The sequence below is a fragment of the Lampetra planeri genome, chromosome 3 (genome assembly GCF_965212315.1).
Source record: "Lampetra planeri chromosome 3, kcLamPlan1.2.h2, whole genome shotgun sequence".
Taxonomy (NCBI): Eukaryota; Metazoa; Chordata; class Hyperoartia; order Petromyzontiformes; family Petromyzontidae; genus Lampetra; species Lampetra planeri.
Genome location: NC_136109.1, coordinates 20982393 through 21268503, shown reverse-complemented (window position 1 = coordinate 21268503; position 286111 = coordinate 20982393). Strand labels below are relative to the sequence as shown.

General features: G+C 43.7%; 7 protein-coding genes across 7 annotated transcripts in view; 3 read left to right on the top strand and 4 right to left on the bottom strand.

The window, feature by feature from the left end:
- Nucleotides 1-22888, top strand: part of LOC144740987 (amyloid-beta A4 precursor protein-binding family A member 1-like) — a 23777-nt gene extending 889 nt beyond the window's left edge. Inside the window, exons 2-13 of the mRNA XM_078623684.1 lie at nucleotides 3512-5394; nucleotides 5604-5845; nucleotides 11933-12031; nucleotides 13047-13083; nucleotides 13999-14144; nucleotides 15644-15730; nucleotides 15856-16041; nucleotides 16177-16356; nucleotides 16488-16700; nucleotides 19635-19754; nucleotides 19986-20126; nucleotides 20748-22888. Coding sequence (XP_078479810.1) covers nucleotides 3606-5394; nucleotides 5604-5845; nucleotides 11933-12031; nucleotides 13047-13083; nucleotides 13999-14144; nucleotides 15644-15730; nucleotides 15856-16041; nucleotides 16177-16356; nucleotides 16488-16700; nucleotides 19635-19754; nucleotides 19986-20126; nucleotides 20748-20819 — 3312 coding nt within the window. The 5' untranslated portion in view covers nucleotides 3512-3605 and the 3' untranslated portion in view covers nucleotides 20820-22888. The remainder of the gene's footprint in view (nucleotides 1-3511; nucleotides 5395-5603; nucleotides 5846-11932; nucleotides 12032-13046; nucleotides 13084-13998; nucleotides 14145-15643; nucleotides 15731-15855; nucleotides 16042-16176; nucleotides 16357-16487; nucleotides 16701-19634; nucleotides 19755-19985; nucleotides 20127-20747) is intronic.
- Nucleotides 22889-45793: 22905 nt separating this feature from the next.
- Nucleotides 45794-120086, bottom strand: LOC144734733 (uncharacterized). The gene is made up of 12 exons (XM_078617076.1): nucleotides 119035-120086; nucleotides 77431-77487; nucleotides 70820-70930; nucleotides 67876-68004; nucleotides 67503-67610; nucleotides 66507-66667; nucleotides 64715-64844; nucleotides 61311-61404; nucleotides 60530-60691; nucleotides 59477-60490; nucleotides 53169-53530; nucleotides 45794-50050 (listed from the first exon to the last, which is right to left on the bottom strand). The coding sequence occupies exons 1-12, from the start codon at nucleotides 119374-119376 to the stop codon at nucleotides 49862-49864; spliced, it is 2859 nt and encodes a 952-aa protein (XP_078473202.1). The 5' UTR covers nucleotides 119377-120086; the 3' UTR covers nucleotides 45794-49861.
- Nucleotides 120087-130906: 10820 nt separating this feature from the next.
- LOC144740976 (tight junction protein 1-like) lies at nucleotides 130907-196467 on the bottom strand. The gene is given in 31 exon segments (XM_078623673.1): nucleotides 130907-132411; nucleotides 132921-133004; nucleotides 133514-133719; nucleotides 135368-135589; nucleotides 138319-138502; nucleotides 139116-139300; nucleotides 143191-143388; nucleotides 144368-144438; nucleotides 146099-147346; nucleotides 148605-148841; nucleotides 149701-149787; nucleotides 151748-152041; nucleotides 153037-153137; nucleotides 154015-154225; nucleotides 154695-154777; nucleotides 155233-155328; nucleotides 156369-156550; nucleotides 158427-158646; nucleotides 159210-159318; nucleotides 160191-160341; nucleotides 161543-161636; nucleotides 163566-163723; nucleotides 169329-169491; nucleotides 171318-171486; nucleotides 172003-172106; nucleotides 173298-173505; nucleotides 173507-173815; nucleotides 174280-174382; nucleotides 176305-176429; nucleotides 177139-177195; nucleotides 196118-196467. Coding segments are annotated over 31 exon segments (5772 nt in total). The 5' UTR covers nucleotides 196148-196467; the 3' UTR covers nucleotides 130907-132328.
- A 13770-nt stretch (nucleotides 196468-210237) lies between these two features.
- On the top strand, nucleotides 210238-220217 carry LOC144740966 (uncharacterized). Its single transcript, XM_078623664.1, has 13 exons — nucleotides 210238-210452; nucleotides 212654-213564; nucleotides 213758-213817; nucleotides 213936-213988; nucleotides 214214-214358; nucleotides 215033-215237; nucleotides 215422-215638; nucleotides 215759-215987; nucleotides 216893-217007; nucleotides 217112-217235; nucleotides 218355-218466; nucleotides 218776-218888; nucleotides 219139-220217. The coding sequence occupies exons 2-13, from the start codon at nucleotides 212659-212661 to the stop codon at nucleotides 219212-219214; spliced, it is 2355 nt and encodes a 784-aa protein (XP_078479790.1). The 5' UTR covers nucleotides 210238-210452; nucleotides 212654-212658; the 3' UTR covers nucleotides 219215-220217.
- Nucleotides 220218-226038: 5821 nt separating this feature from the next.
- On the top strand, nucleotides 226039-249397 carry WDR93 (WD repeat domain 93). The gene is made up of 17 exons (XM_078623642.1): nucleotides 226039-226277; nucleotides 228106-228222; nucleotides 229154-229358; nucleotides 229843-229907; nucleotides 230419-230497; nucleotides 231033-231130; nucleotides 233254-233329; nucleotides 234081-234237; nucleotides 236012-236082; nucleotides 236483-236560; nucleotides 236918-237049; nucleotides 237949-238156; nucleotides 238646-238706; nucleotides 243617-243773; nucleotides 246512-246689; nucleotides 247383-247479; nucleotides 249026-249397. Exons 1-16 carry the CDS (start codon nucleotides 226137-226139, stop codon nucleotides 247465-247467), a joined length of 1908 nt encoding a protein of 635 aa, XP_078479768.1. The 5' UTR covers nucleotides 226039-226136; the 3' UTR covers nucleotides 247468-247479; nucleotides 249026-249397.
- Nucleotides 249398-252234: 2837 nt separating this feature from the next.
- RBM8A (RNA binding motif protein 8A) lies at nucleotides 252235-257691 on the bottom strand. Its single transcript, XM_078623653.1, has 6 exons — nucleotides 257445-257691; nucleotides 255473-255532; nucleotides 255173-255250; nucleotides 254237-254373; nucleotides 253736-253872; nucleotides 252235-252671 (listed from the first exon to the last, which is right to left on the bottom strand). Exons 1-6 carry the CDS (start codon nucleotides 257509-257511, stop codon nucleotides 252623-252625), a joined length of 528 nt encoding a protein of 175 aa, XP_078479779.1. The 5' UTR covers nucleotides 257512-257691; the 3' UTR covers nucleotides 252235-252622.
- Nucleotides 257692-263556: 5865 nt separating this feature from the next.
- LOC144740940 (gonadotropin-releasing hormone II receptor-like) lies at nucleotides 263557-279590 on the bottom strand. The gene is made up of 4 exons (XM_078623629.1): nucleotides 279468-279590; nucleotides 273263-273873; nucleotides 271754-271958; nucleotides 263557-269124 (listed from the first exon to the last, which is right to left on the bottom strand). The coding sequence occupies exons 2-4, from the start codon at nucleotides 273815-273817 to the stop codon at nucleotides 268496-268498; spliced, it is 1389 nt and encodes a 462-aa protein (XP_078479755.1). The 5' UTR covers nucleotides 273818-273873; nucleotides 279468-279590; the 3' UTR covers nucleotides 263557-268495.
- Between the last annotated feature and the right edge of the window lie 6521 nt (nucleotides 279591-286111).

The window sequence follows — 286111 nt, the reverse complement described above, 5'->3', positions numbered from 1 at the left end:
TACATTAATTTGCTTTGCGGGGATGTTGTCGACCGCGTTGTGATTGCGGTGACGCTTGCTGCAGTCGCAGATCTTTGGCAATAATTTTATTTTTCATGTGACAACAACCTCCTCTCGTCGTTGTTACTGCGGGGACACTTGCGATGATGTTCCAGCTCTTCCATAACAAGCTGCACAATTTGACGGCAGCGCCGTGTTTCATGCAGTGCGTGAGCGAGTGTATTCTGTGTATATATGAAGAGCTCACTGGACAGAAGTGATTTCACTGCAGGCAATGTAGCTTACTCGTAGCTAAATGCGCACTAATGCATGCGTGCGTGTGTCTACCTAGTACATCTGCTACCAACGTACACGTTTACGTGCGTGCAGATAAGCGGGCGGCACCGATGATTTGGCCATGTGTTTTGAGCAAACGCCTTCGTGGAAGAAGAAGAAGTCTGTTCAAATGTGTTTTTGCCCGAGTCATTAGTGTCTACGTATCACATGCAAGTCCCAAGCACTCCGCCGTGGTAAACTGCAGAGGTCGTGTCATTGTTGTGTTGCCTTTCGAGTGGCCGTAATAGTGTCACGTTTTAAATAATTGGCGAGCCCATAGATCCAATTAAGATTTACACACGGGGTCATTCGAATGGCGCCCTAAATAAAGTCGATTGTTTTAAATCGCCCGCTGTTGCGCTCTCCCCACGTTTGCTGTGGTGGGAAGTGGAAGCCCTTGAATCTTCGACGAAGGGAAAAAAATAAATTGCGCTGTGCTTTTTTTTTTGATCATTGGGGAATTGATTTACCAAGTAGGCGTGAATCGTAGCCTGTCAACTGAATGGATGCTGGAGGTATTGGGATCGGATTTATTTATTGGACTCTGTTATTCTGTTAAACCGGCTATTTATAAATAATTATACAAAGCTTTAATGTGTTGTCCCAAAGGCAGGATGTGTTTTGTCAATTTCCGTGCACCGCTAATGCGTTTAGTTAGTTGGCGTTGAGAATGATATTTAAAGGAAATCAGCCTTGATTTCGGAGTGTGTGATTGTGGCGAGACGGTAAACCCGATCTGTTGAATACCCAAATGTATATTGATGGTTGCAGGTCATTTTGTATGTCATGAAATAACAGGCTCCAATGATGCATCTCAGTAGTGATCAACTCGGTAGCTCGCAAAGACAGGTTAATAGTGGTATTGGTTTTTCCTATCGTGTAAATAATTAACTAATTATTATAATGGTATATGTATGGATGTAATGTGGGTGGGTTATGGCCTCAGCGAAAGCGGCTTTCTTAGCCTGCACGTGATGAATATGTAGTTGACATGAGATATGTGGATGAAAAATGCTTTATAGACCCAACTTTAAATATATTCTTGTGTTGTACTCGTCAAGCAATATATCACCATCAGCAAGAACAAGGGGTATAAACACTGCTGAAATTGCATTGACGCAATGCTCTTGTGTTTTAGCAGGCTGCGCACGAGTGTGGATGTTGTCTAATCATTGAAAATATTGTTTTTTAAATGTCCGCATCATTTGTCATGGTTTTCTTAATATTGGTCCTTTTTCCAATTCCACGCTGTACTTTTTGAGGTCCTGTTGAGACCTTTAATAAGGACACCATTAAGTTAAGGGAATCATTTATAAAATGAATTGGCATTTTAGTGCGGTGGAAATTAAAAGTGTGACGACATACGTAATGTACAGTATTAACTTTACCATGATAGCATTAATTGAATCTGGAGTCTGATTGTTCACCGTGTCGAATCACGCAAGCACTAAATCACTGTTGCATTTGAAATGTGCGGGTGTGGAATATCGTGTTTGTAATGGTAGTAAATAATATTGACGTGTAATTGCATGGCCTTTTAATTAAATTATGAATGGCTCTTTCAGTTTAATGTGTTGTGTGTCAAAGTAAGATTACGAGATATGAAGATTTGATAAACTGCTGCATGAGCACTCAAGAAGATCCTCTAGGGATGCCTTCAAAGCCTGACGTGTGTCCAAGGCCATCTGTTAAGCAGTGGAGATAAGGTTTGGACAATAGTAGATATAGCCTTGACTTGTGAATCGTCCTCAGTTCTATCGTCAATTCTACTCATGGGGAAAGAAGTGCAGTACTTTTGGAAGTCGCTGGAAAGTCAATTTATTGGGCTTGCTATCAAAATAGTTTTTCCCTTAAAGTGTTTTTCATTTCAAAGGCCATTGTGCAGAGAAAATATTGTATCGGTGAACATCTGAAACATTACAATGGTGAAGCAACAACAATTTTTATTTAAACATGTGTATACCCATGCAAGCATCGAATGTAAAAGGTGGTTTTTAACTGTAAATTGTATTTTCACACAGATAATAACACCATAATTTGATTTGTTTTCACTTGCTGTGCATATCCGTTATTTATTTTTATTCTGGGTTATATTAAATACCAACATAAGCTATGATAAACTTAACAAATCAAGCATAAAATATAGCATGTAACAGCCAGTCATTGAACAATCATCTTACACATATCAACGAGTGCTATAAACAGTCATCATTGCAGCAAACCAAGTTACATTTTTATTTATTTTGGAGACACTGAAATAACTATACTCAACATGTAGAGAACAAAATGTGTTGGTAAATTCCAAATTATATTAAAATAGCATTTTAGAGTTTTAATAATCATTGATTTTGTTGTACCAGGCCAAAATACTAACTGCAGATTAGAAGTTCTTCATTAACGAGTGGAAAATTTACATGAATATAAATGTTACTTATGGAAGAATATTTTTCCAACAGAATCAGGTCATGATGCACTTAAAGACATTTTAACGTATCATTTTGCTGTGCAGAACCTCAGAACGTAAATTGTACAATATATAATATAGTGGTGTTTAAAAAAACATCTTCAACATGTAAGTTGCTCATTGTAGTTATACGTATCAGCTTTAGCTTGTTGCATATATAGTTGGTCTCTCGAGGTCAGTAGTCAAGATTTAAATACTCGGGGGAAATAGTTTGATTTTTGCTAGCCAGTTGTGAACAGATTTGTGCATGTGATAAACATGGAAGGTGACAGCTTTATGAGCTAACAAATAAACAAGTCTTCATCACTGGTATTGTTTGCCTATTTCAACTTGGAGATATTCATCACAACAAGGACAATTATGGATTTGACATGAGACACCACCATAGTTTTTTTTATGGTAAGCATCCCAAAAAACTATGATTTAAATAGGCTTTGCTTCAAGCATAGTTATTGAAGTTATTTTTTGAATACATTGTCACATGTATTCTTAGTATTAAGTAATTCGTTAATATGTTTGCAGTATTTAATTCCGTTGTCAGCTTGCTTAGCATTATGGAATGGCAATTTGCAAGAATGTATATTTGAACAAATATTTTATGCATCTGCACTCTTTCAATTAAAGATGTGCAGACTAAACAAAGGCATCTGTCTTTAAAACGATGTGTGGAAATCTTTCTTATAAACGGCCATTTCAACAGTTTTATTATTATTGTCTGTCCTCTTTTCACAGCTGAACCTTGACACATGGAATGAACCTCGTGTAAAACGCACCGTCCCATCGTTTTGCTGTAAGCATTCAGTGCAGTGACCCACAGCGCACGAAGATGGACTCACAGGCAGATGAGCGTGAAGCAAATGGAGAAATCAATGAGTATGCAGAAGCCGACCTGGAGCATCTCGATGAGGCCGGTGGGAGGCGTGTGGTGCTGGACCGGCGCCAGGCACGGCCCGACGGGGCACAGAACCAGCGTGCGGGCGACTCCGAGTATGAGCAGTCAGACGATGAGGGCCGACAATTGGTTGGGTACGAAAATGAACACTTGGATGATGACGGAAGAACCTCCGAGTATGACAATGAGCAACTTGATGAAGAAGGCAGCAGGCGTGCTGTGGAAGGTGACGGACAGTTCTATGGAGAACCTGATGGCCAATCTGCAGAATATGAAAATGAACAGTTGGATGAAGAAGGCATCAGGCATGTCATTGAATATGATAATTATAATCATTCTGATGAAGAGCTAGGGCCGTCAGAGGATTATGAAAATGATCACTTGGCAGGAGAGGGAAGGAACGAAGTGCATTACGACAGTGAGCAGTCTGAAGAGGAAGCAGTTGTGCACTCGGTTGAATACGAACAGCAAATGTATGCCAGAGTAGTTCATGTAGAACCTCAGGACTTGGATAGGAATCTAGCAAGGTCAGGAAGCACTGAGAGTGGTTTTCACAACCACACTGACACAGCCGAAGATGATTTAAGCTCAGAATATGCCACCGTAAGGGACCATGATGAGAGGCTGCCTGAGAACGATGATGAAAATGTTTACTCGGTTGAGTATCGCCCTGAGGCAGAGGAGTATCTAGAACAGGCGGAATCTGAACATGCCCCAATGTCAACTGCTGTGCAGCCGAGCCAGGCCAGTGCTGAACCAGCCAGTGCAGCACCTTCCAGTGCCAATGGAAGAACAGCCAACATGGTCCCCAGAGTCCATCAAAATGAAACCAGGTCTGAGCGACGCCGACCAAACCAACAGAGCGCGAGGCGATCTGACCAACAAGTCCCTGAACAAAGTGTGCGGAGACCTGGGCCACCAGTTCAAAATCATCGAAGTGCGAACAGGCCAGAGAGGCTGCCACAGAATACCAGGCGGTCAGAGCAAGTGCCACAGGATCATCCAAACGCAAGACGAGTTGATAGACAACAAGTTCAGCAACCTAGCACACAGAGCGCGAGACCTGAGCGACAGCCAGCTAACCAGAAAAGCATGAGAGCTCCTGAATCCCAAGTGACGAACCTTCGGAACGTGAGAAGACCTGACAGGCCGCAGCCAGCCAGCCAGAGCAATAGGCGATCCGATCCAATAGTCGCTGATCATGTAAGCATGAGGCCCAACTCATTAAATGTGGACCGTCAGAGTGTGCGGAGGTCTGACCCAGTTATTTCATTGCATATAAATCCGAGGAGAGCTGAAGCCCCGGTACCTGACCAGCAGGTGGTGAGGCAAGAATACCAAGGTGTAGAAGAGGCGTATCGCGTCTTTCACCCACGTGCTGATCACAACGCGGAAGAGCACGTGTACGAGGAGATCGGAGATCACCCTGTTGCCGACACAGTTTACTCCATGGAGCCATATGAACAAGAGCGCGAGGAGGAAGACGACTACGACAGCAAGCAAGTTCTAGGGGCAAGGCTTCATCATTACGATGTCAAGTCAGATTCAGAGTCAGACAGTCCAGAAAAGGATGCAGAGTACACGTCCTATCCTGCTCCAGATCCGGACAGTGATGAGGAGCATGAAGAGGAGGACATTGACCAAATTGTGGCTGAGGTCAAACAGAGTCTAAGTTCAAAAAGTTTGGATCGGATTGCACAGGACATGCCGGAGTCAGAGCAAGGTTGGCATAAAGTTGAACCAATTTTTTGTTTTTTTTAATATTTTGTGCGAGAGAAGACAAGTAAAATATTCTAACGTAATTTTCTGAAAATACTGCATTTAAATTAATACAAAATGAATGTAGGTGTCATTGCTTAAAAATGTTGTCTTGATACAGGCAGATTTTATGTAAATAAGTCATGCTCTTACGCGCTGATAATGTCTTCACAGAGCAAGGAGCTGGTGCGGCGCACAGCGGCGCAGAAAACCGCACCAGTGAAGTCTCGGTGGTGAGCCGAGAGCAGCGGGAGGCCATCTCGCTCGCACTCAAGGACATTCAGGATGCCATTGCAGAGGTCAAGACCAAGACCATGCGCTCACCCTACACGCCCGAGGAACCCGCTGAGCCAATCTGGGTTATGCGCAACGACCAGAGCCCACCGAGGGAGTTAGAAAACGGCATTCCCGGAGAGGTACACGGTGCATGTGTGAGACGAAGGGTGCATGGCACCTGTATGTGGGTCAGATTGACATAAAAATGTTGCAGTAGCTCTCTACAAATGCTAGGCTTCCCATGTTGTGCATGGAGAGATTGCTCCGCGGGGGCAGGGTCATGATGCGTTTGGATCAATCAGTGTAGAGGGTACGCACTGCTTGCCAGCTAGAAAGGTTCTACATCATTTTGGCATTGGGATTGTTCCGTATGCCTTGAGTAAGGCATTGCGACTGCCTTTTTCAATAAATCACATCAGTTTAACACGTATCAACCACATTCTTAAGGAGTTGTTTATCAAACACCATCATTTGACTTTACCCAAACACATTGTTAATTTTTGGAAGGTCACTATTATTTATAATGTTGTGGGATCATATACGAGTAGGAATCATTGTGGTTGTGCATTGTTTTTTGGGGGGATTTTTTTTCTGTTGATGTTACATATAATTGGGAAAATATATATATCTCTGCAGTAATAAAAAATGCCACACTCGTTTACAGTAGATAATGTACACAACAGCACATTTGTCAATCCACAGCTGGATGAGGGCATCCCCATGCTGTGCAGGCAGTGAGGGTTTATGACTATACTTCACGCTGGTCAGTGAAGATTGGTGGAGGTGGGGGGGGGGAGTACAAAACAACAATGGATTTTTGTTGAACTGTTCTTTAATGCCCACAATACCCAATATGACGTCACTCATCCACGCACTATCAAGATTCAGCCCTGTTTATCTTACAAGGTCTTATGGGCAGGCCCAGTGATTGGTCATAGACACAGTAGATGGTATATGAATCATTTAACGTCTCCTGTCGAGTGTAGTTTTTTAAGAAGTGGTTTTGAGATGTTTTAAGTAGAATTTAATTATGAAATGTGTTCACATTCATCGCTGTTGATCTTACTCTGGGTTAACTGGCAAAAATGTTAAAAATACATTAATAGTACTTATTCCTGTCATGTGCAGCAAATTAGTTGTCAAGATACTTGTCTTCTCTAAGTAGTAAGCAGCATGCGTGGGGTTTTAATGGCAGACAACTGGGAAATGAGGAATCGTGTCTATAATGAGATTTTAGTTTTATATCAGAATGGTGACATACCGTTTAATGTTAATAGCCAACTGTTAATTTTGTGATGTATTATTGTTTGACAAATCAAATATGCACGTACATGTTTTTGTTTATTTTTTAAATAATTTGTTTTAACTAAACATTACGTGTAATTATTTTCTTGCTCTATTTTCCTGTGTTCGTATTTAACATTGGATTACATTATCATTAACATGAGTGCTCCCAAGCTATATGCGCAGTTGGAATTTCATGAATTAGTTATTCTGTGATGCAAGTGGCCTGAGGAATTTGAACCGGGTACAAATTTTATATTCTTGTGGCCATGCAATTTTCATAGTGGCATTTCTCTTCCAACCAAGCAGTGGTAAAATAATTTTATAACATAAATGATGGTTTTGTTTGTATCGTCTTCAGATGTATTGACACTTAAAAAGCAGCTGGTTATGGTATTTTATGATTTACGTCAACCCCACAATGTGATTGGCCAGCAACATCTATTCAGAACAAGATACACATTATTCATAACAGTCTTATTAAATCAAGACATGTTATAGATTACTTTAATTGAGCTTGCATTTGGGAAGTACAGTAATACCATTTGACAAGGATGGCAGTTAGATTTAGAATTTAGGGTACATTGGTACATTAAGGCTGCTGGTCTTGTTAATATTCGTAATTTACATGTCTGCTTTCACGATTCGTTGAAACCTTAATCTCATCCACGTGGAGATATTGTTTTCTGAATAAATGTCAAGATTTAATCCTTGTTAACCAGCAGTTGTACATAAATCGCTAACATCCACCTATACATCAATTTTAATTTTAGAACTTTCGTGACTGCAGGAATTATTATTTGTTTCTTTCGGTTAAGTCACGTCTAAAGATAAAATAATAAATTAAATTAAATAATAGAATACGACGTTTGTGTTGCAATCGAAACGTCGTATTCTATTATTTAATTTAATTTATTATTTTATCTTTAGACGTGACTTAACCGAAAGAAACAAATAATATACATCAATTCTTGTTTATATACGGGTTATGTAGGCATAAACAAAAAATACAGTTCACTTGATGAACACCATCCTTACTTTCATTCTGACATGCATTGTGGATAAACCAGGCACATATGTTAATTTCGATTCAGAATATTTGTTTATAAAGGAGGAATCAGATGAGCTATAAAGATTTTTTTCACAGATGTCCAGTAGGGGCGGGTAAGAACGTTATGATAACAAACAATACAAAAACATGATCGTAGTCCAAAGTACAAGAAAAGTAAACAAATCATGCAAACACATACATACAAATTAAACTAAACCATCCCTATCCTACCAGGCAAAGCCCACTAAAGAGAGTCCAAGGCAGAGTAAATGGGCAAGTTCTTGAGCCTGGACATGAATAGGGTCAGAGTCAACGGTAGGATGGTTGGAGGAAGAAAGTTTGAGACTATAGCAACATCAGAGACAAAAAGGCAGCCTACTGAGTGAACGTTGAGAGGAGGTTTCAAAAGAAGGCCTTGATTGCGGGATTGGAGAAAGTGTGGAGGGCAGTAGAGTGAGATAAGCGGGGAGAGGTAGATGGAGGCAAGTCCATTGGAGGATTTTTAAGACGGTGCATATGATTTTGTCGTGGATCTAAAATTGAAGTGGGAGCTAGTGGAGGAGTTTTGAGTAGTAGGGTAATGTGGAAACATGGGTATCGGTGAGAAGTCTGGCAGTGGCAGTTTGGATTATCTGGAGGTGTCGAGAACTCGGTTGCAATCGTCGTGTCAGTTGTAATGAAGGCATGGATGAGGCTTTCAGCAGCACTTACATTAATAAATTGATGGATGCCTTTGGGTACTTTAGTTTTGGCAACATTTATTTGGAGAAAGTTAAAGCCCAATCCAAGGTGAGCCTGCATCAAGTCAGAAGGTGAATATTGATGTTTTGATCATGGAGCATATGGTTTTGTAGAACTGTGATGGCCGACATAATAACTGGAAATAATTTTTACCAAGCGGGAGGAGAAATTGAGAAGAGCGGGGGGCCAAGGATAGAACCTTGTGGGGCACCATAGTACAGCCGTTTTTCAGAGGAGGATGGTCTTTGTCAATGTTGAATGAGCAGTTTGAGATGACAGAATATCTGGAAAATAAGTCTGCCGGAGACATCTACATAGTTATGGAATTGCTCAGTGGGCATCGAGAGGTCTGGTTTCATGTTAACACATAGGATTTTGCGACCAATATTATCCATAATAGAGGTTTTTGGGTTATATCTCGTAAATATGTCGTTAAACCTGCCACCACCCGATACCACAAATTAGTAAGATTTGTCACATGAACAAAACATTCCAGTGCGTTACTCGTTCAGCACACTGGTGTGTTGGAGAGTAAACCCACAACATTTACAATTTGAGTACGACATTTTGCTGGTAATTATAACCAGCTTCATCAGGCGACAGCCAGAGTTGTGGAGAAATCCTCCTGTTTCTGGTTTCACGTAGGAAAATAGTTTCAGTAGAAATACCATGTTGGAAATAGCATTTTTTACTGGGTCATGGAGACCATGATGTGTTTGGAGAGGGGGAGAAGATAACTCTTTCTGGGTCTTTCCTAGGAAGTGGAAGTTTGAGATGGAACAGAAATTTGATGGGATGTTGGGGTTCAATAACAGTTTTTTTCCCAGAAGGGTAATGACAACAGCAGACTTGACACTTTAGGGAACAGTACCAGATTATATTAAGCCATTGAAATAGCTGGTGATGTAGAGGACCAATGTGGGTAGGGAAGGGAGGGATGAGTTTGTTTGGCAGAGGATCCAGGGGGAACATGTGGTAGCCAGTAACATTGAGCTCACACATGTATGTCGTAGTACATTCTCGGAGTTACTTCACCACCAGTTTAAAGTATTTTCAAAGACTACTTCAATTTGCTGTTTATTACTATCATATGTGAAATTTGAATTATTATTGAATACATATAGTAAAATATGAACGAACACTAAGAGACAAGAGCTATTGTTAATTTGTTATTCCATTAACACGGTTAACTATTGATAATAATCAGACGTTTAATGATGTATTAATTAATTAAGATTGTACTATTGAATCTATTAGTTATGCCTAGAATATATAAGTAGTTCACAAACCCTGCAGGCACTAGAATCTCTACATTTAATTGTGACAATTTTTAATCAAATCCCAACCCTGCATTGTGGCAATTCACCAAATCTTAAAGCACAAATTGCGACGTGTTGTGCTAATCATGTGTGTAAAAGTGGCTAAACCGGCATATTTGGCTTCTGCTGTACTTATTTTGGAGTAGTGAGCCAGCACTGATGAAAACCTGGATTAAAATCCTAGGCAGTCACCCGAGATGAACCCATTTCTGATATATTGATGTGTAGCTAATATAAGGTATCAACCAGGTCAGTAATGGCTGTACTCCAAAAATATTAAGGCAGCCTAGCTCAACTATATCAGCCCTTTAAATCGGATGAGGCAAACCCACTTTCAAAGGGTGTAAAAAGGAGTGCCATCTTGTGGGTGAATCAGTGCGATCGTACCATCACCTTTTGGGATTGTTCACTAGAGACATAGTTGCCCTGCCAACAGTGGGAGTGCTCGTGGAACAAAAGCTTTTGTTTCCCACGTGACACACGTCTTATAAGTACCATTGGGATACACTGTACTTGGTGGTCGTAAAAATAACATTTATTTCCGAATTGATTACCTTTTCTCTATTTTGCACTCTGATTGGGTGTTTTTTTATTGTTTGTTATTGTAATTTGCTGACCCACACCCAACTGGACATCTGTGAAAAAGAGCCTCAAAGCTCATCGAATTCTTCTAATCTAAATAAAGATAAACGATTTTGATTTAAAAATTACCCTATACCGCTGTAACAGATTTTTAGAAACATAACTCTGGGTGTGTTTTTTTTATACGGTGAAAACAAATTTGAGATTGCAGTCATAGTTGTATTTGGACTTGGAACCTGCCATTTGATAGTGTGCAACAATATAACTACAAAGATGCATACTGTGCGATATGCCCATGACATTGCACCATTGCTTGGGCACGCTTTGTTTAAATTACGTTTATTTCTGCAATCTACTGTTTTGGCTGTGAAAATATACATTTTTTTTGCGAGAATAACATACTGGCCAATGTACCATACGAGCACCCGTGAGTAATTGAGTATTTCAAAGGAAACCCAATTGTGCCACCTGCTGAAAGTGTCCGAAAAGACCCATGACATCAATAACAAAATGAGGGAGGCTATTGTTTGCCAAACTATCTATCTCAATTTATCTGCCCATGGGCACATCCATGGCTCAAGATCCCGTAATCTCATCCACACTCAAACTAGAGTTCTTGAGCCAAAAACTTGGGAAGGGTAGTTGAGATGGCTTCCCTTTAGTATGCCAATGCCCTCACACAAATGTCATATGTTTGAAAATGACCTGTCAAATGATTATCGTTACACGCAACATTTTTCCTGGACATTGTATTAACAACATTAAAGTCTAACTAAATCAAGTGCAGGGTTTTTATTTAGCGATATTGGTATGCTTGCATTTAAACAACATTATCAACATCTATTTACAGCCTCGACACAGAGGCATTTGGTCTCTGTGTGTCTATGTTGTGTGTGTCTCTCTGTGTGTGTCTCCGTGTCTGTGTTTTGTCTCTCTCAAGTTTAGTTCTACCTGATGACGGTTGATTGTGTCGCAATCGAAATGTCGTAGTCTATTATTTAATTTATTTTCTTTCTACGCGACTTTACCGAAAGAACCAAAGAGTAATTGGTAAAAAGGTTTATATATATAGTTGACTTTTATTTTGTTCGTAATTACCTGTGCATGTATTTGCATGCTTTGCATTGTCACTGCAAGTGGTAGTTATTTCCACTCTATGAATAATCCAAGGCAGGAATGTGATCACGATGGAAAATAGGCTAAATCATTTATCAGCCTGTATATAATATGGCCACACTCGTGTTTTGCAGAGTCCAGTATCTCCCGTCTCTCCGTCGGGTATGGAAGCCGGAAAGAGGCAGCAGCGATCGGACCTCAACGCTATGGCAGGATCGGACCCAGCCAGAGACGTAAGCCTAACCTACCCAACACAATACCTGCCCACTAAAACCACTGTTTAGTCCTGCTTCAAAGATATATGTCATGGTTTAGAAATACATTTTACGTGACGTATTTCTCGATAAAATACGTGATAAGTTTAAATGTTTTAAACTGGTTTAACAGAATGTATAGTTCAATAACAACTGTATTCAAAAACCGAAAAGATAGTGAAAAAAACGTATTTTATTCTGGTGGAGTTTTTAGTTGAGGCTTTTAAGGTATTTATAGTATTCAACGTTGCTGCTTCAGTAATTTGTAGAAAATAATTAATGGGTTAACTGAAAATAAATTCACAATCATTTCCTCCAGAAGGGCTGTCGACAGAAATGTGAATCTCTTATTTTCATTTCAGTGACAGGAAAATCCTGTCTTAAATCTTACTTTAAATGTTGCGTGTTTTATTTTTCCCACATTGTTCACTGAAAAGTAACGGCATTTGTAAACGACTGTTCCAGTTTTTATCACAAAGACCCATGGTCTTCTTTGTAAAACCTCGTACATCATTCTTTTATCAAATCGCCTATAGTGCGGTGCATTGTTATTATTGGCGGTCCATTTGCAACGATGCCTCTGGTAGCAGGATATTAGTCATTCTACAAAACATGTTCTTTCTACCTCAACTAAAACTAAACTTTTTATTATTTTAGTAGTAAAGCACGAGAGGCAATTGACAGATTGTAAGGATATGTTTGTGGGAGTGACCGCCAAAATAAATTAAATTATAATTGACAAAAGGACTTAATGTTCACGTGGAGTTATTAGACAGTTCTCTATCAACATTGTATGTCAACACAAACATTAAGACTTGTGATAATATCTGACCTTTCAAAATACTTTGTAATGGCTCTTCTGTTTAAAAATAACTTAATATGAAATTATATGTTCAGTAATATGTTAATTTATGGTAATACTGTGCTTTATATTTTATGTGAACTTCTCAAATGTTTACATTCTCATTTTATATTTTGTCCAATTTCATTGCAGGCTGCCAAAACTCCACAGTATCCAAGTTTTGTTGATGGTAAGATCGGTCTTTTTCTTTAGCCAACAATTGAAATTGTATTTCTAGTGGCTGCCACATTTTGTAATGACCGCGACTCTGAAAAGAATGGGGAATCGATATCTGACAAATACAAAAAGTGAGGTTGTCAGCATTTTGCCAGACAGGCATTTTTTGGTGGTGATCTTCTGGCCAAAATACAGTATATAATATGTATACATTGTGTTGCCTTTCTCACCATATATTGTTTGTATTTTGCTAAATAGATGGACTACTGTTGTATTTTTTTTGTTCTCATTGCGAGGGGTTTTATATATTATATAGAGCATTTACATTTATACATGTATTTACAAATGCTGTTCCAGTGCAATGTACAGTGCTTTCCATATTACTGTGCAATATTGCACGACAACAAAATTACATTTTGCTGAGTTAAGCAAGTCACTTGAATATTAAATAAGAGCAGTCCTTCGACACATGGTTGCTTTGCCCCCTGCTGGGCACCAACTGTCTAAAGAAGCATGAATGCAAGCGCCCAAATCCTCATCTCTTTAAAAAGTAGCAATTCACTTCTCCCAAGTGAATCTTGCGAAACTTTAGCTCCCTTTCAGCATTTATTATATCCGTATTAGTCTCTGCACGTGTTGAATGTAAATGCATATGGAATACAAACTAGGCCTCGCAATTTATACAATAGCATTTGCCTGCAGGCATTGGCACATGAATGACTATTAAAATTTTAATTGTAATTAAATAGCAAAATACCGTACAAATTCCACTGTAGTTAATTTAATCTCCTGCAGTTTTTTTTCTATATCTATGTGGACTTGCGCATCAAGAGCCTTTGAATTGACGTCTCTGTACCACATTTGTATAATGGTTTTATGAGGGCTATGGAATGCCGTGCTTTTATCCTTTTGTTTCCATGTCCTTCAGTCCCAGGCCCATGCGACCCAGAAGACCTTATTGACGGAATTATATTTGCCGCGAACTACCTGGGCTCAACACAGCTCTTGTCTGAGAAGAACCCCTCAAAGAATGTGCGGATGATGCAGGCACAGGAAGCTGTCAGTAGGATCAAGGTAAGCTGTTAGAATAGGTATTGTTCATTACACCACAAGGACTTTTTCACTATCTGGCCCAGCTTTATCTCTTGCTAACTCTACCTTTGCTCTTTGGATTTATCTCCCGTAAAACAAGGGTGCAGTATTGTCAAATGCCTCTAAAATAATGGCAATAAAACATATGCTTGTTTTGCATATCTCGTATGATCATGGTGCTTAATTGGAGTTAGCATTGCTCAGGACAAATATTTCTCATTTAGGGTACATCTAATTAGTAACAAGGGGCCTCTTTTGGCCATTTAATTCTCTTTAGATGATGCAACAACAATATTCGGGATTATTGAGGTTATATTATTTGCCTTTAATTAGTCTTGCTCTGAAAACAACTTGCAATAAAGCAGTATTATTTCAGCGTTTACACATATATTAGGTTATAATTAGACAGTGTTATTTTTAATATGCATTAGCATGGTGTAAAATAATAAGTAAATCTGCAACGAAGCATGGCTCTTTCATGCTATCCTTTTTTCTCTTCTAACCATTCTGCCATTTTAATTTGTTTCATGCTGTTCAGAGGGCTCAGAAATTGGCCAAAAGCAAGAAGAAGGTGGTGAAGTCAATTTAAACCTCTTCCCTCGTTAGATTTGCACTTTCATTTACTTTCAAACCACTTTACTCATATGCATTCACAAAACAAGCCTTGGTTTTTTTTCTCACAGATTCTGCTTGTGTTTGGCATTCGCAACATTGCTTCTTATAATGTTATTGTGGACCTCTGTTTGTTCACTTGTCTTGTATGCAATAATTTTTGTTAAGCACTTTAATGCATCGTTATTGTTTTTTAAATGGTCGTGGGAGACTGGTATTTTTGTTTTGCATTGTTGTGTTGATATTTAAATCGCCAGTGTAAGATAATGTATTTCTCGAGTATCAGGTTTGACGAAGCCAAATAAATCATGTACTTTGCATCCACATTTTGTATAGTTTATAACGCAAGCTTACTTTATTAAATAAAAATTTGATATCTGAGTCTTTCCTAAGTGTAAATAATACTTGCTCCGGCAGTACATATACTGAATAATATATGTAAGCAACAACATAACATATTTACTTTTTTATTTACTACTATCAACATGATGTAATAGTTTCAGCTAAAGCCACACTTTTCCAATTATACAATGTTGGCCTATGGTCATTTAATAGTGCATTTTCCGGAGTTGGCTTATCTCCGAGTTTTATGTGCCGTGTTCACATGAGCCCAACCGTTGCAAACAGCATTATACCCCGCTTCATCATGGAGATATAATTAACCATCTGACCACCATGCTCATTAAATATATTTTTTTGCAGATGAAATGTGACTTATGGAAATACATTCGCGGGCTGCACACAATGCATTATTGCTGCTTACTCTCATGTACATAATAATATGTTCACCTATTTATGTCTGCTGTAGTTTTTGCATGTACGCAACATGGTAGTTTTTTGTTTTTAATGCAGCTTCTCATTTTTTACAGGCCCCAGAAGGAGAATCGCAGCCCATGACTGAGGTTGATCTTTTCATTTCAACTCAAAGGATCAAAGTGTTGAATGCTGACACACAGGTTCGAACCGTTCCAATACATTCAATTGTTTACCAAACCGTGTGTTCAAGTAAAACTAATGAATCGGCAATGTGGGACCCACTCAAATGGTGTGTGCAGTAAATACCAGGATTTGTTTTGCGCAGGAGACTATGATGGACCACGCTCTACGTACCATCTCGTACATCGCAGACATTGGGAACATTGTGGTACTCATGGCGCGCCGCCGTATTCCTCGCACTGCTTCGCAAGAAGGCATGGAAGCCTCCCATCCAGGGCAGGACAGCAAGCGGCAGTACAAGATGATCTGCCACGTGTTCGAGTCTGAGGACGTAAGCAGCATTGGTTAATTTGTTTCAAAGTGTTCTGTTTGATATTGCTTTGTATGTGCCGTCTTAGTTTTTTCTGGTATTACCAATTTTGTCGCTTCCTGGCTGTTCGTCATTGTTGGGTTTTTATACCGACAGGCTCAGCTGATTGCCCAGTCCATTGGGCAGGCATTTAGCGTGGCATACCAAGAATTTTTGCGTGCAAACGGTATAAACCCAGAGGATTTGAGCCAAAAGGACTACAGTGAACTCCTCAATACACAAGAGATGTACAACGATGACCTCATCCACTTCTCAAAGTCTGAAAACTCCAAAGAGGTAAGCCCAATCGCTCATGAAGATAATTGTATTATGCTTGGTAAAACACTGACCATCAAATGTTTTCTTTAGTTATGTTGCTGTCTGCAGGCTTGATATTGCAGAAACTATTTAACATATTTGTTTTGTAGATAATAATAGAGAAGCAGAAAGGAGAAATCCTCGGAATAACAATCGTGGAATCTGGCTGGGGCTCCATCTTGCCAACGGTCATCATTGCCAACCTCATGCATGGTGGGCCCGCTACGCGTTCTGGCAAGCTGAACATCGGCGACCAGATCATGTCCATCAATGGCACGAGCCTCGTCGGGTTGCCTCTTTCTACGTGTCAGACCATTATCAAGGTACCACAGACTGTTTTTTGCCCAAACAGGCTCTTGTTCCGCAGCATTGTTGCACCATCATTGCATTGTTGGAAATTCCATGGATAGCATAGAGAATCACAGATTCACATAATCATCATAATCTTCTGCTGACAAGGCCTCCCCATACCAACGCCATCCAACTTGCTTCTGCACAAGATATTAACGCATCTTGCCATTATTGCGGTGTTCATCCTCTCGGGCATGTTCCCTTGGTGACTTGCCATTCTGCCTCCAGTCTCTTCGAGCAACCATCAGCCCTTATCACAATGCAATTGCCATCATCCCCGTGTTCCTCTTTTTTCCTATAATGTAAGAATAATTCTTAGCATACCTCTCCGTGTGCTTGCTTTGATAACTTGACAGGTTGTTTTTCCCCAGTTGTCTTCACCTTTTCCCTGTGTTTCTGATCGACATCTCATTGCATGCGAGATGCACTCATTGAAATGTGTTTCTTGCGCACATTGAATTGTTGCTTTTCACTATCAAATACATTTTTGAAAAGCATTCTCGTGGTTCTCACTGGCTTCTATAATTCGTCATGCTCATCCTGATCCGTTTTCAATCATCTTAAGTGTACACATTCTATTTCCTTTTCCAACCGTGTCCGTACACTTAATTAGTTTCTTATTAGCGAACTTGTTTAATGTGACTTATTTTGCTCATATTTGTTCGCCATTTATTTCTAAATCCACTTTGCTCATATTTGTTTTAACCACAATTAATACATTATTGTCTGTTTTATTTGGTTATGATGAATATCATCAACAAATCACAGTGATTAACTCCTCAGAGAATTACCGGCATACAATAGGAATTCCACTGCATTCTGAATGTAATATTTATTCAGCTTTTCTCAGATAGCAAAACACAACAAGCAGACAATATTCCACCTTCCAACATCTGTCCCTACACACAAAAAACTAAAGCTACAGTCAGAAATCTCATCAGCCACACATCCCTCTAGGAGGGCATAATTTCAACACCATTGGTTCAACATATGCAGACTTTGGACCATTTTCAGCATTCACTGTCTCATCAGTAGTCAGGCGTGTTTGGACCAATGCTGGTGAACTGCCAGATGTGTATAGGCCCAGGGCCCTCTGTTAAGTATGAGTCGACACAAAGCGATATAATACAGAATTACTATTGGCAAAGCTCTGGTCTTTGTTGATAGTTCAATTTACTGCCCTGTAAATTATTGCTTTGTTTTATATTCAAAGACAAAGATCCCCCATTTAGCCTCAACAGACTGTTGGGGCAAGGACTGTTAGCGAGCACCTATGAAGGCCGGCACGGTATACAATGTGGTGGGTGGCCATCACCACGCCTAACCGCCTTTGTCTCCCCAGTGGCCATGTTTACACACCGCACAAAGTGCGCATTTGAGGCGGAGTCGACCTAGAAGAGGCCAGGACCAGTTCATATAATCGTCACTGTTGTTGGCCATGAGGGGGGAATCTGACTTGGGTCGCTGGGTTCATAGCGCAACGCGATAACCACTACACTACTGCTCCCGATATACACATACCTAAAGTTGATGGCAATCAATGTTCTCCTCTGTGCATTGTTCTGTTGGAACACTGGCTTCTAAAAATAACTGCAAATTATGAGATGGAGTTGTAACTCAAGGGCTCACTTATTTCACAGCAGGATCAGCACTTTTTTTTAGAAACGTCTAGATGAAATATTGCTTTGATAATTTATACATGTTAAAATGCCATTAGGATGTAAGTTTTAGAAATGGTGTCTCGGCACTTAACAAGAAGAGCCAATGCGTCTGGCGTGTAACTTTGGATTTGACTGAACTCTTTCAGCTAAAACATTTACTTTATCAACTGACCATATGAACCTAATGGTAGGACCTTGGGGTCCCGAACAAACGAAAAAAAAACGTTAATTATTTATTTACTTTTGCCGACTCCGTCCTACCGCACACATAAACGCCGCGACCCACCTGGCGCAGATCATTCTGTTGTCATGTCGTCGTCCAAGCGCAGCAGCGAGGACGAATGCGCAGAAGAGCTGAACAAGCGAAAGCACTCCATGCTCGGGTATGGGCAGGATCATAATAAGTGTTATCCAAAGCTGCTCAAACTGCCTACACGACTTAAGTCCTTTATTTGTCATCACGGTATGCATAATACAGTGAAACTGCTCTCTTGTCTTCATTATTATTTGTGACCTACCAATGTCTGCAGTCAGGATCAATCGATGACAATCCTATTACCTGCAGATATATAACAGATGAGAGATGCGTTGCACCGTTAATTCCTCCTGTTTGATAATTAATACTTCTCTTGTCCGTATGCATCTGTGCAGATAGGGTTTTTTTGTGGTTAAGCCATAGTCCCCACATACCGCTCGTATCAATGTGGATAAGAAGAGCGGCGGCCCACTACTCTGTCAAGTAACATTGGTATAAACGCTTGTTACAATATGAACAGCGCATTGAAAACGCGTACTAATTTATGTACTGTTTATAAAGTGTGTTCACAAATCCACACTGAGAAACACGATGATTGACAGAGGGGTGTAAATCATTTTTTCGATCGTGGATTTAAATAGAGGTACTGCAGGTAAGTAGTTTTCAGTTTTAAAGGCATAGTTTAACAAGACAACACCTGCCACCATCCTTCAAACCCATTGCTGAATAAGAGCAAAGTTTTTGTTTACATTGTAATCTCATGTTTATGGGGGATGCCGGGGGCTTTTGGGACCCCGGGGTCCCGCCATAAGGTTCATATGAAGGATGTATCAAAGAAAAAACATTGTTTTTAATATCTCCCATATTCTACAGGAAAAACTGAGTTTATTTCCTGACAGGGTATTTTGTTAAATGGTTCTTAGCCTATCTTGTCATGTTGAGTTGTAATATTGGTTGGGGTGCTCGTCAATCTGCGCGTTCTCTTGCAGGGCCTTAAAAACCAGACTATGGTGAAGGTGAACATTGTCAGCTGCCCTCCAGTCACCTCTGTCCTTATAAAACGACCAGACCTAAAGTACCAGCTGGGCTTCAGCGTGCAGAACGGCATCGTACGTTAACGACATCTACACCCACGGCGTAGACGTCATTTTATGGATTTTTATTTTTCCTTAACTTTTAAAAATACCGTCACCAATAACAATCTCGAGAATTTTCAATGCGGTTATATAATCAGTTCGTCGTGCCTTCTCAAATTAAATGAGCCCATACTTCTTTCGACAACTGGGTCAAAGTGTTTTGACGTTGTGCCCCTTTGCCCACTCTCGGGCTTTCTGTGACAGATTTGCAGCCTAATGAGGGGAGGCATTGCCGAGCGAGGTGGCGTGCGCGTTGGGCATCGCATCATAGAAATCAATGGGCAAAGTGTCGTGGCCACTCCACACGAGAAGATAGTGCACGCACTCTCCAACGCAGTGGGAGAGGTGAGTGACGCGCACCTAGATTCGTCGATGACTTCAGGGTTGTACTGGCCTGTGACCAAATCACGTGAAATGCGCGCCCGAGCCCATCATGCATCAGAGGCTAATCCGTGTTGAGCCTGGATACCACTTGTATGGGCATCTGCCATGCACAATCTGGTTGTTATAGGTTGCAGGGCTATGTGGTGGGAAGCAGAGGGCATTGCAGCAAATCCATTGTTATACTACTTCTGTGAACCCACATCTTTGCTCCGCGCCTTCTACCCACAGCGCGGGGAGGCCCACATCGAGCAGCTGACTGATCAAAGGGCTTTGTGCCTTCAACACATGATGCTCATAAGGTTGCGAGTTCAATCCCAGTCTACTCAGCCTGTTGTCCCTCCATGATAGATTAAATGAATACCACTATGTGACAAGTAATCAGTGGTTGTCCCATGGAAACACACGCACCCACGATGAGCAGTTTAGAAATGCCATTGCTGGCTCAATACCACCAACAGATTAGCATCACCCCATTGCTCATTTGAGCCACTATGACCGACTTGGCTTCATTTTAGAGAGTACAGCGGCGAGGCGGTGATTTCTAACGAGATTTCTTATTGCGTGTTATTTTGTTTCTGCTAGATCCACATGAAGACAATGCCAGCAGCCATGTACCGCCTGCTGACGGGCCAGGAACAGCCAGTGTACTTCTGATTCCGCATGGCCAGCCACTTATTCCATGCAGCCCTATCCCTGCACATGGCCTACGTTGGACTGCCCCCCTCCCCCCTTGCTACAGACATAATCTCCTTGTAGGTTATTTGTAACTAGCTGCGCTTAAAAAAAAAAAACATCTTAATACTTAGAAATACGATTAAGACATTTTAGGGTCAAATGCTTTACATTGTGTAATTTTAGGCCTGCAGAAATGACGTTTGCCAATTGTGTTACGTGTTGATCCTGCCATAATGGTTAAATTCGAGACGTGCTAGAGTTGGTATTATTACGTCAACCCACATCGGTCAAGCAAGTAAATACATATTTTAAGAGTCCTTTGAGAGTTTTACAGCAAACTGTTCATTTTCTCACTCTATTTGAGTTATCATTTGCCGTGTAGCATATTGAGTGATTAAACATGTTTATCAGAGTTGTTGAGCATTATAATGCAATGAATGCACATGCACTCTATGTTCTTCACTGGTACTATCTAACTTATTGGCTTAATGTTAATGCGTTTAATTCTGGGAGTTTTGTAGCTTTAGAATATATTTCGCTCTTGTCAAAGATAATACAATTATAAACGTAATTTTGTTTTAACATGAGATTATGCTTTCACATGTTTATTTTTTATTTTAAAGTGTTGTTTTTGTATATGTTGAATTTATATTTTTGAGGAATGTCATTGGAGACAAATCCGCATTTTAAACGCTTCCCTGTAGATTTTTTCATCCAATTGACTGTAGTACCAAGCCCCCAGGTGGGCAACCCACATGTTTATATTTGCTTCGAATTAGTCATTTTTCTGGCAGTCAACAAGGTATATCGTGCACTGGGAACATATCAGTGGCATTCAAAATGAAACCAATGCCCTCGCGGTTATTGCCTGTATTTTTGTGGAAAAGGAGACTTGGTAAGATGATGGGAATACTTATAAGCTTAGCAGACATGAAATGTTATGTTGTTTACTCTGTGAACATCACCGTTGCTTAACTGCACATGCCCCCGTGTGGTTGCATCTGCAAATTAAATAAGACGTAGACCAACTTTGAAGTTTCCGTACTTACACTTCTACTGTACAACTCAATGCACATCATCATATGTAATTTCTTAAGTCTAATGGTATTACTCTTAACGGAGTTGAAACAAGTAAAGCAATTGACCCTTTATGCATGGAGCATTCCGTTACATTGATGTACTGTTTTAATTTTTTCCGTGTGGGCCAAACAGAAGTTGTTTATTTTGACGTCTTGTATAAACACTAAAATGAACAAGTAGTGTAATGGCTGTACTAACTTATTGAAAGGCTGCCATACTAAAGTGCAGCCATTCTAATTCCAAGTGCAATTTAATGGTAACTTTGAAGCTAGATCAAGTGTACATATAGCTATGTTGTTGTATAACAATGTCTTGTACTTTTAGCTCATTAGATGGTAGAACGAATTAGTGAACTGCTTAATATTAAGCAAATCTGCTGAATCTTATCAAACGTGTAAGCCAGTGGCGTACAGTAGCTCTGTAAAGTTATGTAGTTATATCCAGATGTCTCTCACTAGCGCACATTGCCACTAGATATCAAAATGTGTTTTTGTTTTTCAAGCATATATAACTGGCCACTGTAAAATCGGATTTACCAGTGTTGTACAAGTGTAATTGGCATTGTATTTTTTTTTTTACATTCTGTATGTTTTTTAGGATAACACCGGTGGTCATAACATCCCATAAATGTTAAAACGTTAAGAAAACTAGTTATTTTAGGAAGGGGGAAAAAAGGTTTGCGGTCATATTTCATGTTGCATGGCATTCTCTGTTCAATAAATGTATCCATACATTTCTTAGTAGGCTGCTTTACAATACAACAAAAACATGCAAAGTAATTTTAGAACTTGTTCTTTAAAAAGTGTTTCATCATTTTGGTTCGTGCATGCCTGCCTTAACTTCATAGTGAATCAACATCTTGCAAAAGTAGCTCCAAACCTATTGTTGTGAAAAATGTAGTTAATAATCCTTAAATTCCAGTATGTGTGGTGAATGTGCAGTAATACGAAATAAATATTAAACAATTACTGTTGTATGGCTGTCTTTATTTTGCACCGCTTCTACATCTCTCCTGTTGCTACTTGCTCATATAAAATAAATGTACATTGCTTTGTAGTGTTTAAATACGGTATTCAGAGTGTGGTAATTGCAACATTAACTTTCAGCTATTTGGAAGCAGTTGTTTATACGCAACTCCGGAGGTTGTAATAATTACCAGATAAGTTATTACAGTTTTGATTAAAATGATGTGCCTGACGATTCGAATGTAATGTCCGTTCACTCTATTTAACCAATGAAAAGAATGTATTTATAGTATTGTGGCAGTCCTTATCGATTACTGGCTTTTGGACATCCACTGACAATCATTCCCACCTGAGCTTGGTGTACACTTCCCATGCAGAGAGATTTTCATTTGTTCTTTTAGCAAACAGGAGATATTTAAACTTTGCATACATGTTAACCGCGTATGATGTGATAATTATCAGTGCCTACCTTATTACAGACCAATTCAGCCATCATTGGTCACAACCGTGCCCTTAGAAATCTCAACTTCCATCCGACAAAGTCCCATCACAAGGGAGAAACACAAACATTTTTTAAATGCCCTTCTTGAAACGGCTGTACGCTGTGTGGACCTGACAACTCTATTTCCCTGTACAAGAACACGGGTAAACCATATGGGTTGAAACGTATAACTTGATGTATAAAAAATAACTTATCATATTTCACGGAAACATAACCGTCCAAACTCAAGATGATAATTTGGATTTCACAAATTATACGATCTATTTCCACAAAAGTCACTGGAAGGTTGTTAGACTGCATGTCTAAATGGCAGTTGATGGCCCCAGTATGTGTCATGAGGAGTTAACTTTGTTAAAACGAACGGAGAAGTAAGCAAACGTTTGAAAAGGGGAAGTTTTCAAATGTTCGTTGAGCCGTAGGAGTCTGACATTATCTGCGCATCTGGTGTCACCCAATGGTTTTTTTATCATCAGCCACGATCAAACCACTGCTGTATGAAAGTCTCTTCAAAAATGTCGCCATCATGCGGCCCTGCAATCCACCTCGCATATGAACATGAACCGATTTAATCGCATCATGAACCTCTTATCTGCCCACAATGGGATTTTCCATATCAATTGTATATCTTGGTAAACAATACAAATACAGTTCTGTCACGTTTAATTTCAAGTGACGTTCATGATATACACCACTGCCTTAAATGTCGTATGTTGCTGTTATTTTATTTTACGGTGTTTAAAATTATACAGCAGATAACCCCCAAAGTCACAGTAAAACATATATACTTGTGAAAATTGTAATTTATGCGTTATATAAAAAAAAATCTCAGTCTGTGAAGAAACCTCACTGAGTTTATAAGAGCGCCCTCTACTGGACTTATCAGACACTTCAACACAGTGTTTACTCGTAAGGTTGAGATGTTTAACCTGACTTCGATACAGTATTAGATATTTAGAGGTTTTGATGTTAAGGTTAATATATATGCCATGAAAAGTGTTTGCTTCATTGACATTCTATCAAAAAGCCGAGAAGTTGCGTCTTGTTTTCCCATTGGACAAACATCTTTCAAATTACTGTTAAAATGAAAAACACTTTTAATTTAACACAATAGTATTAAATTGGTAATTTCAATTATAATTAAGTCATGTGATGAACAGGCATTGTAGACTGATTAGCCTTCACAATGAAGAGTCGTCATACACAGGATCATACTTTAACTTTAAAAAATGTGTTTTACTGTGGTTTAGGTCAACGCGTTACTAAACACACTGAAATGTAAATGCAAACAGTAGCATCAACAACAAGAAAAGAAACCGATTTCAAATAGAGGTCGCATGAAACTGCCACTGCGGCTGCTTTCAGAATAGGTCTGCTGAAAACGACCATTAAACCATGCCGATTCAACCCATGGCGAGTGCTTCCCGGGCGTTATTACCACTCGGCTGCCTGCCTTTTATGAGGGTGACCGGATGCGACACTCTGCGGCAAGCGGCATGAGCATTCAGAGACGTCCCGTCCCAAAAGAGCGATCACATTTGACGGATGGCTCTGTGTGTACGACAAGCACTCGAAGCGGTATCTGCTCCCGAAGCCACGCAATTGCCCCCCAGAAAAGGGGGGAAAAATTAACCCTTAAAAACAAAGTTTTTCACTCTAAATCCTTTATATGCGTGGCGGCTAGAGTCCTCTCATCCTCTGGCTTGAGATGGCTGCCACCTATGGGTCAGATGATTGTCTGCCAGCATTAAGCAATTGGTAATTTAATATTTTTAAAAAATTCCCTAAACAGTGTAAAATTTTGGAGAAAAAAAATTCACGAAAATTAATTGTCACGCACAACGAGTTTGTGTGGAAAATGTCAGCTCGATTGGATCACGGGAAGTGGGTTAAAAAAAGACCGAAAGATTTGCACGGTCGTAAGCAAGCAAGCACGCAAGCAAGCAAGCGAACTTAATATAAAGGGTTTAAAAACGAACTGCTCATCCAAACGCAATGTGACCTGAGCGCTGTAAGAAGGTGTAGGGGAAATGTTGTGGAATTTGTTATTCAGGTTTAAGGTAAGAGTGGAGCCGCGTTCATCACACGGTCGTGTTGTCACAGCAAAGCTAGTGAGTGGTGTTAATAAAGCAGGAGACGTGTTCTTCATCAGCCGTTTTCTATCCACTGCTAGATGAAGGCATCTGCACGCTGTCACCAACCCTCACGGTCTAATGCTACTACTATCCATCATTTCGAACTGATCTCATCCCTCCATCTCGGCGTTGGGCATATTCCCTCCTTTGGCTGTCATTCTGTCATCAGTCTCGTCGTCCCGTCTACCGATGTGTCCTGTCGGAAACGCCTTCTAAAGTACTTATCTCAATTGCCAACAGGGCTCTTATTTGAACGCATTCCCTTCTTCGTGTGTAATTTCAAGCGTGCTTCTCTCAATGCGTCACAGTTCAGTGGATTGATTTGAAAAAAGCGCAAAATGCGCGTGGTAAACTAAAATCTCATTCTGGGCAAATGTACTTATTCCGTGAATTATTCACTTGCATGTGCCCGGAGACAAAGAAACAAATGTTTCATCGCATGGGCTAGCGATTTACGCTAATGGAACTAACCGTTGGTTTACAGCAGTACTGTGTAGCGTCAGCACCAGTGGTGCTGTGTGGAATCCCCATGGAAGGAGCTTATGAATAATGGGTCAGGACAGCAGCTAGCGGTAGCAGCAGCTGCCTGCAAGCTACAAGAGGTGTAAGGGAAGAGTGATGTTCACATCGGGCGGCTTTAAACAAAAAAATAAATTGGGTCAGCGCAGCACTTGTTAGGCACAGAGATGCGGTTGCCTGCCAATCCCACACCTCGAATCCGTCCTATGACCCCATGTCAGCAAGCCTTCACCACTGAAAATAGCTTTATACTTGCACCATTACAGGCACTGGCTCCACTGTTTTGTCCCTACCACTTCGTGTATGGCGCCCCGGTGGCGAGGAGATGTTAACTCCCTCGCCTGCTATGCAGGAGGTCGTAGGTTCGATCCCGACCCTGACGCCTCCTGCATATTTGGAGTTTGCATGTTCTCCTCGTGGTCGCGTGGGTTTTTCTCCGATTTTCTCCTCCACATTGAGAAACGTGCGTTTATAACATGTAGCTGCTATAAATTGCCACGTGATCGGTAACTTCGTTGAGAAATAATTTGTGGCCAGGTCGATTCTGAAAAAGAGAGAATATAGCTCATTGGGCCTTACCCGGTGAAGTAAAATAAACGAGTTTAGTTTGGTATGTGTAAGAAATAACACAACAATTACTCATGTACAGCCCTTTGTCCAACTCTCTTCCACGCCGTGTTGGTCACGTGCCGGTAGGAAGAAGAGAAGTCGCCCCAGACCCGGTTCAGCTGTCACTCGCCACTGGTGGTAACCACAGCCGGGCATCGAACCGAGGTTGCGGGATTTGTAGTTGAACGCGTGAACCACAACGCTCCACCGTTTCACCCCGTGGGAAGAGTATAGTATGTCGAACTAATTGGATGGTGGTGTGCTGGTGTTAAACAAGCAGCAGCGTAATCAGAACGGTACACTGTGCATCTGACTGTTGACATTTAACTGTGCACGAGAAGCATTGCATGTCTGGCCATGGCTTGATAGCTTTTGTTATTTTACCCAAATGTAAAGCAGTCAATTATAGTATTCGCATGCTATATATATACATTGCGTCAGGTAACATGGTAGCCATGCCAAGCAATCTACCAAACCGCGGTGAGGTCAAAGGTCACCGGAATTATTATAAAATCGGTGGAACAACATTTTCTCAGGAGGCTCTATTTGCTCTGTGCGGCATGACGAGGATTGCATCGCTGTTTCGTCGGAGCTGATGAAGCCACAATATTGCATTGACGCTGACTCGTGCGTCAAGCCAAGTGTCATCGACGGAGGAGAGCGGTCTCGTGCCTGGTGTACACAATTGCAGCAGTGCAATTCGTACAATAATTGTTCACCCAACGTTGTACAACGTTGCGATAAGTCGCGTTTTGTGCCGCCGTACAGGTAGCTTGTGAATCAGCAGGGCTTTGGAAAATTTATTCATTTTCTCAATATTCTTTATGTACGATATCACCGCTCGGGCTTTTGGCGGCCAACATTTCACGTTCGCGATTCACGCACGCTCAAGTTGCAACGCTCGCAGCACCACCCAACGATGATAGCACACAGAGGGGCAATTGTGTAAAGTGCTTACTGCAGCCTCAATCGTTGAATCCATTTGGAAATTAAAGAGGGTGAGGAAGAATCAGGGCTTTGCATATGCAGTGAAAGTGATTTTTCTTTTTGCAGAGCCGTTGTTTGAATAAGCTATTGGTGTAACGTTACATAATGTGGGATTAGAGGTGGAGATTTGTCAAGTAAAAAAAAAGGCAACATTATAATATATGTAAATACTGCACCAACACGTGTCTGGAATGGGCCCATTTTGAAGAGGAGGTGGAGGGCACGTGGGGGAGTTGGTGAATCACACAGAACTGGCGTGAATGAGGTGCCCATGCGTCAGTCGTCTCAACCTTTCTTGAGCCTTCCAATGAAGGCCACTGGCGTCCATAACATCCCATTCTCCATTCCTAAAAACACAACTGAGTCCACTTAGGCCCCAGCATACACAGAGTTGACACGTCCGCGCCTCCAGTCTATACTGTGCCAGTTAGGCCTTTTTTACATTTGCAGCTACAAGTGTATTGGATAGCGCTATCAAAACGAATTATTATAACCACTATTTGTTTCATGTTGCGGTGGTGTGGGTTTCTGAGCACTCTAATTTTCTCCCAGATGCAAACACTTTTAAAAAATAAACGCACACAGAATTCGCAGAATACCCCAAAGCAGAAAAACCCCCTCTGACCCGTGGGTCTTTAAGATAGAGTGCAGACCTTTGCTGCGTAAATACTAACCATTATTAAAACACAAACGAAGTGATTCATCTCACCAGCTGCAATTGATGAGAAAGCAGTGACCATGCAAGGTGGCGAGGAAGCATTCGAAACTAATGCGAATGTTAGCCCACTTTGAATATGCAGTGTATGTGTAGTGACATAGAATTGGTCACGTAGCAGTATAGCGCTGGCTGCTGGCAGGGAAGGGGATCTGCAGCTTACAGCAGCCCTGACTGACAGCAGGCCACGTGATAGACCAGAGAGGGATTGAGGGTAAAGGTTATGGAAGGGGCACATCTAGAACCCGCTAGTAGGTTCCAGAAGGGGGCGTGGCCGGGGGCGGAGCCAGGCCACGCTGGCAGTATAAGAGGGCTCCGGGAGGGGACCTCGGGGCTGTCGTGTGGAGTGAGATCCCATCGTGCTGCTGGAGTCGTCACCGTCTCCTCCGTCGTCACCATCTCGGCGTCATCAGTCAGGCAGTCTACCAGCTGCCCTGACTGGGAGCCGTAGTTACCAAGTGTGAACTGTTAGGCCGTGTTAATAAACAGAGTGCCTCCTACTCTTAGTGTCTCTGAGTCAGTCGCTAAATGTGTAATTATACGACAATATGAGGTGGTAGCTCGGTTCGGCATAATGCATATGCAATGGCACAGCTGTGAGCATTTGCAAAGAGGCTCGTGTGAGCACACAGAGCTCTTGGCAACCTTGCAAGTGCTCGCAAATTCAAGGGTCACAGCAGGATGTTGTCACACGCACTACCTCAGTGTGTTTTACAGCGGCTGCTTCCATTAAAATATAGTATTTTGATCATCAAGAATCAATGTGGGCGCTCTACGGGGAAGGGCAATCTCCTTCCTGCAGTATATCGACACATTGGTAAACATGAACTCATTCGGTGCGGTGCGATGACATTGGGAAAACAAAATGAAACATGAAAAGAAGATACCGCAAAAATAAATAACCATAATGAGGCTTTGATTTATGCTAGCCAATGTCTTTAGCATATGTAAGTCGCTTGATGTTCTGGAAAATTGCATTGGATCAATTCAGGTGCAAGTCTTGTGGGTTTTGCGATGAATGATTGATGGCGTCTCTTTCTGGGACTCCTCAACTTGAATATCAAAATGGGGAGCACGTGGCTTCAACGATCTCGTATAGCGGATGCACTTTCCTTGATAAAATAAAAAATTTCACCACTCCCAATTATTAAACGATGTCTCAGAGAAACGGGCCAAAGCGGTTTCTTTAAAGGTCACACACATACGGCAAGCTCAAATTTGTCGGGTCAGTCGACGCCACTCTTAGACAATCAATGCACAATCAGGGCTATTGATATCTTAAGTAATAACATCGTTAGCGAGAACTAACCGTGGGTGCCTTTTTTATTTTTCCAATGGGCCAAAGAGCACCCGGGCAGAAATGCATTGCGCGTGTGTATGTGTGTGTGTGTATCGTGTGTGTGTGTAACGTGTGTGTGTGTATGTGTGTGTGTGTGTATCGTGTGTGTATGTGTGTGTACAGCGGGTAGCAGTAGTGTCGTATAGCGGTTAACGCTACGCTGCTCAACGAACCTGGCGATCCGCGTTTAGATCCCCGCTCACGGCCAACAACAGTGACGATTACCTAAATCGGTCCTGAGCCTCCCCTAGGTAGACTCAGCCTCAAATGACTACCTGGTGTGGCGTGTAAACATCGCCAAATAGGGAGACAAAGGCGGCCGGGCGTGGTGCTGGCCACACCTACCCCCTCGTGTACCGTTCCGGCCTTCATAGGTGCTCGCTAACAGCACTTGCCCCTACAGTCTGTTAAGGCTACACGGGGGATCTTTATCTTTGTGGCATGGGACGACGACAGTCACGGGAGACGCTGACGCACACCGCCAGCGGTGCAGGCGGGATTAGAGGTGGTGGGATTCACAATTAGCAAGTGTGACATAATGCATACTGATGATGGCAACGTAGAGGTTGTCCCCAGCAACAGCGGTTGAAAATGAACATTTGGTGGCTGCTTGTGGGTGGGCACGGTCGCTTGCAAGACGATCGTGATTACTGGGTTCGTCGTCACAAGTCATGATCAATCCACTGCTGGATCAAAGGCTTCGACAAAACCGTCGCCATCTCTGATGGTGTTTCTGCGGTGTATTGTAATCCACTTGGCACTTGGAAATGAACGGATCTATTTATATATCTCGGATTTTATCACCTCCTCGGTGCATGGCCTCTCGAGATTCGTGCTATTCCTCGGCTGTCACTCCAAATGTACAGGCGAGATGTTAACTACCTCGCCTGGTATGCAGGAGGTCGGGGGTTCGATCCCGACCCTTGACGCCTGTTGTATATTTGGAGTTTGCGTGTCTCTCTCCGTGGTCGCGTGGATTTTTTTTTCTCCGGGTCGTCCGGTTTTTCCCTCCACATTTAGAAACATGCATTGAGATGATTTAGATTATTTTGGTGCTATAAATGCCCGAATGATGGGTATACTTTATTGAGGTATCATTTGTGGCCAGATCGCTTCTGAAAAGCTTTGCTTGGTAGGATGAGGATGGTTTAGTTTTATTTGTATGTGTTTGGGTGATTTGTTCACCTTTCTTGTGCTTTGCACTACTGTCATGTTTTTGTATTGTTTGTTGTTTTATTATCGTTTTTACCCTCCCCTACTGTACATCTGTGAAAAAGAGCTTCATAGCTCATCGGATTCCTCCAGTATAAATACATATTCAGATTCTGATTATTCATGACCATCGGCCATCAACTCCTTGCGACGCGTCCAGCCGGCAAAGCCCAATTAATGTTCTTCACAGTTTGAATGATGTCCTTAGCCTGCTGTATATTCTCCAATCCATAATTTCCTCGTTGTTGTGTCTCAATGCAATCCCAAGCGTGCATCTCCCTCCATGCTTATTATTGGAATTGTTACAGGCCTAAAATATGCGTCTCAATAAATTAGCAGTACACATCACAACGCTCCAATGTTAGAGAAATCTCTCCACACCATTGCAGTATGTAGAATTATGTGTATGAAGATGTGTTCCCAGGTGTGGTGGGCCTGGTGGCACACACCTGTACACCCAGTAACTTGTGAGATTGTTTGCAGAGATCGAGTCTCGATTATAACAACTGAACGGTGTGGTGGTCACTAAAGATGTGCATTATCTACGTTGTATATCGTTGCACATACAGTAACATCGCATATTCGGCACGCTGAGGAGTGAGGTAGCAGCCAGTTATGCACAAAGGTCGGTTCTTCATCTATAAAAAATGAGAGTAACACTTTGCACAAAAACAGTCTACTGCAATGGGATTAAATGGTCAGGACAGATATGCGACGGTCGCATGTGGGACGCTATACATTACTTTGCGTTTCTGTTGCCAAGTTGGAACTGATTTTGTGTGGTGTCCTCATCCCTTACTGTTGTGATTTCCCATTAACAGGCACAGCACACGTAATTTGACCTGCACTTCTCCCATTAAGAGGCAAAACTATGTCCGGGGCACTTAAAGGATCTTTTTTTTTTTAGCAAATTGTTGTTGTCTGCTCCTCGTGAGAACACCAAAAAATGTATACATTTTCAAGAAACAAAAAGGCTTACAAATCCCTTCGCTCAAATGCAGCCTCGGGCCAAAAAGCCATCCTTTACCCGGCCCGCTTGGCCACACACACGGCCCCGTGGTCGATCAGACGCTCAATTCCAACGCTACGGCGTTTGCCTGTGGGTGGCGCTGCGTCAGTGCTTCCTCCCGCGTCTCCAGCGCTCACGGCCTGCTGCTGCTGGGGGGAGATGAGGGCTTCTTCAAGTTTGTTTTGGTCGGACTCTGGGCCAGTCGTGCGAGTCTCGTGCAGGGGTCGGCAACCCGCGGCTCCCGAGTCGCATGCGACTCTTGAAAGGCTGCTTCGTGACGTTATTAATCACGTGCATTGCGGCTCTTGAAATATTGAGTTGGGTTGTTTTTTTTCCACCGAATTCGAACAAAAATGGCCCTTCTTGTTATTTCGGTTGCCGACCCCCTCGGCGAAGGGGTTGTGGCACTTACTACGGTGGTACAAACAACCAGGACGTATCACGCGAGGACAAATAGCTCGCCCTCTGCCAGTTGTGCACCCCCGATGCCATCTCAGAATCAGAATCTTGATTTAGACTGGAGGAATCCGATGAGCTATGAAGCTCTTTTTCGCAGATGTCCAGTCGGGGTAGATCAGCAGCACGCGGTCGGCGTCACACACGTCATACCTACCGAGGCGCCACTTGTGTAGCTAGGGCTGCCACCTCTGATGTTGCCATCTCTTATGTTGCTGTACCAAAAAAACCAGGACGTATCTCGTCATCGGAAGAATACGAAGACGATATCACAATGCCCGAAGAGGGGAGAACGATATGCACTTTCACAATGCAACTGATACAAAAACAGGATTTGTTGAATTCCCCTGGACGACTTGTGGATTTCTCAGCACGAGATATCTGAAAAAACAAGAGGACGATCCTGGAACAACACCATGACAGGTGGCAACGCGAGGCAATGGCGATCGACGCCGGGCTGTACAGAGGGAGAACCGGGACAGGGGCTAGCGAACAACACACGAGTGGTACAATAACCCCTTGGTGGTTGCATTGCCAGGGCCATTGGCAAGACATTCTAACACCCAGCCATCATGCCATGGCATGTATGATGTATGTTGTGGTTATAGAGCGGCGTAATGAACTGCATTTGACAAGGGTGTGTGTACACTTCTCTGGAGAAGGGGAGACTGCCATAATCCCTGAGTCTACTCTATTATTTTCCCTGTACAAAGCAACGCGGAAGAGGTTTCGCCGGTAATGAAGCTAGTTGTAATTACTGGCGAAACGTCGGACTTAAATTGTAAATGTTGTGGCTTGGCTCTCCAACACACCGGTTAGTGCTGTACTAGTAGCGAATTGGCATGTTCTGTTTTACGTGACAAACCTTACCAATTGGCGGTGTCGGGTGGTGCCGGGTTTAACGACACATTTCTATACTTACGCGATCTAACCCAAAAAACCCTCTATTATGGATTAGAGGGGTAGTTGTATCGTCGTCTGCAGCGATTTCCATCCACCAGCGGAATTTCAATTGGGGGGAGAAACCCTCTTGCGCTGCGCGCACCGAACCCCCCATGCAGAGATGTCATTATTTCCGAAATTTAATGAAAGGGTTTTTTTATCTCCTCCAAACAAGCGTGCAATGCATTCAATTTGCACCCCTACAATAAAACAAGACGCTTTTGAGTAATGGGACTGTTGCTATAGAACATGAGCCTGTACCTCCCACCCACACACACAGGCAAATCAGTGGCCAGCGTGTGTCGATCTTAATTTTGTGTTGTATTACATTACATTTCGATATTTTACTAGGTTATTTAATTTTAGTGTGTCTTTCTCCTGATTTTCAGGCTTGCTTGCTGTGCCATCGTACTCGCAGCACCACGTTTTCTTTTGGACCACTCATTGATATGCTAATTTTTTCTAACCCCCCTCCCTCTCGCTGCCTCCGCCCCCCCTCTGTCTATTTAAGGCCACCCCACAGAGACGATCACCCCTCTCTGTCACCTGTGTTGCTCTCGCTATGTATGTATCTTGTGATATCTGTCTGCTAATATGTCTGTCTATAGTTTTCTGGTTAGATATTATGTCGCTATTTCATTATACCTGATGATGATTGCTTGTGTTGCAATCGAAACGTCGTATTCTATTATTTAATTTAATTTATTATTTTATCTTTAGACGTGACTTAACCGAAAGAACCAAATAATAGCGTGTGTCGACTATTGCGTTTGAATGTAATCTTGCATCAGTGGTACGACTGCAGGGATCTAATTACAAACTTACATTCGAGCACTTACACACGACAACGCATTGCTCATAGATATACAGGGGAGGTAAAAACGTGTTTAACTCGAGCTCATTCCTTCAAGCACACACTGCTATAACTCAGTGCTCAGCCTGTGCAGAAAATATCTTTGACTTTGGATCGTCACCGTAAACTTGACTTGTGAGATCAGATCGCACTGTGCATCACGCAAGGTCAAATCTTTCTTTCGAGTCTCGATGACCCCAAGTGTTAATGGCCGCTGATTAGGGCTGCTTCGGGGCAATTGCGTCTTTAATTCTCCCCTCGATTAATGTATGGGCAGTGCCTACAATGCGAGCCTATTGACGCCTTTGTGATGTGTGTATTATCATAGCATCGCATTATGCTGTCAGCCAGACGAAGCGCTGCTAAAACGACGTGCCTGCCTGTGCGTGATTCACCACCGGGTGTGAAAAGAAATCAAATCCAATGCATCGCAATAAGCTCCGTGTCCAAATTGAGTTTTAATGTTAACATCAGAGTCGCTTCTCTCTTGTGCACACATGCTGCTGTGAAGTGATTTTCATAAACAGTCCTATTTTGTTGACATTCAACTATCACAGCATATGTGCATCTCTCGTCGAGACGCTTACAGCATAAAGACAACGATAACATATCCCCCTGTAGCTGTACACACTGTAGGGGCAAAGTGTTGTTAGCGAACACCTATTAAGGCCAGCATTAAGGGATGGTGTGACCAGCACTTGAGTCGTATGTTGAACTTCTTTCGCACCGTACGTAGTCAACCATGCAAATCGGAGGTGCGGGGTAAGGACAACAAACTAAATGCAAAAAGCAAGAATCGACCTCGGGGAGGCCTGGGACCGGTTCAAATACTCGCCACTGATGTTCATCTCATGCACATCACAGAGTTTGTAGCAGAGTAGTCTACTCTATCAACTCTCCCCACATACACATATATGTACATGTACACACGCAGACGCTCACACACAAATCGCCTAATTTCTCTCTATCTACTGTGCCACATAAATCACTACACTGAGGTCAAGACCTGCGGTCCTTTATGCGGAGCACTGATTGCTATCGGTCTTGGATGATGAGATGCCACGGGAACCATCGCAGCGTCCGCATAGTCATTGGCTAGGCGAACTGCATCGCCTCCCGAATGCTATCCATTTTTCCCGACCCAGCCAATCAATAGGAGAACACGGCTTCTGTAGCATTGCTAAAGTGCGTGGCTTCATCCACAGGAACGTCTGAATTTCCCTCCCTGGCATGTAGTCATTGTGTGAATGTCTCGTGCATGACCCACATACAAGACCGCACATTACGAGCGCCTACAGAAAAATACCGGAGCAGGAAGATGACCCCCCCCCCCCTCCTCTTTGTGAAGAATGATAATAAATGGCTCAGGAAAGCATCAGCGAGCCTGAAGACTCGATTTTTTTAGAAAGGGCTTGCATTGAGTTGTTTGCCCAATTCACCTTTTTTTTTAAATCAAGTGTTTTCCTTGTGGGAGGAAGAAAGAGTTGCCATAGGAAAATCACACAAACGAGGAGATTAATAAGGCATACTCCAGTACAGATGCATTCAACAATCCTGGCAGCCTAAGTCGACAAAACCTGGTGTTCCCGGACAGTCTCCCTTCAAAGTACAATTCGCTTCCGATATCCGATGAGACTGGGGGTGTTCAGGGTTGTTTGGTGGTTAGAATAATGGAACATTTTTCACGTAACTTTGTGAAATGCATTGGTTGTGAATGCAAGCCTAAAAAGTATCAAGGCTCTAACTGCAAAGTATAAACAAACCACTTACTGTGGATGTTGTAATCAGATACTGTTTGTATTTTTCACAAATAATAGCGTGATGTAATTTACAAATTATTATAAAACACCTGCCTCGAAGGTTATTATTTGTATTTAGCATTTTCTAATTTTATATTCCCGCACAAATAGCTTACAACCACCGTACAATGATACATTCCAGGTAGAACTTGTGAACACTGCAGTGTAGGTTTGCCTGTGATCCTGCATTGACCCAAAATAAGCATCGACTCACTGGGGGGCAGTGGTACTACGAGTTAGCGCGCTGCACTATGAACTATAAACTTTTTTTGTTTTACTGAGCTATATAGCTCTTTTTTTAGAAGCGGCCTACCCACAAATGGGTGCTCAACGAAGTGGCTTTATCACGTGGAATTTTATAGCAGCGAAATACTCTAAAAGCACGTTTCTAAACGTGGAGGGAAACACCGGAGGAAAACATGCAAACTGCAAATATACAGGCATCAGAGTCGGGATCGAACCCACGCACTGCTGTATACAAGGCGAGGTAGTTAACATCACGTCACCGCGGCACCCATAATAAAGCCAGAAAAGCGAAGTTTGATTCCCGGCTGTGGCTAACATCTTCCGAGGGACTCTCTACTCCCCCTTCGCCCACCCAAACTCATCAACATGGTGAAGTATGGTAAGAAAAAAACACAACGCATATCCTATAGTGGCTTGACAAAATACTGTAAATCACGTTATTATTGTGAACATCACTTGAGTATTTTATTATGTTGTATTTTATTAAATTGTATTTTATTATGTTTTATTTTTATTATTTTATTATTTCCCTTCTACGTGACTTTACCGAAAGAACCAAGAAGATCACTTGAGTGTCAAGGATAATGTAGGATCTTCCTAAAAAAAGAAGGCTGCTTTGGACTCCGCGTGGCCTTCCTGGATAAATGTAATTCATCATTATTATTCAGGAGGAGTGCTGCTTGGGGTATTTGGTCAATCACATTGAGTAATCTCTAACGCCTATCACTGCTAACAACTGTTCACACTCCATCGGTTTTCCATGATAAACTGTATTCATTGCTTGGATAACCTGAATGTAGATGCTTTTGATTACTGCCTTCAAACTCATTTTTGTGTTTATCCCGTTTACTGATCAGTGTTAATATTTCATTTCACTCGCTAAAAATCGTTTATCTGACATCACTTCGAATTTCAGGGTTTATTAATGCCTTTTTCATGTTTGCAACCGTCGTGCTATATGTTTTTTTATACCCGCTTTGTAGTCGTTTGCTTCTGTGTCGCAGGATTTCCTTTCAAAAAAGGAAGACTTGCAGTGCCCGACGCACTCGCTCACCCAGTTACAAGTAAACGCTTCTGTCTGTCAGAGAATGTCTACGGTCGGAGCGAGAGTGCCGAGAAATAAAACCACACACGAACGAGCTCAGCAACCTACCGTCCCTTAGCCCGTCCTCTTACTCCCATCAACCAAAAACACAAAAATAAAGCCAAAACACGTGCGGCGAGCCACGGTGTGTCGCGCAGTGCTTCGAATCTACAGCGCAACGCCGAATATCCGACCATCACACATCCAGCAAGACCAATCGACCAACCGCACACCCAGTACGGTATCACTTGCTGCAGACGATGCACAAATGTGACCCCTTTCACAACACAGCGGTGTGTTCTTAAGCTCGCGAGCATTCGCTTGCTCCTGAAGCACAGTCGAGCAATTCCCCGTGTCCAGTAAGCCATTTGTGCACGGTGCAAACGTCTCTTTTTCTCGACGTGTTCACATTTGAGGATTTCACATACTACGTTCACCTCGAACTTAGTCGTCTATGCGACGTGGCACCGTATTCGCTACCCCAGTCGCTTGTCGATTTGTCTCATAAGGCCCCCTTTGGCTGTTGGCGCCTCGGGTGTTTCTATCGACTCAAGAGGAATCCTGAACGCATGTAATTACACGTGTGGTGCATGCAGCCTTCTTAAGTCGGGGTTGCAAATTGAATAGCAGATCTGTCACATAATACAATATGATACGCAATTGAGAGGCTCCATTGTTTGAAAAATGTCCAGATAGTGAGATTTATAGCATGGCGGCGAATTACTGTCATCCAGCACTTTGGAGGCAAACGGTTAATAGTAGCAAATCCCAGATATTTGTGAAACTACTAAATCCTATTTGGCCGTAGGGTAACAGGTAGATACAGTCATTGCATTCTCGAATTCATCCATACAAAAACTTTCAGCCGTTATCTCGTCGTATGTGTGGATTATTTCTCTGGATATTCCAATTTCCTCAACACATGAAGCCAAATACCCATTCATAGAATGGACGAAACATCCCAATGCAATACCTCCTGGAAGAGTCTTGAGACTCAGGGGATGCTTTCCAGGGTAAATAAAGGGTGCTCGTATGGGCAATCCTGGCAGGTGGCACTCCAGTTAAGAGCACTTGGCTCACTTGACACGCGATTAGGTTGTGAATTCAAATCCTCAGCACATCATCCCTCCGTGGTTGATAACATAAGTACTCTTTTGTGACACGTCACACAATATTGTATTGCGAGAGTCATGCTTGAAATATGCACACGCAATGAATGTGCAAATGCTACAGGAATCACCCTTCCTTTATTAATCACATGTGGGTGTGTGTGGGAGGGAATAACAGATTTCAACAGGAAACGTAGTTCACTTACCCAAGCGCCAGAGGTTTCCCAAACCAATAAGCCAGCCACCACCATGATAATGTGGAATTTCCACCAACTGGCTCAGGGCCACCAATGAAGACGAGCCTCCGTTCGTTCCATGGTCAATTGAGCACGGAGACACGACTTGTTAATGTGTGCAAGGCAACAGTTGTTCTGTCAAAAGGCCGAAGCCTAAAGGAGTTAATTAATTCTGTAAAGACAAAGGGGCCGCCGAACAATGGAGTTAATGGGGATGTGTGGGAATTTACGAACGTTTACAATTGCTCCGAGAAGCCGTTGTAAATCACTTTGCTCACTCTGGGATGGTGCCCTGGGGTGAACGGTCAGCACGTCCTGAGGTCGCCGGTTCGATCTCCAGACGCGGCAACAGAAACAATGGCACAAGACTCTTAAATCGCCCCACTCTGTTCCCGCCCAGCCGTATGACTGGGCACACCAAAGTTAGCCGATCCGTAAGTGGCATGTAGTGGGGTAAAGTATGGGCACTATAATTTATCCCAAGGCCGTAGACATGGAGTCAACATTGGGGGGGACCAAATCTTCCGGGGTGTCTGGGGGGTCCCAACCCAGAAAAATATCTAAATTTGAAAACTAATTTCCTGCCTCCTAAAATATAAAAACACTTCACTAACGATTGTGATGGACTTTTTTATTTTTTACAACAATGTCTAATCGTGTATTGTATTACATTGTTCTGTTTTTACTTTTTTTTATTTTTTACAACAATGTCTAATCGTGTATTGTATTACATTGTTCTGTTTTTACTTTTTTTTTTACCATTTCCTGTTTCATTGTATGTAATGGCAGAGATTATGGATTAATAAAGAACAACCATAACCACAATCATATCACCAGAAATCTGTGCATTGATTTATATGAAGACAAGTCCAGATATTGTGGCCAAGGTTTTAGCAAATTGTTGTTTTTATTTACATAGCATAGCAATTTTGTTCATAGCAATATATTGGGGCGAACATTTTGAGCATATTTGAATATTGGTGTATCCTCCCCAATATATATTATAATTACGGCCTTGCCACACAGTACATATAAGTGTTAGCTCGTGTGAAGAAGGTGCCCTGCGGATTATTCCGTGATAGGATGGTCAGAGATCGTGACGGCTTGGGGAGGACTTCGCCCCGCAGTGGATTGATCGTGGCTGATGGCATACTTTGATGTCATCACATGCCGTATGGTCCACACTTCTACTTTGTATCTACCGAGGTGGAGTAGGCGAGAGGAAATCGTTGGACCGTTCCACACGTGCGGGTTTAGCGTTGACATAAATTGTATCCATACGATTTTTACATCTGCTTAACTGCCACATTATAAAAGTCATATCGCATGCACTTAAATTCTACCAATCCAGAGGTGGTGGTTAATATTCCATTCTTGCGTATATAGCAGCAGTATGTTCAGGAGCTAAATACCAATGTCGTGGTCTACTGGCCACAACGAGAAGGCTTCAGAAGAGAATATGTATACTTTTGCTTGACTATATGGCCCATACCATTGGAACCTCATTTGCCAGTAAAAATATGACAATTGGGTTTTTACCCTTCTATCTGGCAACAAAACTGATACCTTTTTTACAAGGAGTCATGTTTACATAGACCACAATACCTGCAGTCATAATGCAAACAAAAAACAGGGTAAAAAAACAAGTATTATATGGACCATAGTCTGGGCTTCCATGACCACAATCGACGCGAGCTAAGTCGACACAAAGAGCTGGACGTGTGAACAAGCTGCCACTGTTTCTGCTCGACCATGCGACTGTGTGTTTGTTGTGAAACATTATGGGTAATAACACGCGTAAGTGTTAGCTCACATACGGTATTATCCATTATTTTTAATTAACAAGGCTCCGTGGTTTAGACGGAGTGCTCTTGCCAAAAACATCCGGCCACCCAACAGCGTTTGTTTAGGCATCCTGACTTATGCTGGTGAGACCTCGAGTTTGTTTTCATAAACAAACGCTGCTGGATAATATTGGTCTGGAATGTCAATAGGTGGAAGACATTATATATATTTAACACAGGTCTGAAAATAAACTACAGTTTAGCCACTCACCGATCAGGGAACCAGGTTCTTGTCCGAGTTTTGGGAGGGCGTGTAAGAATGTTTCCCACTGTTTATGTTCAACTTCTTGGGACGCTGTTGGTCGCATTTACACGCTACATTAAATACAAAGTGCAATTAAATACATTGTACCTCTGCCACAATACCTTCATATCCGCCTGCCCGCCGTACCTTTCTTCATTATTGACAACTTGCAGCTCAGCACACGGCAGATGCCTGCGCAGCGCGACTCACGACCTCCTCTTGATACCAAGATCCAGGATGGTCATGTTTATGCGCCGCTTCTCGGTGGCAGCCCCAACAGTCTGGAACGATGTCCCTCTGCACATTCGCAGCATCACCTCAATCGCCTCCTTCAAGAGAGACTTAAAAACTCACCTCTACAATCATGCTTTCGAGCGACTCTGAGCTTGGCTCCGCGCCACTGAGTTGCGGCCACTACGTCTGCAAATTAGCGCGCGTTACAAATTGAACTATTATTATAAATATTATTCATTGTAAAAAAGTCACGTGACTAACGATATATACCCTGTGGATTTATTCACAAATTCGTGGCCGCTGTGGCTTAATATCACTATGATTAGTGGGGGGAGGGGTCCATAATCCCTGATCGCCAAGTGGTCAACAACAAACAGCACTGTTGAAATTGTTATAGATAAGAGTCGAATTGCGCGTCTTGAATTGAGAAAAGGTTATAAGAACTTGGATAAAAAAGATGATGGGGAGGTTATTCCAAAGTCGCGCAGTGCCATGGATAAGGAAGCAGAAAGAGATGTAAGTGTTTGTGACCTGCAACTCGTGCAAATGGTAACACTTGTAAACGTCCTTTTAGCAAACAAAATAACACCCCCGGCGCGGCCACTTCAATGGAGTGTGCTTGACTCGTACACCGAGACTGGGCGCATCTGCTTGCTGTTAATTTGCATGCTGCTGGGATCGTTGTTTTCGTTTGACAGTCGTGCAAGATTAATCACGAAACGGGTGCCTATTTACCTGCGCGCATATAGATGCTGTCATTACACACCGTCGGCGAACACAGCACTCGCCCCTGCCCAGCAGCCTCCACACTTCTTCGTCGTGCATCATTCTGATCACTGTCTTTCTCCGGATTGTAAGACGCCCCGGAAAGTCAGACGCATCAAGGAAGCGCGTTCGCAGTGTCAAACAAACACATTCCTGCGGAGGGAGTTGGTAGGAACGTTGGGTTGCTCGGTCAATGGCCAGGGTCAACGGCGGCGTGGTGTATTCCGCAAATATGCCCGACTGTGAGGGCGGGCACAAGCCGGCGTGAGTAGGTTAAACGTTGAGTTTTGTAAGGGCACCACGGGGTGACCAGCCCCTCTCCACCCAGCCCCACCCCTCCCACCCCACACCCAGCCCCACCCTCCCCACCCAGCCCCTCCCCACCCTCCCCACCCTCCCCACCCAGCCCCTCCCTCCCACCACCCACCCAGCCCCACCCTCCCCACCCAGCCCCTCCCCACCCTTCCCACCCAGCCCCTCCCCACCCAGCCCCTCTCCACCCAGCCCCTCCCCTTCCCACCCTCCCCACCCAGCCCCTCCCCACCCTCCCCACCCTCCCCACCCAGCCCCTCCCCACCCCACCCTCCCCTCCCCACCCAGCCACTCCCTCCCCACCCAGCCCCTCCCTGCACGACGGACGGACGGACACAATAATCTCCTGTGGGCTGGTGTAACCAGGAGGTTCATACCAGTAAAAATGCGATACAAACCTGCTCACACATGGACACACTCCTACCGGACCTACCGGATTATAAGACGCACTCCCCCCCCCCCCCCCCCCCAACGTTTGCTTAAAATACAGCAGGGGGAAATGCGTCTCAGAATCTGGAGAATTACGGTCATTGTGGTGGTTGGGGGGGGGACGCAGTCCTTGTTTTCCAATTAATGAGCACATGGCTAAGTAGGGAAAGCTCCACTTTGCTGCGGGCTATTAAAGGGACTGTCACTGCGCGAGTGTAATAATTATTCGTACATGATGGCTCGCGAATTGGATGGACTTCACATGGTCCAGGCTTACAAATTGCTCCCGGGAGTATTTTTTGTGTGTGTGTGTCGAATGATGGCTTAATGGTGGTGCTGTAAATGACGAAATGAAGAAGCCACATTCACGACCCGTTGTTTTTTTTTTCAGTTTGTGATAAATGTACGAGGCAATTACTCAACTAATAAATGGCTCTAAAGTTAATTGCAACATTTTAATGTGTGACTTTAACGGGGGGGGGGGGGTGGTAGGGAAAAAGGTGCAGACACGAGAAGGTGTTTCGTAATTTTAGCATTTGAATGAGGAACGAGAGAAGTGAACGTCGACTTCATATCTCAGCCAGCAAAGACCTGTTTTATTTTCCCCCCATGGACAAAAAATAAAATACTCCGAATAAAAACGTAATTGGCCAAGCACCTCCCACAGTGAAAATTTCTGCGAGGCTATTGTGAGTAAACACAGCAAATATTCTCACACAAAATACACGGTAAACAAACTGCCCTTCAAATTACACCTGTGGGTGCTAGCACACAATCACCACCTTCCCAGATTGTTTAAAAGTTTTAACATCAAGTCGAAAAACAATTTTAACTTTTTAAATCACTACTTTTCGAATGTGCTCGAAGATCACTTTCAGCATATGGCTGGTGACCGAAATGGGCAACACTGGAGTTTTTTTGTAAAGTTTCTTCAAGCTCAAACTCTTAGTTTTTTCGGTAAAGACACGTAGGTAAAAAATGAAATTCAAATTAATAAAAATAAAATGATAAAAATCACGACGTTTCGGAGACAACACAAGTCTCCGTCATCAGGTGGGACCGTCACAGCCATTATTTTATTTTTTTATTAATTTTAATTTCATTTTTTATCTACGTGACTTTACCGAAAAAACTAAGAGTATGAATCCTTGCAGTCACGAAAGCTTCAAATCTAGAATTTCTTCAAGCTCCTCAGGCCAACAACAAACCTCACATTTGCAAATGCTGGAGCCCAAAGTGAAAGATGATATGGAGTGACAATCATCTGCAACCATGATGTGTTTCTGCAGGTGGAGACTGTGCTTGATCTCGCGGGCTGATGGTTTTGGTTGGCTGCCAAGTTGAACCTTCATGTCCACATTGCAGAGACGACAGCTGCAACCTTCGCCCCCTCCCACGCCCATACACGCACCACACCCAGTATTATGAAAATATAATAGACGTCGTTGAGGCTCAATGATAATTTAAATTGTATATTGCTCTTGATTTGAACCTTTCGTGACTGCAGAAATCCATACTCTTTGGTTCTTTCGGTAAAGTCACGTAGGTAGAAAAAAATAATAGATAACGACGCTTCGGTCGAAACACAAGCGTCCGTCACCTGAAGACGGACGCTTGTGTTGCGACCGAAACGTCGTGATCTGTTCTTTTTTCTACCTAAGTGACTTTGCCGAAAGAACCAAAGAGTATGTTGCTGTGATGCTATCTGGGGCGGTGATGCGGTTGCGGTTGGTATGCTACGAACAAAGGTGGCCACGGGTTTGATACCCGCTCACAGCGCACATCAGTGGCGCGTGATATTTGAAATAGTCCCGGATACCGCTCTCCACCTTAAACAAAACCACATTGACCTGCGTGGTGAAGTATGGTCAGACAGCCTACGGTACATGACTGAACAGCTTTGGAGAGTTATTCCTTCATTAAGCGGTGCATTGACAGAGGGCTGTACATTTAGTGCCACTCAGCCCAGGTGGCACCGTGAGAAAGTTGATGGACTCTAGACCAGTGGTGCTTCTTATTCTTCTTAACATGGGGTGCACGCTGCACTCCCTGGGCTTGCGAGATTCCCTTTCTGGGGGTGCGAGACATGGACAGATTTTTGTTCGAAGATAAATAATCCAAAACATAAATGAAGCACGGGGACGTAAGTAAAACTACTTTGTTTCATCAAACCTGTGTGTTTATGAACATTATATTTTTAAATGATGAGGATTGAGAACCAAAGGGGTGCAAGGCTGCTTTAAAGGTTAAGAACCACTGCTAAACAAAAAAATATCGGAAGTTTGAATCCTAGCTGGAGGTCACCAAAACCCATCATGCGTGTGGAGTCTCTTCGCCACTTTATTGGTGGGTTATCTCTTGGAGAACAGCCACAACCATGGGAATGTGTCATGACCACCAATGGATCAGGGCCACCAAAGGAGCAAGGAGACCACATGCACGAGTTTTTGTTTTAACTTCGTCGTTCACAGCAAATTCACCTCTCGAAACGGTTTCTCTTCTCGCGTTATATCGTGCACAATAAATGCACCTCCGGTATTAGAGCTGAAGAGAATCATGTTATTAGCTATATACGAAGTAGGCGTGCAATGATGCATCATTTAATCAATTGATATTGATCCTTTAGCTCACGATGCATCATCATATTGCATGTGTAAAAAAAAATCAATGTTTGTTAGAATCATTTATTATCTATGTACAGTGAAGGGTCCACGTGGTTCCACTATGGCCATTCGTTGTTAATTCATTACTAAAGATTCGACTCGAGTCGACCGGCGATACTGAATCGCAACAATTCACGGCATTTGCGAGGCGGGTGAATTCATTATCTTGCACAGCGCCACCATGCAGCTGTGAAAATGATTTTGAATTATTTTTATTAATGTTGTTGGTATTTTGATTTAAAGCTTTCGTGACTGCAGGGATTTATATTCTTGGTTCTTTCGGTAAAGTCACGTAGAAGGGAAAAAATATATATAAAACAATAAAAACAATTCTTGCTGTGGATTTCACACCTGATGATGATTGCTTGTGTTGCAGTCGAAACGTCGTGAGAATTTTATTGTTTTATATTTTTATTATTTTATTATTTCTCTTCTACGTGACTTTACCGAAAGAACCAAGAATATGTTGTTGGTATTGTTTCAATTAAGTTCTGGTCCGCTTTTTTTTTTACAATAGTGTTATCCGCTTTTTTTTAACAATAGTGTTATCCAAATTGTGTGAAACAATGTTGCAAGTTTGTCATTTTCAACTTGTTTAATAATAATCTTAATAACAAAAATAATGGCTCTTCGTGTATAAACAAAACAGAGAGACCGAGACAAAGAAGTCACTGTTTAAGCAGCATGATTGTTACAAAAACCAACATTTCCAGCAGCCGTCAAATTGTATTTACACTCGACAACATGTAACACCAATAAACACAGCATATGTACAAAGTGTCCATGTTTTTTGCAACACTTATTCTAATTATACACAATAAACAGAAGCTGCAGTTGGTGTAAACACGTCTTTGTTGTTGTTGTTTTTTTTCCTGCAGGCGAGACGGATCAATTATCGGCACAATTTGGTCCTCAGAGGTAATAACCAGCATGTCCAATGGCACACTCACTCCCTTGCGGGGCAAGGACCTTCTAAACATCAGCATACTTGACACTTCTCAAAAAAAACATATGTACATCAATATACAACCGCACAACGGGAGTATGTTAAACGTGTGTGTGTCTGTGTACAATAGTTCAGTCTGAGAGCGAAACAAAGTCACATGAAGAAGGCGTAGCCAAGAGACAACATTATGCGATACACGCCGTTACTTTTGTAGAACCCACCGACACAATAAATTAGACGGATGGTCAAATGCGGTGACCAAAAAAACATATTTCAGACGGCCTTGTAGTGCAAAGCTCTTTGCGTATACAACAAGTGTGTTGCTGTCGTTGTTCTCCGTCGCTTCCTTTTCCATTTGTTCTGTTGTTCTCATTGTCCTTTGCCTTCAGTACGCGCCGGCCGCACTCCGCCCCCCTTCCACCGAGGACGTGACTCACACTTCGCAAGCCAAGCACAAGGACGGCAACAACAACCGCCGTTGGCCACTGAAGCGGCGGTGGCGTCACCACGGCGCGTGGGCCAGGCTAGGTGCACCAAGAGGCCACGTGAAGTGTCCAAGGCTCGCTGCTGGCAGGAGGTCACGGGACAAGACCCAGGTGCCGTGGGTTGACTGACTTTGAGATGACTGGCGGATGCACCACCTCTGCCACCTCGCTGTTGTGAGCGCCGCTCCTCCGCCCCCCGTTGTTGTTGCTGGAGGGCGACTGCCTCCGACTGCCCAGGAGCAGCGTCCTTCACGAGCCTCCTCCACAGAGGCTGATCTTGACATGGCTGGTACCAGCCATCGGCAAGTCCAATCAGATCCACATTCTTCTGTACCGTATCAGTTCATCTCTTCTCTAGCCCGTGCCACGTCCGTTTATCCCTCTCCATTCAGACAAACAGAAGCTTATTTTAGCATTCTGTGGCTGGGCATGCGGGTTACATGACCCAGTCAATGCAGCCGGAGGAGCTCAGCGATGGGGCTGTGTGCACATGCACACTCTCGTCCCATCATTGGAAGTGAGCCAACATAACAAACTGCCCCCCACCCCACCGAGCTGACTCACGATTACACCAAGGACAATATGCCTTCCGAAACCATGGAATTGAAATGGAGTCTTACCGATGAACAAGATGCCATTAATATGTTAATGCACCCTTCCTAAAGGCCAAATAATGTAGTTCTGCAGGCGAAAAGGCAGGATATTCGTGATGATGAAGTGATGTTTCAGTTTAACACCTGGGTTGGGCAAGGCTCTCATTATTACGGTACGGTGAATGATAACGCAGAGCATTTTCGCACGTGGTTTTTTTTTGCTGCAGCGACTGCAAAAAAAACGACTCTGCTGCCCGTTTTTAAATGAAGCGATGAACAAAGTGTTTTACTGCGTGGAAGCAACGGGTTTGTTTTTTGCAGATTAATAAAGTGAACGCGTGCACGCACTGCTGTTGTACGAATCGCGGCTGCATTGGGAAGGCAATGGCAGTAAATTATTAGATAATAATATTATCTAATAATAATTTATGTTACCGAGATTGGGGATTTGCAGCGGCATTTATAGCCCGCAGACAATATTTCACCACGATTGCGCAAAACGGGCACAAACACAGATTTAGAATAATCTCACGGGGAAATACGAGGCACAGTTTGAAGCTAACGCTTGCTTGGAGAAGTATGACCCACACATTGGCTGTTTAGATGACACCGAATGCTGAGAAATATTTGGATGCGTAATAAATATACAACGTATGCACATAATCTGCTGTTAGGAGGATAGGACGTTAAATTGAATTTATCTTGGTAATATTGTGACATGTAAATAATTGGTCACCTTACTTGCTTTAACCAATTAGGTAGCAAGAGCAAACTCTAATGTTTATGTCCTGTATATGAGCGATGAGTTTCACATTTTATTTTAATTGAAGAATAATTTCAGATCTTTTCCAAATGTTCGAATAATTTACTTATTACATACCAAGTATTCCCGCTAACGATAGGGACGTCTCACACCATGCCACGTGGCATTGCTTTTAGGCGGCAAGAGTGTGGACGTGACGTCGAGTTTTTCAGATCGTCTGACATTTCGTATCAAGGCTCTGTCCTCCCAGATTATCGGCAAATCGGGGGACATTCCGAGCGTAAATGAATCTCATTGAATGCAAACAAAAAAAATTATCCAGGCGCTTGATGTGGTGTCAGTAGGCAAAATTGAAAAATATGTAACATTTCACTCTCACACCACAGTATCTGCAGCACTTCCTTGTCAATGCCTCACAAACACGCGTTCAACGATATAAAATACTGCAGAAACAACAGAAGTGCTCCCAGCAATAGATGGGGGGGGGGGGGCACTTTATCATGGCATCGCATTCCATTGCATGTCCTGCAACCTATTACACCCCAAATTAATATTATATCAACCAGATGGGGAATTATTTGCATTAGTCCTATTCCTAATTATCATTGGAGGTCTCGGAAAAGACAAAAACAGAGCAGTGGGTGACACTTCATATAATTATGCCGTTTTTAGCGCGAGTTTCAACTACCGAGCTGGCAGATGGAATCGAACGGGCGACCCCCTCTGGGTCGTGCGCTAACCATTATACCACGGCAGCATCCAGACTGCTACGAGCCGAAGACTTAAACACGTCAAGCTTCAGAAGCATGAAATGCCAAGACGACAACATTACGTGACCAAGCGGGGACCGTGTGCGTTACGTAGGCATCGTGAGAAGCACCTTGGTTCCAACAGGTGTGCAAGACGGGACTCGGTTGAAACGTGAGTTCCACTTGTAAAAAAAAAAAACTCCGTTGTTAACATCAACAATTGTACTGCTCAATCGATAATGATTTAAGTGTTTCTGAGGCATCCCTCCCCTGCAGGCACAGTAACCTGTTGCCATTCATCAAGCGTGTACGTGTGCGTGCGTGTACGTGTGCGTGCATCTATTATTGGGATGATGGGGCTGCATTAGTTGGGTGACGTGCTCTGTCCGTGCGTCCTTTCTCAGGGACCGATTTGTGCCAATGTTATACAAATCTTTTGTGTTACACTCATCAGAGAATCTAGCGCATATCATAGGCTATATTGATTTGAAGCTTTCGTGACTGCAGGAATCCATACTCTTTGGTTCTTTACCGAAAGAACTATATTTCATCAAATTCAAATAGCAACAAAAGAAAAAGTTCTTTTCAGAGCACAGCCACGATGTTTACTTTTTAGCGTGCACCTAAAAAAGTAAACATCAACAAATCAAACACATGTATTAGCTTCCTATTACATGATGTGTACTGGTCTTTTCGGACTGCGATCAGCTGCTGGCACGTCGACTGTAGGAGAGCAGCAGCGAATGCACTCGCAAGTCGATGCTTTCAAAGACAATCAACAACGGGGCAGCACCTTCCGTATAAACATCTCCAATATTTACCACAAACAACAACAACAGTGCACGGCACTGCAAAAGTCATGGCAAGACGACAAAGCCACCGGTCGCTTCTCGAGTAGGTAGCTGTGACATGGCAAGGCAACGGGCACGGGCGAGGAGCTGGGAGCGGAGGGGCTGAGGGGCGAGGGGAAGAGGTGGGATGGGATGCGAAGGGAAGGACAGAGCAGGGTTTGGGCAAGGGAGAGAAGGGCAGGCGAGGGGATTGGAGGCGAGGCCAGGGGGTGGAATGAGATGGGACGCGAGGGGATGTGAGAGCAGGGAAGGGCAGGAGAGGCGAGGAGACGAGAGATGATTGGAGGGCAGGCGAGGTGGGGGGAGGGCTAAGGAGGGGGAGGAGGAGGGCAAGGCAGGCGAGGGGCGGCTACAGGACGGTTTCCCGAAGGACGCCCACGTGGCTGTGTGGCCGGCTCTGCTCGTCCGACCGCTGCCGCCGGCCCTCCAGGCCCGGCTCGCTGAGGTCCCCGCAGCTCCGGGGAGACGTGGCGCCAGCCCGACCGTCCCGCCGTGGGGAAAGGGGGCTCGTGCGCACCGACTGCGTCTGGGCCATCACCTCATTCATTCACAATTGGCGGAGGGGGGAAAACACGCAGAGAAACATGATAATGCCACGTATAAATATAACGCCACGCTCTTCAGAAAGGTTTTTTTTTTTTGGTGTGATACTGCATTTGGCAGTGGTGCGCAAGCACAAATAACACAAACTCCACACATACGTCAATGGCACTGCCCTAAAAAATAACAATTTTACATTGTTCATCTGGAAACATTCTTAAGGCTCCGTAGTGCATAGCATAGGGCTCCATGGTGTATAGTGTAGTCTCCAACTATTAGTCTGGCCTCTCTGGCTCTCTGCTGTGAAGAAAAGCCATTGCCTGAAGCGCTGCCCAATTTATTTTCTCCTTTTTGGACGGCGATGTTAATCAATGCGTCGAGGTTTTTTTGGTAAGAAATGGTAGGTTGGCTTGAACAGCGCACGTCGCAAAAAAAAAATCACCTTGGGATGGGGCGATTAAAATTGTTACACCCCCAGTGATAGCACGCGTGTGTTAGACACATTGCAATGTTATACACATTGCTGCAGTAAACATTTACTATTTTGTCACAACATAAACAGAGACAGGGAAAGGGTCACATGGATTTCAGAACGTACCCAATTTGCAAGCATCACATCGACTGTCATGTATGTGTAAAGACTGTGTCAGCAAGTCTCGACAGGGAGTCAGCGAGGCTGGATGCAAAGACAAGGCGCCAGCAAGTGTGGAGGATCTTGGTTGGGGAATTCCCCAGAGTGTCCAAAATAGACGGCTGGGAAAATTCCCCCGGAGAATCCACGAGGATAAAAGCAGGGCAAGAAGGCATGTTCGGGGCTGTCGAGAGGGACTCGGGCCGTCGTCGCTGTCTTCACGTCGTCGCTGTCTGCTCGGTCATACGATCTCCACGTCGGCACTATCTCATGACGACGTGGTCCTAAGCTACATCACGTGCAATAAAAGAAACCTCTACAGCTCGAGTCCGGAGTCGTTACATATGTATATTGATGATGATGTGCATCGTCGGGTGTAGCTGCACATCGACGAACTTAGTGTGTGATAACCAACTCCAGACTGGTGCGTAGTACTCTGCCATTCAGTATGTATGTGCTTTGAACTTCTTTCGCACCGTACGTAGCCAACCGTGTGCTAATCGGAGGTGCGGGGGAAGGACAACAAATTAAACACAAAGAGCAGTTTCTAAAGAAGAGTGGATGAGCTTGGGCAGGACACGTCACTCGAAGCGATGATGGCCGGCGTCTGAGACTAGAGAAGAGGGTTGACAGCCCAAGGGAGTGACCTCATCCGAGATTACATCTACAGGGACTCCTCTACTTACGAACATTCGACTTACGAACTTTCAGAGATACGAACAACCCTGTCCGTATGTCCAGTTGCCTGTTCGGATAGAGAGTCGTAAGTTAACAACCGCCTCACAATAGATGGCAATGGTGGCATCTACATCTGCAGAACATGAAGAACCAGTGGCATCTACATCTCCAGGAGATTATACAACTTTTAAAGCCATTCCCCGTGTTTGGTGTACACGCCGTACAACATGTTTGGAATCGACGGAAGTAAAGTTGGACTTATGAACAAATCGACTTACGAACAGATCTCTGGAACCTAACTCGTTCATAAGTAGAGGAGTCCCTGTACTGTTGAGTCGGAGCGAAGGAATCGGATTGTTTGGAGGTGCGGGGTGGAGCGTCAATATCGCAGGACCCATGAGATATGGCGACGGCTGATGTAGGCCTTCATTGAGCCGTGGATTCTTAACGGCTGATAGGTGATTCGAAATACACCCACTCGTCCTACCTTCTATTTATTCACTTTTTTACATGTCTTAAGATCACTTTCATTCGTTCAATCCTGTAAGTGCACTTTTTGTTATAAGTAAATTACTGCTTTGGTCTACGGCAAACTGCAGAAAGAAAATACACCCCTATCACGTTGGGGATTTCAATGCACACAGTATATTCAATAGATAACGATTCCATTCCAGGGCCCAGGCTGTTTATTCCATTGGCTCTCTGCCACTTTATGCATGTCCACGAGAGTCTTGTTTTTATAAGCATGGCTCAAGTAAACAATGAAATCGATTTAAAATCAAATTAAGAAATGTATGACGACACTGTAGGGTTTCACAGTCGCCGGTTATTAAAATGTGCACATTATAAAGAGGCATTTTTTTCTGATTTCTTTTCACGGAGAAAAATTGCAAATGATTGGAATTTAACTTGTGCCTAGAGCACCGGTTAAAAGCAATCATGGTTGGTAGCATTTCTTTGAAACCTCCTTTGGCCGTTCACATTGAACTGAAAAAATGCAACCGCTCCAAAATGTAATCAAAAGAGACAGTGCACGTAATCAGAATTAAACCCATAAGAGACAGAAAAAAAAGTGCAGTGCATTTATCAGTGCAATCAATTAGAAGAGTTGAAAATAAGCAGGCCTGATCTGCAATCATTAAATTATATTTGAGGTGTGGATTTTTTTGCAATTGTCAATAACCTAAGGTATTTTTATGAATGTTAAAGATTACGGATGCTATATATGAAGCTAATGCTTTGATCTCGTCAGCAAAAAAAGATGTCCTACTTTGACATTCAACACGTGAGAAGCAAATCTATTAAATGTTCACCGACTGCTCCCGTTTGATTTTTTTCCAGACAATCAGAACTATAGAATTAAGACCAACGTACACAGATCTTCAAATCCCTCTGGGGTATTGTCTCAACCCATCAGCTCTCTGGGGTCAAGAAAATTAGGACCGTTTTTGTTTTTGGGGGGCATCAACATTGGTTGTTATTAGGAGGAGATTGAAGCCTGGCATTCACATGGAATTCCCACCGCTGGCTCAGGACCACCAGCAGAGATGAGCACCACCCAGTACTCATTTGAGAATAAAAACTCTGAATGAAATACATCCGTCTTAGCATCGCAACGCGCCAGGAATGTGTGACCAATTCTCCTTCACGCTGACTCGGTGTCATGGCGGCAAGCTGCCCTCCGGTCGGTCTGGAGCTCTACAATGTCCTCTCGGACGTGTTCCATGCCGAAGCGACATCGAACACAGCGGGTAACGTCCACTGCATTGCTCTCCACTTCGTACCACGTCGTTTCCGAGGTTCCTACCTGATCGAGGACGCTGGCGCTGAGGATCGCCTCCTCCATGTGCCTCTCGTCCGACGCGATCACAGACTTGATGTCGTTGACCACGTGACGTACGTCGGGCGGCAGGTCACCGCTGGAGCTCTCGAGGAAGCGAGACACGAGGATCTTGGTGTCCTGGTAGGTTTTCAGGTCCACGAGCGAGCGAGGCCGCTCCCTGGGAGCCTCCAGCGTTGGACTCGTTCGAGAGGACTGTGCAGAGCCCGTGCCGGCGTTCCGGACTCCCGGCTCGGACGGGCGGATGTCGTCAAGCGCGTCGCAGCAGAGTCTCTCTTCTCCGTCCACGTTAGGGGATAGCGAGTCGGAGCTCAACTGGCCACCTCTGTCTGGAAAACGAGAACGCCGCGTGAAACGCTGCTGAGGCTGCGCTGTGCGGCTCGTCGACGTGCTTCAAAAGGGTTGTAGAGAGTGTTGTTCGGCAGGATGTCCGACGTTTCGCACAAGAAGCATGCGGAGCGAAACATCAGACATCGTAGCAGCGGACGTAATTTCAGCTGGAGCTGTGCGGAGCTAAACTCCAGAAAATATTTGTTCAGAGCATATTTCCACAACATTATCTGGCGCACCCCCTAATTTATGACCCTCCACCACTCTCCAACCTCAGGCCATTTGGGCCCAGAAAATATTCAATGGGAAATTAGGCCCTGACATCATGTCAAAGAGCATGCAGTACAACCCAGAAAACACATCGGTGAGCTATACTGCCGTCATTTGTTTAAATTATGTGGAAACAGTGACGTAGATTGTACGTGTGTGTGTGTAGATTTGTGTGGTACGCTCAAGGAGAAGAAGGTAACAATGCACATAACAAAGGAGCACAAAGGACGCATTGTATAGACCGAACACAACTCTTACTTTGTAGCTTCCACATTTGCGGAAACCCGCCTCTCTACTTTGAGCAAACAACACTGACAAGGAACAAGGGTCATTTAAAATATATAATCCATTTTTTTTACTCTGAAAAAAGGGCTTTCACAAAGTAAACTGTCAAAACTTGTTGTATTCTTTAGAGGAATTAAGCTAACATAATCCTAAGCAATCAACCAAAATCCACAATTAAATGAACACATCTTCCCAGAGGAACTTAAAAAAAACACACACATGTGTTTGCTATTGCTATTCAAGCACAACATCGAGAGTAAATAAGCAAAATGCGGTTCTTGTTTCAGTGCCAAATCTCCGTTTGTGCATTAGGCTTTCTCCAATTAAGCTGCTCACCCAACCAACCACAACGACAGCATCTGGCAGGGTGGCCCAGACTTGGAGCTAATGATCCTCCTGCAGGCTCACCACCCAGACCGCTTGATAAATGGCTATGCAACCTGCCCAGAGATGGGCACATTTAAACCCGACTCTAAAGGGCATAAATGGAGCGGAAAGTATGTGCATTAGCTCATATTGGAAAGTCAACAATTACGCACAATGGCATTGGTTGGGTGGGGGAGCCAAGCGCATGGCAATTCTTCAGGAAAGAAGTAACCGATTCATGGAAGTATTTTCTTTTCTTACCCCAGGGATATGAACTCTGATGTCTACTTGAAGATACATTTCAGTGGCAAAGGTCATTCAAACGGTTTTCACTCTTGCAAATTCAATAATAATAACAATAACTATACTCTTGAGGCCGACGCTCATTCCGTGCATTTGTAACGCACACGTCCATTCTAGATGTTGAATTGGAATCTCGGAAAGAAAGAAGACACACACACACACATTTCCACATTTTCTCTTTTTTAAAAGAGGCCCTACGTCTTCAACTTGTTTTTAAATCGCTAATGACACATAACTCATCTGAATCGTAATAAAAAGCCAAAACGGCCAACTCGTGTTCATGTTGCGAACGACAAAGGCCAGCACAATTCAATCATCTCTCGGTTAATCACCCACTGCCCTGCGCCATCTCCCATCTCTTTAGAGGGCGGGTCGTGGCGGAGGAGGGGGGGATACGACGTCTGATTGATGTCTTCTGGGGCCTCATTAATCACGCTTAAAAGTATCTGGTTCTCGCGAGCCATTAGCCTTGCCACTGACTGCCACGGCGGAGAGGAGGGGAAAACGAGCTCGTCCAGTCCTCCGTGCCACTGTTATGATATTCGGCCACCTGATCCCCCCTTGGAATTCAATACGCGACTTACAGTCAGGAATGGAGCTTTTCACAGACGTCTGAAATGACTGCAGGGTTTTTTTTTCTTTCTACGTGCCCACTTCAATGAACCAATACGCGGTTTAATTTTATGCGTTAGGAGGAAAGGGCCAATGGTGAATGTACATCTAAACCTTTGAATTCCGCTTACGGATTACATTTGCATCGAGGTATGCACCGCAGATCAAATATCGAGAGATTATATGAAAGCAAATGTAAGTTACGGATTGCAGGATTGAAAACTCGCTGTGAATTAAACAATAGGTTGCTTTTCTGTTTATTCCTGCAGGGAGAAAGAGTATGCCGTGTCTTTGTATGCACTGTATGGGTGGAGCAGTAGCTCGCTCACTGCACTTTGAATCTTGTGACCCGAGTTCGATTCCCAGATGCAGATAACTCAGTGGGGACTAATATGTAAATCTGTACGGGCACCACCCCCCCCGCCCCACTTCTCTATGAACCCACACTGAAAATGATGGTGAAATATGGTCAAACATCCCCCACGACCGAACAGCTTGATCAATGGCCATGAATTAAAAGGAAGAATGTGCACGTTCTGTGTAACAAAATAACGGCCCAAACGTTGGTACTAGATCCTGCTTGCGTGAAATATTTCAAAATTATCCGATATTGTTAAATTCAAATATGCAAATAAAAAAACTAAATACCGAACGTGCGTAAAGAAGCATGGGGAGATGCATCCGTGGAATTAAATGACAACATATGCCTCGTTGAAGATAACATTTCAAAACTGTTGAGAAAAGTAAGTGGGCATGTGCAGCAGAAGCCACAAGAATGGATGATGGTCGAAGGTCAAAGAATAATAACAGAACGGTGGCCAAGGGATGGAACATGTCTGAGTGTTCGTCCTCCGGGGAGATGGAGCCATACAAATCAAATCTTGTACATGTGCTGGTTAGATTGTTGCATTGCTGGATCATGGGAGGCTGACGATAATAAAATATTATAAACACTTTGCATTAAATCATCTCTTTTATCGTTGAAAATCTGCAGGCAAATTCTACATATTGTTTCCGCGTTGCCGCGTTAATGAAAATTTACCGTGAAACGTTCATGAATCGACGACAGAAAGCACGCACACAGCGGCACACTTAATCCTAGCTTCCTGAACACTTGCTGCTCACAACCCTGAGCAATTAATAAAGTCACAACTGTTTGTATCCGCGCGCAGTACAGGGTGTGCCTCCTCTTCGTCCGCACGTTACACTGCCACGTGTACACAGTGGACAGCATATGGCCACTCTCGAGCGATTTGTAAATATTCAACACGCGTTAGACGCGGGCACGCGCTCTCTCGTGTGTTTACGACACGTGGTCGTTGGCTATCACTCGCGGGATAACGAGTACATTTTAAAGGGTTCAACTTACACGGGCGTGAAACTCGCAGAGCATAGTCCACACATTGTTAACCTTGCAGCCGCATTCCGTTAACGGTCATTAAGCCCTATCAATCAATCAGTCGGTGCAGCGGTTAAATGCAGCCCGTGTCTATAGGGCATAAAGCTGTCGGGCACCTGTTGGGCTCACTTAAGCAGGTCCCAAAATTAACCAACAGGCAAAGGCTGTGTTAGTAATTTGTAGTTTGCCTTCACGCCCACTCGTTCGACCTACCCCACAAAGGCTCTCCATATGAAAGTGACATTCATTTGCGTGTCTTACTCGTAGAGTAACTGCAATCGGGATTCACTACACTTCCATCCCCTTTTTCTTCTGGTTCTCGAGTCACGGCCCTTAACAAAAAAAATGTTCGATTCGAAATTCGTCCAAAACCTCCAGAATCTATGCCGAGATTACAAAAATAATGTTTTTAAATATTTCCCCCCAATTTGTTGGCTGGAGTAGGATCGAATATCAACGTTTTTAGTATTTAATATCTGACATTTCCGTTGAACTGGGTTTAAAAATGCAAAGGTAAGAAAACCAAACTGGCCCAAAAATGTTCTCAATTGGAAGCATAGAGCGAACAATATTTGCATGAGAACTTTCAGCATTTTAGGACATTGAGAACATCATGAGGTGAAATGTTAACTCCCTCGCCTGGTATACAGGAAGTCGTGGGTTCGATCCCGACCCTGACGTCTGTATATCTGGAGTTCTCCCTGTGGTCATGTGGATTTTTCTCGAGGCTCTCCGGGTTTTCTCTCCACATTTAGAAACATGCGTTTAGAGTATTTGGCTGCTATAAATTTCCAAATGATCAGCCACTTCGTTGAGCTATCATTTGTGGCCAGGTCGCTTCTGAAAAAAGCTAATATCAGACTGGGCCTTACCTGGTAAAATATAAAAAAATGTTTAGTTTATTTATCTCAGTAACATGCGCAGACAGTTTGACACAGGGAATTTCTCACCACACTTCACGCCGTAGAGTGGTAATTAGTGAAGCGGGTAAGGCCCTGGGAATGATCCAGACATCAGTTTCCACTGCTGATCTTCTCCATGGCTGGGAATTGACCTTGGATTGCTGGGTTCACAATGCAGGACATTAACCAATGCGCCACCACTCCACCCCCTATATATTTACTGCAGCCCGTTGTCAATTCATTAGTAAATGAGGGCCTATCCAGGCTGTGTCGGTTATAAGGGTTATTTAACCACACTGAAGATTACTTTAGCCACTTCGTTCGCACACATTCTAATGTTTACGAGCACATGTATCCATTTGCTAATTTTCAAGAGCTGACAGTAACTAATGTGCATGCCAAAGTGTTTATTTTTTGGCCGTGCTTTCAGTTTGAAGCGTGCCCAACATTGTATAGGCATGTGTTTCATACGTTTTGACACGGCCCTGTAAGTTCGTAATTTGGGAAACAAATGTTTCAGTTAATCTAGGCTCTGTGACTTGTTCCATCAGATCGCAGCATGGCAAACACACGCTGCCTGCCACATGGAATATTTTAAAATAAACAAAAAATACTGCTCCCGGACTCTCAGTTTCCAATATTATAGTGCAGCACTTTTCAAGTGAATAACAGTGTACCATCATTCAACACGACAGAGAAACCCTAACCACAAGGCCACTTTCCATTCTCTCCACTGCTTCCAAAGGAATCAGAAAAGCATGGCACATGCAACACACTGTTGGGTTTTCCCCTTTGAGATCAAAGTAAATCCTCAAGACTCTTCCAGAAGGGTCCATCATTGGGATATTTGGAAAATTACTTTTTAAGGACTGATTGAATGTGGGAGGAAACAAGAGTGTCTGGAGCAACATTCACACGTACGACGGGATAATGCTGAGAGGTCCTCACAGATGGGTTCATAAACCCATTTGCTGTCCTGCCATCTTCCTTGCCTCCTTCCAGCCCATCGGATTTGGGAATATCACAAACTTACAAGAGCGACCAATTATTGCCTCGGAAAGCATGCATGTGTAGCGACATAGAATTGGTCACTACGTAGCATAGCGCTTGCTGCTGGCAGGGAAGGGGATCTGCAGAGTGAAGAAGCCCTGACTGACAGCAGGTCACGTGACGGACCCGAGAGGGATCTAGGGTAAAGGTTACGGAGGGGACGAGTCGAGAGCTCCGCTCGTAGGTTCCAGAAGGGGGGCGTGGCCCCACTCCGACACGGCCACGCTGACAGGATAAAAGGGGACCCCGAGCGGGGAATCGGGGCTGTCGTTGGGAGTGGGATCCCCTCGCCGTCGTCGTCGCTGCTGTCGCCGTCCACTTGGTAACTGCGCTGCTAGCAGCAGCTGGCTCTCTTAGTTCAGCGCCGTCAGTGTCGGACGGCGAGCAACCAGTATAGATGTGTGTTTAAGCGAGAGACAGCGTTGTGTAACAGCAGAGAGTGTGTAGCAGTGTGCTCGGTGTTTAATTAAAGAATTGCCACCAAGAAGTTACGTCTCCAAGTTAGTCACTACACATGCACCACCATGCCAAGATTGTGTAACTGCCTAAAATCACACTTTTCAAATCATTTTCCACACCCATTCACTTACCTTCTCAGCTCTAAACAAATTTAAAATTTCTAATCACAGGCCCGAAACGCCAAGCGGCCAGCACCAAACAGCACAATTGAAGGTATGACAGATAAGTGTCAACACATTGCTCGAACTGAGCCAAGCTGAGCAACACTGGACACTGGCGCAGGAAAAGGAATCTCTCACCGGAGTCGGGCTGGGACTCGGCGTTCCTGGACGTCGGCTGCGCTCTACCGCCGCTCCGTCTCCGCCGCTTGGCGTGACCGCGCTCGCCGCGCGCCGTGGCCCGCTTGCTGCGCTGCGCCGGCGCCGCCGCGCCCTTCGGCGCGTCCGCACCGCCACCGCCGCCACTGCCGCTCGGGGGGCTGCTGTCCGGTGAGCTCGGTCGCGGGACGGCGGGCAGAGACGGCGGGACGCCGGCGGCGACGGCGCATCCTCCACCTCCTCCGTGTCTCCCTCTCGCGTGCACTTCCACTGACACCGAAGCATCGCGGCACGGGCTCCCGCCACCCTCGACGCGCGCGGCTCGCTCCGCGACGCCAGTGTCCACGGCGAGGGCCTGCCTCCCCTGCGCGGGGCACGGGCCCCCGAGGCGAAAGTTCTGTCCGGGAAAATCCACGTCGTCGTCGTGCTCGTCGGCCGTGGCGTTCAGGGTTTGCTCTTCCGCAACACAGCGCTGCGGTTGTCTCGTGTCGGTACCGTCCACCACTTCCTCCACAAATGTAACGTCCCGTATCTCGTGCTCCGTGCCGGCGACATTGGTTTCACTGGATGCAGCACGCCTCTCGCCCTCACCGTGCGACGTTCCGTTGGGGGTTTGTAGCGCTTGAACGTCGCCCTCGACGCTGTGAGTCTGAGCCGCGATGGCAATCTGACGCACGTCACCGCCGCCCTCGACGTCCCGGGTTTGCCCGGCGGTCCCGACGCTCACGCTCTGCCCTATGAGCCCGCTGTGGCGTTTGGTGGGCCTCCAGTTCTGAGCGTCGTCCACCGCGTCCGTTTTGCCGGCGCGTTTCCCTTCCTGCACTGGCTGCGAGATGGAGATCACCTCCACGTGGTGACTGATGGCCGCCCTGCGGGCCTGGCTACGCCGGGATCCAAAGTGCCTGCCAGTGGCGTGGCGAGCCAGGGCCAGGCCGCTCTCCTGGCTCTGAGGTCGGCCGCGCCCATGAGGCCTCTGCCGTGCCGGCTCAGAGGGGCCTCCACTGCCGCCGCCGCCGCCCCCGCCGCCACCCCCACCCCCGCCGCCGGTGTCCTCGAGGCTGGACGTGATGGTATCCGGCGCCGTGCCGTGCAGCGCACCGTACATCGGGACGTCCCGCGAGAGAACGAGGGCTCGGCCGCTGAGCGCGCTCGAGTCTTCCGAGAGCCGCCTCTCCGCAACGTTGCCAACCACGTTTCCTGCGCCGGGCCGAAATAAAACTTGAGGTCAAATTCAATGTCGTTTGTCGACATGTGCAGCTACTCACTGACTCAAGTCAAGCGCCGTGAATTTTTCGATCGTTTTTCAATTTGGGTAATCGCGTGCCACTCCCAGCTATATTTTTGTTAACCAATTCCATCAAACAGACCGAAGGGATTGTATTTATGGGAAGGATTCCAGCACGACATTTATGCAAGGCCACATTGTGCCAGCACGCCAAGGTACGCACAAGCCCGCCAATTTGGGCTGTGCGTACATTGGCATAGAGAGTGAATTTAATAAATCGGCGCGCCTCATTTTATCCCGAAGTGGTACTATTACGACTGGCAAATTGCCTTCCAGGAAACGTACTTGGTTTATAAATTTTTCTTCGTCAACGCGTAAACGACACACCCTTGTTACCGAGACACGCGGCACGTACATCTTGCAGCAAATAAACTTTTCTGCGCACAATTAACGCCCGAGCGACAATTTAGAAAAAAAAACATCCAGTTAATTAAAAAGCCGCGCTCCAATTTAATGCCGCTCCAAACGAAGGAGGTTAAAAGTTTTCAAGCTCCAAGCTTTGCACTCCGGAGACCAATTATGGTGTCTCACCGTCGCTTGAGAATCTGCGCGCCTGGGTGCCCGGCTCCCCCGTGCCCGGCTCCAGGCCTTGCGTGAGAACGGCCGCTTGATGGATCACATCCGGCTGCTCAAGGGTGAGAAAACGACCTGTCACCTTCCGAGCAGGGGGGGGGGGGAGAACCTGTGTGATGCGATTGCACAGCTCCCGCCCCCCCCCCACTTCCACTTCCACCCTCTCCACCCCCCACACCCCCTGGAGGCAGCAAGGTGATTACGGCAGGATGCAACGCAGGTCGTTTTGCGAGCCACCCCCGCCCCCCAAGGATGTCAGAGAAGAAAAAAAAAATAACAAACACTCACTATGGCTACATCAGACAAGGCCTTAATGATGCAGCACATCGATGATGCGTGCAGTGCGTAAGGCTTTCGCGGTTAATGCCGTGCAGCTCTCCGGAGCGTTTTCGGTTTTGTGCCGCGTGTTGTTTCGGCACGATGATACGACGTTTCACTCTGCACGCTGGGAGCTTCTTCAGCTCCTTCTTCGGTGTCTGGGGTTGAGCAGCAGGAAGGTGACTTCCTCCCTGGGAGCTGCTCGATTCGGCTGCTGAAGAAGCCCCCAGCGCTCGTAGGTGGCGCCGAACAGCACGCCGTAGTACAACCCGAACAGCACAGCGGAGAGATAGCGGCGAAGACCGCCACTTTCCAAGGAGCTAAGGCACTCGACTACCCTGTTATTAACTACCTGGTCGCACATTGAGAGAATAAATTCACTTGACACTTTGATGGCAATCTCAAGTGAGGAGTCACACTGCCATGTAGGCTTGATGAGAGAATTCAATAGGCTAATCAAGCGATGCCATTATTCAATTACAAAAGCTGAATGAGAAATTAAATGTTTAAAAAGAATACTAATGCTGCTACTGCTGCTGCACTAAATTATGAAGCACTGCACTGCATCTATATGGAAATAATAACAGCTACGTCATCATCTATCCACTCCTGGACGAAGGCCTTCACCAGTTGTCATCATCTCTCACGGCGGTCTCGCGATGCAACGATGCGTACAACTCCTGAACGCACAATAAAGTAATCGCTTCATTTCTGCAACAGACGTCCTCTCGGGCTGTTTCCCACCTTCGGCTGCTTCTCCGTCGTTAGTCTCGACCGCTGGCCATGATCTCTTTTAGTGACATTTCCTGCCCAATCCTTCTTGGGGCACAGAAGTGGTGAGATGTTAAATACCTCGTCTGGTATACAGGAGGTCGTAGATCTGATCCCAACCCTGACGCCTGCTGGAAAATTGGAGTTTGCATGTTCCCGCCGTGGTCACAAGGATTTTCTCCGAGTCCTCCAGTTTTTCCCTCCACATTTAGAAACATGCGCTTAGAGTATCGTATTTGGCTGCTATAAAATGTCCACGTGATGATAAGCCACTTCGTTGAGATACCATTTGTGGCCAGGTCACTTCTGCAAAAGAGCTACATAGCTCAGTGGCCCTTACCTAGTAAAAGAACTATTAAATAGTTTAGTTGTATTTTTTATATGTTCTGCAATCCATGTACTCCTGTTCTTTATATGTATACACACAAACTACAAAAATAAGGACCTTTTCACTGGAGTGCCTAAACACATATAACACGTGTGGTAGATTGATTCATATCTCCCCATACCCATAATGGCGACTCTATGAATTGTTGTGAGTCAGGTCCATAATTCAATTCAAGAATTGATTATTTTTAAGAGAGCAGTGAGTGGGTAACTGCCTTTACTGGCTGCAGAGTTGAAATGAACCCATTAGGTACAAAATACGTACGAAACGGAAAATATAAATAACTAACGTGCGCAATCCATTGCGTGGGTCAGGAGCTTATGAACCGGTATTACACGATGAATCTAGGCACCGTTCCACCTCTGCCACTCACATACAAAAGGCCTCCATTGAAAGAGACTCTCACCCACGCCTCGTTTAAATAAAGAATGTATGTCTCTGTCTCTTGGTGACAAACAAAACGATAAAAAAACACAATCCACTGACATAACCTGACAAATAGTTTATGATCGTCACTCATTATGCACATGGGGGAAACAAAGAATGCGTACAACACTCTTGTTTCACATCGTGAATGTGCTAACGGAATTTTATTGCCATTGATGGGGGTCAAACACCTGAGTTAGGGGTCAGGGTCGAGAGGTCATTGCAGCCATTGTCGCTCGACACCGCGAACCCTCTCTCCGTTGCGTCTTCTGATAGATCCCACAACTATTGAGCAGTTGACACCTTGACCCCGAAGTTCCACTTATACAATGGTCCTCTCTTACTATCCCTGGGTCACTGACCTCTGGGTGCCCGCTCCAATTTCTGTCTTTTTCACCTGTCTCCACATGCGGCCCACCCATTACAACCTCCTCCATTCCTCCGAGTTACGGTGACATGATCCTTCCAAGTTGCTTACCCTATCCTGCTATGAAATTCCAAGCATCTTCTGCAAAAAACTGACACTTCCTTTCTGTGTTAAAGTCCACCACTCTGGCAGGTACAAAGCAACGCAAGGCATGAATCATGCCTCACTGCTCCTTCCCACGCCTTTGCCATCACTCTAAATCAGGAGAGGGGGGAATGCCCTTACTTTGGGTGAATGGGACTTTTCAATACCTTTGGCGGGTGACATTAATAACACACACCTAGCGTTATCCAATAATAACACCAAAAAAACCGCGCGTGGCAACCAAGTAAAAAAAAGAGGCCTTTGCAGTGACAGAAGTGGCTGAACGTGCTAAAATTAAAAACGCAGTAGGACTCAATTAATGCGGCTGAGATGCTTTCGGCATTGGATGAATACCTTTCGCGGGCTGTTTCGTAGTCGGAAGGCTTCGTGGCAGCAGATCTCATGAAATTTACAACTGAGGTTTCGTATGGCGTATAAAGCGGGCCAGCCGTATGAACGGAAGACACGGGGTCGTGTGAAGTGAGGTCAGGGGCCCCCTTCGCCCTCCAGGCTCCTGGTCCTCGCCGATCCCCTTTGGCTTCCCAATGCAATGCCTTGCTTCTCGCCCCACACCCCCCTTCCCCGGCTTTCTGTCACAACCCAGCTACGAGCAGGCCTATACCGCATCAAAACTACACCATCACTGACAATAGACCAATTCTTCTTTGAAAATCATGATCATCCCATGCACAAATTGCACAATTGCTGTACAGCGCCTTGGTAAAGGTGCTATATAAATCTCGATAAGACAAGACTAAGATGCTCACAGCGACGGATAAGATATCATTCACGGGCCGTTTCGTGGGGCCGTATGAAGTTAAGCCGAAGGCCACGTGAGAGATGAATACGTGGGCGAGGTTTGTAGAGTCCCCACCGCTGCTGCTGCCGCTGTAAATCCACACGCACACGCACACGGGCCGCGTGGCCTTGGGGCCGACGAAGGCGTACCTGGGTGGTACGGGTCTGGGCAACGACGGCCTCGTATGGGGGCGGCAGCTCCCCGGGATACACGGCCTCGCACCCGACCCGTGGCACGCAGATGTCATAGGGACAGTGGATCAGGTGCAGCCGCGACGTTCTGCCAAAAGATAAACACCAGCTTTTAAAAAGGCACATCGACCGCCCCCGCAAGCAGCAATTACAATTTTGAAAGAAGGTCGGTGGTTTCTGTCTAAAATGAGCACTGAGGCGCAAGTGCTCAGCTCCTGTTCACGGTCCTGAGCCGGTGGTGGAAATTCCACGGTCGAGTCTAGCCTCGGGACCACATCCACTGGTTGACTTCCACGCAAGCACGGCTCATCCACCCACGAAGAATCGAGAGTTAACCCAACGAATGCAGCTGCTGCAATAATGAAACCCACGGAGATACTTGTAACTTTCACGTACGTTGAGAGAGGGCGGTCGGTGGGTTGCGAAAACATCGTCGCATGTGCGAGACACCGATCTACAGGGCTGGCGAGGTGGTCATTAGATAGCAGTCGAGAACGTTGGTTGCTGAGCTCTACAGTACAGACCTTGAGTGTTCCAAGTATCTGTGTGGGTTTCATTCGGGTTATTGTGTCGTGTTTCTTCCTCGCATGCACACATTTCTTCGCGAGAGAAGTGGCCAAACATCCCACCCTCTTGGAAAACAGTCTCGAGACTCAGTGTAATGTTCTTGAATAAATAAATAAGTGGACGCATATATTGAACAAAAAAACAACCCACGAGATCCTCTCCAAAGATGTTCAGCTATTCATCTTGATGAGTCAGAGTTGACGGGATGTCACGCGTTAATTTCAGTGGATCTTATTTCAAATCGCCCTCGTCTGATGACAACGCGGGCATTGTGAAGGCAGCAAAAAAGGAAACGTCTCTGCATCTGCCAGGCATGCACGGGCATGCCGGCTTCACCGAATGCCATTCACTCCGAGACACACAAACTAATCATTCAGACAGCAAGTTCCACTGCAATGTCTAAACACATTGTGCACCAGAAACCCATTCGTACAGTTAATAATATAAAAAAATTAGAATACTTTCATTTTATATACCGTCATTCATGCTGACAGCATCCCACAATGCTCATTCTGCAAAGCCTCAAAACATATTCAAGTATACCCATTGCATTACTTGTAAACTAGATTAGGAGGAGCCAAGAAAATCTGTCTTTGTGCCATGTGTAAGAAAACATAAACATTCTAGATTTAAAGCTTTCATGACTGCAAGGATTCATACTCTTAGGTTTTTTCGGTAAAGTCACCAACGTCACCTACGTGACTTTACCGAAAAAAGAGTATAAAACATAAACACGTTATTTTCATGTTTTGTAAAAAGTAACATTGCGAAGACACAGGAACACTGAAATAACCAGCAGGCGCATGCATTACTGCTATGCTCCGAGTATCCGGTCATCCTCGCAATGCTCTGGTCATATCGAACTATACTAATTAGATTTAACCAGGTAAGGCCCACTGAGCTTTCTAGCTCTTTTTCACAAGTGCCCACAAATGACAGCTGAACGAAGTGACTTATCATCTCTGAATCTGTAGCAGCAAAATACTCTAAATGCACGTTTTTAAATATGGAGAGAAAAACCGGAGAACCCGAAGTAAAATCCACGCGACCACGAGGAAAACATGCAAACTCCAAATATCCAGGCGTCAGGGTCAGGATCGAACACACGACCTCCTGTATACGAGGCGAGGGAGATAACATCCCGTCAGCGCGGCGCGCCCCGAAAACGCGGAGGTCATCTCACCGATTCGCGTCCATCACGGGCGTGTAGGTGTACTCGGGAGGGTAGTAAGGCGGAGGAGGGATGGGCGGCACAAACTCCTCAAAGTCCACCGTCTGGTGCACCAACGAGTTGTGGGTGTTCAAGCAGTCATGCTGGACGTGTGAAGACCGCTGTGGTACAAACTGAGGAGAGCGATATACCCAACATATTTCTTTAATAATCACTCTGACAAATGGCTCATTAATGAAAGGCGTCAAATGGATTTTCATTCAATGCAAAATTATCTTTGAGAGATTGTCACAGCGGTATCTTAATTATTATTGCTCCTAAGTGACATGGTGCAGGATTATTATGAATACGCATCTAAGCATCCGCGATGAAACAAATTGTAACAATTGGAGGTCACGATTCGATCCAAGAATAGAACCTAGCGGCCTGCAGTGGTCACACAAAACGATTAGACGCAACACGCACGAATAATCAATCCTTCATTGAATGCATGTACTCTATAACGAGTAAAGTAAAGGCCTCCGCAAGGGAGATGCTCTAAGAAGGCCATCTCGAGTCTATTTGGCCTAGCCTTCCACACTGGTCAGAACATCTTAGAAGGGGTGGGAGGACTCACACTTCACCCCACCACACGCAACTTGCCGATCGGCTAACTGGGGTGTACTCATTTATACTGCCGGGTGGACGAAGGCCGAGGGTGGGGGGGCATTTAAGAAACTTACACTTAGTTTCAACTGCCGTGCCGAGTAATCACATCGAACCAGCAACCTCAAGATTGTAAGTCCAGTGAGCTAACCCTTCACACCACAGCAGCATCCTCAATACAACACACGTACAATGTATGCCAATAATCGAGTCTTGCTTGCACGATTTAGTCCACGTATTGTAAATTTACAAGTATTTTTTAAGGATGAATCACTTCATCGACAGGTTTCCTCATTAGCCCGGCAGTGCTACTCGCTGCAACGGGACGTAGGCGGGCGAGGGGGCGTGCTGGGAGCAACGCACCATGTGTATGACGTCGGCGGTGATGATCTGCACGCAGCGCATGGCGGTGGCCAGCGCACACACGATGGTGGCCAGGATGGTGAGGGCGCACACGCTGAACAGGAGATCCTGGCGAAGGCACAGGCGGAAGAACAAAACAAAAATCTAACGATCAATTTCATAGGCAGTCGTTCACGCAAATTGCATCTCACAATCGCCGGGGAACCACAGAGACACGAGCCGGAACGGCTGCCGGGCGGTGAGCCGGCGGCAACAATTGCTCCGGAGAAATCTCTACACACGAAGCAGCGGGTCGCTATCGGCCCACGAGGCCTTGCAGGCTCACGACCCTCCGCGTCGACGCGAGCGGTGGCTCGAGCCTCCTCGCCCGCACCTTGAGAGCCAGGCGGATGGTGCTGCAGTCCTGCAGGGGGTTGAGGCGCACCGTCTCGCCCAGGTTGGTGCAGCCGCCGGTCTGCTGCCGCTCGCAGCAGACGCACACGCCGTCATCTCCCGGCTTTACCTGCGTACGGACGGACGGACGAACACGTTATTACTGCGGTGCTGAACTAGCGAAGACCGATTTAACAGCCCACGGCGACAAAGGCAAAGATTCCCCCGTGTAGCCCGATCAGACTGTTGGGGCAAGTGCTGTTAAGGTAGGCCGGCAACGGCACACGAGGGGGTGGGTGGCCAGCTCCATGTCCGGTCGCCTTTGTCTCCCTCGTGGCGATGTTTACACACTAGGTACTCATTTGAGGCTGAGTCGACCTAGGGGAGGCCCAGGTCCGGTTAAGATAATCGTCACTGGTGTTGATCGTCAGCGGGAATCGAACTCAGGCCGCTGGGTGCATCACGCAGCGCACTAACCGCTACACTACTGCTCCCCATAAACAACCCACGGACGTGTGCTCACCAACAGCAGGAAGGCACAACTCCCATCTTGCCTTGCCTGTAGGTCATGTGACCGCCACATGTGCATGGACCGTGCTTTGAGCCCTTCTCTGCTGCTGTTTGTGAGCCGCACACCTTCTGCGTGTGCTGTTAAATCCATTTGTGTCTGGTCTGCACACATCAATTTTATGGGTTTTCTCATCATTTAGATTCGATCGAGCAGTGATATTTGGGCGTGTGGGTGAACGCGCCCCCATGTCCACTGCAGCAGTGGCGCTTACAAAACACACGTAGCAATGAAAGCACTCCGATAATAAAGCGTGTTGCCATAAAAAGCATCGAGGCACTGATATCACTCACGCACGCGTGCGTCAGTGATGCACTCTACACACACGTATAGAGAAAACCCTGATATCATGCTGTTTGAGGAGACCAGATATATTAATTGTAAGAAACATGAATACAATTAATTACAAAACAATTACTAATTACGGCAATGGGTGGTGTTTCGGATGGACATGAAATACGAGATACTAAGAGAAAATACACAGTGCGTGGAGGCGCATTACAATTACATTTTACAGCAAAAAATGCTTTGAGATGATGCAATCGCGTCTATTTTCTTCACACATCCCCACCGTCGTACGACTGTATTGATGTGCGTCACGGCGAGCAACAGCAGCCCCTTCTCTTTCGGCAGCGCAGCATCACTCATTAGCGCTCGATAGATGACTGTTTACTATCGCGTTTCTCATTCGAGCTCGTCCTGAGACTCATCCACAGCCTGCGGGGGAGAGCTCCCCCCCCCCCACCCCTCCTGCGCCACGCGCTCCATTCCTGCCGGGTAAATATGCACGCAGCCCAGAGCATTCATTTTCAGCCGGGATTACCTCCGTCGGATCAACCTCTCATTTGGGATTCTCGAAATACAAACAGGGCGCAGCTGGTCTTTCCCGAGCACCGCTCAAGCCAGGTGCTCCGTGTTGTGCCGCGAAAGCCCTGGGTGCGTGATGGCAGCAGCAGTGGCAGCGGCAGCAGCAGCAGCAGCAGCATTTCCCTCCGCTGACAAGTTAAACCCCTGCTGCTCAAGGACGGCTTATCCACGTGCATTCTGGGTTGAAGCATGTCCCAACACCAGCTCTGTGCGGCGCCACAAGCCTCGAGCCCGCCGCTAGCCTCCTAATCATTGCAACGCCACGATGTTAAAACGCCTCTACAATGCACGCGCTGAGTGTGAACTTGCGAAAAATGAAGACATCATATAAGCAAACGTTTCCTCAATACAACCACTTCAATAGGTGACATCTTATATTCTTGGTTCTTTCGGTAAAGTCACGTAGAAGGGACTTCTACGTGACTTTACCGAAAGAACCAAGAATATGAATCCCAGCAGTCACGAAAGCTTTAAATCGAAATTTAGGTGACATCTGTTTACGTACAACTTTACTTACAGATTTTGTCATTCCTTCGGAAGTAAAATGTGCGAGATAAAAACTAACAAGCAACGATGATCACGCCGCACGTATGTTTGTAAAACGGCCGTTCTCATTTACCACAGAATCGTATATCGTTCGACACACCGTGCGCAGCAGCAGCATTGGCAACGGTGGAAGTGTGCCGATGTACAACGGTAAGGCACGCCAGCACTGCTCAGAACGACCAAAAAGCCTTATACCGGCGCGCGCCTTGCCGGGGCGGTTCCTATTCCTATAGGACGACGTTTCCACAGCGACGGGAGCGGCGGTGAACGTGGGCTTGCAGGACAAATAGCTTTCATTGCACGGGACCTCTACATTTACCTTTCGACCACTGAGTATCGACCGGAATTTCGCGGTGACCCCTAGCCAAGTGGGTTCTCAAGAGCGCGGTTCCCCCGGTACCACCGGGTGGTCTGCGACGGTCCTCAACATTAATTGAGGTAAAACTACGCTGATTAAACTATCCTAACCTCAAGATCTAAACGCCACCCCCACGCCCTCCAAAAAAAAAACCATCATTGCCGCGTTCAACCTTCGATTGGCTACGTACGGTGTGAAAGAAGTTCAACATACATACATACAAACATACATTCTATGAATCATTGTTAGTACTCTTTGATTTTTTTCGGTAAAGTCACGTAGGTAAAAATTTTAATGAAAAAACAACTAAATTTGCAAAATTACTGTGACGGAAGCTTGTGTTGCCTCCGAAACGTCGTGATTTAATTTAGCTGTTTTTTCATTAAAATTCTTACCTACGTGACTTTACCGAAAAAACCAAAGAGTATGAATCAGTGTTAGCAGTTCTGGTATTTAGAGAGAAGTGAATTCGTATTGTCACCAGGAGTGGGGTGGGGTGAGGGGGCTGTGTGGGGCCCGTGGAAATGTTTGCATCGGCTGAGTGGTCCGCTGGCTAAAACACGTTTTGAGAACCGCTGCCCTCAGCCGCTCGCTGTGTGCACCCACCAGCTGGCAGTGCGTGAGCGAGTTGACGAGCTGCGCATTCTGGCACGACAGGATGGAGCCCGCCAGGTTGAGCATGACGCACACGCCGGACAGCAGCGTGAAGAACGTCACCTGGGAAGGGCGGCACCAGTTACACGCACGCATGGGCAGAGACACAGGATGCGTGAAGGCAGTGCGTGGAAAATAAAGCACCGGGCAGGAGGGCAATACCAAATGTTGTATTCGTAACGTATGCTTGCATTTTAGAGCGGGGCTACTCGATTTTAAGACATCGATGACTCGACCGATAAGACAACACGAAAATATTTGGACAAAAGTCTCACCTCTTACCACGTGCGCCGCTGCATGGGAGACAATGGGTGGGTGGGGGGGGGCTTGATGATGTCATCGACATCATCAGTCACGTGGCGCTGGGAGTGTGGCCATTTTTTATTAAACGGCCTTGGTTAATATTGACCACCAAAAAAAAGTCGTCGATTATAAATTTTAGTCGATTACTTTTGATTGAAGCGGCTCATCGGCTCTACATGGGTTTTCCATGCGAGTGGGCGTAATTTATGTGTTGGGGGGGGGAAGTAAGTTCACACCATGGGTTTAGAGTCGGCGTGCGGCTTAATGTTTTACACGGCAAGGATCGAACCGATGTCAACCGTGTGAGCTGTGGCTGGGAATTTAATTAATGTCTCCGGGTTAGTAGCACTACGTCCAAACTACCACTGATCCACACGTACATACACACACACGCTTCCACACCAAGGTAGCTTATGCATCAGTGGGTACCAGGGTGGGAATGATTAATTGATTCTTGGTAACTATTGAGTTGTAAGCTCAAGATACACGCGTCAAAGTGCGTGTGCAAGAATCGATGTTTTCATATGCACCGTGTGTTTATTGGGTTAATGGCACACCTGCAGCCAAGAGACACTACTGTACACTGTAATGTAAAATAATAACATTCTTGAATTTAATTAGGACGCTTAGTCGCAACAATACATTGCATCTCTGGGGTGAGTGAATTATTCTACACCGTGCTACATATATGACTCGGAAACGAACCCAAATCATTAGCTGTGACGGTCCCACCTGAAGACCGAGACTTGTGTTGCCTCCGAAACGTCGTGATTTAATTGAGTTATTTTCATTTATTATTATTTCATTTTATTATTATTTTTGTAACCTACGTGACTTTACCGAAAAAACCTATGAGTATGAATCCTTGCAGTCACGAAAGCTTCAAATCTAGAACAAATCATCAACATTACAGTAGTGAGCGCTCACCACTACACTACCGCTCCCCAACACGAGACAAAGATCCCCCTCCTCTCCCCAGTATAGCCTCAACAGACCGTTGGGGCAAGTGCGGTGAGCGAGTAGCACACCTATGAAGAGCGCAACGGCACACGAAGGCGGGTGGGTGGCCAGCACCATGCACCAACAGCTACGAACCAGTGAGCGCCCATGGATACTGGAGACGGGGGGAGGCGGGGAGAGTGCTGGCAATTATTTTTAATCAATGCAGCAAAGCCGTTTGTGAAGAATCCGCACGGCTGGAAATGTCACAGAGCACAGTCGCCTGCAACGGCCGGTGGCCACCACAACGAGGGCGAGCCGGGCGCGTTAAAAGCGGCCGCTCGCCTCGACGGCAAAGGCAATGGCCGGGGCACGACTTCGGCAGGCAACCAACGCTCCCATCCACCGACGTCTTCCCAGAAGGCTCCACCGACGAGATGTGTGGAGCACCCCGACTGCGATTCCATCGCGGTGCATAAACAATGGGGCGAGATGTGCGGCGAGCACGAAGTGGCCAATCGCGTGTGCGCATGTGTGGGAGGCAAACCAAGCGGGGCTCAGATGAAAATGTCAAAATCTGTATCAGCGGATGCGGTGTTGTTCTTTCCATAACACCCTTCTTCCCTGACCCATGCACGCCCCCGGGTCCCCCGTGGCTGTGCTTTTGTGTGTTGATTAGTTCGTGTGAGAAGCTCCGTTTTCTCTGTCCCGAGATGATTTCTGGTGGATTGCCATTAACGTGCGAAGGCGCGGTCGCAATCCTCATCGCTTTCGCTTTGTGGTGATTATCAATCGGCATTCGTCGCCGCCGCCGCCAAATGAATCCATGCGGTCTCAATCCGGTTTTGGTTAATAACAAGCCTTTGTCGATCTACCGCTGGATGAAAGTCTTACCCATGCTACGTCGATAATATTCTGTGCCTGTACTCTGCTGTGGTGCCCTTAGTTAACCTCCGGTGTAACGCGGCGCGCGCGATTAAATTAATGATTATCGACAGCTCGTCAATCTGCTCTTTGATAAAGGTCGAGCCATGCCGTGCCAATTGTGGGGGTTGCTTGACCATACTTCACCACACTGGTCAGTGCGGGTTTAATGAAGGGCGAGGAGCCAAGGACCAGTTTGAGATCACACTTAGACCGCTGATGTCAACCGATGCCAGAAATTGAACTCAGGGGTCATTGAGTTCACAGCGCAGAGCCTTCACCACTAACCGCCGTGCCACCGCTGACTCCATTACTCATGCACAAATACATCTGTTCGCTCCAAATGTGGCAGACTTCGAAAAAATTTGACAAATTGCTGCATGCATGGCAACGTCACGTTAATTTATTTTAATCAGCAGAAAGGCTGAAACTGTGCCGTCGATCATTTTCATTTTTCTGCCCTCCTTTAATTACAGAAGGCTCAATTATTCCCATGACGGGTTGTAGGAAACGGTGGGAGGAGACGCAAATACATTTGTGAATATTTCACCATATCCTGCATAAAATCGCATTGGGTTTTAGCGCTATTCACTGCACACGCAAAAAAAAAACCCAAATTTAATTATGCTTAGTCTATGGCCAATTTAGCCCTTGCGAGTAAGTAATGGCTTACGAGAGCAGTTAAAAAATACATCAAAAGGAGGTGCGCAGGCAAGGGCACCCAGCAGCAATTCAGCCCAGCGTGAATCCCCTTTTGTTCCCGGGTGACACAGCGAGGGGGGAGGGGGGTCTGCATCGACCGGGCCCCATTCAGCCAATCACCAGCCAACACCAGTGACCACACGAGGCGTTTGGACGTATCGGAAAAAAAATGAGCTGCAGCAGATATTAGAACGTCCATTCCTATCGGCTTTCTGTTACCGAGCATTACATTTTGTTGGGCAATAATCTCATATAAAAAATGATGGAAATTACAGCCCGAGCTTAATTTATTCCGCAGATCTCCGCGCAAGCCTCTCTGAAGTGAGCACATTACAGTGTTGTCATTGCATGCCCTGGGCTGTAGTTAAGTGTGCTCCGTACTTAATCGGCAGACCTTATTTTTAAACGCATCTCTTAAAGATAAATTTCGAGTTGAAACAAAAAAAATGCGCAAACCTTCATTTTGTTCATTTGTTAGCATCTCAGCCCGTGGAAAAATCCATCGTTGTAAGCAAGAGATGTAAGCTATTGCCGTGGTGCCTGCAGGACAGAAGCCTATTTGCATGGTAATGGCATATAATCTACACAGCTGATGCGAATGGAAAGCTGGAATTCCGCAGATAACAGCACGAACAGACAACAGAGAATAACCGTAATGGGTTTTTCTCAAACCATTCTAGCTGCCCGACACCAATTCGACATTTTTTTGGGGCTGGTCATTAGTCAACGCTGCTTTACAATCAAAAGGAATGCTGCCCAATTACCTCTGCCAATAACAAGATGGAGTCAATTACTGGCTCAGCCATGACACAGCCACGGTGTGCAACATCGTTACCGTCATAACTTCCAGGGATCGCAAGCCGTGAACCTGCTTTCTACGCGACATCCGAACCTATACGGCGAGGCGGTGCTGTGTGATCATTTCAAGGGTCAATAATCAAATAAGTATTACTTTGTGGAGTCCCCTAGTATCGGGGGGGGGGGGGGGGGGGGGCTGGGGAGGGCTGACCTCCCCACCCTCCTGTCGAAGGCTCAGCCCCTCTCTTCTAAATTGTACCGTTGAAAGTTTGTTTAAACATTCCCTGTGTCCTGTACCCCACCCCTGTGTGTTTCGTATTCCCCACCGCAGGGTTTACTCTGTGTGAAGTCAGCAGCAGTTATCCCTCCAGCCCCTTCCATCGTCACGGCCAAATCTCCCCACTGGCTCAGGTCCACCAACGGAGATGGGCATCGATGATGCTTGTTTTAGAAGGAGAGGCCCTTTGGCAATTTGTCATGAAGCTAACGTATCCTGCAAGGTGGCTCAGCAGAAGGTTCCAAATTCAAATCCTGTTCAGGGGGAGGGGGGGGACTCAGCCTATCTTCCCTTTGGCGTCGATAAAATGGGTACCACCTTTGTGGGGAAATCAACAGCAGTTGTCCTATGGGTTACACTCACCCCCACCAGAGGAATGAGGAAATTCCACCAATAGCTAAGACCGGTAAACGGGAGATAGCTGCTGCCTCATGCTCATGACTTGTCACTCCACGCGTACATTAGTAATTTCATGATTCACCCCACCATCGACGATTCAATACATTTTACGAAATTTAGGACAGCGAATTATATTTTTTAAAATCGATTCCTTTGTGCCATCATTTTTTACATGTTTGCATCGTTTATTTTTTTTGGTCCTATTATAGTTTCATTCACTCACTTAAAATTGACATTTGCAGAAATAAAAAAATACGTCTATTCTTATACAAGCACGATTCAATGCATATACCATGAGCCTGGAAAATCAATGTTAATCGATGAATCGATGATGGATCGTTGTTTTACCCCTCCCCAGTTTATATAAAACGCTGCCACTCGTTCCTAATTGTTGCATAGCTACAAACCCACACATACCGGCATGCATTCATGACACCCACGAGCTTGTATTTAAAAATAATGCATCCAACAAGGGAATACCCGGGAAAACAAAACAATGCCAAGCCAGCGTTGTTTGACAGTTCACAATGCACGTCCACACGTGAACAATAAAATGACATCGCCCGGGTTATGGTGGCCAAAACAACCACAGAATAAGAGCGCCTACAAAGAGGGCAGGCAATGTAGTTGATTTTTTGTTTACCGTTGCTGCGCACAGACCTGAAGGCCCAAAATACCAAGCGACCAGCAACAAACAGCACGATAAAAATTGCAAGAGATAAGAGTGAACACATGTCTTGAGTGGAGTCAAGATTAAATCATAACTTGGGAGGAAGTGAGAGGTAATAAGCGGAACAGAACGATATTTTGACCTGCAGTGTGGATGTTGAACACAGCATCGATAAGTCGAAACGGTCAGTTCGGGCAGACCGAAGCAAGCAGCAATTCACTGTGATGCGAGCACTGTGAATTGTGCAGACAAAACTAGTAATGAACACAAAGTGTTTTATTGTAGAAGTCAACGATCACTGTGAGTGAACCAAACGGGCATGGCGATGACTGTGACTACTGCCCTCTAAAGAGCAAATCACAACCAGACCGCGACAAGACGAAATGATAGAGTCCGAATGAAAGTGAAGTCCAACATAATTTTGTAACCTTCTGAGAGACTGCGGCACACCATGGAAGATCAAACCATGTGGAGTGACGTTAAATGGATCACTACGGCGTGCAGAGCCAAGTGCCGTAGAAATGGGCGCAGAGGCGAACACACCGTGCAGTACCACTCAGTGGGCCACGAGGGCCATGGTACTGGGTGCTAGCGGAAGAGAGTCAGATGAGTCCTACTGGCAGAGTAGGGGATCACAGCCTCCACCAGCGCCGCAGGTCAGAGGTCGCAAACGGGTTTTGATTCCTTACCCGTACCCGGCCGCACCAGGGTCGCAAACGGGTGCCCGTACCCTATCCGATAGCCGGCCGGGTACAGGTAGTCGGGTATCGGGTAGGGTACGGGTATCGGGTACCCGGTTGCGACCTCTGCCGCAGGTAATCGCCACAGAGTCGGCCACTGGGGGAGTGTGGTGGGGAGAGGCTGGCGGTAGGGGCCATGTGAGGACGAGTCACCTCGGCACCGGGTTAAGCACGTGATGGGCCGGGGTGAGGAACGTGGGCCAAAGGTGAACGAGGGGACACGGGAAGAGTAGCTGAGAAACGTCTGGAGTGTTCCCGAAGGGGGCGTGGTTAAGGGCGGAGCCAGAGAGGGAACAGGTGCGGTGTAGCCTGGAGCCGTCGGGAATATTCCAGAGGTAGGCGTGGCCGAGGGTGGAGCCAGGCCGCGCCGGGATAGGATGAAAGGAGAGCTCCGATCGCATATCGGGGCTGTCTGCAGGTGAAGTGGAACTCAAGTGCTATGTCTTCGTCTTGGACATCGTGGGTCAGGCAGCACGTTGGCTGCTCTGACCCGGTTATAGTTTTCCCGTATGTGAGAGAGATAGGTGTATTATGGTTCCGTGTGTAACAAGAGTGAGCGATAGGTATATTTAGTCCCGTGTTATGTAAATGTAAAATGAACGTTGTTGCTCCTAAATGACTCACTACACGTGTAATTGGCTATATAGTTAAATTTAAGTTAAACAAATCGTTTTGCCAACTTCGCCGATGAGCCAACCTGAGGGAGAACATGTGCATGTCCCTCAAACCAACACTGATGTCAAATAAGACTCAGACTATGGCTAATATAAAAAATAAAAACGCTTAAATTAACTGTGATGTGAGCGCTTACCACGAGAGAGATTGGCCGCTTCCAAGATATGACTCCTATGAGACCAGACAGCAGCACCTGTGGGGAAATAAACGCATATTCACAGTGCAATCATCACCTTCATCGTAATCATATTAACCGTTAAGATTCAGCCACGCTGCTCCACGATGGAGGGCTGTGGGTTTGAGCAACGATGCCAGTATCTCCACGACGATGAACGGGGTTAACGATTGAGCTGTACAGTTTTGCACAGTTGAAAAAAAAATCATTGTTATTTTGGAGATGAAAATTAAAGATTGCATTGTTCTGTAAAAGCCAACACACATTAATTGACGGGGGTCAATTAATAAAAGCCACGTGCAAGTTTTGTCGCAAAGTTGCACCTGTAATGCACGCATGCAGTTGTTTTTCTCTCTCTCCACAACTCATTAATGCCAGCCTTTTAAAAGCCATAATTGTACAAGTTCACTTCAGATTAGTATAAAATCTGCAGAAGCAAAGGAGCCCTGGGGGTTGTTTTTTCGTGCCATAAATAAATAACCAGGGGGATCTGTGTTTTGTGGCTATGGCACCGACGGGAATCAATCCCAACACAACAATCCACGATTGCGGAGGGTGTCAAAGACGGCATGCCGTGTCGCCGTGGTGACCATTGGGGAGCGACAGATGCTGTTGTCAAGGCGTCAAAAGTCTCCCCTGTAACTTGTGGCGGCCACACTTTCAGCGAGCCTCTACATCACCAAGTGGCACCGGCCAAGCTGGACAGGCTCCACACACACAAAAAAAGCAATCCATAGATCCTACATCAGGGCAGCAGTGGAGTATGGCGGTTGGCATAGGCCACAGGACAGGGATGCCCAGAGGGGTTGGAGTAGGTGGGGGGCAGTGGTGGGGTGGGGCGGGGAAAGGGGAAAAGTGCCTCAGCCCAAAAACCCCAAAATGGCCCCACAACACATTTGTGATTTCCTCACGCGGCATTCAGCCCCAGGCCTCGACGGAACCGATGGGCAGCCCTTGGCCCTGGGGCCGCCGGCTCTGCGGTAAGTACAAAAAACAACCACATAATGGGAAGAAGAGTATCTCAGAATACCAGCAGAGGTTGAAAACTCAACGTATTTGCTTGACAAACACCAGAAGTTTCAAATGTCCAGAGAAGACTTACACATTTCTCAAGATAGCTACCTCAAAAAGAGACACTGTCGCTAGGAAAACCAGGGTCGGTGGCAGCTCCATTGGGCCCTGATGCAAATGCTGAAATGCCCCGCCCCGTCTGCCCCCCCCCCCCCCCCCCGCTTTGTAGCCAAACACCTAAGACCCTCCAGCTGCATGGGTCACGGTACAGTTGTACCACCTGCACACTCGATGCTTAGTACTCCACTGCACCTTTGTAAGTGTTAACGTGGGACACACACTGTGGGCGGCACCACTACACGCTGCATTCACACTCGTGCATAAGTTCACAAAGAGGTCTTTTGTGAACAGAGCTGAATTTGCACGGACCACATCTTCACGCGACTTAGAGAAAAGCCACACTGACACACAATGGCCAAGATCCCCGTTTAGCCTTAGAGATCACAGGGGTAAGTGCTGTTAGCAGGCACCTACTAAGGCCAGCATTGGCACGTGGGCACCACGCCTGACCACCTGTGTCTCTCCAGTGCTGTTTACACAACGCGCCAATTACTCAATTAAGGCTGAGTCGGAGGCTCAGATGGCCTCTGCCGCTGGCATTTTCTAGGTTGGGGAATTAAACGTCGCTCTCCGGAACTGTAGTGTAATGTTCAAAGTGTGCGAACCACACACGCGTGAAGATCCCTATGGGTAGCCGTCACGAGGTAGGATTCCCACGGTCACTCCCAGCCAAACCTCCCCCCTGTTCCTCTCCACTTGCACAAGGAACATGGGATTCTGATCGCAGCGTGGTTTTATTGTACAACATCTCATATCTGATCCATCACATGTAAGCCTTGACCAATTAACTGCCCATGCGCAGTGCCCTATTTGTGCAATGGTGTAACTGGTATCGGATTCCTCCAGGCTTCCTCCAGTCTAAATAAATATTCTGATTCTGTCGTTCAACATGGATGTTAGCAAATGTAAAAAAAATATCACATACAGTGTCGTACTCTATTCCTATTCTCGCGCACATTCGCTTATTTACTAAAAGCGGTAAAGAATATTCCCGTGTTTAAAGCCATTTGTACTTTAGTTTCATCCAATAACCTATTTTGGCAATAGTGACATGACTGCCATGTGCTATAGATGATCACATATTCAATCTTTTCACATCCGCCAAAACTGCAGTCCGTCGAAGAGTGGGACACGCGACGTTGTCCTTTATTTCCTTTGTCTTTTGAACAAGTGATCTTTTTTCTCCAGAATAATCTCCCCCAAGTGTAAGCTGAGCTTTCTTCCACTGCCCCCTGCCCTGCCAGCAGATTGATGTGCAGATATACGCAGCGCAATGAACATCAGAGAGAACCATACGCGGTAATGTTCTGAAGGTAATTCAGTCGGTTTACATCCGATGAAACATCGGATGGTTCTCATCTCCTCTTTACAGGGACTTAACCTAGCGGTGGAAATTCCACATTATTATGGCCGGGGGAAAGTATATCCAAACAATAACACCACCGTTGACTTCCACCAAAGCGGTCATCATTTTATTGATCCCAGAGGGATTATGGGCTGAGATTTTGAACTTTCATCCTTCCAATTTGCAGTTCGATCGTTCTGCAATTGTGCCACCAAGATAGATAATTTCAATATGATATTCTGCACCGTACCGTGATGAAAAGTAAACAAGAGCTGTGAGATAATGAAGGCCTCTGCACACCATGTCGATCGTGGGGGGTCGTTTGACCATACTTCACCGCGCAGGTCATTGCAGGACCCGGTTCGGATATCACTCGGCACCAATGCTATCCACGGCCCATTAATCGAACTGACGTTTCCGAGTTCAGAGTGCAATGCTTTTAGCCACTGCACCACACCCCCCCCCCCAACAATACAAAACAACGCCACTGTACGGTATAGCATATACAGCGAGTTCGCCAACGTGCTGTAATGTTGAACTTCTTTCGCACCGTACGTAGCCAACCGTGCTAATCAGAGATGCGGGGGGAAGCGCGACAAACTAAACACAAAAAGCAGTTCCAGAGAGATGAGTTTTCAATCGAGATGATTTAAAAGCACACAGCTCTGGCGGCTTCCTAACACCGCAGGGAAAGGGCGTTGTGGAGAGCGCACGCAACGCAGGTACACAGTGGCGAGACCTCTGGCGCGACTACATCTTGCTGTCAGGAACTTTTAAAAGGGTTTTAATTTGGCACGCAAAAGTAGACGCAACCTGCACCTCGCTTTTAGTCGATTTCCCCCCCGCGCACCTTTGCGCCCTGAGCAACTCATAAGGCAGAAGGATGTGAGCGCGAGCAAGCCTCCTTATCTCATCCTGTTCACCGACTTCAATATGTATCCTCTTCATACTTAATAAATAGAGACGAGAACACAGCTGCTGGCCAGGACACAGTGCTTGCGATAACTCGGTCAAAATCCAATTTCAAAAAAAGCCATTACAGATTTCATTATCAGCTGCAATCAGTGCTGCTGCTGTTCCACGGGTATTGCCGCGGCGACAAGAACTACCGGGTCCGTAGGCTTTAGTGAAAGGGGCGGAGGGGGAATCAAAACAAAAGGCAAAAAAATAAAAGACGGGAGGAGAGAAAAAAACCGAAGAGGGATTTCATTCTGATACATTATTGCACTCCGCTGCCATCGATCACGCATATCACAGGCAGCACTGTAGGGCAGACTTATTGAAAAAACCGTCGGCTCAGCTGGCTTTGTACACAAGCGCACCTGCACATCCGATCCATCACTCGGCGAGACACAAACGGCGATTGATTTCGGGACGTCGTGCGTGCCAGCGCCGCAGAGCTCTGGCTAAAACAATGTCGGGTAAAATGTTAACGAAAAGGGATTGGGGTGCAAGTTTTAGAAAAATATATTTTTTAAATTTACACGCTTGCGGAAATTGATACGAACACATTTTAATTATTTTACTTATTTAATTGTCCTTGACGAAACCACCCGCAAATTATTTCCGATATCATATTTTGGAAGCCAAGCAGAGTGTTGTTTACGCGTGACCACCAATGCACAAAACAGAGGCTGTGAGGCTGCTGTAGGGATACATTGTCAGCAATGAGTAGCGCAGTGAGATCCATCGTGCTACTGAACTCTGCTCCCACGTCTATGCTCCCCGCCTTCACCAACCCACACTGACCAGCGTGGTGAAGTGCAGTGGAATGACCACCACGACCCACACAGTGTGAAGCGGCTCTCTCATCCACCAGTATATTAAAAGGGATATACATGTTCTCACATGAATGCGATTAGTCAGTGCTCTACTAATTCTCTGACACATTACAATTTTATGAAAGGGGTCAAGCGTCTCTCTCTGCCCGAATAAACAATGAGATTGTCATTACCATAAGCTGTCCTGGTTCAGTGGCAGAAATTCCACATTAGCCTGGCATGAAATCCAGCCTCTCCACAGGACGAAAGCCACTGTTGACTTCCCAAAAAGTGGTAGCGATTTTCAACACCCGAAAGAAATGTAAATAAAAGTCGGCTCTCCACCAAAATTTGAACTCCATCGCGAGTCAAGTGCCCAAACCACAGTGCCACACAACAGGATATTTAATTACATGAATGTCAGATGATATCGACTTCAGCTTAACAGCTGGTAACAATTTGTCTTCGACATTGAATAGCTGCTGATTTTTTTTTGTCAACTCCCACAACAGTGTTAAGTTAAATAAACAACGTCGCGGTGATAGCAATCACAGCCATACGCGATAGGCACCATATATATTTATCCTTGAGAAGTCACGCAAAATCGCACCCGCAGCGCAACTGCGATCCTTTCATTATTTTTAACGCCTCTGTGAAGTCAAGAGTCTTTTTGGAAGGCGTTTATTTAGCAACGGCGTTATATAACACATGATGAATTCATTTCAGATGTATCCTTTGCGGGTTAAAACAAATCTAAAGGTTGAAGCCCTGAAATGTCTTGCTCATGCCACTGCTGGCGGAAGGGCCACCTACCAGGGCAGGGGTCGTGAACCTGTCGCTCCGGAGCCGCGTGTTCCTCTTTAAGGACTACATTGCAGCTCTTGAAATATTGATTTGTCTTTTTACCGAATTCGAAAAAAATGGCTCTTGTTATTTTGGTTGCTGACCCCTTGGCCCATGGGAGTCCAGTTTACCATGGGAATCCAGTTCACCATGGGAATCCAGTTAACCATGGGAGTCCAGTTTACCATGGGAGTCCAGTTTACCCATGGGAGTCCAGCTCACCATGGGAGTCCAGCTCACCATGGGAATCCAGTTAACCATGGGAGTCCAGTTTACCATGGGAATCCAGTTTACCCATGGGAGTCCAGTTTACCATGGGAGTCCAGTTTACCATGGGAGTCCAGTTTACCCATGGGAATCCAGTTTACCCATGGGAGTCCAGTTTACCATGGGAGTCCAGTTTACCATGGGAATCCAGTTTACCCATGGGAGTCCAGTTTACCATGGGAGTCCAGTTTACCATGGGAGTCCAGTTTACCCATGGGAGTCCAGTTTACCCATGGGAGTCCAGTTTACCATGGGAGTCCAGTTTACCATGGGAATCCAGTTTACCCATGGGAGTCCAGTTTACCATGGGAGTCCAGTTTACCATGGGAATCCAGTTTACCCATGGGAATCCAGTTTACCATGGGAGTCCAGTTTACCCATGGGAGTCCAGCTCACCATGGGAGTCCAGCTCACCATGGGAATCCAGTTAACCATGGGAATCCAGTTTACCCATGGGAGTCCAGTTTACCATGGGAGTCCAGTTTACCCATGGGAGTCCAGCTCACCATGGGAGTCCAGTTTACCATGGGAGTCCAGTTTACCCATGGGAGTCCAGTTTACCATGGGAGTCCAGTTTACCATGGGAGTCCAGCTCACCATGGGAGTCCAGTTTACCATGGGAGTCCAGTTTACCCATGGGAGTCCAGTTTACCATGGGAGTCCAGTTTACCCATGGGAGTCCAGTTTACCATGGGAGTCCAGTTTACCATGGGAGTCCAGTTTACCATGGGAATCCAGTTTACCCATGGGAGTCCAGCTCACCATGGGAGTCCAGTTTACCATGGGAATCCAGTTTACCATGGGAGTCCAGTTTACCATGGGAGTCCAGTTTACCATGGGAATCCAGTTTACCATGGGAGTCCAGTTTACCATGGGAGTCCAGCTCACCATGGGAATCCAGTTAACCATGGGAGTCCAGCTCACCATGGGAATCCAGTTAACCATGGGAGTCCAGTTTACCATGGGAATCCAGTTAACCATGGGAGTCCAGCTCACCATGGGAATCCAGTTTACCATGGGAGTCCAGTTTACCATGGGAGTCCAGTTTACCATGGGAGTCCAGTTCACCATGGGAGTCCAGTTTACCATGGGAGTCCAGTTTACCATGGGAGTCCAGTTTACCATGGGAGTCCAGTTTACCATAGGAGTCCAGTTTACCATGGGAGTCCAGTTCACCATGGGAGTCCAGCTCACCATGGGAGTCCAGCTCACCATGGGAATCCAGTTTACCATGGGAGTCCAGTTTACCATGGGAGTCCAGTTTACCATGGGAGTCCAGTTTACCATAGGAGTCCAGTTTACCATGGGAGTCCAGTTTACCATGGGAGTCCAGTTCACCATGGGAGTCCAGCTCACCATGGGAGTCCAGTTTACCATGGGAGTCCAGTTTACCATGGGAGTCCAGTTTACCATGGGAGTCCAGTTTACCATGGGAGTCCAGTTTACCCATGGGAGTCCAGTTTACCATGGGAGTCCAGTTTACCATGGAAGTCCAGTTCACCATGGGAGTCCAGTTTACCATGGGAGTCCAGTTTACCATGGGAGTCCAGTTTACCATGGGAGTCCAGTTTACCATGGGAGTCCAGTTTACCCATGGGAGTCCAGTTTACCATGGGAGTCCAGTTTACCATGGAAGTCCAGTTCACCATGGGAGTCCAGTTTACCATGGGAGTCCAGTTTACCATGGAAGTCCAGCTCACCATGGGAGTCCAGCTCACCATGGGAATCCAGTTTACCATGGGAGTCCAGTTTACCATGGGAGTCCAGTTTACCATGGGAGTCCAGTTTACCATAGGAGTCCAGTTTACCATGGGAGTCCAGTTTACCATGGGAGTCCAGTTCACCATGGGAGTCCAGCTCACCATGGGAGTCCAGTTTACCATGGGAGTCCAGTTTACCATGGGAGTCCAGTTTACCATGGGAGTCCAGTTTACCATGGGAGTCCAGTTTACCCATGGGAGTCCAGTTTACCATGGGAGTCCAGTTTACCATGGAAGTCCAGTTCACCATGGGAGTCCAGTTTACCATGGGAGTCCAGTTTACCATGGGAGTCCAGTTTACCCATGGGAGTCCAGTTTACCATGGGAGTCCAGTTTACCATGGAAGTCCAGTTCACCATGGGAGTCCAACTCACCATGGGAGTCCAGTTTACCATGGGAGTCCAGTTTACCCATGGGAGTCCAGCTCACCATGGGAGTCCAGTTCACCATGGGAGTCCAGTTTACCATGGGAGTCCAGTTTACCCATGGGAGTCCAGCTCACCATGGGAGTCCAGTTCACCATGGGAGTCCAGTTTACCATGGGAGTCCAGTTTACCCATGGGAGTCCAGTTTACCATGGGAGTCCAGTTTACCATGGGAGTCCAGTTTACCCATGGGAGTCCAGTTTACCATGGGAGTCCAGTTTACCATGGAAGTCCAGTTCACCATGGGAGTCCAGTTTACCATGGGAGTCCAGTTTACCATGGGAGTCCAGTTTACCCATGGGAGTCCAGCTCACCATGGGAATCCAGTTTACCATGGGAGTCCAGTTTACCATGGGAGTCCAGTTTACCCATGGGAGTCCAGCTCACCATGGGAGTCCAGTTCACCATGGGAGTCCAGTTTACCATGGGAGTCCAGTTTACCCATGGGAGTCCAGCTCACCATGGGAGTCCAGTTCACCATAGGAGTCCAGTTTACCATGGGAGTCCAGTTTACCCATGGGAGTCCAGCTCACCATGGGAGTCCAGTTCACCATGGGAGTCCAGTTTACCATGGGAGTCCAGTTTACCATGGGAGTCCAGTTTACCATGGGAGTCCAGTTTACCATGGGAGTCCAGCTCACCATGGGAGTCCAGTTTACGATGGGAGTCCAGTTTACCATGGGAGTGCAGTTTATCATGGGAGTCCAGTTTAACATGGAAGTCCAGTTCACCATGGAAGTCCAGTTCACCATGGAAGTCCAGTTTACCATGGGAGTTCAGTTCACCATGGAAGTCCAGTTTACCATGGAAGTCAAGTTTACCATGGGAGTTCAGTTTACCATGGAAGTCCAGTTCACCATGGGAGTCCAGTTTACCACGGGCAAGGGCCAGCAACCAGCATGTGGCTTTTTATGGACTGCTTTTTGACGGTATTTATTAAGGTCCGTCTCATATTCACCACGTGAATTGTGGCTCTTGAAATACGGAGTGTTTTACCGAATTCGAAACAAATGGCCCTTGTTGTTGTTGTTTTGGTTGCCGACCTCTTTACTAGAGGGAGCTCTAGAGAGCTTCATTCGAGGGTAGTTTGGCCTACTCTTACAGGGCCGGCCAGACGTGTCTAAAGAAGTGGGAGTTAGCCACACACCACCCCGACCAAATGCAACCTGCCGATCAACTCACTGTGGTGTATATTCTTGGTTCTTTCGGTAAAGTCACGTAGAAGGGAAATAATAAAATAAGAATAAATCAAACATTTTAAATTCTCACAGTGAGAATCTTAAATAATAATAAAAAAACATAATAAAATTCTCACTGAAAATTCTCACTGAGAATTCCCAATGAGATTTTTTATTATGTTTTATTTTTATTCTCACTGAGACTTTTATTGTTTTATTTTTATTATTTTATTATTTCCCTTCTACGTGACTTTACCAAAAAACCAAGAATATGAATCCCTGCAGTCACGAAAGCTTTAAATCGAAATTTAACTTTGGTGTACCAGTTAATACTGCTGGGTGGAGAGTGGATTTTTTTTAAATGCCAGAGCACTCTGGATCGCAAGTCCAGCGCGCCAACTGTTACATCACGGCAGCATCGCACGTCATTATTAAGCGCAAGCAAATGAAACGATATGTCAAAAGCAGAATTCTTGTAGTTTTATTCTGGACGATAAGCCGGATTATAGAAGCACTCCTGTAATCCAGAGCTTTGGAAAGAAGGATCTGTGGATCCCACAAACACCACCATCATCATCGTGTCTGACAAGCCCCACGCCAAGATATTGTACAAACATTTGAAGCAGTACCAGACTGCCTGAGTTCAATTCCTGGCCATAGCCAACGAGTCCTGGGTTCACACCCCTTCAACAACCCAGTACTGAATACCACGATCAACACGGCACAGGGAAGCCTTCATCCAGCAGCGGATTACCAAAGGTTTACGGAACCAACATTATTATGGTTACCAGTCTCAATGTAGGATAGCCACCGATAACCTTCCGCAAAGCAGAATGCAGTTAACATGCTCTGGAGGGTGGAGGATATGTTGAGTCGATCCCCGACTGGAAATTTTAACTCGGAACTTTCTGCTGCTGCTAGATCCCCGTCCACCACCGGGAAACAACAACACAGGCGAAGCCGGCGTGCCCACCAAGGAGGAACGACCACCCCCCACCATGCCTATCATGCATTTTATTGTGACCATCACATTGGATGCACTACTGCTCTCAGCCCTGTCCCAAGACAAGATCCCGCCGTGTAGCCTGTAACAAACGATTGGGGCAAGTGCTGTTAGCGAGCACCTATGAAGCTCGGCACGGCACACGAGGGGGTGGGTGGCCAGCAACCAAGCCCGACCGCCTTTGTCTCCTCAGTGGCGAAGTTTACACACCGCACCAGGTACTCATTTGAGGCTGAGTGGACCTAGGGGAGGCCCAGGACTGGTTCAGATAATCGTCACTGGTGTTGTTGGAATCGACCTCGTTCTGCCGGGTTCGTAGCGCAGCGCGCTAACTGCTACGACACGACCGCTCCCCACTCAGCCCGGTGCACCTCCACCACCACCATCACGACCACACCGGTTCGGGCAATCTTCTGTTCAGCCACCAAGGCGGCGACCGTGCCCAGAAAATTAATAATGAACGGAGAAGAACAAAAAATCCCTCACGCTGCAACAAAGCACCTTGGGTCATGGAATCAAGCCCAGTGCGTCTGGATTGGGGTTGCACTCTGCCATTAGCCCTCCACACCACACGGGCTCCCTCCTCCGCTGCGGTAATAAACGTCTATAAAAACCCGCCAAGCTCCCTTCCCCCTCCCCTCCTCCTCTCCCGAAGCAACATCCCACTCTCATTACCCACCACGGCAGGCCCCGTGCCAGGGTTTCACAAGGGGCCTGCCCCCCCCTCCCTCCCTGCCCGAAGCAACCACGGCACATCTGGCTCCGATTACGGTACCGCTCAGCACACCCGGCCTTGGTCCCCCCACGTTAAATGGTGAAAAAAAACGAAAACCAGACACCCCCCCCCCAAAAAAAAACCAACAAAGCGAAACATTGCTGCTGCTCCTGCAGCAGCGCGTAAGCGTCGTCGTCGTGATTCTCTTAAGCAAAACGTTGTGGTTTGTTTTTTCGTGAGAGATTTGTGGGTTTTTTTGAGAGGGGGTGGGACATCCGACGGCACGGAATCATTGCACGGCATTTTAGTTTCGCCACACACACACACACGGGGCTTGATAACGGGGCAGGTGTTCAGATCAAGGAGCTGGCGGCGTGCGAACGAGACAGGTGGGAAGAGGGAGACATCTGAAGTATAATCGGTGCCCGCCGGGCAATCATCCTTGTCATGCTACACATTTAGCGAAGTGCGTTTGTATTTATTTATTTATGACTTCGCTATTGCTGAGCCATGAACGCGACGTCGTCCGTATCATTACAACGTTTTTGTTTCAACCACTGGTGACCATTAAAATGTTTGATGAAATGTAGTCTTCATAAAACATGCGTAACGTTCACTTACAGGGCTGACCGACGATGGCTCGCCAATTGGTGCATTGTGGGGAATAACCCAGCCTCTTTGGAGGATCGCATATTCCATTTTCTTAGGTTTTTTCGGTAAAGTCACGTAGGTAAAACATTAAAAAATTAATGAAAATAAAATAAAACAAAAAATCACGACGTTTCGGAGGCAACACAAGTGTCCGTCATCAGGTGGGACTGTCACAGCCAAATTAGCTACAGCCGAATTAGCTGCAGCTAATTTTAGCTGCAGCTAATTTGGCTGTGACGGTCCCACCTGATGACGGAGACTTGTGTTGCCTCCGAAACGTCGTGATTTTTTGTTTTATTTCATTTTATTTTCATTAATTTTGATGTTTTACCTACGTGACTTTACCGAAAAAACCTAAGAATATGATTCCTTGCAGTCACGAAAGCTTCAAATCTAGAATCGCATATCCCGTAGAGTGAGAAATCCTGAGTGATCAATTGCGCCTTTGACCAAATCACCCGGCAAAAAATGCGCTGCATTCTCGCCAGATCTCAGACACTCAGCAGGATGGATGCATAATTGTTTACATTACACAAGTAAACAAACCGAGCAATACCAATACACACACATGCGCCATAAATCGAGCAAAGCATATCTTGTTTTTTTGCTCCTCCCATATAAGCGTCTTATTAAACATAGAACGCTCAGGAGAAAAAAAAATCAAGCTGTTTCCTGACTGCCTGGAAATATACCCCCTGCTGGGTTTAATTACAGGCACTCGTTTTGCCATCGCACTCTCTTCCGCCCCCCGCACGCACCCTGCACGCCACTGTGTGCTTCTGAACGAGGGCCCCGCTTCTCCCCGCCCTGTGTGGCATCATGTCCTCCTCCTCCTCCTCGATGATGCTGCTCCTTGCAAGTTGGCTTCTCACGACTGCGCTGTACAGCTCTCTCTCTCTCTTGTTTTGCGCGGTACGTGCCGCGTGTCGTTGGGCCCGACGCCTCTGCTTGTCCAGCATTTCGTTTCCCGACGTTCTGCGTGCTGCGCAAACTGAAGGAAGCTCCCAGGCGAGACGAGGCTCCCGGGGAGGATACGTGGAGCAAAACGTCGGACAACGTGCCGAGCCAGCACACGGTACGACCGGACAACACGTGGGAGAGCCACGTGGTGCTGCTGCTGCTGCTGGATGCGAGCAGGCTTCATCCTAAAATCCGGCTGTTCGTCACCTCTCGGTGGTGGTTTGCTCATTTGTGTCCCGCGGGAGGTGGCTTGATGGCGACTGTGCAAGTCTTGTAATTGAATCCTCGTGCCCGAGGAGAGTTTAATTGACTCTTGAGTGAAGAACTCGCTGCTGAAATGGAGCACCTAAGTGATGTTTTACATTGAAATGAAGAAATAGAATCATCGGCAGCACGTTGTCAATGCAATGCTGGATCAAAGCCTGCACACAGCCGAGTTGGTCGTGGAGGTTGTTTGACCATACTTCACCACCTGCTAAGTGGTGGTTGATCAAAAGGTCGGGGGGGGGTGGGAGGGCATTACTGGTTCAGATATTACTGGCCACTGATGTTAGCCGTGGCTAGGAATCAAAAGTTTGGTGGTTGGGTATGCCGATTTATGTACATGGTGTATACAATATTCAGTCTGCTTCCAAATAACGCCCTATAAAGGTCAGCTCGTTGCTCTATTTAGATGTGGACTTACACAAAGCAGATATTTGTTCCCATCGGTAGTAATGGTGGAAACAGCAGTTGACAATTGGAAACTTGCAGGTACAAAACCCCGAATTGGTGGGTGGGCTTGATCTGACATCCGATCACCTCCAAGGGTCCATTAAAAAAAAAACGTACTGCTACATGAGAAGTCAACCGTGGTTGTTCTATAGAGACGACTGCCCTCCCCCACCATGGTAATGTGGAATTTCCACCACTGGCTCAGACGTGAGCACAACCCATGCTCGTTTTCGCATGGTGACAGATTGTGCCCTTTTTAATGATGATGATTATTGAAAATTCGCACTCTCACACAATGTTTCAAATTTATGCCACTCACGTTTGGATTGTCTCATCGGCTCATTTGTGTCACACGTACATTTCTCGCACTTTTGCAAGATTCACTCAAAAGGTCTTCAGTTCAAGAAATCAGTTTGACTTCAGTGTTCGTATTTTAGCGATTCCATCTATTAATTTGTATTCCTCATACATCGGTGTCCCCTTGGCGAGTAGCCGAACATGACATTGATGGTTCACGGAATGTTATGTTTTCGTTCTTGAATTGGTTTCATCAATGTCATCGCAAGCCATTGTCCATCCACTACTGGCGAAAGGCCTCATGCCAACGTCCATCGCAGTCCGGTGCTGCTACCATCAATCTCTCTCCTGCGCACGAAATCCGATCTCATGACTCCATCTCCGCAGTGGTTACCCTCCATCAACGTGTTCCCGCCTCTGGCCGACGTCTCTGTCACCAATGTTGTCTCGCGTTTAACTAAATCCAAGCCATGCTTTTTTCGTTTGTTGTTTAAACTTTCTGACCCACCCCCTAATGGACATCTGCGGAAAAGGAGCGTCACAGTTCATCGGATTTCACCAGGATGAATAAAGATTCTGATATCGACCAAACGCGGTAACGATCATGATAAAGACAGCACAAGCAGCATTGTGCACTCACAGCATAACAGCTCCCCGGACTGATGCTATGGTATTGAATCATCCAATTCGCTACTCTTTGGTTCTTTCGATAGAGTCATGTAGGTAAAAAAAAATAAAAGTTGAAAAATAAAAATTCAATTGAGTTGTATTTATTTATTATTTTTAACCTACGTGACTTTACCGAAAAAACCAAAGAGTATGGATCCTTGCAGTCACGAAAACTTCTAATCTAGAAATAATCCAATTAGTATTTTTCAAAATATGACTCACGCAGTAAAAAAAACACAATTGTGTAAGAATTATATATTCACTGTTTAGTTTTTGCCCTTCGACCTGTTTCGCTTTCCAATGTTTTTGGGTTGAATATTCAGTTCCTGATAGGCTCCCGGTAGATGGAGCAAAAAGTCAGACCTCGTGCCGAACAACACGCCCAACAGCCCAAGAACACACGTCGGAGAGCTGTTTTTGTGCTCTGCTCTACCATATGGTTCCAGATTTTTTTCCCTTTCTGCCCATACTGCCAAAAAAGGGGGGACAGAGATTAATTCTGTGTGACGTTCGGAGCTTCCTCCTCTTTGTCCGAGAAACGCTCCGATTCCTTTGGGCGACACGTGTGTTACAAACCTAGTGCGCGTTTATTAAAAAGAAAAAATCCTCGAATTTAAACGATGTATGTTACACACCGTTGGCAGTGACCGTCCATATATTGCAACTACAACAACACAAATCCAACAAGCAGCTGATATACGCCTTCGCGGTAAATCTCTACAACAAGTCCATCACGACGATGATCCGGCGCGAGACAAGACCCACGCACGGTTAATGTAACGCGTAAAAGTGCCACTGAATGGAGCATCTGTTACGGGGCCACACAAAGAACGGGGGAGGAGGAGGCTGAGTTGGGACGGAGTGTGGGGGGTGGGGGGGGCCTCAGCTATTAACTCGGCGTGAGGTAACATCGGTACCCACCCCCCCAAAACCACACTCCTATATCAGGGAGCCCCACCCCCCACCCCTTTCTCTTCCCAACCCAGCCAACGCTGCTTTCAGGGGCCAATCCGTTTAGTAGGTACGCAACAATCTGTCAAAACTTGACCCCTCCCTGTACGCGCGCGTACTTTTTACACAAATCCCCCAAACTGCGTACAAATGCTTGACCCCCCCCCCCTCCCGAATTCGGCCTTATATTTAATCCACGCAGAAACGATCAAGGATTAATCATATTAACTTGTTTAAGCAAACAGATAGTCCACCGCCGGACTATCTAACTCATTTGAAGGCAAATGTAGACAAATTATTATCGAGGCTTCACCCCCCCCCCCCCCGTTTCCTATGCGTACGCACATTGTCAGTAGACCCCCCATACGCAAGCGTACGCGTTTGGGTTAACCCCCTCCCCCCTCCATGCGTACGGACTGAATGGATGGCCCCTCAGAAGAAGGAGCGTGATTGGGGAGTAGACGCCTCCACCCCCAAAGACAAAGCTCCCCCGTATAGCCTGAACAGACTGTAGGGGCAAGAGCTGTTAGCGAGCAGCACCTATTAAGGCCGACACGGCACACGAGGGGGTGGGTTGGGGGGGGATCGCCAGTGGCGATCTTTACACATCGCACCGGGGTACTCATTTGAGGCCGAGTCGACTTAGGGGAGGCCCAGGACCGGTTCAGATAATCGTCACCGGGTGTTGGCCGTGAGCGGGAATCGAACCCGGGTCGCCAGGTTCGTAACGCAGCGTAGCGCTAACCGCTGCACCACCGCTCCCCACGACCACCCCCCTCACCCCTTCATCTGCAGCAAAGGTCCCACCGCCGCCCCAGGGCAGCCGGCTTCTCTCCCCCCACCCCCCGACCAGCGGAGCTCGCCACGGGGAGGTCACGAATGAAATCCCCGTCCGGCCGCGGCTGCCCAGGGAACTCGGCGCAGAGAGCCGTTCGTGGCCCCCCGCAGCTCACTAAATGATCCTCATGGCGGTACCCCGGGGTGCCAAATAATACAAAACTGACCTAGGCAATTAAATATTTTTTTCTGGGACGCTATTTTCTTCCAGGGGTGTTACTTAACTCCGCGACTGGGGTACCAATCGATCCAAAATCATTGCCACTCCGCAATGTCGAAAAGCCAAACATTTGCATTAAAAAAATACGTTATCGCACAAAGGCCACTTTGAATAGTGCATCGTGTACAGCTCGTCGAGATGAGTCGATTGCCGCATCGCCGACAATCAACAGACTAAAAAGGACTGAATCACGGACATTATGGTTCAAATGACGCTAAATTACTTACAAGAAAACTTGAAGGGACGATTTTTGTTTTGTTTTGTTTTTGGGGTTTTTTATTTTTAGACGTGGCGGTTTTGTTGTTCTTGTTGTTCCTGTGCAACCTTGCAAAGCGGTTCAATTAACCACTTTTGCAAGGCGCAAAATTTAATTACGGTATCTGTTGTTGTGTGCGTGCCACGGATTGCGCGCTGCTGTCATTATTGACGATGTGCTTGGTGTGCACAAACAGGAAAATAGACCAAAGTGAAACGATGACGGACAAACTGGATCATGGGCTATTCGGGGAGCGATGATGTAGTACCGGCCAATGACCAAGTGACACTCAACGCACCCGATCCCGACATCTCTCAGAAGCAAAGCAGGTTTAAGACTAATAAGTGCTTGGATGGGCGGCCACATCCGTACCATGGGTGTTGTAGGCTGTGGGTGTGTAGGCTGCAGATGGCAATGCAATTGTTGTACTGTACTCTGCTTCCACGTCTATGCTCACCGCCTTCACCAACCCGTGCCTGGCCAGCGTGATGAAGTATGGTGAAATAACCACCATGATCCACACGGTATAGGCAGGTCCTCATGCAGCAGTGGATTGACAAAGGGCTGTGGGCTTGCGCATGAATTGGCACCGGCTATTTTCCAAAAACTGGCAGATGCAGCGTTACAGCTGCTTTTAAAATGGGCCAGAGCTGCGGGATGCAAGCAGACAGACACTCTCACACACGGCATATGGACAATGATAAATCAGGCATATGCCTCGACCCGGAGGTCAGCCACCACCACTGCTCTGCCTAGCGCCCAATAAATCACACACCTTGTGTAAATACACATCGCCCATTTTAGGCACTGCGACTGATCGTGGAAAGCAGCGCAGACAACAAACCGCTCGTCTTTATCGCAGCATATCGCGGCATAATGACATCTTGTTTTAATAATTTTAAAGGTAAATTAGCAGAGTACTGCGTATATCGTTTCTACGTATAGATGGGACACAGCCGCCGTGCAATGGTGAGCACACTGGGCATTCAATGCAGAGGTCGCCGATTGGATTCGATCTCCCAGCGTAGCAGTTGAAGTTTTTTAAACCTCCAATGCCTCTGTCCACCCAGCAGTACAAGTAGCTCCACCGTCGCTTAGTCGACGGAAAGTGTGGGTGCTCCCACCTCTTCCAATTTTGTCTGACCAGCATGGAAGAGTAGGCCAAATACCCTCTTGTACATGGACTCTCTAGAATTTCTTCCAGTGGAGACAACTCTACGAGCAGTTGCATGAGCAAGCCATTGCAGGGCTGCACCCTTACTTTATACAGTACAGTAGATACACGTCCGTATCTACGCTAGCGTGCATGCTAATACAGCACACGATCACGATCCTCCAAACAGCCACATACTGGAAAATTCCATTGAAATACATTTTCTATTTTGAAATAAAGATCGGAGAAATTGGATTAATATGGGGTCAGACAATGTCACTTGGGTGTTGGTAAATAAAAAATGCACTAATTGGGCTATGATACAGGCACATACATTGGGCTATACCCTTGCAGCAAGTGATGTTACGAGGTCTTGACCATCCTTCCCTTGCAGCAGATCAAATGCTCTCGTAAGTATTCCTCTACAGAAATTACCAGGTGACCGTGAGAATCGAACCGTGGATTCGGTGAAAACTGTCTGGGTGACAAATAGCCAGATGGTTATAAATGTATTCACATTCACCAAGACAAACAGCCTCTCATGATATATATATACCCACGACATATTTCATGCACGCATGCTTAAGAATAGACAATATATACTTCCACCAGTTTATTAAAATACTTTACCGAAATTTAAATTGAGAGCTTTAAATTCAATACACGATGCTGTCCATGCATACACAAAATGTATTACTGAGCGTTTGTGAAAAAATAAAATTCCGTACTCTCTCTTTGTCGCAAGAGCAAACCCCACCGCTTTGCAATAACGATGATGCATTCGGTCGACTTTGACGAATGGCACATTAGTGTCGAGCCTTCTGTCAAAAGAAAGAGCTTGACGCACATTCATGCCAAAAGTTACATTCAATTATGAATCTCCAAGGGTTGACATTTTAAATTTCAAGCGTGCATATTAAAAAAAAAATCACGGGATGGGTGATTTCATATTCTTTTTCCATTTTATAATATGTAGAATATAAAATTTAAGACACACACGGCGCTTGGACCATCTCCGTAGAGGATACAACACCCTGGCCTTTTGTTCTGCAGAGACCAGGACGGTGAGATTTGTGGTCAGGAAGTGGGACCCTCTGCTGCGAACATAAACAACGGTGCAGCTCTTCCTTTGTGTCAGCGGCAGCAGCGGCAGCAGCAGCAGCCAAAACCCTCTGGTTGGGCCGAGTGCCAGGCTCTGAGCATGAACAAGCAACAGTCCCACTGTGCCCGACCCACCGTGAAAGCACGCGTGATATTTTAAAGGGTTTCGGATGAAACAACGCTTGACAGATGCTATTTTAGTTGTATGTTTTTTTATAGCATTGCGATGAAATAAAATTTCGAGAGAAAAAATAACAAAAATTCGAATGCTTTCGTTGAATTTTAAAGCCGATTTTTTTTTTGTTCACGTCCATCGGTCGTGATGTACCGAAGGCACAAAAGACGAGTTTTTGCCATAAGACCACGAAAGGTTTTGCTCATCCACAAAGAAATAGGGCAGGCTAACCCGCCGACAGAACGCGTTGTTTGTTGGTTCAGTGGTGGAGCATTTTCGTTAAGACACACAGAGACAAACCAAAATTCCTCGGACACACACCAGAATCTTTTCACAGAGCGAGCATATGTCTCGGCAAACAGCTACGAAAATAAGGTCGCGGTGGAGCTGTACTATTTTCTGTGATGGATGGCTCAGCTGGTTAAAAAGGCCAGCCTCCCACAAGGAAACTGGAAATAATGTGTGCCGGGAATGCCAGAATTGCAACACACTTGAGTTCAGACCCTATCTGAGAGAGACACACACAGACAGCGCAACCCAGCTCCCTGTGAAAATGCCTCTTGCCCACCCCCAACCCTACCGCCCCTAATTTGAACGAAGGGAGTGCTCTTTTTGGAGTAATATGATAGCCAGCTTTGATCCGGAAGATTACAGCGCACACACAGCACACACACACACGCGGCAAGCAGTGAAGGAAGGTGCCGGCCACACGCACTTGCCCGAGAATGCTTGCAAAGTTTTGCAAACAGTCAGCGAGTTCCATTAAAACCTGCACCTTGACCGGTGATGACACGAAGTCGGGGTGGGGGGGGGTACAGAAAAAATACTCACAGTCACTGCTTTGTCAAACTATTCCACAAATGTTGAAAGGACCCATTCTTTCTCGAAAGCACCTTATAATCGAATGACATCACCAAGCACCGAACTGCTGATACAAAGCAATTAACAGAAGTGTTCAAAACTGTCGTGTGTTTTTTTAAGGTTTCTCAAACTGTCAAATGATTTTAGCCAATTACGTTCATTAATTTCTCATCCTCCTCTTCAGATGTCTTACACTCGTTACAGAGCAACTCAATTCCACCGGAACATTGCACGAGTTCAACGATACGTTCCCGGCTTAATGTAATTGAATTGACAAGACCACTTCGAGTGCGCATTACGTAATTGTGTGGCTTGTGCACGCCCGGCCAGGCAGCAGCGGCAGCAGCAGCAGCAGCAACTTTGTGCTTCTCTCTAATACGCGACGTCAACCGATCACGAATTCCACCGTTTGCACCAAGGCTGCTAGACATTACATTCACACGTACAACCGTTACGTGTTTTCCACCCACACCATACACAAAGTGTCCCACATCTTCCAGAGACGTGTGCCCAGCGTGGGAGAGTGGGAAAAAATATCCCTCCGGTAGAGGGACTGTACAACAACTCCTATACTTCTCGTTGTGGGAGATGCGTTGTGGTTTAAGCAACCAATTTGCACTTTTCCCTTCATATGCCAATGAGAAAGAACAACAACTCTATACTTTCCTGCACGTATTTTTGTTTCCTGCAAATCAAGCATAGTAAACGACATTCATCAACTCTGGGGGACGTGGTTTTAAAAAAAAAAAGAATAACCCCTCTTGATGTGGGAAATGCTGGGAAGTACAACGCCCTGTTTGTTTTGCTGTTGATCCGGTGTTGATCCCGGCCGAAAAGGTGGTTGCCGGCTACGAAAACGTCATGCGACCTCACACCGCCATCTGTCCAAACAAACTGCGTCTCCTAGTGCGGGGGGGGGGGCAGCTTGCTAAGGAACTTGATTTGCTCGTTACCAGTGGTACAGTGGGTTACCTTCGATTGGCACGTTTGGCTACGTACGGTGCGAACGAAGTTCAACGTAGCGCACGTACACAGCTGACTAGAGCGCGCGCCTCCACTCACGTGGGTGCGTCGCTTGATGGGCAAAAAAAAAGCCACGTTCCAAAAAAACAGTTTTAAAGGTAATACCATGATTGTTTTTGTCTTTACTTTTCGGGAGAAAAAAAAGATCCGTTTCCCTACAGGTTCTCTTTCGGTTAATTCTTAATCGGTGCTGGAAATGACTGGCCTCGTTTTTTTTAAATAAAAAAAAGGATATTTACGTGGTTTTATTGTTCAATTGCCGATGACCAAGTCATCCAATATGTGCAATCTCCAACCTACCAGTCACCTGATCTCACTGGCCTCCATCTCTGCTCTGAAGAAAGGCCATTGAACAAACTGAGTGCTATCATACGTAGTTTTTTCATCTTAAGGGCAGCATCATCGACGAATGTGTTGAAGTGTTGTGAGTAAATTAGTGTTAGTTTTTGCCAAAGACAATAATAACACAAAAAAAACCCAAGGCTTAGAGACGACCCTTAAACGACTGCGTGAATCACAGCGCATAATTTAGCGGTAAAGTGAAAAACATACGGTGCTAAATGCATGCCAATGTTTTTTTTAAGGTTAGTTGCCAATGACCGGCAGGATAACATCACAGGCCTTTATAATAGCCAAGGGATGTGGCTCTGTGCAATTCTGTTCAGCAGCTGGAGATCTTCCCGTTAAGAGGAAGAACGTGGCATGTTCCATGACAACAAGCCATTACTTTCGTCAATTTTAAGGAGGGGAAATATGCATTGCATCTCACTTTGTAAGGAACATACTTTGTTAAGATCAGTGACCTTGCCAACATTAATAGTTGTAACAACAACAAAAATCTGACAATTTGTGACTGTGATCATTTGTTATCACCACCCACTTAAGATACGGGACTGTCTCAAGCTGGCATTTTTAAACACTGTTGAACTGAGCATGTTTAAACGGAATATAAAATAGCAGATGTATAAATGCAAGCATATTTACAATTCGTGAAGCTGTAACGCGTGCATGCGAGACGGCGACACGCGTATTGCGTAACGTTATTGCGGCAAAGTAAAATAAACCACATTATTTATAAATCAAAGAGCAGAACTAAGGAGATGGGGAAATGTGAAGTGGAAAAGCTCATTAATATTTAAAGGCAACATTTTTTGTGCTTTGAACGTCTTCGACGAAGCAGCACACAATTTGAAGCATGGCCCAAGTAACACGTGCCGAGCGCCTCTTCGTCATTTAATCAAGCAGCTCCGGCAGGCGATTATGATGGCAATGGTTGCAATGATTTCATGTTCGAGTTACAGTACCTGCGCTGTTACAGAGTTACTCCTCAGAGTGCCCTTCCGGCGAGGAATCGTTGCGTCGCTGTGACGTGGGAAAAATCAGCGAGAGGAGTCGTACGGACGTCAGCGTTTCGTAAAATAAACGCCACTAAATCCATCTGACGTTAAAAAAATAACGCCACTTTTTTCAAATTTTCTCGCTGTGGATTTCACACCTGATGGTGATGATTGCTTGTGTTGCAGTCGAAACGTCGTGAGAATTGTATTGTTTTATATTTTTATTATTTTATTATTTCCCTTCTACGTGACTTTACCGAAAGAACCAAGAATATAAAGCCTAAAGTCACGAAAGCTTTAAATCAAAGCTTTAAATAAAAATATATAATTTTAAATTCTAAATTACGTGGAATTCTGCTCCCGTCACATAAACAGGATGTTACGACAGCCGTCAAGCGGCAGCGTTGACAAATTGTTAGGGATTGGAATGTTCGGATGTCTTGAGGAAGGTTAATTCTGTTTGCGAAAAGTAGGGAAAGTAATATTATATCCAGTCTCATGGTTTCATTAAAGCCGGACGCGTACTGTGAAAAAAGAGGAAATATGAGTGGGAAGTTCTCTGCAATGGCAGCCGCATTAGTTTCATACTTTTATTATCAACGCAGTTGCTAGGAAATTACCATTGAAGGGAGATATTTTATTTATGTTAATTTAAAAGGAGCAGCATCCAGTGAGTTGAGCGAGAATTGCGTTCTTCACAATGCTTCACGTATATGTTTGTATTATGGGTCATGGCTAAATCTGTTGATGTCACCACACCTCACCAAACGCCAGATCCCGCAGCTGATGCATAGCAGTTCAGTTCATTTCGTTTCACCGTGTGATAACGCAAGAGACCAGGATCGTCTAATTTTCAAAAGTGACCTAGCACATTCGTCTGCTAGAAGGGGGGCGATAGTTACCAATGTATAATTGCAATTTAGCAGTATATATTTATTTATTTCGAAATTGTGTACCATGAATTCGCAGGCGATTGTGTGCTGATGTCAGGGTCCAAATGCGCCAAACACGGAACGTCCACTGCGGAGCTGACGGCATGTATTGCTATGGTTACTCCACCTGCAATTATAATCAGTGGCGGCCAGACACAAAAGATGAAGCTCTGCAACAAGCAATGAATGCCCTACCGCTAGGCCACGTCACCAACCCAATCCGCATGTACACATGCTGAACTTCTTCAGCGCCGTACGTTGCCAAACGTGTGAATCGAAGGTCTGGGGAAGGAGAACAAACTAAACACAAAAAGCAGTTTTAAAGAAATTAGTTTTCAATTTTTGATATCGGAAGGAAGAGCGTTCCAGACGACCGCAAAGGCGTATCTGAAAGTGTGCAATGCGGTGACCGTCTTTGTTCGAAAATAGGCACATGACCTCTGAGATCTGCGCTAAATCTATTTCCACAATCTGTCTTTAGGTCTTCCCCATGGTTGATGGACCCCAGCGAGACCATTCCAATGACCATCTTTGGAGCCGGCCCTCTTCTATCCTGCACACGTGGCACAACATTTGCCCTCCCATGTTCCCTTCTGGACGACACGGGTGCCGGGTGCACTGGGTCGGTGCACTGACCAAATCAAATTGTTTTTTTAATTCCTTGGAAAAAAATTACGAAATTAGTTACGTACTCAGCCAAATAAGAAGGATGTAATTAGTATTATAATCATGAAATGAAGGCAAAGGTGCAGCCCTTCAATTTAAAGTTCACATCACGGCTGACGGAAGGGCGCCCACAGCAGGGAGCTCTAGTTAGTCCGTCTCGCGGGTATTTTGGCCTCTTCTTCCATGTTGGAAGAGGTGGCAGTGCCCACGCTTCTCCCATGACACGATGAACCCGTCCAATGTCAATCTCTCCAAAAATCACAACAAATTCAGCTCGACCTACACATGAAGCCCACTGCCTGCCAAATGAGATGCGAAACGTACGTTTTGTTTTGTTCATTTCAACTTGTGTAATGAACTTCGGGCTGAATCAACTTGGAGTAACCCTTTACGCACGTGGGGCAAAGCGCTCACCATCCAATGAACTAGCCCTGCGCGGAGAGCGAGACTCGCGGGTACAAGTCAAGGCGCAGCCCTGCAATTGCCTCGCGCAAGGGGCCTCCACTTGACAAGAGAGCGCCCTTTCCCGTGGAGACATTTTGTTTGCTTGTTTGACTCTTCCACGCTGGGAAGAAGTCTCAGCGCAGAGGTGGGAGAACTGTGCCCACATTTGACCCCTACCGCACGCGGCCTGCCGATCGACTAATCGCCGCAGCCATTCGAAGCTGCCAGGGGAGCAGAAGAGCGTGGAGGAGGTTCAGGAACGTAACCCGTCGTTTGAACCGCTACGCAGGGAGATTTTAAACTGGCGACCTCTGGATTGCGCGGTCCAAGTGCCCTGACCGTTAATTCGCTGCAGCGGCATCCCCGAGTATAATTCAAGGGCTGTGAAAGCGTCTGCGCGTCCACGCAAAGCCAAAAGCCCTGCATGAACAACGGCTTGTCCTCTCTCCTTTATTTATTTGCTGCCCAACTGAAAGATGCCTTTTTGTTTAGCACAGAAAATAGGCACTTGCTAAAATGCGCGGCTTCATTTTCCACGGCCACTTAACTTGAACGAAGTTTTGTCAAAATAAATCCAACGTTTCCTCAGATATGTGTGTGCGTGTGTTGTTTTAGGGCCGCGCTAGAAAAAAAAGCATTTTTCACCACGTCCCATTTTTTTTCTACCAAGAAACTTACTGAACAGTGAGTGCCTCCAGTATTATTTTTTGAATGAATTCTCTGCTACCGAATGACTCTGTTGCCGCGATCTTAATGCCGATAAAGAAATATCACAGAAGCCCTTGTTCGTTATGATACTCAAATGTAATGTTCATGGTTTAACAAAGTTGTAGTAGGCTTTCGCGACAAATCTATTTAAGAAACGAAACAGGAGGAATTATCCACAAATCTGGCTGTTACCTGATCAAGCTAATTGTAATTACTGGTGAAACGTCATCTTAAGATTGCAAATGTTGTGGCTTTGCTCTCCAACATACCGGTGTGCTGTACTAGTGACGAATTGGCATGTTCTGTTTACGTGACAACCCTTACTAGTTGGCTGTGTCGGGTGGTGGCGGGTTGAACGGCACATTTATATATTTAGGCGATCTAACCCAAACAACCTCTATTATGGATGTAATATTCATGTCGCTGTTTAGAACTGGTCTACAACACCATTTAAAACACTACACACAAAAGGAAACTAGCTGTCAGCTACTTAAATCAAACAGTGGTGGAATACTTTAGCGATAGTATTTAGCATTACTGGCCTATAGCTAATAAGCTTTTAAAAAAACTTCAAGGAATTTTTTTTGCTCAAATCAGACATTGTTAAACAAGTCTGACTTTGCAGATGAAATCAGGCAGATAGAAACCCTCCAGAGTTTGCATGCTTAAACAAAGGTTGCTCGATAATATTGGTCTGGAAAGCCATTTGTAGATCTAACTGATCAGAGTCAACGAAGACACAGACCAATTTGTTTTTTTAATCTAATTGACTTCTTGCTAAAATGAGCATTGAGGCATTGCTCAGCTCATGTTTACAGCTCATCGCAGTTGTTGGGAATTATACGTGCCTATGGCAGGGCCGATTAAATCCATAAGGCAACTGCTGGTTTCCTATTTAATGGGATGATGGGCTGAGTCAACCCGTAACCATGATTTTAATTCTCAAACCTCCCATTACGAGTGGCTCACTCTACCAGCAAGCCCACGTCCAATTTTAAGTGACAAAGGAAAAAACTGACAATCGACCAACTTTAATTTTATAGAACACTTTTGGTCAGGATCATTAGCAATTCTCTTTCACTCTACCTTGACTCGTAGACGCCAATTTCTCCACCAATCCCCCCCCTACTCTGCCCCCCCCGCCTCCACCCCCCACCGTTCTGCAGAATTATTTCAAAATTGTACAGCGATGAAAAATGAAGGCAACCCAAGTGACCTCCAGTCAGTCTCTGGCGATTACACATTTACAGTGCACATGGTTACAATCTGTCATGAGCACCCCCCCACACACACTTTGCGCTAGCCTCCAATCCACTGCTAGTTTTTCGGCAGATTTAGATGTCAATAGCAGTGAGTGCGTCCCAGCGCACCCGAGCCGGCACGTACAGCTTCTCTGGTGTAAAAAAACCTTTTCCGCCGAAAGGAAATTCAAACAGCCACTTCTGCATAGACAAATACCACCGCAGAGACCGCTGGTATTTCGGCAGCGTATGAACCCACGCGTGATCAACTCGTACCATAAACTAACTAACACTGTGAGGAGGTTGCACGGCGGTATGACCGACGTAACACAGCAAAGTATTCCACTTTCAAAAGAAGCATTGACAGTGCGACTCATCAGCTGCTTACTGTCAGAAATTCTTAAGTTGTATATTAGCCTGTCTTACTATGTGGCTCTGCAGGTCAAAGGGTCAGTGACCTCCATGCTGTTTGAATGATGGATAATTTAATTAACTGCTGCTCGCCTTCTTTAAGACCAGAAACAACAACAAAAATCACCGTATATTTCGAACAACTCTTTCCAAGGCAAATGGTCCCACAATGTAATTATCTCCGTCTAATAACCACTGCATGAACGTATCTATGCTTATTTACGTAGGAATTCCTCAACTGAGTGTCAAGATTCTTTGACGCGGGTTTTGCTCTGGATGTCTGAACCCATTCCTTGTTGCGTGCCTTCTTTTCATCTTACACCGTTCACTTACTGGATTTACATTAAGTATTCGAAGTAAGTACACTTATTTAAAGAAAAGTGTAGCTTTTTTTTATTTCGATACCTTTATTATCTCTCTAATGGCCAATAATAGTGCCACGTGCTTTGATTAATGCATCATTTTACAGTCACGTCCAGACTCTCGAACTGCTGTTATTGGATGGACACTGCCACATGTAGCTTCTTCCTCTCTGAAACATATGCAATGCATCACAAACGCATGAATTGTATTTGACAAAGTACGAAGGACGTATTCGGTGAGTGGCGTATACACGTCACGTTATTTCCAAATAATCTTTATCACTGGTTAACACCGAAATGTTTACTTACTTCAAGCGAAAGTTAAGTCCATTATGCTACGTGAAACGCGTTCACATCACCGCACTGAAACCCAGAGTCAGGTACCGTGGTGTGTCACGTGGTGTATGCTCATAACTGAGGCTAGCTTTAGACCTACCTTAAGCAAAACTTTATATAGAAAAAACTACAAAAACATTTATTTCTGATCCATAAGGTCAAATTAATTATCATAAAAAAAGACTCGTTAATAGTTCTCACAAATGCTTTAGAGATTTCACTCGTTAAAAATATATTTTCTTATACACAGACCTCCAACACCGTCTAACACCCCCCCCCCCCAAACAAACGTATAAGAAGGTTAAACACCAATACATGTCTTAGGTTTCTTGTTTGTCCCGTGTCCTGAAAAAACAGGTCTTGCACAGCCGTGGAAATGCCCTCACTTCTATCAATCTCCTGTCACATTCCACTGGTGACATTTTCCCAATGGCAGCAGCTGGAAAAGTTTCAGAGCCCTTGGACCCCACCGAATATTGGTGCACGTTAAAGAAGTTACACCCCCGTGATGTCACTTCATTGGGGCTCAACTGGCCCATTACATTCCGTGAGGTGCTTTAAGGCAACCTCCACGAACTCGGGCAACGTTCATCATCGTCAGCCATCATCAATCCACTGCTGGATGAAGGCCTCCCCATGCTGCTGCCATTTTCCACAGTGAGTCAGTATCCTTCATTTTAACCAGATTAAATAAACCCATTGAGATACATAAAATACTGCCCCCTTTGATAGGGCGGCCTGGGATCTTGCAATGAAATAATCCACATAACACGCGCACATGAACGGATTTCATGACTCCATATACAGCGCTTGGAGGAAATCCTCTAGGACACGTTCCAGTCTTAGTTACATTTATTTCAACGGGACAGAACACATCGAGACTGCAAGAGCGACCAATTTAGCACCAAGCAAATATCAGTCCTGACCTGTTAGGCTCAATGCAAGTATTATCTTAAATGCGTAGCTGCGTGCCCCATTATTGCAGTGTTTGCGGAGCTTAATAGGGTTAACTCTGACAATAGCATAGTTGTAAATCCGTATAAATATATGCAACAAATTACCCGCATCATTCTTCCAGTGGCCTTTTTTTTCCCCGCTGCCGCTATTGTGCATCTCAAATGACCACTTCCATGGATTGCTTCGGGTTTCCCCGGTCATGGATCGTCACTCAATAATCATCCTCCTCCTCGTTTCATTCCCACCACTCAGCAACCAATCGCAGACGGGGGCCAAAGTTCGCAGGATGAGGTCAGTGCACGGGATTGACTTGCTCCGCTTTGCGGTGCTGTGGCCTTTGTGTGTCCTCCTACTCCATTCCACGAAACCACACCGCAAATCACCCTCCCCTGAGCGCGATAGGTATCCTTCCCAATAAGTTAATGGCATGCAGTCTACAGTAAACACTTAGGAAGCTGCTTGCGTGGTTATGGAATTGCTCGCACATGCGGTGCGTCTGCTCAGCGACTCGATGTACAGGAGGGCATTTCCTGTAACGTGTTGCTCCTTGACTCAACGCTGGCTGATGACCTCTCAACGTGTTAACCACATTTTCTGGGCAGCCATCTCTTCCCCCCACCCATCCCACCCATGGAAAAACAAAAGCCTGGGTCTCTCGCCCCTACATCCAGTTCTGGTTGGCAGCCAAAACCAATCTTTATTTTGTCGCACGCCGTTCACCACAACAGTGCTGGGGGTTTTCTGCAGCTTGTCAAACTGCCAGCCGTGCAGAAAAATAAACACAATCATTTAAATAACAAAACGCTCAGCGAAATGCACATTTCGCCTACTAACAATGCGCAACATCACACAAAGAGAGAGAGAAAAGGTCAAACGGCAACAATTAATTGAGCGTTTGCGACATTCAACTCCGTTGTACCGGCGAATGTACAGGTATGTTTTGTCGCGTATCACATCGCTGGCTCAGGGAGAACAACAAAACAGTTTACTCAGTCGTTGTTGTTTTTGTGAAAGTTGTGTTCACTCGGGCGCGATGGAGCGTGGAAGGAGGGGAGGCTGCTGGAAACTGAGGGCGAGAGACTGCAAGTAACCCTCTCTCACTGGAGCCGTTCCACACAACATGACCACGGAAGTCTTTTATCTCAGAGCCATACGCGCGTGGGGAGTGGGGGGGGGCAGATTGTCGGTCACTCTTGTAGGAGTCCACAGCCGAAGTGCTTGTTGCTATCTTTGAGTGGCTTCCTCCCCCCGCCCGCACCCCCACCAATGCATCTAAACGCCGTCTGTGTATGTAGAGAGAGAGAGGGATTTATACAGGATAATGGGCTCACCTTTCAACTTTCCTTCACTGCTGCTATCTGCAAGCCGAGGGAAACTTTTGGGGGGAAATAAAGCGAAAATCCACTTTTTGGGGCATTTCTATCCTATCTGTATTGTGTTCAGAGGCCCTCACGGCCAGCCGCTGCAACCCCACGCACACACAACTCTCGCCATGCTGTACTTTTTTTATGGATGTATGCTAATTTTATTTTGCACCGTGCGTAGCCAAGCGTGCTAATCGGGAGGTGCAAGTTTTAACGTTGTTTCTAACCCCATCATCAAGTGCAAACCACTCTAATCTAAACTAAACTTGTTTTGATCAATAATAGAGGCTTATTGGGTTAGATCGCGTAAATATAAATGTCTCATTAAACCAGCCACCACCCGACGCAGCCAATTAGTAAGCTTTGTCACGTAAAAAAGACTTGCGAATTTCGTTACCAGTTCAGCACTCCGGTGTGTTGGAGGATAAACCCACAATATTTACAATTCGATTACGACGCTTCTCCAGTAATTACAACCAGCCTCATCAGGCAACAGCCAGAGTATTTTTAATTTGACCACGTACGGCCCACTGAGCCATACAACTCTTTTTCGGAAGCGACCTGGCCACAAATGAGTGGCTTATCATGTGGAAATGTATAGCAGCCAAATACTCTAAATGCATGTTTCTAATTCTTATCAACTGCCAAACATTCAAAAACAGCCAGCTATTTTTCTAACCTTGCTGTTATACAAAGCAGATGGTACTGACTGGTTGTGAATGGGCCATTAAAACTGTTGAGGTATCTACGAATTAAGTTTTCCTTTATTTTGTACCGCATCTAACCAATTGCACGTATAAAAGCAATTGTCAATATAATCAGCGAACAAAGGTGAGATTTAAAGCCTAACGTATCTGGCCTTTCGTTCAAAATGCCATACTCTCAAAAAATACATTTTGACCACCGCTCATTATTATGATTATTTTTTTTACAATCTCGGTATACCATTTTGTCAGCGTGGACAATTTGCAAAGGATAACATCGGTTAACATAAATATTATTGACTCATTATTCATTCCCCAACACTTTTAACAACCGCTAAAACGTCGATCCCGACAGCGACTTAAGGAACTTGCGCGTGAAACCCAGAAAAGAAATCGCCACCGTTGTCTCCGCCACCAAATCGCTCGCAATTTTCAAGAACGTCGCAGCAAAGTCACGTGGCGCAAGAGGGGTGAAGTCTTCCACCTAGCACGAAGGACCCCCCCCCACACCGCACGCAGCTGTCAATCAAATCAATCACGTTGGCCTCGTGACGGCGGGACAATGTCGCGGAACACGAGCATGACTACTTCCATTGTGGCCACTTGAACAAGAAACAACAAAAACCCCGACGCGACAAACATTTTTTACATTCGTCCGGCCTCTTCCATCCCGAGCGCTGTCAGGCCTCGTCTCCCTCTCCAGATGACCCCAACGATGAACCGCAGACATCCCACGGCATGACGGCAACAGAGGCAAAAAGGCGCGTGCTTCCCGCCTTTCCGTGTTTCGCGCACGCCACGCACGCCAGCGAGGCCTCGTCGTCCCACTGCCAGGGAGGCCCCCCGCTGCGCTGCTTAATCCTCTTGGTTGCGGTCGTGCCGATGGCAAAGGAGCTAATTGACAACAACAGCAGCAGCAGCAAGAATAAAAAAAAACCCAGAGATTACCCTGGAGACTAAGCCATGGATGGGAGCAGCATCTTTCAGACGGGGTCTCGGGGAAAGTGCTCGCGACCCAGTGGCAAATCAACACGACGCGCTTTAGGTGCTGCCGGGAATTGATACCATGTATTTTCCCCAAATCGTAGCCTTCCCGTCATGCATAACACGCCTCAGTTATATATTATTTTTATTATTGGAAACATATTCCTAATGAGCAGCCCTTCATAACGTTCTTTGTAAACAAATGTGACTCACTCCAGATTGTTTATGCAGTATAAGCAATGCCAACTCGGCTTCATTGCCATTGCAATAACATTTACAGTAGTATTTTAACAACGTTTGTAATTACTGAGCTGTAAAAATGTATAACAATAATAAAATTATATTCAGCCCCACTGACAAACCACTCCTGGATGAAGACCTTCCCCGTGCCGTTAGACCATACTTCACCACGCCAGTTAGTGCAGCTTGGTTAAGACAGGGACCTAAGACCAGTCCAGATAGCCTCACCACCACGGTTAGCCATGGTAGGAAATTAAATTCTGGTTTGATATGGTTTATTGCACTGTGTGCAAACTACTGCACCATTACTTCCCGCCACAATACATAACACCGTACGTACTCGCCTTAATATTTTACCTACTGCAGGTAGCCAGGTACTGGGAACCTTGATTTTCTGTACTATGCCAAACAATACAATTTAAGAAAACAAACAAGTGACAGGACTTGAAATCGCTGCACAATTCACGACCTTGTCGGCAATCAAACAACTTTTCTGGAAGCTTCACGAGCTTGCAACATCGCATGGCAAAAATACAACCGCCTAAGTACCCATGAGGGGATGATGCTGGGTTCGTGACTCCCATCGTAGCCTTGAGTGTGGTGGCAATGGCAACAATAAACTCGATGCCTGCATGCTCTATCACCTCCGTCCATTGCACGCTGAATGGCCAATTATTATATGTACCCAGATAACAGGAGCAAATAGCAAACGGTGATAAGTACAACCTGCCTTGCAGTTTAAAAGAGGCCCATTTATCAAAGTTGCAGCGCTCGCCATCACAAAGCAGCCCTTCCGAGCGTGCGAGACGTTTTTTTCCTGTGTTCAGGCGCTGCATGTCGTGCCAAGGTAATTAATGTTCGTCATTAGATGATGGACTCTGCAATGTGTTTTTCGTCGGATTGCAAACGCACGTCGTTCAGCGTGACGTTCGACGTTTTGCTCCACGTGCTGGGAGCTTGTCAACCTTCTTGGTTCGTTCGGTAAAGTCACGTAGAAGGGAAATAATAAAATAATAAAAATTCAACATAAGAAAATAATTCTCACGACGTTTCGGCCACAACGCAAGCAGCTGTCCTCAGGTGAAGAACAGGTCTGTCGGAAAGACAGTGTCAGAATTTCAGACACTGTCTTTCCGACAGAATTTCAGACACTGTCTTTCCGACAGACCTGTTCTTCACTCGAGGACGGCTGCTTGCGTTGTGGCCGAAACGTCGTGAGAATTATTTTATTATGTTTTATTTTTATTATTTTATTATTTCCCTTATACGTGACTTTACCGAAAGAACCAAGAAGATGAATCCCTGCAGTCACGAAAGCTTTAAATCGAAGCTTGTCAACCCTTTCCCGTTCCGAGACGTCTGCAAGTTGCGGGGTGGCTGTCTCGTTCACTGCTGAATCTCGGAACACGCAAGCGGTTAGCTTTAATTTTATTCAGAGAGACACCGCAGAGAACTGTAGGGACACAGACGCACTCTATGATATCTGGCGCCAAACTGTGCACGTGCGGTGCTGCATTACATTTGCATTCGCTACTAAATTGAAAGATTTGCTCTACTGAAAAGCCGATGGTCTCAATCATTGACTGAGCATATTTGTTATATCGCTGTGTAGAGATTTCTTTTAATTTTCCAGCTCAGAAAGAGATATGAATGATATATGTAAATGACGAAAACTTTGGAATACAATAGGCATAACCGTTAAGCCCTCCACGAAATACAATTTCTGATGTGGTGAAAAAAAATCGTAATTGGATTTAAGGAAGAGGTTCACATTAGCAGTGGTGTGCGAGCAATAACCAACCGTTATTAACACTGCCCGATGATATTCCCAGAAACATTTGTTTACTCTCCATATTCTATTCCAGTTATTTTATTTCTGCTGCGCTGTAACACATCACTTCACGAGACAAAGAAGCCCCTTCGGATATCTCGCAGTGGTAACAACCCCGTACGTCTGAGAGAGGGCCTCGAAATGTTCACAGAATTTCATCGCAGAAGCCTTCCCACGCACTCTGCTGTGAGATTGGTGTTCATCGCACGACGGTTAAAACAATATTTCAAATTATTTGCAAAACCAAATTGAACGTGATGACTTTTTGATGCATTGGTGTCCGGGCAGAGCCCATCAGCCCACTATACTGCACTTGAAAACCTGATTTAATCACGAGTGGCTCATACTCATAATCGAACTCTGACACTCAATGGTGCTAACTCAGTCATCTGACATCTGAACCACCTTTTTCCTCTACATTGTTACATTATAAATCTATGGTTAATGACGACAGAAATTAGGATTCATGGGCACGTGATTTTGTTATACATGTACTGCACGCTGTAACCACAGCTCCACACCAAATGCGAAAGGAGACAGATGTTTCCAAAAATTGTAAATTGCGCAGCCACCGAAAATATATACCCGGTGCTGTATATGCATATGGAGAAGTAAAAAAAAGAAATGTGTTTGGCGATATTGTCCAATGAAACTATATCATTACGTGAGACAGATGTTCCAAATTACCGCCGCCTTAATTAGCAAGAAACAGATCTCCCCACCTCCCGTTAGCCACACGCATGGTCAATCATTGTGAACACTGCCAAGCGTCGTAGTAAAACAGCGGCTTAAAAAATTAAAACCGAGACATAAACTGTAAGTATTAAGATCCCAGGAGTGTATTTTGTAATATCTCTGTTAAAGACAGAAACCCTAAAAAAAAACTGGTCATCCCATTAGCTAGCCCAAACAGATAAAACATTTCGATTTGAAGCTTTCGTGACTGCAGGGATTCATCTTCTTGGTTCTTTCGGTAAAGTCACGTAGAAGGGAAGTAATAAAATAATAAAAATAAAACATAATAAAACAATTCTCACGACGTTTCGTCGGCTGCTTGCGTTGTAGCCGGAACGTCGTGAGAATTGTTTTATTATGTTTTATTTTTATTATTTTATTACTTCCCTTCTACGTGACTTTACCGAAAGAACCAAGAAGGAGATAAAACATTTAAAGGATTTTTTTAGAAACCATAATGAATTATTTACAATGTATAAAAACACTAGAAATTGGGTATTTATTAGTTGGCCTTAATCCAGTGCAAGGGTTCATCCGTCCCTAATGTTATCCTGGCAAATAATACGAATTTTCAGCCGTTTGTCAACCCACTGCTAAATGACAGATTTTCCACACCGTGGCAGTCATGGGAGTTTTTGGCCACGCTTCACCACAATGATGTCAGTGCGGAGTTCTCACAATCAGTTGCAGATGTCACTTGCCAGTGAAATTAGCCATAACCGGCAATCAAAACCCGTGTCGTTACGTCCAAAGCGCACTGCGTGATCGACTGCGCTACCAACTGCTCCCATCCTGGCCAAAACAGTAAACGTCATCAAATGTTTTACTATTATCCTGTTGGCATCGTCTTCTTAATATTATTACACTTCTCAATAAAACGCTAATTGTAAATATCGCAGTCAATGAAAGCATTTACCAGACACGCATATATGTCAACGATATTGAGAAACATATTCTAATGTACCTTTTAAAAGCACTTTACACGTGATCAAACATTTATGTTATCTGTATATATAAAACATATAAAATCATTTCTAGGATTCACTTGGTTAATAGTTTTAAAGATAAAAAAACACTATCTGAAAATGACGAGAAAAAATCGTAACACTGAAAAATGTAAATAACCAGCTGAAAAAACAGTATGTTTACATTAGTTAAATATATCAGTTAAAACGTTAGTTTCCCAAGACGGACGGATTTCCAAAATTGTTTATTTTTTTTCCTTCCCAGCCTTGTTTGTGTTGACATTTTTATTGCTGCAAGAAAATGGCCAAAGCACATGCAAGAGAAGGCAGAGCAACATGTAAAACAAATGGGCCCAGCGTGAGACCTCATCTGTTGCGGGAAGCACAGGCTCTGTCTGTCCTGCTATGCCACAAATGTCCCTCCCTGAACCAAGCCACAAATGCAGATGTCCCCTGAGAATTGATGGTTGCAAGTTTGTTGCAAACCCAGCAGCTTGATAAACAGCTTCTGAATAAACAAAACAAGGCAGCTGTGCTACACGCCTTGGGAAGTTCCTCCCGCTAATCCTAGGATCGTTGATAAGTTTCTTTAGTCTGGCTGCTGGAATCTTTCGACTGTTTACGATTAATCTTTTTTTCTTCTTATTCATAATTTTTTTTATAAAATACGTTTATCCTGATTGTGCTATCGCAATGCACAATTAAACGAAGGATCCATTCGGTCCTCTCGCAGAGTAGCGCAGCCCTTTACGGAAGTAAATATCTTAATATAATTTTAAGTGACCTCTGGTCCAGACCGAAGCAGACAGCACTTTCCCACCCACTGTGCGAAATGAGAGTAATGTTCATCGCATGACAGTCAAAACAACATTTTATCATCTAAGAGCTGACATTTTTGCCAAATTCAGTTCAGAAACAATAAAATGTGATGGGCTTTTTTAATACCGCCATTGGTGACGAGGCTGAGACCATCAACTGACTACACTTGAGAAGCCGGTTCAATCACAAATGGCTGAAAGACAAATTCAAACTTCGGATCCCTGAAACGCGAGCTCAGCACTCTGACCTCTGACCTCTAAGCTACCCCACCAGCTCTGTAAAATGTGAGTTGGTAAAACATAAAAAGCTGCACGCACTTACAATTTTAATTTCAGCACACTATAGATAGAAATCGAGAGCTTCGATTTGAAAATGAATGTTATATTTGTAAATAATGTGTGGACAAAGGAGATTGGGAAACAAATATACGCTCCGCACTAGAATATTACAGCTAATCTCACCGGGCGAGAGCATAGAAACTGAATATTACTTTCGCTTAGCAAACATACGTGGCAACAATATGATAGATTAACGATGATAAACATTTGCAGAGAAATGGGAGCGTGTGGGCTAATTCAATCTCGAGGCACATCGTGCACATTTTGTACACAACCTAGAATTCCGGATTTTTATTTACAAAAAATGGTCTCCACAATGACAAAATAAACTCATCCGATGCAACGAATATATACGTCTGCTCATTTACTCTTGCAACGTTTGTGACCGTGAGATATCATTCAAATATACGCAATCAAAATGCACCCATCCGAACGTCTTACTGCGAATTAGAATACATACTCCAATCACAACGAAAACACAAGGCACTAAGTGCTCAAGCGCATTACATCTGCTATATTTGTGAACACGGCGTAGACATAAAAGCACTGAAACTCTCAACGCTGGTGCATTCATGCTAAATTTAGCAGACCATTAAGAGCCCGGGCTCACGTTTTATTGAGTATATGCGAGTACTTAATGAAGTGAATTGGACATCACTGCATTGATATTGTAACGCGATCAAACATTTTCATACATACACAATGGATTAAAAATACATTTAATCTCTATAACGGATCACAGCACGTTAAGACTGAACTTGTATTAAGGCAATAACTCTACTCTCAATCAGATTCAAATTTTCAGGAAATAAAACGATTAAATTGTCAATTAATCCGCGACAACCAGCAGTGGATTGACAAACGGTCTGTCTGTTCCATTGGAACCTCATTTGCCAGAAGAAAAAATATGATAATTGTTTTTAACCCTTTTATCTGGCAACAAAACTGACACCTTTTTTACAAGGAGTCATGTTTGCATAGACCACAATTAGTCGTAATGCAAACAACTCTCATATTCTGATGGTGCATTGTCTTTTGAGTTGTGCGCCTTTTGGCGTCATCTGGTTCAACACCATGTGAGACTAGCCTCTAAGGAAAGCTGTCTCGGGTGTTGACCAATCAACTTCAAGGACAGTGCATACATTATCAGAGTTATGTTTTTTGTTTGCATTACGACAGCAGGTATTGTGGTCTATGCAAACATGACTCCTTGTAAAAAAGGTGTCAGTTTTGTTGCCAGATAAAAGGGTAAAAAACCAATTAACGGTCTGTCTGTTGTTATTATTATTTAATTAAGCAATTTATAGATTTTAATCACAGTGTAATTTAATGGACCATGGAAATGCGATTGATTTCTGAAACTTAATGAGATAATTAAATGTAAAACATTCACAATCTAGGCTAGGTAACCAGATCAACGAGCTGGATGACCTTCTCATTAAGACATCTGGAAACTCGGTTTTGAAATCTCCATCGAACAAACTATTACACTTTTTATTTATTTTACCAGGTAAAGTCGATTGAGCTATTACCTCTTTTTCAGAAGCGATCTGGCCACAAATGATAGCCCAATTAAGTGCCTTATCATGTGGAAATGCATAGTAGCCAAATACTATAAACGCATGTTGATTCTAAATGTGGAGGGAAAACCCAGGACCCTAAGAAAAATCCACACGACCACGGGGAGAACATGCAAACTCAAAATATACAGGTGTCAGGGTCGGGATAAAACCCACGACCTCCTGCATACCAGGCGAGGGAGTTAACATCTCGCCACCGTGGAGGCCCTGGCAGGACACAGAGCGTCGGAGAGAGAACAGCAGGTGGGTCCTCCATATACACACAGAGCCAAAGTGAGAGTGATCACAATGATGACGAATTGTGTATCTCGTAGTGTGCAACACTGTGTTTGCGGATGGCCTGAAATATGGTCGTGAAATGTCATACCACTGCCAAAATGAACCGGGGAAAGTGCTCGTCTCCATTGCTTGTGCTAAGCTAATGGTGGAAATTCCACATTCCTATGGCAAGAAGCTCAATGACTAAAATGAATGTCACACTGTAATAATTATACGTTTAAAGATGACCCTATGCCAACATATATCTAGTAATAGGAAATGGTAATACCAAGCACAGTATAGCCACAGCACACAGGACATGTTGTGGCATATTGAATAAAAGAAAAATAATGAACAAACCTTTGTCAATCCACTGTTGGATCAAAGCTTCCTCACGCAACATCAGTTAAGGGAAATAGCTGACCACACGTCACCATGCTCATCAATGGGGTTGGTTGAAAGAGGGGGGGGCCCATGACGGGTTTAGACAACATTTACCACTGGTGTTAATTAGCGCAGTACGCTAACAACTGTGCCACCACTCCCCCAATGTTTATTTACTGTGCCCTGTTATGGCATGGCAAAAACCAATGAGCATACACAACGGCAGTGTTCTAGACAAAGGGCTGTAACTTCTTCATATTATTATAACAATAATAACGTGTCGAAGTTCAATTTAGCTCTTGCACAAAGAATACTTCACAGTTTTAAGGGGTGTCACACACCACTATTGTTTTTGTACAAGTCCTCCTTAACTGGGGGGGGGATGCAAACACACCAACGGAAGAGTCGGGATTTCCTGTTTTCGAATATCACCACGCAAACTTGCATCCATCATTACACACAACGCACACACACACTCCTCGAGCCGTCTAGGAACAAATCACCCGGTGGTATGCACCAGATCCCATCAGGCCTCGTAAAAACTAACCAGGGTTTGAGTCCGGAGCAGCGCATGGATGGGTAACCACCACGCACAGATGTCATCTGTGGTAGGAACCGTGGGCAGTAGAGGGCAGCGCAGTAAATTCCATTGTTGTTCTATACTACCCCAACCCCCACACCCCAAACTTCACCCGACTCGTACTGACCGGCGTGGGGAAGTATGGTCAAATATGGTCCACACCTCTGATTCGCAAGGTCGGCTGCGTACGGTGCGAAAGAAGTGCTACAAACATACAAATAACGCTGTGTGCACAGCGGACAGGGTGGGCCAGATCACCCGGCAATGGGATTGACACGTAGGCTGTACATTAAAGTCCACACATAATTATTGCAAGTTACTATGTGCTCACTGGATTGTGAATGTTATGGACGGGTGTTTTTATTTATTTATTTTCGTTTGTATTCAAGTCCCATCCATTGTCAATGGGACACTGATCTGACCGGAATTATCCGTGGCAGCCTTGGACCTCCAGCACCCACGAAGGTCGGCAGCGTTGGTAACAGACAAACAAAAAAAAGCCACGTTTGGCAAAAGAGGAAATATGGTGTCGAGTCGACCTCGCCTTTCACACCCTACAAAGGACACCAATAGGAGAGATCACTCACAGCTCAGAAACACTCGACTTCATACCCCGTCACACTCAAACACGCGGCTTAAGGCTTCATTTCTCAGGAATATATTCTGCCCCCCCCCCCAACTGCTTACCCCCTGTAACTCCCCCCACCCTTTGACAGCTGGGAGGGGAGGGAGGTTGGTTGTATTTTCTGCAGCTCAGCCCCGGACTGCTCTGGCTGGCGGCTAAGTATAAGGCCCTGTTCACACATGACACTGGTCAGTGAATGTTAAATACCGTACGTGCATTTACACATTGGCTTTCCCAATGTAACGTGTCCATAATCAGCTTGGCGTTGATAATAGAATGCAGTGCTGCACCAACATCTGCTATGAAGCCCTTTGTGTGCTATTCAGCAATGATGCTAATGGTTTTGGCAGCATCACGGCCCCTTATACCCTTGTCCGGTCTTTGCGCACACAAAAACAGTGTAAATGGGATGACTTCTGCGCGCATGATATGCACAGCAACACTTGACATATACCCCAGTGGTGTGTCTGCCATTCAACAAAAGCAATGCGCGTCCCTTTTGTCAGCCCACCGCCGCTGCCTGCGGTATTGTCAGAATTATTAAAAATGAATAACCACGGTGCCTATGGTCAAGCGCTTAACGCCGGTCTAATGTCAACGTGGGTTATAACGTGGCCACATTTCTATAGACACCGCATGGCGTGAAATGATTGCTTCACTCTTGGCAGACTCAGCTGTTAAAGCACGTGGGATCGAGCCACGATGATTAATGCATCACGTTTTGGCTTTTAATGCGAGCTACCCCTGTGCACCAGCCTCAAAGGATGTTGTCACAGCGGCCTCTCTGAACACAATGTGATGTCACGGCAGATAATTTTTAAGTGGGACCACAAAGCCCGCAAATTGTTTGAGCGCCTGAAAAAAAAAATATGAAACGTATTATAGCGGCTCTTTTGTTGCATGGGTGATCACAGCACACAACAAATGGGCTGTGGAATCCTATGCAAGCACAATGAGGCAGTGCAATTTAGAATTGAAAGGGTGGTTACAGTAGGGTGGTTACAGTAGTTATACGCTGCGCTATTTGAACCCGGCTACCCGAGTTCGAATCCTGGCCACAGTGGCAATTGATGTCCCAGTGGCAAGCGATATTATACCATTGACGAGTGATATCAGAAATCGGTTCTGGTTCCATGCTCTGCCCCACCTTTACCAAACCACACTGACCAGCGAGGTGAAGTCCGGGGAAATAAATTACACTCAATAGCTGGCATGGAGTGGGAAGGCCTTCATCTATTGGTGGATTGAAAATGGCTGAAACATTTTTTTTTATTACATAGTTTAATATGAAACGTACCGTAATTTAACATCGCATGTGTTTTACAGATGTAACCTTGGCTCTTACCTTACCAGCTAACATTCTCTACACAAAACAATCCGAGCATCAACTACTGTATTGTACATGGCCTTCAAGTGCCCCACAGAGAACCCAAGGACGGACGTGTCACGCGAGATCCGGCTTTTATCCGGCAACGGGATCTGCGTACAGAGAGGCCACTCTAAGAAAGGGGGGGGGGGTGTCCTCATGAAACAAGCTGAGTGGAGGCAGCCTTAAGGGGCATACGAGTGGGCCCTGTGGATGGTTGCTCACGACCACAGCTTACAGATTGAGAGGACCATCCAGAAGAGATAACACACCACGGGGGTGGCCCTGTGCTGCTAAAATCGCCACCTCCTTTTGTTTAAGGAATTGCATTGTTCTCCCCGAGTTGTATTTGTTCTAACCACAAGCGTTTTTTCTGCTCCCCCTACAAAAAAAATATTTTCCGAGATCTGTGTGCCAGCAAGGAGCGGACCTGGTTGTCTCGGTGATGTTTCTGCTGTCGCAGCCGTCTTTCAATATGTGTCTGTACGTGTCAAATTGTGATTACAATTATGCATTATTAACGCCGTACGAATGGCTTGCGGTAGTATACCTTGTGCCTGACCAATAATCCCCTAACAAGCAGAGATCTGGTATCTCAGTGAGCTGTTGAAATTGCAAGCACAACAGTTGATGATGATGACGACGACGATGCTAACGGTATGGAATGGCAGGGAGTAGCATTGGGTTGAATCTGACAAAACAGTTTAATGGTGATCGTGACGATGATAATCACGGGATTACTCAACAAGAGCTTTATAATGGAAATAATAAAATAATAAAATTTAAACATAATAAAAAAATTCTCACGACGTTTCGGTCACCTGAGGACGGCTGCTTGCGTTGTGGCCGAAACGTCGTGAGAATAATTTTATTATGTTTAATTTTTATTATTTTATTATTTCCATTCTACGTGACTTTACCGAAAGAACCAAGAAGATAAATCCCTGCAGTCACGAAAGCTTTAACTCGAAAAAAAGAGCTTTACAGCTCATCGGATTCCTCTCCAGGACAAGTAAATATTCGGATTCATCCGAGCAGCGATAGTACAATAGCAGGTTGTAGCAAGTGCAGCCACTCGCCAAAAAGCGACCGCGAGAACTTACCGAGAAGCCAGCCCAGAAAGGGCACGAGTGGCGGATGCGGGCCGAGCTGGTGAGGGCCAAGGCAGCGAAGCTCACGGTAACAATGAGAGCCCCGAGTACCATCTGAGCCACTCCGAGGATGAGCATGAGCCGAGCCCTGGAGCGCTGCTCCCGCACCCATGCCAGGCTACTCGTCTCCACACGGGTGCCACTGGGCAGCACGGTGCCGGTGGCGTGGAGGTGATGGCTGTGAAGATGGTGATGGTGGTGAAGGTGATGTTGGGGATCTGGCCCATGGGGGTCCTGAGTGCCACCACTGCTGCCGGGTCCAGGCAGGGTCGGGCAGGCAGGGCTTGGGGGCATGGTGGGGAGCCGACACCCGCCGGGTTATTGAGGGGCCCGGGTAGGGAGGATGAGGAGGTGCAGACGGAGGAGGCCGTTTCGAGGCAGCTGCAGAGAAGCGGACGAGGCGATGGAGACGCTCCCAGGCAGAGAAGAGACGGCAAGGTGGAAGGTATCGCCGGCCGAGAGTCGTCCCGAGCTGATGCGAGATCAAGGCCGATAACAACGAGATGTGTTTCGGAGGCGGGTTCGGTTGACTCCGAACCTTGCGACAGTTTGGGTGGTCCCCACCGCCACCCCCACGCACGCTCGTCGGATAGCAAGGGCAGGCAACCCCGACCATGCGTGCAGACCTCCCCGCCTGCTTCCACCCCGCTAACAATCAACGCGAACGCCGCTGCTGCTGCTGCCGCTGCTGCTATTTAGCCCGGGAGCGCACGCGTTGCCAGCGCTCGACGCCTCTCCCGAGATCTTAAAACCTTCCCGCAGTCCGTTTCTCCGGATGAGACATCGTGCCCGTCAGTAGCGGTGGCATCGGCGGCGACATAAACACCAGCAGCAGCAACAGCACGACGATGAGAATGACCCGTCAGCAGCAGGCGCAGCAGCAGCAGCACGTGTGGGCACGAGAGGCAGGGAGAACACAGAATGAGAGAGAGAGAAGAGGCGTGAGCTGGGAGAGCTGCTGGTGGTGGTGGGGGGGGGTGAGAGAGAGCCGGGCGAGACGGGGAGAGATGGAGAGAGGGATGTGGCCAGGTGTGTGCGCGCGCGCGCGTGTGTGTGCGTGCACACGTGTGTGTGTGCGCGTGCGCACGTGTGTGTGTGCGCGTGCGCGCGTGTGTGGAAGAGCAGGGGGAGGAGGAGGAATAGGAGCCCAGCGTTCACGCAGTAATAAACAGGAAGGGAAGCATTCCCACCGGAACACCCGCGGGCCGCGCTGACGTTGGGGAAAAGAATAAAGAGGATGGGAACACGCGGCGCGTGCACGTGGACGCGCACACGCACGGATTGACACACACGTGGACGCGTACACACGTGGATGTGCACACACACACGTGGATGTGTGTGCACACACACGTGGATGTGCACACACACACGTGGATGTGTGTACACACACGTGGATGTGCACACACACACACACGTGGATGTGTGTACTATGCCTTCCCGTGCAGCCTTCACAGGCAAGTGATGTTAGCGAGCACCTAAGGGGTTGGTGGTCAGGACAAGGCTCAGCCAGCTCTCTTTGTCTCCACAGTTCCGATTGCACCCCCAGTGCTTAGATCACCGCACCAGGTATTCATTTAAGGCTGAGTCTACCTAGGCGTGGACAGGAACGGTTCAGAAACAGTATTCGTCACCGATGTTGACCGCGAGCGAGAATCCAACTCGGGTCGGCGGGTTCGTAGCGCAACACGCGACACTACCGCTCCCCAAACTGGACAAACACAGAGACAAAGATCCCGCCCCCGTGTAGCCTCAACAGACTGTTGGGGCAAGTGCTGTTAGCGAGCACCTATGAAGGCCGGCACGGCACACGAAGGGGCGGTGGGTGGCCAGAGGACACGAAGGGGTGATGGGTGGCCAGAGAACCACACCCGGTCCCCTTTGTCTCCCCGGTGGGGCGATGTTTACGCACCGCACCAGATATTCCTTCGAGGATGAATGGACCACGCAGAGACCCCATGAGTGGCTCAGATAATCGCCGCTGGTGTTGAATCGAACTCAGGTCCGCGAGGGTTCGCAACGCAGCGCGCTCGCCGCTGCACCACCGCTCAAATGAATACGCGCACAAGCACCAGACTCGGCCCACGTGCAAAGTCTCCTCCGGTCAATACGTCACGACTCACGCAGACAAGGACATACGCGCACGTACAGAGAGACACGTGCGCACACGCTCCGATGCATTCGGGCACGCAAAGACAAAGATTTCACCCCCCCCCATACCCCCGTGTAGCCTTTTAACAAACTTTACATACAATAATTTATTTCCAACTACGTGACTTTACCGAAAGAACCAAAGAGTATGGATTCTTGCAGTCACGAAAGCTTCAAATCAAGATTTTAACAGACTGTTTGAGGCAAGTGCTGTTAGCGAGCACCTATGAAGGCCGGCACGGCACACGAAGGGGTGGGTGGCCAGCAAACCACGCCCGGCCGCCTTTGTCTCCCCGGTGGCGATGTTTACTCTACACCGCAGCAGGTACTCACTTGAGGCCGAGTCGACCTAGGAGGGGAAAGCCCACGACCGGTGCAGAGAAATCGTCACCGGTGTTGAAGGTTCCGCGCACCCAACGTGGTGGACTAAAACGCATTGGCTGTCTACATGCGGAGAGACGGGAATTGAGTTCTGCTTCGATGAGTTTGGAGTTTATCGCGCATTGGTGTAATGTAATGATTCATCTGTCAGTGCGTGTGCATTAAAGCAAGCGCGAGTCTATGACAAGAGCTGCTGTATATGCAATGCTCTTAAGTGCTGCAAGCCATTACAATGGCATTCATTTTTTATTGATGGCAAATTAAATGAATATGTTTACTGTGGAGGGAATGGCGCGTCACTGGCTCGCCAAAGGGACACATTCGTGAACGCACAAAGACAAAGATCCCCCGTATAGCCTGCCCATAGAGTGGTGGGACAAGCAAGTGCTGTTAGCGAGCACCTATTTATGCTCGCAGACGCCACGCACGAGAGGGCCGATGCTGATGCAGTCTCGCTCGGCGTGTCTCTGCACGTGTGTCTGCCTATGTTGTTTCCGTGCCTGTGTTTTATCATTCATTCTCACCTGACGATGGCTGCTCGTGTTGCAGCCGAAACGTCGTATTGTATTATTATTTGATTTTATTCTCTACGTGACTTTACCGAAAGAACCAAAGAGCACAACAGGCACTCGTTTTAAAAGGCTGAGTCGACCTAGGGGAAGCCCACGGCCGGTTCCGATACCACTCGCCAGCGATGGATTAGCGGTGGTCGGGAAACGAACCCCAGGATGTCCGTGGCTCTGTGCGCGAACGACTGCGCCACCGCTCCCCCAGGGACACGCGCGCACACCCCACACGCGCACGCGCGTGGGAAGGATGCGGGGTCAGGGCTAGATGGTGGTGAAGAGAGTGGGGGGTGTGGTGTAATCGGGATGGTTGTGGCGGGGGTGGGGGTCGGGCCCTGGGGAGAACGGTGGTGCTGGTAGGACATGGCTGTCAGATACTCAGTGCAAATTGTATCAATGGTGTGGGTGGGCAGGACGTGGTTTGACACACCGTGCGTGGCGCGCACACGCAACAGTGTGTAACAGGACAACTCCTGTAGCCCGCGGTGATGTGGGCGGGCGGGGGGAGTGAATACCGCAGATCCCGTTATCCGCGGGGTTGTTCGTGAAATGAATTCCAATTATCCGCGTGTGTAAACAAAATCACAAGGGAGACAAAGGAGGCCGGGCGTGGTGCCGGCCACCCGACCCCTCGTGTGCCGTGCCGGCCTTCGTAGGCGCTCGCGAGCAGCACTTGCCCCAACAGTCCGTTTGGGCTACACGGGAGATCTTTGTATTTGTCTGTCTTTGTGGAGGGAGGTGTGGGAGGGCAATCGATTGTTGCATCACGAAACCGAGAGAGAGAGAGATGAAGACCACTGTCGAGAAGTGGATAGAGCTTGGCTGATGGTGGTTGCGGTGGGGTCGCTTGTGAGGTCTCTGGTGGTGGCGCCTCTGCGTGGTTGAGGGTTAGCAGAACACACGCAACGGTTGTACCATCACTGCTATAGATAGCAGTGAGTTTATCATTTATTTATTCCGGGGGAATAAAGTCAATTTTAAATATCTATCCACCTAGTACGCAGTGTATCGTTTATTTATTGATTCCAGTCGTGGTGGTGGATGTGTCAGTGAAGTGTTGTTGCTCCTGGAAGTTAACAAGATGACAAAGTTTTTTTTTTATCCAGGTACAGTAAATGATAATAATTCAATAATTCACAGCTCCTGCAGAGAATTCCTCATAATTATCAGCCCAAATGGATTCACTGCTGAATGCAGGCCTGGGATTGCACTGAGAGACAAACTTAAAGAGAGACACGTGGATCAGAGAGCACAGGCAAGGTAAAGATAGAACTCGTGTCAATATGCCCCTTACGTGAAATGTTATTTAGGCATGTGATGTTGTGGCAATGAATTGATTACGAGAAATTATTCTTTCACAAGGCACACGAATCGAATCATTCGTATTGAGAATCAATTACTTTTTATATAATCTATAGATACACTAATGTTACATTCAGGGCAATGGGACGAACAAGAGTGAGTGCAAATGACACAGAATAAACAATATAACTGAGGTAGTAAACACAACAGAAAATAATACAAATTTGAATAAAATGGCAATTTTTTTGTACTATTTTTTTTTTGCTAGATAAGGCCCACTGAGCCTTTTGCCACAAATGATAGCTCAACGAAGTGGCTTATCACGTGGAAATCTATAGCAGCAACATACTCTAAACGAATGTTTCCAAATATGAAGGGAAAAACCGGAGGACCCGGAGAAGAATCCACGTGACCACGGGCAGAACATGCAAACTCTAAACATACAGCAGGCGTTCGGGTCGGTATCGAAACCCACGACCTCCTGCATACCAGGCGAGGTAGTTAACAACTCGCCACCGTTGCGCCTCCAAACATTTTGTGGATGTCCGGACACCCACAACACCCAGAGTAGCTGCACCCCCGGAGAGGATGGGGAGCGGGTGAAGTGTCTATTTTGGTCACGATGTTCGTCGAAAGGAAAAGGGGTGGTCCTGCTTATGAGGTCAGCAGGAGGAAGAGGTTAGATAATGTGTAGCAGTTGTGGTGGTGGCAGTGGTCGGCCTGGGTTTGGGGGAAGTCGTCAATGTGAACAGGAAATTGTATTGTGGGAAAAATTAGGAGCCCTCCACCCCTCCACCCCCATGAGGGTGGTCCAAAATTACAGCTTGGAGTCCAGAAATACTTTTCAGTGACAACAAATGATGCAATGAGGACAAACATCGCGATATATTGTAGTTCATACAGCAAGAGTCAGGCGATAAACAACATACAGTACGGTAGTTATGTCATTTGTCTTGCGAGAGCAATCTGAGAAAATATTTTCAGTGTGCATCCAATCTGCTCATTTTGTTCCCGGAACTGGTTCCGATTCTTTGCTGACGTTCAAAGTGATCAAATCTGGTCAAGGAGCTTTCCATTGTCATGCTGTGAAAGGCAGTGGTTACGTCTTAAAATGTAACATCTGTAACTTCCTCCTCTTCGTAGGAGATGTGATTTCATTGTAACGGCTTTAGGAGGCTTTCATTCAGCAGTTTTTAGATTATGGATAATGATGACGACCAGTATGAACACTGAACCAAATAATCTAATTCCGGAACCACACTATTGTCGCAAGCTATTTATACCAACACACCAATCAGAGTCAGACCACAGGTACACCTACAATTCCGTGTGTTAGCCCACTGTGGGGATGAGGGCCTCCCCATAACGTGCGGGTTTGCTAAGGATATCTGTCCGTACTTCACCACGAAGGTCAGCACGGGTTCATGAAGGCGGGCAGCATAGATGTGGAAGCATGGAAATACAATCTAACATTTGATTGGTCTGCAGTGCCCCCTGTGCTGACCAACATGTGGCTCTGCAGCCGCTAACAACAACCTGCTGTGCAAGGTGGTGACCAGAGCTGAATATCTCACTCGATATTTTCGAGAACGCTGTTCCAGATATTATTTCTACATGTCACATTCATTTGACTTTCTTTTGTCTGCGCGATACTCAGTTTTTGTCCTTATAGGATTACAAAAACAAGGTACAATGTGATTACTACTTAATGCCGTACATTGAGCTTTAAGTGGTAGTGCCTTACGCCCATCAGCATTCCGGAAATACCGAGTGAGATATTTAGCACTGGTGGTCACCCATCCCAACACGATCCATATTCCAGACCACAGTAAATCTGAGCATACGTTGAACACATTTTTTGGTGATACTATGTTCGTAGAGCACACGCTCAAATAACCAAAAAGTAACACATTTGTCAGTAACATTGCCTTGAGAATATTATATAACGTTTTGGGCAGTTATGTGCTATGAAAAAGGGCCCATTGCCCGGAATGTCGCTTATTACACGTTTGCTTTTTAAGGCAGCGTTGTTGACAAATATGTTGGGGGTTTTTAAGACCAAGTTAAGCATCTTCCATTGGGAAACTCTATCAGGCCAATCTTAATTTTGGAGCTTTCGTGACTGCAGGAATTATTCTTTGGTTCTTTCGGTTAAGTCACGTCTAAAGATAAAATAATAAATTAAATAATAGCATATTACGACGTTTCGATTGCAACACAAGCAATCATCATCAGGCATAAAAGAAATAGCAACAAAAATCTAACTAGAAAACTATAGACAGACATACAAGCAGACAGACATCACAAGGACACACAGAGAGAAGTGCCGATATGTGTCCTCTCTCTGTGTGTCCTTGTGATGTCTGTCTGCTTGTATGTCTGTCTATAGTTTTCTAGTTAGATTTTTGTTGCTATTTCTTGTATGCCTGATGATGATTGCTTGTGTTGCAATCGAAACGTCGTAATATGCTATTATTTAATTTATTATTTTATCTTTAGACGTGGCTTTACCGAAAGAACCAAATAATCTCTCAGGCCAGCAGAGGGCAACACTCCTTCAATGTTCAATGAGTGGCATGTGTTACGTAACTTTGTCAATCGTCAAGAATAAAATCTAAGCTGAAGCTAGAGGCCACACATGAACAGAAATTGCAAAGGAGCCAAGAATAATCCACCTCCCATTCTGGTTGAGTGAATGAAAGTCGGCTCCGACGATGTCCTTTAAACCTGTTTCAGGGAATTAGAACCCTGTCACATCAAGCGCTGAGCCTTATAGGCTGACGTTGCCAAGAGGGTTTTGTAACAAAGTGAGAGAGTATTATCTACTGGGGGGTCAGAGGGGTGGGTGGAATGCTTTTGGAAAGCGTTTCACTTTGTCACCACGCTCTCTGCCTGAATTACATGAGAACGTGATGCGGTTCCTCTTGTCTAACAACAGATCCGTCACAAAAAGTACTACAAGGGGCTTGAGCATTACAAAGCATTCTAACGATTTACACGTTACAGGGGGGGGGGGGAACCTCAATCCTCTCGTCACAAGGGCTAATCGAAGACTTCTTTATTCTAAGGCCCATTTTGTTGCTGTTACCGGTTTGTGACAAAACGGCCGACTGGCTCAGCGGTAGAGTCGACAGATCACAATTGATAAGCGTGCGAGTTCAAGTCCTGATTGCGGTTTGATAAAGTCCAACTTTGTGGGCAAATTCAACTGTGGTTGTCCTATAGACAAATTACCCCATGCCATAGGAAAGTGGAATTTCCACCACCAAGGGCTGTAAACAGACGAGCACTGCTTCGATGCTCATTTAAGCGAGACATTTTTTTTTTAAATCCTTTATATTAAGTTCACTGGCTTGCTTGCTTGCGCGCTTACGACCGTGCAAATCTTTCGGTCGTTTTTTAACCCACTTCCCGTGATCCAATCGAGCTGACATTTTCCACACAGACTCGTTGTGCGTGACAATGAATGTTCGTGAAAAATAAAATCCAAAATTTTACACTTTTAGGAAAAAATAAATTATATTTAATTACCAATTGCTTAATGATGCCATGCAATCATCTGACCCATAGGTGGCAACCATCTCAAGCCAGAGGACGAGAGGACTCTAGCCGCCACGCATATAAAGGATTTATAGTGAAAAACTTTGTTTTTACGGGTTATACTTGTTAAGTAACTCAATTGGTCTGTGCTATAATTAACTATAATCATCCCGCAACCTTTGTTTAAGCAAACGAACTCTGAACGGTTTCGAGCGTCCAGAGAATTATCAGCAAACTCAGGCTTATTAAACAAATGCTGCTGGGTTGGCAGGTGTTAAAATAAGCAAGCTATGTATCCAGCTATGTAACGATCATCAAGGCTTAAGGTCCGACTCAAAAGTTGGAATAGACTTTAGACGAAGAGACTACCACTAGGGTACCAGGTAGCCTATCCATCATATTCTTATATAATTGAACCTCATTCCTATAACCATATTAAACAGGTTAATACGGAAATATAAAACAAGTGTCGTTAAACCCGCCACCACCCGACACAGCCAATTAGTAAGGTTTGTCACGTAAACAGAACATGCCGGTTCGTTACTAGCACAGCAAGGGAACACAAGTGACGTCATCACATCTTCCCCTCTATTGAAGGAACGAAACGGGAGGATTTCTCTATAAATCTGTCTGTTGCCTGATGAAGCAAGTTGCAATTACTGGCGAAAAACGTCGATTGTAAATGTTGTCGTTTAGCTCTCCAACACACCGGTGTGCTGTACTAGTATACAGTACTCTACTATACACTACACTATACACTACTATACACAATACACTACACTATACACTACTATACACAATACACTACACTACTATACCAGTGGCGGCTCCTGCAAAATCTCTCAGGGGGGGCAAATGTCTGGATGATTGATAAGGATAAGGTCCACCCATGCAATGGATAAATTAACAGCTTAAGCATGTAAAGGCAACTTCACTTCTTTAATATTAATGAAAAATAAAGTGACTCTTACAATACATCTTGTTTGTTTCTATACTCACTATTAAAACAAACCACTCAAGTTTCTTTTATTAAAGATTCCACTAGGTGGCGACAAATTATATTGTTGGATGAAACGTGCTTACTTATGATGACGTAAGCACGTATGATGACGTAAGCACGTTAGGGCGAGCCCTCCCGGAAGCCATAGAGAATGCATTGCAGCGCCCCCATTCGAAAAAACACATCTTTGAATGTAAGTCTATGGGACCACTCGGGGCGATTCTCAGCTGGAGGGAAATCGCCCAAAAAGAGGCGGTACTCCACAGAACGTGACATGACGCTGATTGGACTATATCCAGAGGCACAGTGACGGCTAGCGTGACTCTGTGGTTGAATGACATTGGTGGTGCGTCGCCCAATCGCCCTAATGAAGAAACCGCCCCTGTACTATACACTACACTAATATACACAATACACTACACTACACACTACAATACACAATACACTACACTACTATACACTACACCGGTGTGCTGTACTAGTGACGAATTGGCCACGTTCTGTTTACGTGACAACCCTTACTAGTTGGCTGTGTCGGGTGGTGGCGGGTTTTAACGACACATATATTTACGCGATCTAACCCAAACAACCTCCATTATGGATGTAGGAGAAAACATGTCTTAAAAAGTCTATTTAGTTAAGTGGAACGTGGTGTCTATATTTATTTAAAGTTGCGCATTTTGATGTGACGTCACATTTCTCCCCCCCCCGTCACATATCGTTACAAATGTCTGACCCTGCCCCCCCAGGTGCGTGACGTCATTTATGGACTTTGCATGAAACACATGACTGAGCTCTATGGTCGGTGTTGACATTTCAGTAAAAATCGCACCTTGCAGAGAGTTGAATCTTAAAAAAACACACATTTAAATTTATACATTTATTTTGGTCTCATGACACCACTTAAACCCACATCGGCACAATATTTTTCCAATGTAAAGTGTTTAAGAACATGAATTTCTCTCAATTTCTCGCTTGCATCAGCTGGTCCATGATGAAGTTAACTTGGTTACATTGTTAAGCATAATTTGGCTATGTTTGTTTTGCCATCCTGTTGTTGCTGCTGCTGCCATTTCTGGGCCGATATCCACAACGGTGACATTGTCAATCCTTCAGCCAGTCATGTAATGTCTCAACTGGACAGGGACTCCTCTACTTACGAACTAGTTAGGCTCCAGAGGTATGTTCGTAAGTCCAACTTTACTCCTGTCGATTCCAAACATGTTGTACGGCATGTACACTAAACACGGGGAATGGCTTTACAAGTTGTATAATCTCCTGTAGATGCCACTGGTCATTCACGTTCTGCAGATGTAGATGCCAGCACCGCCATCTATTGCGCGGTGGTCTGATGACTCTGTCTCTGTCCGAACAGGCTACTCGACATACGGACAGGTCTGTTCGTATCTCTGAAAGTTAGTAAGTCAAATGGTCGTAAGTGGAGGAGTCTGTACAATAAAAAAATATATATAATGTACAGCCCTGTGGGGGCGGGGCACAGCATAATACTTGCCTGCCCCTTGTAAACACGTTGGATGGGAGTTACATGTGAATTGTTTCCAACGTTTTTAGCTATTGGCCGACAGCGACTTGGAAGTAGAGAGCCCAGTTGTGCAAGGCGAGTAGACCGACACCTGAAGCCATACGATTGCGAGTCACGTGTACGTGGCACAGACTGTGATGACGGAACCCAGAGCTTGCCTTCGGTGATCATTTCAAGTACCGACGGGTATGCATCTGCTGCTGCAAATGAAAACGAGGCCAGAGTTCATGGATTTGCTCTTGTATCTGAAGTATGTTGGCATAGGTGGATATGAATATTAATACTCTGTACAAACATTTTTCCATACATAAAAGCACACCTTATTAAAGCAACACATTACACTGAGGAACACTTCTGATAGAAGCACATTTCAAATGAGAACACATGGCGCTTGATCCCAAAGGGTGCGATTATATCAAAATTATCCTGTATTTAACCTCGCTTTATGCAGCGAGGAATGATAATTTCTATAACTTTAGAAAGATGTTAGGCAATTGCCTTACATAGATGTCATTTTGATGTTCATCGTCATTTTGATGACTCAAATGAGCTCTGAGACCCGTCTCAATTCTCACGCAGCATCATCATGCGACATCAACAGAGGTGCTTCCATTCCACTGCGTAACAATGAAGCACAGACATTCCTCACCCTTCAATATAAAGCCTCCCTTGTGCCATCTAGGCATTGCCATTAAATCAAGGGGAAACAGAGGTGCCTGCAGGGAGTCACCCGAATAATATACGCACAGTAGCCAGTGTTCTATCAAGACGGTATAGACATGTGCAAGCACGAGTAAAGGGGTGAAACGATGGAACAGCTTTAGAACATAATCAGTGATGCAAAACACAAATAAAGCGAGGTTTTGATTGGGGCTACGTGGCGAGCAGCGCAGAAAAAATCCATTGTGCTGTCCTGGTATGCTCCCAGACATTTACCAATACACGCTGACCAGCGGGGTGAAGTATGGTCGAATATGACCCCACAAGCCGCATCACGTGGGGAGGACCTCATGCAAGCAGTGGATTGACTTGACGATAGTTTACTTTGTACAGCCACTTGTTATTTTTGTTGGATTAAGAGCCATTCCAGTTGCACTTTGGTCATTTTTCACTCTCAAACTCACCCCCCTATAGGTTATACAGCAACATCCAATGGCATCCATCAGTATTGCGTTGACATTAGTTGATGTATTAGAGAGCAGAAGTGTGAAACCCTCTTGCATTTCCATTTCATGCTTATAAATCAACTTTATTGAACCTTCTCCTGCAAAAAGGATTCAGTAGGTTAATGTTAAATGAACGCACACGGAGATTTTTAATAAAACCACGAATGGCATTTGAGTATTTATTTTAATATACAAAGTTTATTGGGTTAATAAAAACTTAACAGAAATCTAATTGATATTAACAGTGACTACTTGACTAAAAGTAGCAAGCGAATAAACAACTAATTTGCATACATTACTGAAGGAACTAACAATATTTGAACAGGATAATGGATTTCATATAAGTGGTGTAAAATGTAAGTTTTGTTAAATTTACTCATGATTATTTCGACAGCCCCAAATCACGAATCAAAACCCCCGCTCTAACTCATGAGATTGGAATATGTATTTAGACTACTGTTTTCTAAAATAATTTGATAGCTTTATGAAAAGAAACTCGTACAAAATGTATTTTTTGTTGGAAAACAAATGGATGTGAAGCTGATAGCAGAGGCCTCTTTGGAAACTGCACATGTTGAACTGTAGCAGAATATACTAAAAACACGTACAATGTAGTTTACACTTTCATTTAAGGGAACAAAGTAAATATACATTTACAGATTGCAGGTGAGAAGATATACCGTATATTTAAAAAAAATCATCTTTGTTTCTTTTTCAGGCAAAGTACAATTTTATCATTTCAGATCAATCATGTGTCAAAACAGCTGTTGCTCACTTAAAGACTAGAAATTCACCAAGTCACCAACAGTAAATGAGAAAAATATACATGTTTGTATCTTAATACCAGAAAATTCCGAAAATAATCCTCTGTAGCAAAACAATACACATCAAAATATTATTACAAAAGCAACAGACACTTAAGGAACCAAGGCATTTTGGTCATAAATTGGGGGAAAAGTTCAGTAGTTGAATGGGTATATTAAACAAGATAATAATACCCAAGCATGTCAACCCTACACTAATCATGTCAGACAAATGCAAAATAAACCCCCCCCCCCTTTGGTGGGAAAATATTAACGTCTAATCTTTCTTTGTACGTGATTCATAACCAGCAAACGCACTGTTACACACACACCCCCAGATTCCACATCTACTCTCAGTGTCACCCCCTATCACAGTAGCAGAGGCACGTTAAGGTCTTGGGTTTGTGGCGGATTTTTCACAGCTGTATCCCTGAAGTTGGCTGCATCATTTTGGCTGAAGTTACTATTTTCCATTAGGACCCTGCCCTTAAAGGCAAGTAAGTACACCCTTAACCTGGGCCTCAGCAACTCTGGAAAATGCTTACTGCTATTAATGGCAAAGTACGTCAATAAAGTATTTTCTAGAATTTTCTTACATCTAAGTGGCCATTTAGGCATTGTTAAGACTTAATTCTGGCGAGGACTACGTATACAATTGTTGGAGGATAAATCATCTGTTACACAGTGTTGCGAGCCGTTAAAGTGAATTTAGCATTTTTAAGATGTCGAGCTAGAATGTACAATGTACTATCTAATTAATTTGCAAGAATAGGAAAGATAAGAATGCCGCCCCGGGGCTAAAAGTGGTCAATAAGCACTGAAACGCAGTTTGCTCCCTTGTAGTTGGGATCGCTGGCCTTCTGCCAGTTACTGGGCTCACCTGCAATAAAGAGAAAATCAATGTTAGCAATTTTACTCATAAAAGATCAATCATAAACAGAAAAATGCATCGCATTTACACATAAATATCATTCCAGATGTCAAATGTGGTGCATTTTGAAATATATATATTCTCCACTCGATCTACTGTTGGGCAAAGACCTGCGCATATTGAAGCCACTGTATCTGAGAAATGAATTAAAATAAGTTACGGCTAAAGGTTTACATTTTAATGTTGACATCATTACACAAATGTGACACGTATACGCTAATAAAGTACAATTCTTATTGCTGCTGTAATTAATTACTGGACTCCAACAATGACATACTTATTAGGTGAGAATACTTAAGATGGATTATTACATCGCAGAATCATGGGAGATTGTGACAGCTTTAGGAGGCCTTTGCCCAGCAGTGGATTGATCATGGACGCTGCTGCCGATTTAAACATTCATCTTTCCTTTCAGCACACAAGTGCAAAGAAGGCGTACGGTGTTTGATGGCACTTACAGTGAGGGAGTCGGAGTTCCACTGGCTTAAGGAATTTGAGGCCATGGGGGCCACACATCACAAGAGGGCTCAGCAAGGTCTCTCCTGCACAACGCAGAACAACGAGTAATGATCAGACAGCCAACAACTTTACAAACATGAAACGTGGGGGGAAAAAACCCTTGAAACATCAAAATCATTTTTTTGTAATTAATTTCATATACATATAAACACTTTAGATGTATTACTGTCGTATTTACATATTTTGAAATGTTAAAATATACATTTTTTAGATCAAACAAAAGAGCATCTACAAAAACGTATGAAAAGTAACATAAAGAATATATACTTCATAATCAACGTTTTTGGGTTTAGATCGCGTTATTTATAAATGTGTCGTAACCCTCCACCACCCGACCTAAACCCAAAAACGTTGATTATGAATAATATTGGTCGCGAAAGCCTACGTGTTAAATAAAAAATATATAGTTTGATAATGGTCAAAACATCCAAGCTTTTCCCTTGCATCAGACAGCACAGCAGGCAACCAACCGGGGGGATGGGGGGGATGGGGCTGGACCTCGCAGACTCCCACGCTCCGCCAGACTTCTTACCCTTCTCCTTGTCGAGAGGAGGCAGGATGCTGTTGTCTTTGCAGACCTTGAAGTAAATCTCCTGCTCCACGGCTGGTGGGATGGCTCCCTTCGGGATGATGATGCTCACGCCCGTCTCCACGGAGCTGAGCACCCCACCGTGCGTGTCGAAGACGCCGCGTGCTGTCGCCAGCACCGTGTGGCTCTCGTCCTCCAAGGCACTGGAACTTGAGATACGAGACGACAAGCGGCGTCAGAAAAAGCCACATGACGCGGGTAGATTTCCGCGCATCAGTGTTTCACAGCTTTCCAATGTAATTTGGGGGTTGTTATCGCGTGTTGTGCGGCATGATGTCCTGACATTTTGCTCTACGTGCCGGGAGCACTTGCACGAAAGCTCCCAGCACATCGGAGCAAAACCTTGAACGTCACGCGAAATAACACACAGCACAACGCATCCGACAGCAACAATGTTGGTGACGGGGGTGGCTCGGGAGAGCTAACATTAGAATCGGAGGAATGTTGCTGAGAATTTACAGTAGATTTAATTCCAGATAGCTACCTGGGGTTAAACCAGGTTCTCTCGAGTGCAGTTGATTCTGCCTGCTTGCACACCAAACAATATATATTTCAGGATTTTTGCTTAATTAGGCCTATTCAAGTTCGAGAGACAAAACATTTTTTTGCCCATTACCATGCAATACTCTTACCCAGGGCATATAATGGAGCACCAACAAAAGGCTCATTGAAGTGACTTTTAAAAGTAATTTCTGCAATGTCACATTTGAGAGCTATTCTCTGTCATGACATGAGGCACCACTTAATGAATGTGGAAATGTATTTGGCTTATAATGAGGGCGATGACAATTTAGATATAATTTTTGCCAAGTTAAAAATAATTTGACAGTGATTCATCTCAATGTTACCAGCAGCAGCTCAAAAACCAAATATCAAATTACTGACGGAAGAAATTACTCATTACGAGAGATAATTCGCAGGGAGTGCAGGTAAGGAGTATTTTTCATACAGATACAATTACTTAAGACAGTTCTGCATACCAGAAGCTAACATGTTTAACAGTGGGATTTATTAATTTTAGTGTGGCATTCCATTACCATTTAATAGGCACATGCTTTCGGACTTCTTGCAGTACATCATGTACTTTTGCAAGATTCATAGAAGAAATGTCATGCTGTTAAATATCATGGAGATCATTTATTTGTATACCCAATTGAAACATCACTGAATTTCACTTATGTTCAGAAGGTTTCTGCTTAAGAATGTACACAAGGAAAAGCACAAATGTGAAGCGATAATGCAATAATAAATCACACCGTTATGTCAGTAACCTGTCTTACTGCCTCATGGGCAGCTTCAAGCCATGCAGCACTTTGTTCATCCCCTGGATAAGCCAACCTCACCTCCGTAAAAAAGACTCTGCTGTTTAAGTTTTCATGTGCACGTCCACAACGTTTGAGCATTGTAACTGCGATGGGGTCACATTTAAAAATAACCATTCAAATCCGAACTGTGTTTTACCGCAAAACTCATCTTATCCGTGGTGATTTGAGGAGGTGCTATTTTTTAGGTACGTGGTAGTATTAACATTAACTTAAAATGCTTCCTGTTATCAGTGCCGTCATCTGTCTAGATAAAAATAGAAAGCTATTACCACCACTTCTACGTGAATCCTCCAATCTGCAGAAAGATGCGGATTTTAGGATGAATTTAGCAAATCAGAGAGACCATCCATACATTAACCATCGCTGGATTACCACCGCCATCATCAACTAGCACAACACTCGTTGGTTTAAGCCGATTGGGTGAAACAAATGCGAGTACTTGATTCCAAAGGAGACTGCAAGAGATACGCACCTGACAGGAATGGCTTTGGGGGCAACAGTCATGGTCTCGGATTGGAACTGTTGCTTTGAGGGCTCCTGAGGTTTCGTTGTGATGTTGATGCTTGCGGGCTCGTACTGCTGGCTGCTGGGCCGGAGCCCACTGCTGTCCGCGTCATTGGGAAGCAGGTTGTGTATGAACTTGGGGCTGTCGAACTTCCGCTGGAAAGGCTTGGCAGTGCCGGGCGTGAATCTGCTGTAGGACAACGCTGAGGTCAGTCCCGGCGTTTAAGACGGAGCAATGGCAAAATGGGTTCTCGCTTGACAGAGGCGACACTTTAAGTGCATGACCTACAAAATATGTACAAGTGCTGCAGCAAGTGTGCTTACTCACACAGGTAGTTCAAAACATGTTATTCTGCCTCTTTAAATACTGCACTGGTTTCCCATTTACATCAGGATTTATTTTAAAGTTCTGCTTACTACTTATAAGGCCAGCCTTTAATGGTGTTGGGCCCTCATGTTTACAGGAACTGTGCACACCTTATTGCTTCGATTTGCACATTGAGATGAGTGAATGCTGAACTTTTTGTAGTTCCTAAAAATCGTCGAAAATCATTACGGGGGAGAGGTTATCGTTGGTTGTATCACGATCTCTCGATGGAACTCTTCCAAATTATATCAGGCAGGCACATCGGAGATTTCATTCATGGATAAGATATTTTATGTAATATTTGATTCATAATTAGTGTATTTTGAAATAGATCACGTAGGCGCAATTACAACGTTTAGATATAACCCTCCCCCATCATCCTACACAGCCAATCAAAAATCAAGCAAAATTTTGATTTAAAGCTTTCGTGACTGCAGGGATTCATATTCTTGGTTCTTTCGGTAAAGTCCCGTAGAAGGGAAACAATAAAATAATAAAAAAGTAAAATAATACAAATACAAATATAAAACAATTATTGTTTTCCTTCTACGTGACTTTACCGAAAAAACCAAGAATATAAAAATCAAGTTGCCAGTTCATTTGGTTTATTGGCTAAACCGAAGGAATGTTTCAAAAGGGAAGCAAAACTCGCGAGAGTAGACCTCTTGCGACCACCTGATGATGGCTGGATGTAATCACCAGCAATACGTTGCATGAAAAAAATTGTCATAAATTTTGCTTGCTTTTCAATATTCTAATTTTGGCTGATAATCTAAATCAAATGGCATATTTGCCCACATGCAAACTTGATTTGATTGGCTCTGTTGGGTGCTCGAGGGTTATAGTTGGGACACTGGCATTCTACAAATGTAATATACACTGTAAAAACGCGGATTATGAATCATTGGTCACGAAAGCCTACGTATATAAAAAATATTAACACTAATTTGTAGGAGATTGCTTATTTAACAGCTATATTGAGGTCAATGTCTTTTTTGGTTTGTATTACAAGGAACCCAGAGATACAGAGCATTATATAAAAGCAAATTCCACTATATATAACCTTAATGGATAAGATTTGGTAATCTTTTGATTAAAATTGTTTGTTTAAAGCACTGTAAACACTATCGTCTAATCGAATAGTTTCTGTTACACAGCCATTGACTGGCCATGTATTTCATTCCCTGTAAGAATTTTCTTTCATAAACCAGAAAGACAAAATATATCATTGCTCATGACCTCACCATGACATAAAAAGGTTCTGAAAAAAAATTCCCATCCTTGCATAGATAAATAATTACGTTAAAATACCAGGGTGTCTTAATTAGATCAGGGAACGACGATTATCCCAAAGGTAATTAAATTTAGACACCACACAGATCTAGTTGTGACCTCTTGAAACCAAAGCGACACAAAACACCTGGTTGAAGTGACGTAGAGAGGGGGCTGTCCAAATGTACGATTCCTCAAAACAAGAATGCACCAATTTAAAATGGCACACAAACGCCAGAGATGTGTAAAGCAAAAAAAACATAATATCGTGCAAAACATTGGGAAATTAATTTTCCATCTACATGACGTCATATTATAAGAAAGTCTTTTTTGGAAATCCCAAATTACATTTTGAAAATCCTTAACAGAGGTGGTCAGGAAGCTCACGAGTTCAAAGCACTGAAATCCTGGGTTCAAACTGTGGGTTTCGACCACCGGTGATGGAGGTGGGGTCTCAAAGTGTAGTGGGGGGGGGGGGGAGCTGATGATGAGTCTCGGCCTGGTCAATAACTGCAGAGAAAATCACCACGCAAAAACTTGGTTCCGCGAGCAATATGCTGGGGACCCTCGCATGGTGGATAAAAGGTCAATTGAATAATTTCCAGGAGCAAGTTCTGCAAGATATCCGTTTAACAGACAATCCTCCAACATGGGGTGATACGCTGCTCAGCATCATGTCAGGACAGAGAGTTCAGAACAGTTTAATCCTCCTGACGGTATGCCGAAAAGCAGACCTGGGATAAAATGAATAATTTCCTCAACACCTAAAGAGTTTGTGGATGGATCAGCGACTTGCAGTAAAGGAGAGTGGAAGTAAACATACGTTTTCTAAAATTATAATTTGAAATAATTCATGCAAACACAGAAACTAGTAATGCAAGCAACTAACAGTCAACCCGAATACAACACTTAAGTTGTTTATTAACAGCATTATAACCATTTCATTATGGTCTAAATAACAGTCGTTTAATTGTACTGTAATTACTTAGCATTAAACAGCTACATTTATTGTAAGTCTTATTTATTATATTAGATTAGAGTCATTTACATATATTATTCAATATACAGTTGACATATTTTAACTTATACCAGGTCTCCCTTCGCCTAAAATATTTGCATCGCAATGGGCTATTGGTTCTAAATAAAGGTCGATTGATCTACATCTGTTAGATTAAAATTGCGGGCCATCCATCACTATCAGCTTTGCAACTACATTTTAGGGCTCATCACCACTTAGACTGCATATAAGTGAACGTTCAGAGATGGATGGGGGGGGGTACCTGGCGGTATAGGGAGTAGGGTTGGCTTTGTACGGTGCTGGAGTAGACCCGTTCACGGAAGGCTGGGTTGTAGCTACGGACGCTGGCCCCGACTGGAACGGCTTCTGCACGGGAAAACTGGGCTTGGTTGCCAGCTGGGGGGGATCCGGCTTGGCTTGGATGGTAGGAACGTTCTCCCGAGACACTGAGCAACAGTAGGGCAGGAGCAGATGTGAGCACACTACCCCGTCAGTCTTATTTACTCCACAGGTTTGTAACATTTATTTACTTTTTTTACCATGAACATGTTTACGTATTATTTGTATTGTTAGACACATTTTGAATTATGAATTAAACCAATATATATCTTTAATGCAATCTACAACAAATATATGTTATCATTCTTGCCAATGTAATGCAGCATCTTTAAAAAAAACATGTTTTACAACAGTCTCATTATAAACACGCACCAAAGTGTAATTTATGAACATTGCATTCTCTTGACAATCACTGCCCTTTCAGATTAATAATGAATTTGCTAGCTCCAGTAAGCACACCACGTGTACATTTCAGAGTCATTAACTTATGAAAACCATAGGACATGTTTTGTTAATTACCTGCATAAATTGCCTGCCGAGCCTTGGAATCAAACCAAAGACCCGAGGCAAAATACTAATTTGGCGAGCATGTTACCTATGGCCATACTTAACCTGCTCCAATTTTTGTTTCCCATTTAACAGCTCGATTAAGTTCAAGTGTCAGGTGTTCACTTGCGGCTTTGCGCTTACAGGGCAGCAGTGGGCAGGCATTGTGCTTACCAGAACTCTGGTAGGTGTCGGTGCCACCAATAGAAGCTGGTTTCTGTGTGATGGCTGGTTTGGGATAAATGGGAGGGGCATAGCCGACGGCCTTGTGGGCAGGCGAAGCCCCAGCCGGTGGATCGAGGGGCTTGTCTGCCACCTTGGGCTTGGTATCCAGGGATTCCAACTCTCCTGCCCTGACCCTACACACATACACACACGTGCGCTTTTAACGCTGCAATGGCTCCAATCGAAAATTTTCGTCGTCGGTCATGGGGCATACGCAGAGAGAGAAGGCAGGCTGAAGCCTCGTCATCCATGAGCGGTGAAAAATGTAAAAGAAAATGTGTGCAGCTAAGCAATGAATAAATTATGAAAGCATTACATGAAATCTGTTCGGCTCTGTGCATTAGTTCATGGAACAGCTTTCTGTGTTTAGCTTGTTGTCCTTCCCCCGCATCTCCGATTAGCACGATTGGCTACGTAACGGTGCGAAAGAAGTTCGACATACATATAAACACGGACTGCACACCCCACGAAAATTGCACAGTAGAATTTGAAATTTTTTGTCATTGAAAAAAAAATATTGTTATTTAAAAACCACTCAGGTTTATATATTTATTAATTAACGTTAAATTGTGGATTTGGTCATTGTGTGGATTAGTACTAATGGCACAATCAAATTAAAATGGAAAATGGATGCTGTTGCTTCAGCGATGTTAGAGATACATACATCAGAGATCTCCCAATATATACGAAAGCGGATGGAGTGGTTTCCTGTCAGTTCTTACCGATAGATGCCTCTCCTGTCAGTGGCACTTACATTGTAAAAGCTGAGACAGCATGAAAGGGAAACATTCAAGAGGCGGTATCAGGTTAAAGTAGTGAGGGGGGGGGAAATGGCCACACAACTTGACAGATGCCTTGCCAAGTGTAAGAGTATTTTATATTAACATGAAGATTTAGATTTGGAAGTGTTCCATAGGTTTCACTGGGTTGTAAACACAATTGGATGACCCAGCCTCTGTGTGTAATTTAATTCATTTATAAACTGATCAATGACAAGACAATTTAATTTGGTTGGATTATCCAAGGCACAATATAAACACACTTATGCAGTTGAAGGTTGCGAGATGCAATGCTGGCTATATCCATCATAACCTCTGGGGTTGATAAAATTGAGTAGCATTTTTTGGGAAATCAACAGCAGTCATCCGATGGAGGGTCTATCTCCACCACTGGCTGAGCCACCAAGGAAGATTTGCTCATAAGAGCAGGGAGACACACAAACCTTGATATGATGGTATAATTTCATTAGCATACATGTAATAGAGTACTTTATGCAGTTATGCAAATATAAAGTCAGTCAACGCAACAACGATGCTAAGCGGAAAATAATGAACAGCATTCATGCAAAGTATATTAACAGGCACATGTTATGGGCACCTTCGACATGGTATTATGTGCCTATTTTGTGACATATGAAAAACAATGAAATGCAGTTAATATTTGAGCAGCTTATGAATTTGATATGGAGGGGCTCTGGGAAGCACAAACCGAGACAACACACAATGTGGCACTGTTAGCGAATCCCAAACGCTTCATGCCACAAAGCACAAAATGAAATCTCCGCGGAATATTTTATGCACACACGTGCATATACCTGTGCACAAAACGACTCGTGTATATTTTCGCGTGTGAGCACAACCATGCACATTCACATGCACGTGCATGAAAGTGGAAAGCACAGGAGATGGGGGAGGGGGTTTCACCTGACTCCGGATACAACTCAAAACCTAGAGTCGTTTGTAACGCACGAGAGAATGCTTGTGGATTAATATAGGAAATAAATAGTAACGATCTCTTGTAAAAAAAAAAATATATATACACACGAAGTGCGTCTTGTGGTGTATTATTTTTAAGGCAGGATGTTGGTGGTAAGTGAGAATAAAATCAGGCAGGAAATAACAGGTCCTTTTTCTATAACCCTGGCTCCAACATCTGATATTACTGCCGAATAACACATGGGTGAGAACTGTAAAAAGAAACAGCAGCACTGGCGCGTACCTTGGAGCAAAGCTTCGTCTAGCGGAGGGAACCGGCACGCAACAGGCTAACAAAAATTATTAACGCAATATGATACATGTCCAGAGTAAATGCATCCTAAGTCTCCATTATTTCTCTTTAATGTCTGCAAGAATGAAGGAGCACATGCACTATATAAATTCAAAGGTAATTCAAGCTACATGTTTTATTCCAAGTTTTAAGGGGATATATTTCCAGCGTTTCCATAATAAACTGTGAAAAGTATTTCGTGCTCTTCCTGCTTTTATGTCTGTTTTCATTTACCAGCACCCTCTAAATTGAGAAAAGCCGGCACATCCCCTTTATTTCATAATTTTCTTTCTTTGACCTTTTAAGAGCCCTAAAGGTTAAGACGTGTAATCTGAAGTCGTGGCGTGCTGCTCTGTAGCCCTTTGACATGCATTATTGCCTTCCTGGGACTAAAAGCGAAAGGCGACAATGGCCCCAACAGATGGCCCTCCCTCTAGGCAGTCACAACTGACCTTTTGAACTGCAATCAGTGGGAGGGCGGCCAAAAGCCAGGCAACTAAAAAAAAATGAATAGCTATCGGGGACACAATTCTTTCAAATGTGCAGTCTTCATCCAAGAGGGTAATAAAACTGACTGCTGAGAATAAGTATAGCTTTTGTGCCATGCCAATAATTATCCTTCTATGAATGTATATAAAAAAAGTGCCAAAATTATTTGTATTTATATGCTCTAAATGTATAATTACGTGTAATTTCGCATGTAATTAAATCTTACAAACTGCCACAAAAAGGACAGGGGATTAAACAACCTGCCCTTTTCAACACTAACAGCATATTATGCATAATTCACTTGTGTTTAAATATTACGGGCAGCTTGCAGTGGAATAGCAAACTGCAATTTGACTTGATGCAGCGGATCTGGCTGTGGCGGTCCCACCTGATGACGGAGACTTGTGTTGCCTCCGAAACGTCGTGATTTTTTATTATTTAATTTTTATTAATTTTTATTTCATTTTTTACCTACGTGACTTTACCGAAAAAACTAAGCGTATGCAATTTGAAGCTGGTAAAGTAAAAACACAGTGCAATTGAACAGAATAAAAATTATATATTAAGACAAAGAGAATAAACGCCATCACCACAATCATAATCGATACCGATTTATAACAAAAATATATAATTGGCCAATCCCAATGACAATCGCTCTTCTTCAGAGCAGTGAGGTCAGTCACAACATCTGCCTCGCTTATACGAGGATATAACATTTTGGAAACTAATGCCTTAATATCACGAGGCAATATTGAGTGTTGAACTTTGAAACATACAAATGGTTATCTAATTGGATACTTTCATCATCATCCATCATTGTTAGCCATGATCAATCAACTGTTAGATAAAGGCCTCCCCCAAGTTGCCACCATCCTTCATGATACTGTGATGTAACAATCTATCCAGACCCTGTACCCAAGCCCATCTCATTGCTCCATCTCCATGGCAGACGGCCTGAGGCACTCCCTCCTTTGGCTGCGAAAGTCGTTATTTTCATCCAATGACAATTATCCCTTCTCGGAACAAGTCCTGTCCAAGCCCAATTACTTTTTAAATCCTCAATATTACGTCTCTAACCTGCATGTTCTCTAATCCAAATGTCCCTATGTCGTTCTCTCAGCGAAACCCCAAGCATGCATCTCTCCATGCTTCTTCCTGCATTTTTAGCTTATGTTCCAACCTCTTCATCAGTACCCATGATTATGATCCGTATATCATCGCAGGTAATTGGCACTACTTAAAAACTCCCTCTTCAGATACTTTGGTATGTTGGTTTTCATCATGAAGTCCGGCATTTCAAAAGCGCTCCAACGCATTCTCAAAATGTAAAATAAACAAATGTATTTTCATTGACGAAGGCAGTAAAGCGAAAACCTGAAAACCTGCACGAGAGGAGGTCAAAAGGCAACGCCTTACATTGACATAGCAGGTCAATATACAGCTAACGGATTTAGGTAAATTTCTAAAACGCCTTCCGTGGGCCCCGTACCTGTTGTGTGCGGCGAATGCCGATTGGGCGGGTGGCTCTGAGGGCTTGGGTGCAGGTGGGTCCTGGCGGCTGAACAGGCCGAGCTGCGTGCGGTACCCAGCCGCCTCGTCCTCATCCTCGTCCTGCGAGTTGGAGTAGCGGTTCACGGGACGTAAATCATCTGCAGGTTTCACCTGCAACCTTGGCGCTTCGCCCGCTCTGAAACAAAAATCAGCAGCCGTGAATTAAAATCGGAGCAAGCATTGATTGAAACGTTATTAACCAACGCCGGTCGCACTGGAGCTCATCCTGGGGGCGATACGGCCAGGTGGCATTGTGGCAGATGGCTCGACTCGGCAACATCAAGTTTGCAAGTTCAAAGAACGGTTCGCGGTTAATCCCGATAAAAGTGGTTATTTCACCGGAGCTGATAAAAGGAGTAGAAATAGAAAAATTTACCTATCCCCCACTATGTATTTTAATCGTTTTGATTCCAAGTCTCCATTTGACTCAAGTAACAAATAATGTTGGTCCCGTTTCTATCGTTTCCTGATGTTTTGTTGTTGACTTGTACTGTTGCGTTCGATCATTAGGCTACATGTATAATTTGCATATTTCTCAAATAATATGCACAAATAAATGCATTTGATATACATGTCGTATAAGTAAAAATACATTGAATACGCAAGTCAATGCATGTCTAAAATCGGCACCACTTTTTGGTGAGGGATACTTTCCCATGGAGATACTAGTCCCTGCCATATGAACGTAGAATTTTCACTCCAAGCTGCCAATGGAGGCGTGCACCTCTCACGAATCAACGTGCATTTTGACGTGGACACTTAATGTAGGTAATGGCAGTGAGGACATCTTATTTTTTTTTCCACAAGAGGTCCCCATTGCGCAAACGGTACACCGGGACAAAATGGACGCTTCCGAGATGCAGAGCCAAGGGGCTCATCGACGACGATACTGTTTGGAGAGTGACGCAGGCTTTGTAAACAAAGCAGTGAATAGCACGTCGGATAGAAATACTTTACATTTACTCCTCATACTCAACTCACAAACATTACCATCGGTTGGATTTGAAAATGTTTCAACTGAAATGCCAATAGCTAAAGTAAATGTCATTCCACTGCGATTAGAATCGACAAGGGGCTGGCTGTAACGTCATTTCGCAGCTATGAAGCACTGGTACCTGTAGGTCTGCGTCGACTGTTGAGCGGCATGCGTCAGTGGTGGGACAGGCTGAGCCACGTGAATGTCCACCTGCAACGGAGAGAAGTCACCATCTGCTGATCGTGCAGGGTAACTACACCAACCGCGACCATCCCTCGTGCGAACTACACGCTGCAAAGACCAAGCTGCAGCGCGTCTTGGTTATGAACGATAGCAGTTGCGCACGATTAGAGCCAATGATTCATAATAAACTTTTTGGGTTAAATCGCGTTATTTATAAACGTGTCGTAACCCTCCACCCCCCGACACGGCCAATCAGCAAAAAAGTGTCACGTTGACAAGACAAATAGTTCACTGCTTTAGCCCACTGGTGTGTTGAAGCGTGAAACCACAACATTTACAATTTTTGAGTACGACGTTTCGCTGGTAATTGCATCCAGCATCATCGGGCAATTCGCCAGAATGGTGAGGCTCTGCTCTGACGTCATCATTTAGATCCAATGCGTTTGGGTTGATACACAACGAGTCTAAGCTCAAGAACCCTACACGCTGAATACAATATGGTTGATTAAAAAAACGTCCCGTAGATAGATATAACTGCTTAATCCAAGCTATTCATGCTTGCTTGGCTTTTGCATTGTACTTGTACTGATCGCCTTTTGGCAGCCTTTGGTCTAAGACTGGTTGAGACAAAGCCATAAACAATTGCCGTCTCTGGTGCAGGCAAATCAGTTTTAAGGACAATGCATACATTATCAAAGCATATGGTTTGCATGTTTTACCACAAGTTTGTGTGGTTTGTACACAGTCGATGCCTTGTAATTGATGTCTATATGTTGTTTGAACATCTTAAGACCTCCTGTAGTTATGCCAGAAAGGTTAAAGCCCTTTTTAACCATCTTGATAATGCCAAAAGGGTCCCCTTATATACGAATGCATTATGGTTGTTATAAATTGGATGTGAGGCTACGAAGGAAAAAAATAATTGACTCACTCCCTTGATTAAACATCTAACGTTACCAATCCGAAATTACCAATAATAAACTGAAAAACTGATTAGTTATTGTGAATTATTTTACATTTTGAACACTGTCAAAACCATACATTTTTGAAATGTACACAGACAATCAAATTGACCATCAGCAAATATGAATAGAGTGAACAGTTATATCGGGTTGGTAGAACGTTTAATTTCACATGCCAACGTGCATGTTTGATTGATATTCTAAGAGACTCCCCACGAAAATACGACTCTCCTCAAATGTGTGATATGAGCACCCAATGAACTATACACGATTGTGTCAGCTCTTCTTCACAGTGCATTTTTCTTATTGCTACCAATGACACAGACGCAAAGACCTAATATGCAAAAGTACCCAATCACTGAGCACTAACAGCAGTAAATCAGATGAGCGAGAAAAAATCTTAAATTGAACAGGACTAGGCACTACGGAATGGAGCGTTGATACAGTGATTAGTGCACTGCTCTATGAACCAGCAAACAGTAACATTCTCAGCCATGGCTAACATCAGCCACCAATTAAATCTTGAGTTGGTCATGGCCACCCCTCTTCACCAACCCACAGTGATGAGTGTATGGCGAGACAACCCACATGACCGACAATACAGGGGAGGCCGTCATCTAGCAGTGGATTGATAAACGGCCATATGTTCATTTTAATTAGGTAATGGAAAAAGACAACGGGAGAGTTCAAATGTGGTCGTGTAATTTTCCAACACATACACACACCTTGGGCTGCTGTTTCTCAAACATCTTCACTCTGCCAAGTACAGACTTGGGGATGACGGGCTCCGAGTCGCTGTCCTCCCGAGGAGGGTTTGTAGCTGGGGCTGGTGGTGGGACCTTGATGGTGGCCTGGCGTGGGGGTTCCGTGGCACTGGGTGGCGCAGGTGCGGCAGAAAACTGTGAACGGCTGGGCTGAGCTTCGTGGCTTCGGACATCACCATCGTCGAAGCTGTGGGGCTGCTGGTAGTTTCTTTGCAGGCTGCCATACTGGCGTTGAGCATTGTCATTGGCTCTTTGACTTGCGCTGTCGTACGAACTCGGCTGAGCATCATATGGCCGCTGCGGCGCATTATTAGACCGTGGGATACTATCATATGACCTTGGCTGCTCATCATAGGCTCTCAGCGATCCCTCGTCAAAGCTTCGGGAATGTGGGTGCTGCTCATAAGCACTTGGCGGTTGGCGGCTGTCATAACTGTGAGGCTGCCTGCCGTCGTACTGTAGCGGTGACCGAGGCTCTGGAATCTGCGCTTGTCTGGTTTCGTATTGCTGCGGTGGTCTAGCCTCATACTGCTGCGGCTGGCGGACTTCGTACTGCTGCGGCGGAGGTGGTTGCCTGTGATCCTGGACCTGCGAAGGTCTAGCCTCGTATTGCTGCGATGGCGGTCTCTGCTCCTGAACCTGCGGAGGTCTGGCATCATATTGCTGCGGTGGTGGTCTCTGCTCCTGAACCTGCGGAGGTCTAGCCTCATATTGCTGCGGTGGTGGTCTCTGCTCTTGAACCTGCGGAGGTCGAGCCTCATATTGCTGCGGTGGTGGTCTCTGCTCTTGAAGCTGTGGAGGTCGAGCCTCATATTGCTGTGCCGGTCTGTGCTCCTGGAACTGGGGCTGCCTCGTCTCGTACGATTGAGGTGGTCTGGCTTCATATTGCTGTGGCTGTCTTCCTTCGTACTGCTGCGGCTGCTGCTGCTGCCTCGGGTCAAACTCCTGTCCTCGGTGGTCTTGGTAGGGGGAGGAGATCCTGTAGTCGTGGTCATCTGCCTGCCTCTCTGTTTGGTGGTGAACGTGCACAGCCTGTTGGGACTGGTACGAGTATTCGTGGCTGGATTTGGAGCTGTGGGCGTAGTTTTCTGGCGGTGCATCATAACTGGTCCTCTGTTGTTGTTGCTGCTGGTATGCATGTTCGTCATAGCCTCTAACTTCCTGGCTCTGACGAGCAGGCTCGGTGCTGTAATTCACTGGTCTTCGCTCCTGAAAGCAGAGTTTTACACCAGAGTTGAATAAATACAATTGAATTGATAAAAAAATTGGATTGCAGAAAATGAATTATCAAAGTATCTCACTTTTTAAACAAGTGCGGGGAGCTGTTCATTTCTTTGGGCAGTACAAAGCCAGCTAATTACGTAACAATCTCATGACAAGCACCAAACTATTCATATAACTATTGTTCACATCCTACACCGTGGTACCTATTTTATTGACCAATGGGATGATGTGTTTGACTTAACCTCCATTCAGGGACTTTAATTACATTTTTTGCAACTGTTGCACAAACACAAATATGCATGGTTCCCTAATAGGTAAATCTATTAGAGGAAAATTATTTCTATCAATTCAAAAACGCTCAATCCGTCACCACGCATAAAAAAACGAATGCTCCAAGTGCAGTGTAACCACACCGATATTACCAGAGGAATGTAAGGTTTGAAAATATCCCCGTTTGAAATAAGTAAAGGAGACATGCTGAGAAATAGAAGCATTAGAGCACAAATAATAACCTGCATCACCACATTATTCAAAACACATGCACACATAACAAGTGGACCTGTCATGGCCGTGTCACTTTAAGCAAAGAGAAGTGTTGGACAAAACGTATCACGTCATGACAGCAGAGAAGCTTGCAGAATGTAGAAGGATAGACTTGTGAAATGAAATCACACCAGCAGTGGAAGTGACACCAATGGTGGCCAAACGAACATGACATCAGCAGGCAGTGCTGGGATTGGAGTATACCATTAACCATTGGAAGACTGCGCCTTCATTCCCTAGTTTGGGGCCTACTCATTGAGTATATCCCTTGAAAATCAGCTGTAGTCATCGTTTGTAAAGTTAAGCTCCCGTCATAGGAATGTGAAATCTCCACCACCAACTCAGGTCTGCCATTCGGGATGAGCGCTTCCCATTTAAGTTAGACTGACTTGAATTTAAAAACTAGATTTTGTAACATCCTTCAGAATTTAATCGCATGTGATCATTATTGGGAGGTATAATGAATGAGCAAATCATTATCATTTGCTTGCTTTAACAAATACTGCTGAATATTGATCTGGAAAGAATAAAATTGGTGAGGGACTTGGAATAATGATACATGTATGTGTAGACACAGAACAGAGTTCTGCTTACATATTGTCTGTATCTAGGACTTTAATAAGAAATGTATTTGTATTCCGGAGCCTGTAAACTCATCTCGGATGATCACGATGGCAACAGTGGGGTGCAGCCTGCGTACCGGTGACGGCTCGGCGAGCATTTCTCTGCTCGTGGTGCGGGGAAGGCGTGGTTTAGGAGCCCCGGGCTCCGGGCTTGGTCTCCTAACGGGCTCGGGGCTGTTTCTGTGCACGGCCTGAGGCTCGGGCTGGGCACGAGGGAGCGGCACTGGCTCCTCAGGCTGCCGGGCTGCCGGACGCTGTCCCTGCGACGCCCTGCTCAGGAAGGTGGCGGCGCTCAGCGGCTGTCGGGGATCCAGCTGCGTGCAGGGCACAGAGCGAACCAAATGTTTACGATCGTTACAGTTGACAAAACAAGTGTCTTTCTCAAAGTAGTGTCAATGAATAAAAACACCTAATTTTATTTTACTTGTAGTACTGGACGAGTAAAACTACAACCTGTGGAAGTAAAGTCTTCGTCTGGGATTCATTAAGTTTAGTCTCGGTGAGTAATTCAGTTAAACATATCATCCACTATTAGTCGTTACATTTTGGTGCGAGTGGTGGACAATTCACCTTCACCCATATAGTCAGTGATCTCAGTAAATCTTATGATATATGCATTTAGTCAATAAGCATCTTTGGTCTAAAACAATGCATTGCAGTCCCTAACAATGTTACTAATTATCTTAATCTGTGTCTTAATTTAGATTAGTATTATTCTTCATAATCTTCATAAGTTGATCTTTGGTGAATCACATTCATAATCATGTTCAAAAACTCCACTCAGTCATTGGTGACAAGAAGAGAAATTACATTGTTGCTGAATAATTTCATCACTAATTCCCATCAACAAAATGAACACTGCTTTTTAAGCAGCCAGGATACAAGCATAAGCAGCAGTGGTCACTTTCCCAGGTTGAACAAAGCAAATTCCTTCTACCAACCGCAGATCTCAGCATGCCAGCGCTACATAACCTCCCAGTTAGACACACTAATAAACAAAGTCTTCCATGCATGTCGAAAACGTTATTCGATTCTTGCATTTGTGTAAAAAAATTTTAGCCAAAGAAAACCGAACCAAATGATTCTACTTTAGAAGTTCAATACAAAATATATTACAGCATCTAACAGAAACACGGCCGCTGGAATGTAAGCCTGGCAAGCCTGCTCCCATACCTCCTGGGGAGAGGCTCTTTTGGTTGCCGCATGCTCCCGGTCAGACTGCACAGGCTGAAGCTGCTGCGAGTGGTACCCCTGGACAACCTACAGGCGTAAACAAAGACAGATCTAAGTTTCGCTGCTTATAGAGCACATTGATTTATCTGGAGTTGAAGGAAACAATGATTATCAATAGGCCTTTTTAGATCCTTGTTTTTCACACAACGGCCAAGTTTACTTTAAAAGAACCCTTTGAAAGGCCACGATAAAAAATATATAAATGTTCTTTACAAAATTGTCAGTCTTTTAAGAGGCTGCCAAAATTGCATTCCAAGACTAAACCTTTAAAACAGTGGCCAATTTTTTTTTCGAATGCATGATATCAAGCAAGAGTTCGAAACATGCCCCCGCCAACTCCCACATTGGCAAATAAGTTAATATCCGAAAACACTTTCCAGAGACGAATAGAATTAATGCATTAAATTATACATTCACCATTCTAATAGCTGTGTTTTCAGGCCGTACCACGTGTTACTGGCCAAGATCTGCAACATCTCAATCCATGTGCGTGCTGGGAGCCCAACAACAGATGGTACAACCAGAAAACACATGAGAGCGATTTACAGTACAACTACAAAAACCTACCCACAAACCAGCAACCTATAAAGCGTTTGCGATTCATTTTTTTTATAAACCCTTAATGGTGACCCAGGCAGTGCAATTTATATTCATCCTTTTTTTTCAAATGCACTCATAAAAAAAGAAACTATAATATCACTAAGGAGTGATCGAACCCCACAATCTCTATTATGGATAACATTGGTCGTGAGAGCCGACGTGTTAAACAGCACTAAGGAGGTACGCAAATTTAATGTTGCTTTCCATTTTATCACCAAATTTGCACTCGTTATTCAAAGTTAATATCGTTACACTGAAAGCAGAAAATTTGCATGGAACAATAAGAAACATTTATGAAACTGGTTTGGCAAATGTACGCAGTTCTGCTCTTTTCCACAGCATCGGGAGACTTGGCATCGCCAAGTTCGAAAAGAGCAGCATTAAAAATGTAAAGCTCCACATCATATTTTCACGATAAGAGATGGAGGTTTTAACATACAGGATAACTGACTAGACTTCTAGACCGCCTATTCACCAGTGGGTTTAAGAGTTACTTCTGCCAGATTTTTATTGGTCCGCCTGGCGGATGAAGTGGAGTAAATCCATATCTGGGGTGTGGACGTGCAGTAGTAACTCATGGTACTGATTTTATGACATCTTAGCCAATGCCTGGGGCGTGACAGTTGTGTGTGCACTCGTGCATCCCAGACATGACGTCGGGCGTGCACCCTGATACAAGTACACATTCTCCACTTTTCTGTCATTCTGCACGGCGTTCTGAAGTCTCACGGAAGAACCGTCTTTGTTGGCATCATTCTTGACAGACACATCCCTTTAGGAAAAAATCTGCTCCAGAAACAATAGGACACATGATGGACTAATGCTATAAATAACACGCTGGAGGAATTGTCATTGTGTGTGCTCGGCGAGAGATGTGCAGGTCACCTTGACAGATTCCTGGAACAACTTAATTTAAAATTTGTCGTACTTTTTTTATAGTTCCATATAGTGGGTATTTTTTTACATCGACCTAAAATGTGTTTCAAGAAACTTTCACTGCACTGCGCATGTAATTACTGGTATTCACACTTCCACCATAACGCTGCCTAGATGCCGAGTTAGTTTTAGTTTTTTTTCCCCAAAAGTGGGTGCCAATTATATTCTGCACAGATCCAACTTCATAATTAAACCGGCGCACGAACAAACATTTCACGTTGTGTTTTTTTGCTAACACGGTTTACAATCGGTTCAGGGATAACAGCTTAGTCAATGCCTGAGGGGTGACAGCAAAAAGCAATTTTAATACCGCGTTTGCTGCCCTTCTCCTGCACCTCCGATTACCAAGGTTGGCTGCGTACCGTGTGAAAGAAGTTCAACATACATACACAACAGACAGTCAACGGTAATTTTACACCAGGAGCAAGGGACATGAAAAAATGTATTATACCGGTGCCGGCTGCTCGTGGTGGAACCCAAACGGGGCCTCGTCCCGGACGGGCTCAGACGAGCGGCTCACGGCGGACGGCATGCCCGCGACAGGCATGCCCAACACCGGCTCTGTGTCCGTCTCGTTCATTGTCTCGTCGAGTTCCTGGTCGGTGTAGATGCCACCCTCCGTGTCAGTGTCCTCGCAGTCGCTGGTGACGCGGCTGTCGCTGTAGAGCGACAGCTCGCTGAGCGGCGCCGACAGGTGCGAGATGCGGTCGTCCTGCATGTCCAGGTCGTCCGTGTCGCCGTCCGCCTGTCCGGGGAGGAAACGTCAACGTTAATGCCGAGTGAGGCCATCGTCACGATCGTCATAAATTAATCAGCTGCGTCACAGTCCTTATATATTATTATCAACTTTCAGTATTGTCTTCAACATAACCGTCATCATTACCACGCTCATCGTCAACACCGTCAAGAGTCATCCCTATCCTCAATAGTATCAATACATTCTTAAGAACACAAGTGAATGCAGACTCAAACATAATTGTGAATATAATACCAAATAATGCACCCAAAAGCACTCCATTAAGTCACTGAGTGAAATAGAATACATTACTAAACCAAAACAATCAACACCATGGCCCAAGCAATGACTTCATAAAATTATACTTTTTTCTTGTTATTACAAAGTACTTTGGCCGAATAGATTGCACTTGTTAATTGTGCCTTGGGGTGGAGTCATGGTTCGCACACTACACTTTGAACTCAGTGACCCGAGTTAAATTCTAAGCCACGGCTAACATCAGTGGCAAGAGATGTGTGGATAACAAAAATCGCCATAACCAACATGGAGTGGGGAGTGCTTCATCGAGCAGTGGTATAACAGAGGGTTGCAATCCTATTACTTAATTATTATTATTCTGTTTTTATTTCCAGATAACCTCATACTGTGTAAATATCTTAATTTCTGACCACAATTTATCGGATATTACACTACCAAACACAGTCTAAAATCGAGAGCCAGTGATTGAGAGAAGTATTATTATAACCTGAAAAACATTTGCTTTCAACTAGTGTGCAATCACTCGACAAAACCTGTCCTATGTGTGGCGATTAGGATGTGAGTGTAACGTGTTATATGTTAAGTAAACGGAAATATAATGTTCCACAAATGGAAACTATCCTGGGCTAAACACTTATGAGAGAGCTTCATGGCTCATCGGATTTTATGGACCTCACACTCCTTGGAAATTTATCATGTTGACGAGGTATTAGGAACCAAGGGATAAGTGTCAGCGTGCATCTTACCCTGCCCTCAGAGACCCACACCAGCTGGTTTTGCTGTTCTGCAACAGAGTCCTTCAGAGCCCCATACCATCCCTCATTCATGGAGTTTAAGTTGATCACAGCTGAAACAATAGAGGGGGAATTAAAGAAATGAGTGGTAATAGCAGTAATCAGGAATACTTGATATGCTAATTCTCTTCCTTGTATCACGAAACAGCCATAGAAAAATCAGGGTTTGTTAAACTGCAGAAAAAATATATTGACTCAATCATAGAATATTTATTCTGGAACAATGCACAGAAGCATCTGCTTAAAAAAACCCTGGACTGATTTCACCGAGCCATCGGCATGGTGTGGCCAGTTTGCATCACATATCTTACAGCTTAACAGTATTGTATATTCACCACAACTCACAGAGGCAAGGATATTCCTTTTCCGAGTATTTGTGTGGGTGCATGCACAACGCTTCAATATCCAGTCATGGTTACAAGTGGCAAGTTGTATTTCTACTTGTTCAAAGTCATCCCTGCTGTAAATGAGTGACTGGTGCATTTATGCAAAAACATCAGCACTTAGCAGGCAAAGGTAAGCCAGGAATGGCGCTGGCCGCACAATTATTGGAGAACCCACTCATTTACAGTGGTTGTCACATAATGTACTGATATTGACCATTTTGAAATTTGAGCCACTTAAGTTATGCCTACCTCAGGTGGTACCGACAAGTGAAATATCTGCTCTGGGCTCATGAACTAACCACACGTGACCTGCCGATCAACCAATTTTGATGTATCCACTTGTAACGGGTAGAAGAAATACTTTCCAATTGTTGCAACTGCCACGGTAGCTGGCTAACCATTACACCATGACAGCATTCCAGCCAGTCTTAATAGCTGCTCAACAAACATAATTATTGGGGTGGTGGGAGGTTGTGCAATCTGTGTCTTTGGCCATTAAGTGTGTGTGCGGAAGTCCACACGTGCACGTGACAAAGTGGCGTACATGTGAAGAGGTGCCAGTTGCTCTTGCGCAGCTTGGCGGCGCGCTCGTGGAGCTTGCGAGCACTCTTGCGCGACTCGGGGCACAGGCGCGTGCGCATGGTCTTCACGCCGCTCTTGCTGTCCGGGTTGAGGAACAGCACGATGGGATACCACTGCGCGTAGTTGAGGCGGTCCACCGCACCCGGCGTGATGTCCAGCAGCGCGTGCTTATCCTGAAAACAGCACCGCGTATGTCAAGCGACTAAATTCATATCCACAGCAGGCAACGGGGACAAAAGTACTCCACCGTTTAATATGCAAACGAGTGCAACCATTCAATAAGTAATCAGCAAGACATCACAATCCCTATACTGCCGGTGCATTATTAGTTTTCTCGCCCATTTTCTCAAAAAGTGTCTGGAGTTTCTTCGTGACCTCATTGGGAAAAAAGCAGGAGTGTTTTGAGACATTTAGTGAGTGTCATGCTGGACTTAATACGCATGATGAATCATTGCAGCCAGCATCAGACCTGAAAGGTTCTGTCTCCCATGTAATGATTTTACCATCTGCTACTGGTGGGGTAAATGGCCAAGGATTTACAATTACAGTTTGTATTCTGAGAGTGCATTAAGCACTTTACTGCCAGTACATTAATATTTGTATTTATTTATTTCCTCCCCATTTTGCATTGAAGCCACTCACTTTATCAATGATCTCTTTGATGGTGTGCAGTCGGATCACTCCGGAGTTCTTTGTATCAGTTCCTGCATCCCTTGGTTCATTTCCTGCAAAGCACACATCATTGGACACACACATAAAACAAAGTCTACATTGATGTGTATATTTTAGTTTTGTTTTATTCATGATATGGCAGGCCTCTGCTGGATGAAGTCATCTCTACACTGTGCCAGTAATGGAAGTTGTTTGACCATACTTAAAAACACCAATCAGTGCAATTTAATGAAAGTGGGGGACAAGGCTGGTTTGCACATCACTTGCCACTTATGTTAGCATGACTGGGAATTGAACTCAGGTCGCTGGGTTCACAGCGCAGTGCAATAACCACTGTGCCACTGCTCCACCCTTGTTTTGTGTAAATGCAGCTTTTTTTCCCGGAGGCAATATTTAGGTATAAATATATACACACACTTGACAAAATATATGTTAAACATAGCTAGTTGAATATGAATACACAAACTTCACAAGTTTTACATGAGAAAGAATAAAACGGTTTTCTTACGTGCAATTTCAAAGCTGTTGGGTTGCTCCCTGGCCAACTTGTCTCTTGCAACGTCGGCAATGGGTCCAAAAATCACCACAGGTCTCAGAAAGCCAGCTGTTGGAAAGACAATCAAAAGGCTCGTGTTTGCACCAGGAAAAATATGATGTAAAAGGTAACAATGGGAAGGCGAGAACAAACAGCTATCGATTTTCTAAAAATGCCAGGATAATACCAACAAGTTTATCTTTGTTCAAACAGTTGGCCGACACCAACAATGACACAGAGTAATGGCGAGTCAATAAAGTGACAAACTAAAGGAAACCGTTTGGGAAAATAATACGTTTTTGAACGTATGCGAAAGCATCAATTCTATCCTGTGTCAATCATCAAGAATGGCCCACCATCCATGTAGTCTCCAAGCTGAGCATCTCCAGTAAATGGGCAATGATGTTTCAAAACTTCGTGCAAGTCATATGCATTCAGGCATATGTATATTAGTACAGTATATGTAAAATGGAGTCAGGAAAACAAGTTTTATATTTGTTTTCAAATTTGACAATGTTAAATTGATAAGACTTGTCCCACCATTAATGTTGAATTTCTACCACTGACAGACGAGCGCCGCCCAACACCCATTTGAGCCGAGAGATAATTTTACTTGACATGGGGTTGTGGCTTGTTTGTCTTTTATCCATAATGGTGCATTTCACAGAGCAGTGCAAGCCTGTGTGTTAAAGGATGCCCCGTGGAAGCGGGCATGACAACTACTTTTAAGGTTCCCTTCTGGTGACCCACTGGTCCACGGGGTAGAAGGTAGCCCCCCCTTTCCCACCCGGCACGCTACACACATCGCATGACAAATTTTTTATTCTCAAAAGTAGAAATGTAGCCAAATTAAGTGCAGAACAAATACACTTGTTAATTTTCAGTTGTTGATAACCACGCTGAGAACATCACCTCACTGCAATTGAGAAAACTGGTTAATCACGTGCTGCTTGCCTGGATTTAAACGCAGGATTTTCAGAAGTGCCAGCACAGCGCTCTGACCTCTAAGGCACCCGCCCGCCCACCCACCCGCACGGCCACCTCACCCCACCGGGATATGTTAAGTCGTTAAGGTTGTGCGATTGCAGAGCAGCCCGTCACTCACTCACCCTCGCGGAGCACAACCCGCTCGTAGGCAGGGAACTTCGTGGGCACAGGCTGTGCAGACAAATCCTCGCGGCTCTTGCGCAGGTTCTTTTTGGCTGAGCGGAGGCCACGGAATCGCCAGAAATCAGCTCGGTCGTTGGTCCCAACTTTGGCGAAGTTCTGGACAGTCGCTAACTGTTCCGCCCTGTAAAATAAGTGAACATTAACAATACATGTATTGATTTATGCAAATATCGGCAATGGCAGTCGAGAATACATGATTCACATGAGATGTTTGCAGTACAGTATAACAATTCACAAACTTCAAAGCAAAAGTAAACAAAGCCTTAAACTGCCAAGAGTGTGAATATTTGATCTATTAGTGTTTTTATTTCATAAGTTTAATGTGTTTTTACTTTTCGTTTATGCAATTAACATTTTCTTTTATTAATCTCCAAGAGACCAAACTATAAACAAAGTGAAATACGTTGAAAGACTGCAATATATAAATATATATAAAGTGAACATGATCAAAACAAATAACAAATCGTCTAATCTAATTTCACTGTGCATTTACCACCACCACTTTCAAAAGCAATTTGTGCACGCAAAGCGAAACCGGCAACATTTATCAACCACAATTGCCAATTACGGAATGCCACATTCCACAGATGATTAATGTCCGAGCGAGCAGTACACCTCCAGCATAAACGAGAGGATTGCATTTATTATATTCATGTAAACTGACCAGTGCCGCTAAAACTGAATACATGACGTAAAAACTGTGAAACCCACTTGTGGTTACTCCACTCTGGGCAGTCCTCTCGAATCACTCAAATGAAGTGACAGGCAGGGACTGAGGCATGTTTTATAACCCATAGTTTCACAGCCTGTTTTCACTATTTCTCTGCAGTTAAATGACACCCAGTTTTGTAGTACATACATTGCCTCTTTGGCAGCGTGAATTTAAATCTGTCACATAACAGGGCATGGTGGCACACTTGTATTCCAGTCTTTTTCGAGGTGGGGTTTTTGTTCAGCATCTTCGTTCTGTCTTGCAGAACGACAATCCATTAAGCACCTGCAACAAACTGTCTCCACAGTTCCATATCCACGGTGGACGCCTTCAATCGTGTTCCCACTTTTGCGCTGCCATTCTGTTATTGGTCCAAACACCGACCATCTTCCCTTTTGGCAAAGCGTTTTGCCCAAGCCCAATTACTACTTTTCTTAGCAGTGTATATGTTTCTAACTTGTGCATGTTCTCTAATCCATGTGTTGGAAGATCACACTGAGGCTATTGTGTGCAGGAAACAACCACCAGCCTCTATGGCCCTCTAGAAGTCAGTACAAAAACTACATTGTTGATATCCATGTGGATTCTTAGAGTCTTATCTCCTGGTATGCACAGCTATGTTTCTAAACACTCAAACATGCAAAAAAAACGAAAGGCATTTAAAAAAACCTAAGCAAATATCTCAAGTATCTGGTAAACAGCCTTTAGACTCACTTGAGACTTGTTTCGGTATACACAGTAAAAGGAATTGGTTGGCACACTTTAAATTACTGAAGGTGGAGTGATGCAGCAGTATATACCGCACAGCGTTCAATGTGAAGGTTGTGAGTTCAAATCGCAGTCTAGAGATCACTTGTGTTTTCATCCCTCTGAGATGAATCAAAGGAGTACCCCCCCCCCCCCCTTTGGGAGGGAATTCAACAGTAGTTGTCCAATGGAAAGATTTGCTGTTACCATAGGCATGTGGAATGTCCATAATGCTCGCAGGGCTTTAAAAAGGAAACAAAGTGTTCTGTTGGCCCATGCTCAATTGAGCAGGGCACCAATGTGTTTTTTTACTTAGATGCTGCCATGGTGTAATGGTTAGCACATTGGACTTGCAATCGAGTGGTCACAAGCTCAATTTACATCTCTCGGCACCAGTTGAAACTATGGGACACTTTTCTTAAATCCACTCCCCCACCCGTCTCTGTCCACCCAACAGTATAAATGGGCAACAGTACAGCGAACCGGTGGGGCTGCATGCGAGTGCCGACTCGGACCCTTGCCCAGAGCAGCGCAGTACCTGTTCTTGTTGGGGATGATGCCGCGCTCCACCTCCTGGTTGTTGCGGCCGATGCGGATGGCGAGCCACGAGCCCAGCTTGCCGTTGTAGAGCGTGTCGACAACGCGGAAAACCTCGCCGCGCAGGAAGCTCAGGCCGTAGGGATTCTCCTTCTCGTAGTCAAAGTGCGTGCGGATGTAGAACGAGTCGCCCACGTCCGATTCCACGACCCGGCGGTAGACTGTGGCCAAAGAGGGAAGGGGGGGGGGGGCAAGGGGCAAACACGAAGCATGGTAGAATTCATGGAAATGCCACATGAGAACCATGCAACGCAGTGGGCTGCCAGTGTCCCAGGCATTAATCCCCAACAAGAAATAAATAAAATCAGGCACAATAAAGAAAATAAAGTCTTCTTGATAATCTTAGAGGACTGCAGGCCAAAAAAAGCCTTCTACTAAGCCTTTATTTATATTTCCGGTACTTTATGTATAGTCGGGCGCCAAACCTTGCCGCCTTTCGACGCCAACACCACTAGAATGCAAGGTGAAAGTGCTAATGGCAGATATTATTGGACGAGGTGATGCCCTCATTAAACAGAGAAAAATCTATTTTTTGTTTTATGTCTGCTGTAAATTATGGAGCTGATCAAAGCTCATAAAAGAGGAACGAACAATGAAGTATCTGCTCTTCCAGCGTTTTAAGCCCAACCAAAGAGTCGTTAAAATATATTCAGGTCGGAGAGGTAATATAACAATCCCCATGACAGAAGTGATCCATCGAGTGTGACGATTTTTCCCCACTCACCATCTCTCTTCCTCTGGGCATGCACCAGCACCTCCTCCCCCTTGGGCAGCTCCAGGAGGTAAAGTACTGCCTCCTCTCGCACAATGTTTCTGAAGTCCACATTATTCACCTGAAATAATAAACAATTCAAAGGTCAAAGATCACAGCACCCAGGTGGCGTCACAGAGATACTGGGTTTGAGTCCAGAGTCCAGCCATCCACAATTTGACCTATGACCAATTTACTCTGAATGCAACTGATTTGTCAGATGGATAAAGCTAAGCTGGGTTGAGCCCAGATAGCAGGATCGAGTACTTTGATGGGAATACCATGTACTGTTGATTTGGGCTGCAAGGTGACCAAGAAAATGGCAATACAGCAGTGTAGCAATGGATTATTTAAACTATCTATTGAGCTTTGAGTGTTACCACTTCATATCTGTGGGTATTCGTCAGGTAGTCCACTTTCCTAAAAACATGCTAAACACTCATTGATGAAAATAGCCAATCATCTCAATGCAGGACCCTCCTGAAAGATTCCTGAGACTCCATGAGTTTTGTGGGTAAATGAAGAGCATTGTTATCATTATCTTGAAAACTGTTTTCAAAACTAGCCAACTCGTAGACTCAGCCCAGCCTTTAATAACAGCACAAACTAAACATCACATTCAATCTGGTCTGTCACTCTGCATTGATAATTCCAGCTCCGAGCAGAAAAACACGAATTTGATTTGACATATCAAAAATGCTTGACAGAGGATAAATAAGTGTCACCTTGTGTTGGTTGAAACAGACCAATTTAAGTCAGCATAGAAGTAGTTCTATATCATATTACAGGGGCCGTTCCCTCGGAGAGCATGATGGGTTACCGCAATAACATGTGAAGGAATGTTCAGTTGTTTAATGTTTTCCCCATATGCACACGTTTTATAGAATTTCAAGGTCACGGTTAAGCTTCAAGGGTTTTTTTTTACAGAAGGAGGGAAAGTGGCGAGCAACTCACGCTGAGGATTTGGTCTCCCTCGTCGAGCCCCTGCTGGGCAGCGGGGCTGCCATCCTGCACGCCCGCCACAAATATCCCGACGTCGTTCCCACCAGCGAGACGCAGGCCCACACTGTCCCCCTTCTTAAACTGCACCAGCTTCACCTCCGGGCTACGCACAACAACAAAACAACACGACATGCATCAAAGAACAGAGTCGTCCATCGCACATCTCAACCGGCGAGGATGGCACCTCACCTTCCACTCCTGGCTTTGGCCACTCGGATGCCACTTTCTGCCTAGTTTTATTTTATGTTTTATTTTTACGTGTGCTTGGTAGTTTGTTTGACACGTAGGCTTTCAGCCAACCAGTAAGGTTTTTCGCGTGAAGTAAACGTGCCAATTAGTTACGACTGCAGACCACCGGTGTGTTGGAGAGTAAATCCGCAATATTTACAATTTGAGTACGACATTTCGCTGTTAATTACATCCAGGATCATCGGGCGATTTTGCCAATTCTCATTGTGTCGGGTGGCGGCAGGGTAACGACACATTTATACTTACGCAATCGAACCCAAAAACTTTTATTATGTGGATAGTTTCTACGTAATTTGTTGGTTTCCTCTATATTATTCAACCTAAAGTTCCTGGTACAAATATCTGAATTTGCTCCTCGTATTAAGATAAAATACATCTAAATATCATCATTGTCCTCTTTAACCTTCAGTTTCCCCTTTGTGTCCCCATTATTTAGACAGTAGTTAAATACAAATATTTAAATGAATGCAAAAAAATAACCCAAATATTAATTTATTTTCTTCAAGCCAAACATTTATTTTGAGCAGAGTGGCAATACTGTAAACGGACAAGCAGTGTTACTTCTCATCTACCGCTATGCTCTCATTGGAGAGGCTGTCAATATATGACAAGGTAGGTGTAAGATTACATATGCATTTATATTTACTTTTATCTGGAATAATATTTTTGTAAACGGTTATCTTTACTAGTTTTAATTTTAGTTATTTCAGTGCTGTAGCTGGAAAGTATACAACGAAGAAACGCACGCTTGGAATTAAAGACCACGGAGAGAGGAACAATTAAGAGAACATAACCAAGCTAGATGTCAAGCTGACCATTCAAAATAGAGAACATGTCCAAGCTCGACATGTCATGTAAACCGTTCAAAACAGAGAACTTGTCCAAGAAGACGTCCACCATAGAAATGGGAGCGATGAAATCTGCGTGTGTTTAAGTACGAGACCAATTGTTAAAATTACAGGACTGTGTGAAAAATGTAACAACTTCCAGAGGGAGGACCTATAAACAATATATTACTTATGGCCTACGAAGATGCAACAGCAGTTGAGCCGCACCTGAACAACTGATCATCGTCATTGGGCACTTCAGTAAGTCCAGGTGGAAGATCCACATCAGGCTGCCCTCCTTGGGAATAAACTGGCTTGACATCTGCGGGAAAAAAAAAGATTACTTTATTTGGAGTTGAACAAATAAGACAATCATAAACAAGTAGAATATTAAGTGATTAAATGTGTAAGTTAATATTTGGCATCGGAGGCTTAATGGTAAACACCACAAGAAAACATGTGTGCATTATTTAGAACTGAACTGGTTGTGCATCTTTAGCCATGCGATATGCTTTAAAGCATGCACTGACGAATTAAAGCAAGAATGAATCACTTCACCATCTTGACCTTATAACAACAATACTATATGACTCGCCTGTATGGTATGTGTGCGGTATGTGCACAGTAGATGGGGGGGTGGACCTAATGGGAAGCGTGCTAAAACCGCAAAACACTAAATTTAACTGAAGGCATCCAAGCAAGCACTCTCCAAATTCTACCCACGCCCATAACAAAACTCATTTTAAAAAAATTACACACCTTGCAACTGGGCTGCAAAACAATTCACAGTATCATTGTTTGCGTAAATTATGGCAATTGGGGCACAGCACTCATCACACACTCAGGTTTTTATGCCAAAATCCCAATCTGGGGGTAGTGGACTCTGCCCATCGTCCTTCTGGGATTGAAAAGAAGGGAGTAATCATTTGCGGGAAGCCAACCCGTGGGAGTCAAAGGGCGAGACAGATTGCAACAACATAAATACAAAATTCCTAACACGGGCTTTGCAATGCCAATAGAAATGAGCACCTGTTTAACACGTAGGCTTTCACGACCAATATTATCCATAAGGTTTTTTGGTTTGATCGCGTATATATAATGTGTTGTTAAACCCGCCACCACCCGAGAGGCAATTAGTAAGGTTCGTCACGTAAACAATACATGCCAATTCGTTACGGAGTACAGCACACTGGTGTGTTGGAGAGAAAATCCACAAAACATTTACAATTTTAGTACAACGATTCGCCAGCGAATACAACTAGCATCATCAGGCGATGGCCAGATTTTGGGATAAATCCTCCTGTTTTGGAACTAAATATTCTATTACGGAAATAAACACCATCCAATGCTCAGAGATCACGGGGAGATACAAACCCGTTTTAAAATGAGTGCAAATATGTACGTAGAAATACGCATTTTCGTCTGTGTAACACACCGGGGGACACGCAGGAAAAGAAGAAAAACGAGTTGGGGAGGGTGGGGTTAGCCACACTGGTGAGGTTGAGGGGTTAATTGGGCTGAGGTGCACGGGAGGGGCTGATGATCTCAGAAACACTGGGGTGTCAGGGAGAGGAGCACCCACATCACGCAAGATCAGGGTGATGTTGTGAGGAGGGGGGGTGGATGACATCATGGGACAAAAAAGGCAGTGAGGAAAGGAGAGGGGTGATGACGTCACACAACACTGGTGAGTTGAGCAGCATAGCTGATGACGTCATGATAGACTGGGGTGCGTTAGTGAGGGGTGACGTCACCAGACTCGGGGGGGGGGGGGGGTGAAGAGAGTAGTTTATGATGTCAAGAGACGCCGGAGCGGTGAGCAGAAGGGGCGAGTTATGGCACATACCTGTCAACCCATACAGTTTACCTCGTATTCTTGTACAGGGAAATTGAGTTCAGGTCCGTATGGCGTACAGCTGTTTCAATACGGGCAAAAGATGTTTGTCTATTTGTTTGTATTTCTCCCTTGTGATGATGGGACTTTGTAGGATGAACGTTGAGATTTATAAAGGGCACGGGGTGACCAATAATGTCTGAATTGGTCTGTAATAAGGTGGGGCACTGATAAGGGGTTGACAGCTATGATGGCGTCGTGCAACATTGGCGACGTGCAGGAGAGGGAGCGATGGTATAAACGTGCACATTCGCCATCCCCTTTTTAGTGCTGAAGTTCTGCTGGGGGGGGGGGGGGTGGTCCCCCCCCCTTGCCCAACACGAATGACATTCAAACAAAATAATGGCGACAACTCACCAGACGATGGCGCTGCCTTCTCTGTGCTCTCCTCCGAACGCGTCGCCCTGGCTTCATCCACCGGCTTGAGGGCTGGCACGACACCATCATCCATCTTGAAGGGGGTGGGAACGCCGCCCATCTTCGACAGCTTGCTCCCCACATCCGCACCCCTCGAGCTGCTTGGTCGAGGTTCGGGGGGGGGGAGGAAAGGAAGAGGCACCGCTCCAGCACCAGCACTTCAAACGCACTCCGTGTCAACCCACACGGTTTACCCGCCCGTATTGTTGTAACAGGGAAATTGAGTTCAGGTTCATACAGCGTACAACCGTTTCAATACGGGCAAAACATTTTATTTTGTTTATTTGTTTGAGTTTCTCCCTTGTGATGGAACGTTGTAGGATGAACGTTGAGATTTATGAGGGCACAGGGTGACCAATAAGGTCTGAATTGGTCTGTGACAAGGTAGGCACTGATAAGGGGTTGACAGGCGTGGTGTCAGAACGCATCGCACAGTTCCAGTGAGACTCTGTTACATTTAAAGCTGAAGAGATGCGCCTTTGACTGGGTTGTGAATAAGGGGATGGCGTTCCAGATGCATACCTGTCAACCCATATGGTCTACCCGCCCGTATTCTTGTACAGGGAGATTGAGTTTTCAAGTCCATACGGTGTACAGCCGTTTCAATACAGGCAAAAAAAACGTGTCTTGTGTTTGTGTTTCTGCTTTGTGATGGGACTTTATAGGACGAACGTTGAGATTTCTCAAGGCACAGGGTGACTAATAATGTCTGAATTGGTCTGTAATAAGGTAGGCACTGATAAGGGGTTGACAGGTATGCAAACGGCACAGCCTACACAGGGGGAGTGGTGGTGGGGGGGCACCTGTCCTTGCACTTCAAACGCAGACCAATATTGCACTCACAATAATACCAAGCTTTAAGAACGTGTGCGTACCAAGTGTGTGAACTGTTCACGTTCCAGATTACTTCGATTTCCGAACAGTGCCGCACACTTGACATGGTGCTCCCTTCGATGCCATGCGCATAAATACCCCCCTATTCAAATTATGTGTTTAGGCAAATCTGTAATTTTAGAGAGCGAAAACAATGTCTCACCCTGTGTTTGTAAAAAAAAAGTTTTACAATTTTAGTAACAAAGCATTTAGTTGCAAGCAAAATTTAGTCTTGTAATCAAAACAAAATTTTAAATCCATCTTTAATTGTCTTTTTTATATTTTCATTCGATTCCCAAAACGACTGTTCTAGGACATTGCAATTGTGGTTCAGCCTCTGAATCAGTTTGTTTGAAAAAATATTAATTCCGTGAAGAGTATAATTACTGAATTAGCTGTTCACAATCGTGTTTTGTAGTCGATGCAACTCAAATCAAAGTGTGAATCCAGAGCAAACCGCATTTTATTTCAATAAGCCCTGAATGCTGACGAAATCCAAATACCAATGCAGCAGTGCGCATTCCATGTTGGTTCATTCGTATGGAATGTGTGCGTGTGGGATGATAATGAGATGACAGAACACAGTCAGCAAAAGACAAAAAAAAAGGCACACCATAGTCTAAACCCATTGTCTCAAGCGGTCATAAGCAACACAATACATTGCTACACGAATGGCAATTATATATGGGGGTGGAAACATTCCCATGGTACAACAGACTCGGGAAAAAATCCACAACTGAACAGTGATGTATAGGCAGCTGCTCTGAATCACCACAGTGAAATACTGAATCACCCCAGTGATTCAGTATTTCCTTCACCTTTCTTTACTTGCGGTCAAGTGTCCTTACTATTCGATAGAATGCACCACCATTGCAGTTCTGTGATTTTTGTGTCTGTGGTGCAGCCCCCCCCCCCCCCCGAATGATCCCCTAAAGGACTGCTCTAGGACACCTGCATATTTTAGCATAAATCAATTCACTAAACATACAAATGAGAAGCTATGCATCTAAGGAAATTGACACATCCACCAAGACGTATACATGTTACTTACTGTGCTCATCAAATATTTTCAAGGTTATGTAAAGGTGTGTGGTGCGTTTCGTAATTACAAGGCAGACAGTTGACACAACAAAAACCTTACTTTGCTGAATGGACTGTTAACTCAACCTGGAATGTGTACTGCACTATGGCCCTGTATCAGACATTCCTGTTTTTCTAAAAGATTAAAACGCTTCAGCCCAGCAGCCAGGAATTATCAACTGCACAAAGAATGATAGCCATAGTCGCAAATAATTAAATGTCATTGGTAGCGCGAATTTACACAGGCACCTTTTAGAATCTGTTACCGTTTAAAATGTAATACGTGTGCAGTACAACTATCACGTAACTTCACTTATTTGAAATAAAAAAAAACTTCAACTCTAGTATTGACTATTAGGCAAAGTCATCCACATTGCCATTTAAAATAAGGTAAATGCATAAACGCTGCACTATCTTTTATTTCTAAAGGCTCCTATGACATGCCTTTCAATAACAGCATTCGAACTCTGCCAACTTGTACACACATTTAAACAAGAGGTTATTTGTTCAGTTGAACTCTGCTTAAGCAAACTTATTCCATTTCCTCCCATCCAAAGCTTTTTCAATTCGGTCAAACCTGGCACTACTTGTTTTGGCTAACAGCCTTTTCTAAGAAATCTTCAAAAAGGCGATTGGTTGGAAACATTGACTGCATCACATTATTCCCCTTCAATAGGATCAATTGCTTAATTAGAACCTTAACTTCCCATTGAAAATATGTCTCAAGGGAGGCCGAGGGAAAAATGTGCAAGACACGTTCCCAAGCTAAAACTGACCACCTAAAAGAAAAATTTGCAACGTTGAATTTAAATCAAATAGTGCCCATCCCACTGTACTGTCTGTATAGTCTTCCCTAATGAATCATGTCATCTATATAAAAGTGTATTAAGACAGTAGCATTAGCTTATGCTCTTCGAGAAATGCAGGTTCTTACGGCAATGGCTGATTTAATATTGCATAACTAACCTTGGATCACAAACAAGGACATTGCCAAAGAAAATTTAATAAAACTGAAAAACTGGGCAGAGAAGCATGGAGAGGTACATGCTTGGAATTACACTGGGACACCGAAAGAGGAACACGTGGATTTGAGTACACACGTAAGTTCGAAACATCATATTGAATGTTAAGAAATCCATGTGGGCTTTGGCAGGACATGTCGCTCGAGGGGATGATATCCGATGGTGGAGACTAACGTCAAAATGCCAGCCGGAGGGAACACATCCAAGAGGTTGCACCACCAAAACAGATGGAGCATTGAGATCACAGCTCGTGTGCAGGTACTACGCGAATTGTAACATCGCAAGACCGCGAGAGATGGTGACAGCCTTTATCTCGCAGTGGATTAATCATGGCTTATGATGAATTACCCTTCACAGTAACCCCACAATCACAACTTGGCCATCAAACACGCACATGATAAGGCGACGCGTTCACATGAACATTTGCATACACAACCTTGAAAAGGGACCCCGATTGTGCACAACATGCAATAATTTTTTTTGCCTGGCACAAGGCAAGCAAGCAAACATCTGACCCAGGGGATGCATGAATGAACTGTGACACTTTATCCCTGAAGCACACATTGAAGGTGATCGCTCACACCCACTGCCCACTATTTTTATATACGTGGCCGTTGGGGTAAACTAAACCTTAATAAAGGACCAGCTGCAACATTTAAAAAGTTTGGATTTTTTTTTTTAGCCATCACCATCCCCTCCCAACTCACCCCCCCCCCAAGACACACTTAACTTTACTGAACCAACCCTAAAGTGACCGCATATTATATGCGAACCAGTTTAAAAGGCAACGTAACGTGCTATTCCACACTTTACACGAGCATTCATATGTTCTGTAAGAAATCTCAACGGTAGTGTTTCAAATGTGCACGGCAAAAAAAGGCCACACTATAAACATAGAGTCTATTTCATTTACCCTTGGGTACCATGCTAGAAAATAGGAGCTGAAGTGCAGTGCATGAGAGCTGACATGGCAAAGCATTGAGACGTTCACAGAAGAGTACTGTGGGCTAGACGAGAAGGGCTCGGTCACGGAGCCTCGAATTAGATTTGGGGTGCTGCATGCCAGTCCCTTATCATAACTGTTCAAAAGGCTTTGCGCACACACGGGTATTCTTCTTGGGAGTCAGATCGCCCACAACTATGGTATGCAGGCAATTAACATGCCCAAGGCAGGCAAATAGACAGCACAATCATTTCCTCTTTCAAGATTGCAAAATCCAAAACTTTAATTTGTATTCCAGCTATTCTGAATCCCCCAATGGATGAAGGACACCCCATGCCATGTCAGTCATTGTTTGTTTTACCATATGATCAGTGGGTTGGCGAAGGGAGGATAGCAGGACCAGTTTTGTTATCACTGTGCATCAGACTCGAACTCGGGTAACTCGATCCATCATGCAGTGCACTAACCGGTGTACCACAACTTCAAAACTAGAATTACATTTTGTTAAATCGACAGTATGAAAATATCATTTATTTATTTTCAATAATAATAATCTGAAAATCTGTGTGAGCATAAAAAAAGTCATGACAATGCAAGTTGGCCATAACTTGGCAGCATCAATGCCAGACATGGAAGGCTTACAAAATTGTCTCTCCCTATGACTTGGCCAAGTAATGCTACCCCCCCCCCCCCATGCATTGTGTGGAGCTGGAGGCAGGTGAATAAATATTCACCGAACCCTAACTGCCAGAAGATAATAGCGTACTTGATCAGCAATAACGTGTGCATAATTGCGGAAAGAGATGTTTTTAAGGAAAAATGTGACTTCATGAGTACCAAGAAAATAACAGCTTAACAGGGAACTACAATAAATACAAAACAGCCAAATAGTCAAATGGTCTCCCTGCTCTCACGAGCTACACGGCACCATTCATAGCTTTAAACGACATGGGGAAAATTCTACATGTCCACAGAATGACTAGTTGGAATGCCCACAACATGGTATTTAAGTAACGCCTACTGCCCTCTTTCCCCTGAAGATGATTTTAGCTCGACATTTTTCAAATGTAAGTCAAAGGGATTTAACCACAGCACCACCTACATAAATATGCACTGTACCTAAAACAGAATTGACCATTAATAAAGTATTTGTGCCGTGGTGCAATGGTGAGCACACTCGACTTGCAATCTGGCACGGGAAACAATGGGCAGGTTTCTTAAATCGTCTCGTCTCACTACCCAACAAAAAGAATGGGTGCACCACATTTAGTCAATTGGCAGGGCATGTGTGGTGGGGTAAAGTGTTAGTACTCCCACCTCTTCCAAGACACCTGGCCAGTGTGGAATATTAGGGCAAATTACAGGTATTTTTTTTGCTGTATCTCTAAGATGGCCTCCATAATTGAGGGGCTTTCTTGAGCTCCCTATAGTGGAAGACCTTCCACATGCAGTGGCGTGAGCAAGTTTAAGGGCACGACTATACTCTTTACCTGCAGCTATTGATATATAACACATGATGTGCTGTGGAACATTATGGGTAAAAGCATATACAAGTTGAACTATGCTCTGTCTAAAAATATGAATGAAACGTATTTAGTCCACAGCAATATTATCCAGCAGCGTTTGTTAAAGCAGAAAACAAATTAACAGGTTTAAACTTTCTGGGTATCATTAGCCGTCACGCTTATTAATAAAATGCTGCTGGGTGAAGAAATGTTATTTGGCGAGAGCACTCCGTCAAAGTGCTCGGTTGGACAGGTGAGAGAGTCTGTGGCAAGCACTTGCCCGACGGAGCTGGTGGGCTGGCTGGCGGAGCCGCGGTCCGACTGCCCGGAGCCCCGGTCGTCGCGTGGGGAGCGCGGCCGTGGGCCGGAGCGAGCATTGTCACCATTGGAGCGGTCCGAACGGTCCGAGCGGTCTGACTTGAGGGAGCGGATGTCCGAGATGTCTACAGAGAGCAGCAAGATCCGTGGTCAGTTCGGTGGAAATGTTTTTGCGCGCAGGCTTCTCCACTCATCGAAGCTGGGGGCGAACCTCAATAAATATTCAGTTGGCAGTTACGAGGCAGTTAAAATGACTCTAATGGATATGTGCTCTTAAATGTGTTTTGCCGATAGCCCCGAGGTTGGATGAAAAATTGTTTAATATGCATTTCATCTCATCAGCATTTTACTAAAAATAAACACTGCAGGCTTCATTAATTATAATACAGGAAATAGACACTATAACTAACAATTCGTGAAATATATTTTGGATGAATCATTGAATTACTGCAACTAGGGTGAAGCATTTGCTTTTCAACTATTTTCAAGATGAAAATGAGTTTCAGTGATTAGTAGCAAATCAAAGGTTAGCTTGGTAATATCCTCATAGTAACTGTAGGCTTAAAGTTCAGAGGTGTGAAGGTTAGGACACTCGTGAATCAAAGCCAGGCATTAAACATTGATTCGATATATTAAAGTTTGCAATGCATTCATGCACTGTCATGAGAAACTTAAATTCTATAGACAGATATTTACAACACCTGAGGTCACTAATTTGATAGATGCCGGCTCATAGCCTTAGGCCAAGTCTGCTGATATTAAAGTCTGAGACTCATTTAAGAGACCCCTGAGGAAAGCTGAGACAATGACCCCTGCTCCAAATGATTCTTATCCGAGTAGGAAATGCGCTACGATCTAAAGTATAAAATCCACTTGCACACCACATAACTTAGCATTCCACGTATATATTGCTTATTTAACCAAGAAAAAAAACTGCTCTGACACAACAAGTACGATAGAAAATTTAATTTCAAAAACATAGTTAACAAAAAAGAATGACAAGGCAAGGTGATATGCATATATAACCGTTATCCAATATAACACTCGGTGTTTTGTTTCCAGTTAAAACAATTATATGACCTAAAGTTGGGAGAACTCAATCTTCCTGGAAATATTCCAAACGCACTTGCTGGTGCCTTTTTGCCCCAGCTGAAAATATAACAGGCCGTAAGCTTAGTCAGAGCATTCATTATCAGCACCAGCAGGGCAGCACACATGGAGTTCATATGAATTATAGCAGTCACTCTTGACCTACAACATAGTTCAGCCTCTTGTCTACTTATCTAATGCATGCAAAAATAGAAAATAGTGCATCACCCATATATTACAATTGCCATTCCTCCACCACTTTATTTTAAAAAGACAAAATATATGGCTACACCATTTTAACCCGGCAGGTGAGACACAGACAGTCTGGAGATAACAAGACAGCAAGACTATTGAGAGCCAGTTACTTTAATATATACCCATTTTCTAAAATAAACTGCTTTAAAAACCACATGCAAAAAAATGACCAAAAAGGAATCGGAAAAACATCCCAAGCAAAACCGTCTTGTAAGCGTCTTGAGAACTCAGCTGAGACTCAAAACAGTCCGTGTCTTCCAGATCAAACGAGCAACGAGGTGGTGCTCATCTACCTTGGCGACCCCCAATCGGTGGTGGACATTTCATATTGCCATGGTTGGGGGAGGGGAGGGGGTCAGCCGCTCTCCATAGGACGACCACTGTTGACTTCCCACAGAGTGATAATCATGTTATTCATCCAAGAGGCAAGACAGGCTGATTCCAGACTGCCAAAAGAGATTTGAACTCACAAATCATCCGACGACGAGCAAAGCGCTTTAACCGCGTTTCCACCTGGAAAGATATTCTGTAATAGTTGAGGATTGTTGAGAAAATAAAGGACAATTTTTTTTTTAACGGGCCGATTGAAAGACAAAGGCTCAATTACCACTGTGGTCAGAGCCGTCTGATGAAGGCGGGCTGTCATCCAATTCCGGCATGTTGGTGAGCGTCTTCCTCTCATCGCGCTGCACCACCAGTTTCAGCTTCCCCTTGGACTTTTCAATCAGCTTCCGAGCATCCGCCAACGACATGTTCTCAGTCACAGTGCCGTTTATCTGTCAACGAAGACAAGTTTCAGCGAGTGTCAGATGAAGCCCTTTGCACTCTAGCACACGTACACAACGCAGAGATTAAATTAAATGAGACAAGGCGGCTTGTGCTGATCTTGCGCTGCTAAAGGTTACGTGGATTTAACTATCTCTAGCTTATCCACACTGCAATTCCAGATTTTTTTCATAATAACTCTTCATAATGCAATTTTTTCAAGACAATAATACAATTATGTTCTAGAAATTAAAAAAACACTATTGTTTTTATACACCACCTTAATTTCTCTATTCTCAAACAGAAATATGCGAGTTCAAATACCAATAGGCATCGACTGTCCATCATACCTCCAGGGTGGATCAAATATACCACTTGTGATAAGTCAGAAGATTGTTTTGGAAGAACACAATGGCTCTAGACAGTCAATTTTACTTACCGACGTAAACATTCTTTTAAATTCCAGCAAATAAGAAAAGACACGAAAGCTAAACAAAAAGTTGTGAATTGAGGTGTTCTCGGCCCACCTTCAGTACAATGTCACCCTCTTGAATGTTGCCATCCCGGGCTGCCAATCCATCGTTGCCAATGTCTTTCACATATATGTGGCTGCCCAGTCTCAATCCATAACCTACAACGCAAAAAATAAACCACACCATGCACTTCGATTTGTAAAAAAAAACATGAAACGTTAAATTCGGGTACATATAACTATATTAGATATGGCAATACACCCACACCGACTATTAGACATTATCACGCAAGACATTTTCTCCTCTGTGTGATATATTACAATATTTTATTTATGTTAATTACCATATTGCACTGAGATTCATATTTTGCTAGAAACACCAATGACATCAACAAAAATGCAGATTTAAATCAACTCACCACCTCTGCGATTAACACTCCATTATAACCAAAAAACACAATATACATTGTTATAACAGTGTTAATGATGAAATAGTTTTTTTAGATTTTGTACACGACTTCAAGCACACTTCTAATTTTCATAGTTCACAGGAAAAAAAAACATTACACATGGACCAACATATACAAACACGAGATTCAGTCAGACACATCCTCAAGCAAATAAGGCACGAGTTAGAAACCTCAGGGACAGCACAAGAAATGGTTAATGTGGAACGAGCGTATCTACTGCCTTTGTGAAAATTGGGAGAACCTTGCAATATATTGTCCGGTGACAAGCCTCAAGGTAACGGGACCGTGGGGCTACATTTTGTACATTCGCGAGATGCATTCGTGGCACATTGCAATTATGCACACACAAACACACGTGCACATGGGATTCCATATGCAAGAGTACACTTATTCATTCGTATACGTGTGATAAATGTGCATGCAAATCTAAAAAGCAATTGCAATAAGACCAAAGCACCCACGTACTACCTATGCACTCACTCAATTATGGCGAGACACACCACCATAAATTAGATTGATTTAATTCCCGAATCTAAAAGCATGCACGAAACGAGCACCGAGATATGGCACTTGCAAGTGTGAGCGTGGCCACGTGTGTCGACGTTATTGACAGCCGATGTGTAAACAGAGAACGTGCAGCCAAAATCCGATGACAAAAAATCACCACAAAAGGAGCCACACATTAGTTAAATCACCAATGTAACGTCCCCACCCTCACTGCGGGTCGGGCAAATCACTTGCGAGCCCAGATTTAATTATCGGCGTTAAAGGAGACTCCCCTGACAACGGACGCCAGGGGCAAGAGAGATGGGGAAGATTTGCACGTCATCCCGGGCGAACACTTATTTTTTAAATTATAATTAACACAGTGGCGTCTCACCCTCAGAGGGCTTGCTCTTGACCAGCGTGACCTTGATGGGGCGTTGCGGGCGGACGGGCGAAGTCGAGTCCAGAGTCCCCATCGACTGACTGCGGCCCTGGCTCCAGATGCGTCCACGTGGCGCCGCGCGATCGCGATCCAGGCTGCGCTCCCTGCTCCGATCCACGCTGCGCTGCCGGCCACCGCCGCCGCCACCGCCGCCCCCCCCCCCTGTCGAGGCTGCGCTCCCAACTGCGCCGGTTGTCGCGGTCAACGCTGGGATCCCTGCTGCGTCTCCCGACCTGGTCGAGGCCGTACTCCCTGCTGCGGCGGCCCGAGCGGACGGGGCTACGGCCGCTCCTGTGGTTGCGGCGGTCGTCGTCGTCGTCAGGGTGGAAGCCCACGTCCATGTCGTCGTCCTCGTCGTCGTCGTCGTGGTGGCGCTGGAGGTCCAAGCGGTCGAGGTCGCGCCGTGGCTGCAGCTGCGGGTCCATCCGTCGCGAAATGGGGATCTGGACCAACTTCTTGCGACGCACCGTCTGACAAAAGTGAAACAGAACAAAATGGTGAAAATGCGATATATACGTGGAACAAAAAGTTGTATTTAAAAGTCTTTAAGTTAATGTAGCAAATTGTGGGGAAAAACTTTTTTTAATTATATAATTATTATCCGGCTGCAATGTACCTCCTTATAAGCAGTTTTTGCTACTGTAAAAAGTATTTTATTACGACTTCAAAAGAATCGTCCATTTTTATTAACGTTAAAGTAAACGACTAAATATTCTTGCGAGGCAGCTCAGCGGGAAGTTCTTTGTTCTACAAAATTCCGTCTTTGCACAAGGAAACGACAAACTCCAGTGCTGCACGCTTTAAGAACAAATTAGACAAAGGCAGGAAAGGTCCCTTCCCAAGTCCAGAGCTCCCCTGGTTGGTGGACTCTTGAAAAATAAATAACTGCTAAATTAATAAATTCACTTCGTAACATGAAAGAAAATGTACTTACAATCTGTGCAGTCTTTCCACTTTTCCTCAACTGCTGGACAGCAAATGCATGATCTACATTGTCCATTGACACTCCGTTCACCATGACCACTCTGTCATTCTCACTGTTCACAGAAACAAAATACAGACCCCGTAAGAATTCAACCACAACATATTTTTTTTCTGATCATTAAATGTTTTTATTTGTAGCCACATGTATTTCAGGTGTTTTGTTGACAGCATGAAACCATGCCAAGTCACCAAAACATCTGTACTACACACACACATACAAGCATTCACATCCGGGCAGGTGGCTTGGCAATAGGGTAAACGGTTCACAATTGGAAATTTGCAAATTCAAATCCTGGTTGGGTTGACGACTCAGCCCATCATCATCATCACACACTTTGCAGGGAAAGTCAACAGTGGCCTTTTTATTGATAGACTCGCCCTAATGTGGTGCTCATCTTCCGGTTACAGCCCAGCAACTCAGGGCTGTAAAGAGAAGAAGACCTCTACTCTTTATTTTAGCAGAAAATCACTTCAACTTTGAGTAATTCATAATCGATTGGTCGGGGCTATCATCTCTGTGTGGTATTTCACACATCATCATATATCACTGTGCAAAATGTGAATACTACATTACCATACATGAATAATGCAGCAGATGCTTCCGTGATTTTAATAGCAAGTTAAACATTAATACTGTACACGCTAACACAATATGAATAAAGAATGAATGCCCACGATTTAACTTTAGGTCTTCACGTTGTCCTTTTAATACCAGATGTTTCTGCTGGTGCAGGAAATTGTATCACAAGGTTGCACCGGCAGAACTAAAAGGAAGCTTTCCAAACTAGACTTGGTCCCCAGCTGCATAAGTAACAATGGCGGGATTTGTTTTCTTTATTTTATTCTTCATAAAGGGATGTTATACGCTTTACATTTAATAGGAAAAAGGGACTATCGCAAGGTTATTTAAATTGTAAAAACTGTGGTAAGGCGTAGTAGTAATATAGTTTATGAAAATGTATGAGCCCATTTAACATTGTATTTGTTATTCTATTAAATGGAAGTTGGGTTAAGAACTGATTGAATCTTGGGAGAATAATGGTTGATGGCAATTTTTCAACATAACATAAACGAGCATTGCCTAACAATAATTTTGGGATAATTATGAGCTTATAATTATTTTTAGCTTGTGCTATTAGAAAACACTTTCAGTTGAGAATCATGAACACATATGAGGTTTTAAAGTAATTCTGTGAATATCACCATCAGTGTGTCGATTCAAATTAGCTTGGTGCAATGAATATCTGTTATTGCTTTCAGCTAGTGGTAGATATTTCGTTCCTTTCAGTACAACCAAAGCGGTCTTCGTTTTATCACCCCTGGAGGTCCATGCGGACTCCCGACCTGAGACATGAATCGCAACCTTCCATCTCTGAGTTACGCACCCCTTCTGCGATGTCAAACTAAGGCATTGCTAATTAAAGCATAAAAAAAGAACAATACCTTCATTCACACTTTAATGCTCAAAGATTGGGTCAAGTGTTTAACGTATAGTCGCACTGGTGTTTGACAAAGATTTCGCATTTATATCTCCCCAACGCTCAAAACAAATTTCCATGAGTGGCTTTTCAGATGTTTGGCCAGTTCCTTTGAGTATTATTTTGCAGATGGGAGGAAACTGAAGCATGCAGAGCAAAGTAATACATGTCAAGAGTAGAATAAGGTCAACAGCTATTTGTATTCTGCTTCCTACAGGCACTTTGATGACCCCCGCAGGTAGGTTTCACGAGCCAATCCATTACACTCCACTTTTAGGTTGTTGAACTATAGGCACGTGTCACCACACACAACTAAACAACGTGTGGAAATATAAGCATTGTTTGTCTAAAAGCAAACTGTTTTACTAAGAAACTTGGTCAGCATTCTGTAGATTATTTCTAAATCAAGTTTTTAGAGAATAACAGTGCTTTAGATGGAAGTAGCTCCATCCTGTTATCAAGCATATGACTTTCATGGTGAGGCGTTTTGTCCTTACTCGAGCAGGCCATCTGCAGGGCTTCCTTGCAGAACATCCGAGATGACGATGGATGTCTCCCCACTCTGGAAATGAGGGTTGTCTTTCCCACCTGACACGGCAATCCCAAAGCCCATTCCTGGAGCCTAGGATGAGAAGACAATTACAAAACACAATGTTTCTCTTGAAAAATAAGAATAGGCTCTAACCGTTCTGGCAATAAAACAGGTGTTAAGATGTTCAAGCACCAAACAGATATGTTTTAAATGACCCAAGTCTGCATGAACCACACATGCATGTGACAAAATATGCAAACACACATGCTTTGATTATATATTCACGTGCGGTTAATATCTATTTGGTGTTTGAATGTCTTAACACCTGTTTTCTTGACAGAAAGTGTAAACTATTCTTATTTTTCATCCTGGCAAAAAGGTCCCAGAAATGAACGTTTCTCTTACCGAGTAGTGAAAGTAACAAACATTTTATCAACAGGAATTATATTTGTTAAAAAACTTTTTTTTGCGGGGTTTTCAATGTCATAAATCAGACTATACGTTTAAACAGAGTGAAAAGGTATTTAAAATGAAATTTTATTGTCGACGTTACCATCCACGTAGCATATAAAACTATGAAAATCAATGTGTTATAAAAAAGAGAATTTCCATTTTGTGTGGCATGAACTTACATTTTTGGCTGTTCAAAATAAAGTGTTTTGGTCACGGTATATAATAATTTGAGTCTTTTGTTACCTGAATGAGATAATTATTATAACCATTCTGTCCCAACCATTTACAAACAAAACATTGCCCCAAGGCTCTGGGAGTTCATCAGCCTCTGTAAACATTGACTCACCCTGTTCAGGTTCACGGTGTACTGTTCCCATATCTCGGTCTCCTCCATGCCTGGGCTCTATGATCAAGACAACACCACATGGGCAAGCGAACGTTAAAACACAATTTTACCTCGAAAACATGTTCCACTTGAACACGCCCTGCAGCGTGGCAGATCTTGCCGGTCGATCAAAAGGGACATTACAAGATTATAAAGCAGGCATCTAAAGAGTGCAAAACAAAAGATGACACAAAGCCTTTCTACCATCCCCCTCCATAATCTGAAGAAAAAAAATTAAGCCGAAAGATTAAGGAATTTCAGGCAAATGTTGATCCACATATGTAACGCTGCGGTGACGCACTATCACACAAATGCACATGACGCAGCTGAAGAATGTATCTACGTAGCTGTTTTCGCAATTGTATTCTTTACCCCACCTCTGTCATAGTTTAATCTATCTAAATTACACAGTTTAAGTGACTTCTGACATAATTCCACAGTAGTGTGTATTTTTAAACCTTGGTGGCAAATTATACATTCAGCACACTGGGATACAAATGACAAACGGACACAAAACTTGTTAATTATATCAAGGATGTAGGAAACAAACCAGCTCAGAGTAGTGGGAGCACCGGCCGACTTAACTCAGAGCAGACAGCGAATCAGTGAAGAGGAAATGAGCAGTGCCCCTCCCTTCCTCCTAATTGATGGCTTAGTTGGGAGCGGGAACAGAGTCTGTGTGAGAGGGTCTATCTTATTTTAACAAAGACAACGTCACCCCTCAAAAATGCTGCACGAGTGGCTTGTATTAGGTCAAACGCGCACTCCCCCAATTCATGCCAGGTGCATTCATCAGGTTCACTAACTTTTACCGTGTGCTTACATACCGCGAACCATCTGCATTATAGTGCATGAACCTCATTTATTATTCATGCAGTATTTTATGGAAAACTATGTTTGCATTATAAATGAAGCACTACATATGAAAAACTACACCCCCATACACATTTTACGTGAGAATGTCCACAAAATTTAGGGAGTGCTACCGATGGATTCTATTATCTGTACATATAAACAAACTCTTCATATCCTGTGATCATCCGTGGACATATAAAACGGAGAATGATGAATTTCACTCCATTCCATAACGTTCCTCATTTCCAGAACAGAAAAAAACGTTGGCATTAGGAAGCACACATCTGCAGATAATAGGATTTTTTACTTGTCAATTTGGAGCTGTCGTTAATAGGAATTGTAGGTAACAGTCATGAATATAAGTTGATTTTCACCGTAGTATATATTTTCTAAGGTGGTAATAAAGGTTTGGGTGTGCCCACGCAGTGCCGACCACATACGACTCAGCAATCGACCGCACTGCATTTAAAAACAAAAACATAATGTACCATAATAAGCAATTACAGTCCACAGTCACAGCAGCAATCATTGGTTAAAGAAAATAATTCCTTAATTATAAAAGCAACCGGACTCATTTAAAAAAAACATCATCATAATGTTTTATCTCTGGACCTTTATAAATGGTAATTTTTTACATACATTCAGCCCACTACCATGTTAAGAGCTACTCATTACCAAGACATTTCAGCACATGCAGAACTGCTTGTACTTGATATATATCCTGGCACCTTGACCTCAAATATTTTTAACGGAAACTTGGATTCGAATGTTGAGGAGAACCAATTAGAAACGTGTATGTGTACACACATTTCGCTCAGATTAATGCTGTCTGTAAGAGAATGATGGTTACTCTTTGGTTCTTTCGGTAAAGTCACGTCCGTAGAAATACAATAAAAAAAATAGGAATGATGGTTGTCGGCGGAGCTAAAGGATAAGGAGGCAGCGAGGATATGACAAGATAGGCGAGGAATTCAGTGGGAGCGTGCAAGTGTGGTGGATAGCACGTACTGTTCTACGAACCCATGGCCTACGTTAGATTATGTACTGGACATCTTTGAAAAAAAGCTTCAGAGCTCAATGGATCCCCTCCAGCATAAATAAATATTCTGAAAAAGACTGATTTTGATTCTCGTCCACGGCCAATATCGTGGCAAATATCCAAACAAGTTCTGGGCCTCCCTCTGGTCAACACAGCCTTAAATAAGAGTACCTGGTGAGGTGCACAACTATTCCAACTTGTGGAGACACGTGTCGCCGGGCGTAGTATGGCCACACCACCCTCTCGTAAGGTCCTTGCCAATAGCACTTGCCCCAACAGCTTATGCAGACTACAAGTAATATTTAACTTCAAACTACGACTAGCAACACATCTCTATATGCTTGCCTACAACAATTAACTTACAACCACATGTTTTATGCACTGACGGGTGTGGTGGGGGATGGTGGTGAGAAATTAATTTAAGAATTGTGTTTGTGCTTTTAAATTGCATTTTTTAAACATGTTATATTTTCTAGTATTGTTGTATTATTTCATTCAAAGTAATAGCGCCTTAGATGGCAGATTGTGCCATAAAGGCATCAGAGATTAATATAAAGTGAAAATTTACTTTGCTTTGCACGTATGCGTGACTCAATTGGTATCATACTCATCGCCCCGTACCGGCAGGGGCAGCTGCTATTGGAGGGTCCTTTCAAATTTTTGAATTGAGATGTGATATAAAGTGCCAAGATGCCCGGCGTACATAGGGCCCTGTAAATGTGAAAAACAATCTATTCTTGCGTGTTTTTTGTGTGCGCGCATGTTAAGTGCAACTGCTGGCCTATGCAATTGTCCACAACTGGTGGCGTGCGTCCGAGGCCGCGTGCACCGCTCATTGGGGCGTGGATTATTGTGCAGCTGGGATTTCATCAGGAAGGCTTAGCGCTCAACTCCGCATGCAGCCTGGTGGTCACCATCCACCCAAACACTCCCCTGGACCTCTAAACCACCACCCCCCCTCCCTCACTCTCTCTCTACACATGCACGCTAACACACGTGCGCATACACATTTGCTCATGCACACGAGCATGCGTACACTTGAGTCGCTCATGCACACACCACTTATTCAGCTGCGAGTCGCTGCACATTGAGCACGATGTTATTCTATTGGTTATAAGCATCTCTGGCTGGAGGGCAGAGAGGAATTATTAAAACGAGAGGGCCAGAAACCCCAGGGCTATTTATGTCAAGTCCATCAAAACTTGTCAACTTCAAAATGTGACTGTCACAATGTTCCATGACATGGTACGATTGAGTGATTACCGCCCAGTGGTGCAAAGAACTGTTGTTAAACACAGTTGCACACTTGTGATTGTTTAGCCAATGTTGCTATTCATCATTATGTAAGCAACATTTCAGTAACGTTGCTTTTGGAATTCAACTGTGCAATGCAAGTCCCCTTGATGTCATCGTTACTCGTCAGTTACTAAGAGGTGTGTACACCCTCAGCAGGCTGCGATCATGAATGAGAAAATTCCCGTCTATGGAAATAAGAAATTACATATAACATACTTCTTCATCATCAGGTCCGCAAGCACAGATTCCTTCACATCAATATGCTAAACTTCTGAAAATATCAATTGCATTTCCTTCTGGCACAGTTAATGCAGCAATAAATATTACTTTTCGTCAAATCCTAATAATTATAGGAGAAATTTTGATTTAAAGCTTTCGTGACTGCAGGGATTCATATTCTTGGTTCTCTCGGTAAAGTCACATAGAAGGGAAATAATATAAATATAAAACAATAAAAATTCTCACGACGTTTCGACTGCAACACAAGCAATCATCATACCTAAATTAATTCATACGTATGCATATATGATGTAAAATAATATATTTTTTAACAAAGTGTCATATTTTTTGGCAAAGCAACTACACGACAAAATAACTGTGATAGAATTATGTTCATTTTACAGCACAGAAAACACTGATATTTTTTCAAGCCATGTTTGGCATTTGGTCTTCCTGTCAGTACATCGTATTTCATAGAGCAGCATATCATTTGAGTGGACAACTTGGAAGTATTTTTGCCACTGTGTCAGTGTTGTCTCCTGCAAAATTAAAAGCGGGCATTTTTTCTGTTTGATGTCAGCACAAAAAGTAAGTACATTTATTTTCACAAAATTCTTGCAGGAGCAATTTTAAAAATCAAACAGCAATACATTTCAAACCTTCAAAAGTTATTAGATTTTGTATCTGATGTCCACAACATTCTGTTCTTTCTCAACCACTCGTGTACGGTGGGTACTGGCACATGCAGTTGGATAAAGCTGTAACATTTGTAATTTCCACTTCATTCAAAAATGTACTAAATAACGCACACAATATATGGTGGTTCCCGGCACAAGTTGACACATTTTAAAAACAAACATGCTTCCCAAAAAGTACAAGATATAGTACAATTAAATTCCTTTACATTATTTACATATAAATCCGTGCGTTTATAGAAGCATTGAGACAAATACCTCAAGCTACTTACGATTCTCATCACACCCTTTACGGCTGTCAATGTTGCCACCCACTTTTTGATAGACTTCATCGCACACGATAGCAAAGAATGATGGATGCAGCCCCCAGAGTGCTCCCGAGCACGGGGCAGGAAATTAAAAAGGCAGGCCCCAACCATGAACAAGCCAGGGAGGGCTTTGCCCTGGCGGACTAGGCAGGGGGGGGGGTTGTGGCTCGGGCGAGGGAGGGAGAGACATGAGCACCCCTCAACTTGCATCAACTCACCCAGCAGATTATGCTCCGCAGCAAAAAGCAAAATAAATCACATTCCCAGCCAGTACCAGTTTTTTTACGCATATCCAGCATTCCGCAGCACCACTGCCATAAGCAGGTTCCACACATGTTGCCACACGTGACAATCATAGCGTGGAAAGGTCTCCAATTGTCCTTGCAGTCTTTTTATCCAGCAGATTAATTGTCACAGCAATACTGCACTGTATTGTATTGAAATCCACGACGCAAATGGTCAAATGTACCGTATTATAGTGGATTTGTACTCTTATAATGCCAAAAGTTTAAAATAACAGTCAGAGAACATTACACAAAGTTCGTCATTTTAAGATAATGTTTACAAGCGAGAGAAAATGTCAAGTTTCACTGGAACAAAAAAAGTCTTGTCTCAAACTAAAAAATATGCACCAATGTTTGGGGGTAGATACCGAGTATGCCCTGTCAACCTTGCTTGTTTAAACCATCTCTACTGTTCAGATGTCCAAGAGCCAGAAAATGTCATACACTATAATGAACGCCTAAGAGTACAATTCAGAGCACTTGAAAAACAGTCAGATTGCAAAGTCAAGTACTCCATTGCAAGGAACAGATAGCGAATAAGTAGTTTACCCTGGCCACTTTCCTGAATGTGCTGTGAACCAAAATTGACCACTTTGCTAACATCCTTATTTTTAAGAGATTTGGACCCTGCATTAAATCGCACATTTCCCCCCCCCCCCAAAAAAAATCATAATTTGATGCCTTTGCTCAAAAACTTCACAGATGGAACATTAAATTTAGCACCTGCTCAATATCTGCTGGACCAAATTATAATAACACATGATTGGTTTGGTAATAGAAGGCACAACATATGGATATTGCATGTAGGTTAGTAGTTACATGAGTACACGACTGTTAACTTAACCACCACAAGGATGCACACAATACTCACTCATCAATTGTACTGTCTAAAAAGAAAAATATATAATAGGCGACATTCCTGGTAATGACCCTTCTTCGTCATTGCACATAACTGAGAAGGGCAATTTCCCAAACGTCACCTATTACATGTTTTACTTTTAAAGTAGCGTTATTGACGAATGTGTAAAGTTTATCATTTGTGCACCAACTGCAGTATCAAAAAAATAATTCGTTTAACAATGATAAACATACCTCTTTGTATGCAAAAGAAATGCTTATTTCAGTCATTAGAAAAGTAAAGACATCAGTTTCCACATTACCCTTTAGAATGTTGAGATGCAACATGCATTTTAATCCCTTTAGCAAAGTGGATATGCATATAAAGTTAATTACCATTATTGTACGCAATCTATAAATCTGTACACTTACAAATAATTTTATAAATGTTGGCTTTTGGCTCCGTGAGCAACGCAGGAGGCAACTCCTGAAAATTACGTTTTACAGTGTTTAATATTCATTCAGACACACTTTGGTAACACAAGTACACTACCAGACAGCTGCTTTACTTAAACAGTTGAAATGTCTACCCGGAAGAGAGACCATTGCCTAAAACGCAGCACCTACTACAGAACAGAATGTGCTCTTACTTTATAATGCAGTCCTACTTATGTTGCTGATGGGCAGTTTCCAGTTTGAATGTGTATAAACTGGCTTAGTGAGAAACATGCTAACCACAAAGCTATGCAGTCACTTGATGACTCTAAAGATGCCTACATATTTGGAGTTTGCATGTTCTTCTGCGGGTCCTCCGGTTTTTCCCTCCACATTTAGAAACATGCGTTTAGAGTATTTGGCTGCTCATACATTTCCACATCAGCCACTTCGTTGAGCTATCATTTGTGTCCAGGTCCCTTCTGAAAAAGAGCTACTCTATAGCTCAGTGGGGCTAGCTAAAATAGAAAATAGTTTAGTTGGAAAAAAATATTAAAAACTTTGATTATTATTTTCATGATAGTACTATTTAGGTAAAGATGCAGCCCTGGAAATTGCTGACTCAACACCACTGTTGGAGAAAGGGCATCCACTAGAGCAGCGGTCCCCAACCTTTTCGGCACCAGGGAACGGTTTCGTGTAAGACAATTTTTTCACGGACCTGGGCGGGGGGGGGGTCATCATTGGGTCTTTCCCCCTTTTCAAAAAAGCTCTCCGGCGACATTTGTTTATTACTCATTTTGGCTAAGGGTTAGAGCTTGTGGGCTTACCAAAACTGTGACATGTGTGCAGTGTGGGAAAGAGGCGCGGACGGAAGTGGTAAATAAAATAATGGGGGCGGGCCACGCGCGGACTCACCGCTCTCACCTCCTGCTGTGCGGCCCGGTTCCTAACAGGCCACCGACCGGTACCTGTCCGTGGCCCAGGGGTTGGGGACCCCAGCACTAGAGGAAGCTCCAGAGAACCCTCTAGAGCAGTGGTTCTTAACCTTTACTGCAGCCTTGCACCCCCCTTTGGTTCCCAATCGTAAACAAATGTATACTATTAATAAAGGTTTGAAGAAACAAATTAGTTGTACTTACGTGCCTGTGTTTCATTTGTGTTCAATGACTTACCGTCTAAAAAGATCTGGCATGTCTCGGCACCCGCACAAAGGGCATCTCGCACCCCTGGTTAAGAGCCACTGCTCTAGAGGGTATTTGGCATAATTTCACACTGGCCAGGCCTCTTGGCAGAGGTGAGAACAGCCACATTTTACCCCACCACACGCGGCCTGCCGATTGAATAGCTGCACAATACTCTAGAACTGATTTTCGTGTTTAGCTTGATGTCCTTCCGCACCTCCGATTAGCACGGTTGGCTATGTACGGTGCGAAAGAAGTTCACGCCTTACATTACTGTATAGGACATGCCGTAGTTAGGTTATGAAATAACCAAATCAACTTTGTATTTGACCTCCACGCAAAAACGAGTTTTCATAGGACTGTACAAATACATGGTGGGCAGTGTGGATACATTTATCGTAAAACTATACTTCCGCACCGATGCTTCCCGCCTTCACCAACCCGCTTTGAGCTGCCTTGTTACGTATGATCAAATACGACCCACACAAGCGCTGGGGGAGGCCTTCATCCAGCAGTGGATTGACAAAAACGGGCACAACATATACATCATATTTACAAATACTCAAACTCACATTTAAAGAGTTCAGCGCACAAGTGTAAAAAAAATTGCGTGCACGTAACATACCAAATGAGCACGATAACCTATTGTGTTTTTTAGGGATCGCATGTCTGCTGACATTGCCATTCACTGTGGACGCAGACTAAACAGCAACCCCTGGCACAAAATGGTTCGATTGAGTGTGATAGATCACCCCGAACAGCGCGATATCCTCCCTTGACACAGCCGGACGACCTGCCAGAATCATTAAGCTCCAGTCAAATCGCACTGTACGCCACCCTCTCAGGGGCTACAGAAATGGGAACACAAGGCCACAGGCAATTAATTAGAAGTTTTAGTGCTCAAATTAGTTCACAAGAATTAACAGCCTGCCATAAAGTGGGAATTGCTATGCAAATTGCTCAATTGACAACATGTAAACACAAATTAATCACACTACACTGCTGTGTTAAATAACGACTATGTCGGTTTATGCACCATGTTTTGAATTACTTTTTTTGACTGGTAACGTGACTGCTACAAGCATGTGCCTTCTCATAACCTTCAGTCACGGCAATGGGCTCAATTCTTCAAAGTCAAGGTGAGATAAAGCCTTCCACAGCATCTGCCAATATCCCATCAATGAACTTGTCTCCACTCGCATGTCATTAAACAGGCCACCAGTCCACCAACAAAACAATGTTATTCAATCTATCTCACATTGTTGAAGATGGTTAATGTTAGGAGCAGTAGGAGCATGTAGTGGCATTGCCTGTATACAACCATGAATAACCCATAATACAGGTTTTTGGGGTTAGATCGCGTAAATATATAAATGTGTAATTAAACCCACCACCACCCGCCAAGCCAATTAGCAAGATTTGTCACGTACACAGAACATGCCAATTCGTTACTAGTACAGCACACCGGTGTGTTGGAGAGAAAATTCACAACATTTACAATTGAAGTACAACATTTCGCCAGTAATTACAACCAGCTTCATCAGGCAGCAACCAGATTAAATGGCTGTGTCGGGTGGTGGCGGTATTAACGACATTTATATTTACGCCATCTAACCCAAAAAACCTGTATTATGGATATTGGTCGCGAAAGCCTACGTGTTCAACCATGAATAAATGAGCTTGGAATATTAAAAATAGATTTTTAATGAAATACTGCATGCAATATATGCTAAAATTTATATTTTATAAAAACAGGTTTGTCCGTCCACGAAGATAGATGTTCACAAGCTCCAATAAGCACAGTTCTATTGGCAGTCCTGAGCGAGTGGCAGAATTTCAATTGTCCTATGCAGGGGCCAGTTTTCAACAGGACAACCACCATATGGTAGCAAGCACATATGTGGCAATCACATATGCTAGTACTGTATAGCAATTGGGCTGACAGCATGAAACTGTTAAAACCCAATGAGAATAAAAATGCAAATTATTGAAACAAACCCCAACGACAAGAAATTGTAAGGATTGCTGTAAAGACCAATATTAAATTATGTTTTATAAATAACTTTGCTGAGTGGACTAGGAATCTCCAGCCACAAGAATAACACCTCTAAATAACCTTGCCTGCATTATGCCATACATTCACAAGAAAACGTAAGAGCAGCAGGGTCAAGGCATTTTCTCAAGAGCTTACTTGGCGGACACAATAAAATATCCCCATGCCAATCTGCTACTGCTCAACCACAATTGGGCATTTCATACTGCTTTAACAGTCCATAACATTCCCTAAATCATGACAGTAAGTGGACTCAGCTATGTAAATTGTTTCGTATATTAAAGCATGGAAATCATTTGCATTGTATTTTAAAAAGAGATTCTTGGAAAATGGTTTTCTTTTTCATGAGCATTATGCAACGTTGTAGATTGTAAAAAAATACACACAAGCAGTATTCTTCACTTAATTCCATACAAGTTTTATGCATTTAGAGGGACTGAACTGTACATTACTACATTGAGGTTGTGGCAGATTGTTTTAGTGATACACAAAGGCTCAGTGTTTTAATCAGAACTTAAATAACCAGACAATAAAGCCTTCCTCTCATATATTTCCCTCCGCACGAAAAGTGTTGGTTATTTTACACATCCCATCAACCACGTGGACATCCAAAAGTGATTTTTTTTTGCATTAGTTTGAAAAAAAAGGACATTCTGGACCGGTTTCCCCGTGTTAAACCAATACTGCTGAAATATGACTCACAAGAAGACTGCGAGCGATACGATTGTGTAAAAAATAAACTTTTACTCTTTGTATGGAAGGACAAATAAGAGGGATATTATCTGCTTAATTTGTTATATATATATTCTCCACAACAACACCAGTGATTAGTCTACCATTGTATTAAGGTCGAAAATAAAAAAAACTAGAGATCATGATCCAATAATTTGTGGCAAGGTCGCTTCTGAAAAAGAGGTAATTAAGCTCAGTGGGCTTTACCTAGTAAAACAAAGTTTTAGTCGTAAATACCACAATCTGTCTGCAGAATGTCCACATTCTTCACCCTCATGAAAATGTCAAGTGGCAGGCACTACGTCACCAAATAGGTGCTTTTTTATTCCATACTTAGCCAAGAAAGCAGCCAAACATCTTCTATTGAGAAACAAAAATATTTAAATAAAGCTTGTTCACTGTTATCTCAGTAGATAAGGGTTGCCAAGGGGAACTCGAGGTCATGTAAATTCCAAACATTCTTTGCGATATTCAATCCTTTTTACCTGTCGTAAAAGGCACAGTAAAAGGAAAGCCAGCACTTCCATTGCTGCATTTACAGACTTTGTTTTATAAGTCAACATGGACTGCAAATGCCAATAAACAGTTTTAATTCGTGCAAGTGTGTATTTCTAAGATTCCCAAAACTGAGAGTATTGCATTTTTACATGCGGTTAATCACAGCACAGGACTGTATTTGAGTTAACAAGCAAAACGTGGATAATACAAAACTGTAAACCTTGGCAGAGGATTCTTAGAAAGCCTAAAGTGCACACAGTACACAAGAATACCTCTTATCCTTAGGTGAGTGATGTGGGTCAAAATATAGTGGATCCTAAAATCCATGGAGAAAACCATGATTTTACTCCACTCACACATGGGAAAATAATAAATAATGGGATAATTTTGTCAGTAAAGGCCTGTTATCTGTAGAAAAAAGCACAATAGCGACACATTAAGCAAATAACTATGGGGGGAAAAGCACATAATTGTGGAAAATTGGAACAATTGGGCATTAAGTAATATGAGTTTTGAAAAATCCAATGTCTCCAGCAGGTAATGGCAGTCACAGGTAATAGGGTAATGGATAAGACATGCTCCTGTAATAACAAATGCAGTAGGTTAAAACCTTACTTCACAATTTTAAAACGCAATTGTATTTATCATGAACACTTTTCATACAACATAGTGTCAGTGGTTTCCTGTGCATGTTCAATTATCATTGGGGTCTGGTCAATCTCATTTTAACAGCTGTGCCGACACTGGTAAAAAAACATCACATTCCTAGGGCAGAGGTTTGGCTATTCATAGAAAAAAGCACTGTTAACGTCCCACAAAATACTGTAGTACTCGTTTTATTGATCTGAGGATGTAAAGAGTTAAGATGACCCCTTGAACAGGTCTTAACCTTGCAACCTTCTTCGATGAGCCATGTGCCTTAGGATGACGGTCGTGAAGATGGTGATGGTGATGAAACACACACATACCAACGTCCCTAATTCAAATAAAAACAACAAAAAATTCCACCTAGTGTTATCTGTTATAAACTGACACTTATTTATACAAGAAGTCTTCTCCGTAGATTACTACGTAGATTTACCACCCAGAGGCCCAAGCTGCATTCTTCTAAAAGATCAGTTTTTTTAAGCTCACGTCACAAGAGGACAAATCTTGGATTCGAGTGTCAACCTTATTAGTGAATTACAGTTGACAAGCCATTAGTCTGGTCAAAATATACCACGAATCCTCATTCTGCTATTGACTACCAATTGTCTGTAGAGTAAGCACAGACGAGCACAAATTACAAAAAGATAGTAATTACAAACTGTCCAGGGTCCTAGCCAGAGTAAATAGCCATTAAACTACAGTTTTTTCCACGTTATGGTGAGAACATTGACATTTTTAAAGAACAACCAAAATTAAAATTGACTTTTCATTACCGTGAAGCATTTCATAGACATACAAATGGATTGAGCTCTTGTAATGACAGCAATAATGGGAGCAAGACTTTAACTGGAAATAGATACGCCATTTGAATCTTTAAAATGTAAACAAGTACTGCAGGAGCAGGGCAAGTTGAGAAAGAACCCGTGTGGATAAACAGCATATGGTTTGCCTAAGCCTCCATCAAGGTGTGCTTTCTATTCAACACATCTTCTATTACACGTGACCACAGATGCGTTTGACACTGGGTTTAAAAGCAGTGTGGGCTTCAATCCATTGCACGTACAACACCAATTAGTTTGCTAGATTAGTCAGCTCATATCATGAGGTCATCAGTGAACAATTACCAGCTTGCTCAGAACACATTTGTCAACAGAATTCAGTTCAATATTAACAGAAAAAAAACTAGTTTACCTATGAAGGTAAAACAAGGTTTCATTCATTAAAAACACCATTTGCATGGCATTTATAGTTAATGAAAAAGACAAAAAACAGTAGATAATTGAAGTCGGTAAATGAAAAAAATTTTGGCCAAAAAGTAAGAAACAATCACTCATGCCAAGTTAACTTTACCATCCAATTAAAGTTATAAATGCTGAGGCTTCCTCGCAATTTTACAAATGTATAAATACAGCTAGCAAAAGGCATGAAAAAGAACCAAGTAAAAAAAATGTGTTTTAAACTCTATTTGGACATTACCGAGCATTTCAAAACACATTAATATTGTGTTTTTAAAAGAAGATCTTATAGACCTCATCAGATTGTGTTCAGGGTAGAGTGCATACCACTTTAAAAATGTGTAAACAGATTCCAAGAATATTGTATCGGAACAAGATTACAAGTGCTTCCATCGCATTTTCATTCCCCGAAAAGCACTTGTTTATTAAAAACTTTCCAACTAAAATAATCAAGAGTTTAAAGCATCTTGATAGATATGACCCAGAAGACGAGCGGACTGCACCGAGTGAAGTCGACAAATAACTGCGGAATAACAAAACGACAACTCGGAAGTCGAATGTTTTACTCAATTCATTGCCATACGGTATATCAGTTAATACAGAACTTGATATGTGTGCAAAGAGTAATTTAACAACCAAAAAAACATCACCAGTGTTCCCAAACAGCAGAGCGGCCAAACGAGTTGGACCGAGCTCGCTGCAATCCAATCTCTCTGCAACGTTTTAGCCGGGCGACAGCGTTTCCAATTTCGGCAATAAATTATTGATAACCTTGCTGACCTTAATCAGACAAGATGACATTTTATGCGGAAGATGTTTTTGTTACATTATTATGGACCCGGAGGTGGGGTGGGGGGGGGCCTTCATGTGTGGACAGTAACATTCTGCCCATGCAATTTTCGTTATAAATAAGTCAAACGTGCTGCAATAAAGACAACAAAAACTGAAACACTTCATGGAGTAAAAAAAAATGTATATGCAGTAATGGGATACGCTTAGTTCCGAGCGTTTTTCCTCCGGGATATATAAAATATTAAGACAATATGATACTACGTAACATTCTTGTCATTCGCATTGAATATATCCGTATGTTTATGAAAGTCAAATATCAATCACTTTGGCATTTACAACGTACACAATATCTGTGCAAAACCGAGCTCTTCGTCTGATATCGAAGCTCCCAATATTCAGAGTGTTACGGTAATAACAAAGTACTTTTTTTTCAAAAAGTTCACACCGATGAAACAGCAGGTACAAACTCTCTTTCCTTCATAAATATGCTAACGTTTTTCAAGTAACTCGCACACTCCTGTGCACTTAACAATATGCATCGTGTATATAAGTACACCCATTCATGCGCGTCGATTTACATCAAACAGATACAATAAAATTCAACATTATGTGAATATCCTTACACGGCAACCAGTTTCATGTTTCTCAAATCCCGAAACAACATATGTCCAAGCATATTTACGATTCCTGCAATGTATCTATAAACTAACAATTAAGGAATGCTATCAGCAGACATCACTTCCTGTAGTCGTTGAGTCGTTAACTACCACTACACCTGAAAGACTCGCCTTCTCAACATCATCAGTAGCCGGCCACCGATTTAATCATTCCTGCTTGCTTCGGTGTTACCACTTGCACAACTAATTTACTCGACAATGCTGATATTGCAAGGGCACAAACGGGGGGAGGGGGAAAAGTGTGGAAGGTTAAAATATTTTGGCCCAAGAAAACACGCCTTTACTGTATTTTCGGGGGGGAAAAATCAGAAAGACCATCGGGAAGCACTCCTCTGGCTGGCGAGCCAAGCAAAACGATGCAGGGCTCCTCCAAAAACAATTCAGTCACAAAACTTGTGGCGCGTGTGGTGGTGGTGAGCACACACGCACACGTTCTCATCTCGTATTGAATTCCGGCCAAATGTCGAAAATACCGCAATATTTTTTTTATTTTGAAATAATGCCATAGAAGCTCAAATCTTACTCGTTGCATTATTGATGTACTGTAGTTCAAGCATGCGCCAATAACACAATTTTGTTATTACTACGAATGTTAAAGTGAGCAATTCATGCTGTCAATACACCAAGTGAGAAAAATTATTGTACCATTTCTTTCGCTGCTGCGTTGATCATTGTGTACTCATATTTATACGGTTGAGGGGGAAAGGCAACCAAGAAAAAAGAAAATTGGATTTAAAATGAGTATAGTTTGGTGGTTGTGGCAGCGTAAACATAGGCCATTATTTTTTGTATCACGTGACAGCAGCCGCATACAGGCAAATCGTATAAAATTACTGTCAGCAAACAATGATGTCACCAACAATGTCCTTGGTCGTATGGCCGGCATTCCATGCTTTGCCTCATCAATGAAACAAGGGTATAGTCATCAATGTGACTCATTACAGCGTCATTCTGGTCGAGAAACCTTTTCTAATTTTCATGTCGCTTCCGTGGCAGCAACCATTTCCGCCCACTCAGTTCACGGATTCTCTTCATGTTTACTGGAGCATACGACTTTAGTGCCTTTGTAAATGTTTATTTTCCGCATCTGCATAAAGCCTTCTTTGCGTGGAGCCACACCTTTTAAGTCCACTGGGACTCCACGTTTTGGTTTGACCGGACAAGTTAGGCGTTACATGGGTCGCAAGCAAATACTGTACGACAGTGGTTAAACGTCGTAATTTACTCTTTCCTCTGATGGGCACACGTTTTTGTAAAGCACTTGCTCCACGTATAAACATAAACTGTACCCATCCCTCTTTGCTTATCCTTCCCTGCCCCCTCCACTGACCATCTTGCAGTGGCCCAAAAATGGCATCACGAGACCCTCTATTTACTGACCTAATGCCATTCCTTTTATGGGTTTATACAACAGAATTTTTAAACGAAAAGACAAAATTGGTGTTTTCATAGACACCACTGCACATTGCTATGCGCCATTATCAACGTACAAAGTTCACCTTGACCTCAATTAAAAATGTCACATTTTGGTATGAGCTTCGTCATTCACTGGGGTTCACGTCATTCTGTCCACTGGGTGTTGTCATTCTATGAAGAATGAGCAGGTCCTTTTAGAAATACACAATCACTTTACATTAATGATAGAAACTCAGCAAGTTGCAGTACTTTATTATGCAAGAATTGTTTCATTTTGTTCCCAACTTTAATTCCAATTGTCCTTATTCCATGTTCGAGATTGGTCTGCAGAAGGAGATCTCATGGAACCACTTATGAGATGCCTTCAAATAGCATCTCATCTGCTTGCACTTTCAAACATGCTATTGCCAGATAAATCTTTAGTCACCTCGCAATTCAACCAGATTGTTTTTATGAGCGCTGTAATTTTCCAAAATTAATTAAGTCAAACACATTTGATATAATAGGGTTTTATTGTGCAGTCATTGGTGACCAAGTTGATACCATCAACTCGCTACACTTTACAACGCAGTTCATTAATTTATAGCTTAAAAAGTGGATTTCTAACCCGAGGTCTCAGAAATCCTGGCTCAGTGCTGTGACACAACAATTTTTTTCATTTAACCAGGTAAGGCCTACTGATCGATACAGCTCTTTTTCAGAAGCGACCTGGCCACAAACGACTGCTCAACGAAGTGGCTCGCAATGCGGAAATGTATTTCAGCCAAATACCCTAAACGCATGTTTCTAAATGTGGTGGGAAAACCCGAAGGACCAAGAGAAAAATCCACACGACCACGGGGATAACATGCAAACTCCAAATATACAGGCGTCAGAGTCGGGATTGAACCCATGAATCCTTCCTTCATACTAGACGAGGGAGATAACGTCTCACCACCGCGATCTCCGCCAACCGACCAACTCTACAGAGTACCGTATTGTATTAAATTTATCCAAGTAATAAAATAAGGCACTTCAGTTCAATATTGTATTTTCACGAATAAAAAAACCTCAACATTCGTCAATAAAACTGCCTTGAAAAGGAAGAATATATATAATAGGTGACGTTTTGAGAAATGGTCCTTCATAGAACATAAAACATGAAAAGCTGGATATTCATTAAGGATAAGTTGTGAGTGGATACATCTACCAACACACGTCACGCAAAGAGTGGGAGGAAAGACCTATTGACCGCAGCTTTATTACTTGGCACGATACATTAAATGGCCTCCAACAATTTGGTATGTACAGTACTTTAATCCAAAATAAAGCCTTCTAAGCGAGTGTAAATATACTCAGCTGATGCCAAGTTAAAACCCAAACGCATATTGTAGTTTTCATTTAAAAAATACTTTGAGCAAAAAGGGACCAAATATGTCAATGGAAGTTATAAATTCAACAAAAATTATAACCTTTGGATCAATCATTAAACCGGGGACATAACTGAAATTAAAATGTCGGCGTGTTGCCTTTTTGCAAATCCAATGTCGACCGCATTACAATACTGTAATGTTTTCCAACCATTTGAACAATTATTAACTTTATCAGCATTCTGAGGCGTCTAACTTCTGTTTCACCAGACGTTGGCAGCGCCCCATGCATTCCTCCGTTGGAATGTTATGATGACCCATTGTTTCGCTTCACCCATTCATAGGATACTTTTGTCTTCATACAAGCTGCTGCTACACATGGGCCACTACATTGTACAGATACAGTGCTCTCTCGCACAGTCCTAAAAACAACGTCTGATGGTGCAATGTATGTTAAGTGACTTGGACAAGAACATGCCAGCAAAGCACACTTCCTTTAAAAAACAAACAATATTTCCTTTAAATAACAGAGCGATCGTTATCATTGCGTAATAGCCAGCACAACAGCAAGGGCAGTTGTCCTTCTTGGGAACCATTTCATTTTAACAATTTTCACGTGCCAATTAACGTATCTAAATGACCTAAACCCTTCATATCCATTGTGACCATGAACGTCGGAATACGTGCCATCTATAATTTGAGCTTGATGTGATAATGATGACCACCAATTACCCAAACTTAATGCCTCAAGTGGTGTGGCTAGATTCATCATTTGCCGAATATAGAAACTAACTCATTTACGTGTTTTCATGTAAGCATTATTGCAATCAAATTTTAAGTAGAATGTTTCGTGGGCCTACTTGCACTGTGTGGATAGTCTGTTGTTGGGCGCGCATATATAACAGCAATTTGATTTATTACAGTGGCAGAAACACAATGGGCCAAGCGCGTATTTTATCCACAATGTTTTGTTTTCTGAATTACATTGTCTAAACGAAAAACGACAAAAAATAAATTGCCCGTGTGGGAATGAGTCTTGAGATTAAACCCGTTCAACCCACTTAAGAAAAATCACAACTTAAAACGTTTGCGCACATTGGTCAAGGCATTACTTAACCAAGGTGTTTTATAACCTTGAAATGCTCTGCATTGTACTCAGGATACTGTAATCGTTTTATCCAAGCCTGCATAAACTTGACAATTAAAACACATACAGTATTTTCGACATTGCCCAATTTGGTCACAATCATAAACACTGCATAAGCGTGTGCCAATGTTAAATTGTGTTTGTTGGAGGATGAGCTAAATTTGCACTTAACATTAGGTAAGCCTGTACAGTAAATTGCAGGTAGTCTAAGGGCCACGTTATAAACGTGGTCACCTTGACAGCAAGCAGTATGTCATCGTAAACACCTGCCCATGCCCAACAACGTTAACCCAACAATGCGCGTTTTAAAAACATCACAACATTCATTGTTGATATTGCGGTGTTCTTTCGTCATCAACACATAACGTACAGCTCCTTGTCCATCCACTGCTGGATGAATGCTTTCCCCTACTACGCCTGTTGTTGCTTGACCACGACGACACAATTAACAGTGCTGGCCAAGGCAAGTTCGTCAAGGGTATCCCATAACCGGTTTTGAATATCACTCGTCAATGACTTTAAGCCATGGCCAGGAATTCAACTCAGGTAGCAAGTTTTTTCGCTTGATGCACTCACATAACCGGTTTTGAATATCACTCGCCAATGACTTTCAGCCATGGCCATGAATTCAACTCAGGTAGCAAGTTTATTCGCTGCATGGGCGAATAGCCAGTGCTAAAGCCACTACTACTGTATATCGAACACATACAGTGCTAAACTCTCACATTTAAATTCCGTACATTGGAGGCAGCAACGTGTTTTTTACGTAACAAAAATCTACGATCAATGCACGGATGACATTAACGCACAATCATTCATTTCTACATCAACGAATTGCCTCGTCTGTACAAAAAACGAGACAGTAAATGTTTCCCCCCCCCCACAACCAAATGAAGTCAAGCAAAAACGACTCTTACCCACGCCTACGAGCTCACGATTCAATTGACAATCTCCGACCGTCAAACTTTGTGCTGTTACAAAACTCGTCGTCTTATAATCACTCTGTCACACAGCGTTCCGAACCCACGTGAGAAGAAAAACACTGTCCTGTCCCCCCCACCACCCCACAAAGTCCAAAAGGGCGCAGTTAGAAATGTATTTAAAGCAGCTCCTACAGGTGCTTGCTTACCCCCCCAAAAACATTATAAAACACCCTGGCAAACACAGATAATTACACACACAAACTTCACAACGTTTCTCTTTGGCAGAATGTTAAAACAAAACACGAGCAAAATTCCCACCTTCCTGTAGGCTCCACCACCGTACGACATCTCTCTTGCTCTGCCTTGTTTGTTGTGCTGTGTGTGTGTTGTGTGTCCTGTTACTTGAGTCTGACGTCTCACTGTGGCCACCACCGCTCGTGTCACTGATCGCTTACACCCCAGCAGCAGCAGCAAGCCACAACTACACCCCGTGGCCGCTCCACTCGACTCGCTCTTCCCACTGACAATCCAATATGTCTGTCTGTGTCTGCACCGATAACTTGGCCACCACCCCCCACCCCCCCACTTGCTCGTGTATATAACCACTACCACAAACCACCACCAACACTACTACACACCACCACCACTACACCACCAACACCACTACTACACCACCACCAGCAGCAGCAGCAGCAACCCCAGAAGCGCCACTCACCGCCGCTGTGCAGCAGCCAATGGCGAGGCAACTACGCAAGGTGGTGGTGGGGGGGGGGACATTCCATTCCCTTCGGGGTAACCATGACGATGGGCCCCCACCAACTGGCTGGCCAGGGGGGGGGGTGGTTGTGGTTGGTCGGTGGTGGTGGTAGGGAGAGGGCTTTAAGGTGTCAAAACAATTCTCTTTGGGAGGACGGGAGAGAGGGAGGAAAAAAAACAACACCGCAAAGTGCCACCGCTTAAGAAGATAGTGGCCACGCGGCCCGCTTTCGTCTCGGGATTGTGTTGCAATATTAGTGCAGCGGTTACATTTTTTTTTAATCCGTGTGATTAATTTGGGTGGTGGGGGTGCAATTGATAAGTGATGTGGGGGGCATTCCCCTGCATTTAGCGCAAATGGCACGGTCTTTGAGTCACTTGCTGGCCACGCCTGCCACGTATTCCACAAACACTGGCACCTTCGCTTTTGCTCACAAACTTAACTCTTCCAGATCGAGTGTACGCATACCAACGTCTGTGTACACGTGAAAATTGTGATGGGATTTGCTAATGGGATAAGGCGGTGGAGGGGGGGGGGCTTGCTGTGGTCACGTATTCTCATGATTTGCTGGTTCAACAGGAAAAAATGTGCACCCACTGAAGCCCTTGTTTTGGTTAATACAACTTCCTTCCAGATTATAATCAGGGAGGTCTCCTTAGGCAGTCGACCAAAACTTATTTACAGAGTCTTGTTAGTTGCAAAAAAAGTGCAACATTCTTGTGCTTAACAAAAGAACAGCCTTAAATGAACGTACCGACAGTTTGCAAGCGTAATGTTTTCCATGGCATGGCCCCTCTTTAAATAACACTTATAAAGATACTGTTAACACTGGCAACACAGTTAAATGAAAGTCAGGTGCAGAGGATTAACATTAGCTATGGGAAGTATAATCCCATTGCTCTTGGAAATACCAGATGTAGAAACCATTCGATGGGTTTGTCTCAAATAACCGATCCCTTGAGCATGTTTAATCAATTGAAATAACCATCCGTTTTAGCAGATGATTTGTAGGCGTCTCATTGTTTAATTTTTTTTTATAAATGCAACATTCATTAGACAATGATGTATTTTTTCATTATGCTGTTTGTCAGTAAAACCAACCTTTAATAGATCGCATTGTTCCAGCATGAAATATGTAAGATACTCATACATTTATAATGTTTTCTTTTGGGCATGTGCATTCATCCTGAAAACAGCCCTTCGTTCAACAACCCAACCCCGCCTACACATCGCAAGAAATAAAGTATAACCATTTCAAACTTGCCAATAATTAATACGTACAGTAGAATAACGTAATGTATTAAAACTTGTTAACTGGGTAGGCACGAACACAACAAAAACAATGTGAACTTAGGCAATTTACATTAACTAAGTCGGGTTCAGTATTGTCATTTTCGGACAGCAAGTGCGTTTAGGACTGAAAAAAAACCCCAGATTATAATGCGAGTGTGACGTAACATTGTATAGTACACACTTCACTATCTACCAAATACTGAGCAGCTACAAAAAGTCTGCACTTTTCTAACAATAAAAAAGTAAAAAAAGGAACGTGTTACATAATTACAATACCTGAGTACGGACAAAGGGGACCGTGTACAAATGCCAATTACCCAATGTACTTACAGGTGCCAGCAGTCGTGGTGTTAAAACATTGTGAGGCTATGATTGGGTATGGTGGGGGTTGTCGCACACATTTGATGCCTTTTGTACCAAAGAGCTGGGACTGTCCTGAGCCAACAACAATCTATGCCAGTTTAAACCGAACAGGGAGGACATAATAACCCCCCAGAGTATTCCCCAGGCAACAGCTGACCCCCACACCAACCCTGCAATCTCTAATAGATCAACAGACCCCGTCTTTCATTGTACCCCCACTATTTACATTACAGTATTTTCCATTCGATAGTTTCATTGAGCGAGGGCCACCTTTTTACACACAGCACGGTGATAATTGAACAATTACTATATTGTTCTAAACTGTGTATTCGTTCTGGCTTTAACGTAAAAAAGTTTTTTTTTACAAATGTACCCGGCTAATCTGTCGGTAATTACAAAGAAACCAGTTAATTTAGAGGACTTGGGCCAACTCGGGTTTAACCCCAGTGCAAAGCACAGGACGGCACTGTATAATTTTGGTTTATACTCTACACCTTTTGACAAAATACAGAACCACTCTGGTGTTGCAAAGGAGGAAACTTCGGTTGTGTGCGTTGTCCCATTCCACAGTAGTAGTAAAATAAATAAAAACCATGAGCATCCCAAATGCAATACAACTCAAATGTACATGTACAGCCCTTTACGGTCACTTCAATCGACTGCGCAGATGATTGAGGGCCACTTCCCCCCACGCCGTGCACTTAGCGATGGTTAATAAACCATACTTCACCATTCTCGTCGTCGGCGAGGCTAGAGGAACGTGGACTGGCATGTATGGCAGTGCAGTATAACAATGGATTCAGCTACACTGCCCTCTGCTGCGCGGAATGTAACCCCGCAGCCTGGCAGCAACAACAACCTAATTTGTGTTGTTGTTGTTTAACACGTAGACTTTCGCGACCACTATTATATTCATAATTAAGGTTTTTGGGTTAGATCGTGTTAGTATAAATGCGTCGCAACCCTCCACCACCCGACACGGCCAATCTGTAAGAAATGTGTCACGTTAACAAAACGCCAATTAGTTACTTCTTCAGCCCATCGGTGTGTTTGTGGAGTGAATCCACAACATTTAGAATTTGAGTAGTACGACGTTTCGCTGGAAATTACATCCAGCATCTTCGGGCAAATTGAGAGAAATAAAAATAATTTTAACCGCTCCGATAGCTACAGGCTTAGTGCAGCCTGGAAGCGTATTATTTAGTAATACACAATCCATATTACAATTCCTTATAGAGGAATCGCATACTAATTAACGGATTACGAATTACTACTATAATGAGCCAATAATGTCTGTGTGTAACGCGCGTGACGTCACTCCACATGCCACACCCCCTGTCATTAATATTCATGAGCGGGTGAATTTCTACACTCACACAGAAAGTCGAGTGGAAATGAATAATTATTTTCACAAATTCGTTTAAACTTTGAAGTTTCTTTATTGAAAGTGAATCTAATAAATAATTATATGTAGCAACAAAGTGGATTTGGAATCTTTATTTATTTTTTTAGCACTTGAGACAAAAGGTAAGTCTAATTTATGCTTCTACATTATGGTAAAATTTACATTTCACGGTGATTTTCCAGATATTGTATCGATTTCCAATTTATTTCAACCCCAGCGACCGAAAGCAGAAGCGAAAAAGAGCAGTGAATTTGAACAAATTGAAGGTCAGTTAAATACAGTGCTAGTGACATGGAGTGAGCTGTTTTATGATGTAGTTTTGTGCAAGAATCACTGCCATTAAATTTACACAAGATACAATTATACTCTTCTCAATTTTTTCGTAAATATTACAGCTTCTTCCGTCATAGGACGGGCAAAGAAGCTAGTCTATTGCATAATTGCAATGCCCCTCCGCCTCTGATCACGAAACGTGATGGGGTTCAATGAAGACGTCGTCCTGCACTATTTAAGACCAGAAGCAGGTGGATGGCTTCACTATTCTGGCAAATCGTCCGAAGATGCTGGATGTCATTTCCAGCGAAATGTCGTACTACTCAAATTGTAAATGTTGTAGATTCACTCCACAAACACACCGATGGGCTGAAGAAGTAACTAATTGGCGTTTTGTTAACGTGACACATTTTTTACTGATTGGCCATGTCGGGTGGTGGAGGGTTGCGACGCATTTATACTTACGCGATCTCACCCAAAAACCTTTATTATGAACCTGTTTTTTGTGAATGGGAAGCTACAGACATCCCAAACTCGATCCAGGCTCACTCCTACTTCAACTTTCGAGATCCGTTGGCTAATTTGGTCATAGCCACAGTCCATCCTGTATGATGTACTCATGTACTAAGGCTGGTCCAGATGCCTTGTGAGCTCCCAATTAATTGATGCCTAATTATTTGTTGTTGCCTTTGCATATTCGTTTTAAATACACTTTCCAAAAATATATATTACGTTTTAGAGAATTAAATGGGGGGGGTCACAATACATCTGAACCATCCTGTACATTGTTCAGTGTATGTTGTACATAAATATAAAGTGTACGGTAATTAATGAATAGGGGGTTCTTTTTAACCACAGAATTAAACTTTACAGTATTTTGGGAAAATCTTTTTTTGCAAAATAATTAATTACAGTACAAATGACAATTAGAGTAAATTAAAAAAACTTTCATAAAATCATCTTGATTTGAATCTTTAGTGACTGCAGGAATCCATCCTCTTTGGTTCTTTCGGTAAAGTCACGTAGGTAGAAAAATAAAATAGATCACGACGTTTCGATCGCAACACAAGCCATCGTCCTCAGGTGAAACAATACAGCAAGGCAGACTGCTAAGGCAATACTAACCATTTAATTAATACAATAAATGGCTAGTATTGCTATACAGTAATATACAAATAGTTAAGAGATAAATGTGAACAAAATCTTACACCCGTTCCCAGACACTTTAAAAATGTATATGTAACACATCCACAATGTATTTATAGTGTAAAAAGAATGAGACAATTACTGGAAAAGAACTGGCGTGATTAAAGACCGTTTAAGTCTTCGACAAATATATTAATAAAACAGCAGTACTCTATACGCAAATATATAATCCGGACAATAAAAATAAATAGAAACTTTTGACTTTATCTTACAATTGTAAATCTCGTTCAAATGGGTGGCTTCGCGCCAACGCTCCACAGGCTGCCCAAAAAAAAATCTGTGCCAAACCTCAACCAAAACGGGTCAAATGGAAAATGTATTGTTCAAATAATAGACCGTATGTATGTTTGCTGAACTTCTTTCGTAGTCAAGTACAAAATGCAAGCAAATCCTCGCTCACTCACTCACCTTTGAGAAGCGTTTGCTTTGAGATGTATGTACCCTCTTGGCTTCAAGAAAACTCGGTCCCTGTAGTTCCTCGTTTGTGAACCACGCCGTGTGAATGTATCGCTCGGTGTGGCGTGTAACTTCTATTTAAAACAAGCCAATCAATATAAAAGAAAGAACGGTATCCGTACAATGATTGAACTACGGTACTGAATATGTTTTAATAGAACCAAGAGCTCTCCGACAGACAAAACAACACAAAAAAATCACTGCCTTAGTCGTGCGTGATGTTCCAACCAAAACCTTTTCCACTTTGTTGGACTTCAACCTGTTAAGCTCCCAACCCTACCTTTGCCGCACCCAACATCCCACCTCACCTACGAATGCATTGGCTGATGAGCAGTGTTTGCTGTAACATTAACATAGCAAAGCCACCCAATGGCATTGTGAAGAGTGCTGGGTTTTTTTTTGCGTGACTAAGACACCCAATCCAAGTCCACTTCTTGCTGCCGTCTTGTCCGCCCCTCCTTACCTGGTTGAGGTGTGGCATGCATGGGCAGATGGTGTTGAACTGTGTACGACATGTATGAGCCTGCACTGGCACTAGTAAGGTGTGGTCGAACCACAACAAAAAACCCAACAACTCCCTACATATGCAGGGGATGTATAATGAAATGGTCTCTATAATGCCCTATAATTTGGACAACGTACGCAGATTAATTGCATTGTTCAATCTGCTCAGGAAAGTTGATTTTTGGCAGGGATGCGTCGCTCGAAAAAGGTCGCTGATGGGCTACGTTGTCCAAAATAATTACGGAGTGGAAGCTAAGGAGGGATTGAACGCTTGGTGATTGTAATTGTTGACATTGATACACTTGACGCATGATATTTAAGAAGTTATATGCAGCTTTGTACTTTGTGGCTGCCTGGCACGTTGTATACCACGTGACTTCTTACTGTTCTACTGGGAGATGTTTACATAAGCATGGACACATTTAAAGACGTAGATTTTGAGTTGCAACGCAGTTAACTTTACTGCAGGGCCACGTGGTGGCCAACAGAGGACAGTGCAGCACAATATGTTGTACTATACTGTACTTCTATGCCCCCCTCATCGATGCTTTCCTCCTGCACCATCCTGTAATGACCGACGTGGTGAAGTATGGTCAAGTAACCCCCATGATCCGCACGACGTGAGGAGGCCCTCATCCAACAGTGAACAGACAAATGGGCCATACATAGCTGATGTATATCTGGCATGTACTCATTATTAAACGTAAATTGCCAATGTAACAGATCACCAGTATTGTGGTGATCTGTTACATTGGCAGTGTTGTATCACAAAGATGACGTGAACACAATTGCAAAACGTCTTCACTTTGAACGCCATCTACACCTCACTATACTATACCGCAATTATTATTTCAGTTCACGATTAAATGCTCTGCTCATACCACAAGTAGCTAAACCCTGATGCAATTGCACAGTACTAAGAGTGAGGGTTATACCAAGAATACATTATGTGCTTTAATGTAGCATACACCCACACTACGTATGTTTTAATTTCCCCGCCACCAAAAATGTTAAGGCACAATAACAGCTCAATCCAACCACCGTAGTAGTTTCATTAACAAGTATTTTCTTGAAATTTGCCCACAGGCACAGTCGCTGCTATTTGTAAGCCACTAACATGTCGCCAGGCTATCTGTTTTGTTGCTCTCTCACTTGCCAAACCGGTTTTTCCAAATTCCCTAAAATGCTATACACATTGATCTACAATCTACAGTATTGTGATCTGCCTCTCTTTGCCAAAATCTTCGAAAACACGAAGTGTAAAGCACATTGTGCCCTTTAAATGCTACGTATTCAGAGCTTTATCATTTAGATTCCTATGAGATGGCATGTGTACTCGACAACTGCGAAGGTACTCTTGTTTACATAACTGCCTTATAGTATTGTGCCCAATTCACAAGCCTCCCAGTGGAGCTCTTATTTCTTAATGGCGTGTTTAGAAATCAATGGAACTACTGTACAGTACTCTTATCTACATCTCAAAGTGCACAAGAAAATCATGAAAAATGTGGCCAAAAAAAACCCAACAGGTATTTATTTTGCAATACCTGGACTGTATTTTGCAATACCTGGACTGTATTTTGCCCGTGTTGATACAGGTGGTCCAGGTGTCTTGTGACCCACAATTAATTGAACCCTAATATTTTATATTGCTGACATTACATTACACACCCATTGGGTATACAAAAAATATTACGTTTTAGAGAATTGAATGGGAGTCACAAGACATCTAGATTTAAAACTAACTTCTTTAAAACAGCTTTTTCTGTTCAGTTTGTTGTCTTTCCCTCGCACCTCCGATTAACAAGCCTGGCTACGTACGGTGCGAAAGAAGCTCAGCATACCACCCTCTATAGCTGTCATGGCTATGACCAAATCACCAACTATATGTCCAATCTTGAAATATCTGGGCAGCTAAACAGGACTAAGCCTGGAGAGAGTTTGAATGCGTGCGACCTTGCAGAAACAGGTTGTTTTCGGCTGCGGCCAGCAAAAAGGGCAATGCAGCACAATCCATTGTTTTTATTTATTGAAAGTGTATGCTTCCACGTCTTTGTTCCTCGCCTTCACCACCCCGCACGGTTTTATGAAGGCGTTCAACACCTCTGATGAGCACGGTTGGCTTCGTAGGGTGCGAAAGAAGTTCAACATACCGTACATACATACAGCAGTGGGTAGACATAAATGCTGGCATCATCATTATCACGATCCATGGGCAGATAGCTCATTTTGTCATTTGTTTCCACTTTCATCTGTCTTGTGCCCATATGCTCAAGTCGTGCACGTCTTTCTGGCACAAATCTCTTATGGCTGTACCTTTACATATCGGCCATGATTTTTATTTGGATCCCACTGATAATTCGAAAATGGGTCTTCGTTTGGCTCGCTAAGTACTGTACTGTATTCTAAAATATCCACCAAATATTTAGAACAATGCAATTCGGACATTAACTTATTGTGGCAGAGGTGAGAAGGTATGAGAATGAGTGAATGCAAAAAATGTGTATCTATTGTGGACGTATCAGCTGCTGCAAGCATGACCAATATATGTTTGTCCTATAATGTTCACTTGTGCTATTGTGAGTGTGCTTAAAGTGCACAATATGGGGGTTTTGCTTCGTTACAGTCCTGAACCTTTTCCCCCCGTCACGTTAGGGATGAGAACACAGGAAGGTATATAAATACAATGAGACAACGAGACCTCATCCTGTGTGAGTCACGAGTTTATGCTTAGTACACATGGGCGTGCTGTGATTCACACATCGAGAGATTTAAAACATTGTGTTATCCTTAGCCAATGTTTCAAAGCATGTGTCCACACGGTTCATCAAGGGGCTGTTCTGAGCACCTGTTGACTCGAGATTACGTTTGCTTTGTCAGCAACTGTTGCAATCTATCTTGGTCCTATAACTCAACAAAGCACGTTTGCTGGCATTGTGCAAATGAATCATAAACACCTGCGTTTGCATCACCATCTCTTTTTGGCTACTTTGACGTGTGTTTTCTGACATGTAACTCAGAGGTGGCACATTTTTGCCATTAAAGTGTGACTCACTTCCTTGTCGCTGAAACGAAAACAAAGATTTGGATGCTGTGCTGTTTTACTCCACGTATTTGCCAAATTAATAATGCAAAGTTGCATGGAATCATTGTTTATAAATTGATAGACTTGTGATCCACGCAAAGCACTGGATACCAACACGAGAACGGAACATAATGAAAAGCAATGTGGTACTGTAAACCACATGTGCCTTTAGAAGAAAGCTGTTCACCGGTGTGTATTGCTTGGCTATGACATTGATCGAAGGTTTTTCACTTTTGAGTGTCTCATGGCCCTGATTCTCACGGGGTTTTGTGTTGTGCACCTGCCAATGGTGCAGGGCTTATGTAAGGGTCAGCTCTAAACGTTTGCTCGTTACTCTTTTAGCCTCTGAGAAAAGAAAACGGAAATATGTCCAAAGTTATTGCATCATTTAATAAAGGGGTGGGTGTTCAGGAAGTGATGTACATTCGCCTATTGCTCCTTCACATACGCATTTAGTAAATAGTAGACTCGTCACGCTTTCCTGTGTGACAGTTAAGTGTTTCTGTGCTTTAATTATTTGGGTTTTTCTTCTTGGAAGTGAAAATGAAGTGGAGGCAGTGCGAATAGTGATAATGAAGCCCTGTGGCGATATGACCGCCAGGCAGTGAAGACCCAGGCCTAAAGTGAGGTCCATACCCTAATGGAAACGTTTACTCTCATTCTTTATCAAGTGAAGGAATTATTTTAGCTCACAGCCATGTCATTATTTTAATGCTTGAAAATATTTGGACAAATTCCTCTCTTTTTTATAAATTGTTATACCTCACCATTATCATGAGTCGAGGCTCAGGAGGTGATGGCTGCCTCAATGGAGCAGGAAACAATTATCCAAATGCAGGATGTTATCAAGCGGCTGCCTCGACCAAACTCCAGGTACATATGCATTAACACACGTGCACCATCACTATTTACTACTTTTATTTTAACAAGGCCCACTGAAATATATAGCTCTATTTCATAAGCAATTAACCTCGCCAAAAATGATAGCTCAAGGAAGTGGCTTATCACGTGGAAATTTATAGCAGCCAAATACTCGAAACACATGTTTCTAAATGCGGAGAGAAAACCCGGAGGACGCGGAGAAAAATCCACATGACCATGGGGAGAACATGCAAACTCCAAATATACAAGCGTCGGGGTCAGGATTGAATTCACGACCTCCTGTATACCGGGCGAGGTAGTTAATATCTCTCGCCACCATGGCGCGCCAAGATCACCCAACACACACAAACCCATACATATCAACGATACACACATACACAAGTCCTAGAAACCAACACACGACAGGTTCCAGCAATCAACAGTGACACACGCATGATGAGCCATACAAATAGCATATGGCACAAGTGATGACATACGCAATGTGGCAATGCATTTTTTATGTTGCAGGACCCTGGAGTATCTGATGAGGCACCTGTCGCTCTTGGAGTCACATGCAGACACGACCAACATGGCCAGTATTAACCTGATCATTGTGTGAGGTCCAACTTACTCTGGTACTTGGCACAAGCACTTGCATTGCCGGCACTGCTAGTGCCACCGCAACCTTCAACGCTGATAGCACGACCACTACTGCCACCAAAGAAGTAAACATCACAGAGAGGTGGATACATGGAATTACACTGAGAGATGGAAAGATGATCCTATGGATGAGACCTGCTATTGCTTGTTAAGAAAAGTAAGGGCGCTTGGACAGGACACATCATTACAAGGAGTTATTGGTTGGTGATCGATACTAATGACAGAGGGAACATGCATGAAATGTTCACCACGGAGATAGAACGATAAAATCAGCTCATGTGCAGGTGCAAAATGGATTCTTGCATTGCAAGACCGTGATAGATGATGGCTTTGGGAGGCGTTTATCGAGCAATGTAATGATCATGACAGGTGATGATCATCTTCAAGATTCTTTGTATGAATGATGTGACACAACTCCATTCTTGCTGGTGATGAATATTCCATTGCTTTTAAAGTGATTAATTTTTGTATAGGTACAGTACTGAGTATATATCAGCACTTAATTTCAACAGGAGCTGTCCAGGGCTGAGCTCCAGAAAATACCCCCATCCCCTCCTTCTGCTGTTAGGGTGGGTAGTGGGTTCCAGGGGTTGGGGCACCCCGTAAACGAATGATGTTTGTATACACAGTGGTAAGCGCATTGCAATAAAATCCAGTAATGCAATGAACACATGCAAAATTAATGATGTATTAATATTATTATTTTGGTAAAAATCGATGCTGAAAACATATTGGCATACTGAATATTGCCACCAGAGCCACGAATTGCAAGTGCCATTCATTATTTTGTGGCCATGATGGTCGACATCCCAAGCTTGTGTTTAGCACCACTGTCTTACGTTGTATGTTGACATATTGCAGTTTTAAAAGCCCATTTGTGAGTAGTCTAACGCAACACAGACATAAAAGTATGCAAATTTAACAATGGCAATACAATAAAGATAAAACATATAACTCGTTATGAAAACTGATGAGTGCAACATTCCTATGGTACAAAGTAACACGATGCATCATCCTGGAGTTTTATTACATTTCTTTTATTACGTTTCTTCATTATAAATATTTGAGAAAACATCCGTTTTGACAATTCTATCAGGTTTTACCGATCATTTAACAATGCAGCACACTTAATTTGAAGTGATGTCGCTGTGCAAAGGCAACTTTGATAGGATTGCAAGTACACAGCTACAACAATAATGTACACTCGTTGTGGTATTACTATGTCTGCAGTTATTTTATCCGGATCCCATCCAATATGTTCATCGTGGGGGTTGTTCCTCGTGTACTTCTCCACGCGTACATGGACCATCTTATTTTACTTCTCTTGCCTGCAGTTTAATATCCTCTTCTTTAATTGTGGCTGATGGAGATGCAAAATAACGAATTTCACATTCAGGTGGTCAAGCCCCAGACAACCGGGTCAGGAGCAGCGAAGTTTGTCGCGCTGATGTCTCCTTTGTATTTGTGGATGGGGGCATTGCGTCGTTATAGGTTATTGTACGGTCTCTGTTCTGGATGACCACAGTCGCACCGCTACTGAAGAATTTTATTTATTTATTTGACATTTGTGCACCAGGTATTGGGCCGTCCATAAATGACGTCACACGATTTGGGACGATTTTTGACTCCCCCCCCCCCCTCGTCACGCGGTGTCACAAAAAGTCAGACCCCCCCCCTAAAATATGACGTCACAAAGCTCTGCCCCCCCCCCCCCCATCATATTTTGAAAATAAAACATGCTTCAAATCGCTTTAAACTATTGTCATTGGAGTGCGTATTTAATGTGGCGCTGCACTCTGATGTTGTAGGAGAAAATATTTATAAAAAAAAGTCTATTTAATTAAGTAGAACGTGTTGTCTATATTTACTTAAAGTTGCGCATTTTGATGTGACGTCACATTTCTCCCCCCCTCGTCACACATCGTCACAAAGGTCTGACCCCCCCGCCCCCTAGGTGCGTGACGTCATTTATGGACGGCCCCCTTCGTGTAAGATCAAACCCAGGGATCTTATTTAACAGTCCTCCCTTGGTTATTTCGGTAAAGTCACGTAGAAGGGAAATAATAAAACAATAAAAAAAATCAAACAATAAAATACAATTCTGACGACGTTTCGGCCACAACGCAACCAGCCGTCCTCATGTGAAGAACAGGTCTGTCGGAAAGACAGCGTCTGAATGAACACCACCAAGCTTGGCAGCGTATATTTAAGCTGGGTTAGAGGAGGAAGGGCGCCTTGACAAAGGAATTTGCATATCAACAGAGGAATTTAGCATGTTGATGACACATGCAGATATGGGGTTAGTCACTCCTTGAGGAATGTGTAGGCGGTGGGGGGGGTCTCAAAGTCATATTATGCTAGTGTGGGATTAGCAGTAATAAAGCACATGACTTCGTGGGAGATACGTCGATGCATTAACATAAAGTTCATTTCTACATACGGTTTAAGTTCATTTCAAGTTTATTTATTTGGTATAGCCCTGTGAGCCATTCGGCTCTTGAATCGGGTGCAACCGCAACAAACAAAAAACAAAAACATGAACAAGAAAACATCTTAAAGTGACTATGTGCAAACAGAAACTCCAAGAAAAGACAGCAAAATATTGCAGAGAAAGCACCGTACACCAAGACTGTGTGCAAAAATCCCAGTGGGATGTCAAACAACAACAACAACCACAAGACAACTTAGATTAAGGCCATCAGTCTAACTCTGTACTACAACAAACAAACATGGCCAAACCAAAAAACTTTTCGAAAATGACCAAAATAAAGCCATAAAAGCGGTAGTTTATTCTGCAATGTAACTTAAATGTGGGTAGGGCATGTATGTTAAAGGTTCACCTGTGTGTATTTCGGCTGTAATCTATCCTCTAGCGCCACCCAGGGACAGCATTTGCATTGGGCTCATTTGCATTGAGAATCGATGCCATTAACCCACGGTGTGTGTCTAAGAGTACCAAAAAAAACCACACACACACAAAGCAGACAACACATAACTTTTGATTTAAAGCTTTCGTGACTGCAGGGATTCATATTCTTGTTTGTTTTCGGTAAAGTAACGTGGAAGGGAAATAATAAAAGAATAAAAATATAAAACAATAAAAAATTATCACGACGTTTTGACTGCAAAAAATTTCTTGCTGTGGATTTCACACCTGATGATGGTTGCTTGTGTTGCAGTCGAAACGTCGTGATTTTTTTTTATAGTTTTATATTTGTAAATTTCAAAAAACACATTTTTTCAAATTTTCTTGCTGTGGATTTCACACCTGATGATGATTGCTTGTGTTGCAGTCGAAACGTCGTAAAACATTTGTATTGTTTAATATTTTTATTATTTTATTATTTCCCTTCTACCTGACTTTACCGAAAGAACCAAGAATACAGACAACACATACTTAAAAAAAAACTCGAACGCCCATAACCAACGCTGAAATATCTATTTTATATAAAAAAAAAACTCAACAGGAATGAGAATAATCAAGTTTTAGCTGGCACTCATTCTCGCAGCGGACGGATATCGCGTGCGCGCGCGCGTGTGCGCGTGTGTGTGATGAAGCTGTACGTCGGTCCGGCGGAGGGATTTGGCTTTAAAGGGCTCCGGTGTATGTTGGAGGGGAGCACAACGCAGTTGGTCGAACCCGCTGTCAGACGCCCACTTAATCGTCATCAATTTTAATCTTTAACAAACGTTTCTTGAGCTTTAAAACTATTGTACCCGTTCGTTTTCAGGCGGAGTGCATCGTCTCTCATCGCTGTGTCTGCAACGCACGCCTTGCTGCCGCCTTGCTGTACGTAGAGTGAGGCGCCGTGTACAGTGCGCGTACAGTGCGGCAATCGTTCGCGCGGTGTCAAATGATGCGGTAAAGCTCTGTCTGGGTTTGTATAAACATTGTATTGCCAGATCGGTAGGGGTACGTTCTCACATTGTGTTTGCTGCGCTTGGATTGCATTAAGTGTACGCGACCGTGCTGGAGAAGTGTAAATGTTACGTTGAGTTACGTGTGCGTAGCCCGGGGCCGATAAAACGAGTATCATATTGTGGGAAGTCGACAACAGCTGTCATGGGTAAGCTGGTCCCCGTCATAAGAATGTAGAATTTCCATAATTGACTGGATAGCCCAAAATGAGATGAGCACCAGCCCTTTGCTGGGTGTTAGTAGGAAGACACTTTTTTTTTACAACTGCAGTGGTTTAATACAAATCGTTCCTTTCCTGCCAGTTTTGATCCGTTCATACGAAGCTTCTCCCTGCGAAATAATTTTTGTTCATATCAACAACGCTTCAGTATGTGTTAGATGAGCATCGGCTTGTTCAAAGTAAATACCTTATTTTATTTCAATAAGGATGTGTTGGGCAACTGTCCTATTACCCTGGAGCTTCAGTTGTGAAATACAAGGTACAATAAAAAAAGCGTTTACTGCTGTCAATAAAAATGTCTTAAGTATCTTAAAAAGTCTGATATCCACATGCTATCAACAACGCTTCAGTATGAGCAAACCTAGTAAAGCCAATTCATTCCAAGTCCCTTGATAAATAGCACAAGTATTTTAGTACCTTGTCTTTTGCATTGTCATGCGACTTATATTTGTAAGGTTTGACAACAAATATGCAAGCATTACTGTAGTTGCAAAGGTACAAATGTAATTTGTGACGAACTTTATTTTCAGACGAATGCATTCAGACACACGAGCAACTTCACAATAAAAACTTTTTTTTATTTTTTAGTGTAGGGTGTGTGTGTGTGTCTTACTGAGAGGACAATGTCGAAAGCGTTCGTTTAAGATACCATACAGGTATTTTTTTTATAAAATCCATCTTCAACTCCGATTATATCAAAGGCTATGGTGGAAAGCGTACACTATTCCGTGTTTCTGAACAACTAATAAAGAAATCCCTTTAAGAAAGTTCAAGAGTAAAGTGCTTGTTTTTTGCGGCAACTGCAGTCCAGTTGTCAAAAGGAGCAAAGTGCATTTGGCTATAAAACTTTACATGGCACTAAAGTAGGCGAATGTTCAAATGTAGCCCAGTCAAAGGGCAGTGGTGTGTCATTCTGATTCATTCGATGTTTACAGCAAATTGAGCCCATTGAGATTCATTTTTTTACGGAGACCAAGACGTTTAATATGTGTATGTACGTTTAACTTATTTTGCACCGCATGTAGCCAACAACGCTAATCGGAGTTGAAGATGGATTTTACACCATATCTGAAATCTATTTTTTACATTAAAAATTTTGGAAATTACACTGGCACACAATGGTTAATTGTATTATTTTTACATCTGACAGCACCGTTAATTCCCATCAATAAATATCAGACCGCAATGGGCATCTATGAGCCCTTTCAAATGGAGCCATTGGCGAATGTCGAGATTCAGGTCATCCATCTCATTCATTACTGCTGTAGCCTTCCAGACAAACCAGTTTTTGTAATTCAGGTTCCCCTACAATATTAGATGGCTCATATGGACTCGCAAAAGGAAATGTTGTTGAAAACGTACACATGCCCACCATTTCCCAAGCTGGTAACACCCCTCTGTGCAGTTGAGACCTTTTAACATTTAAGTTGATTAATTTCCCTTTTGTTATACACAAATGTAATGATGGAATTTAAGGCAGAAAATACAGCGGTGCAAATTTGAATCGTATTTATTTGGAAGTTTTGGCTTAAATGTGCAATACAGTGGCTTTAGGTTTTGCAGTTTTTGAACATTGGAATAGAGTACCACCTGTTGATTTTCCTCCCGATGTTGAAATTGAGTAATTTAATGGAATTTCATTGAAAGTTAGAGCTGTTAAAGTTTTTTATATATATGCAATGCAATTTGAAAAAGTCTCCATATTTGTGATTTCGTGGTTGCAAGTACACTACTGCATTTGGAATACAAAACTTTATTAATGCTCTTTAAGCATTTCTTTGATATGGCTTTAAAAACGATTGACCTTAAAAATTCGACTTAATTTCACTATCAATTGTGTTTGTATTGTCAGGCACCATGGATCCCCAAACAGATGAATGTGTAGTAGAGGGAGCTGGTGCAATGGCGAGTTTTACAACAAATGTTGGAGATACGGAAACTAAGCAACACACTTCTGGCTCCATTGCCCAAGCAGCTAAACCCCAGGCTCCAAGCAATAACACAAGGCCCCTGTGCAGGATTTATTCCCATGGCCGTGTCTGTTATTATGGAAATCGATGCAAATTTCTTCACCAGCGTGCCAAGCCACAGGAAGATCCCAGCAATGGAAGTGAATGCCAGCAATCGCCGGGTAGTGGCACAGGCTCTGGAGGACAGAACAAGGGTTCTCAGAAGTCCACAGAGGAGGTGCGTGCGGTAAGGGAGGAGCAGGCCCCGACAAAAAATTTGAAAACTGGGTCAAGTGGCAAAACACAATTGAAGCAAAAAAAAACAAATCGTCCTTGCAAGTACTACCTCGCTGGCTTCTGTGCCTTGGAAAAGCGATGCAGATTCTTGCACCCAAAAACAGGACTACCTCCAGTCGACGACAATGACACAAGCCACACGGCTGCACATGAAACGCCTCCAGCAGCGCCTGATATCTTGGTCAACACGAGTGATGGAAATGGTGTTAAATCTTCCAAACAGGAATCTTCAGATGTTTCTTCCAGAAATACTGGTGAGGATATAGAGCCCTCCAATGTTGCCTTAGCTGAAGGCCAAAACACAGAAGCCACCAGGTCTGTAGCAGTGAGGCCCGCCGTTGTGAGAGAGGAGGTCAAACTAAGCGAGCTGACTGATGAGATGGCCACGGAGCTGAGGGAGACGGAGATCGCACAGCTGAAGAAGCGCTTTCCAAGTGAAAAGCTGATCGTGCAGGAGAGTGAAGACGGGAAGTTAACATACTACCGCTTCACTGTCAACCCTACTGACCCAGACTGGGTACTGCTTTATCTTTTAATTTGTCCTTTTATTGCACGTGTATTACCACCATAATTATTATCCCCGTGTAAATTAAATTGGTGGCTAAAATTAATTCTTCAGAATTATTTGTCAAATTAGTATCTACACTTGAATTGTCAAAGAAGCAAATCTAGTGATTGACCTCTTGTTTTATGTTTTATCTACTCTACAGCCATTTGATCTACGTGATTTGGAAGTCATGGTCAGTTTCCCTGACAGCTACCCCAGAGAGGTGAGATAACGTACGGTTGTGAATGTATAGTCTCGTTTTATTTTAATGCATCAACATATATGTAAGCTGTAGATTGCATAACTAATTGTCTAAAATATGACTTTTTCTTTGTTTGTAGATTCTGAATATTGATATTCCGGCAGACCAAGATTTACCACCAACAATGGGAAGGTGTGTTTTTTTGCAATGTCACCAAATTAATTACTGTGTAAAAATTCAGTGCTGTGAATTTGTTTTCTTGACACTTTATTGCCCAATAGGATGTCAAAAACTGAATACAATTTCAAAATATTTGTACAGACTTCTGGACAGGACCTCAAGTAAATTATAGTGCATTTTGATATCCATTTGCAATGTCAGTTAATGGTATAAAAAATTGGCCCTCTTATGTTCTAGGCATGTGCTTAGGACATCCCAGGAGTGGTTGCAAGCCAAGCAAGCAACCAACCAGTTGCTGGGCAAGGTGGAACTCTTGTTCCGACCATACCTTCGTTGGCTGGACCGAAATATGGAGAGGCTCTTCACTGAGGGAGCACGGCTGGTGAGCCCTGACACATAGTCAGGAAATAAGTCCAGCATAGGGGTTTAAGAACCTCTCTGTGCACACGTTTGTATGTATGTTGAACCTCATTCTAACGCTACATAGCCAACCATGCTGATTTCAGATGCGGATAACACCTTTGCGTGTTATCCCCTTGTACGACTGGGTGTTTTTATGGTACTCCAGTTTCCTGTCACAATTATGCATTACAAAGGAATTGGGCAAACGTCTAAATGTAGGACCCTGTATTGAGGCTGTTTTTGGTAAATAAATGCGTCAGAATCGAGAATTTTAATTTAGCCATATCTACTTGGGCAAGATCATGATAAATACCCAGACATGGATCTATTTCATTAATGTAATATAAAGTACCATTTGGTCCACCATCCAAAAGGCATTCCAAGAATAAATGTTATTTTATGTTTTGCAATGAAACGGACCCTTGTTTATTACTGTTCTCCAAGGCAGCACTTATTTTTTTCTGAACCTGTGTGTGCAGTTAAAGTTACATTGTATAATTGACTACAAATGTAGATGTATTCACTGCAGTTAATTCACTTTTGTAGATTGATTTTCACATTGCAGTATTTTTTAATCACTTGATTTTTGGCCAGAAACTGTCTTCTCATATGTATAGATTTTAATTTTGTCCTGTTTGTTTATTTTCTTGACAGCTAAAACGAGAAGTGGAGGCAGAACGGGCAGGGATACAGTTGATCCCTTTTCACCATCTTAGGCCTGCTGCTGAATCAGAACTTGGCACTAGCCCAGATACTGGGGAGAGGCATCCGCCAAACGCACTTAAAACTCAAGGAGATGAAGGTGGTTCAAGCAGTGACCACTCTTGTGCAGACGAATCGGATAGTGCGGAAGACAGTGGTAAGATTATATTATGTATATATGTTTGTTGAACTTCGTTCACACCATACTTATCCAATTGTGCTAATCAGAGGTGCGGGGAAGGACAACAAACATTAAGTTCTTCTATAAATTATGTTCAATTGCTTAATTCCCTAAATCTTCCGCAACTGCTGCTGAATATTGACGTGATTTTATTTCTCAGATAGTGACGAGCCAGATGGGAAAAATGATGGAGGAATTGAGCAGCATGTGGAAGGCGATCATCAGCCCGAAGGTGTCGAAGCGAGCGAGCCAAACGTCCATTGTGATATTGACACACCCCGACGCGGAACCGAGGTGAAGCTCATCAACCTGAAGCTCGGTGAAGAGACTGCAACTTTGGTGGCCCAGAAAATCACCGTCTCCCTGCAGTGCACCCGGTTTGTATTGACTGCTGAAAGAAAATATTCATTTGTAATAGGCAACATTGAAACATATCAACGTTGACCATTTATGGAAGAAAATTAACACCTTTAAAATCATTCCTTTCCTTTGCCCAGGTGTAAGACTAAGGAGGAACTGGTGTTGACGAACAAGCACGTGTACGTGTTGTCGTGCCAGAAGTGCAGTTCCGACATGACGGCAGCTCTGCGCCTGTGCATGATGCACCATCACTCGGCTGTGTTGGGATTCATGGATGTGAATGGCTGCGCCCCCTTTGACCTCGTCTTGCAGGACTCCAGCTTTTTGCTCGCATGCATTAACTGCTCAGAGCAGCAGCCTTTAGAGGTGAGCCCATGTGCATGATCTCTTCAAATGGGCATGTATGCGTGCAACTCTTTTATCTATCATGGCTCGATGAGGGCTTTTCCAGGTTGTGTGGTATGTAAGGGCTTTTTCTTTACCATACTTTACCATGCTGGTCAGTGGGTGATAGTGAAGACGTTGGAGTCTAGTTGCATACAACAAGGCTTTTTTCTGTACTGACATCGTAGCACGGCAGTAGCAGCCTACACCATGCCATAGTGGTTACCAAATAAAGCACTAAACATACATAACATCCGAGGTTCAGTGGGCACATTCTGTGTGATTTGGCTACAGAATTCAAATGGACGTTTCCTATAATTAGGCAGCCATGCAGGGTGGCCTGAAGTATTGCTGCCATTAACTTAGAATTCTCAATGGATTAATGATCCCAGTTGGAATGTTTGATTCATGAGCAGTTTACCATTTTCACAATTGTCGGCTTGGGCAGCTCGTGTATCTTTAACACACCCAGTGTTTGCATTCCTAAATTGTACATCGCATGCACTGTGTGATACATGACATGTTTTTTACTGTTCCCTCTTACCTTTCCAAAGTATGTTATTGGAATTTCTTTAAGTTAGTGCCAAACATTTGCTTTATCAAGGGGTATAACCATAACCAAAATGGTGACGAGATGAACTCAAGTAAATGTGGAGGCCACTACGTGACGAGAACAGCGAATGATATAGGAAGCCCTTCCAGAAAATGGTGGAGGGAGAGACCTCGGCCCAGACTGACAGCAACATAACCATATTATTAGCTACTGGTTGGTGTCAAGTTTAGAACGTGGTTCTCTCACAAATTAATGCATTATTTTACGCAAGCAAAGTTGCGTGTGTCATCTTTCTGTAATTAATGCAATACCAACGTCTGTATTATTTTAACAGGGATTGATGTATGGACTCCACAAGGAAGTTAATTGCCAGAGCTGCCACAAAAAACTATCTGTGTTTATTGAAACAACTCGTTTTCATGCACTTCAACCATCTCTGCAAGATGAAGGTTAAGATGTACTACGAATGCACGCACACGGTCCTGTCTATTTTTTTCTTCAGTTTTATACACATACTCAGATGTGTGTGTGTGTGTGTGTCTCATTAACGCAGGAAATCAGATTGTTGTTAATTTGAAGAAAAAGAAACTGGCCAAAGACCCTGCAATTCAGCCAGGAAAGCCTTTACCAGATTTTGGGGCCTGCAAACACTTCAAGAAGAGTTCTAGATGGCTACGGTAAAATGCAATTAATTATATTCTAAACATTGTATGAGAATATTTGTGTTTGTAATTACTTCCCTGCATTGGAGATATACAATCGCAGTAATTAAGATACTTAATTTCTGTCAACTATAATTAACTCGTCACGTAATCTGCAATTCGTATACTCTGCACATTGTCAAAATTATAGCTTTGTGTACAAATGTATCATGTTGCAGTGCTGCTAATTGTCATTCCTTGGCCCATTTGCTAAATGCACATTGATTAGTGGGCCAGTATAGTACATGCAACCGACCATTGCTGAAGGTAACACTTTATAATTAGTGGGTATTGTAAGTATGCTAACATGTGCTTTATGTAGTGGCTCATACATCAATTCAAAGCCAAAAGTTTTATAAAATTACAAGAACCCACCACAGTGCATCATATAGGGAAGAACATATCTAGGAAAGTATGTAAAAGTTAGGGTGGAGCGGTAGAGCAGTGGTGAGCCTGCTCAATGCACCTGGCAAGTGGAGTTAAATTTCTGGCGTTGACATACCTAAAGGACACTTGTACCATATACTGCATCAGAACATCAACAGGCCGATGCGCACATCTCTGCAATAAATAGAACATTAAAGACAAGCCGTAGTTCGATTTTGGCCATGCAACCCAAACTGTTGACCATAAAGTAAACCACTGTCGTCTGCTCCTTCAATTGAGGAATAGCAAAACTACACCAACTCTGCATTGAATCTCTCACGTGACTAGTACACCTCCACAACATTTTATCTCCTGACCCTAATTGCGATACGCAAGAGTAGAATGATTGAAAGTGGTCTTGCCCCCCCCTCCAGGTTCACTAACCTCGCACTGACGAACATGGTGAAATGTGGTCAAAAAGCCTCCGTGACATACACAGCGTGAGGATAGCCTTTCTTCCAGACGTGGCTTCACGAAAGGGATGCACATTATTATAAAATCTAACATTTTTGTATATGTGTTACTCAAAAAATATAAACCAGCCACTAAAGTGATCAAAATATTAATTCATAATTGGTCCATATGGCAGTATTTTCACAACCATGGTTTCATGTTAAAAGGTGTACGTGTTGTTTGTCCCATTTTTAAACTGCAATACTTTCACCCCAGATTCCCGTGCTGTGGACGAGCCTACCCTTGTGATCATTGCCACAATGAGGACCAGACTCATCAGATGGAATTTGCCACTCGCATGATCTGCGGATTCTGCGCTCATGAGCAGGTGCAGCGTGTGCAGTGTGTGCAAACCCACCATTTGCAGCCTTTCCAAATCGTGCCTTGCTTACACATGGTTATAATCACTTAAGTAGACATTGTATCTCTTGGGTTTTCAATCTTCTGAAAAGGAATTAAAAATTACACTTTGGAGGTACACAAGTGCTATATTAAAAGTCATTCGTTTCATCCAATTACTTTTTGGGACTGAGCTGCTGTATTTTTTTTTATATTGGCAATGAGGAATCCAAACTCTGCGGTAATGTTGGAGTGCTTTCAATAAAATGTATTTTTCCTTTTCTGTGTGTTTTGGCAGCCGTACACAAATAACAGACCATGCTCTGCATGTGCATCGGCGCTGACGAAGAACAGCAAGTCACACCACTGGGAGGGTGGGCAAGGATGCAGGAACAAAGTCAACATGTCCAGGTAATTTTCTATGCTAGCCAGAATAAGCCACCATGTCTACCAACATATGATTACTTACTGGAAATTTAGCTTGAATGGCTTGAAATGAAAAAGTAATACAGCCTCTTTTTTTTTATTATGCATGGCAGTCTATGTTAACCCAGATTTAATTTAAATTACTTAATGAATCTGCAGTACACCCAATGAGTCATTGCAATGTACGCATGTCACGGACCATATGTTTGTGAAAATATGTTCATGTTTTTTACAGGAAGGACAAACAGAAGTACGCCAGCACCAATAAAACTATTTCACGGAAATCACATGCTGAGAAAAGCATCAAATAACAAAGCATTTTTGATGTTGATGTATGGTTGCATATTACGGCTTGTTATGGATTCAAATTAAAATGAAAAGGTTTTAATTGGGTATGAAGTTGGCTTGTGTAATTAATTGTATCTCAATAGTATGCTTATGAGTTGACTAAACAGCATGAGCAACATGCATAAACAATATATTTTGTTAGTAATCCTGTGTACCATATGGATGGTAAATAGAACATTTTGATCATAGCATCTTACTCTCACCAATTGTGCTTGAGTCACTTTTACAAATTACGCACTTAAGCTAAACATGCAAGTTAAGATTTTGTGTTTTATGAATGTAATGCTTATGCAGCTGTAATATACTGCGAGCTAGGGTCGACCTTTTATCAGTCCACTGCTTAAAGAAAGCCTCCCCACACTCGGTCACAGGCTTTTGAACCATACTTCACTCAATGCAGGTTGGGTGAAGGGGGGGGGAGTCTCAGGATCGGTGCAGATATCAGATATCATTCGACATTGATAATTATAGACATGGCCAGGAATCGAACTTTGGTCCGCAGGGTCGTAGCGCAGTACACACCATTGCGCCACCTCTGTATTTTAGGTATGACATTTAACTCTCACATTAGTGCGTGCTTTAAATCTATAACGGTGAACCCTCGATGGAATGTTTTCAAGAGTGACCATGAAAGTTGAATGTTAGATGTAGTAAAATACTAATTGGAGAATACTACTATTTTTTTTATGGGACTTTCAAAATTGAATGTTAAAAATGGCAATGCACGAGCCAGGAATATAATAACCAGGCTTAACGATTATATTTGTAACGAGCACTGGTGTCTTGATGTGAAAACAATAGTTTTGATTTTGATGGAGAAATAACGTCAATTTCCATCGTGTTTGAAAATGTAATTCTGATTTAATATGCGCTTACACAATTCCTATACACCAATTAAAAGTTGACTTAAAAATGCTTTAATTACATGCTCATGTACATTGAATAAAATGCATACCTCATTAACAATATTGTTTTTGCTTTCAATAATACTAAATCCACAAGAAAATTACACGAATGTGCACCCCATAAGTCAGCAACTTACTGTACTGTCTTCTGAAGGCCACCCTAGCGCTACTGTTGGTTATTTGCACAGTTCCGTATTAACCAACACCACCTCGCCGTGAGCGCATTGTTGGTTCGTTTGCATTAGTGGCCTGTCTGTAATGGATTTGTATGCAGCTAAAATTAACCCGTAAAAACAAAGTTCTTCACTAACAGGTCCCTGCGGGGTGGGCTGGTAGGAACGAATAAGCAAAGAATATAAACATAATGTATTATTACACTTGTTTAGCCAGGAAAGCGTCACTGAGTCTAAAGGTTTTTGTAGGGTCCTGCCAAGTGTTTGCAGTAGGGGGCGATGTTGCTACACGTAATCGGACGATACGAAGGGAGAGTTTGAGGCCTAGTTCTAGGCTTTAGGCCTAGCTTTAGGCCGCTGTGAGTTAATTTTTAATTTAAATGTTTTAATTAATGTAAAAGCTTTAAATTTAAATGTTTCTATTTACAAACATGAGGGAATGTAACATTGTTAAACATTAACTCCCTTTCACACACGCGGGGGTACGATACGAAGGGAGAGTTTGAGGCCTAGTTCTAGGCTTTAGGCCTAGCTGTAGGCTTTAGGCCACTGTGAGTTAACTTTTAATTAAACTTTGAAATTAAAAAATATCTCAGGGAATTATAAGGGAATGTTACACTTGTTTAGCCAGGAAAGCCTCACTGGGTCTAAAGGATTTTGTAGGGTCATGCCAAGTGTTTTCAGTAGGGGGCGATGTTGCTACACGTAATCGGACGGACGGACGATATTATTTTTTAATTTCAAAGTTTTAATTAAAAGCTATCTCAGGGAATTATAAGGGAACGTTACACTTGTTTAGCTAGGAAAGCCTCATTAATTTAAATGTTTTAATTAAAAGCTATGAGGGAATTATAAGAGAATGTTACACTTGTTTAGCCAGGAAAGCCTCACTGAATCAAGGTTTTTGTAGGGTCATGCCAAGTGTTTTCAGTAGGGGGCGATGTTGCTACACGTAATCGGACATCGGACGGACGATATAATCTATTGTAGGCTGGTTCACTTCGTTCCTACCAGTATAAATCCTTTATATGCGTGGCGGCTAGAGTCCTCTCGTCCTCTGGCTTGAGATGGCTGCCACCTATGGGTCAGATGATTGCATTGCACCATTAAGCAATTGGTAATTAAATATAATATTTTTGTCCTAAAAAGTGTAAAATTTAGGAATTTATTTTTCACGAACATTAATTGTCACGCACAACGAATCTGCGTGGAAAATGTCAGCTCGATTGGATCACGGGAAGTGGGTTAAAAACGACCGAAAGATTTGCACGGTCCTAAGCAAGCAAGCGAACTTAATATAAAGGATTTAAAAATATAAAGTACAGAACCCTCCAAAGAGGACGTACAAATTGTAGATTGAGTGACGAGAGCTCGGCAGGAACTAGATGAATTGTATTGCGATGAGAGGACCATGACTGAAGTCCTTCAACAATGAAAATATATAACATTTATTGAACAAAGGGTTTTTTTGGGGGTTGATCGCGTACATATAAATGTATCGTTATTTACCCGATTTAACCCAAAAAACTTCATTATGGTTAATATTGGTCGCGAAATCCTACGTGTTATACATTTCACTGGATTAAGTGTTTAAAGGCAGCTGCATCTCGAGGTATTTGCACTCGGTACACCAATTATATTTATATGGCTGTGAATACTTCAAAGGATTATACAGATAACCTATTGAGTGCATTACACTTATCCAGCCAAATATAAGACCACAGTTTAAAAAAATAATGGCATTGCTGCAGGGCATTAACAAAATGCATTGCTTTTAAGTTAAGTTTGTTCCTGCAATTGCTCAAACTAAAATGAGACTTACCAGGTAAGGCCCACGTAGCTATATAGCTCTTCAGACGCGACCTGGCCACAAATCATAGCCCAAAAAATGGCTTGTGGACATTTATCTTAAATGTGGTGGGAAAACTCAGGACCCGGATAAAACATTTACACGACCACGGGGAGAACATGCAAACTCTAAATATACAGGCGTCCACAACCTGCATACCAGACGAGGAACAACATCACACGAAGACCCTCCAAAAAAATATCTTGAGAACTCAAGTGGGGCTTTCCTGGGTAAGGAGCCTTATTAAACTGAATTGTATTTATAAAGCATCAAATTTAACCTAATTCTTACACAAGATCCTCTTTCTAGGATTTAAATTGAGTACCTAACAAGACTAAAGGGAAATGACACACGGGCAGGTATAACTAATGTTTATGCAATGTAATTTGAGCAGTTTTTGTTTAGCTAAGATCACAAGTGTGAATGCTGTATATTAAATACAGTACTGTTCCTGCACCCACGTATTTCATCCAAAAGTGAATTGACCATGGCTGATGATGTTTTGAAGCAGAACGGAGTTTTCACCACGCGCAGTGCATACACGCATCTTTTATTGAAAACGTACTATTCACAGAAAATTAACGTGGTTGTTTGCAATGGCCACCTAACTTGCTAAAGTTTGAACTCAATAACCGTTGGGCACATGGTCTGTCAAACAAACGTGCCAATGGCAAAAACGCTCCCTACAAATGAAAATCACATTCGTCAATAACACTGGCAATGGCTCTCGTAACTCACAACTGAGAGAAACCAGCGAGATAAGAGCGGATAATAAGAGTTGGAGGCTACAATTTACACAATGGAGCCTAATTGTGTTTTCATTACTATACGTAAAAACATGTTTTCCTGATGAGCAGTTATAATAGCGATTTGATTAGTGGTATATATCGAGTGACGACCCTTCAACAATCAAAGCGTATTGCCGCTAAATTAACTAATTAATATTAAAAGTTAAATGACAAATTGGTAAAAATAAATGTTCAATACATTTTTATTTGCACTCAAAAATAGAAAACATTATTTGACCCCAGAGTTAATCAAATTTGATGTGCTGAATACAAGTGGGTGGCATGAATAGAGAAAATGAAACATCAAAAGAATACCACCCACTTTTATTCAGCACATCAAATTAAAATTAATTTTGGGGTCAAAAGAATGTACTTTCTACTTTTGAGTGCAAATACAAGTGTGCATTGAAAAACTAATATTTTTTAAAACAATTTTTACGGCCAGGAAAGTAAAAAAGAAACATTGCACACAAACGACGCATTCACGCAAGCACCCGATGCTCTGTTTTGAAGATTTAAGATGAAACATCTTTGAATTGTATTATGTTTTAAATTAGATAATTGTATTTCTTCATTAAAAGCTTATATAATTTTACATCTGGAAGACTTCATTGCAAACGACATTTCGTGTGAAAATTCTCTCGTCGTTAAGTAGATGGCCTTGCTGGGGGGTTCGGTTCGATGCGGACTTTCACCTGTTTGGGATTGCGGGATCGAGATAAGGCGACACGGAGCTGCTGGCCGTGCGAGAAGACCGCCGTCTGCAGATCGATTCCAATTTAATTGAACGTCTGTCCCTGCGCCTCCGTCGTTCATGCAGTGGGCGCGTAGGTTTGCAGCGCCCCCTGCATGAAAACGACAGAAAGTGCAGCGTTCATCACAGATAGATAAAGTTGTGCGCTTATATAAGAGTATTATTTGTATATGTACATATTCATTCTAAGATATCAATCCAGACAATAACAATAGTTCAGTATTGTAATAACAATAGTTCATTATTGTCTGGATAATTGTAATATATTTGAAATCGTGCAATAACATTTCAAGTAAAAAAACACGAAAGGCCCAGGATCGGTGATCTCAACGTTCATCTTACAAAGCCCCATCACAAGGGAGAAACACAAACAAATAAGACAAAAACATCAATCTTGATTTGAAGCTTTCGTGACTGCAGGAATCCATACTCTTTGGTTCTTTCGGTTAAGTCACTTAGGTAGAAAAATAACAGATCACGACGTTTCGATCGCAACACAAGTAATCGTCATCAGGTGGGACAACCACAGCAAGAAAAAAGAAACCCGTAAAAACAAAGTTTTTCACTATAAATCCTTTATATGCGTGGCATCGGTTTTATTTTTTTATTCATTTCTGTTTTTCTTGAGTAAGAGTTTCATTTTTATAGTGTGTTGACACATCCAGAATAATTTTCTGTGTTTAGGAAAAATATATGATTGTGTTAGTGAAAATGTTTTTTTCCTAAAAAGTGGAAAATTTTGGAAAAATTTTTTCACGAAAATAAATTGTCACGCACAACGAGTCTGTGTGCAAAATGTCAGCTCGATTGGATCACGGGAAGTGGGTTAAAAAACGACCGAAAGATTTGCACGGTCGTAAGCGCGCAAGCAAGCAAGCAAGTGAACTTAATATAAAGGATTTAATTTTTTTTTCCTAAAAAGTGGAAAATTTTGGAAAATAATTTTCACGAAAATAAATTGTCACGCACAACGAGTCTGTGTGCAAAATGTCAGCTCGATTGGATCACGGGAAGTGGGTTAAAAACGACCGAAAGATTTGCACGGTTGTAAGCGCGCAAGCAAGCAAGTGAACTAAATATAAAGGATTTAAAAACTGTTTAAGTATGCGAGAGATCTGCCGTGGCACGAGGTTATATTGTCTGTAATGCCTTATAGACCTGAAAACTCAATCTCCATGCGGTTAAAACCCATCGTCGTTGCAGGCTATGGTAAGACACGTGTGGGTTGTCACATTTGATCAATGGAGTGACTTATGCAGCCAACTATGGCTGCAAAGTTTGGTCGTACATGTTACGTATATCGTTTGTTGTTAAATTTGAATCACATTTCCTATGATCACTGTTACATTGTAAATATAGCTTTATTTTGGTGATTTTGAAAACTTTTGTTTTAGCTATGTCTGTTTGTTGTAGTACAGAGTTTTTTCTGAAAGACTTTGCTGTTTTTTCCAGGATTTTTCTGTTGCGTGTAGTCACTTTAAGATGTTTCTTGTTCTTGTTTTTGTTTTGTTGCGGTTGCATCGAGTCAAGAGCCACATAGCACACAGGGTTATCTCCATATATATAAAAGGCAAAGTTGTGAATATGTGTGTCTGTTCAAAATGTTTAGCGTACTTCCAGACATGCAACAAACTTGAAATTTGCCATGTGGGTACTTTACAAAATGTTCACCGTGAATTAAAAAAAAAATAATACACTTTTGGTTTTGGGGGTGGAGCTCAATAATGCATTATTTTTTGCACGGCAAGTGAACTGTGACGTCACATCTGTCACGTGACCCACGCACGTGGAAGCGTAACGCATTGTAGTGTAGCGGGTAGCGCGCCGCTGCGCTACGAACCCGGCGACCCGAGTTCGATTCCCGCTCACGGCCACCACCGGTCACGATTATATGAACCGGTCCTGGGCCTCCCCTAGGTCGACTCAGCCTCAAACGAGTAACTGGTGTAGTTCAAGTTTATTTATTAGGTATAGCCCTGTGAGCCATTCGGCTCTTGAATCGGGTGCAACCGCAACAAACAAAAAACAAAAATATGAACAAAAAACATCTTAAAGTGAATATGTGACTAAGTGCAAACAGAAAATCCAAGAAAAGACAGTAAAATATTGCAGAAAAAAACACTGTCGCCACTGGGGAGACAAAGGCGGCCGGGCGTGGTTAATCCAAGTCCCGGGCGAAGCCGGGTAGGAAAGCTAGTTTACCTAATAAACGAAACTCAAAAAACTTAATCTGAATGGGTGAAGGGACCTGAACCCATATATGGGCATGGGCCGGCGTGCCGCGTGTCGTCGTTACCACGGCAACCGCGTCCACCGCACAGCTGATCGCGGTTCGGTGTGGAGCGAGCGAGCCAGCACAGCCCCGCGCGGGACTTGCTGTGGCCCGCTTGTGCAGCCGCTGCCTCCCCCCGTTGCTATGCCCGTCTACATTCGCAAAGGGCAGCTCGAGGTGCCGCTGCCCTCTCTGGATGGCCACGAGGAGGAGGACGCGCGCTTCGAGCTCGACCCCGAGCGAGCGTTCGCGCGGCCACCGCAGCCATGGCGGCTGGTCGGGCAGGTGGGGGGCGCCGCACGGACACAACCCCACCCCGAACCCCCACCCACCTACACCCACCCCACACCCACCTCACACCCACCTCGCACCCCCACCCACCCACCCCACACCCCCACCCCACACCCCCACACACCCACACACCCACCCCACACCCCCACCCCATACCCACCCCACCCACCCACCCCACACCCCAACCCACCCTACACCCCACACCCCAACCCACCCTACACCCCACACCCCCACCCCACACCCCCACCCCATACCCACCCCACTCCACACCCCAACCCACCCTACACCCCACACCCCAACCCACCCTACACCCCACACCCCCACCCCATACCCACCCCACCCCACACCCCAACCCACCCTACACCCCACACCCCAACCCACCCTACACCCCACACCCCAACCCACCCCACACCCCCACCCTACACCCCCATCCACACCACGCCGGACCCCCACCCACACCTATCCACACCCCCACCCACCCGCACCCCCACCCACTTGCGTGGCTCACAGCACCGTCCGTCTTTGCTCGTACCGGTCGCCTACCCCGTAAATTGCGTTGACTAACGCCGTTTTAATATTCTTCGTCCCACCTTTCAGGAACGCATCCCCGACGCAAAACGGGGCATTGCTGTACCTCACAGCCCTTTATTGCCCTGACTTGAGGTGTAGATTGGCGGTCTGGTTCCATGCCCTCATGCTTGTGGTGTCAGCATCACAGATGGGCTCCAGTTCTAAAAATTAACAAGATTGCTTTTGAACAGCTTCAGCATTAAAACTAAAATTCTGACAGGTGTACAAGATTTATTAAGAAGCTAACATGAAGCTTAACGCTTAAAGTAATCTACGTAGATATAATGCAATCGCACAATGTTTAATGTTTACGAACTGGAAATGCACAAACATGTACATTCAATGCTTGAATGCGTTTTGAACACATCTTATGTTTAAACATTGCAACTCAGATTTAATCGAGTAAAAAAGCACGTCAGATTCAAAGTTTACTGAAATGTTAAGGTAATTCACTGCTTTTCAACAAGCTCAGCATTCCATCCATTTGCATGCAAAGGCCCTATGGATTCTGCATGAACTTTGAAAACTCATCATTTCTCAAAATTGCACAGTGCTTATCGAATTTGTCACACTAGCCTCAAGCTATAACCCTAAGCTCTAATCAATCTTTAGTAACCTTAACCATAACCTACATTCCTTAACCTTATGTCTTAACTATATCTAACCGAATATGTAATCCAAGTTGAATACTGGAGTACAAAACCTTTAAAACCTTAACATTAAACTTTTACGTTATGTAATCTTAATCCTTACTCTTTACAGTATTTCAAATATCATTAGCTTCATCCTTCACCATAACACCGAGCTTGAACCTAACAATAAGTTACGGCTCTCAACCATAGCCCCTAAATCCAAATCCCCATAAATCTCACACCCAAGAGATCAACATCGTGCTCGTTTTTTGTCGTCGTTCATATGCGGTTCAGGAGCTCGTAGCGGAAATTCCACCCTCGTTTGATGGGGGGGGGGGGGGAACACCCAAAAGCAATCCCATAAAAGTGACACTTTAAGTAACTTCCCATGCGGGAGTTTTTATGTCAGGGATGGCCAACCTGTAACAGCCCAATACCCATGAGTTCTGCAAAGAGTCAAGTGCATACATAAGTGTGTGTTATATATGGACAGTTTTCGACACAAATACAGTCGCATGAGACGCCAGTTAGCCACCACTGCCCTCTATGCAGAGGGATATGAACCACAGGTGAGCTTGGTGAGTTTGGTAGTCTGCAGCCTTGGCATGTTCTGTGAGCAGGTGTTGGAGCTGGTGCTGGAGCGCACCTGGGCCTCTGTAGAGGGTCGTGAGCAGAGTCGCCAAGAGGAGCGGACGAGATACAAGCCGCCCGTCTGGGACCGGCCTCGCAGAGTGGAGGTGAATCACGAAGACGTGGGGATGGGTTTCAGATGTACCACTCGTGAAATGGTCGCCTCGACACAGCTCGGTTTCAATGAACACACACATTTATGTCGAGTACTGCGTTTCTGCGTGAATGTCTTTTTGGATTGTTTTGTTTTTATTCAGCTCCGTATTTTTTGTTTTTATTACACAGTTTTAGAGGGTCTGTTTTTATAATTGTAAACATAATATGAACCGTTAGGTTCACCTGTTGGGCAATTGACATAGCTATATTAATCTCTCAGGGGTGATTACAAAATGTTAATTTCTGATTACGTGAGACATTTTTTTTATTGATGAGTGAATAAAAGCCACTTCATGCTGACTTGTCTGTTCACAATTTTGTGCAGCTGCAACTCCGCTCGCTCCAATTCCCCATGCTCTCGTTTCATTGCTCACATCCCCTTGGGTTAGACGCTTAGGCGTATTCCATCTCATTTGTCATTGCCACTGAGGTCATTTTGTCTCCATGGTATCAGTCACATCATACTTTTTTTTACTTTCTATATTCATGCATTCACTTAATCTTCATTTCGACAATACATTCTAATCCAATCTAGAGATCAAAATATACTCCGTTCACTAATCAGGTACGCTTAAGCTCTTGCTATTGAGCTGGATATATTTGTCAGGAAAACAACCACCATGATCTATCCACTGCTGGACAAAGGCCTCCGTCAGCCGTCACCATCTCTGATTGTCTCGCAACGTAGCAAACGAATATATATTGCTCGATGATGTATGTTACGGTTGTACCGCGTGTTGTCTGGCACGGTACATGACGTTTTGCTCCATCATGCCATACATCACGCGGTACAACCCGAAAACACATCAGGAGAGGCAATATGCAGCACAATTGTGGAAATATACGGATAATATTTACACGTGTTCTTATTTGTGTGGTCAGATGCGTGAGGAGGTGCACTGCTTGGCGGGCAGCGCGGATGGCCGTTACATCTTTGTGGGTCTGGATGGAGGTCTCGCGGCTCTTGCTGCTGTGGATGAACATGCTGTGCTCTCCGCCTGGGAACAGATAGGGACAATGATCACGCAGATTAACACAGCACCAGCCGGAGAGGAAATGAGTGCCATCGCCACGATAGACGACATGGGTATGCAACGTTTTCATGTTCACTTGTTTCGTCAATGTCTATATGACAATTTCTATATCTTTTTTGATTTAAAGCTTTCGTGACTGCAGAAATTCATATTCTTGTTTCTTTCGTTTAAGTCACATGACTTTACCGAAAGAACCAAGAGGAAATTTCTATATCGTGAACGGATTTTGCTATATGCTTATTGTGCACATGTATAACATTCTTAATGAGTTTACAAAATAAAATGTTGACATTTTCACAACATGCAACATTTATATTTCCATTTGTAATAGTACATTTGGCAGTTTTACTTTTATTTCAGTGTTATTTTAGGTTACCAGTGTAGTATTATGTTGTAACATTGTTTATTAATACACCACACTCTTTTAAATCGTTAAACCATTATGATTGATAAAAAGTACCCTAAAGCGTCTTTACAAAATCTATTCGTATGTTGAGAAACAAAGGCCTCCTGAGTGTTATGTTTCTGTTGTTGCAGGACTTGGTCGTCTGTTTCTATTTTATTCAGAGACTTTTCACCTTGTGAAGACCATTAACGAAGTTGTAAGTTTGCACGGATCTTTACGTAACTGCATTTTATCAGATAAATAAATGGGACGTAAACATTTTCTTTGTACGTTTAATAACATGGCGGTGTGAAATAACAAGCGGTGATATGGCTTAGCGGCAGCGCATTTGCTGCTTTGTTGTGGAGGTTCATGGTTTGATTCCAGCGGACAACCCTGTTATTACTAACGCAGGTATATTAATCATAAAAGCAAGTGCTGTCAGGTTCACAGTGAACGTTAAAGATCCCATCACGTCATTCACAGCAGTAGGCCATTGTGGGCCAGTGTCATGATCCAAGTTTGCCAAAGTTTAAAATTCACCCGCATATTGCTCAATTGGGATTATAATTAGCCATAAAAAAACCTGTCAGAATTCTGCTGAAAAAGAGTCACAAGACTCAGTGGGGGTTTGCTTGAGTAAACAAGCAGAATCATAAAACAAACCTTTGTCATTTTCAAATACATGGTGTTGGTAATACAAATGTGGAATTTGTTCTTTTTGTCAGGAGGATATTTCGAAAAGAACTGTATGCTCTTCCTTCATATTGTCATCCGGTGGTGAATATGGTGGTATAATGTTGCAAGGTACGGAGAAATATTATTTTTATGACAGTCCTCGACTTACGAACCGAATTAGTTCCTGATACTCGTTCGTAAGTCGGAACACAATAATGCACTGCATTTAAATACCCATACGATAAGTGGTATGCAATTTATGACAGTTTAATAAAATAGGAAGCATTGTTAAACTCATTACATCAAGTGCGAGTTCGCTTTTTAAGTCAATGTTATTTTTATATTTCATGGAAGCTGGTTCGTAAGTACGGGCGTTTGTAAGTCGCGTGTTCGTAAGTCGAGGACTAACATGTCACGCCTCAAACACAAATCCACTAGATGGCAGTACAGCTAAACTAAAAATAACATGAATGTGGCATTGTATACAAAACTATTGGAGAAAAGGGCTTGAGCAGGGTTCAAAAATAAAATTACCTGTTCATAATCGAATGGTAATAGTAACAGTACGATTAAAGTCAACTAAGGTTAGTCTCAAATCATAACCAGTAGATGACATGGAATTCATTTCACCATGATCATCAAGCATGCGTGTGATTCTCTGCAGGAAATGGAGAATCATGGTTTGAGATTCAAAAGATGCCAAAGGAAGCGTGGCTAAAAGATCTGGAGCAAGCTCAAAGCCAACAGCAGCAAGAGGTTGAGGTAATGTTGTAAATCCCACTGATATCAGATTACAATCCTGACTTTTAGAAAAGCTCAATAACAGTAGCACTCCTCTTAATCACTTCTACGTTGGACAACTGCTTTTGCCTCTGGGGACCAATAGCTTCTCAGCACTTCCCATTATTCACTGATACCCAAGAGGTTCCAGATACTTTACATGCATGAAATCGTTCAGATTTCATGGCTGTGGGTTACGAAAGTGGCCTAAATTATGCAGTATTTCTCTGGCTTCCAGTTCTACCATTTTAACATTCTCAGTCACGTGGTCACCCTCAGATGCTAGTTTGCAACTAATGTACTCGAACACAGTCACTGTTTGTAAAACAATATCTCATATACGATCATTGTAGCTTGGCAAAGTTTGGGAGTAAATATTGTACACTTAAAAGCATTCAGTGTAAAACCAATCTAATTTTTTTTAAATCAGGTAAGAGCTCTATGATATTATTTGTAAAAGAATCTTGGATAGTCATAGTTATATAGGGACAATCAATTTGTATCTCTTCATGGAAATGCTTAGAGATTTTGTCGTATTGCATTTATGTATCCATATTTCTTTCGTCCACATATTTTCTGAAAATATATATGAATGCAGGGACATGAACATTTTATAATTATTAATAGTCGCTTTTACAAAACTGTTTTGTCATTAAAAAACGGAAATAATATATAATTGTGGGGTGAGAAAGTATTAGTGTTGCGCCGTGCTTGGGAAGCAATTTGTGTGAGATGTGTCACGTGGAAATCCAGTTTGTCCACATGCCAACGACAGGAGCACATGAATAATATTACCACTACAGTAATTAGTCGAATAAATAAAATGAATACCCTCACAACTCGTAGATGAAATAAAGTGGAGGTAGCTCTAAATTGCCCCAAGTTTAGGATTTTAAGGTTAAGCGAAAATGCCAAAGGCTCCAGCAGCCAAAACTAAAGTAACTTATCAACAATTCTGAGGGTAGAAAATCATTCCAAGCCATGCTGCATGGCTTCTATGTTGGCAGTTTTGTTGTGTTTCATAAACAAGAAATTCGACTGTGACATTGCCACACTCTGGCCTACTGATACGTTTCTAATCAGCTTGAATTTGTAAGCAAAAGTAATTTTTTTAAGATACATAATTTTCATTTAAGTACTATGTGATGGTTTGCATACTGAATAGATTTGTTTCAGAAATGTTATGCGCGATTTTGGTTTGATATTTATATTCATGGCCCTCGTCTCGTGGCATCCTCCTTTCCACCTGTTTCACTGCGTTGTTGGTCTGCATCCCCGTCCATTTGCTTACGCCACCCTTTTCATTGTCTTCTTTGTCTTCCTTCGAATCTCTGAACGGGTATATGTTCTCATATTATGGCCTTTTTGTGGATAACCTATAAGTTTGCGCATGAGGTGTCCATACAATCATAATTTTGTCTTCATAGACTTAGTCAATTATTTGGTGTCTTGTCAACGATACCATAGCATACATTTGTAATACCACATCTCAAATGCTGCTACATCTGTTGTTGCTCAGTTTTCTTCATCCAACCTTCACATCAATATGTTGCTATGGGCCAAACCAGTGGCTTTAGTAGATGCAGTTTTGTGGTAATCGTAATGTTTATGTTGTTTGAAATTGTGATAATTGAATTCATAGCTGAACAAGCACTTGATGTTGTTTTGCGAATAATTTTCCCTCAATTGCCATCTTCTTCAAAGGTCAAGCCAAGGGAAGCAAAATGAATTAACCTGTTTTAGATCCATGCCCATCATAATATAAGTGATGCTCTAACCCAGGTCTCGCTTGCAAATAGGCAATGTTTTAATGTGCCACAATGGGTTTATTTCTTCTTCTGGTAAACTAAAGGATACAACTGGTATTACATATTTTGCATAATACAAAACATGCTTGTGATGAGAATGTGTTCTCGACTTCAATGGAGGTCATTGTGATAATTCTTTGTCAATTACTGAATTTCCTCTACCTTTTTTTTTTCCTCTTGTTTTTCAGAACGGAATGTTCTTTAGCTTAAAGGGTTTGAGCAATTATACTAAATCCACTTATAAAACCATGACGACCTATTGTTTCCTATGATCTGTTATGATGCCTGTCATTTCAGCAGTTCAGCAATATTGATGTTAAACTTTCTTCTCCAATACTAACTCTGCGGCTTAAATCACCAAAACGACCCTCAGGTATGAATTATATTATCAATATCCAATAATAGACATTACATTTCAAAATATTTTAGAAGAATACGTACACTTTTTTATCCAATGTTCATTTAATTGAATTTTAATCCACAACAATGAATTAAAGCAATTTTTGCATCACGGAATGGTCCTGTAATCCAGACCTCGAGACTGGTAGAGTAGTGATCATCGCTACCTTCCAATTAGTTGCCCTTTGTGTTATTCCTGGCTGTCGCCTCTTCCAAGATCTATTCCAGCACGGAAGAGTAGGGCAAATACCCTCAGGATGGGCTCATTCGTTTCCTTTATTGGAGACGCTTTCGTCAGCAGTGGTGTAAGCAAGCAATTGCAGGGCTACATCTTCTTGGTTCTTTCGGTAAAGTCACGTAGAATGCAAATAATAAAATAAAAAAAATAAAACATAATAAAATAATATAAAATAATTCTCACGACGTTTCGGCCACAACGCAAGCAGCCGTCCTCAGGTGAAGACCAGGTCTGTCGGGGAGACAACGCAAGCAGCCGTCCTCAGGTGAAGACCAGATCTGTCGGGGAGACAGCGTCTGTCTCCCCGAGGACGGCTGCTTGCGTTGTGGTCGAAACGTCGTGAGAATTATTTTATTATGTTTTATTTTTTTTATTTTATTATTTCCATTCTACGTGACATTTACCGAAAGAACCAAGAAGATGAATCCCTGCAGTCATGCAGGGCTACACTTTTCCCTTCACATCCTCATGCCGATTGTTGATTCAGGCCGCGAGAGACGTCCCGGCCAGGAATCCTCGCAGCTCCCAGAGGAATGGAGCACCCTTGGGACAGGACAGAACCACCTGCTGAGCAGCGCACAGCTGGAGATGCATCGTCTGCTCTTTCAGCAGAGACACCGAGATGCAGCGGAGCCAGAGCTCAGGTGTTCTGCTGGAACCATTATCACTCTTCTATCGCTACTACCATCGTTACTTTTCCCATGAACGACATTCATTTATTCCTCCACCCATGATAAGGACTTGTTCTACCAGACTGACTGTTTTGTGTCATCCACACAGCGTTCATCCACCGTATTGCAGGTCAAAACGATGCCTCTTTTCGCACACTGCCCGACTCCCTTTCATTGCTCAGCCTTGGTCAATTCAAGAAACCTGTTTTTATCTGTTCCACCTTCAATAGTGTAGTTTGTTGCTGGCCACTCTGTGATTTTAAAAAAGCCCACATTGAGCCACGTGAATGTTGCATATCGTCTTTAGTTCTCTGCCCAAGGGCATGTCCATGGCTCAAGATTTATTGATCCCATCCCTCCCCACTCTCTTGTTCTGGTAACTCTGCACACGTTAAGAGAGTTCTTGAGCCTTGACGGGGGGGAAATAATTAAGGTGGCTTCCCCTTGCCTACCTCAACGGTGTTTGTTAGGGAACATAGTCACCAAATTGCAGATTAATGTCACGTAACCTCAATGGTGATAACGTTCATAACAATGCGATTAATGGTAAACATTTTAGCGCAGTCGTTTATCATGGCAGTTACAGTTTATTGCTTTGTTCAGCCATCAGGAAGCCGACTGCCCCACAAGCAATTGGGGCAGTGGCGGCTCCTGCAAAATCTCTCAGGGGGGGCAAATGTCTGGATGATTGATAAGGATAAGGTCCACCCATGCAATGGATAAATTAACAGCTTAAGCATGTAAAGGCAACTTCACTTCTTTAATATTAATGAAAAATAAAGTGACTCTTACAATACATCTTGTTTGTTTCTATACTCACTATTAAAACAAACCACTCAAGTTTCTTTTATTAAAGATTCCACTAGGTGGCGACAAATTATGTTGTTGGATGAAACGTGCTTACGTATGATGACGTAAGCACGTATGATGACGTAAGCACGTTAGGGCGAGCCCTCCCAGAAGCCATAGAGAATGCATTGCAGCGCCCCGTTCGAAAAAAAACATCTTTGAATGTAAGTCTATGGGACCACTCGGGGCGATTCTCAGCTGGAGGGAAATCGCCCAAAAAGAGGCGGTACTCCACAGAACGTAGCATGACGCTGATTGGACTATATCCAGAGGCACAGTGACGGCTAGCGTGACACTGTGGTTGAATGACATTGGTGGTGCGTCGCCCAATCGCCCTAATGAAGAAACCGCCCCTGAATTGGGGGCTACCTTAAATCGTATCTGAAGTGGCCAAGGGAGGCCCAGTCACCTATTCCAAAGGCATGAGTGATGTGCGCTTGTCCTGAATGGATTTACACCTTAAACATCGGTTTATAGTTGCTACTCAATTCAATTCATGTTCCTATAAAGCAGAATTACGTTGGTCATCCTCTTGGGAATGTTATCTGCTTTGACTGTCTTATGAAAGTGAAAGTAATTGTTTGCTGGTATCATTCATCCCAAATTACGAAATTGTCACAGACCTAATTATTAAGGAAATAGTTCCTATTCCTGCAGAACTATGTTTGAAAATGTACTCTCACGTCGGAAAAATAATAGGAGTTGTATATGCACGTACTCTCTTTGTACCTCAACCCTGATGCCGATATCCAAGTGGTATCAACAATAACATAAAATTGTGTTCTTACATGGGAAATGAAGAGTTAATCGTAGAATGAAAGTCAGCGCACATTACGCATGCTACATTTTACCATATCGTAATTATTTCCCTGCGATGGGATGATCTCTCCTACTGCAGTCGAGCTACAGTGCACTTTGTGCTGCCATCTCTCGTGCTTCCGGCAGGCCTGGAGTACAAGACGGCGTCAGGTTTGGCTCCCTGTGCAGCATTAAACACATCGCTTTTATTTGCATCATCTTATTAGTGACTGTGTGGGGGGTGGCATTGTGGCACAGTGGTTGGCGCACTGCGCTATGAACCCAACAAGCCTGAGCTTGCCTCCCAGCCATGGCGAACGTGAGTGCCGAGTGATATCTGAACTGGTCCCAAGTGCAGCAATGACCGGGGGTGCTGAAGTATGGTCAAACGACATCCACGACCAATGGTGTGGGGAGACATTTATCCAGCAGTGGATTGACAAAGCATCGCATATATCAGTTAACAGTGATAGTCGTGCTGACGTTTTGTTTTTTAATGCAAGACAATGTATACGTAACTAACATTGGTGTCAGTAAAGCATGTGTTGATGTATTTGATTCTCTTCCTTAGGCTTGCCCAATGGTGTTTGCATGTGGTGGAGTGGTAGCCATTTGCTTTTGCACTACACCATTCAAAAAACAGGAAAGGGTAAGCCCAGCCTTGTCATTTTTACTCAATACGTCACACTTATCTAAAACAAACTAGCTCTCTGTTCGATAGCCTACTGGTCAGAAAACCTACCAATTACTTTGTTTTAACAGAGCTGTACATCAGTTGCTCGTGTCACTTTTACAGTAGTCCAGGTTAATCCTGTTTGGGATATTTTGCCAGTTAAGAAATGTTTAAAGTCGAAGAAAATACCTGGAATTGATGGAGAAAATCTAAATTTCCAATGATTAACCTACTTTTGCTACCTTTTATTGTGCACTTTATTGCCCTGCTGATGGGCGTCTTGAGCACTGAATTGCACGCATGTTTGTTTGTTGCCTTGCGCCTGCTTGCCAGAGACTGAACCCAAGGCCGATGCAGTGTGGCCAAATGCAGAGCTCATCTGCTGCTCGACCATTAGTGAATGCACAATGCTGCTTGCTCTGGGGTTGAGAGATGGCACCATCACAATCTGGGACAGATATCTTGGTGAGTACTTTCCTTCGCCTTTTGGGGGTAATCTTCAAGAGCATTTTGTGGCAGTTCAATGTTTTATTATTTAATGGTAAGCTTTCAGAGAAAACTGGTACAATGAACATGTTGACGGAGCTTCAAATCTAGAAATATGTTGACGGAGAGCATTTACCATTCCCATCTCACTGCTGCCACAATGAAATAAATTGTTGCGATTTTAGGTCGATTTAATTATTTGTCTCATCTTGTTGTCTCGTTTGTATTGTCTACCTCTTGCCTTCTGGCTGTCTTGTTTGTGCTGCGATTGTCTCGTTCCAATAGCCTTAAGGATATTTTTTGTTTAAATACAATTTCCATATATCATCAGTTTTCAACACATGCATGATTTGATGCATGTCATTCAGCCTAAGGATGGATTTCAATAAATGATTTAATCATTAGATGCCTTGTGGATAGGCAATTCCATTGGGCAGGACACTGCCATGCCAGACATGAAGCTAGAATATATAGGCCTGAATTTCAAGGCAGAAAGTGCCCTTACACTACTGGCATGGGATTTGTGACCAACGTGTTTAAATATAATTCTTATATTCTCTAAAAACAACTGAAGTGGGAAATCTATCATAATCCAAAGCATCTCAAGAAACTGCACGGAATGGGATATATAAGGGGTAAGATTACTAGAATATATATTATTCATATATTTGTGGCCATTACAAAAATAGCGAGAGGGATGGGATGGGGACACGTGGAGAGAAAAAGGTGATGCACAATTGTGGGTGAAAAAATGTTGTCCAATATTGTGTGGCCATTTATTTTCACAGCATTACTTGATGGCCACCATATATTATGTATAGCTACATGCCAGTTGCTGATGTTGCCTAAATTTGTACAAAATCTTCCACTTACTCTAGGTTTACCTTTGACTGTGATGAGCCTCCCTGAGCCTGTTCGGATAGCTGAGTTACATTTTGTCGCTCCAAAAAACCAACATGATCCACCCACACAAGACTACGCAGCGAGTCCAAGTGCCTCTCTAATGGCCTTCTGTAAGGACGGCTCAGTGCATATGGTGGAAGTAAATTCTGAAGGCACTTGCGACATCGCCACCATCTGTCAAAGGTAACTGTGACCTGTCTTGAGTTACATAAGTGTTGTTTTTGCGGATCACTTGCTGGGTCACATGGTTTAAATATATGTAGTTTTAAGATTTTCAGCAAGGATGGTATTTCAATTGTACAGCCTCTGACATTGACAAAATGTCACATCTGCTCACTGCCAAGTTGTTATAGTGCTATTTTGTTAAGGTCACAATAATATAGTATACTGAAATCTATTACCTTGGTACTCAGCCTTGCTCTTTGTTGTTACTGTTATGTGTGTAGCAGGAACAATATTGGACGCAGGTCATAATCTGTCTTGCAAAGATATAAGCATGTGAAGTGGTATCTTACCAAATATTTTATGACGAGGTCTTTATGCATGTCATAGTACAAAATATTGAACTGCATGTATAACTGTGCACACATGACCTATTTTGTTATAGTTTGAAATAAAGGTAATGTTTTGTTGTTGTGATGATGGTGTATTTCCTTGTTATACATTTTTCAGGTGTGAAATACAGCAAGATGTAATCACTGCTGTACTTCCTTTACCAATGTTCCCACAGCTGGTAAGATGAGTTGCTGTACAGACATTTTAAGGCATTTTCTTGGAATAAGTTAGGGAATAATAAACTATGGTTTGTGTATCCTGCCAAGCATATACACTGTCAATGCCCAGATATACCATGCAGTTTCAATGCAATCTAAGGGATTAAATCCTTTCGCAAGCAATTTCTTGTACCGAAATTGATACACTTGCATTACTATCGCACCATGCGATCGATTGTCATACCGTGGCATGATTTCACACCCGATTGAGCTGGGTTCTGATTTTTTTAAATTATGTGCAATCCAACATCCATCCAATCGGTAGGTATTAATGATCTTCTTGGTTCTTTCGGTAAAGTCACGTAGAAGGGAAGTAATAAAATAATAAAAATAAAACATAATAATATAAAATAATTCTCACGACGTTTCGGCTACAACGCAAGCAGTCGTCTTCACCTGAAGACGGCTTCACCTGAAGACGGCTGCTTGCGTTGTAGCCGAAACGTCGTGAGAATTATTTTATTTTATTATGTTTTATTTTTATTATTTTATTACTTCCCTTCTACGTGACTTTACCGAAAGAACCAAGAAGATGAATCCCTGCAGTCACGAAAGCTTTAAATCGAAAGGTATTAATGAGTTGCATTACCACATCATCATCAGCCATGATCAATCCCCTGCTGGATGAAGGCATCCCCAAGCCATTGGAACAATTCACCCGGCACTTGCACATGAACTGCTCATCTCTCCATCTCCTCTGTGGATTAAATCTTGGGCATGTTTCCTCCTTTGGCTGACATTCAGTAGTTATTTTCACCCACAAGCCATCATCCCTTCCAGTGACACATTCTGCTCAAGCCCACTTACTTTGCTGAAAAGTCCATATGATGTCTGAAACGTGCATGTATTCTTAAATCTATGTGTTCTTGAGAATAGGTTTTCTCCTTTTTTCTGGCAACAAAACAGGTGTTAAGATGTTAAAACACCAAACTGAAACCTTTTTGCAAGGAATCATGTCTGCATTAACCACAATACTTGTGGTCAGAATGCAAACAAAAACGTACTCTGATAATATATGGATTGTCTTTGAAACTGATTGGTCCACACCAGAGACAGCTTTCTTTGGAAACTCACCGAGTCTCAAAAGGCGTCCTCTGGTCTAACACCGTTTTAAGACGAGGCTCCAAAGAAAGCTGTCTCTGGTGTGGACCAATTAGTTTAAAAGAAAATGAATATATTATCAGTTTTTTGTGAGCATTCACGTTTCTAATCCATATCTTTTCCAGGTAATATGCGTTGATTGAAAGATTTCTTCCTTAGTCATAGTTTGTTTGTTTTCGTTATCAGTTCAGCTTTACAAAAGTGTTCCAACCTGCTCTTATCTGTCTCTTTATTTTGATACTTTTTAAAAATCTCAGTCTGCCCTTCTATAACCGACCTAGGTAAACATTCTGCTGTGTTTTCGAATGATGTCCTTCTGACAGCTATCTCAGATTGAATTTGTGCATGATAGTTTTTTGCTCATATTTGTCGTGAGCCAAACTTTGCAGCCCTCTTTATTAAGTTCTATTATTTCATGTTGTGCATTCCCACTCTAAGTTATAAATTACTATGTCGTCAGCGAATGTAAATGTTTTTTTTTCATTTATAGCCATGCCTTTGTTGTCTCCAATCCAATTTTCTGAAAACATCTCAGGTAGGTGACATGCTTTCATAAAAAAAAGTGCTTCCAACGACATTGGGAGATGATATCCGGAAATTGGATTGGAGAAAAATAAGCATAAAACATGACTATGTATGCATGTAGGTTTGCGTAAGTGTGAGGAGCGGAAGTCTAGTGGTTAGCGCACTGCGCTACAAACCAAGCTGTCCGAGTTCGATTCCCGCTCACGGCCAACACCAGTGATGATTATATGAACCTGTCTTGGGCCTCTTCTAGGTCAACTCAACCTTAAAAGAGTACCTTTTGCGGTGTGTAAACATCACCACTAGGGAGACAAAGGCGGCCGGGCATGGTGCTGGCCACCCACCCCCTCGTGTGTGGTGCCGGCCTTCATAAGTGCTCACTAACTGCACTTGCTCCAATGGTCTGTTAAGGCTATAAAGGAATTTTTTGTCTTTGTAAGTATGATTGTGAGTAAGAGTGCATACGTGCGTGTACGAATGTTTCTATGACTCTATGTGTGTGCATGTATGTGTGTGCATGCATGTGCCAATGTGTGTACGTCAAGTGAGTTTATGTGTGTCAGAGTGTGTGAATGTATATCCATATGTGAAGGATTGATTTTGTGTGTGAATGTGGGTAGGTGTGTGAGTATACATATATGTGTATATGAAGATGTGTCTGCATCATTCTGTTTTCTCAACTTCTGCCATCCTTTGCTGCAGTATTTCTTTGCAATTTACTTTGGACGATAACTTGCGATTGATGTGATGTAATCCAGCACCCTCATCAACTGCACTAGAATTGCATAGTGCAGTTAGGCTTTGTTTTTTTCTTTCAGTTTTTGTATTTTTTCTATTTTATTCCGATTGTGCTATCAGTGTCATGCCACTAAACAAAGTATCATGTCAGGCCTCTCATAGAGCAGTGCAATAATTTGTGTTGATAGACCACGGAAGCAGATATCACAAGTGACCTCTGATCTACACACAGTAGAGAATACTTCCCACTCACTCTGCATATAAGAGTGAGGTCTGTCATACAATATCCGCAACAATATTTTAATGTTATTTCATAAAAAAAATCCTTGATTAAGTTTTGAGCTAGCTGGTTTAGGCTTGGGCAAAGACATTGCCCACTTTTCACCCAGGTAACAGACTTAAGTTTTTTTTACTTCACTTGAGAACCCGGTTTAATCAAATACAGAAACTTGAATTCAAATCCAGGATCTCACTGATGCCAGCTCAGCGCTCTGACCATTGAGCCACCCGACCACCTCGAGCTTTAACAGTACGTAAAGTCTGTTGTTCATCTGATATACAGTGCATTCAAGGCTGCAGTTTAAATCTGATAATTATTGTGAAGGGCAGGGCCAAACAGAACAAATTTATGGTTGTTTTCTTTACCATAACGGAAAGGGCCATGGAACATGGAAATCCTAAGGCTCTACTACCCTGTAATGTTCCTGCGGGAATCATGATTGTTACATGGGTAATTTCAATGTGAAATCCTTTTTATTCTAATGGGTTTTAACAAGAATTCTACCATTAGAAGTTTCATGTATCTCAGTCAATCACTGATGCAGGTTGAAAACCACACTCTAGATGATCTCCACGTGGCCAGCTAGGCCCCCAGAGGTCCTCACATCTTGCTTGATCACCGTGCAAAAACTGGGGAAGTATTTGGCCAATTTCACATGCTAATGCATCGGCCATGCGTTTCATTGGTGATTCTGGGCAATGCTGGCTGGCTGAAATGTTGAGAATTTCCCCAGCTCCACTCGTGAAAGATATTCTGCAATGCATTTTTTGCAATGCTTCTCAACAGTGTTTGCACGCAATGTATTTTTTTTTCAATGTCAGGAACATGTTGACCTCCACCTTGCGGTGGTTACATAAACAATGAAATTAATTTATTTGATACAGCTTCTTAGACGACCGTGTGCATCCATGGTCAGCAATTTAAACAAAAGGCATAAGTCCACAGGTTTCATATATCGAAAGTAAGCAATACTTAAGTTTCAGTAAATAACACTGAAGTGGTGAACATAACACCAGATTATTATTTAGAGTGCATTTTAAATGGGTCAATGTACTTTCAGGCGTTGGCATAATCAAAATAGGAAAAGGCTTATAGTCTGGTCATTAACACAGCCACGATGTGTTCTCCTGATTGTGCTTTGCACGACTCAAATTTCACTTAAGATTGACCCGGTGCCTCAAGAGGTCAGATTGCTGTGCTGGGCACCACTGAGATCCTGGGTTCGAATCCAGGCAGACCCTTGTCATTAAACTAGGGTTCTCAAGTGTAAAGAGTTGTTGTTCTCGCTTGGGCACCAATCACTGCACACAATACCATCGCGTAAAAATTGATTCTGCAATATGACTAAATCCCAGCTCTGAGGATTAAAAAATATTCATTTAACATTAATGCAACGGACATTACTGTCAGTGGCATGGTGGGAGGGAGAGTAGTGGACTATTGTAATTCTGAAATCACTTGAAGTGATGTCAGAAGTAGTTCTGTGGCATCTAATTCCTTGGGCCATTTTCTAACATGAATGGGTAAACTTCTCTGCGAGATATCCAAATGGACTTTTAATATCATATGAAACCGACAGCACAATTGGAATACAATTGCCAATTTTAAAAAAATATATTAACATGCAAAAGTAGTCAACCCCAATTTCTTTGAATTTTTAATAACGTAAATCTTGACTTAAAGTTTTCGTGTCTGCAGGAAGTCATATTCTTGGGTCTTTCGGTAAAGTCACGTAGATAGGTTCAAAGAAAATAACAGAAATAACAAAAAACTACGACGTTTCGATCGCAACACAAGCGGTCATCTTCAGGAAAAGTGGGGTTCGCTTCTAAGGCAAACTGTATATAAGGATTTGAAATGGGCGTAGCCCAAATGTCAGCAGCCAATGATAATGTAAGTGGTGGATAGCCAACCCGACGGTGGTTGTTTTTCCACCAATCAAAGGGCTGCCAGGTGAAAATTTGCATGTTAAAGAGAGATGAGCATGTTAATGGCAGATCGCAGCGCCGCAACCAAGGGGTCGGTGGGCTTAGTGACTGTGAAAGTGCAAGTTTGGAATGGGCGTAAAGCACTTCTAACATCGGAAGGTGGTAGGATGGGAACATCATAGTCCATTATGACTTAAACTGGTTGATACTGTCCTTCCTTCCAATTATTGCTTTTAAGTACTTATTCGCAAAATGTGTGTGGGCTCTGAGTGATGTATTAATAAATGTTCCTTTTCAGATGATTTATTTTACTCGAGGTGGCAGAATCACCCTTCACGACAGACTGGAAGGAAAGGCCCTCGCCCTTGTCGCCTTGCCTATGCCACATGTGGTGGCATCACCTTGGGATCCAATATACACTTTTGGAACCAATGACCAATCGATATTCATTAAAGGTAACTGTCTTTTTGAGTGGTTTGATTCCGAAATAATCTGCTCCAGTGAATTCAGACATCACTTACGTATTGTGGTGGAACATGCTATGTGATGCTTTGTGGATGCAGTTGGTAGTTCATGCTGCTATCATCGCGAGATACCCATCTGCAGTATTGAGATGGCTTTTAGGTTTTTTACCTATCTGCATATTTTGTAGTGTTATCTTTAGGCGTTCCGGATTTCTCCCATGTGCAATCATTCTCAAGAAGAATTGGCCAAACATCCTGTGCGGGACAATCCATAAAATCCTCAAGCATCACTTGACATAGTCCTGGGTAAAGGCCTATTATTAAAAGGAGTTATAAAACATGGCAAGCAGGAAATATTTTCCCATATCCGGCATTTAAAATCCTGACGCTCTCTGCCATCACTACGATATTATCGGGCCAAGAATAGGATTTTAGATACCATTTTCTTTGGACAATATCCAAATTGAAATAACAATAAGATTAAAACAAATGACCGTGACTTATTGGTATTATTACACCGATTTTTATCGAAAAAAAGCTATTGTATCTCATTTCTCCGTTAAGTAAAAAAATATATACCTTTTATAATTTTATGCTGGATGAAGGTGAAGGCCTCCCCATGCCAATGGAAATTGTTTGACCATACTTCATGCTGGTCAGTACGGGTTAAGGGGGGGGGGGGGGGGAAGCGCCATAGGACTGGTGAATTATCACTTGCCATCGATGTTTGTCGTGGCCAGTAATTTAACTCGGGGTTCGTAGTGCAGTATGCAAATCATGACCACTCACAATTCAAAATAATCGATTATTTCCACTATGCAATTGGCTTGTTAAAATAATAATAATACAATTAAAGAACTATACAGTACTTTCTTAGTCTGTCCTATATGGCTGACTCACCGGGAAACCCAATGCCTCCACATGTCACCGTTGTACACCATCACTCGGGGTTCTTCTCACGTAACCCCTGTAGATGCGATAGCCTCCTGCACTGCTTGGTTCCAGCTCATCAACAGTCGTCTTTGTTTACCATTTGCTGTGACCCACATGAAGCCCTGATGACTTATTCTCACCAATGCCATGCGGTATACGTGGCCCATCCAGATTAGGTGGTGTTGTTCAATGACCGATGTGATTAATAGATAATTGGTGGGTTGACGGACGTCCTCGATTGCTATCATGTTCTTCCAGGATATGCATGGAGTATTTACCTCGTCCATCTATGTTAGACAGCTTCCAACTCTTTTGCGTGTGCCACAGACAATGCCCATTTACAAAAAGTAGTGTAGGTAGCACTATTGCTCATTATAATCTAACTTGTCAATATGAACCCTTTGTATATGTTGGTAAGTTTCCCAAATGTGGCATTTGCCTTTAAAAAAATATGTAAAATTCTCTGCCATATTCCATTGGTGGAGATGTTACTTCATAGATAGCAGAAATCATTCAAGTTCATTTATTAGGTGTAGCCCTGTGAGCCATTCGGCTCTTGAATCGGGTGCAACCGCAGCAAACAAAAACATGAACAAGAATACATCTTAAAGTGACTATGTGCAAACAGAAAATCCAAGAAAAGACAGCAAAATTTTGCAGAAAAATCACCGTACACCAACACTGTGCAAAAATCCCAGTGGGATACTTCCACAGAGACTTTCGAATTTTCATGACATTTTCTTGTCTGCATTTTTAGTGATCCAGCCTTTTCTGCCTCGAGTTCAACTCTTATTGTTGTTTCTACCAAACCAAACCTTGAGTCTAGGACTGTGATGTCACAAAATATATCCAAAATCACACAATCTCTGTTGACCCTTGTCAAACCAGTTACTTATTGATTTGGTGTGGATTGGCTGCGGATTGCTGATGCTGCTCCGCTCATCACCCAGGCAATAGTGAGAGCAAAGAGTAGTGGTGACAAGATGCAGCACTGCTGAATGCCTGTGCAAATTTAAATAAAATGCCATAGTCTATGGGTCTACAGTGGTAACACTTGTGCTTCAGAGTAAGAAGTACACTGGGTTAGATTCCCGACAAGGGGGCCTTTCTGTGTGGAGTTGTATGTTCTCTCCCGGTTACGCAATGGTTTCTGCTTTCCTCTAATCGCGAAACAAATAAAAACAATGTCACTGGCATTGGTCAAACAACATCCCAAAGCTGAAGATTATCCGCAAAATACTATACAGTACTCAGTTGGGATTACACATAGCAACATCGCTCCGGGCTGCTTGTAAAACTTAGCAGGGCCTTGCTGAAAAAGAGTCCTGAGACTCAGTGAGGCTTGCCTAGGTCAACACGTGTAATAATCATAACAATTATGGAAACTCAGTTTTAACTGCACAGTGACTTATTTTGTATAGGCTTTTCATTATCTTCTCTAATATCAGGTACGCCATAGCTCCTCGCTATATTCCACATTAAATCTGGGACTCGCATTGTCTGTTTTGTTTTCCTGAAATTAATGGAGTTGTTTAAAACTGGCTTCTGCCACAGAATGTATTTATCAGGAATTTGTTGCAGTCTAAAAATATATGAATAAACGGCGTGTCTGCTTTTGAAAGTGTCAGTCGTGACTATTTTCTGAACAAAATGTGTAATAGACATAAATTGGGTCAATGGGTGAGAACACAGTGAATAAAATGTACCAAGGCCAAGTTTAATGCTCATTAAACGTGCTCATTAAATGTGGGTTATGGACACCGTGATAACATGTTTTTCAAATTGTGGTGTTGTAGGTGTGACCCAGAGCGAAGAAGGAACTTTGCCCAGCAGTGAATCCTGTGGCTTTCTCTTCGTCTTTCCACTTCGCTCCATTGCGGATCTGGACAGCTATCGCCAATCAAGCTGGAATTGTGACTCTTGCATTCAGCACATCACGTGGGACAAGAGATGCGAGAAACTGCTCTTGGAAAGGTTGTTGCTGCCAATCCATAAACTTTATCAAACACTTACATATCACAGTATGATAATATATGCATATAAATGTGTCTTCCATACAAAAAAAAACCAGGAATCCAAGCACGATGATATGAATGTGTCAAAGCTACCAGCTTAAACAATTGAGTGTTCCATTTTTAACGTAGGCGACAGATGAACAAGATAAATGTATATTTTCACCATCATTAGGACTCATCAGCACGATATGACCAATTACCTACGATTGCTGATTCTACCCGAGTGACGATCACGAACGCTTCCCCGGACACAACGGGAACAATTTTGGCACAACCGCATCCTGATGAGTCCTAATGATGAAGCCGGTTTAATAGCTGCCTTGTTTTCCCATCTCTTGCCTCAATTACAAATGCCACAATGTCAGCTCTGCCAAGTCGTGGCTGTGTGATGGTTAACGGTAACGTCAACCTGACATGCAAAACCGGACTGGAATCCCAGTTATGTTTTGCTGTTTGAGATACATCTTTGCATTTACGTTATTTGTTTATGGCCTGTACACACTTTATTTCTGGCTGTGGAATTGGCTCTTCATTGAGAAAAAACTGTTAGGATTTGGTTTTGTTACCCACTTCACAATTTGGGTTATTACACAAATTATAGTAATTTTGTGTTTTTTCCTCAAACTGAGACTTTAATTGTTGTCATTTTTAGCATACAATCGTTTGCAGAGAACGATGGAGAAATGGAAGAATGTTGGAGCACCTTACAAGCTCTAGTTAAAGAGACACCGTCGTGAAGACCCGACAGGGTAAGTAGCTTTCCATCGGAGGCAAAGTATTTTGTGGTGTTCTCAAACCTTTTAGTCTCTCAACCACATGGGCTTAGAGCAGGAGTCGGTAACCTGTGGCTCTGGTACCGCATGCGGCTCTTTAAGGACTCTTTCGTAACGTTATCAACGTGCATTGAGGCTCTTGAAATATTGAGTAAATGTTTTTACAAAATTCGAAGAAGAATGTATCTTGTTATTCTGGTTGCTGATCCCTGGCTTAGAGCGCTGTGTTGTGCTAAGTGCTTGGTTGCCGGGCAATAGCCGCCACTCTCTGCTCGATTTCAACTCTTGCACTGTGTGAAACAGGAGCGAGTAAGAATACTTCACAGGGTAATTATTCAGTGCTTGACTAGAGACCAGAGAGTCGTGCGGTACAAACTGTGTTCCATGACAATTGTTGCATCACATTGTAAGTGAATGACATCTTTCGAACAGTTAGGAAAATGTTGACTTAAAACTTTCGTTACTGCAGGAATTCATATTGTCGGTTCTTTCGGTAAAGTCACGTAGATAGAAAACAACAAATAAAAATAACAAAACTAAAATAAACATATTTTAAAAACGATATATTGAACGTTAGGAGAAGTGGGCTTGGGCAGGTACATTGCTAAAATGAATGATGGCTAGTGGTCAAGAAAGTGGTAGCGAAAGAGTGGAACATAAGACGAGGTTTTACCCTCTCTGGCAATAAAACAGGTGGTAATCTGTTCAAACACCAAATAAATACCTTTTGCAAGGAATCAAGTCTGCATGAACCACACGTACTTGTGGTGAACATGCAAACAAACCTATTCTTATTTTTCATACGATGACACTGGCAAAAGGGCCCAGACAGAATGGAACATGTCTAAGAGGATGCCGACATTGGGGATGGAGTACTGAAATAAGCTTGTGTGCAGGTGCGAGGCAGATCATAATTATTACATCGCAAGGTCAGGAGATGTGTCGGCGGCTAAGGTGGGCCTTCATCCAGCAGTGGTTTGACCATTGCTAATTCGTATGATGAAACATGGTGTGGCTGCTGTCATGCTGTGACTTTGGCCAACAGTGATGGGCAATGATTGGATTGTTTCCGTCTAGTCTGGGAACAATGGGTCACTTCGCATCAAAACTGTATGCTTCCAGCAAAGCATGAAATTACCATATTCTTTGGGTCTTTCGTTAAAGTCACGTAGATGGTACAAATTAATACAAAAAGAATAAATATAAAAGAAAGTCGAAATATTATATTTATTTATTTGTACCTATCTACGTGACTTTACCGAAAGACCCAAATAATATGAATTCCTGCAGTTACGAAAGCTTTAAGTCAACATTAAATTACCGTTGATACTATTCTTACATGTGCTGCCTACCATAGATGTATTAAACTTGATTTAAGCAGAGTTAAGAGTAAAGTTTTACAAACCTAACATGATATATAGACCATACGCAAGTCTGCTTATTGTACATGTAATACTTAACTTGTTTCTCCGAAATCATGTACAATTCTTCATGACATTTGAAATGCCCTTGTCTTTTGCAGGCAATGTCACTACATTTTACTTTGGCAATTGCAGAATATTATCAAATTATTAATCATTTATGAGCATTATGTACCCTCACTGTACATATGAAGGTACCGTAGATGCAAACACTTTATTGACTGACTGCTATGAGGTATAAATGTTATTTCAGTAAAGATTTAAGTTGTACAATTTCAGTATCTATTTTTATAGCATTTACTCGCCGTATTTAATCTGCAGAAATTGTATGAATTAATGATGCATGAAGGAAAAAACAGCATTGCATTGTGCAGTTGCACATTATGTATCTAGAGATTTCATCAGGAATGTTGCCATTATTAACAATCTGCTGCAACGGCATAATTGTATTCAATAAATGTTATTACTGTGTATATTTTGGTTTGCTAAGTAGCTTATTTGGCAACAAATGTGGTGGGGGTGGTCATGAAATGTACCAAGCACGAGGAGGGACCTATTCAATGTATGGACACAGCCACTGAGAAAGTAAAACACTGGTCCAGTACTGGGTACAAGTGTAGGGGTTATTACGGGAGAAACGGCGGACGAGAAACACAGGGGTGTCTGCACTCACACACACGGGTGGTCACACCGACGTCCGCATCCGTTATCCCCCACGCCCCCGGCCCTCTGAGGGGATCCCTATAAAATGTGGGGAGCCAGAGAGCTCGAGGCCAGTTCGACACGAAGCTGACCAGTGAAGATCGAAGACTCGGAGATTAGGCCCTGGGACTCCCCTGTCTCGCTGCCCTTGTCAGGGCCGAGCTGGGTAAGCCAGCGGCGCGGACCAAGAGCTCCCGGACCTCTGCCCTTGTCAGGGCAAGGCCGGCTTAGCTGGTGCCGAGATCTGTGCTTGCCAGGGCCAGATCAGTCAGCCTCCCGTAGCCCACTAGAGGAGGACCGGGGAACAGGACAGAGGGCTTAGTACTAGGGTGGGTTTCCCATAGTACGGGTGAAGGGGCCGTTACCCCTTCAACGATTGTGCCTGTCACTGAGTTAATAAACAGAGTGTGCCTCAACTCCGACCTCGTCTCCTCGAACTTACTACACAAGCTTTGCTTATCACGCCTCAAGACAATTGCGGCATTTGGAAAAGGTTGGTAGAAGCCTCCTCTCGCCACCTGGTCACTCTCGACCGTCCCTGCCTCTGCATCAGTCCCGATCTGGCACAGCCAGGAGTGACTAGTCCGGCCAGCTGCAACGCTTCCAGTCGCCCACGTTGTCTCACTGAACGCCTCTGGCAATCCCGTCTGACAAAGCCACCGAGCAAAAATCACCCCTTGGTAATCACGTGGATTTAAGTTGCTGAGGCCATGACTACACTGCAAGCCGATTCTACAATCCCTTTAATAGGGCTGATCTGCCCATAGGACAACCACTGTTGACACCCAACCCGGATTTGAACTCTCGACTTTCCAATTGCACCTCTAGCACTGCTCCACCCAACCAGAATAACGTTAGGCATTTTGAATTCTACACTAAAATTACTGTGCTGTTTTACATAACCTTAGGAAGTGCATTTTAAAAAAAGTGAAATTTACTCACGCAAATACTCTGAATTCATTGATTCATCGACTTCCTCTTAATATGCAATTTTTAAATAAAGTTGTTTATTTTATTCTATTCGCTTTCTGGCTTGTTGGGGGCATGACAATTTTATTCAACATCCGCTTGCAGTGGTTTGTTTTTGTCCACTGCATCTTTCAACTCAAACACTTCCATTCATTCCATTTTTTTAATGTTTGATATCCAGTCGGATCCTGGTCTTCCTCTTCCCGTAGCAGCACCTAAGTGTTCCCTCCACCATTCTTTTGCAGCCAGTTAACATTCATTTGTTTTAATTCATTATTAAAAATAAACATTTGCAGGTGACGTGTGTAATTTATTCACCTAAATATACCCATGAATGTGCAGCTTATGGAGATTGTTTTATTTCTAGTTTCTATTTCTACAATAGGGAAAACACAATTTCAAGTCCGAGAATATATTTACAAATATAGGGTTATCCAGTTAAGACACCCGATAGATTTCTACACTCAAACAGGCGATTAAGAACCAAGTATGTCAGGAGAGTTAGCATTTGTTAATTGTATTTTGATTAGTGGGCTATAGGCAGACATTGTATTCTGCAGGTTACATTTTTATGGGGCATCTAAAATGGGTCACGACTTCCCTAAAACCATCTCTGCGACCTCAACCCCTCAACTTTGGTATCGAAACAGACTCCTCGTGGACCACATTTTTAATTTTCACTTGTACTCCTCGAGTTTTCACAAACCCACCGGCCAGCATGAAGTACAGCCAAAGAACACCCATGACCAACTGTGTGGGGAGCCCTTCATCCAGTAGTTGAATGTGTTAAAATACCGTGTAATTTAAGGTATTCCATTATACATAGAAAATTATAGCTATTTGTCAATCCACAGCTGGACGAAATCATGGAGCTCGTTTGATCATACTTCACCGCACTGGTGCCCGCATGGCAGTTGACCATACGTAACCATGCTGGTCAGCGCAGGTTGGCGAAGGCAGGCCCTGGACCGGTTCAGATAGCACTCGTAACTGTCACAAATCAAACTCAAGAGGGTTGCTGCAAGTTTCCTAAATTACACCAGACCACGTTTAAAATTGTCAAGATTCAGTGTAACCGTTAAAGGCACTTAACCAGCCAGCGAAAAGCAACTCATTCTGAATGGCTGCCTTGTCATTTTAACTCTGAATTCCTAAAACAATAGGACAGATAGGAGTCATTTTAACACGTAGGATTTCACGACCAATATAATCCATAATATAGGTTTGTTTTGGGTTAGAGCGCATAGATATAAATTTCGCTAAACCCGCCACCACCCGACAGCCAATTAGTAAGGTTTGTCGCGTTAACATTTGAGTCAAATTTATACTCACCAGTCATACTTTTCACTCAATGTTTCTTTTCAATATTCAAGATTGCAGATTAAATTGACCCTTTTGTTACATTATATTCAACCCTCAAAACCAAATTGTAAAATTTTAATAAAACACATGTTGACATTAACAGCATCCAGCAATCGACACGTACTACATTCTTCACCTGAAGACGGCTGCTTGCGTTGTAGCCGAAACGTCGTGAGAATTATTTGAATTTATTATGTTTTATTTTTATTATTTTATTACTTCCCTTCTACGTGACTTTACCGAAAGAACCAAGATGAATCCCTGCAGTCACGAAAGCTTTAAATCGAAACAAAATGTTTTATTTCAGTAAAACGCTTGACTAACATTTCACAACAAAACATTAAACAAGTTTTTCAAAGAATAATTGTGAAAAAAATAACCAATAAAGCCATCTTGTCACAAACGTTCCGAGACAAACCTAGTTTAATCATCATACAACTTACACCAGAATTCAAACAATCTAAATTCCAAAACGTTGGAAAATAATGTACGGTAAAAATAGTTGTTGCAAATTGCACACATTTCACTCAGTGTGCATTCTGCTATGACAACTATTTAACCAAAGCTGAAAAGAGTACACGTTGTCGTCAATATGAAACTGCGTTTAGAAGGGTTCAAAAACGCATGGTGTCGGCACTGCAGGTCACAGCAGGCAGGGTGAGAGATCACCGTCGTCTCCTGTCCGGGCTTCTGCTGCGACGACGGCCACCAACCCTACACAAGAACGTCACGAAATGCAATCGGGTTACACAACTCTAAAGCGAAGGCTCAACCGTTTCAACTCAACTGAATGTTAAGAGACACTTGAATACTCACAAACATAAGCTGTGTAAAACTCTGGCTGAGCTCTTGATAAAAATCCATAGCAAAAAGTTTACTCAAATTACAAGCTATCTGTGTTTTTTGGGGAGGGGAGCAAAAAAAACATGCTCATCATAATTTGTGAGTGTAATCACGTGGGGTTATTTATACATGCTATCACTTCAAATGACAAACTATTATGTGCATTTCCATGTATTTAGATGGTAGTTGTATGTCTATTAGTATTGATAGGTTTACTTGAAAAATTGTATGAAAAAAGCAACTATTTCAATCGCCCCAGTGCATCTCACTTAATCCCACGTCAGAGGTCGCAATCGGGTACCCGATACCCGTACCCTACCCGATACCCGGCTACCCGTACCCAGCCGGGTACGGGTTACCCGTTTGCAACCCTGGTGCGGCCGGGTACGGGTAGGACGTGAGTCACTGGTGAGTAACCGTTTGTCACTCATTTCCCAACGTCTTGTCTCTTCTCACAATTCAAGTTCCTAGAATCAACCGACCCGCGCCTGCAACATGGCTTCATCCCAGAGGTCGCAATCGGGTACCCGATACCCGTACCCTACCCGATACCCGGTTTGCGACCCTGGTGCGGCGGGATACGGGTACGGGTAAGGAATCAAAACCTGTTTGCGACCTCTGTCCCACGTACAAATACAATGGTACATGCTACTGGCAGCATTGAATAAACCATCTTTCTTGGCTTTAACATCATAGCTGACACGATTGAACAATTATTAAATGTGTCCCTCATCTAAGTCCACAGCCATGTTCCACTGTGCTACAAAACTTGCTCTGTTCACTGCTTTAAAAAAAAAACGGCTTGATGAACATGAGTACAAATTTAAATGAATGCTTCTTCATGGCTGTGCCTTTCCAAGAAGGAAGCAGCCATCCACTATCAAATTAAAATACTCATGGCACAAGTTGTATACAAACATTAAACTAAACTGTACCTTCTCTTGTGCTTGGGAGGGCCTCGGACAAAAGCCCAGTCAACGGCAATTTTCTGGCCCAGGATGTCTGCCCCATTGAGACCCTCCATGGCAGCCTGAGCCTCCTTGAATGTCTCGTATTCCACCAATGCATATCCCTGCAGAAAATGTTAACAGCACCTTTAAACATGTTGCACTTGTTTTACTATTACGTATACATGTGGCTTTAGAGATTGATTGCATGCAAGAGAGAAAAATCTCTGCGTTAAGTTGAAACATGGATTGGTGTTAAATTGTTTTGACTTCACTTGCTAACAAACAAGTTTATAACATAGATGTACGTAAAATAATTCATTGTCAATTTTACTTTTTGATGACAGGAATTAAAAATGTTTTCCTTTTCCAATGTATACGTAATTTCTTCCTCTGCTCGTATTTTTTCCCCCAAGCCTCCCTTGTGGCAAAAATGTCCAACAGAGGTGCGCAGGATACAGCAAACAAGGATTTTAATCTTTGAGGCACCTTAAGGAAGCCTGTGCGGCGGTCCAGGTTTAGATGCACATTCTTGATCTCGCCGAACTCTCCAAACTTGTCATGCATGTCGTCTTCTTGGGCCTCCTCGTGTACACCCGTCACGAAAAGGATCCAGCCCTCTACCGCTGGAGAGCAGTCAACGAAAAATGCACTTCAACACCACGCACATTTGTATTACATTTATTCAAGTCATGATGTTATCTCAAAGGTAAAGATACATTACCACGTAGCACCTGAAGTGATTTGGGAATTACACATAAAAAAATGCAACTTAATTTTTTTACTAAACATTTGTAATTGGTTACTTTGACAACTGGGATAACAGTGGTAGCAATCACAGCCATTTAGGGCTATACTTGCGCTCAATTTTGGCGGATATAAGTGACAAAAAAGTGTAAATACGTAAAGCTGTGTAACGCAACTGAAAACTCAATTAATATCTTGGTCAGACATTAATCATGAAAGAGCTTTTTTTATGAAACATCAGTCATGCAGGGGGATCAAATTTAAATTCGCTGGTCTAAAGTTAAGACTGGTGATTTTTTGATGACCAAAAGGATTACTCCACCAAAAGTGAAATTCCTGGTCAGAGGGACAAATGCACATTTGCTACAATTGATATTTTGGAAATTCGCCAGACAATAACTGGTGGGTGCAGGGACCCTAGCATAAACTGTGGCTTAAAAAGAGTGATGTGTAATTCACTCGGCCAGAGGCAATATTTTGTTTGAGGAAACTTCACTAAACCTAATACATCGTTTCTAAATCAGATTTATGAAAAGGCCAAAGCAAACTTTCTTTCAAAACAGTCTATGAATTTTTTTCAGATGTACCAGAGATCTGTCAAATTTGTGAATCATGTCCCCAAATGTTTAGAAAAAATGCAGATAACACATTGGATTTTCTTTTTAATGGGTTACGTACATCTCTGTGGTCCAGGCTCATCACCATCTTGCTCCACAGACTCATAGTCCTCCTTCTTTCTGCTCCTGCCTCCTTCATCTTTATGACACAAAACCAAGTCCGAAACACATCACAAACATACTGGTCATCCTACCTGAAATAAACATTTGGCATATATGTACTGAAATAATTACTGGAATTGTATTCATAAAGGCCAAGATATGTAGCCCTTAATGAAAGCAGCTTATGTACGTATTTTGTTGTTGTTAATTGTTTCAGAGACAATCGACTCTTCAAAGGATGCAGGCATCAACAGCATACCTCCAACAAATCCTCGACCTTTTCGTTTCTTCGCCTTTTCCTTCAGCTTGTGAATACTCTCTAAATAAAAACAAAACAAGCAATGATTATTGTTTAGGTTACACCACACATCAATGCCATCCATGATTAGACATTCCACATGAAATGCATTTGCTAATGCTTGGATCCTCACCTGTACCTTATTCACTGTCGTTTTTGCCCATAGTTCACCATTCTGGTGAGTTGATGAGTTCACTGAATTACTATACTTAACCAATCTGGTCAATGCATGTCAGTTGACTGCATGCCCATACTTCACTGATCTGGTCCGTGCGTGTGAGTTGACTGCATCACTATACCTCACCAATCTGGTCAGGGTGTGAGTTGACTGCACGACCATATTTCACCAATCTGGTCAGTGCATTCGAGTTGACTGCATGGTCATAGTTCAGCAATATGGTCAGGGCGTGTGGGTTCACCGAATGACCATACTTTACCAAGCTGGTCAGTGCGTGCGAGTTGACTGCATGGCCTTAGGGGCCATCCATTGAGTACGTACGCAAACATGTCAAATCTTGACCCCTCCCCCCACCTGCGTACATATGCTTAACGCACCCCCCCCCCCCCCCCGAATCATATAGAATGGCCAATATTTAATCCACGCAGAAACGATCAAGGATTAATAATATTAACGTGTTTAAGCAAACAGATAGTCCACCGCCGGCTGCATTAAATAATTAAGCTGTGTATCTTGGCCACTTATTTTGCTGAGCTGCGTGATAGCTCGCAGTGAGGGATATGGTGGCATCCAAGTGATCTCTCCCAGTCCCACTTCTCCCGGTAGTACTTGTCTGACAGCTGAAGAAACTGAATTGTGGCTCATTTGAAGGCCAATGTAGACAAATTAAACTAAGTAACACGATTTTTGTTACTGGGTAGTAAATGTTATTTTCTAATTGCTTATGCGTTAAAAGTATAGAAAATGGCTATCATTCCCCACAAACTTTGCTTTTGTGACCAGGACTTTAAGTGAAGGAATGACACAAATGCACACCGCGTTTTCTCATTGAAAATAGGTACATTTCAAAATATCACTGTCCTGGTCACAAAGGCAAAGTTTGTGGGGAATAATGGCAATTTTCTGTACTTTTGAGGCATAGGCAATTATGAAATACCACTACACAGGAACAAAATAAGAATAAATGTAATAGTGTTATTAATGGAGTGGATTATTAACTTTTATTTTGTGTCCAGGTCACAAAAGCAAAGTTTGTGGGGAATAGCCACTTCCTGTACTTTTGAGGCATAAGCTATTGGAAAATAAGACTTACTACCCAGGAACACAATGTTTTTGTTAGTGTTGTTATCGAGGCATCACCCCCCCGCCCCGTTTCCTATGCGCACGTACACTGTCAGTAGACTCCCATACACAAGCGTACGCATTTGGGTTACGTACTAAATGTATAGCCACTTACTTCACCAATATGGTCAGGAGGTGCGAGTTCACTACATGGCCATACTTCACCAATCTGTGAGGGGGTGTGAGTTCACTACAGGGCCATACTTCACCAATCTGTGAGGGGGTTTGAGTTTACTGTACGGCCATACTTCACCAATCTGTGAGGGGGTGTGAGTTCACTGTAAGACCATACTTCACCAATCTGTGAGGGGGTGTGAGTTCACTGTAAGACAATACTTCACCAATCTGTGAGGGGGTGTGAGTTTACTGCACGGCCATACTTCACCAATCTGGTCAGTGCGTGCGAGTTGACCGCGTGAACATTAGAACAAAAACAAGTTTAGTTTGTCGAACCCGCAGGCTTTATCCTTTAGCTGTATTCCTTTAAGTTGAGTTTATCCTCCAACACGCTGCGCCACGGCTTCCAAGCGCCGGGGGATGAAGGGGGAGGCCTAGGCCCAATCCAGGCAAGGCCTCGCTCCCTCACTCGCCGTTACCCCACCGCCGCACGCCACCGCACGACCCGGCACGCACCGTCGCCTTCGTCGTCCATCTCGAAGTCTGCGCCCACCGCCTCGTGAAGGTCGAGCACGTCGGCCATGGCTGCGAAGGAGACGGAGCCCGGGGAGGTTTTTCTTTTGCCGCGAGGAAGGCCGAGGAAGAGTGGATGGGGGTGGGTGGAGATGGCGTCGACACCACGTGGTACCCGCCTCAACCAATCGGCCTGCGGGAAATCCGCTCACGTGGGCCGACGGCCACCACTCGGGCGCGTGTGCGGCGGTACCCACGTGGGTAGGGAGTAGACCAATCGTGAGAGAGCGGTGTTGGGTGGAGGGAGGGAGGGGGTCGGGTGGGGGAGGGGTTGGAGGGGAAGGGCCGGTGGGGGGGCGAGCCACGTGACCCCCGGTGTGTGGGTCAAGTCGGCCACATGTCCAGCCGCCACGTGTCCAGTCCCTTGCCGGCATACCCAGAGCCACCGGGCGTGCTGGGCATGCCGGATGGAGGGGATACACGGGCACGACACGGGGTTTGAGAAGGGATGGACTGATGCGGTATACAGGAGGATGTGGAGCTGAGTGGACTTGCCAATGACTGGTACCAGTGGTGTCAAGATCGGCCTCTGTGGAGGAGGCTCGTGAAGGACGCTGCTGCTACTGGGCAGTTGGAGGCGGTCGCCCTCCAGCAACAACAACGGAGGGCAGAGGAGCGATGCTCACAATAACTAGCTCCCACTTCAATTTCCGATCAATTATAGGATCACACCTTCTTTGAAATCCTTCCTAGGAACTGGCCATGCCTACTACCTCGTATCTCATCTCATTACTCTCCTCCACAAACTCTCCACTCCTGCAATAAAGACTTCAATACTTGTGGCCAGAATGCAAACAATCTGGCAAAGCTGCTCACTCCGAGGTCTCATTACTCTGATAGTGCTTGTTGTGGTTAATGCAGACATGATTCCTTGTTAGAAGGTTTCAGTTTGGTGTTTTAACATCTTAACACCTGTTTTGTTGCCAGAAAAAAGGGGAAACCCTATTCTCAAAGACTTCACTATCAAGCCCCCATAGAACCTTCACTCAGTGGGAGATCCCTCATCCTCTGCTACCCTCATTCATCTGTGCTGTTAACTCTCCCTGTTCAAGTCTACTCACTGCCTCTCTATAAATGATTATGCCCACCGTGTCTGTACAACGTCTTGAAATGTCGCCGCATTTGGATGCTACTCATAAATTCCAATTGTACAGGGTGGTCCAGATGTCGTGTGACCTTCCAATTAATTGATCCCCAACATTGTATTTGTTTGCTTAAACATTTATGTTTTCACATCCATTGCTAGACGAAAAAATATTAAGTTTTAGAGAATTAAATGGACTAGCCTGTACTGTGATGTTGCAGTATTACCATACTGAAATAAATTCCGATTTTGGGCCATATTTTTCTGCATGCCTTTTTGAAGTTCTGGGCTGATGAAAACGAATATATTGTATATTGTGCATTAAACAATGCAGTATATCAAAGGTGAATATTATGTTGTATCGTTCATTTGGCACGAGTGACCGTTTAAAATTTGCAGCGCTTTCGGAAGAAGAATATTACACGTTGAAATTTCACCTTGAACAAATCTTAACATCCTAAATAGAACTGAAGGCACGTTGGTGCCCAATTAGATTGATATATCTTCCAAATTGAATAGTTATACAGCATGCCCCATAGCATTTGTTGTGCGTTCGTCGGCGAGCACGTTTGCCATTCACTCAGCAGTACCATCAATGACGGAGCCAGGATTCTTAGGTTGGGGGGGGGGCAACACCTCCAGCAATGAAAAATGATAGAGAAGTTGTTAGCAAGTAAGGACCTATCCCTTGCTTTTTCATCGATGCGTGTGCGGCGATGGCGCAGCCATCGATCGAGGGTCGAATTCGAACCGTGTGTGATCGGCATCGCGCTCGCTGAAGGTGTTTGCCTTTAGGGAAGTCGTGTATTGTATAAGCAACTGCGCACAATTTTGTGAGTCACTAATAACTGCTTTGCCATTACTTATTGCCAATTATGGACTAGTGTCCTATCATCTCATAGAGTCCCTGGCACATAATAATATGCTACACAGTGGCAGTGGGGGTCGCAAAATGCCGATTTATTACTAATAAAACCTATTGATCCGATCGAAATTAGGGATTTCGATCGGATCATTGGGGGGGGCACGTGCCACCCCCCCTACTGGCTCTGCCAGTGAGTACCATGGAAACGGGCACCACCCTGCAAGCATGCTGCATGAATGGACACAATTAAGATCTCGTTTCAATTCTAAAATTGCATTTCTAATTGCTTGTCCGCAGTTTGTGGGCTTAGTTAATACACACTGTCCTCCACAATTGGTAGCATTCATGAATTCGTTTTAACCTGCTTGATGGAATATATGTCGAGCCTCTTCCGACGAATTTATAATAAACAAGTATGCGTATGAAGTGTTCATTGCAGGCTTCCTAATTATGTAGCTTTGCCATAATTTTAAATTCTTGTGTGATTTCAATATTTCCCCATGGTGACAATTTCAAAGTAAATAGATTTTCTTGCTTCATGCTCATTAATATCATTGCAATGCATTTCATAGCCTTTTCTAAGGGCCTTCAATATTTTCTGTAAAATAGTGAATGCACACACTGCATGTAATGTGTTGGACTTTAAATGGACTGCATGCAATGGTGAACGGACATTGAGAGTGAATTCATTTGTTAATCCCTTGAGCTGCCACACATTCTAAATGAAGCTTCGCATTGCACTCGTCAATATTGATGACCCTTGGCTAAAATTGACCTAAACGACTTGTTCATTGGATGTAGTGGTCTTTCCTGCTTGGTCACTGGACCCGAATGCCCCAGGCATTAAACCCTCCGAGGGGAGGGCCAGGAGGGGAGAGAGAAGAACCAGGTGTTCTGCCATGCGCGGCTGACCCACGCCGTGCCGGCCTTCAAGGAGCAGTGGGCGATGGAGGAGGCCGTGTGCTCGGTGGCAGATGATACCCGTCGGAGGCCGTCGGACTGCAAGAAGGGCTGCGTGCAGAACGAGAGAGAGAGCGAGAGAGTGAGCGAGAGGTGGGGGTTTTACATAAAGCTAAGTTAAAAAATTTTTTACGAAATTATGAACGAAGCAAAGTGCCGAATACACGGAGCATCTTCTTGTTTCCACTGATCGTAAAAATAAAAACGGGGGGGGGGGAGAGAGAGGAGGGAGGGGGAGCCAGGAGGTAGGATGGGGTGCAAGGATGAGGGGAAGAGATAAGCCAGGAGGGGAGAGGAGGCAGGAGGAGGGAGAGAACCAGGAGGGGGCCGGAGTCAGGATGGGGAGGGAGGGAAGAGCTGGCGGGGGGAGCCTGGAGGGGAGAGAGGACCCAAGAGCGGTGGGGGAGGAGTGAGGACGCTTCTCCCCTCCACTAGGGAGAGGAGGCACGAATTTTGAACACGTTTGAAACGCGTTTCTCTCAAATGGAGAATTGAGAGAGGAGTAACGCGGACTCCCATTGTCGCCACGGCAATCCAGGAGACCTGCCTAGAATATGTGTGATAACTTCGAAGCTGTGAGTGACAAACCTTACGAATTGGCTGTGTCGGGTGGTGGCGGGTTTAACGACACATTTATATTTACGCGATCTAACCCCCCCCCCCCCCCCCCCCCAAAAAAAACCCATAAATTATGGATGATATTGGTCGCGGAAGCCTGCGTGTTAAACTGAGTGAACTTGCTGATTAAATCGTTTTGAACGGAAAAGACCCGTGGCGGCATCGCGCCTCGTGGTCAGCCTCGCTCTTCCGTGGAAGTGCATCGTGGCCTCTGCCAGGGGACGACACAAGGGAGTAGGCTCCGCCTATCGTGCCCACTGAGTATTGTAACCTTGACAGGTACGGGTGGGAACCACCTCGGTGCCGTCGCCCAGAGTTTAAAAGGATAGAGAAATTGAAGGATTGCACAGACTGATGCGTACAGCGATTAGCCCAGCGTTGATACCTTAATGCAATCTTGAGCCGAACGTTTACTTTGGGATATGTTTCGCTTGTATTTACGAATTGATACAATGTCTAGCCTCTACATCATGGGAACTCATTTGCCAGTACCAAAATATGAGATTAGGTTTTCCTCCTCTTTTTTCTAGCAACGAAACAGGTGTAAAGATGTTAAAACACCAAACTGAAACCTTTTACAAGGAAGCATGTCTGCATTAACCACAATACTTGTGGTCAGAATGCAAAAAAATGTACTCTGATAAAAAAAAATGCATTGTCTTTGAAACTGACTGGTCCACACCAGAGACAGCTTTCTTTTGAGCCTAGTCTCAAAACGGTGTTAGACCAGAGAACGCCAAAAGTATGCCTTAACACCTGTTTTGTTGCCAGAAAAAAAGGGGAAAACCTATTCTGAATGTCTAGCCTAGCGTTTAATTAATGATGCAATAGTTTAGTGTTGCATCAGTACATTCTGCTCTTCGATTTGCACCGGATGTACCATACATGACCCACCATTGCGACCTCTACTAAAATCCAATCTTACATCACGTGATGCAAGACTATATCTACATTGGTCCCTGTTCATCCATAAAATCTGAGCTATACTTAGCAAATTCATGATCATTTAACTCACTCTGTCTGTTGTTGTTGTTGTATCCTCAAATCTTGTGACTCAATTTTAACCCACTTCCCAATGTGGTATCGACTGCAAACTTGGAATACTTATGTCATACTGACGACAGTACTATATCCTGTCACAAAAAATACAAAATACATTTTTAAACATTATTTTTTATATGTTATGTTTCGGCTTGGGTCTAATTGTCCACGGTAAACTGACGTTGGCTGTAATTGGCCACGATCCCTTACGTTATGTCAAGCTTCGGGACCACTTCCTGGAGTTCTTCCATTACTAGTACATTTCATAAAAGCGTGTTTTAAAAAAAGTTTTTACAAATGTTACTTATTTCTTTTTAAATGTCAAAGGGAAAACCAGTCTGTGACTCGACTCTGCCTCGTCTTCAGCGGTGGAGGATTGCTCCGTCTGCTCTTGAGGGACCACCTTGAGAGGGAGGTTTGGCATTGGGCCTTTCGGTGTCTCCAGAATGTCACCTTTTTAGTGGCGATAGCCCCAAAACATACCCTTACTAGCGTACTCTCCTAGAGTATGAATCAGCAACACTTACGTTTTCAAAGGCAACCTGCCGTATTTGGGAGAATGTGCGTGGGATTTTCATGACCAACCTCCCTCAAGACTGCTTCTAGAAATGAGCACCAAGCATGTCTCATTTGAGAAAGGGGGTCACTGAGGGCTCATCATTATGACTAGGCTATGATTTATAATGAGTGTGCTGAGTAAAATATATCACGTCGTTTTTTTCTCCGAAAAGGTGCAATGGAAGGCACATGGCCTCTAGCTTGCACAGCAGCAGCAGCCTTAACAGCGTGCAATCAGAAGAGCCCTGAATAATCTCTTGACATGTGAGTCGACCGGGCAGGGTACATGTAATGAGTTTCTATGTTTGTACATTTGGCCAATTGCCGTTTAATTCGCGGCCGTGTATTTACTCCACACAACTGAAATGCATGCAGGGGTGCATTTGTGGAAATCTAATACGGCACACTGGTGTTAAACGCTTGTCTAGACCTGTGGGTAAGGCAACGCGAAAGAGATTGCACGGTGTTTTTACGAATTTGCCTGCCTGTATAAATGTGTTGTGAATGGGAATGCATATTTTAACGTACTGTTCATGGTAAAGAGCAGCAACCTGGCTGGCTTGAATTAATGCATTTATTGCCTGTTATATCTGGTTGAAGAATGAACATTTTTTACCACGAAATCTGATAGTTGAACTTAATGTGATAACAGGTGCGATGTTGCTGTTAATTATGAAGCAACTAAACACATTTACTGGAAAATACTGGAATTATATATATATATATTTTACAATGCAGATAATTTTTTCATCTCCGATCGTAGTTGTGAATGATGCCACAATTCATGTCTGCATTAGCTAACAAAATGTCGCTTGGGTCTCCTGAAATAAGCTGTCTGTAGTCGTAAATGAGTCATGCACACTTGCTCAATGCAAGCCATTCGCACGAGTAAGTGGTCTATGCTTGAATAAAAAACAACATTGCAGGAATTTTGATTCAATTTATTCGAGCAAAACACAAACCATTGAAATGTGAACAAAATAACGGGAACATTCGAGAAATTATGTATATAAGCTAAGCTCTCTGGACTTGGGTTTACGCATTTAACACGTATGTGCATTTGCACCAACTAGCACTTGCAAGAGCTTCTTGCAAAGCCTAAATGGGTGGAATACCACAATGCAAGCATACCACATACAGCAAATCTTCCCATTTCAACTTAGTGTCAGTTGCAAACAGACCACTTGTGCACAGGCTTTAAGTTACCTTGGGTTGTCCGTCTTTTACCTTTTGGTTTAGGTTGCCATGATGTAGCTGCCAAGGACGTGATTTACATGTTGAGGACAAATGAATATTTTGGCCTGAATTTTTGCTGGTGCAAATTCAGTGTCGTGTGTGCTGGGATTTTTATTTTGGGTCCATTTAGTATTTTATAGTGAGATGGATTAGTTTGCCAGAGTTGGGTCAGGATAGATGATTATTTCAAATAAACGGATGTCAAATAAATTCAGACTAAATGGAAGGAAACAAGCCAGGTAAGGGCTCTTTCAATGCACATTACCTCGAGTCCATCATGATATTGGACAAACACAGATATACACCAAATACTACCATCATGACCAACATCTCAGCTAAAGAGTATGTGTCAATATACAATATATTTTCAACATAAAAGCAAAAAAATACATAAATGAAAGCATAACAGGCCCGATTCACATTTGGCAAATATAAATGTAATCAGATTTGTCGAAATTGTGTCGTACCAATCACCAACGGTGTAACATTGCAAAAGAAATATGTGGAATATATTTCATTAAGATGTAAATCAGACCCATACTGCATTTAACTAGATACATTATATTCCACATATTGGACGAGTGACAGGATGATTATAACTACTTATTGATGATTACAATTGAGAAACCATTGTGTGAGGTCGGCTGCTCGGATTCTCTTACTGCCAAGTACTTTACATCAATATTCTGTTCCGCTTCTCTCATTATAAATACTGTGATAACTAAATAGGTACATCTAATTGTAAAAAAAAGGCTCGTGTGACAGAGTTATATACGAATTCTCAGCCACTGCACGTATAAAATACAGGACAGAATTAACTCGTTTTGGACTTGGTATCACCAAAGGAATGTGGGATTTCCATCACTGGCTCAGGGCTGCCGAGCAAAAATGAGCACAACTCCATCCCTTGTTTGATGGGCAAGGTGACATTTTAGCTTCACATTCACATTACTACCCTACTGCAGTTTAGGGATGCATGTAATAGCGCAATATTTACACGCACAACGAGGTTCATTCCATCGAAGTAACTACAAACACGTTCGCAGCAGCAGCAGACGCAGCAGCAGACGCAAAGATGACTGAAGCACGCGCTCGTGACGTCACACCGTGCACGACTAACCCCGGAATGACCAAATCACTCGGAATGCACCCGATGCTGTCTCGGTGTAGGTTGAGAATGTTTTTCTTTCCCACCCCCCGATTCTTCTTGCGCACCTCCGATGAGCACGATTGGCAACGTACTGTGTGAAAGAAGTTCAACATACGTACATACGAGCCTGGGCAGTGCTCGCATGGGTGAGGCTAAATCCGGTGTTGTGCCGTACTCCTATACTCACTCCCACATATCCTCTCACCGCCTTCACCAATCCGCACTGACCAGCGTGGTGAAGTATGGTCAAATAACGTGCGGTTGCGAAAGAAGTTCAACGTACATACATACATGCACAGCCGATGATGGTGGTAGGGGGGAGGGTTGTGGGGGGGGGCTCTCTGCGTGCAAAGTTGTGTTTTGTTCTAGGAAACTGGACAATGTTTCGGACGTGGCGTGCCGTGCGTGATGAAATTTTTGCTCAACCACCCCTCCCCTCCACCCCGACCAGTGTGGAGGAGCACGCGATGGGATGGGTGGAGAGAACATTTCAGCGCGGGTTCCTTTCGTGTTGGAGCCCCACGAGGGGGGTCACATCCGGCAGCTGCAGTGGCATTTCACAATTTTTAAAAAAAAAATTTAAATCACGCACACCAATTCATTTTGTACACATGTGTCCGGCACGTGCACTGAAATGCTTGCGTACGATTCCTAAGGTTATATCCAACGTGGTTCAAATCATGATTGTATTGTGGGAGGGGGGGTTATTTTCCTCTTTATCGATTTTGCTAAAAAATAATTCGCGTGTTTTAAGCTTGCGGTATGTTGGCAGACTAGTTTTTAAGTCTACTTTTAAAATTATATTTTAAAAAACGTACAGCCGACAATTAATTTCAATACTGCTTTAAGTCTTCATCACGTTGCGTTGGTAACGGGGCGGAGTGGGGGGGGGCGAGAAACAGGGATGGCTTTCAGATATTACTCTGCCATTCATGTTAACCGTGGCCAGGAGTTTAACTCAGCTTGCCGGGTTTCTTAGTACAGTGGCGAAAACCACTGCACTGCAGCTGCACCACATTCCCACTTCCACTACTAAGTTGAAGAGTTGCAAGTTTATTTTCGTTTAACCAAGTGAGAACCTAAGAATGGCCTGGGGCAACAGTCTGCCAGTAAGGGGCTATGTTATAGTTCCAATTAAATACTGTAATTTATGGGTAGTTCTTAAACTTGTACTCAATGGCCTACTGTTGCAAATGACATCAGGGCATCTCGAACATTCACCGCAAAGCACGTGGCGCGTACTGTGATTATTACACGCGCAGTATGAATCCGTGCGGCCGTTGGTTCTCAAATCAAAGGACTTCTGCAAGAAAGAGTGAATGCACTACCGCTAGGCTGTGTAATTGCCCCATGGGGACACGTGAATGCAATGACAATTACACGCGACAGGACTGACATCTATTTTAGCGGTAACAATTGGCACCTAATTTGCATTCCATTAATGTACCGTTCAGCTATTAATTCCAGGTGATGTGGGCGTTATTACCTCATACAATACTCGACTGCAATTTAAATTTTTGTTTCCATAAAAACCCCTAATCATTCATGCTTATTGGGTTTCTTCTTTTACAATGCCAAAGGGGGATCGCTACTATATAGCAATACTTTTATATCTTGTGTGATATAACATCAACGATGTCTGTATCGTCCATTTCGTATAGTAAATCGTGATTATCGCTCTCTCATTTTAAATTTCAATTCCTGACAAAGTATAATAGGCAAAGTTCTAAATGAAAAATAGCTGTTACCAATTAAATCAGTGACGTAAAACGTTTCTAGATAAGCATTGCAGTTTGCAAAGTTATCACGATCAGAAAGACTCATGACAGGCTCATGTTGACTGACCTGCAATTAAATAACTTAAAAACAAACCTCTATTCGGAATTGAAGTACATCAAAGTACAACATGGGGATGTAAACAATGTGAAATGCGATTACAGTGGTTGGGATCTGATAGTGTCACAGTCGTCATGTAGTAAAACTTTATATCGTTTTGTGAAAAAGATTTTCACAAAACGAAACCGCGGCAATCTTATCGCAACTAAATATATGTTTTTAATCTGTGTTAAATTGTACAAAAGTGCTGTGCGTCAGCAGCACACACACACACACGAGTTGGCATTATTCATCCACCAAAGAGTGATGAGTTTTGGATTAAAAAACCCAAGTTTTGATTTATTTTCGAAGGTCAATTTATAATTTAAATTAAAAAAATGTAGATCATTTACAGGATTTTAATAAACGCGTCTTAATTGTTAGCAAAAGAGATGTCGTCCAATACCACGTAATCCACTTGGAACCTTTGGGGGGAAAAGCACTCACGTGACTTATGTTGCGTGATGTCATTTTTGATTCGGATCATCCCCAATTTCGTTTTTCAGCACCCTGATTTTCTGATATATTTTTTGATTGATCAAAAAAATTTGCAACACGTCCCTAATATGCACTTATTGTAAACTGCAAAACCTATATATATTTTTAGCAACTCGAGAGCAATTTATAAACAGAGAGTGTAGGTTTTAATAATCTAATTGTTTAAAAAAATCTCTGTAAAAAATCGATGTTTAATCTTGCACTGTTTTTTGAGATGCGTGTCATCCAAAACGTGTTATTTAATATCATAGCAATTCAGCTGACAAACCACACTTTATATATATATGGTGGCACAGATTGATTATAATAAGTTGGCTTGATAACTTAAAAACTGTACAACCTTACAGCGAGACAAATATACTATTCTGCGGTGCCATATACAAATGCAAACTGCCTAGCTTATGTATATTCCTTATTTTTTCTATGGCCCTAATACGGAGTCTAAATTATGAAACTACATGCTGTATTTGACATTCTCACATGATCGCTTACATTAAACCTAATTTTGTGCAGTACTCCACTCGAAGTTGAATGTCAAAGAGTTTCTTTACTTGGTGCGCCCCTATACCTGCTTAATACCTGAACATTTATTTTTGATTCACAATTGATATATTTCTATTGCAGTGTTTATCATTAGAAAAGACCTTTGATAATATACTCTTGAGGAAACATAGTAAATTGTTCATTTTTATAATTTCTTTTGATTTCATATAATGTAATATCTTAGATATCACATTTAATTGTAATGTGTTTTTTTATTATACTGTATGCTGTGCATGGAAACACATTAAGAAAAATATATGTAATATATTTACGTACGGTGTCAATGCATACACAGTGCAATAAAACATAACTATAAATTACTAACATACAGTTTCCATAAATAAATGTTTAACTCGCAGTGTCGTGCGTTATTCTCACTAGAAAACAAAAACGAAGCTCACTAAGGGGAGGAATGCTACCCACAGATTACATACACGACAAAGCAAGTAGTGGCCATGAACTCAAACTTTCAAACCCATCGTGCGTTCTCACGAAATTAACTATGTCACACACACACACACGCGCCTAGTAGGCACCACACCGCCACCACCACCACCACTGCCCAGTCAGATGCAGCTTTCAGGACACATGAGAGTTTTCTCAGTGCAACCTTCGCCTCCTCCTCCGCCACCACCGGCGCCACCACCACCACTGGCATCACAGAACGCCTTCCCACCAGGGGCCATCCCGACTGCCGCTCTGTTCACGGGGACCCCCGCCACTGAGCAGCCTCTGTGCAGCAGCAGCCTCGTGGCGGGTGTGGCGTGCGCGCCGGTGGCCTCGGGCTGCTCGCTGCACGCGAAGGGCACCCGGCGACTCCGCACGGACGAGGCCGAGTAGCGGAAGGAGCCCGTGACGGGCGTGGATGACGAGTCTCTGTCATGCGCCGCAGTCCGGGGCCAGCGGCAGCAGCGGCGCACCTCGCGGCGAACGTGAGCCGCGAACACGCCGTAGATGACGGGGTCCAGGCAGGCGTTGAGCAGACCGAACGTCAGGGACATCTCCTCGACGAAGTGCGGCACGACCTTGCGCGACACGATGCTCCGGTCGAACCAGTACCAGATGCCGAGCACGTAGTAGGGCGTCCAGCAGACCACGAAGGAGCTGACGATGGCGATGCTCATCTTGAGGGTGCGCATGCGGGCCTTGGGGATGTTGTTGTTTGAGCGGCGAAGGCGGATTTCTTTGGATGAAACTGTCGTGAGCCAAAGGAGGTGTTTTAGAAGCGGTGGATTAAAGAAGATGAATAATAACAGAACGTTTGTGACATTGAATAAACTTGTGTGTGTGTTTTTGTTATAATGGTTGGTGGGTAGATTAGTTGTATTCTCGTTTTATTCTGCCACACCATCGAGAAAATTGACACCGGTGACGAATATGGAACAGAAGCAGAAAAGTGAACAAAAAAGCACGGAGAGGTGCATTAGAGACAGAAAGAAGAACATGTGGATAACTTGGTTGGCTGGGGGCAGAGCACAATGCAAAAAGGGTTGATGGCCAAGACGGTTGATGGAGTGGCAGCTAGTGGAGAGTGAGGCTGACCACCAGAATTTGGAGCCATGATATCAACTCGCGTGCAGTAATAATTTATTATCTCGTGTACAGGAATTCAATGGATTGTTGTGGGATGACAACAGTTTTGGGAAGGCTTCTATGCCACATTGAATAGAGCATGGATGAGGGTGATATGGATTTTGTGTCTGTGTACCAATGCTGATAAATGCAATAGCTTGCTGAATCTAAGACGTCGTATATTCGTGCACACGTGCAGATATATTTGCCAATCCACTGGTGAGTGAGGGCTTCCCCACGCCGTGAGTTTTGTGGGAATTGTGTGACCATAATTCTCCACGCTGGTCAATACAGGTTGGCAAAGGTGGAGAGCATAGATGCGGACACATCGAACCACAGTACAATGGTGGATTATGCTGCACTGCCCTCTGCTAGCAAAGTGGTCTCGATAATGATTGCTGTGTGGGGCGACTAATTTTATCCTTGCCCGAGGCCCCTCTGGAATTCATAAAATCATTAAGCGCACTTGACTTAATTATGGCCTTTGCTATACCTAGACTGATCCCTAAATTTGTCCATATTGCCATTTAGAGCATCACATTGCCGTATAATTATTCTCACTTCCTTGGCACTCAAAGATAAAATTGCACCCTTGCAATGTTATTGCTCACACTACTGCTGTCGGAAGGGCCTCCACGAGAAGTGGCTACAGGAAGCCCCTCTAGAAGGTAGTTTGACCTACTCTTCTGTGCTGGTCAAGACTAACTGGTGGTACCCATTTATACTGCTTGGGTGGATAAAGGCAGAGGAGCGAATTGAAGAAAATTGGCCGATATTTTAAATCAGCTTCAATTGGTGACCTCTGGATTATAAGGACAGCGTGCTAACCATTACACTAACGGCATCATCTTGACTGTATTGAGCGATATCCTTTGCAATGCTATAGTTATACATGCGGTGGTCGTGTTATTTATAAGAGGATGGCATCTCTGGGAGCCACTATATTTTACTGGGGCAGATCAATGATTAGCTTGATAATTATTGGCAGCTGATACGACGGTGGGATTTTAGGGCCTGGAGCCATCCTGCTTAGAACTACGAAGATCAGAGGCCTGCAATCTTCTGGGGAGAAAAAAAATGTTTCAGAATTTACAAGCTCACTCATCCTTAGAACAGAGATTAAATTCAGCTGGAGCTGTCTGGGATGGGATGGGGGGGGGGATCTAAAGAAACGGAGGGCCCTTGAAAAATTTTCCATTTGAAATATTTCTTCCCGTTCATTAAATCTAATTTGAGATCCGCTTAAGCTTTGTTTTAAGTGTATGGATCTCAATGCCTTCCAAATTACACTGTCGAATTCACGAATGGGGCCTTGATTGTAGGTATACGTCACTTGCTAAATTGAGACCGTGAAGATGAATTCCACTTTATTAGTGTCACTCTTGGTCTCGCTACAATTGATTATGTCACGTGTTGGCTGTCGGGAGCGGAGTCGTCCAGTGTTTTTCATACGGCACCACCTTTGCCAAATACATCGGACAACCTCTAAGGACAATGTGGATGGGTCTGATTTACAGTTAAAATAATTTACGTCGTTGATTTAATTCTTAGCTACTACTCACCCCGAGCCCATGAAGTTTTTGCGGATCTGCTGTTATAGCTCTGGTGTGTTTTTGGGTTGTAACGCATGTTGTTCAGCACGATAGCCAAACGCTTTGTTCCACGTGCTGGGGGCTTCGGGTACATGTCCGACAGATTTACTCCACCTAGTGGAAGTTCGAGGAAATACAGCTCCAAAGCAGGTGGAGTGGAACGTCGGACATAATTTCCTGAAAAAGCTCCCAGCGTGTGGAGCAAAACGGCAGAGATCGTGTGAAACAGCACGCGGTACAGCCCGGAAACACATCGGAGAGCTAGGCCAGGAATTAAACTGAATTGTTTTAAGCTGGAATTAAACCAGACAATAAATACTACTTCTGCCCCCCCCCCCCCATTCTACGTAGGTAAAATATTCATATTTTAACAGCCGAATGTAATATGTTTTGCATTATCCATGTTTTTTTTTTATCTGGGCCACATCCCCACCTCCCATCACTCCAGATAACAGAGATCTGACAGATAACAGAACAAGTCTGTCATCATATTTGAGGGATCACGTTCAGATCCATTTTTAATGTGCACGCGCCTTTTGTGTGCCGGTTCGCAACACAGCGTGTCTCTTCCGTCGTCAGACTCGAACCGGCACTCGTGTGTCTGAAATGCCGTGTTAAAAAAAGTGATGCGGTGAAAGCGTATTGAATAAAACCACTCACTGCTTCCTTCTCGCATCCTCTTGGAGATCTCCAGCAAAATCCGGCAGTAGCAGAATATCATAATGAAGAGTGGCAGGATGAAGAGGAACACGAACGTGAACATGTAGTAGAGATTGTGGTGCCACTGCTCGACAAAGTTGCCGTGGGTGACGCACTGAACGAAGTTTTTGTTTCCTTTGGGACTCTTCACGTGGAACAGAAAGAGCTGTGTGCAGAAGAGAAGTGCATGTCAAGCAAATGAGTTAGTCACACCGTGAAATATACCACGTTGAATTTCGGATGCCGTGCCGACAAAAACTATAGGGTTGCCATTTTTGGGGGTATAACGGACAAAAAAAACCGGGATGTATCATGGGAAGAAGAATATGTCGACAATACTGGAAGAATGAAGTAGTGCAAGTCAATGCGTTGTCTTGACCGGTGTCATGTTACACAACGGACAAAAAAGCAGGACTTTTAATTGTCGCAGGAAGACTTCGCGCATATGCCAGGACAAGCTTCATTTAAAAAGAGAGGACGATTCAGGGAAAACCAGGAGAGGTGGCAATACAAGGTGCAGGTATTCTTTTTTAATTACATGAAATCTTGTAATTAGTTTTAGGGCATAATTTTATACGTACATATGCCATTCAAACACAAATAGACATTCTGAGTTAATAATTTACACGCCACTGGGGAAGGCACAGAATACACATTTGTTTAATGAGATTAATTTTGAAATACTGTACGTCTGCACCGGATGCAAAAAGAGGCGCTGATGAATCAGCGAATTTGGTGATAATAATGTAAGTCGTGGTAAACCAAAAGAGCCCACTTACAAACAATTACTTATGTCTTGGGATACATCATTTAAAAAAATGTATATAAATTTAATAGGTCATAAAGAAATCGGAAAGCAGCTTGAATTTTTCATTAAAATGTATTTCAAGTTTCTTCTGGTGATCATTTCAAAATTTTCACTGCACTTGTACAATTGCAATTAAAAAAATCGGGAACCATTGTTGAACTGCATTGCATTTCAGAATAAAATGTTACTACCCAGGGACGATTTCAATGATGATTATTGTGTTGAGCAGGATTGAAGATGCGTTGAGCATTTTTAAATGTGGTTGTCAATAAACTGCCTACGGTTCCAGACTTTAAAACATCATTTATATACTTTGGAACACATATCAATAGCACTGAAATATTGCATTGCCACATATACGGTAAAGATAAAGGTGTAGTCCCGTGGATCATGTGCTCACACCCGCCGCTAGAGGGCGCTCCAGCGAGCCCCTATCGAGGGTGTTTTGGCCTACTCGTCCACGTTGGCCATTCATCTTTAAATAGGTGTGATTACCCATACTTTCCTCCACCACACGTAACCTGCCAATTTCCCAACCGGTGTACCCATTTATACGACTGAGAAGACAAAGTATGGGGGGATTTAACAAACGTGTTCATTGTTTCAACTGCCACGCCGGTAGATCGAATCGCATTGAACCAGTGACATCTGGAGTGCGTTACCTGCGGGACCGCCAGCAGAACGCTGAGCACCCAGGCCACGCTCAGCATGGTCTTGTTTTTGGCCTTGGCTTTGCCGATGCCCAGCGGATTGAGGATGGCCGAGTGGCGGTCCAAGCTGATGACCACGGTGATGAAGGCGCTGGAGTACATGGCGAGGAGGCGTAGGAACATGAGCAGGCGGCAGGCGAACTCGCCCGCGTACCACTGCGTCGTGATGTGCCACACGGCGTCCAGGGGCATCACGATGAATGTGATGAGCAGGTCGGCCGTCGTCAGGTTCACGATGAGGATGCGCACGTGCGACTTGGTCTTGCGGTGGTTGTGGGAGATGGTGCACAGCACGGTCAGGTTGCTTATGGCCGCGAAGATGAAGAGGGCAAAGGTGCTGATGACACGGAACTGCGTGGCTGGCAACCGGATGTCGGAGTTGATGCTGGAGTTGGTGAGTTGCTCGTCGCCTGTGTGGCTGGCGTTCGGAGGGCCCGTCACGTTGTTGAGGAAGGCGGCCCGGGGTGTCATGTTCATGTTGATGGGTTCCATTAAAGCGCACTTCATAGGATGGGACAAATCTCCATCACACGGATGACTCGGTCCTTAAAAAGTTGAGAGCGCTGCAAAGAAAATTGCGACGTGCAAGAAAGAGCATTCAATTACATGTATTTTCTTAACGTGGGGATGATGATGATGGTGGTGATGTGTGTGGGATGCACACAACAGCAGTCGGAAAAGTTGTGCGTGAAACCCCCAGTTCGGCATCAAATCGGCTGTTATGTCTGTGGGGTCCAAACAAAAAAAGAGACCAAATGTGTGGGCAGTGAACATTGGTTGACCTCTGGAGAGCTCGGCTCAGGCTTGGGGAGTTATGAAATTGCCACCGCTGGACTGTGGCCCACAAAACAAATACGAGCAGCCACTCAATATTCAATTTGAGCCACGAGAGCAATGACTTTTGAACATTCAGATTAGATTTTTTTTATCACATCTGTTAAAAAAAAGCTGTGTCAAAAGTGCAATCTGGTTGAAAGAGGCGACGGACACTGCTTACCAGTGTGTGTGACATTTTTAATTATAGAGAGTCAGAATATAATCCCTTGTAACAATAGCAGGTGAAATAATCTTTCCATAATCTTTCATTCATATATGCCCGCTGACATTATGGTTTGATTAAAGAAAGATGTCCTCGTGAAATAGGTTATCTTAACAGGCTGGAGTGGCGATGCGGTGGTAACGCACCCGGGCCACCTGTATTCAAAACCCACACTGATCACTCTGGTGAATTATCATCACAAACCGTACCTCTCCATAACAAAGGCTCAGTCGATTGTTATGCAGTCTATTCTTAGTCTTAAGCCTCACCTTACCATATTAATAAAAAGTGTGCCGTACTTCGCCCTTCCCCTCTTCAACCATTATATATACGGAGTGGTAGCTCTTGTAATCGCTCATTTACTTGATACAGCTGTCGTGGCTGTGACGGTTCCACCTGAAGACGGAAGCTTGCGTTGCCTCCGAAACGTCGTGATTTTTATTTTATTTTACTTTTATTAATTTTAATTGTTTTACCTACGTGACTTTACCGAAAAAACCTAAGAATATAAACATCGGTGGCTTATATCTGAACCAGTCCTGGGCCACCCACTTCACCAATCCACACTGATCACCCTGGTGAATTATCATCAAACATCCTGGCGCGGCAGCAGACGCCTCTAAACCGGCAATGGATTGACAAAGGGATGTGCTTTATTATTATTCATCTTCTTGGTTCTTTCGGTAAAGTCACGTAGAAGGAAAATAATAAAATATTAAAAATAAAACATAATAAAATAATATCATAAAATAATATAATAACCGAAAGAACCAAGAAGATGAATCCCTGCAGTCACGAAAGCTTTAAATCGAAATGTATTATTATTGTTATGATCATCACTGTGATATTTCAAGCTGTAGCTCATTTGGTGAAGTAACAGGCTCCCAATAATGAAATAATTGGTTCAAATTCAGTTTCATTTATTAGGTATAGCCCTGTGAGGCATGCAGCTCTTGACTCGGGTGCAACCGCAAAAAAATAAACCATGAACAAAGAACAAATGCCAGCCAGAGCTACTTATTCTCACCAGTATCTGCAAAATAACAAGTATTAATAATATTTCATGAGACCTCCTTTGCCAGTACCAAAAAATGAAAATGTTTTTTTACCATTTTTCTGGCAACAAAACAGGTGTAAAGATGTTAAAACACCAAACTGAAACCTTTTACAAGGAATCATGTCTCCATTAACCACAATGCTTGTGGTCAGCATGCAAATAAAAAACATACTCTGATAACATATGCATTGTCCTTGAAACTGATTGGTCCACACCAGAGGCAGCTTTCTTTTGAGCCTCGTCTCGAATGGTGTTAGGGTGGTGTTAGACCAGAGGACGCCCAATTTTGGTGTTTTAACATCTTAACACCTGTTTTGTTTCCAGAAAAAAGGCGAAAACCCTATTATCAATAATAATATTCTTTGTATATTCTGGAAATCCTCCAAACTTTTTTAGCAGGAAGAGCCTGCATTGGGAAGTTTGGTCAATTCTATTCATTAGTCTGACATCGTTGGAAAGTATGCGTCCGTAATTATACTGTGGGCATGCCAATAATACAAGCGTTTGGATGTCATCCCTGGCTCAGTTCTCCCAGCACAGAGTATGAGTGTGGTGGCGCTAACAATGTGAATAGTGTCACATTTAGACTATATAATACCGTTTGTTACTTTGTTCGAATCCCTTTCAAGGATCAGCAACACATTACACCTCGGGGGGAGGGTGGGGGGTGTAAATAAAATTCGTGCTACATTCAGAAGTCCTTAATTAGCTCCCAGGATGGGAATGTCAAATTTGTCACAACTGGGTTTAGTCCAGACAATAGCGATAAACTCTGTGCTGTGATTTTGCTTTCTAAATTGTGATGAAAACGCTGACAATTCATAGGTGAGACTTACATCTGCATAGATTGTCGTGGTGAAGCTGCTGTGTACAGCTGCCTAATGTGTTTCGGGTCATACGGTGCGCTGTTGGGCATGATGTTCGACGTTTCACTCCACATTATGGGAGCTTCTTCAGGAACTAATTCATATTCGGAAGAATCCGATTCAATTCCTGAATCAGATTCTCAAGAATGGGGATTCAGTTCCTTAAAAGTCTCACAGCACATGGTGTGAAACGTCGGACATCATGCCAAACAACACGCGGCACAATCTGAGAACCGAGCAATACATTTACAAAGTAAGAGCCATATGCGTCGGTAAATAAGAGCGATTCTGTGTCCACCGCTAATAGCGTGTCAGCTAATAGCGTTTGAAAAAAACCAGAGGGAAAACACATTCTCACTTAACCCACACCTGGGCCTCTCTTCAGAAAAAACACGCGGACATGGCATGCACGCACGCACGTACACACTGCACGCACACTGCACGTACACACACCGCACACACACACACACACTGCACACACACACTGCACGCACACACACCACACACACATACTGCACGCACACACACATACACCGCACACACACACCGCACACACACACTGCAAGCACGCACACACACACCGCACACACACATACCGCACACACACCCCGCACACACACTGCACGCACACACACACACTGCACGCACTGCACACTGCACACACACACTGCACGCACACACACACACGGCACACACACACCGCACGCACACAAACACACCGCACACACACCGCACACAAACACCACACACACACACACACCGCACACACACACATACCGCACAAACACACACCGCACACACACCACACACACACACACCGCACACAACCACCGCGCACACACACACCGCACACACACACCGCACACACACACCGCACACACCGCACGCCCACACACACACCGCACACACACCGCACACACACACACCGCACACACACACTGCACACACACACACACACTGCACACACACACCACACACACACACCGCACACACACCGCACACCGCACACACACACCACACACACACACACCGCACGCACACACACCGCACACACACCGTACACACACACACACACACCGCACACACACACCGCACACACACCGCACACACGCACCGCACACACACCGCACACACACACACCGCACACACACACACACACCGCACACACACACTGCGCGCACACACACACACTGCACGCACACACACTGCACACTGCACACACACCCTGCACGCACACACACACACCGCACACACACAGTGACACAGTCCACGCGTGTTGCGTCTCGTTACGAGACCGTGAAGGCGCCCGCTTCACGCAACATTCATCGACATTCACGCGCGACCAAAGCGGCGCTGACACTAAAACGTCGAAAGGACCTCTATTTGACGAGCACTTTAGAACCACGTTATACGTATCTATTGGAGGAATCCGATGAGCTATGAAGCTCTTAACCACTGGGATCGCGCTGCGCTCGCCATCCTGTAGAAGAGCCACGCGGATCCGAGACTCAAGTCCGGTGCCGAATCAACGCCTCCTCTGAAACCCCAAATATCGCAGCAGCACTCCTCGTGTCGTTCCTCTGAAGACACCGGGCGCGTGACCGTCAGAACATCATCGACAGGTGGATGGATGCCGCACCTCGCGTTCATTGATGACATTTGTGTTTTCTTGCAAAGACAAAACCACACGCTGCGACTGTGGCCATGCAACAATCACCACAAACTGTGGACGAGCCGATGGGAAACCCCTGTCGTCTGCGCTCCGCCAACGGAGGGAACAGGAACACGTGAAGGAACTTTCTCCCTCAAGCCCTCTCTCGTCGTGGCTAGCAGACATTGGCGCTTAGCGACCGAGCATACTGCTGCAATACGCAGGAATAACATGGCTTAGAAACCGCGCCGGCGACATCGCTACTGCTGATGATGTTAGTTGACTGCAAGGGTTTATATAAATTAGCCAGGCATTGGCAATGCACATTTGACGTAAGCAATGCAAACTCCGAGCATGTCTATGCCTTCAGGGTCTCGTCAGCAGAGTCGGGTTTGTTATACAAATGCCGCTGCATTTCCAGATATTATTGGAAAGAGCATCCGCAAATAAAATATGTCCGCTAAAAAATCCCAATGTCGTACACAAACTCGTGTGTGCGTTGTGAGTAATGCAGGGTGATCTGCGATACATCACGACAGAGAAAGAGCGTCTTATTTCCAAGCCCTCCGCGCGTTACCGATGTTAACGCTCCGCCGGTTCTCGTTGTGCAACATCGGCGGTGCGATTTGCGTAACATTCAATCGCGCTGAGAAGCTACGGGATCATGAGCGTACTCAGGTGCGTGCTAAGCGCGACACGTGGGCTTTCACAATCTTCTCCGCGCACGGGATGTTAAGCACCGATCCCTTGAACAGCCCGTGGTAAATTATTCTTGAAGCTAATCTTTGCAGGGATTGAGCCTTGGGATAGTGCTTGGATGAATGACCCCCCCACCCCCCCATGCATCAAACTGGAGGTGTAGGCGGCTGCTGGACTACGCTGTCAGCAGTGGGCAGTTCAACAAATTCCACTTTTGTATTATACAGTACTATACACCAACGTCTATGCTCCCCTTGCCTTCACCTACCCACCCGGCACTGACCTGCTTGGTGAAGTATAGTCAAACATTTCACATGGGAGAACCCTTCCTCCAAACAGCAGTGAATTGACGAAGCTGCTATGAATATTCTTAGTTTTTTTCGGTAAAGTCACGTAGGTAAAAAATAACAATTAATTAAAGTAAAATAAAATAAAAATCACGACGTTTCGTAGGCAACACAAGCTTCCGTCTTCAGGTGGAACCGTCACAGCCCGACAGCTGTATCAAGTACTTACATATACTTGATAAAGCTGTCGGGCTGTGACTTGATACAGCTGTCGGGCTGTGACGGTTCCACCTGAAGACGGAAGCTTGTGTTGCCTCCGAAACGTCGTGATTTTTATTTTATTTTACTTTTATTAATTTTAATTTTTTACCTACGTGACTTTACCGAAAAAAACCTAAGAATATGAATCCTTGCAGTCACGAAAGCTTCAAATCTAGAATTACTGCTATGAATGATAACTACGTTCCAAAGTAAAACAATGACGTGGCAACACGTGGAATTGACAGCGATCTGTGCGCACTGGATGAACGAGGAAGGACGGAGCTTAATGATTCTTACCCGGGCACTCGAGCAAGATGAAGTTCACTGACGACTGCGGAGCCCGGGTCTTCTCTCCGCGCTGCGAAGCCACGAGTGAAGCTTTGCAAGATGTTTCACTGATAATTCATGCTTTGTTGTGGGTACGGGGTGAGTAGGGGGGGGGGGCGGGGGGGGCGGGGGAGGTGGGGGGTAGAGTGGAGGGGGTTCGTGGGGGGATGTGGTAGAGAGGCAGGGAAATTGGGGAGCGGGAGTAGCGGATTATGTACGGTTGCTGGTGCTGTGCGTGTGTGTTTGCGCGGTGGTGCCGGTAGTTGTGAGAGAGAGAGAGAGAAAAAGAGGGAGAGGCGGGGCATTTTACAAGCCATTTTTGCCATACTTTGCAAAAAAAACTGAGCCTGTGAGTTGGGAGTGCAGGACGATTGGGAACACGATGTAATGAATGTGCTCGGGGGACGTTGTTAAATGCTTTGAGAATAGATGAAGGATCGATTCCGTGGCAACTTTTGAACTCATCGAGTGTACCATCGCAACATTACGTTACGCGCGGCGTAACCCCAGTCCCGCCACCAACACCGCCAGCGCGGAGATGGAGCGATGTGCTCAGGTGTAAAAACGGAACGAACCGTCATGGGTTGATCGACGTCTCGGAGAAGGAAGAATATTTCATCCGTGGCTCATGATTTAAAATAAACCGCACACGCTTGCAGTTTTGGAGTCACAGAGTTCACGATTTTTTTTTCTCTGAACGTTTGATCATCGTGCTGTGAAAGTAGTGAAACAGTGGTGGTAATTCCGCATTCATACGACGGTCACAGGTATATCCACACGAGACGGGGAGCGGTGTTACACAACGGGGTTTTATCTATCGTGGGGATGGGGGAAGAATACTTTCCGAAGCACACTCCCGGACAGCTCCGACTGATATTAAGGGGCCGTCCATAAATGACGTCACCCGATTTTGGACGATTTTTGCCCCCCCCCCCCTCATCGTCACAAAAAGTCAGACCCCCCTTCAAATATGACGTCATAAAGCTCTGCCCCCCCCCCCCTCCCAAAACCATATTTCCATTTTTAAAATAAAACATGCTTCGAATCGCTTTAAACTACTGCCATTGTAGTGCGTATTTAATGTGGCGCTGCACTTTGATGTTGTAGGAGTGTTGTTATAGCAATTATATATTGATTTAAAGTTGCGCATTTTAATGTGACGTCACATTTCTCACCCCCCCCTCCTCGTCACACATCGTCACAAATGTCTGACCCACCCCCCCCCCTCTAGGTGCGTGACGTCATTTATGGACGGCCCCTAATCCCTGGGTTTACAGCTGGAAAAAAGATGAATACATTTTGTGTTCGTTCTGTTTTTTTTATTCTTTCAGTAACATACTTAACCTGTGGCTGAATTTGTCATAATATCAGTCACACACACACTCACAGTGACGCGGATACCTTCATAAACTCGTTATCCGCCAATATGTAACGCCTGGTAGCTGCATCATTTAAAGACAGCTGTCAAACGGATCAAGGACGACGGCCGCCTTTGGGGAGGGTGTATAGTATGAAAGGCCGAAACACCCTAGGACCCAAAGGTTCACTACTGACGATGCGCTCCCCAAATTTCACCAGGCTCACTGTTCATGAACTCTTGGAAGTGCTTGCACAAAGGATAGTAACATCTCATCCTGTGTTCTTTGGAATCATCAGCCGCTGTAAGCAAAGTCGGCTCTCTCCAAATGGGTGCGCTAAGCGGGATTCGCGCGCAGCGCGTCACGAATGAGCTCCCGTGGTTCTACGCGTAATGCACGAAACACCTCTTCCAGCATCTGGTCAACGTGGAAGAGTTGTGGCAACATTCCCGCTGGGGTCTTGAGCTCCATAGACCCTTTCCCCGCAGCAGTGGTTTGAGCAAGCAATTGGCAGCGCTGCACCTCTTGCTAAATTCGTGCAAGTCAAGGTTGTTCTCAGCCACTCCAGTTAGCGGTCCTTTTAAATAATGGTGGCAAGTTTCACGTGGCTGGATAGGGTTGTTGGGAGGTGGAATTACTTAAATATTTAAGAGTCGTAAATGTACGACAATTATGATCGGAGAATGGGTGGCGCGGTGTTTTAGGCGCGCTTCGCTATGAACGCCGGCGACTGACGTTCGATTCCCGGCCACGGCTGACATCAGTGGCAGAGTGGTATCTGAACTGGACTTGTGTGTTGAACTTCTTTCACACCGTACGTAGCCAAGCGTGCAAATCGGAGGTGCAGTGGGAAGGACAACAACATAAACACAAAAAGCAGTTTCTCAAGAAATTCGTTTTCAAGCCAGATGATTTTAAAGCGCGTGGCTTCCAGTGGCTTCCTAATTTCCGAAGGAATAGCATTCCAGACGGCCGCAGAAGCGCATCTGAAAGCGCGCGATGCAGTGACAGGACTTTGTTCGATGGTTAGCCAAGAGCCGCTGCTGAAAACCCCAGATGACCGACTTGGCTCAAGGAAGCCTTTATCCAGCAGTAGATTGACAAAGGACTGTGGACATACTCTTTGGTTCTTTCGGTAAAGTCACGTAGATAATTCCTGTAGTCACGAAAGCTTCAAATCACGGCTGTGTACATTTTGATCACTACTGTGCAACCGTGTAAAATAAAACGTAAGATGCAACATCGTAAACACTTGTGCTTAACAGGTTTTTAGTTTTTTTTTAAAGCTCTGCTTTTTCCAAGGAATCCAATAAAAATCATGTACCGTACAACCTTTTTGTCAATCCACCGCTGGATGAAGGCCTCCCCGCACACCATGCCACGTGGGGGTTGTGTGACCATGTTGACCCACGCTACTTCGTGGTGTGGGACCAGGACCGTTAGCCGTGGCCGGCAATCAAACTCGCGTGGCCAGGTTTTAAAGCACAGTGCGACAACCACTGCGCCACCGCTCCCCCCCCTGCCACCTCCCATTATCCTCACCATGGGATAATGTTGCTCTCCACGTGGACATTAAATCGAGAAATCGCGATAATTTACCTTGGAGTAGAAGGCGAGGGACGGCGTGGACGTGGCATTATACACTCCATAAAGGCAATTACGAAAATTGTCGGGGTTAATTTTCCATAATGGACTCCATAAAACGAGTGACTACGTGTATATATATAGAGGAGGGTTTGCAGTCTTGTGTGTGAGATGTATGGGATAGAGCCAGGGCTGCCCCGGGCCCTAAAGCGCGGGGCCCGGGGCAATCGCCCCGCTTCGCCCCAGAGGTCGCAACCGGGTACCCGATACCTGTACCCTACCCGATAGCCGGCTACCCGTACCCGGCCGGGTACGGGTAAACCGTGAGTCACTGGTGAGTCACCGTTTGTCACTCATTTCCCAACGTCTTGTCTCTTCTCACAATTCAAGTTCATCCCAGAGGTCGCAATCAGGTACCCGATACCCGTACCCTACCCGTACTCGGCCGGGTACGGGTAGGGTACGGGTAGGGTACGGGTACGGCCGGGTACGGGTACGGGTAAGGAATCAAAACCCGTTTGCGACCTCTGGTTCGCCCAAACCCTCGGGACGGGCCCTGAATCGAGCGGCGGGGGCAGTGGTCCGCACGCTTCGCTACGAACCGGAGCCATCTGACGTTGATTCCCGGCCACGGCTGTGAGTGGCAAGCGATGTGTGCACATGGTGATGGCACCCGCGCCACCACCTCCTTCTCTCCTCCCTTCAACGTCACGGTTTGGATGGTCTCTGTAAATATTCCACGAGAAATGAAGCCCCGATATGGCCACGCGTACAAAATCCTACACATCCCAACCATGATACGTTTATTTGGAGTCGTTTAACTTAAGAGGAAATTGAAATTAAAACGGCCGTTGCAGTTACCCATATAAAGGCTGAGTGCCCCAGACTGCCCACACAACTATAAAGCGGGGTTAATGAGAAAAGTATGGGTCAGGCACTCCATCATAGCGCTTTACCGAGATCGTGAGCTATATTGAACACTACGGGACGGGATGCCTCTGTAGCCCAATAGTGTCACGCTTGAGTAAAAATTTAAATAGACAATGCGGCATTATTAATGATTATTAATGCGCTGTGTTCTAGTATGTCCTGCGCACATTATGTTTGATCAGGGGTGCAGGTTTTCACCTTTTTTTCCAGAGTCCTTTCTATTAAGGCTGCCAAATGTCTGGGAGCCTCAACCAGGACATACAATGAGCTGGCATTCTCTCCCTATATCATTCCCACCCACTTTGACACAACTGTGCCAACCCAGCCATGTACCCAAACAATGAGTGACCCGTCCCCTCCTCTTATGACGTTCAATACTCAAATAGCCGAGCCATGCGCCCTCGTCATTAGTCACGCATGAAGTCAGAACATTTTAACCCAACGACATTACTTTATATGGACAATGTTAAGCAACGCGTCCATTGCTTAAAATGAATTATTTCTCGTGATCTCATCTATTTTCATGTTGGAACAACTTGATCATGTTCTATGGAGGCACTGGCCAGTGTCACATCCTGCAGTGGTGCTCTCTGATGTGTTTCTGGTTGAAACCGCGTGTTGTTGTGTGATGAAGCTCCCAGCACGTACAGCGAAACGTCGGACATCATGTGGGATTGAATGCGTAGTCACTCAGATGTGTCAGTAGGAAAAGGGAGATGCACTCGTCTGAGTAGAATTTGGCTTTTTGACTCGAACACACACACACACACAAAGCCGTGTCTACTTCCACGCCAAGTAATATGCGCTGCGCTGCGTCCGTACTTTGTCACGGGCAACCATTTTGATGCCGCCGTCACACCCCATTTGAATATAGAACCCAGGGAATTAATCAAAACATATTACGCAACAACAAAAACAAGCGACAACATTGATTTCTCAGTGAAACAAATATAGTAACATACGCAAAAATCACAAATTGTTGTTTTCGTAGATTTGTTTTCGTAGTCATGAGCTAATGGACCAATGCGGTTTGAAAAAAATATTCTTTCAGAATGTTCTTAGGACTAATATAATTAAAGAAAAAGTTTCGTGTATTTTCAAAAAATTAATGAAAAGTAGTCTAATTTGTGGTCTACGTCAGACACTGATTTCCTGCTCAAATTAGCATCAATGGTGCTCCTCATCTCATGCTCACAGTCCCGAGCCAGTGGTGGAAACTGCTTATTTCTATGGGGCGGGTGAGTCTAAGTATAGAGGCGAGATGTTCACTGCCTCGCCTGGTGTACAGGAGGTCGTGGGTTCGATCTCGACCCTGACGCTTGTATATTTGGAGTTTGCACGTTCTCCCCATGGTCGTGTTGATTTTTCTCAGGGTCCTCCAGGTTTTCCCCCTCCACATTTAGAATCAACATGCGTCTAGAGTATGTGGCGGCTCTACATTTCCACTTGATAAGCCACTTTGCTGAGCTATCACTTGTGCCCAGGTCGCTTCGAAAAAAGAGTCACATAGTAGAGTGGGTCTTACCTGGTAAAATACAAAGTTTAGTTTAGTTTAATACGTATGATAACCTTGGAGAGATGCATACTTGACATTAGATTAAGTTACTGAAATGTAATCATATTAGAGAAAACGTATTGACTGTGGAAAAAAATTGAGCTTGGGAAAAAACACAACACTATAAGGGATGATGATGATGGATGAGGCTTATGATTGAATGGCAGTCAAAGGAGCGAAACACAACGAAGAGGATGCCCGCCACGGAGATGGAGGTACTTGATGATCTTATTTGCAGCGCTAGAGAAGGAACAGGAAGGGTTGATGGTGACGTTGGGAGGAGACCTTCATCCAGCAGTAGATAGGCAATCGCTGACGATTGTGATGGCTTCGAAGAGACTTGACAGTATAAGAAAATTGCCTTGGCAAAGAAGCGTTTTCTAAATTGTCTGCCCTCAACTTGTCCAACAAATCTTCTTGGTTCTTTCGGTAAAGTCACGTAGAATGGAAATAATAAAACAATAAAAATAAAATTTCGATTTAAAGCTTTCGTGACTGCAGGGATTCATCTTCTTGGTTCTTTCGGTAAAGTCACGTAGAAGGGAAGTAATAAAATAATAAAAATAAAACATAATAAAACAATTCTCACGACGTTTCGGCCTGAGGACGGCTGCTTGCGTTGTGGCCGAAACGTCGTGAGAATTGTTTTATTATGTTTTATTTTTATTATTTTATTACTTCCCTTCTACGTGACTTTACCGAAAGAACCAAGAAAAAAATCGACATTAGCATGTAACGGTGTTAGTCATTGTTCCGTACGCAAAAAAATGAATTAAGCAGAAGCCACGTGACATTTGGAACATTGCATAACACTAAATGAATAAATGTCACTACGCCTCCATGTATCTGCATTTCCCAAATACAAACAATTACCATCGAGGTGACACAGAGGTCAGAGCCCTGAGCTAGCAACGCCGAGATCCTGGGGTCGAGTCCGGGCTTCGGAGACCCGTGATTCAACTGGGTTCTGGAGTGTGGCGAATCGATTGTCTCAGCTTTGGCATCCAGTGACTGAATTAAGACAAAAAGTCGGGACATTACATTTTATTTTGCACTTAATTTGGATAAGCACCAGCTCTGAACATGACAATTTTTTGCTGTGACTATGATGTTGCACGCATTGTTTTCTCTGTAAAAAGGAAATTGCTGATCTCCAAGTCTCTTCAAGAACGTCATAAGCATTTGGA

Excerpts from the sequence above, each read along its gene's own strand:
- LOC144734733 (XM_078617076.1), bottom strand. The coding sequence starts at position 119,376 with ATGCCCCCAAGCCCTGCCTGCCCGACCCTGCCTGGACCCGGCAGCAGT. Across the intron at positions 67,611-67,875 it reads CCATCCGCCTGGCTCTCAAG|GATCTCCTGTTCAGCGTGTG; the intron begins GTGCGGGCGAGG and ends TGCCTTCGCCAG. Across the intron at positions 60,491-60,529 it reads CGAGGACACCGGCGGCGGGG|GCCCCTCTGAGCCGGCACGG; the intron begins GTGGGGGTGGCG and ends GCGGCAGTGGAG.
- LOC144740966 (XM_078623664.1), top strand. The coding sequence starts at position 212,659 with ATGGATCCCCAAACAGATGAATGTGTAGTAGAGGGAGCTGGTGCAATG. Across the intron at positions 215,639-215,758 it reads GTCTCCCTGCAGTGCACCCG|GTGTAAGACTAAGGAGGAAC; the intron begins GTTTGTATTGAC and ends TCCTTTGCCCAG. Across the intron at positions 218,889-219,138 it reads AACAAAGTCAACATGTCCAG|GAAGGACAAACAGAAGTACG; the intron begins GTAATTTTCTAT and ends TGTTTTTTACAG.
- WDR93 (XM_078623642.1), top strand. The coding sequence starts at position 226,137 with ATGCCCGTCTACATTCGCAAAGGGCAGCTCGAGGTGCCGCTGCCCTCT. Across the intron at positions 226,278-228,105 it reads CATGGCGGCTGGTCGGGCAG|GTGTTGGAGCTGGTGCTGGA; the intron begins GTGGGGGGCGCC and ends TTCTGTGAGCAG. Across the intron at positions 236,561-236,917 it reads CATTCAAAAAACAGGAAAGG|AGACTGAACCCAAGGCCGAT; the intron begins GTAAGCCCAGCC and ends CCTGCTTGCCAG.
- RBM8A (XM_078623653.1), bottom strand. The coding sequence starts at position 257,511 with ATGGCCGACGTGCTCGACCTTCACGAGGCGGTGGGCGCAGACTTCGAG. Across the intron at positions 254,374-255,172 it reads TGAGCCTGGACCACAGAGAT|CGGTAGAGGGCTGGATCCTT; the intron begins GTACGTAACCCA and ends ACTGCTCTCCAG. Across the intron at positions 252,672-253,735 it reads CCTCCCAAGCACAAGAGAAG|GGTTGGTGGCCGTCGTCGCA; the intron begins GTACAGTTTAGT and ends GTTCTTGTGTAG.
- LOC144740940 (XM_078623629.1), bottom strand. The coding sequence starts at position 273,817 with ATGAAGTGCGCTTTAATGGAACCCATCAACATGAACATGACACCCCGG. Across the intron at positions 271,959-273,262 it reads TTCTGCTGGCGGTCCCGCAG|CTCTTTCTGTTCCACGTGAA; the intron begins GTAACGCACTCC and ends TTCTGCACACAG. Across the intron at positions 269,125-271,753 it reads GAGGATGCGAGAAGGAAGCA|TTTCATCCAAAGAAATCCGC; the intron begins GTGAGTGGTTTT and ends GGCTCACGACAG.